At 39.7% G+C, this 288,358-nt stretch overlaps 4 protein-coding genes across 19 annotated transcripts; 3 read left to right on the top strand and 1 right to left on the bottom strand.

The window, feature by feature from the left end:
- Window positions 1-38,567: 38,567 nt before the first annotated feature.
- On the bottom strand, window positions 38,568-97,176 carry VEZT (vezatin, adherens junctions transmembrane protein). 3 transcript variants are annotated; one of them, XM_062015392.1, is made up of 12 exons: window positions 97,049-97,176; window positions 78,057-78,191; window positions 71,137-71,226; window positions 68,632-68,807; window positions 65,371-65,646; window positions 60,269-60,406; window positions 54,429-54,576; window positions 50,949-51,280; window positions 50,121-50,314; window positions 44,868-44,968; window positions 43,574-43,781; window positions 38,568-39,746 (listed from the first exon to the last, which is right to left on the bottom strand). In XM_062015392.1, exons 1-12 carry the CDS (start codon window positions 97,082-97,084, stop codon window positions 39,169-39,171), a joined length of 2,412 nt encoding a protein of 803 aa, XP_061871376.1. In that variant the 5' UTR covers window positions 97,085-97,176; the 3' UTR covers window positions 38,568-39,168. The 3 variants fall into 3 exon arrangements, with proteins under 3 accessions (XP_061871376.1, XP_061871367.1, XP_061871385.1); XM_062015383.1 differs by having other exon boundaries at window positions 60,269-60,418; XM_062015401.1 differs by lacking the exon at window positions 97,049-97,176 and adding an exon at window positions 77,063-77,183 and having other exon boundaries at window positions 60,269-60,418; window positions 78,057-78,155.
- A 261-nt stretch (window positions 97,177-97,437) lies between these two features.
- On the top strand, window positions 97,438-169,395 carry FGD6 (FYVE, RhoGEF and PH domain containing 6). The gene is made up of 21 exons (XM_062015413.1): window positions 97,438-97,531; window positions 107,776-110,212; window positions 126,480-126,627; window positions 130,084-130,151; window positions 130,244-130,274; window positions 138,458-138,609; window positions 139,456-139,612; window positions 140,837-140,924; window positions 146,242-146,292; window positions 148,613-148,671; window positions 148,776-148,847; window positions 149,087-149,155; window positions 150,793-150,876; window positions 152,035-152,114; window positions 157,333-157,435; window positions 157,955-158,101; window positions 158,979-159,081; window positions 161,003-161,130; window positions 161,843-161,971; window positions 164,545-164,693; window positions 166,233-169,395. Exons 1-21 carry the CDS (start codon window positions 97,519-97,521, stop codon window positions 166,267-166,269), a joined length of 4,305 nt encoding a protein of 1,434 aa, XP_061871397.1. The 5' UTR covers window positions 97,438-97,518; the 3' UTR covers window positions 166,270-169,395.
- A 3,416-nt stretch (window positions 169,396-172,811) lies between these two features.
- On the top strand, window positions 172,812-225,675 carry NR2C1 (nuclear receptor subfamily 2 group C member 1). Of its 14 annotated transcripts, XM_062015454.1 has the most exons (17): window positions 172,826-172,973; window positions 185,893-186,076; window positions 188,702-188,800; window positions 189,772-189,847; window positions 194,387-194,494; window positions 197,843-198,073; window positions 201,394-201,475; window positions 204,635-204,814; window positions 208,695-208,842; window positions 208,945-209,035; window positions 211,662-211,846; window positions 215,158-215,320; window positions 217,358-217,479; window positions 218,797-218,936; window positions 221,179-221,316; window positions 224,481-224,586; window positions 225,116-225,675. In XM_062015454.1, the coding sequence occupies exons 4-17, from the start codon at window positions 189,794-189,796 to the stop codon at window positions 225,288-225,290; spliced, it is 1,923 nt and encodes a 640-aa protein (XP_061871438.1). In that variant the 5' UTR covers window positions 172,826-172,973; window positions 185,893-186,076; window positions 188,702-188,800; window positions 189,772-189,793; the 3' UTR covers window positions 225,291-225,675. The 14 variants fall into 14 exon arrangements, with proteins under 14 accessions (XP_061871484.1, XP_061871438.1, XP_061871409.1 ...); XM_062015425.1 differs by lacking the exon at window positions 188,702-188,800; XM_062015435.1 differs by lacking the exons at window positions 172,826-172,973; window positions 188,702-188,800 and adding an exon at window positions 173,206-173,693.
- An 8,357-nt stretch (window positions 225,676-234,032) lies between these two features.
- On the top strand, window positions 234,033-249,714 carry NDUFA12 (NADH:ubiquinone oxidoreductase subunit A12). The gene is made up of 4 exons (XM_061990946.1): window positions 234,033-234,163; window positions 238,125-238,207; window positions 239,158-239,245; window positions 249,445-249,714. Exons 1-4 carry the CDS (start codon window positions 234,075-234,077, stop codon window positions 249,623-249,625), a joined length of 441 nt encoding a protein of 146 aa, XP_061846930.1. The 5' UTR covers window positions 234,033-234,074; the 3' UTR covers window positions 249,626-249,714.
- Window positions 249,715-288,358: the final 38,644 nt, after the last annotated feature.

The following is a 288,358-nucleotide window of genomic DNA, read 5'->3' on the forward strand; positions in this document are numbered from 1 at the left end:
ATCAGATCCCAGTGGTCAAGAAAGCAAGCACAGCACAGAGAAAACTGCACTACAGGCTCAACGATGGCTCATCTTTCATTTAATATCTTTTCTGTTTACACAGCATATGGGAATCCTAGAACAAGTCTGAGGGATAGCCTGAGAACTTCTACAGGGGGAAGATAGACTTCATGCATAGCTGAATAGCTTCCAAGACTCAGCTACATGAAAAAGCGCAAGACATCATTCTTTTGTTTGTTTCTTATCAGATCATATTTATGTGGTACCAGAGCTATAGCAAGGTAGTCAGATTGTAACAACAAAGCCCAGTATGTGTCAGATGGGTGGACAAGCCTCAGAAAGAAGTGTTCCAGGATGAAAAATGCAGTTACAAGTTAATACCATTAACTTGCAATCCATTTAGAGTATAACCTTGTCTTGGACAAAGATTGCTTTGTCAGCTAAAGTCATCAAACTGGATTAGGAACAGTCTGCTCTGACATAAGGAAAATTACCAAAGATACTGTGGTTCATCAACATATTTTTGATTCACATTGCTCCCATGAAGGTCACTTTTGGCCTGTACCAGCCATGTCAGCTTAGTCAAGAGGGTGGATTTTGTACTGAGAGCTCTGCCTATCCTCCATCCCTCTTAGCCCTCTTGCTCAAGTAAGGATATGGCTGGGTTAGTAGCTTCACTTACCAAATGCAGCTGGAACCAACATGTAAGATATGGAGCTGATAGGCGGTGTTGGTCCCTGTGTTCTCTGCAGGGCATGTAACAGACACCATAAAACTGGAGAATGCTAATGAATTAACTCCTTGACTCTCAGTTTAACTATCCTTCTGTTTGCCAAAGTTGCTGCAGTCTCCTATGTGGGGATTGCTAGACAAACATATTCAGCCCTTCTCCCAATGACTCTATAGTTGGAATTTTCACCCCTTTTGGATATGGCAGCATCTGGCTTCCTAGCAGGTAGGTAGATGTCCTATGAGCACTTGCTTGGTGCTGCAAATTAGAGCAGAGAGCATGAAGCTATCCAAGGATACGAACAGTGTTCAAAACCATAATCAATATGAAAAGGGTGGTATGTTGTGCAATACAATTTTTTCTCTGTAACTTAGAGTCATACCTTAGTTGGGTGTCTAACAATGGGTTGGGTTTGTTTTGGTTCGCTCAAAAAAATAAAGCCAGGCACAGCCTTTGAAGACCACACTTTTGTTCAGACAGAAGAGATTGACATCTACATGTGTGTGAAGGTGAGAAACACCACTTTCATCTCGTTTGCACGTCACCTGGAGGTGAAGGAACCTGGATTTTCCTTCTAGTCCCCTCTAGATGTCAAATGCCACCATTTTTTTCAAGCAGACCAAAAGCACTATATCATCTACATTGCTAAGCTAGACAGAAATCACTTTGAAAATTGAGTTTCCCTTTTGTGACACCGATGCCGTGAGGACAGAGTGCTCTTTGGTTTACCAGATAATTTACACATATAAAGGAGAGAGCAGTGAACTGGGAGCCAGCCTTCTGGCTACTCTGAGTGCATGACACGAGCTGCAGATGGATGTTCCACACAGATAAAATGCAGACAGCCTCTTTCCCCCCTCCACCCCTGCCAGTTCTTAGTCCCTCAGAATGCAGTGCATTATACAGGTTGTAAAAAGAGCTGATCAAGTGCTATTTGTTCTATGTATTGTTCAATCATCATTATGATTTTCTGTATTAAAAATAATTGGCATACCTTTATGGAGAAATTAGAGCTACTGACCAAATCTGGAATAATTTACATACAACAAAGGATTTTCTTCCTAAAGAATCTTTGTGGCTGGCAACCACCAAACACTGGCAAAATTGTTTCGCCTCTTCCTCTATTTAAATGTGTCTGACTGATTCTCTAAGTCTCTTCCAGCTCCTTTCTCTATGGTCTGTTTTTAATAAGGATGGAAATTAAGACTAATAATTGTCTGCACTAGATCTTAGTCAGATGCACGTTCTAAGGAAAGTCCTTTAAAAAGTATTGCTCATAGGTTTACATTTTCTTTTGCTGTGTTTCATTTATTCTCCCAGCTTAGTGTTACAGCATCTTGTTAAAAGAGTTGCAAGGATTTTTTCTGGTACTTACCCTTCTGTACAGTTTGCTTCCTTTCATGGTTGGGTCCAGTATCTAAAGGGGCATAGATTGTTCTGCTGTTAAAAACCTATCTGAAAAAACATGGAGGATGAAGGGAAAGCTGAGGATATTATCATCATCCTCTGTGTCGATTTCAAATGCAGTTTTAAAGAGCAGATCCCCACTTAGAGAAAGCATATACACAGGTGATTTCCTCAAGAAGTTTCAGGTCCAGCAGAGCGTGTAAACTGAACAACAGCAGTTCTCTTCTGGATAATGTTATTATCTATTTATATCTGTCTGTGTAGTTCTGCACACCTTTACATGATACGAACGAAGATTATCATTGATTCCTACTTACAGGAGGGTCTTTTCCTCAGTTTCCCTCTTTTATGCTCCTTTAGTGACTTTCAAGTGCTCAAGACATCTGGGATCACAATTTCATGCTCTGCAGACAGGAGCAGTGGATAAAAATGAGAGACACATAAACTTGTAGTTGCCTTCATTTTTAGAGAAATCAGGTTAATTGGCTTACCATCCTGAATCAGCTCCTGTGATTGGAGGAACATGTTTTATTGGAGCTGTGCAGGGAAGGATTGTTCAGCTCCTGTTTAAAAGGACTTTAAAATAATTTCAGTGCCCTTATAGCTAGTGGAAGGAGTTGGCCCTTGTTTGTTTGTTTGTTTAAAAAAAAAAAAAAAGACCTCTAGGAGTCCAAAGTGTTAAAAAACTCCTTTTTAAACATTTCTCAGTTAAGAAATAAAATCAAAACAAGCAAATTTATCTACACTCACCAATCCTACATTATGGAAAAGCTAGCAAAAATACATAGAAAATATAAAGTGCAAGCATTAAATCTCAGGATCTCTAGTGCTTCTTCTTTTGTCCTTGTTAATATGAATTTACTCATTTTTCAAAACCCAGTGGAAACTCTAGAAAAACATGTATTTTCTTACACAGAGTGGGTTAAAGATTCAGTTGCTGTATTCAGTTAAGTTGTGAGAAAAAATTGCAAATCCAGCACTATCCCTGGTACTTTAAACAGAAACCCCCAAATTCTCCAATCCCCTGTGTCCAGGGAAGACCATCAACACACAGAAACCTCTGATGACCTGAGGACCTTTTTTTATGTGTTTCAAAATTGATGTCCTCCTGCAGGTCACCAAGTGTTATTTGCTTGTGGATAGATAAAAGAAGCATCAGAATACGTATTAGTCTTAATAAATATTAAGGATAGAGACATAAAAAGGTTCCTGAAACTGTCAGATGAAGGCATGAATGGCATCTACATGCTGTTTTGCCTTCTTTGTTTCTTCCTTTAAATTTACAGTAGAATTTTAGGAATGTATTAGTAAGTGGAAATGAGATTAAAATCACACCATTTCACACCAGTTTCTTTTTAATTTGAATCATTGAAACAAGAATTTAACCCAACTCTTTTGTCTGTATCACAGGGATAACAATTTACACCTGCCTTACAGGCCTGTAGCATGAGAAAAGCTTGATCAAGGAGCAGATATGCAAAATAGCTTTTTAATTAAAGACTCACAGATCAAAGAGAGCTTCTTGGAATGGTTTTACTGAGTGCATCAGGAAAATCAGGTTTCATATTTCTGCTTGTTTACAGCAACACAGTCTGGTGACTAATAAAGATGAAGAAATGGTCAGAGAATGGAAATGGCCTTGGGATGGCAAGCTTGCCCAGCCAGTTATAGCACAGGTAACATTTATTTCTTTACTTTTCTTATAGTTGTTCTTACCTATTTTTTTTTTCATTTCACATCTTCTGGTCTCTCTGAGGTGTCTCAATTGCAAGGAACATGATGCTTAGATTTCTTCTTCTTTAACATATTGTTCTGGTTTAGACTGAGATAGAGTTAATTTCCCATTTCCATAATTTTCTCCCATTCCAGTTTCCCATGCTCTGCCAGTGAGGTGCCCAAGAATCTGGGAGGGAGCATGGCCAGGACAGCTCACCTAAGTCAGCCAGTGGGCTATTCCATACCATGGGACATCATGCCCAGTATAGAAACAGGAGGGAACTGGCAAGGAGGGGCAAATCACTGCTTGGGCATTGGTCAGTGGGTTGTGAGCAATTGTACTGGGCACCACTTCTCTTTGGTCTTATCTTGATATATTTTTGTTATATTCCTTTTCATTATTATAGTAATCATTATTAATCTCATTAAATTATTATTATATCTTAATTTAGTTTTTAAACTGTTTTTATCTTTTACTTTTTGCCAATTCTTCTCCCCATCCCATTGGGAGAAAGGAGGAATGAGTGAGCAGCTGCCTGGTGCTTAGCTGCTGGCTGGGGTTAAACCATGACACACATTCTTTACAAAGAATGTATCTCCCAACAGCCTCTATATGAGTGGGCATTGTTATGTGTCTTACTCATATGGCACGTTCTCAAGGAAAAGGAAAAGCAAATTGCCTAGAACTGTTGTAACTCAAGACTTCAATAAAACAGAGACATATCCTTCCTGCTGGAATTATCTTGAAAGAGTCTTTTCTGAGCTTGGGAATATGAGCAAGCCATTGCTCATTTTACTTTCGGGTATGTTCAGTAGCAGGGTTGCTTGCCATACTTCAAGTCTGATCCAATTTCCACTGAAGTCCACCAAAAGTCTCCCATTGCTTTGAAGTTACCAGAGCTGGGCCTAGTATGCTGCAAAAATTACAGAAACAAGGGTAAAACTTTTGCAACCCAAGTCAGCAAGTGTGCCTTCAGGCATTTGTAAACATCCATTATTTCCAAGGGTTGGATCAGGTGATTTTTTTTTTTTTTTCTTTATTATCTGGAATCCTGTGTCCAGTTCTGGGCTCCTCAGCTCAAGAGGGACAGGGAACTGCTGGAGAGAGTCCAGCACAGGGCCACCAAGATGATCAGGGGAATGGAACATCTTTCATATGAGGAAAGGCTGTGGGAACTGGGGCTGTTTAGTCTGGAGGAGACTGAGGGGAGATCTTATTAACATTTATAAATATCTAAAGGGTGGATGTCAGGAGGTTGGGACATCCTTCTTTTCTATAATAGCTAGTAACAGGACAAGGGATAATGGGATGAAGCTGGAACACAAAAAGTTCCACTTAAATATAAGAAAAACCTATTTCACTGTTCAGGTGAGGGAGCCCTGGCACAGGCTGCCCAGAGGGGTTGTGGAGTCTCCTTCCTTGGAGGTCTTCAAGACCCACCTGGACATGTTCCTATGCAACCTGATCTAGGTGACCCTGCTTCTACAGGGGGGTTGGACTAGATGATCTCTAAAGGTCCCTTCCAACCCCTACCATTCTATGATTCTAATATATAGAGGCATACAGAGCATACATAAGGCCCTGACAGAATGACAGGCAGCCAAAGACATACCACGTTTCCTTTCCTTGGCTCATACCACCAGGCTGGCAGCAGACATGAAGGAATAGCTTCAAACAAATAGCAATAAAATTCTTACAGCTGCTGTGACTATTTCATATAGGCAGATATTCTCATTTGAGGTTAGACTTCTGTTTATTCTGTAAAGTCTGCAAGAGTTTGAGACTTCCAAAATATCATGTGCTATCTGCAGTTTCGCTGTTTCACAAAGTCTGTAAAAATTAAAGCAGATGATTATTGAAAGGATTTGGGTTATCAAGTACAGATTATAGAATGAGAGTTATGTATCAATTTGATGTTTTTCAGGAGCCACAAGAAAATGGAAATGAGTTTAGTGCAGCCATTTGTTAGTTTTTGCAGCATAATATTTACCTTGTTTGGATGGGTAGGAGTGTCAGAGGCTGGAAAAGGCTGGTGCAAACTGGCCTTTAGATTAAATGGAAGTGGTTCCAAGCTGTCTGATTGGTGCCACCAGGGCATTCTTCGTGGTCTGTGTACACAGATAGTGCTAAAGGCTCCAGGAACCATGATTTTGAGAAAGTGCTTTGAATATGTCATAATGCTAATTCTTTACTGGGGACTAAATATTGTCTGAATCCTTCCCACTTTCACCAACAGCTCTAGTTAAAAGCAAACAAGCATGGGACTTGCCCCAGTCGGTCCATGTCTGACTTTATGGCCTCTGCCTCAGAGGCATACATGCTTTCATGAGCAGTTTGAGAGGTAAGAGAGTTTCTCAGGTCTTCCTGCTATGCAGCATCACCTTCTAAAAAATGCTTAGTCACAGTACGTTTCCTTTGGTCATGAATTATCCAGACAATGGGCTGGGAGCTGTCTCTGTCCACAGTTCTTATGCTATGAGCTAGTTTTGATACAAAAGTGCTAGCACTAAAACTCGTTTGTGGACTTAAGCTGAGAGTAACTGATCATCCCCTCACCTATGACCAACTGTCTTGGATAACCCTTTGAGACTTCAGTCTGTCTCTTTCACCCAAACATAAACATAAAGACTTGGAGTTAGTAAGTCTCCTTTTTTGCTCTTTCAGGTTAATGAATACAGCACAGTGAGGACTGCAGGGCACTTTGCAATTAGCTTGGTCTACAAGTGGCAACATGAAAGTGTATGCTTGTCTTTGTCACAACCACAGGGTGTGGCTCTGCCACAGTTAGAAGAATTGGTATGTGGTAACTGCTACAGTGCTGCATTTTATGAAGGCTCTTTAAAAATATTATTTGCTCTGCAAACTCTGCAATTGATGAGCTTTCCCACTAAATACACTTCCCACGTCTATTTACTTTTAGGTGTGCTAAGTGCAATGCCACAGAGTGATCAAATAAGAGCTTCTAGAGATTAGAAACTCCATTGGATTTCTGCCAATGTTCACCTACTGTAGGTCTGGTCCAAAAAAACACAATTCTTGCTGTGTACTTAGATTCCTTTTTCTGCCTTTTTTAAAATTCCTGGCTGATTTCCTTAATTATTTAATATATTACCCATTCACTACTTCTGGTGATTAAACCCCTGTTCAGTGCTTTATAGATGCAACTAGAACAAAGGTGAATCTTCATTTTCCCTCGAAAACAATGGTTAAATATAACCTATAATTTATCTAGAATTCTCTAGTCTGTCAGAGGATTCTGTCTTAGTATTAGAACACTAAGTGCATTGACTTTTCTATTCTGAGGTAGGTATGCTTTACTGTGCTGTAGATGGGAGGTTCTGAATGAAACCCTAAGAAATCCTGATCCAAATCTCTGTGATCACTACTTCCATTCAGTGAGGTGACTGTCCAGCTATGTTAATCATCCAGGCAAAACTGTGCATCTTCATGGCAAATGCTATCTTATAGTTGAGCTCAAATATCCTGTTAGTAAACCAGATTTTTTTTATGCGATTTGGGAGTCAGAAAAAATAAAAAGGATAGTAACAAAGCAGTTTTTGAAAAAGGAGAAGAAATCTGTGATCCAAGTAAAACAAAACCAGAATTTTGTTTGTTTGGAGTTTCTTTCCTGCTTTGTGTTATATATGAGAGCATTTAGCCTAGGAAATGTATAAGCACACATTGCAGGTCTATCAGAGGCACGTATACACGTCTCATTGATTTTAAAAGAAATTTAGATTAAGTCCTGAACTTCTGAGAAATAAATTTGTTGAGTTCTTAAATGCCATTTTGTAAGAGAGTTTCACAATGTGTAGCTCATAAGCTTAGATGTTAGAACGTGATCTGTGAAACTACTACAGCTAGCATCACCATCATTAGCAAAGAACCCCAAAACTTCTCACTCACAAGTATTTCTGCATATGTGGTTAAGGAAATATTCTAAATTAGAGAAGATAAAAGTAGTGAATTAACATATTCAAAATCTAACCTATTTTTTATTGGTTTTGAATTTTTATTAAAATTCAATCTGTGTTTCATAAATAGACCTTATTTTTTAAATACAGTTTGTCAATTCTTTGATTAAAGAAGACTGAGAAACTCTTAATACCTTTCTAATAAGATGTAGACCCTCTGTAAAACTGGAATGAGCAACAATGCCTTTTTCCTTCTCATTTGTGTCCAGTTCTGGGCTCCTCAGCTCAAGAGGGACAGGGAAATGCTGGAGAGAGTCCAGCGCAGGGCCACCAAGATGATCAGGGGAATGGAACATCTTTCATATGAGGAAAGGCTGCAGGAACTGGGGCCGTTTAGCAACCGTTTTAACTGTTGTATCTAGCAACAGGACAAGGGGTAATGGGATGAAGCTAGAACACAGAAAGTTCCACTTAAATATAAGAAAAAGCTATTTCACTGTGAGGGTGACGGAGCAGTGGCACAGGCTGCCCAGGGAGGGTGTGGAGTCTCCTTCCTTGGAGGTCTTCAAGACCCACCTGGACATGTTCCTATGTGACCTGATCTAGGTGACCCTGCTTCTGCAGGGGGGTTGGACTAGATGATCTCTAAAGGTCCCTTCCAACCCTACCATTCTATTATTCTATGATTCTGTATATGGCTGAGCCATGACAATAATAGTCTCTGAGTGCCTGTAAGATTGCCATCTGCAATGCCACCAGAACAAATCTTCCTGTATGGAAGAATAGAGAAGTTGAGCCTCTCTCAAAGTAGGACCAGGGAAAATTAAGCAACATGAGGAGTTCATGATATCTTTTCCTGGTAGAATCTGAAGGATCACTGCTCTGAGGGACTACAAGGAAATGGGGAGAATCGGTATGGCAGGAACGATTCTTTGGGCTCATTCATGTCCTTGAGTAGGTGTTTAGAATTTATACAGTTCTCAGTTCACACTTCTTTACATATAAAGGTTTCCTTGACAGAGCACTGAGGTGGAGAATTTGACTTTAAGAGGATTTGACTTGAAAGAGCTGACATATCAAATTCCACCTGGGAAAAATTATAGCAATTATATGGCAGACAGCTAAGGTCTGAGTCAGAGAGAAGCTGTGTCTTCACTTACTCTGCTGGCATGAGGGGATGTCAGTAAAAACCTATGAAGGAGGTATGACCAGAAGCTTTTATTGAGACATTTCAGTTTGATTATGGGTCTTTGCTCTCTAACACTCCACATTGACTCGTTAAGAGATACCCCAGCAACACACACTAGATGTATATGGTACTTTGCAACCTTATTGTCCTCCCTCCTCCAAACAGATTGATGTAATTTCAAATACTACTGGTCCAAAAGAACTAGTAGTTTTGAAAGGTCTATGAGAAGGTGGCATTTGCTTATGTCAGAATATCAGCTGTAGTTAGTGACATTTTAAATACTTGTACCTCTTATTTCATTATAGATTAACTGACAACACTAAAAATGGTCTAAACTTTGAGATAAATCAGCATTTGTCTTTCTACTTTGCCCTTTGTCTCTTATTAACAAAAATAATCTTTCCTCTGAATTTTATACAGTACTTCTTAGCAAGAATCTCTCTCAATGAATCTTTTTTTTCTTCAAAAAAATCAAATAATGTCCTTTTATAGCAATTAAAAGACATCTAATTATTTTTTCCAGTTGTCAGCAATCCAAATAAGTAAAGGCAATGCACAGTAAAATCTCATAAACCAACAAATATTTAAATGCCACACAATGAAAACCATGAAGCATCATTGCAGAAGGGGTGAATACTCTCTTCAAAGGCAGTTAAATACACTGAGTATTTGTCTGTCTTCAAGTGGAAGATTCTAAGACTGATATAACTTTGTTTTGCAGTCCTGTTAATGTCCACTTTCATGCTCTCTATGAACATTCTTCACCTCAAGAACTCTCCTGCACTAGGCATGGTCATAATTACAAGGAATTGGACAGTAGACAACATAATCCATATTCTGCTGCTGGCTACAACTTTAGAAACCAGTTAGACCTTTCAAGTTTTTCTGCCCTGAGTAAGTATAGCATGGTCAGGGAACATTAAACCCAGATATATTGCCTCTTTCTTCAAAGCTGAGATTATTTGGACAAACCATTGGAAATATAGAGGAGGTTAGAGTTCATTCTGTGGAAATTCTTGTCTCTCTAGCCCTCAAATATGTTTAGGCACAGACACTTTGTATTCAATGAAAGGGCTACGTAAGTTGTAATTTGCAGAAGCAAATCATAGAATAGTAGGGGTTGAAAGTGATCTTTAGAGATCATATAGTCCAACCCTCCTGCAAAAGCAGGTTCACCTAGATTAGATCACACAGGAACATGTCCAGATGGGTCTGGACATGGGTGGGATTGTAATATAGCCACCAGAAAAATTTGCCAACCTGCCAATTAATTCTACTTAATCCAACAGTATATAACTGTTTCTGAGAGGGAAAAGGGAGGTATAAAAGGCTGAGGATCAGATTTAAGATTTGCCACCTGAGTTAAGACTTTCATCTTAGCAGGTTGAGAGAGGTGATCCTTCCCCTTTACTTGGCACTTAGTGAGGCCAAAGATGGAGTACTGTGTATAGTTCTGGCTTCCTCAGTACAAGAGAGACAGATATACTGGAAACAGTCCAGTGAAGGGCCATGAAGGTGATCAAGGGACTGGAACATCTCTCCTATAAGGAAAGTCTGAGAGAGATGGGACTGTTCAACCTGGAGAAGAGAAGGCTCGGGGGATCTCTTCAATGTACATAGGTACCTCCCCAAGGGAGAGTACATAGAGGATGGAACCAGGCTCTTTAGTGGTTCCCAGTGACAGGATCTGCAGCAATGGGCACAAACTGAAATACAGGTGGTTCCCTCTGAAGATCAGGAAACACTTCTTTACTGTGAGGGTAACCGATCACTAGCACAGGTTACCCAGGGAGGCTGTAGAGTCTCCCACCTGGGAGATATTAAAAAGCCATCTAGACAAACCACCCCCCTGACTTGGAGCAGATGGCCTCCAGAGGACTATTCCAACTTCAGCCATTCTGTGATTCTGCAATTCCATTATTAACTTTCACTAATGCTTTTCCCGTTTGGATCACACGGGAAATTAGCTACATTTATATGCACATAAACACTCTCAGTTACCAAATCAGGACCTACTTTGTCACTGACTTCAGCAGTAGTGATGTTTTTCAGGAATTGACTGCACAGGCCTTCAGAGAATGTCTGATCTTCCCCTGCGACCCATAAGGAAGGGCATAATTCAGTCTGCAGATGCTCTTACAACTGCCTTGGGCTTGCAGAGATCACAAGGGAAGTGGAGAGAGAACAGCCAAGCTCCAAAGTTAGAAACTTCTTTCCTAGATCAAATGCAGTCAGCTCCTCCTTACAGCATGCAGCAGGAGCCATACTCTTATCTGCTCAGGTAAATGAAAGGGTCAAGGGGAGAGGATGAAAGAACTACTTTTCCCCCAAGTCACAAATTGCTAAATGGTTCTTTTATGATCACTTATTTATGCCACACAGTAAGAATTTACATCTTTTTCTGTGAGATATTATTATCAGTACTTGAGAGCCTTCATGTATCTCTGTATGATACTGTAAAAGCAGCTATAACAATCAAGCAGTAGTTGAGAAGGCTTGGAAAAATGCTATTTCAGCAAATAAGATTAACCCTTCTTCTTCTTCTTATTATTATTATTATCAGTCACATTTGTGATAGCAGCATCCGAAAACTTCTGGGAGCAATGCCTTGTGAAGATACAACCTCCATGTGTCATGCACTTGAGTGATGCTCTGCTCTTCCAAGTGACACCATCTGCCAGTTAAAACATATAGAAAATCTGAGCTTCAGGCTCACTTTCTAAGGGTTTGTTTAAAGTCTTAGTCATGCTAATTTGCTTCAGTTCTTAAAAATATCTAGTGAAGTCAGAGAAATGGAATGGGAACATTGTTTTCAGCATCTTTCCCAAGTCCTTGCTTTTTCAAGTAGAAGAGAGTGCACATTTTATTTATCTGCTATTCTCAGACAACTGTCTTTTTATTCAATCCATTAAAGCAAAGAGGTTCACAATATCCTTAGCAATTACCTGAAATCTGACTTAACCCATCCATGGCATGCTTTTCTAATGCAAGATGCTTGTCTGTTTTGTTTGGTCATTAAACTTTCACTTACTTAGTCCTGTTTTCTCACACCGGCCTTCTGTTTCACTAAATAGCAACGCCAAATCAGGGGAGCTGCAAACTGCTCAGTTCAGTTTAAGAAGGAACAGACTGAATGTCATTACTTCTTCGGAAGGAAATCCGAATTAGGCAACAGTGGTACCAGTGCAAAGGGTGATGTTTGCTAGCAGTTCCTTTCTGGCTATGGTTAAGTAGTTAACCAATGCCTCCAAGTCATTACTTCGTTGCATAGGATGCATTGCATGTGGATCAAAAGCAGTATTTAGCTTTTCAAACTTAAGACAACAAGATAATAGGATTTCTCACTGTAGTTTTGGTGGCTCAAGGTCCCCTTGTGTCTTTGAGATGCTTTTATTGATGCCTTTCTTATGGGCAAATAGTAACAAGTGGTTTTTCACAATAACACGTAAAAAATGTGGTAAAATAATGGAACAAAAGACTTTTCATATAACTAGTCTGTAGCTCAACTAAGAAAGCAAAAATACCATATATCTGAAATATTTTATTATTGCTCACAGTATGCTAAAATTGTAACCTTGCATGTGTCAGATCACTGATGGTCTTTGTTCCCTGATCCTTTTATTTCAGACTTGTTTCCTTTTTTCCTGCTGCTCCCTCCCTCCAACACAATCTACCTGTAGCAAACATCTAATTTAGGCTAGTGTTCCTTGTAGCTCTCTGTGTTTTAAGCTTTTCTCTTGGCACAGCCATTCAGGCATTGATCCAACATCCCCACATATAACAACAATCCTTCCCTTAGCTTTAGAAGGCCACAGGGGAGGCCTGTGAGCTTTAGAGTCTCTTTTTCCTCTTCCTTTTCATTTTCCTCTTTTTCTTTTTCTTTTGCTCTTGTTATTTTCCTTTTCCTCTTTTTCTTATTTTTGTTCCTTTCCTTGTTTTTTTCCTTTTTTCTTTTCTGGTCCAAACCTTTCACAGGATTTAGTCTCACTGTGAGGAAGTCCTGTTCAAAAGATACCATCACCCAGAGCTGTCAACATGATGTCTTCACTGGAGACGTGAAGATAAAGATCTGGAAGTTGGCACTCCTGCTGCCTGCTTTACAGGACAAAACAAGGTACAGATTCCCTCCCCAACCTGCTGCCAAGCTTCTCAAACAAATTAGTCTTCACCACACTTGTGAAAGACAAATCATAGCAACACACATAGCACATATAGATGTATACAAAATGAGTATACTACAATCAGCTGTCAGAGATAAGAGGTACCTATGAGACCTTCAAATAATTAGGGAACAGCCTTTGAAGTCTACTCTTGGCTGCTACCAAAGCCTGCCTGGCTAGCTCATCTGGTTAAAGCACATCCCTCCCCTTGCTCTCAGCCTGATTTCAGAGGCTGCGTTTTGGCAGAAGCCAAGAGCTCCACAGCGCTCATGGTTTCATCAGACCTTAAGAAATACTTGAAGCACTGAAATGACTGCACGCCTCATGTAACAGAGGATGACTGGGCCCAGGCCTTCCATTTGTAGAGATGATTTTAAATGATTCTCCAATCCGTATTTGATTTGACAATCAAACTTGCTAACAATTTCCCCTAGATTTTCTCTTCCTCACGACAGGGACAAGCTGTCACATCCCAGGCTGCTTGTCCTGCTGTGCTTCAGAGACTTATGATGGAGAAGGAAGGGAAGACACGTAGGTGTAGTAGTCATCAGGTTCCCTATGTGTAAGACCTGGAGTATGATCACCTCTTAGCAATCAGAGGTCCTTTAAGGAGCAGATTATAGTAGTCTGTGTCTCATCATCTTCACAAAGTAACAACTATCCTAGTGAAGACAAGATAGAGCAGTTGTATTAAAGAAAGAACAAGAACAGAAGTATGCCTTGTGTTCAGGTGGGTTTTGTAAGACAATAGATAGTTTTTTTAAGGCATGGTTGAAACCTTTAAAGAGAACTTTGGAATTATGTTCTGTTTATCTGATTGCTAAAATATCTCAAAAGTTGTGTCACCAGCAATGCCTAACTGCCACCGACTCCCAATATATGTTCTATGGGATATATAATATTAAAAATACTTCCAAAGTAGAAAAAAAAAAGTCTATAAATGCTACTTTGCTCAAAAAAAAAAAAAAACCCAAACCCATGCATTTCCAAACAAATTGTTTCTGAGAACAATATTACTTGAATCCATAAGATGGAGTAAATTGCTACTCTCAACTTGGAGGAATTCCTCACATCATTCTTTTTTTCTGGAACAGCTGAGGGAGTAACCCTGACTAACCTCTTGATGTACAGCAGTGACCTAACCTATGAAGACCAAAGAAAGAAATCATATTCCTATGTGACCTGATCTAGGTGAACCTGCTTCTGAAGGGGGGTTGGACTAGATGATCTCTAAAGGTCCCTTCCAACCCCTACCATTCTATGATTCTATGTTCCTTTTCTAATGCTGTAACAAGTAGCAGGTACTTCTTGCCCTTTGCAGGTGGCATGAGAATGGCCAGATGCACTGTAAATCTTGAACTGCTAATATATAAAGGAGAGTTGGGGCTGCTGACAGGTCAGGTACTACTGAATTAAAAAGGCTGGCATTCCCCTCTCCTGCATTAAAGCAGAGGAACTCTCAAATATCATCTCAACTATCATAAAATTAAGGCCACTTCTGTCAGTTAGGAATGAGCTCTTCCTGAAGAAAGAAAAATTGTTCTACATGACACATGTGTGATCATCTCTTCTGTCCACTGGGTGACACCAGCAGCCTATCTCACATTGCTCAGCTGTGTATAGAGACACAGAGCAAGTGTCTGAAGAACATTAAATTCTTAACCACGTAGCTTCTTTATTTTTCTTGGCAATATTAATAACATCTTCTTTCTTCTCTCGTGGCAAAGTGATATAAATAAATAGGAGAAACAAAACACGGAAGACCCAAAACTTCTTCCAAACCTACAACATGTTGTTTACAAAGCTGAAGGAGACAAAATGGATAAATTCTCTGTAAAATACCCGAAGAACTGAGGGCCTGTTGTAGAAAAAGAGGATGGCATGCTTTAGTATGAATAACTTACAGATGATGAAAATGGTTGTTAACAGCTCTGAGGAACTCAGGTCACCATTTACAGAGGTGCAGTTTGATTCTTTTCCATGTTTCTTTTTTCCATTTCCATATGAAATTTGCTTTTTGTTAAAGAAAGATCAGGATAACAACCAAATTTTTGTGGCTGATGAACTTATTAATCCTTAGAACAGCTCATAAACTACTTTTGTTTTAAAAACCATTTAAAGGCATTCTATGGTATATATGCTGCATTTTTGTTTGCTTCATTTTACTTTACCTGTACCTCATTGCTACAAAGATTAGCCAGTGCTCAGTGCCACTCAGTACCCAGATACAGATGCAAAAGATGCATGAGTAGCAAAACTTGAAACCTAATTAGTCTGTAAACATAGTCTTAATGACTGTTTTTAAAACTGAATGGTAAAGGCAAGGAGAATAGTTCTTTTGCTTGAACAAGAAACTAACCATTGTTTAAGGAAGAATGGAGTTTAGAAGGAATACATTACTAGGCTTTCTATCAATACTCCTAATGCCTCTCAGCTGACAATCAGTCCAAGCAAACAAAAATTCCTGAAGGTATGAGCCTATTTCACTTGGTTACAACTCCTGTGACTTTACAAATGATTCAGTGAACATCCTGTACAAATGGAGTCTGCTGTTTCCAAGGAGGTATTCAACCCATCCTCAAGCAGTTCCCAGTCAGACTCACCCAGCTGTTACCATGCTCAGCCAGAGCAATTTAATCTGACAACAGGAGCGGTAGCCATTCAGAACAGTTTCATGGGTCTGGCTTTGAAGGGCAAGCCATGACCAAAGCTGGAGTGCAGAACACAAGCTTTCTCTATGGACCAGGTGCCACCAAGGAAATGTGCCTCAGGTTATCTGGGTGCAGTGGTGACTTGTAAAGACCAAGATGCAGATAAGCTGTCAAATGCAACTCTACTCAAAATCACAAATTGGAAAGGGTCACAGCATTTTACATAGTCACTTCCAGAGCAGCTCAAAAGCAAAATAATATACAATATTAAAAAAATCTGGAATCCAGAATTTCTATTGGATGACAGCATGAACTCTGAGCTGAGACTGGCCTGATGATGTTTAGAAGCAATAATAATTTAGAACGAAGTCACTACATTTACAGTAGAATATAACTCTCTTTTTTTTTTTTTCAGATCTGAAAAACTGGTCATATGTCAGAGATCAAAAAGTTTCAGGTCACACTTGACTGTCTGGAATGTTCAAAACTGATCAAAGAGAGACCCAGAAGAGTCGTGCAAATCTCAGCAATTGGCAATCTGTTGGTGTATGAAATTCACTGTTAATAAACACAGACTAATTTACACGGGAGAAAAGAATCATCATTTATACACATGCAGACAGACAGAGTAGCTCAGCACTGAAGTAAGAGATCTAAGCCTCCTTCATTGAGATATCTCTGAAAACTTCTGATCAGTGCCCTGCAATGGTGATAATACAAGCAGAATGTTAGCTAGAGGGCAAATAAAACATTCTTGAGATTCTGGTACACAGCACGTGACTGTCTTCCCCACATCTCAAAAAAAAGGGTATAATATGGAATGGCTGTTTCTATAAGGAAGGACTAAATAGGGTAACTTACAAAAGAGACTGAGATATGAGAAAGCTTTATAAAGCAAAAATGGTATGTCAACAGAATAATAAATAAATATTGTTTCTTAAAACATAGGAGTGATTGGGCACCAAGAGATCAACTGCAGATTTAAGACAAAAGGAAGTTCTTCTCACAGCACATCATTAAATTGTGGAACTCTTTGCCACAGGATGCTGTGCAGGCCAAAATCTTAAGTGTATGCAGAATGGAATTAGATACATTCCTGAAGGGTGGCAGCTATCAAACTGATGGCCCAGACACAACTTTTAGTTGAGGAAATCCCTGAATCGTTAAATGCTTGTGGCTGCTACAGGTCACAAAGAAGACGAGTTTCTTATTAACTACCTGATCTAGGTGAACTTGCTTGAGCAGAGGGGTTGGTCTATAGAGCTCCTTTACAACCCCTACCTTCTATGATTCTGTGACAGGGTGTACCCTCAGCAAGTTCGCTGATGACACCAAACTGGGAGGACTGACTGATTCCCCAGAAGGCTGTGCTGCCATTCAGCGGGATCTCGACTGGCTTGAGAGTTGGACTAGATGATCTCTAAAGGTCCTTTCCAACCCCTACCATTCTATGATTCTATGATAAATGCTCTTCCACTCCTCACCCAGCTCCCAGCCACTCATAGGGACAGGATACCAGACAGGTTAAAGGGGCCTTCAGTATAATCCTGCACAGCTGCTTCTACACCAGTATGTGCAAGGTTGTTGTTTTAATTAGGATAAAACTTTAATGAAAGGATTGGGTCGGAAGATGCCCAGAATTCCATAAGAAAAATGTTCTTTGCCTCTGAAATCATCCTCAGCTACATCTATCAAATAATTTTGTACATATATTTTAAAGCTTCAATACAGCAAAATTAATGTTCTAGGGTAGGGAAGGTCTTTTCCAAACTGTGTAAAAGTAGGATGAAAAATTTTCCTGATTTTACACACTTTCATCTTGAGCAAGACACCTCTGGTCCTTGGCTATTTCCTTGGGTGATCAGGAAAAAAAACTTCTAAATGAAACACAATTGTCCTCTGTGTCTAATGAATCAAAAGCCTATCTGCAGTACACTCAGGAGAGAGTGCACCTTAATCTCCTACCAAAATAACTATTGCTCAGCTAAATAAATACAAGTGAATTTAAGAGAAGGCATTCATCGCTTCGAAGAAAATGAATTAAGATCAAGTTTTAATGAACATATTAGGCAAGAAGGAAATGTTGTATGCCACTAAACATTTGCTCTTAGACAGCTTTCCATATAGTCTTTTAGATGCCTCACAGAAATCTTTGGACAGAAACATTACAGTAACACAGTTGCTCCCAGGGGCAGTCGCTTCTCTCTGATCGTGACATGTACTTCCTGCCATATGGACAATCCTTCTCTCTCCCCCTGCCCCCCATCTAAAAATCTTCAGCCAGGATTTAATTCCTGTGCCTTCAAAACGTTAGTGTTGCATGTTTGAGGGGCGGGAGGCAGAAGAGAACCAAAGTTTGGGGTATTTTTTTTGCTAGAAGTGGCTTTTCAAAAGCATTGTTTGTGCTGAGTTAAAAAAACAACCACTAAACACCAAACATTCCTGCTGTTTTCTTTCCCATAGGATTTTTTCATTCCTCTTTTTTTTCCCAAAGTAGTTGCCTTTTTGTGTGTGTAGTTTACAAATTTATAATCATATATTATTTGTGAAGAAAGTGCTAGGACAACAAACATATGAACCTAACAACAACAAAGCCTGGTGTGCTTATATACATACACACAGGCAAACACACACTGCTGTTCCAGTTTAAGAATGAATTTAAGCAATATACTTGCATTCATCCATTAATGCTGTAGTGCATGGAGTGATGGTTAAATATCATGAGATGTAGCTGAGGGGAACTGGCATTGAATGATTACATTTCCAGACTTAGAATTATCTCTGGATGTGACTACCTGAGCTCTGCAAGAACAGGTCTGTTAAAAGGCTGTATATTCCAATTCTGGAGCATGCTGGGCTGACACTGTGATGCAATGGAGAGGAGAAGGCAACTTGAGGTCAAAAACGGATCTATGGGTCTGGGAACATGTTCCTGCAACGTGGGGCGTGACAGGGACTTAGGATCACTTTGCTTTCCCTTGCAGCATGGCCCTGCAGTCACAGATGGAAGGCAGCAGCTTTAGATTTCAATCCATTAGTCCTGATTCTCTGTTTACCCCAAACAACAAAGGAAATTGGCCTCTTCAGAAAACAGCGGGGGTACCGATTGTGGCACTGGTAACTTTCTGCTGAGTGTGAGACACACAAGGCCCCCAAACATGCAAAGAAGATGGAAGGGGAAACATGAAAAGGAAACAAAGCAGGAAGGGGACAAAGCTTGCCCTTAGTAGCACCTGCTGCGTTTGCATTTAGCGGTGAAATTCATATGCACCTATAAACAGAGGTCCCTGGAGAAATGGGCCATCCAAGCATAGATACAAGGCCTAGGATGAAGAGCAGGAGAATTCATTTTTTTCTTCCCCCCTCTCAGGATGCAAATATGCACAAAACTTCCAGAAAGACTCTGTGATTCTGCAATTCTGTGAAAAGATCAGGTGAAACCACAGTCTGACCCTAACCTACCCCAAATTTCCCCAACCCCAGCCAGTGTTCTAGCAGGTAGGTTTGAGATGGGAAATGTAACAAAGATTTCATGAAATATCATAGTGATTATTTTTATTGGTGTTTTCAGGCTACTATAGGTTGAAAATGTTGAGTGAGAGCATAGTGATAAGGAGCAGCAGACATTTATAGCTAGTTGTACAAGTTAAGGTAACCTGTCAGTATAAGAAACTTCACAGATTAGATTTTCATTATTTTTCTCCCATGAAAAATAGGGTACTGCCCTGAAAAAGGTGAGGGAAAGAAAAATCACACTAATCTGTTTCACTCCAGGTGATCTTAAGATCCAAAACTTTTTAAAGGAAGGTTGGGTTCTATAATTCCATTTGCCTCGCAGCAAGACTAAAGCCTTGCCAGCTTCTCAACTGCACTCATTATGATACAAGCTGAACACCTTGAGCTGATTCTGCAGCTTACCAACAGCATGAAAAGAATTTGTGCTATATCAGACCAGTCAGTGAGTTCAGATTTCTCTGGATTCAAAAGTTGAATGAGAAACTTCTGGGAATATACTACAAAATGATTTCTGCTGTTTTCTGCTGCAGGTAATCAAGACAAATTTTTTTTAGTCATTTTTGTCCAGAAAAATAACACCTCTGAAACAATCCCAGGATGCAGAATCCTCTATTTATACATCAAACCTGACGATACACAGAGCAACTGTTTATACAGTTTTCTGTTTCCCAAAAGCTGTTCTGGAAAGGCCATAGTGAGCAGTTTACAGAATAATCAGTCTCTGTATTTCTTCTAGTCTTGACTTCTTTCAGAGTACTTGTTTGCTTATTAACAATTAAATTATTCATCATTTCATTCAAAATTGTCAGCCAAGCAGCCATCAAACAGTAATAAATTTCTGTTACTGCTATCCTACTGACCAGGTAACTTTGGTTTAGTTAGGCATTCTGCCACAACACTTCCTCATAGTCTAGCAACAACCTCAAGCAGTCACCTAGCCCCACCATTTTCACCAGTACAAAATCAACTATCTCAGCCCTATGACCGACACAAGAGGTGGTACAGTCCTTTACAGAGCTTTAGACACTTAGGAAACAGACCTTTAGACCTGAAGGGGTTTTCTAGAACCTTTCACAGTTTGTGAAGAAAAACAGGCACTTCCATAGTGTAATTAATCTCCTTCCAACATATAATGGAAGTGGGTCAAATGAATGACATGCTGGAAATGCCTGTTTGTCTCCCATGTCAGTTTGTAGGTGAGGTGAACTCCACTCTTGCTGCTTACCCTGTTCATAAAGGCTCAATGACTGAGAAGCCATCACATCCACACAAAAGTGTATCTGAATGCTTTATACTCCTACTGCTTGACATTTTTTTCCTATTTAATTTTTCTTCCTGCAATTAGTCCATTATTTCTTACTCTATTTATCATAGACATGGCAAAACAGACTGTTCTCTTTCTTTCAGCAGGTCATGTCTTTTATTTCTCTTCTGTCTCTGATAACTATACTCCCACAGTCAGTCTTTGTGTCTGTATACCAAACAAGCACAGGTTATGCAGCCTTTCTTTATGGGTCATATTTTCTGGAGGTCTGGCAATTTCCCTTGCTTTCCTGCAGATTCTGGCTGGTTGATACATGTTTGGGCACTTCACTGCTAAGCTTACTAGTTATACTTTGTATTTCTCAGGTTAGATTCCTGTTATCATACCTCACAATGATTAAGAGTCATATGTCATCATCACCACAGAGAAACAATAACATGAAAAGGACAGCTCAGCCATATTGTTTGTATATTACCAGCCCTGGAAGTGCAGAGAAGAAAGATTTCATTAAATGTATTTGAGATCTGGTAATTAAATTCAAATAAACTTTAGTGTAATCTTTTTTACTTGAACACAAGCACATATATACACATGAATTTGTCAAGTTCCTTCTCTACGGGGCAGTTTGAATCAACAGAATGATTTCTATAATAAGAACATTGCTAATCTGCCTGAAATGTTCCTAGAGAGAAGGAAGAAATTAACCTTGAGAATGACCGACTCGGTCAAAAAAGCCAGGCAAAGAGAACTTGTGGGAACTTGAAGACAGCCCTATTTTACTCGTGCAGTCAGCAGGAAAGAGCAGAAGGGTACATAAGGGGAAAAGTATGGGCTGAACTCCCAAAACCCTTACTGTAGATTGCTTAATGTCTGTGTTTAATATCTGAAAGTTCCCCTTCTCCCAAAGGTTAAAAGGAATGAGGACAGAGATATATATGCTTATAAAACCAACCTACTGTTGCCAATAATAAAACACTTTTTATTTTGACTTTAAAAATGACATCCTGACATATTGCTGCTCTGAAGTCCAGAATTTCTTTAGTATTAAACTTCATCTTTGACCTTTCACCTTTTTATGTGGAAGAATTAGTCAGGGAGAAAAAAACCCATTCCTCTTTGCCCTGGCTTGCTTATTATGACTCCTTCAAGAATGTCAGTCAGAGGCTATTTGCCAGAACTAAGTTTAGCTCTGAGGAGAGAAAGAATCTCCCCCCACTCCAAAATGCTGCCATCCAAATTTATCTCTTGGCTTTCACTAGAAACTTGTGTTTTAAACCATTCTGGATTAAATTTACCCCAGCAGAGGTAAAAGAGCTCTGCTATCCCGGTTTATACCTACTGAGAAAAGCTGAGCTGCTTGCCATGAACCTTCCTATTCTATAAACTCCAGGTGTTTTAGGAGGGAACCAAGCCAGAAAGATACTCTGTAAAAGATAAAATTCTTACTCATGCCATAAAATGGCAGCCTGTGAAAGTCACATGCTACAGAAGGTCATAATGAGAATGACAGAAATTTGAAGAACACTGAAAAACATTGGCTGGTAACATTTTGTATTATGCAAGCCAAGCAAAGCTTCAAGCATACTTGAATTTTTATGCTTGAAGGCACAAATTGATTGCTTGTGGTGGAAGGAATAAGGAAATTCCTCCATGTCATAAGATCACAGCATCAACCAGGTGAGTTGTAATGGAAAGAGCTACATTTCTCTGACAGCAATGGTGATTGCCAAAGGCAGCCTTCTCGTTTATATTCACTTAGAAAAGTTTCAATTCATTGTATATTCATGCATCAGATCATCTCTGGAATAGATTTATCTACCCCTTCTACCAGCATCTTCATTTTGTACAACTACAGAACATGTATGTATGGGAGAACAGCCTTGTTCTTTTCAAAGCATCCCATAGGCAGTCCTACAGCAGCAAAAGGTTACTTCCCTATCTGCTCTTTACAGTTTTCATTAGCCACAGGAAACACAATCAGGGCTGTAGCCCAAGCAGCAAAACAGTCCACCACAGCTGGGCAGTCGGACAATGCCAGTGGTTAAACAAGGCCAACATGGGAGGAGTGTCGTGTGTTGCTTCCTCATCCCCGTGGGAACGAAAGGCACTTAAATTGGACATTGCAACATGTGAAGGCTTGCTGCAGCAAGAGGAAGCTCATTCAGATTATCTGTGCAGGGAACACAGAGGCAAGAACAACGCAGGGAGTGGTGACCAAACCAGAGGACAAATCCCTGACATATGAGAGCTGAAGCAGTAAGCTGGGCTAGATGTGGCTGGAGGTTTCTTTCCTTGTTCTTTGTGCTCCCACCATAGGCAAGGAAATAACATGCAGAGTTGAGGGTGAACGATAACACAGACATGAAGGAGAGGTATGAGAGACTGGATGTCAGATCAGAAGGATCTGTGTGACGAGAAATATAACAAGGAAGAGGAGGTAAGACCAGTTACGAGACGCAAGATGAAGCATTGATTAGGAAAGAAAAGTAGGAAGCAGAGAAAGAAATGTCTTTGCAAGTAAAGTGTGAGGATAAAAATGAAAAGAGAATAGGAAAATCAAGAGAGAATCAGGAAAGTCAGAACAAACAAGAGCAAAGAGTTTGCCTCAACGGGAAAATAGAAAAAGGGGTAGATATTGCCAGAGAATCAGTAGCTGAGGCCAAATGTTACTGTCATTTCCACCTGCTGACACACACTCAAAACTGTACCCCAAGGAGAGCTTACAGAGTTGCCTTTGTTATGATGCTGACACTGCTCACAACGTTGGATTTAAGCCAGGGAGTAGAGAAAGGAGTGCCCGTGTCAAAGTGTAACATGTATTAAACTGTCCATCACATCCAATTCTGCACTGCTCTGAGTGCTTCTCTCACACTAAGGTAAACAGAGCTCTTCACAGTAATGAGACAAGCATTTTACTGAAAGAAAAACGTTTCAGGGTTGAGTAAAACAATGTTATCATAACAACTTTTGACTATAAAACTGGAAAATGAACGATATTAAATATTTTTTTCTCCACAAGTAAAAGCAGTCTTCTATGTCACGTTCATTACTGGTTATATTACAGATGAACACACATTGGGGTGAGCATAAGACAAAGGCAATTCAGTGGTCCTCTGGATTTCCTTCTAGTGAATACATTCATTGTTACTTCAAGATGCAATACCTTGAAGTATTCAAAGAGTCTTGACTTGGAGTTCTGCGTGCTGAGAGCTTCCATGAAATAAGCCAGATGTTTCCAATCATGTAACAGTGAGAACATCCCACAACACAAGCAGCTTTGGGTAGTACATGAGCTTAAATGATTCTTAAGTTTTAAATTCAATGAAGCCAATTTTTACTTAAACAAAGGCTTCTTTATACTGCCAGAACAATGACACAGGCCTTTACGTCAGTGTGAATCTGGCCCAACTATGTCACCGCTTCTTCACAGGCCAAGAAAAGCCTGATGCTCTCACCTTTGTTCTTTTTGTATCTAATATTTCAACAGGTTTCTCTTCAGGTCCTAATTCTTAGATCATCCACATGTTATACCTGTGTGAAACAGAATTTGCAACATGTTGAAAAAATATTTGTCTTTTCTTGAAGTTGCTCTGGTAATTTTGTGTCTGAGACCTCAAAACCAAAAAGCTCAACCCAATAAACTGATCCAAATCCAATAAAAATAAAAAAATCCAGAAGATTGTTCAGTTGTTCAGTTGTTCAGATCTTACTAAAAATAGCATCATCAATCTGACTTGTTTAAGAATTCGAAGTTCAAGCTCAAAAGAGGACTTGCCTTTTAACTCATCAGCTTTGTTGGAAATGTCATGGTAAGATGGTAATTTACAAATGCCAGCTCCAGGAAATGTGAAAATCACTGAGACATCATGAAATACAAAAGCAAATTTGAAACTGTGGAAACAGAATTGAAAAATATTTCTAGATCTTTCAGAACAGCTCTGAATTAGCTTTTGGCTCCTGGTTTACTTCTCCAGGGAGGCATAATTACTTAAGTTTCAGATTTTGCCCACACTTCGAATTCTTATGGCTTTGAACATCGGGCCTAGTTAAATCCTGCAGGTTTACAATCACTTGCCAAATGCCCTTGGTCACTCTTCTTCCCTAGCAAACTGCTTCCAGTGAGACACTGTATTTAAACAGGAAAGTTCACTGCTACCTCTAAAAGTTTAGAAACAGCATACTCCTTCTCCTTGGTAAAAAAACAAACCAAAACAATCAAAGAAAAACATTTAGTCAACATATTCAAAAGAAAAAAACCCGATTAAACAACTGACTTTTTTTCCTATGCTGAAGCTGTTTGTCTGTGCTCATCTTCAAACACGTCACGTTAGCATCATATCTAAACTGAAATGTAACCAGCATGGACAGTGGTGGGTTCTGGTAGCCCATGAAGCAGCATCCAAAATGTTGTTTTATACACTCCAGTATGCTGTGTCTTGAAATTTTGGGTTGCCTAGAAAAATATGAGTTTAATTTTTTAATTTCTTCAATGAAATAAAATATTTAATATAACAAAGTCAAGAAAGGTGAAAGCTGTAGGCCACCATAAAGTTGCAAGGCTACCTAACAACCTTCTTTCTTTGTTTCTCAGCCTATTATCTTGACTTAGAATAACAGTTTGCTCTTGCCAATTCTGCATATAATTTTTTTGTTGTCTGGCAGAGGTACATTCACAGAAAGCTACTCTTTGCCAACTGTATTTTCAATGGGTACAGCAAGTCAACTAAGGACCTTCAAAAACAAATAGCTGAGACAAGGAGAGATTATCACGTGGGTTACCTTCTTCCAAGTGGTTTCCAGTTCAGGTATTTTCCTTTCCATCATCATGTTTTTTAAATCACTTCATTGTGAGACCTTTGGCTTCTTTGTCCAGTTTTGAAAGTATAAAGCACAGTGACTCAGAGCAGCAAGTACAGTAGGCTCAATGTCAAAGCATTTTGCACCTTGGTGCGTTCACAAGTTCTCCACTTTGTATATTCTTTCCTGTCCCATTCAGTAGCTAGGACTGTCTAACCCTCACTGCTGAGATACAGAATCTTTACTGGAAGTTACTGGCAAGTAGGAAATAAGAAAACAGAGGTGAAGGTGCTGGGCACATCACCCATTTCTTTTGTACATGTCTGACTAAGCCTTACTTGGTTTACAGGGTGTTATATTTACATTTTGGCTCTATCTATAAATCTTTAATTGCAATTAAAGGACCAATTACTTTAGTCAGGTGTCTTCTGGCAACTAGCTTCTCCATTTCATTAACAGTTGCAGGGATGATTTAAAAGTCTCACCTGGAGAAACAGCAGCAGATGGTCAAATACTTCCCAGCTGCATCCTGAGCTCACCGAGGAGGTGTTGCTGGCAGCTAAGGCTTATGCTACAACAGTTAGCTCTTTTGTGAGAGTTTCCAAAGCAAAACAAAGGCAGGAAAGGGACATAATTGCAACTTTTGTAATGCACTTATAGGAACCATGTCATTATTTTTAATGTGGTAGTGCTGCAAACCAGTAATCAAACCGCAACTTCAGAGTGCCTGGTACAATGCAAAGGCCACTGCTCTGCACTACTGATTTAACCAATACATCTTGCAGGGTGTGATGGTGATGATGATGATCCACTGTTAATAGCTGAGAAGCAGTTGACAGCAAAAAACACAGGATATAGCCCCAAATGAAGTGTGCAGTCTCTTGCTGAGCTGCTCTTGGATGTTTTTTACAGGTCACAGAAAATCTGTCTGTTACTTGTACTTCTTCTTAGATTAACAAAACAATGTATTTCATTTATATTGAACAACACTGTACCTGGTCTAGTGGTTGATGGGGCTGGGACAAAGGCTGGACTTGATCTTAAAGGTCTCTTGTAGCTGAAATGATTCTATGATTCTACAAACAGCAGAAACCAGCACATACTATAGCTGTAGTCCATTCTTCTCTGAAGGAAGCTTGTCCCTTCAGATGTGTACACAAACCAATTACTGGGGTAGTAGAGAAGTCAGGCATGAAATAGGATGGATAATTAACAGTAGCATTTCAAACGTGTTAACTACTGGCTTACCACACTTCCCCTCCAAGTCTGCAGCAAGCTTCCTTGATTGCAGTAAGGACAGATTAGCTTTAGGTTGGGTGGTTTTGAAATTTGTCTCTGAATGACTGGAAAGGCTGCAATGGCCTGTGGAATTCCCTGTGCTGGTTCTACTCTACACTAGAATTTTCCTAAATATTTCCCACCGTGGCATCATACCTAAAGGCAACTTTAGAAGCAAACGCACTCACATAGACAGGCATCCCCTGGACCTAAATCTAACTATAACCAATGTCACGTGTGGTCAGAGCCAGCATGGGTATTGGACCTGTGTGTTTCTGCTCCTTGCTACCACAGCACTATGACAAGAAATCCTTAAATGCTGCTGCTGCTGGGATGCTCCATGTGCTGGCTGGGAGCACACAAGTGGGTGTAACCAGGGACCCAAAACCAGTCTTAATGAAGGAGAGGGGGATGAAGAGTCTGTACAAAATCAAGACCAGGTGACAAGAGCTATTTCCATACACAGTACTATAATTATATAGGTGGTGCTAAAGATGTGATTAAGCCTAAAGTTGGTGTCTAATTACAGATAGAACAGCAGGTTCACCAAGGGCAGATGCTTCTGGTATTTTCCCTCTCGCCAGCTGATCTCTCAACTTCAAAAGCTGTGAAGTACTAAACACACAGGTGCACGTTCTGTTTGTTTTCTTTATTTCTGTGCCCTGGCTCCACTATAACAGACCTTTGATCTCTTTCCTCCTGCATAACATGCTGTGGAACAGATACTATTGATGGTATAGCTGTAGGTCAAGGAAGATCTTGCACTGCTAAAAAGGGATTGGCATCAGTGAAACACTGAAAACTTGCTTTTCACTGGGAGCATAAAAGAAGCACTATCATTTCTCTATCTGTTCAGGGAGTAATGTCTTGGGAGACAGTATGTTCTTGTTTGTTTGTATATCAGTTGTTTCTCTAATGGAAGTAAGCAAGCACATCCTACCCTGCACTCATTTTTTTCCTCTTCATCTACCTGGAAGATGAGTTAAGCATAGAGACAACACAGAAAACTGACTCAAGTTGAAGGCCACATTTATAGGAAAAAAGTGCTCTCAGATCTCTCTTCCAAATCTCTCCTCAGAACTTGCTTTTGCCATAGGTTTCTTAACATGTGTCAGCAGAAACAACCATTCATGAGACTTAAAGGCTTCATCTCTTTTCAGTACATTTTTTTGGGGTGTCTTGTCCATTTGTTTATACCATGGGTACCTCATTCCAGGTTTCTTCTTCACCATCTTATAAAAGTATGGACTATGCTGCAAAATAACCCTTATGAAGCTTAATACAGTAAAACTGATTACATGTTGGGATCAGTGGAACAATATAACAGACACGTGAATGACTGCCTTTTTAAGACTGGTCGGGCTTCATCTCAGCCAGACCCATGGCATCAGATCAGGTAACCCGATATGGTGCGAGTGTTTCCAATATGAAGCAGCACAGTAGAAAGCTGAGAAGAATAGGTTTTAATGAGAGAAAGGAGAAATACAGCAATACAGCTGATACAAAAAAGTACACAATAAAACACAAGTGTCTAACAAATTAGCAGAGAACTCGAGAAACAGGAAGAAAGTTTTAGATGGTTGAAGAAAGAGGCTTGCTCAAAAAGATACAATCTTAAGTCTTCATAGATATATATACATTCTTGGCAGTATAGGAAACGCACAGTTCTTACATAGAAAATATTGACTGTCTGAAGTGGTAGTATCAATTCCTGAAGAATATTTGCATATGGTACATTATGAAGAATACACACAGGCAATGTAGTGTTCAAAAAATCTCCAAGTAAAGGAAAACATTACCAATCCCTCTTGGTAGACGGGCTTCTCCCTCTAACAGCAGCAATTGGATCTGTTTAGTACTCCTTATGAAAACAAACAAACAAACAAACCCTGGAAACAGCAAAGAATAAGCAAGACCTTTTTTACTGCAAAACAAATTATGCACAGATTAGGCAGTAAGATTTAACACCTAAGAATAAATACTCCTGCCTCACCAAGCTTCTCCCTGCCTTTCAGGATCAAATGATTTCCCTTCTTCCCCAGCCATCTCTCAGCTTTCCTTCCTGGGGATATTAATTAGGTGAGAGTGAGTCATATCTAAGTGAGAAGAGTGGTCAACAGCTGTTAACCTCAAAACCAATCCAGGGAAAGTTGACAGGAAGAGGTGTGCATCAGCCACCGCTCCTATCACCAGCAGAACACAGCCTTTGTTTCGATCATAAAGTCGACGCATTATGAGGGAGCCACAAAGCTTCAGGTAACAGGAGCCAGTCTGCACTGCTGCCACTATTTTGGCACTTTCAAAGAGTACAGAGCACATCTGTTTCTCAGGAGTCATACAGGTAAACAAGTAGAAGACACCTCCTGCAGAGCACGTAAGCCTAGCTCCTAGGTTAAAGATCTACCTGCTACCAGTCTCCTGAACAGACACATTATTCTCTTCCTAAAGCTTTACCTACCTGTCATTGATGCAATGCTAAAAGGGATTTTGCTAATAGTTGCCACATGGTTGCACAGCATAAGGGTCTCTGAAAGGCGATGGGAAGGTGCAATTTGAAGCATATAAAGCAAAAAACCATTCTTTCTTCAGTCATCACATATTTAGACGAGAGTAACTAGTGTTCATTACTAAAGTGCTTGTACTAAGGAGCCAGAAAAATATACTGCAGAAACTATTGCCAGGGTTGCTTAAAATTAATTCCACCTTCAGGATGAAAGAGGAATTATAAATAAACTTCCATATAAAAGATGAAACAAAGTGCTGATATAGCATTCATGCATCCCTATAAAAGCAGTTCCTGTTCCACTCAATCATTACTGACTGAGGGATGGATAAGCCACATCCACACCACCTAGGCAGCTGTCAGGGGCACAGGAGAAGGACAAAACGTGATACATGCAGTAGTGAGGCAGAATTTTACTACAGATGCCAAAGAAGTAATAGCAACCATAAGACTTTGAAAGCGATAAGCATTAGAATTGAAAAAATTACTTCTGAAAGTGGGGAAACCCAGCCAAAAATTGTTTAAAATGGCTTAAAAATAATCCTGGTGATGCACATGATCAAACACGCAAAGAAAAGACTTTGGGTCCTCATTCATTTTTTTGGGGAAAAAAAAGAGGTAAAGTGGTAAAGTAAGAAAAAGAGAAGCAAAAGGGTTTAGGGAAACTATCACAGGCAAAAAACCCTATCACAAAGAAATGCCAGAACCCAGGAACGTCTTACTGCTCCTGCCTACATCTGACCCAGAACTTTAGCTCCTGGAGCCTTAAGGCAGCCAGCCACCAGGCTCCACACCTGCTCTACAGGCCCGCTGATCCAAACCTGCTGGGGCCCAGCTCACCGGCACCTCTGACCCAGCAGCAGCAGCAGCTGAGTGCAAGGGGGCTCCCCGTGGAGTCAAACCACATGGGGCTGCAGCACAGCTGGAGGAACCAGGCTGATGACATCCAGAGCTTGAAGGGAGAGGCAACTGGGAGACTGATTTACATACAGCTCGATACACCAGCACAGTGGGACTGAGTCTTTCTGTGGAAACAAAATGCAGGTAAAACAGGGAGAGTTTTTAAGAGCTGCTGAAGACTACCAGTCTGGTGAACGTTTCCTGTCTCCACAATGAAGAGAAATTGTGGATCCTTCCCCGTGTCTGCAGACTTTCAGGGCGTATCACATGTGATTTCCCTCTGTAGCCCTGCCAGAAGTCTCTTGCTGCAGTTTTGTTCTTTTAAACATTTCCTCTTGTAATTTATCTCTCATTTATTAACCAATTAAACAGCAGCTTATCAAGATTCTTTTCTTTCCCTTCCCCGTGGTTTCCTTGGCAATCTATGCTGCCCTTAGGCCCTGTTTTGGGAAACGCTTTAAGGCTTAGCAGGGAGGAAACATTGAGGAACGTGCATTTGCTAATGTGTTTAAGACAGGACAGATGGGCATGCAGGCACTCACAGCAGCTCAGGTGCAAAGCCTTGGTAAAAGAAAACAAAGTTAAATAGCTTTTCTAATTAAGGGTGTAAGATCAGCATGCATTTTAAAACCCTCCATACAGCCTGCTCAGTAGAATAGAACTCAGGGGTCTTTTTTTCCCATTATATAGCAAGAATTAAGGTTTTGTTTATGTTCCCAGTAAGTAACTGGAAAGGTTGTTGTAAGAAAAATCCAACCTCTCTGCTAGACAAGCCTTTCAGTGTGACACCTGGCAATACACATATACAATATTGTATGTGTATGTATGTATTTATTTACAAAATTCACATAAATCCCTCAAATTAAGAAACAACCCATTGATGATGCTCAATAAAAACTAAAAACTGTTCAATTTAGGGGAGATTTAGTAGGAACTGTGTTCTGAAAACACATGCTCTTTTGACAGGGAGAAAGGTTTAAGCACAATTGCTAGATCCCAGAGCTTCCAGAGCTCAAGACTAGGCACCTGTGGAGCTAAAGCACAGCAGCTGGAGAGCACGTTTTCATCCCCTACTGCAGGAAGAAGCAAGCTTCTTTAGGAGAATGCCGACTCAGCTATGACTGTGCCACTCTCCTGTTGGAAAGAACAAGTAAAGCTCATGTGATGAGGAACATATGTTCAAGGATGAGTCTTGCTGGGGAGCCATTACCATCTTACAATCATTAAGGAGGGACATTCTAGAAGTGAATGTTTTGAAGTCCAGGAAGGAATAAGAGGGCCAGGTTGAAATGTAGGTCAAAGCTCCCTGGAAGGAAAGTCAGGACAGATACATTACCAGCCCTGAGAATCCTTAAGTTTAGGAATCTATGACTGAGAATGCACAGCAGCACTTTTAAACAACAGGTCCAGAAATTAAGGGAAAAAGTGGCCAGGTTCCTAAAGAGCTGGCAGCAGAAAAGCTGGAGGTGAGCTAAGAGGGAAGAGAGGGACAAATGGAATAAAGAATGACCTAGGAAAAAACAGATCTTTGAAAGATGCCTCAAGAAAGATGGAGCTCAACACCCTCCTAGCCAACCACCTCAGGACAACCCTTCCCAGAAGTGGTCAAACCAGAAGAGCTTCTCCAGCCCCTACGTGCCCAGCCCCATGTCTTTTGCAGTGTTTAAGCTTCCATTGGAGAAGCTCAGCCTGGTGCATTACAGGCTGGTAACCTGGGTGAGAAACAAACAAAAATCCCCATCACAATTGGTTTGTGTGACCTACGAAGAAGAAAGCTGAGAAGGAAAAAGTTTCGGGGTGGGACTGCGTATGGCATGGATGCTGCAACACAGGAAGACAAAGACAATAAACTCACAATGCTTGTGAGGCATCCTGCTCCTGGGTAGATTTCGCTCAGCACTTTTCTACAATCTCTGTGAATGTTGCAGACGGCAAGCACAGAGGGGCAATGCAGCCTGTCTGTGAACACTCACGTCTGCTAGGACATGAAAAAAAACTCTGAGTACAATGTCACACTGAGCAGTGCAGGAACAGACAGCACAACTTTGTTTAAATTTGACCAGCCGTGGCTTTGGATGAGAGATCTGAAGGACAATTAATAGATTTCTCATTTTTATCCCATAATAGATTTAAAGTCTATTATTGTTAGTGTTGTTATTTTAGAAACACAGATATCAAACGTTATAAACAGCCCTCATTTATGGTGCTTCCATGAGATCAAATGCATGGTTCTCTGTTAGTAACCACTACTGAAGGCACTAAGAACTGACTTTTCTCTTTTTGTTTATTTAGGAATGGACCTCTTTTTAATAGCACAAAGTAACGGAAAGCACTGCTCACTCTCTATTTAGAAATTTGAGACTATTTTCAGTTCTTATCCATGCAGCTACAGAAGGTCAGGAAGCAGTCTTAAAATGTTAAGATCTGAGCACCAATCAAGTGAACCAATGACGCTTATTTTGAGACCTTGTCCAAGAATTGCAGTTATTTCTAAAACACAACTGGTATTTTTCAGTAAACCAGAATGACTCATAAAAGCCAAGAGACACCAAAGGACGGTATAAATTTGAGCTGCCACACATTATTACTTCTTCAAATCAACTGGGCAGTCAGTATACCTTTCTAGTCATTCAGATGCTGAGGATACAGAAGAATTAAGCTGTGTTACAACCACACACACAAAAATCTCTCTATTAGTTTCAAAACCAAACCTTTTAAGAGTGGTGGTAAAGGGATAAGATCACAGGTGTCAGAGGGACCAGAAGGGTGAAAGCAATAAGGAGAAAAAACCACACATAATAATTTCAGTTTTACTGGAAGCATAATAAACAGTTCTTGAGAGATGCTGTGGAATAAGACACAACAGGTCTTGGGCAGCCTAGGCCTGAAGAACAAAATAAAAATGGTAGGAGTCAAAATGAATAAGGAAAATAATGAGTGGCATCATCCTTATCATCAACAGAAAATATGGAGAGATTAAACATATGGAGTTGAGTTTAACCCACTTTAGCACAGACACTAATGATGTAACTCACAGAACATAAACGTTCATTCAAACATTTAAATTTCAGCTATGGCATTCCTTCCTTATCAGCCAGGCATGTATGCCCTCCTGCTCCCCTGAGATGCTACTGGTGCTCTTTCAACCACATAATGGAAGCCAGCTGAGGAAGCCAGGTGAAAGTTAAAGCAGTGGTGCATCAGGGTGAGGGAGCCCTGGCACAGGCTGCCCAGGGAGGGTGTGGAGTCTCCTTCCTTGGAGGTCTTCAAGACCCACCTGGACATGTTCCTATGTGACCTGATCTAGGTGACCCTGCTTCTGCAGGGGGGTTGGACTAGATGATCTCTAAAGGTCCCTTCCAACCCTACCACTCTATGATTCTATGATCTTCAGCCAGATCCATGTCCTAAATCACTTAGGGGTGACAAAAGTCAGCCTAAAGGAGGGACTGAGACTGCAGGGCCATGGCAGCCTGGACCTGCATTGGTTTAAGCTGCTCTAGAACTGCATCCCCTAAAGCAGACTGTCCATAAGGCCTTTTAAAATTTAAAGCTGAGAAGGTGTAAAGGTCAAAATATGCAGATCACATGAAAACATTCAAGCTTCAGTCCTATTCAACCCTTTTAAAAAAGCCACTTTGTAACAGAGAAACAAACTCTTTCTCCTTGTCTACTAAATTATAGTCAGTTCTTCAGAATCCTACATTCAATTCAGAAAGGGTAACGTGCAGTAACAGCATTCAAGCTGTTGAGTCAAGTTTTACTCTGACAAACCTGCTTGTAGCTTCAGAGATAGCAGTGTGAAAGGTGAGGCAGAATATTGAGAACAGTTACATCCTGATCTGTAGCTCAAACTGCATCCAATAAAGCTCGTGGTAGGTAGATTTCACCTCTACCTATGACCATGTCTTATTATCATGGTTACAGTACCAATACCACTAATCTGATGACTGCACAAATTTCTAAGTCAAATTAATCAAACTGTGCCCTTTGGCATTTAAAATTCTGGGTGGTAAAATAAAACCTGACACATGAGGGAACTAAATATCATAAAGGTACAAATAAAACACACCACCAAGCATATGAAAAATTAGCCACAGAAGCCTTCAGTTTAATCTCTGATACCCATATATCCATGGCCATATTTCTTGTGCAGTACTACACTCTGAGATACATGCTTATTCATCAGAGATCAGAATAGCTTTGAAAAGCCAAGCTGAAATTTAAACAAGTGTTGTTTGGCATCTTTAGTTTGTCTTAGGACCAGGTGACAGCTGTTGTTTTGATTTAACAACTTTTTTGTTTTGTTAGCAAAGAAAAATATTGTCCAGCCAAATCCTGCTGACAGTGAATAAATATTTCTCCTCTGTTAGACCAAATATTTTCATTTGTCATCCTAATAGCTACAGGCATAATATTTGAAAGGATTTTTTTTCTATATGGACTCAAATATATTTGAATGGTTTAGTGTTTTACAGGAGGTAACTATTACTCCATATTCAGCACTGCTGAGGTTACATCTGGAGTACTGCACTACACTTTGGACATTATACTTCAAAAATTGGATAGATTTCTAAGGAAAGCAACCAAAAAGTGGAAAACATGAGACCTGTGGAAGGACAGAGAGAAGCAGGCTTGCTCAGTTTAAAAAAGAAAATTAAAAAACACTATTCACAAATCTTCTCTTTTTTAAAAGACTGGAACAAAGATGAGTGCACACTAGCACTGGGACTAGTAATAATGGACCAAACATGAGGCTGAACACATTTATAGAAGAGAATTCCACTAGGACCTGTCAGGCTGACAGCTGCCACCACTGGCTCAGGAAGCCCCTGAGCCACAAATTGTTGGGGAGTAGCCTGGGGAAACATCACTGCATGATCTCCTTTTTCATACTCTTCCCTCAGCATCTGCTAGTTGTTCCCATCACAGACAAGATCCTGGAGTAGCCTGAGCCTTTGCACTGACTGTCTTCCTCATGCTCTGCCCATGTTTTCAGATGAGACAGTAGGGAAATCTGTTAATTGTGACTGCAAGATCACAAAGGTCAGTGTGAGACAGCTACTCTACACAGCCCACCATTTAGATGGGCTTTTTTACTACCAAAGACATTAATAAGACAATTGCAATTTCTGCACTTCAGATACATGTAACATTTCCAATACTGCAAACCACCAGCTGGGTCACACACAGACAGGTGTGCTCGGGACAAAGTCTGAAACCTCAGTAAAACTGCCTACTCTACCGGATTCTATCTTGTATTTAGAAAACTAAGCGCAAGACTCGGTAGTGCCTAGTAATCCTCTGTCAGGAGTAAAACTGGCTCATTACTGCAACCAATAGCAGAAGCCTTCACATTTGCAAATCTTGCTTACAGCTGACACAGGCATGTTTGAGTCCATTTAAAAGATGCTCGATTATCTGTAATTCCCATCATTTGCCTCTGTTACACCACTGCTTCAATTCTGTCATGAAGACATATGCTCAAAAAAGGGACAAGTAATCTTATCACATACCTTAGCCCCCATTTAAGCCCTTACCTACATCTTTAGTTGTAAAGTTAGGTGACATAACAGATGTCGGGCTAGACTGCAATCCAACCTAAGAAGCAAATACTGTCTTTGGAATGCCTTCCAGGTAGGACAAGAGGAGAGGAAATTATTAAATTCTATATAATTATTTGCTTCTTTACAACTTCACAGAGCTGCTAATTGGAAATGGAATAGGGAAAATGCATTTATTGTTAGCTCTGCTCTTCACACAGAATTCTGGCTGCTGCTGTCTTTTGGCATAATCCATTCTTCAGTATGAATTTCCTGATTAACATGTTTCAAAAAGGTACAAAGCTCTAAGAAGTAAATGTTCTGTTTTCACAAAACTCCCTATTGAGAGTAATGAGCCAAGGAACACAGGACAGCACTTGGACCTCAACATGCTCAATATATTCACACAACTCCTTAGTGTTAATGTACACTTCAGCATGTTCATGTACGTTATTTTCAATGCAACAAGGAATTATGACTGCCAAGAAATCTGTTGGGTTCTCGAAGGAATCTACAGCATGTACACATGGTCCTTTCAAATGACACAATTATGAGCAAATCTGGATGACAATACATTATTTATATGTAGATGGAACCTGGTTATCAAATCAAGAGAAGTTATGCCTTGTGTGCTGTACAGTGTTAGTCATATTTTTCTGCAAGGAGGATATTAAATAAATCAAAATAAATGACCTGATGGCTGCTATACATAAATGTGATGAGAGGTTGAGAAAGTGAGCCCAGGTGTTCATATGTGCAGCTTCTAAGACAGCATGAAGACAGACCATGGTAATCAGTTAAATTGCTTGTAGAAAATCTGTTTGTTCAATGTAGGATCAGAACTTGCTCCAAAAAATCATCCTTTGTTTATACCCATGTCTAATATGTCAGGGCTGTAATTTCACACTACACTGTCTTTGCCAATAACGTAAATGGTGAGCAATCCTGGTGCCAGCAACTCAGTGTGTGCTGATACAGCTGTTTGGAGAGAAATGCTGTAAAATACATCACAGCAAAAAGAGTGGGATAAAGTAATCCTTTAAAAGGATGGTTTTTAAACCCAAAACTCTGTGTTGACCCAGATGATGGGTGAAAACAACTAATGATGGATGGGGTTTCTTAGGGAAGCTTCATCACCTACACCAGCGTACTATAAAACTAGGTCCCAACTGAGCCACCAAAGTAGATTCTCCAGGTCTTTAGCGAAAGACTGCAGCAAAGGAATATAGAGCTAGCAACTTTTAGAAATGTGAGATCTGCTATTTCAGTAGTAATGCAAAGAACTCAGGAGGCTACAACTGATTTCATCCAAAACCATGAGGACAGGGATAATCGTATCCTAAATCTGATCACACACTTTAGAAACTAAGATTTGGATCTCATGAGAAAAGATCATGAGTGTTATTTCTGGGATATGCAACATCAGATCATAAGATGCTGGTGGATGAGGTCACGGAAAATTATTAATGAAACATACATTTAGGCAGTCAGAACAATTAGCTAAGAACAAAAAATATCTGGGCACTTTGTGAACTCAAGGATCTCAAGTCAAGGATGAGGAAGACTTCTTTTCTCAGAGGCATGAAGAATGCTTCAAACACAATTTATCCAAAACAGTTGTTCTAGGCTTGATAAAAATAAAAAATTGCTCATGTAAAGAAAATAAAACATTGTTTCATCATCTTATCCTAACCTTTGCAGGTTATGGAAGAACACACTCTACCACTAAGAGGAGGCTTAGCTTCCGCAGACACGATAAGAAGTATCTCTTTTTTCTTTTACAAGTTCCCCAAGACATCATCTATTTGGCTTCCAGTCACACAAAAATAAGGGTACAGAACACAGTATTAGTGGTTAATGAAGAATGGAAAAACATTCTTTTCTCCAAATCTCTGTGTGAGGGAGAAGACAGGCATCATATTGTGAAAAAGTAGTCTAAGTCACACACTCTCTTCTCTATCAATGGACATTTACCTCTTTATGGACTGAAAAAACCCACATATTCACAGTGCTCATCCAAAATCATTAACAGAAGAGAGGGAGGCTGAAAGAAAGCACTTGTTTCCTGACTGATGGTCAAGAGATTCACCCTAAACTGCTGGTCTCCATTAATTTCCCCACTTCCCATGACAGTATCCTTGGAAAGACATCTCTCTGAGCCAAGTGCATCAAAAATCAGAACAATGTCTTGCATCAAAAATCAGATTGATGTCTTACATCTAGAATTGGGAAGAGACAATAAATAACTGATGAGGTTTTCTATCCAAGTCCAAGTAGAGTATTCCATACAAAGAGGCTGATTAGAGACATGAGACCTTTGCTTCAGTTTGTGTCAGAGAGCAAAAGGAAGAGAAGGCAGTAAAACCATTAACCAGCGTCTCTGTGAGTCAAGCAACCGTTTGCTGCTGCTCATAATGCCACCACAGAGAAAAAAACCCCATGTAACATCACACCAAACATCCAGACTTCAGTGTGAACCATGTTACAAGATACACCTCAGAAAGTACACAATTTTCATTCTCTCATGGATTCTTAATCACACAAGTTATAGTTGTGATCTAAGGAAAAATGGAAGAACATTAAGGAAAAGCAAGAATGCTCTTTAAACAAAATACTCTATGTTAAGCACTCAGATAACTTTGATTTAAGAAAATTACTTCAGGACATAAACAAAAATGTACAAGCAATCATTATATCAAATCAAACAATTATATTAAGGTTCCATTTACAAAAGGTTAACAAATAATTAATAGCTGTTTTAATAAATAGGTATTTACTTCTCATCTATTATCAAGTCCAACAGCTAGCTTCTAGCTCTCTATAGCACTTTCTAATGATGTGCTTATAACTCTTCCTAACACATGCTACACGATTCTCTAACATGTATTGCAACATCTAGAAATCATTTATTAACCCTTCATAAAATTCTAAATAAACCTTAACATGAAGCATGACTAATTTCATACTATTTCAGCCCCATACCCCAGGACACATCAAATACTAGCTCTTTCAAGTTTTTATTTAAAATTCTACACTTTAGTTGGGAGCCACATCACTAGCCACAGAATCACAAATGCCTACGGTGGCTTAGCCAACACACTGCAGACACAAGAAGTGAAACAAAAGTGGTGGGGGAAGATCACAGGGAACAGTTCAGGTTCATCCAAAGGAAATGTCCTGGCTTTTTTGTTGGAACAAGCATTGATACCGTGACAACAGAATTAAAGAGCAAAAAAAACCCACAAGAGTCTGTTATAATTCAAGATGTTGGTTTTCCTTATTTTTAGAAACAAAAACCCCACAACACAGTAAAACATAAATAAATAAAGCAGAAAACACAAAAGTAAATTCCAAACCCCACCATTAGGATCTTTTAAAGAGAACAGTCAACTATTTCTTGGATGCAGCCTAAACTTCTCTTACCTGCAAATTTTCAATATACTTAGAAGTCCCATTTTACTGTATCAGGCTTAGGGAACAAGATGGATAATATTTAGGTCTACTTTTTTTTTCATCTTCAAACCCTCACCTTAGTTTTTTTTCCATGAAATTGCCTGCTGCTGGTTTAACAAAGTTCAGCTCAGACTCATACTTTTTCTTCACTCGCCTCTAACTTCATTCTCACAGTCTTCCACAAGGTCTTCAGGCTCCTGTGTCTTCTCTTCCTCCTCCTCCCCATCCTCCCCCTCCTCCTCCTCCTCCTCATCTCCAAAAGTCTCTTCTTGCATTGTAGTAAAAGTGAAAGACCTGGCAGCAACTTGCGCAGCCAGACCAGATGTGAAGTTTAAATCTGTAGATATGTGGAGCTGGGCCAGTCTATGCTTGATTTTTGAATGTAATGCATCCTTAGAGGGAGACTGTGAAACCTCTACTCCATCAATATTGCTTGGTTTGAGTTCTTCAACTTCACCTTCATGCTGATAACACATTTTTTCTTCACCTCCTGTAGAAATACCTTCGTCAGTAGTACTGTCTTTGTTTTTCTCCACCGCAGGTTCTTCATGCAAGTATTCTGTCCTGCTTTTATCAGCAGCGTTCACTTTTGGGTTAGAATCTTTTTCTTCAGATTTATCACAGCTTTGGCTGCAGTCCTGCTTTTCTGTATTTGAATTCATATGTGATTCCAAATTATTTAGTAGCTTCAGTGGTTCTACAGGAGACAAGGGTTTCACTGCAGCTTAAAAAGGGGGAAAAAAATTAAATGATAACTAAAAGCAAGCTGCTATATATAAATAATTTATTTGTGTCTGAAAAGATGCGAGATTCTAAGGGTCAAAATGGCTTAAAAACACCCCAAAATAACAGAAACAAACCCCACAAGCTAACAAAACTTAAAATAGAAGTGTTTTCTGATCACAAAGCTGAAGTGAAATGTGATAGCTAATAGCTGTAACTAGTCCTTAAAATCTGTGACGTAAAGAGACAGCACAAAATTGTTTAAGTGTTTAAAACTGGCATCAAACACAGATGATGCATTCAACGTTAAAGTAAAAAACAAGTAAAACTACTGCACTGTATACAGATTTGAACTGTCTTTGTTTTAAACAGCAGTTTACCTTATCCAATAAAGACAGCTGGTACAGAAAAAACCCTTATAAGCAATATCTGATCTCATACACCACAACATACAAATACAACACTTATTCATACAGTCAGGCAAGGTGTCCTCACAAAAAAACTGTGGTTTAATTTAGCCTCTCTTGAAGTTAGTAGCAGCAGCCAGTCCCATTGCCAGCAACGGGATGCTTGCCAGGAAGTCTCTCCTCCCAGTGTTAAGGGTTAGTATAACTCGGCACAATCACTTCTTGAAGAACAGACGTCTTTCTTTTTAAGAAAACGATATAATGTCCATTTCCAAGTTACAGATTCCCTAAACTGCAGCAGCTCCATTAGAGTAGCAGCACGAACATAAATGAGAGCGGCAACAGCAGATTCCCAAGTAGCATTTCCCTTTCTAATTCCATTCTGACTTTACCCCTGTAAGCAGAGATGAAAATAACTCTGGGAAATACATAAACTTTTCACGGGAAACAAAAATTTATGGCATTAGGATTTTTCCATCACATCCCATTTCAGTAATATTTACTTTAGCTCGCTGAAGGCAAGCACATCATTGTGGTTGCCATATTTATAATTACTGTCATTTGCACACTCAGAGACTGTGGCTTTTACTTTGTACTGTATTGCTTGTTTTAAAACCTTATATATCTAAAGAGCATTGCACCAGACTCAATTATTAATGGGGTAGCTCTTTTCCCATCCTGTAAAAAACATGCTGCTGCTTATTTCTGCCCATTTGCTTGAAGAGGCAGGAATATGCACAGTAATCTTATCATTTGGGAGCAGACATGTTGCCTACTTCCTCTAAAGAATACTTCAATGCCAACATTTCTCAGAAAATGGATACTTCAGATTGGTAGGTGGCCAGTTTGCTGAGTTGACTGAATTAATAAACAAGGTGAGATTAATCAGTTTCAGAGTGTAGCTTTTCAAATCTGAGAAACAGCTGTATACAAACTGTTTATGGACAAGGTGGGAGAAGGGGAAACAGCTGGGTACAATGCAACCACTGACAGAATGAACTTTTTTGGGAAGGAGAGGTTAGGGGAAAGGCTAGAACTGGTTTTGCACCTAAAGAAAGTTGGTTTACAATGTTTGACAAATGAAAATAAAGCCACTAACAACTTTACAAAACTCTTCAGAAGCACTTACATTTTACTGGCACTACAGAATGCCAAAGGACCAAAAAGATAATCTCATCTACACTCCCATGAATCACCTACTGCTCAGACTGTCAGCAGTATTACCTGGGCAAATGTGCTTTCGTCTGGTGCACTGCAAAGATGATGTTTTTCTTCTGGAAGCCAGCCTATCATCTCCAGTTGACTTCAAGCTGTGTTCTTTAGACATACCAACTTGTTTGGAGCCCATCTCTTTGATGTGGAAACCCTCATCAACCTCTCACCTCTCCTTCAATGAACTAAAAACCCTAACAATCAGAATGGCTTGCTAGATGCCTTGACTGACAGATTAAAGCCTCTGAATATTTCAGGATCTTTTTACACAATATCACAAGTTAGTAAAACATCAGACTTCTGGACTATGATTGTCCTGTAAAAGCAAGACTTAAGAGGGCTGTGGAAAAATGTGGTGTAAGAGCAATCCATTGGCTTGAGCCAACAGAGACAAGAATATGAACCTTTCTGGGTTTAAATCTTCAAGATAAAGTTAGCCACAATTGTGGAAAGCACATCTCACAAAAAATGTTTAAGGAATGACTCATGCATATGGATAATTTAAGCCTGCAGTGGTAATATGCCAGGGTCCACTGTGTCATACTTAACTGACTTGTGTTTCCTTTGAAGTAATAATGAAGAAATTCCTTAAAAACCAGTAGAAGATGTTGTATCTGTTATCCATATCAGTTTTTCAGATTAGACATGCAGAGTCTCTGAGACAAAATGAGACAATTTTACTTACTTTAATGAACCATCCTTAAGTTTTCCAGTGTTGTACAGGATGGAAGTAATCAATTAGTCCTACGCATCTGGAGGAAATCACACTTTCCCCCCTCCTCACCCCTGAATCTCTAATCCTAAAGCAATGCAACATCTATACATGGAAAGGAACCAACACGAGCCACAAAAGCTTTCAGGTGAACAGTTATTAAAGACTACAGGAATCATCCAACTCTTTATAGCTGTGGCCACAAATAGCTTGAGGATATACTGATGTTGAGAGGTATCAGCTGCTAACCTAGGGATGGACATATCTATGCAAGCTCTCCTGACAAAAGCTCTTTCTTCAGAAGTTGCTAGATGTACCAAGACTTGAGCCAGAAGGGTAGGATTCCTTTCTTTTCCCTTTGACAGGAAGGGATGGAAGACTTAAAGAGATTTATGTGAAGAGTTGTGTGGTGTCACATCTAACACCAGAAGGATAGTACAGCAATCCTACTTTTGAGCAGATTCTGATGCAATCTGATGGCTTGGGTTTTTTTAAGCTCAACTAAAAGAAAAGTCAATACCAATGGCTAAGTGATTTCTTTTAACATAGTTGTAGCTAAATGGACACAAAGAAGGAAGTTGAGAAGAACAGATATTCTTGTGGGTTTGATGTCAAAAGAATCAGTTTCATGAATAGGTATGGGCTGTTACTGTGTGTTCCCACTAAATTATTGAAAGACACAATCCATGGTCTTTTTTTTTTCTGTAGACACTAGCAGAGGCAGAATCTTTTCCTAACCTATCTTAAGGAAGGGATGAAAACAGGAAAAAGAGGGAAAAAAGGAAAAAAAATACTGCCAATTTTAAAGATAATAAACCAAACAGATAAAGCAGTGAAAGGAATCAAGTTGTATCCAGTCTTATTGCTGGAACAGACTGTCTTGTTAAGACAAGATAAATTTTCATATTCCTGCCTTCAAGTGCAAGTGGATGGAGCTACCCAGAAGCCTTCAGAGTTAGTAAAGAACTCTTTTTAGTTTTGGCTGGCTTGTTTTTGAAAACATATTCCTTACAGTCACTCTCTTGTGGAAACAAAAGGCAGTCTTACACTTTTGGGAGCCTTTAACATTTCAAAGTCTACCTCTTCACTTTATCTATGCATTTTTGAAAGTTTGCGATAATTTCTGATGGCTTCTTTAAATACTGAAAAGTAATTTATGCACCTTGATTAGAATTCATGTTTACTGGAAAGCCATGAAAGAAAGCCAGTTCAGTTTGTGCGGTTTATAGCCTGACAGTTCTCCTTACGCTGTCTTAATATTGTCAGCTCAATATTTTGTTTAGAGCCAAATCCCCATTTCTCCAAGTTCTTTTCAATATCTAGGAGAATGATTGCTACAAGTAACACAGAGATGCAATTGAAAACCAAGGCCACACAGTTCTTTCAAATCCACTACTACAGCTAAGCACTGTCTGAACTCTAACATAGTCAGAAGTTGATGGCAAACAGACACCTACCCTTTCTTAGAAAGGAATAATTTTCAAAAGCAATGCTTACCATGGTCACTGAATAGCAGCTGTTTCCACTTCTGTCTTTCTATTTCTGAGGCTTTAAATCCGAGCACAGATTTCAACTCTTGTAACACCCTCTTAGATTCCTGTCTCTCTCGTTCTTGTCTCTCTCTTTCTTCCTGGGAAAGGCAGTAAAAATCTTCTCTTTTGTATTCATTCTCTGTATCTGAATAATCAACATATGCTTCCAATTCCTACAGAAAGAAAGAAAACCAAATTTTTTATCTTCTCTGTCCTACAGTCTGATGCATGATCCAGTGATCTCAACACAAGTCAACCATAGTAACAGGATGGAGCCCTTTTTGAGCAGAGCCAGTGGATCTGACACTGCTCTCAGCTGTATTTGTATAATTTTGAAGCAAGACCAGTCATTGAAAGTCAACATTACTGCAGTCACCTAAGATTTACTTTCATTCATGAGCATGATCACGTGATACACCTTGAAAATGGGAGTCTATTGGCAATCTCAGTGCAGGTTTCTTTTGTTTTAAATTTACAGCAAAAGCAATTCTTTCTCAGTCAGGCATCTTGCTAATTTAACGTATAAATACTTACTAAGAGGATACTGAGAATAGTGAACTTCCCCTCCAATTTTAACTATATGGGCTTAGAAGCATAAAAAAACAGAGCTCTGTTTATGGTACAACAGGGAGCCAGTACAGTTATTAGCCCTAGCTCTTTGATATGGAAAAAAAACTAGTGAGAATACATGTGGGCTAGGCTTGGGAAAAGGGACAGAGCAAAGCATGGCTGTTCAGTGCTTTCAGAATGCATTTGCCACTCGGTTCTGGGATGGAAGAGGCCAGCCTCTCCCCAAGACAGCTCACCTACCACACACAGTTCCCAAAAAACACAAAAGTGTTCAGTGTCACAGTCTGGTTGAGGTATTCAACAAGGCAGAGATTACCCAAACCAAATACAGGTTAGTTTGTTCAGGAACTTGTCACTTCTGCAGCTGTATCCGTTCATCTAACAATATGGAAGTAGGACTCTATTTCACATACCGCCTTTCAGCGATTCACATTTTTCTACATTACTCTGACTTGTGCTGCTGCTCTCCTTTTGCCACTTATTTCTAATAATAAGGATGGGAAGAAGTGAATGCTAGTGCTCTTTTTTCCAGGATGGGGAATACCTTCCCATGGAACAGCAAAAGGAATACATGGTGGGTTTTTTTCTGTAAGTCTAATTATGAAATGATACAAGCAACTGAAAAAGGAATGGATACAGTAAACAAGCCTCAGTTAATATTTTTAATGGACCTATTTTATTTTCTTTACCTGCTCTTCAGGGATTGGATCTTTGTTTTCTATGTATATGGCAGGTTGTGTTAAAGGTACTGTAGTACGCTGTAGGTTGTCACTGGAAACTTCAAGTTTGCCTTTAGGGGGAAAGAAGAAAAGGGATTAAAAAAAAAAAAAAGACAAAGAGTGAGTGTTGAATGATGTTTTTGACTCAGGCAGGGTCCAGGCATTTTCATTAGGTAGGACTGGCACACATAGGAAAAAAATGGTGCGAAGTCTAGTTAGAATACTTTGAAACACTGGGTTGGCATTTAAATAACTTAGCTATTTTTATATAAACAGAGCCTGATGAAACTCACAGACTTTGAAAACCTGCAGATTGCAAGAAAAACTGGTAAAATTAGAAAAGAGATTTGGTGTCCACGTCTAAAAGAAGCAGTAAGATAGTAAAATTATAGGTAAATCAGTTTCAAAACACCTGAAAATACTGGAAGAAATAATCAAGCAAAATTTACAGGAAATTATTTGGAAGGTAGCAAGGGGGTAAGTGACAGTCAGTGTTGGTTTGTTGAGAATAGAAGATGTCAATTCACCCCAATTTAATTTTCCAGTGCAATAAGGGTCTTATGAATGGAATGAAGCCAAAAATGTTCTGCTTTTTGTTTTCGGTATGGCTTTTGACACAGTGCCATGACAAACTCATAAACAAAATGCACAGGCCAGGAGAAATTGTTATTAGGTGCACAGAACAATCTCTTGGATAATCGGAGTGTAGTTACCATTTTCACATGGGAACAACATATTGAATGAGGATTTGTCTCAGGTCCAATACTCTTTAACATTTGAAATAGGTGGAAGAAAAGTATTTCAGCATATTACATCTGCTGATGCTGGGATAATCTGCAAAGATACTGAAGGGCACAATTAGAATAAAAAATAATAGTGGAAAATCAGAGATATGGCCTAGAAAGTATTAGACTTCTGATAAAGCAGTTTGGTGATGGTAGCTGTAAATTTTTGTGCCGTGGAACAGTCAAATGCACAAGTATATGACAACCGACTGGGCAGCACCATCAAGAAAAAGATATGAGGAGCCTAGTAATCAACTACACCCTGCTGCAAACAAAAAGACAAACTACATACTAGTACATATGAACAACAGCACTGTTAGACACATGAAATACATTTCTACTCTGTCACTGAGCAAGCTGTGAATGGCACATAGTGCCCAGTCTGGGTCTCCTTCAGTCAATAATATTGTGGACCAACTAGAGGGAATCTGGAGGAAAACAGTGGAAATGATCAGACCACTGAATAAATATAGATGTCAAGGAAGAGTTGAAGGACACTGTATCATGTAGAAATGGTAAAAGAAACATATTAACTATATTAAAAAATGTAAGGGCTATAAAGAAGGAATGGATTTCCATGATGGATGGATCAAAAGTATTGCTTTAAATTGAACCAAGAGATATTTATTTTCAGTAATAACTTTCTACTGGTAATGAAATTAAGTGCTGGAATAGATGCCTGGAAATACTGTAAAATGTCTCTAAAGAGAGGTTTCTAGGAACTGGCAAACAGTATTTATTCATCCTCACTAATTTAGCCTTGAGAAAGGAAATGGGCTAGATGACCTCACCAAGCTCCATCTATCCTTATTTTCAGTTTCTGATCAACACACTGAATACTTAGGGATGGTACTGTGAAAGTAGGCAGTTCCCATTGATGATAATTTTAGTGGTACTCAGTTACCTGCTTTTGCAGGAAAGTATGTAATTCCCTAGCTGCCTGGGCTGACCTAAAGATCTGATATTCCAGAAGTATCTAAATGCAAAGTTTAAAAGAAAAGTGAAGCATGTAATGAAATTCCAAGTAAGTTGACATGAGAGATTTATTTTATAAATATCAGGCTCCCTTGTCCATTGCCTAACTCCATCTTGTAATAAAAATATTTTAATAATGACAGCAACAATAGAAATATGCTCCTGACAAATTTGGAAAAGTGTATGGAAGTTACCAACCAAAAGCTTGCCCAAATCAGAGGAGTAAACCAGCTGCTCTAGTATGCACAGGCTCCTCTGTTTGCTACCTATAAGGAATAATGCTTCGAGATCATAAATTGACAGTGTTTAACTAAAACTGCTGTTGCTTTAGTTGCTCTCCAGTGCCAGATCCATGAGCTTGAGCAGAGTACTATGGCCTTGGCTTAGAAATATCTGAAAAAGCTGTATACATTTGCAAAGATAGAAACAGTTTAAAAGAAAAAGGATAGAATTTAAACAGGTTGAGGAATGTTATTGTGAAGATCGTTGAAACAACACTGTAACTAGCCATAAAAAGTGCTCCACTCTGCAGGTTTCTACATGCTTAAATTGTGGAGGCCTTAAGCGGTAAATCAGTTTTATCAATGACAAAAAAAGGCAAAAGAATAAAGAACAGATGGTTGAAAAACTAGAATCAATTTTTGTTGGAAATGAGATCTATATGTAGATCTGTGATAGATAAGTCTATCATTCTCTGTAAATTTAAGCAGGGGTGAATCCCCCTTAAGGTGCTAAAGCCCTACTTGCTTTGAGGCTCTGTCTGTATCAGACAGGATCAGTGATTAAGGGCTCTGGTTCTAGAAACACACCAAGTCCTGCAAACAGAGAAGCCAAAGGGTATTCACTAAAGTAATCATTTATTGTAATACATGCTAGTATCACCACCCATGAAAGGCTGATGGGAGTGTATGAACATTCAATCAGTTAGACTTAAAGGCTTTGCTTTGACAGAGATTGACACAGTGAACTATTTAACGTAGCTGTAAGAAACCTGTTTTGACAAAGAATGATTTAGGTCAAGAAGCAGGTAGCGCTTGCTGAAGGAGACTTGTTTGTTTATATAGAAAACAAGTAAAGATATACAAAACTGCTCTGAAAATAAGTGACAGGCTGCTCTGTAGGATGCCACAAGGAGGATACCCCACAGTTCAAAACAGCTCCTTAGTAGTTGGCAACTTTCAACTACTGGTTCAACAAAAGCACTTTGATGCTGGGATATGTTCCCAGTTTCTTCCTCTCTGCAGAGCAACATGGGCCCTTTGCTTTTGCAAATGCTGAGCTGTCCTCTGCTTCTCATGGAAGGAAACTTTCCTGTGCTCAGTGCAGTAGGAATCAAGAAGGACAAGCAAAGACACATTTTTGCTCTGCATATAAACATGGTAAGAACAAAACTGAAGTAAACAGTAAATTTCAATACTGGATACATTTTGTATTTACAGATGAAGCAGCAAAACCCCCTTATTTTGTTTATATACTAATTATGAGATACCATTAAAAATATTTCACAAATATATGCAGCTTTTATATAATGAAATATTTCCTCTCAAAACTAGGTCTAAGGCACCAGAAACAGCTCCATCCTCAACAGTGTTCATAATTGACAATGAAAATGGTATTCCCTCTGCTCTACTGGTTGAACTAGTTAGTTAAAACTAAACATCTATTGCAGCAAAAGGGCTAGGCATCCCTTAGACACAATGTTCTACTACCATGGGGTTCTCACTACAGCTCTAGTCAAAAGATTCAGTTTTGGAAAGTAATGCATAAGGATGAAGGAAGATGCACTTAGCTGCTGTATTATTTCAGCAGGAAGGTGTCTTCTTCTGAAGAGCTTTAATGAAGCATTGAAAAAAAAGATGAGGTAATTTAATGAAGTAATTCACATAACCATGACTGACAGACCAGCTGTTAAGATTTGTAGAAAGGCAGCAGAAGAATTAGACTTGATTTCATGCACAGCTTGAAAACGTGAACTCACAGAAACTGGGCTGCTTTAGAAATGTATCAGGAAAGTCAAATGTAGTCAGATAAAAACAGTTTTCAATGACCAACATAATTTAAAAATAGCTCCTATGGAGTAATTCAGTAAATTTGTTGCAAAACAGAGATTCAACCCCAGCATAGCTCCAGGAAAGTCACAAGGCAAAAGTGAAAGTGATGGACTTTTTAATCTTTCATTTCCCATGCAATCCCTCCCTTTAAAAGGAAGCAACTTAAAATAAAAGTGCCTGCAGTGAAATTTATACACAAAGTAAAAATAAAACTAAACAACTAAAAATACCGTGGCATGCAGTCTGGAAAGAACATTGAAGGAAAGGGGGAAAAAACATCAGTGGAACTGCTGGTTGTGCAGAGCATCAGCAAAACACAAGTTAGCACATGCATAGGTATCAGACTTCATCTAATACCTTCACAGATTGCTTTATACTGTACTGAGAGGGAAGTTGTAAGACTACACTCAGGCAATGTACACACAAATTTGGTTATACCATGTCTGGACCTGCACAGAGCCCACATTAGGCCTCTAAGTGCTCCCAGTTCTGATGTAAGCATGAACAAGGTCAGCTTGCACGCCTCTAGGCCCATAGCAATATTCACTCAACTGCTGGATATCCCACCCACCCATATATCACTAACAGTTTAGCTCACTGCAAATTTGGATTTCTATAGGTAACTTGCTGATGCTCCAAGTCATAATTTTCCTAATGCAGTCTCCATTACCAGCATTTTTAAGATGCTTGGCTATGTCTTCCTAGAACAGTAAAAAAGCTCCTGGAAAAAAGAAATATTAGAAATGATAGGTTCAACTCCATGTCAGGAGAGCCAAAGTTCACTTCATTATTTAATCTAGTGATTCACAAGGAGAATAGCATGGACAGTAGAGGTCCTTAAGGAGAGGGACATAAGGCAAAACATTAGGATATGTTGTTCAGTATGACTTTTAAGCACACAGAAGATTAGTTCTCTGTCTCTGAGAGGGCAGGTAAATGGGTACTACAAGCTCCACAGATCCTCTACCATTTAAAATATTTCAGAAAATGTCACAGTCAAGAAAGTTTCATGAAAATGCCATTGTCATTTCAATTAACTACGTCATTTTTATGCAGTAAATAAATGAAAACGACATGGTCAATTCATCAAAAGCCTACCCCTTCTCATATGATTTACCAATCAAAGGCCAAAAGCCACTATTGGCTAACACCCAGAAATGTAACAACCTGAATCTGTAGGCCTAACTCACTGAGTTAACATGTTTACATTTCTTTTGATGAAACAAAAGCTTCTAGGTCCATCACAACAGAAAAGCTTGACATAAGTATATAGTGTTTCAAAACATATGGTTATAAGATCTTCTTCAGCTAAAATTCTGATATGTGGGCTGAAGGGGCTGCCTTTGATCCATTTGAACATTCCATCTCTAAAGTGTATCGCATTAGTTGCTACATTAATCTCTCATATTTACCTTTCTTATTTGGGTTTTTTCCACTCATTTTTTCCACCTGAGAAATAGCTTCTTCCCAGCAACTGTTGCTCGCCTGGATGTGAGGCTGAATAAATTTTAGTTTTTGTTCCAGAACCTGATGCGCTTCTGTTGTCAACTCAGGTGTCTCCTTAGTGCTAACGAGTTTCTCAAGTTCATCCTCAAGAATTATTACCCTAAGTGATGAGGAGATGAACAGAAGTAATAATAAACATTTGACTTCACCATTCCTTCAAGTATTTCATTTAATATCCTGTTATTTTTTTCATGTCCTAAGGATCTAATTCAGCCAACTCCTCAAAGATGCCTCAGAATTTTAAAAATAATATCCTTTTCTACACATCAAGATGTATTGCTCACCTGCATTCATTATAGTAACTCATATGCAAGATTAAATGAGTAGGACAGTTTCAACTATTTCACCAAGGCAGTGACAAATCTTTTCAAAATATTTGCTAGGTAGTTAGTATGAGCTGAACTTTCTTATAAAGCATTTGGCATGTTGCAAAATCAACTAAAGATACTTATGTTTGCAGATTTTTTCAAGGGAGCGTCAAAAGCGAGGCAAAGTCTTAATGCACTGTATAGCTTTGAATTTTCACCAGAAACTCAAGAGAATAACCAGGAAACTATCAGATTCCATAGTAAACCAAGGATCTTTACCCTATACTATGTGAAGGTATGATTATGGTTGCAATGACTATACATATCTGCCTTGTTTAATCTGGGATAGTAGCTGACAACCAAAGAACTCTAGTTTAAAGCCTTCATTCTATCAGGCATATTCTCTTAATTCATCTGTACACTTACTCATTGAGCAATGCCTTGAGATGAAGCTGCAAGCTGCGCACTGCTGTCTGAAGACTGTTCAACTCCCTTGACTTCTGCTTTGCTCTGGTTGGCCGTTCAAAACCCGACTGGTGCTGAGTCTCAAAGTACCGATAAAACTCGTAGCTTCGCTTAAGCTCCTCTAAGCAGGCAGCGTGTGTTTGAGGTAGGCCTTGAGTCACATCAGACAGGATGTGATGAGGCAGCCGTTCAGGAGAGACCAAAGGCTTGGGGGACGCATTGGCTGGGGAGAGCAGCAGCACCAACCTCCTGAAGAATTCTGAGCTCTGCCCTACCCAGAGTTGAAAGAGGACCTGCAAAACAGGGTAGGGTTAGCTCTGTGCACCTGGGAAGGGAGCCAGCCTCCAAAGTAAATATACAGATACACCACAGGAAAACATTCCTTGGCCAGCAATAGGAATTTTCAAAAACTGCACAAATCCACTGAATGTCTTTGAAGGGTATCCCAGACCATGAAAGCTTCATGTCTTGTGAACTGTAGAGATGACTGTTAATTCCTTGATGAAGGACATTACATGTAATTATACTCAGAAGGTTGTCAGAGGCCTAAAAACGCACATTCTAATCAGGCAGTTTCATTATTTGCTATAATCTCTGTATACCCTACAGCTCATAAAGAGCTGCCAAAATTCCAGTGGCAACAAAGACATTTTTCCATCATAATGCCAAACTATCACTTCCACAATCTACTAACTACTACACTGCCCCACACTCAACCTTGAAACATGAGTCTAATTGCCCTGTATTTCAACAAAAAAGCATTCTACATCTGAAAAAAGCTGAGCTGCTCACTAAATTGTTTTTTTCAGCCCAAATGAGAAATTTCACCAACACCACTAAGGAGGTAAAGACTCCTTAGAAGAAATGAATCAATTCACAGTGTTATATATGGTACAAAATAAGTCAGTCCATCTGGGAGCATGGAAACCCAAAGTTTTAATTTCTTGAGGACTTCAATGAAACGAATAGAACTGTTTCAGTTTAGAGAAGGCTGATAGCCTTCAGTAGACCATGACAGAACATTAGCATCTTGTATCTCTACAATGCAAAGAAAAGGTTATGACACTTTTCTCTGCAATACTCACCCTCATTCAAAGGGACCAACTGTAGGTGACTATGTGGTATAATCTGACATTTGTTCTCAAGCATTCCAGATGGAGGAAGACAAAGTAATTACTCATCATGCCTTTTCCCACACCCCCCAGTTACAGAATAGGACTAACAATTATTCTGAGATTTTGCATCTACAGTATTTGAATCATGTATTTACATGTTTGCACTCATACTACTATGGACATGTAGCAGGTTTTTTTCCAGTGAGCAAACAATCAAGAGCAGAACATTCAGAAGAGTAACACAGAAAATTAAATGCTTTCACACAGATGTGGTCTGATACATCCCAAGGGTATATAAAAATACTTGGATGCAAACTGATAAAATACAAAGTACTCCAAAAGAAAAAAAAAATCTCAATTTACAAAAGATGGTTATGAGAAGAAAGAATACAGAACGATATGAAATTAATTTGCAGCTCACATGCAAGACTGTAATTTGTCTGGGTGCTAAAATAAGCAGCACACTAATGGGCAACAATCACCCAAGTGTCCCTGAAAGTGCGGTGCCCTGAATGGCAAATCAAGAGCTCATGCTATAACAAGCACAAAAGACTAATCCCTTCCACCAGACATAAAGCGAAAGCAGTGAAATAATAGCACACAAAAGCAGTGGGCTTAATGAATTGTTCATAATAAAAATAATACAAAACCTACCGAAAAAAAAGCACAATGACATAAGAAAGGAAATGCCAGATGTATTTAGGGTTGCAAATAGCTTGCTCTGCCAATGGCTTCTGATGATTTTTACTGACACTTAAAACTCCACCCAAAACTTCCAACTGGCTCTCCTCAGCTTAAATCAGTATTTTTTCTCAAGATAAAATTTTTCACTTTTTAAATTGGTTTAGTTCAAGGACAAGGTAGCCAAAAGACACAGGCTACATATGTCACAAGGCCTAAACATGGGCTTGAATGAAAATTAAAATATTAACCAAATCTGGATCCATATCTGTATTCTACCTGCATTTTAATATAAAGAAAAGTTGTTTCAAATTAAAAAACCAAATAAACACACAAACCCAAACTGAAGAGGACTACACATAAATCCAGGGCCTGCAACACAAATATGTCCCAAGTTTATCATAGTGTATCTATTTTATTATTTACACAGGAATCTCCTTAGGACTGATTTATGTTAATTTAGCTTGGTTTAACTACATCCCACTCAACCTACATCACTGTCAAAAGTTAAAATAAACTGAGATTTAGTAGTAGTAAGCTCTTAACTGTACTCAGAAAGCACCCCAACCAGTTTAACGAAAACAGATTTCAGTTTAATTACTGCAAATCGCAGGTAAACAAAGACTTATCTTACAAGCTTGGACAACTCTGACTGGGTTCTTGTGTTTAAAAAGAAGTGGGTAAATAAGTGGGCTTGCATGGTTGCAATTAGAACTTCAGCTAATGAAAAGGCAAGAAAATAAACCTCAAAAGCTTACATCTGACTTAGCTCTTGGTTTACAAGTAATTAGACAAAGTCTCAAAGCTTAGCAATCACTATTACCAGTGACATTCACTGTCAGAACAAAAGAAGTCAAGGTCTAGAAATTGACTAAAATGCAACAAAAGCCAACCCCACAGAAACAGAGAAGTCACATAATAATGGAATTTTCCATTTAAAAAAAATGTTAAAAGGGAACTGCCTCGGCAGAGAACCACTAGTTTGTGGAAAGCTTGCATTCAAATTAGATCTTCTTTCCAATTGCAAACATTGACTCATGCAAATTAGAATACCTAACATCTCAAAACAAAATAGATAAAAAGGCTGTTATATGGCTGTCATTCTGTTCAGTTAAATGTTTTCCAAAGATCAAAGAACCACAGTGGCTCATGACAGCAGGAGTCCAAGTTTATGATTTCTATTCCTCAGTCTAACTAAATGCAGCTATTCCCTTTGGCAATTACAACTAATTTATATCTTCTGAAGTCTCTCTTTTTATTCAAGTCAAGAGAGATTAGCTAAAGAAGACGTAAGTATAAATCTGGAAATTATTTTATTCAGCTGGGATCAAGTGAAATCGGGGAGCAAAAATTCACGTTTAAGGAGACTAATGAAGATGATCATAAAACACTGTCTTGAACTGACACGATTTGCAGGGAAAAAAACCCATAACAGTTGTATTGTGCAACTTCTCTTTAACTAGATGCAAAAAGAAATCACCTAATTGCAAAAAAATGTGGAAACACATGACATAAGACCGAGTATACCTCCCCTTCAGTTAGCTGTACCTACAAGCTAACAGGTACAAGACCCAAGGCCTTGTGACAACAGAAAGAGGCTTTCACCAGGAGCCTGTGTGGATGTAGATGTCCTAGGAGAGGTTACCTTGAGTGCAGGCAAGCTGAAGCCATCAGTTAGATTGTGTGCCTCCTCTTCAGAGACCTGCTCTTCGCTCAGTCCCAGACCCAGCTCCTTAAAGGGGACTACACAGATGTAGCTGGTTACATTGTCACTCTCCGAGTTCAGAGGGTAGGTTTAGCTGGAGTTAAGGTGGTTAACAAATCTACTTTTGCATTAAACACAGATTAGGAAAAAATCTAGTAAGGTTTCTTATTTCTGGCAAATTGTATGAAAGCAAATACATTCCACCCTTAAAACCACCTGATTTCTGTTTAATTGAATATTTTACAACCCTTATTCAGAGCACAAGTTTTAAAGGCTCTTAGAAGGACAAGAGATAATACATGGACAAAACACCTTTGTCTAAATACAAACACATAAAAAGAAACAAACTTGACAGATGAAAATTCCATGAATGTCTTTCAAGTGAGGAAAATATCTTTAAATATTGAGTTTCCAAGAAGTAGCTCATGTCAATCCTAAACCAGAAATCACGTATTTAACAGAAGAAAGAGCAGAACAATTGCGCAGGTTCAAGTTTCAACAGTAGCCTATGTTAAAGACCAAACTCAGGATGATGGGAACTCCCCGTGAGTTTCACCTATGGAAGGGCTGCTCAGAGACGTAACTGCTCTTTGACATTTCGTATAATACCGTGAAAAACAGGAGCTCCCAAGCTTGTCATACCATTAATTTTATTGATGGTATCACTCTAAAGCCACCATGATCTCAGCAGGAACAGTGGCAAACTGTTATCTACCAACATTATGCAGCATATTTAAATTCTGACAATGAAAATGTGTATTTCCAGTCCTCAGAATCCTTAACAGGTAGGAAGCAAGCACAATATAACTGATACCAGAAGACAGATAAAAATAATTCTCAGAGTATGCAGCTTTTATTTTAAAATAGCACTAATTTTAGTCTAACCTCATGCTGGGGAAGGGAGAGGAGGAACAGTTCAAGATTTCTAAGCATTTTCGGTAGCTACTCAGTCACAAAAACAGTAAAATATGCTTTAAAACAAAAACTTACAACTTATGGCCATTAAACACATTTGTTCCACAGAAATACATTAAAAAATTATTTTCAAAGCATTCATGAACATAAGGCCTTAATTTAATTGTTTTTAATTTATATTATTATTTACAAACTGAGCACTCTCATCTCTTGGGGCATAAAAAGCCAATTACAAGCACCTGTCTCCTGTCCAAACTAAAGTGGTCTCTGGGGCTTTCACTTGCTTTCATTCACAAATTTTCCACCTGCTAAATCCTCCTAGGATTAAAATTGTTATAATGGTTTGCTCAAGAAAATTTTTACACCTAGAATAGAAGATCATTGCAAGTTATTGTGGCCCAGGAAACAGCAATGCTAAGTGTCCAGGCTCTAACCAACTACATTTCTCCCCTAAGTCCAGGAAGAAAGATGCCTACTAAATGTTCTCCAGAAGCATGAATGCAGATAAAAATCCATAATGCAAATCACTCAGAAACACAATCTATTCTTGCCACCAGCTGCTGCCTTACATAAACAGCGTTTATTCCAAGTTAACCTGGCAGCATGTCCAGCAGATGGAGCACATAGGATGAGGATGCTAACTCCATCAGAGATTGAAAAACCAGGTCGAAATCCTTCAGGACCAGTTATCTCAGAGAATAACTATTTTCCTTGTTCATATTTTTCTGCAGCAAGAAATTTTGAACAGAAGGAATATCATAAAACCCAGTTTGGACACATATAAATTTCTAAGTTACATTTCTAAGCTAAAAAAACTCCAAACCAATTTCTAGGGAACATCTCAAATGTGTGGTTTGTCCAAAAGAGAGATATTATGGCTCAGCTAGGGATTCCCAGTGGACTCCCACACCTCCTGCCCTGCCTTCCTCTATTGCATCCCTCCCTCTTCCATTTCTATGGGATAGATAAAAACAGAGAAGTGATCTCAAGCCCCGTTAGTTTCCTAAGGACTAAACCTTTACAACTTTTAAACATGTACACACAAACATACACATACACAGATACCCTCCATGTGCTTTGCTCTAAAATGTAAGTATTTTTAGTGCTAATGTTTTCTCTGCAAATATTTCATTCATCTGTTTAACTTACACTTCTTATTAGCTTGGAAGAAGAGAAGGCAAAACCACATAAAAAAACCCCTGTCAAATCCAGAATAAAACATCTGTACAGTGAATGTCTAATCTCTATCAAGAGGCCAATTGTACTTATCTACAGAAAAGCAAGAACACTAATGTACCTCTGTATGTAACAATTCAATATATATACTTCACCCTTCAAAATTCCCATTTAAAAGGAGGGCCTCAAAATATCCCTGAGCAATCCAAACTGCTCTTCCAGAAAATTCTCACCATCTCACCAGGAGGGAGGGGATAAGCTAAGAATGTGATGAATTGGCTTTGGATTTTTGATTTAGGCTTTTATGACCCAAAGAGGGCACAATTCTTTATTTAGCTTATTGTTTTCTTGTGTGAAATTTCTCTTTTGCAAAGTAAAAGATGTGTGTTTTTCTACCATTTAATGATGTAATAACTAAATGTATACAGAGAAGAAGAAATAATTTTTTACTAGATTTAGTAGAGGAATTTGTAAGTTTCCCTGTGCTCAATGCTTCTCAAGGAGACAGAATGCATTTTATATTCACTGCACCTTAACGGGGTAAGACATCATTCAGTTTAAAATACTGCCAGCCAATGTCTCATTTTATATCAGTATGTATGCCTTGCCACCTGTCACATACAATCAAAGTAAGTTGTTTCAGTTTCTATATAGGTTTATTCAGTTTATATGACCCAATGCCCGGGTCCTACCTATCAATATAGTTCAATGGAAATGGAGCATCTAATTATCTTCCAATAGCTGAGAATGAGACTATTAAAATCATCCAGAAACATAAGCTACATTTCCTCCATCCAGCTTGCATATAATTAAATCTGTGAATAAACCATAGACTCCCATACTGCAGAGTCATACGGCTCGTAAGTATAAAAACATTAAGCAACCAACATGCCAACTGAGTATTGCCTGAGTTATTGCACAATGCAGTGGAGTAGAGTGCTCAGATTTGTTAACTAGCAGTGACTGGTCTGCACAACATCCTGCAAATACCTATCCCCAAATGCCAAATTTCTAGCTTAATCCTGCTATATTCTTATCTTCCAATTTAAAACAAAATACTCTTCTCCCCTCTTTTTTGTCTACTATTTTGAGCAATTTACCCTTGCTGATTTGCACAAATCAATAAGGATGGCATGAGAAAATGCTAAATTGTTTCTGCAAGTACTTAACTGTCGCCTCACATAAAATGTAAGGAATATGACTTTCCATCTCATTAAATTACTGGTCCACCAAGTTTAAAACAAGCGCCTGGTATAAGGCTGAAGTATAATTATATCGTTTTTCCATTTTTCAGGGAAACATTTTAATTAGGATAGTATTAATGTATTCTACTCACTGAAAGCAGTTGTCTAGCTAAACGGGGGCACACTAGCCACAAGCCAATACTGCTAAACTAGTTTTATTGGCATGAATAATGGTAACATATCACATTTATGCAATTCATGCTGCCATGAATAAAACTGTTAATTAAGATTTTTAATTCTCTGTACCAGGTTCGTCAGACAGATCTCCCTTTAACACATTTACTAAATCACTAATAGTGCTACTGGATTTATGTCTCTTGCAATGCTCAGAAAAAGTAAATTTCAAACAGTAATTCAGTAATTTACACTCAAATAACATAGAAGAGTTAAAGTCAAGAATATCTTCTGATTTTGCACAAACGAGGACTTATTAAAAGAACTGTAAAAGTCAGAACTAGGATCTCATTTCCAGACTTTGGATGGAAGTCCCCTTCCTTTATTAACACTCCCTTCCTTCAAGTTATCACTTCAGTCCTATATTTAATCTCTCAAGTTCCTCTTTCTCCTTACTCTAGGCCAGACTTGTGCTAACAATCTGATGATGAACAAGGGCATTAAAGTTGTCACAAGTGACAGCTGTGAATGCTTTTAACATGAAGGAATCTTTGGCCCCTCCAGCAGAAGAGTGCTATTTAACTTCATAATCTATTTGAAAGATGCTCTTTGCCATCAATACCCATGTAATATGCGTAACATTTTGAGGCATTCATGATATGCAGGGGAAAATTCAAACTAAGGCAACATGGAACTACCTTAAAGCTGTTCTTAGTTACCCTGGAGGGGTGGAGGAATCCTTTACTCACCTTCCTTACATTTTAATTCCTTACTTTCAGTTTTCAAGCACTGCAGATGTGGCTGTGCCTGCATCTTGGCTCACAGGCTACCACTGTTTTTGCCACTGTGTTCTGCATAAATATAATGCTTCTCTTTCAATTTGTCAAGACCCCATCTATATACATGCAACTTCAGCAAATTTTTGGCCATTTATTTCTGCTGGCTCTTACTATTCTGATATCTGCATAGCAATTTGGTATAATGGAACTTCTATTTTAAAACATTTTCAAAGACAGATATAAATGTCAACTTACCCAAAGTAAACAAAACTTTCTTCTCTCCCATTTGTTAATTTAAAAGCTATTCCTAAAACTAGCGGACTGTCTGACACACATCAATATTCTTTGAACCTGTAACTCCCCAACCACACCAACAATCTACACACCTTCCATAACCACTGCTGGACTGACTCTTTTCATGGTGGAGGATATTTGGGAAGGCCATGTTAGCTGATCCTACTTTCAAATCTCTCTTCCCATGTTCTTGGAAGTGATTCTTGATTCTATTACTAAGCTAAGTGTCAGTTGCTCTTATCAATGTATCTGAAACAGAGTATTTTTTTTTCTTTGTATAACAAATGCACCTTATTCCTCGAAGCCAAGAGAAGTGTTGACCCCAGAATGAGGATGCCTATCCCTGCACAAGTTATTATTTTGCAAAGAAAACCTCATTTTCTTCAAAGCAAATGCACACACTTGTCACTTTGTGTGTGTCTGTCTGAGTGTGTGTCTCTGTATGTGTGTATACATCAAGCCATTTGCCAGGCAAAATATGTTAGTAAAATATTATGTTCCAGGAAGACAGAACATGTAATTTGTCATGTTAGATTTTCAACACTCACCTTAGCATCAGCTTTGTTTCCCTGCACGTGTTTTTTCAGATCAGGAACATATATGTTTTATTTTCTGCTATAATACAGAGTTAACACATTTTTATTTCCTATGTAGTACAATAAACATCAACAAAACCCCTTGAAATGCTAATGCCATTAAAGAAAGTATATAATTCACAGAGAAATATGGATGACACTTGAGAAAATGCAATCTGAACAAAGTGTTCTGCTTTGATTCAGAGCAGTAACTCCTCACTCTTAAATGTGCCTTTTGGCTAGTTAATGTAATCAGAGTTTCACCCAAACTGTCTGAAACAGGAAATCAACTTACCTTTGAACAAAGGGATGTCAAGTGAAAGGCCATATTGTTCAGAGAAGATGGTATTTTAGTGCAAGGGAAGAGACAGTTATGAGAAATCATAAAACAGAACCCTGAAGGACTCTGAAACACATTTTAAGTACTCAGACCAAAGGCATGGGTGTCAGTAGCTGGAACAATGTTTTCAGTGCACAGAGTATTATACTGCACAGTACACAAAAAGACAAACATTTTAAGAAGGTTCCAACCAAGCAAAAGCCTAGATTTACTCTGCTATATTTTCCTTATCTTGTTTAGATACACAATTAGATACTGTACATTTCTAGACATTAAACATTGGCACAACTACAAGTAGGTAACACAGACTATCTGAATTCATGAGTTTGTACGAAAAGGATATTTTTTCAGCATGTATAGAGTAGCCAGTCTTGAAGCTCGAAAGTTGGCTCTGACAGATCGATAAACGGCTTTCCGGAGACCAATGAGATGCTGACTAGGATGCTGTCCAGTTTTATTAAATGGGCAAGCGGCACTGACCCTGTCAAGCAAACTTGAAAAGTAAAATGTGATACAACTGTACAGATGTCCTAAAGTATTTTTAAAAGATAGTACATCAGTTTTCTCATTCCATTACTTAGAAAACTTTTTCAAACTATTCAGTAACTATAAGAACAACGACAAAAGAATCGTATCAATGACACATTTAATCAAAATTTCAGATGAGCAGCCAGTATTCCTCAGTAGACAGCCTGACTCTATTCTCATCTGAGCCATGGCAAAACCCCTGAGGACATTTTTGCTCTCCAAAGTTTTAGAAAACGATATGCTAAGAGGAGATAGACCATAACATTGTCTGATGCAAAACTATCACAAGCTTTTTGTAAGCTTTTAACACACACATATTTAACATATACCTCTATATATGCAAATTTGTTATTTTAACAATTATTGTAGAAAAAAATGTGCTGCTACATACTGTTTCTCATGCAAAATACTATATTCTTTCAACTTTTTCCATGCAGAATCTTCTCTAGTGAGTGGTGACATAGATTTTGTCGTCATGCAATGAATCACAGCTGTGTTTGTGCAAGTCTGACCAGTAAATACATTAAGTGTATGCAACTCTACAGGCATATTTGAAAACATGTATTGGTTTCCACATATTCAGGTGAATATACCATTTAAAAGAAACTGTTCCATTTGCCTATTAGAATGTACTGCAGAATGACTTCAGAACTGTAAGAAATTGCCTCAACTGGAAATAAATTGAATTGTGAATTGTGTGAATGCTAAAAATGTCTCTAAGATTGAGCTGTAGAAAAGGAAAAAAAGATCAATAACTAGTTACATCTATTCATATACAGCCTGATGCCAAATCTATGACTGAGGCACTGAAAATAGTTTAGGTGAACTCTACTTGTTGAGACTGTTTTAACTAGAAGCAATTTAGGAAAGGATGTAGTGATAACAACAGGATGATGAATTGTGATGAACTGTTTGGAGACTGAAAGACTGCTTCTGCTCTCACCTTTCCCAGGGCATGGGGAGGAAATGATTTCATGTTCATAGTCACTTAAAAGGGAAAAGCATGGAGGATACCTGGCAAAAATGAGTTGGGTTGATGCATTGGTAACTATTTCTGTAGCCTATTTGACTTAAGAGCTGACTAAGCCAGCAGAGCTGACCCTGCTGTAAAAGATGTCAGTTCTACTGTATGTCCTTAGCTGGACCATGCACATTGACCGAGAAGGGAAATGGCTCATTGCCTTCCCTGTCAAATATGAAAAGCCCACCCAGTGAGCGTGGCTGGACCTGTATCAGTGTGTTAAACACGATTAACAAGGATATTCATGCCAAATACTGCAGTACATTGAATACGCTAGCTGAAGTACTATATTAAATGATGTGAGTGATATTATAGTGGTCTATATAACAGCTCATAAAATACTTTAAAATCTGAATGAAATACAAAGATATTGTGTTAATTTCAATTTATAAATGTAAATTTCAAATGCTAGTCTTGCCACATGTTTCGCTATGGAACACAGCATGCCATGTAGTACATGCCAATCTTTAACATCTCCCTAGCTTTTGAAGGTAACAACCAGAAAGGCTTATGGATAAACTCTCACATCAGTTTGCAGACTGAAGCCCTGGGTGAATTGTCAGAAGCAAGCTCAAAGGAAAGAAGCAAAGTTCTTCTATCATAAAAAAGAAAAGGAGATACACCTTCTGTTATAGTGACATTCGCATTTCTAGCTCCTATACAGAACAGACAGCACAACTCATGCACAGCATGTACTGCCAGTATTCAGCAAAACAATTTACTTCCCTTCTCAAAAGGCTTGTTTCAGACTTTTTTTATAAAATAATTGTTCCTTATTCCAGTAATCTTAAATTAGCATAATTTGCTATAAATGTCTATGTGCCAGACTAAATGTCTAACCTAATGTTCCATTTATCTTCTATATATTTTATCGGACTTAAAAAATGTTATCAGCTTTGGGTATCATCCACAAATAGCAAGGAGAAAAAAAGGTTAAGAGTGAATTTCCTCATTCCTAGCACTCCAAACTCATTTTAATTGTAAATAACAGTGACTTATTTCTCCATTTATCTAACAAGCCAAATTTTAAATAGGCTCTCAACTTTTAACAAAGTTATATAGATATATTAAAAAAACTATTACTGCGCTCCAACATGAAGACGGTACTGTAAAGACATTATATACACCATTATGTGCTCATAGAGTTTGACTGTAGTTTAAAATATAGTCAAAAGGGAGCATTCTGGAGAAAAATTCATTATTTCAGCGACAGACAAAGAAATAGCTACTTGCTACTTATTGCTGCAGCCTTTCATTATTTCTATAATTTTCATTTTATAATGTGCAAGACAATGGACAAACTTTCATTACTCAAAAGAAATGTGAGGCTGTAATTGGTGATTAGGCTTCATTTGTCTAATTTGAACATGAAGCAATAAGACAGAAATACTGCCATTCTGCCCGAGCAGAGCACTGCACTACCTTGGCTCCACAATTTCTGTAATCCAGACTATCTTGCTGTGAGGTCTCAGCCATCTCTGCATCGCAGAGCTTGTACCACACAGCCATACCTGAAATGCCAACAGCAGCATTAAACACTTCTGAAGGCTATTCTGAAATGAGAATATCCAGTTGACATTGAGAGCAGCTAATGTAAGAGAGTCCTTACAGGGTTCTTAGTTCCTTTTGTAAATGGCTGCTCTGGATTTTTTTGAGTGAGAGGAGAATGAAGGCAAAATAATGTTTGAATTAGTTAAGCATACAGCAGTCACTATCACACAGTAGTATACCAGTGGAAAGTTGACCAAAAGCTCATTAAGAGTAATTGAACATTTACAGAGACAGTCAAATATCAATTAACAAGGGGCAAATAGGGTAGAATAATGCAAAGCCACAGATATTTCAAAGCATATGCAAATTAGCCTACAAGAACATCACAATGGATGGTGCAATGGGGAGAAAAAACAGCGGTGGAAAGCAAGGCTCAAGCTGCAGATCTGCGCTTGCCATATCAGAGTTTAGCCAAGTACAGCTAGGCAAAACCTCAACTCAGTACTATTAAAATGTCAGCTTCAGTATCTTTACATTCACAATACGGTTAATGCAGTCCAAACTATGCCGAGCTAGCAGTATATTATATCAGCAGCATACAAATCATCAAGCTGAGTGCTGTGCTACCGGGTTGAAATCTCATTTCTTCAAGAGTGCCAAGTGGCTAACTTTTCAGATGCAACCTTTTCTATTGCTATATGACTCTTTCTGAACAAGCATTAAGACTATGACAAGGTTACTACAAGAGAACTTTCTTCTGCTAAGGTTTATTTTAGCAAAATTCTGTCAGGGTTAGCTCATTTTTTTGGATCATACATGAAGCACTGTCTCAAGAAAAGAATTTCACGGTGCCCTGTTCAGTAGCATCTCTTGGATATGTGTATGCTGGAAAGGACACTCAGGAGTTACAACTTCCCGCAGGCTGACCAAATCAAAACCTGTACAGCATTGACTTTTTCATACTGGACAACTGTTCCAGTGAGGATGCTGGCACAGTCAGACTTCTCCCACTCCATCTATACTCTAAAGTCTTTTGAAGAGCTTGCCAAAGTTTTAAGTAAAGAGGCTATTTGATCAAGCATCAGCTTAAAGATCAGTCTGTTTTTTGTTAATCTGTTATCTAAGATATGTAGCAAAAGAACAAGGCACCAGCAGTTTAGACATTGACCACAAGTTCATTTGCTTAAACTTAGGCAAAAATCCAAATGTTTTTCTCATCTGTAATTTGGACAAGCCCTAACAATAATTTCTTTTAAGAATCCATTTGCAAAGATAAGACTGCTTATTGCTCAACTATATGCTTCTTCAGCAAAAAACAAACCAAAACAAAACACATGGCTAGGCAGACTGAAGACATGCTTATGCATTCCAAGGGGAGAATGAAACATTTCTTCAATAAAGCATAGTGAAGGTATCTCAAGCAAGAAAATGAATTCAAAATGTTAAGTCTACAGTTTTAAACTTGCATGTAAAAACATGTGCCTGAGCACAGTATAGATAGGCTGGCAAGAACAAACGATTTCTTGCTGTACCCAAGCAAATCTTTTACTGTTTTTTAGAAACAAGTCAACTGGATTTCAGGCATTTCCCAACTCCTTTAACCTTAAGCCTAACTGGCACAGGTAAGTATCTAACCACAGTTTGTTACAAAGCAAAAGCATAGATGACAATAAGTGTGCATAGAAGCAGGCCTGTTGGCTTTAGGATCATTGCATACACAGAACATGTTCTTATGTCCTTTCACAAGGCAAACAGCAAAAATTACCAAATAGCTACAAGAACTAAATAACCAGGAACATTTTCACACTCCTTAAGTGCATGAGAGACAAATTCAACAGTAAACAATTCAAGAATCTCAACTTCTCAATAATTGTGTATAATTAAAAAAAGGGTAATGTAAACTTTATTTGAAGTGGGAGGTAACCTTTGATGGTATTTGCTGATTGCTGTGTTATTATTTCTGGCTATTATTTGTTAAATAAAAATACAATGGTTTTCTATCATTTTGGTTTTTAAAACACAATTTATTACCTGCAAGTCAGTTTATTTTATAGATTTTGTAATATAAAACATAAAAAAATCCTCAAACAACCAACTCTCTAAATGACTCCTGGTTCAAAATCCATTTCTTCATGTATTTCATTGCCAGCAGAGTAGAGATTTCAAAGACATACAAGTTTTGTGAGACTTAACTCTCCTTTAGGATGCAGTGCTTCAACACTGAGTTGTTAGAATTCATACTTTTAGAATGAATGGCAATTATACTATTTTATGAAAATGAAAAGCTTTAAGTACTATGTTTTCAATAATTCTACTTGCTATGGGAGACAGTGTAACAAGACAATTTTAGAAGACATTTGGCTTAAATGGAACTGCATATTAAATAAAGTGAAATATAGACTCACAGGGTAAATCCTCTGGAAATTACTTCGGTCTCTTGAATGAGTCGTAGAGCTTTCCTCACGAGATTAGTAAAAGCTCGGCTATTTGCCACCGTTTCTTCCAGCTGGATACAGTATTTTCGCAGGGACATTTGCAGCTTGGCTGTCCTCCATGTGCCCCACACTCGAAAGACTGCATAGACAAGCAGAACTAGTCCCCACAGCAGCCACGAGGATTCCTTCCACCACGAAGGAAACATAAGCAGTGCACTTACAAAGGCAAGAAACAGCGAGACATCCCTGTAAACAGAGAAAGTACCATCAACCACAGATTCCTGAGGTCAAACAAGTGGGAAAATCATAAAGCTTTTGGTTACATTAGAGATTATGACATCTTACTATGAGGCTTTTATGTAGGCCCTGATGGGAGCTGTAAACACTGAAAACTGCTCCTAGTGGCAGATTTAGACCCATACATATGTGATACTACTTGGTCAGTATACTCCAAGGAAATATTTCTCTGTCTTTTTTTATGGCACAAGTAGAAGAATAACATACCACTTTGAAAGGTCAGTTTCTCTTACACATATGACTTAAAAAAAAAAACCAACAAACCAATCCTGACTACTCAGCATTATAAGCCAGGGTGGGTAGGAACTGGAATATCTGTACTTCCAGGTTCAAGAGTACAGTAGGGAAGAGAATGTTTCTTTTGGTAACAAAATGCTCAAGCAATGCCAGCTTTATTTTTTCCAGATTCTGACTCATTTAACTTGGACACCAAAACATCACTAGTTTTTACATGTTTTTACAATGATGGCTTGAATAATCATTTCAATAATTTGGCAGCTTTTGAATATCCTTGAAGAACAGTGTTACCAGTATCTCAGTTCAGTTATTTCTCAAGAACACTGAAAAAAAACTTCATAAAGCTGTTACTTTCATCTAGAAAAACTCAATAAACTTTCTTCACCCCTTAAAGCTGCATATCCTGTATTTAGGTTTGGAATTATTCACAGGAATATTTTCCCATTTCTAAAATCAAACATGATCTCTGGGTTTGTATTTTCTGGACAGTTCAGTAGCTTTACAAGTGTTAACTCCTCAGGGCTACTGATAGGTTTCAGTTAAGGTCCAGGGCTAAAATATTTCAGATATATAATTAACTTTTAAAAGGACAGATACACAGTCTGTAACTTCCTTGGCACATTAAAAAAAGAGAAAAAAATCACACACACAAAAATGAATCACAGAAATGAAATACTGGAAGAGATTTAAGAGTTCACTGTCCATTTTCAGTTTCCGGTTAATCCAGATCATCACAGACAAATTGAAGAAGAAAATGGAGACTCCAATACTCAGCCAGATATTCTGTATCATTAGAATTTAAAAGATTTCCCCAAGTCCAGTCTGAATAATTGGAAAATTAATCACATTATTTTTCCTCATATCCTTCCCTTTTCTGAACAGAATACTGACCATCACCTTCTAACTAACTACACATTGTAACACTGTTCCATCCCGCCTAAACTATCTCCACTTTTGCCAAACGACCCCAATACAACCTAATGATTCCAAAAGATGACATTTTCTAATCTTATTATATTTCTGATATTGCTCTGGACTGTCTCGAAATTACCTGCGTCTCTCCAAGTGTGGCATCCAAAACCAGATGTGCTAACATGAGGTTTAGGGAAACTGGCCAAAAAGTAAATCTCTGTGTCTTCTATATAGCAAGGGTACCAGGATGAGATTTGCCTTTAAAAAAATAATTTGCTGACACATTTAATTTATGCTCTGCAACAATGTGCAAATTCTTCTCTGAAGCATTACTGTCTACCCAATTATTCACCACTTTATGTTTGTTAGTTTGATTTGTCTTTCCCAAGTGTAGAATCAGATTTTTGTCTTTATTAACTTTTCTATTCATTTCAAGATATTTTGCCAAGTTACTTTCAAACTCTATTCTGCCAAAACACTTACAAACTTGGTGTCATCCATAAGCTGAGCAATATTCACAAATTTTTTATGTTCTGAAATAAACAACAAATAGTGCTAGGACCAGGATAAAACACTGGGAATATCTGATTCAAAAGTTCTCGTTTGACAGAGAGTATCAGTAATGGCATATTACAGCTTAAACAACTGGGATTTTTAACCTGTTGTGGCTTTATAAGAATTTTATCTATTTTCTTAACATATGTATGATAACAAAGCACTGGGTTATGTTATGAGATATTTTTATCTACTGATTCCTGTTCATTTCTGAGTAAGTTACTGTCAGAACAACCACAGTTCTTGTTCTTTTCCAAATACAGGTGATAGCCAGACATTGATGGAACTACCTCCTTCAGCAGTACTCTAGGGTGAATTTCACCTGCCTCTGCTGACTTGAATGTATTTTATTTAAGTATTATTTAATTTGCTCTTCTGATATTCTACATGTAAAAATTAACTGTATGAACACCTCCTGCCCAACATATTTTATGAGGATCACAGCAAAATACTGTTCAATTCAGTTTTCACAATCAGGACTCATTTATCAAAATCACCAGTACATAGATTTGGAAATTCCTGAATTAATCAACAGTGTTAGTTCTTCCATATCGCACATATTAGGCTTTCAAAGCATCCATTCATGTTCATGTAGCTATCTCAGATTGAAACTCATTCTTTAAAATAAAATACCTGAGGTAAAAAATATGCTTATACAAAAATTTTAGCACTAATCACAGAATGGTAGGGTTGGAAGGGACCTTTAGAGATGATCTAGTCCAACCCCCCTGCAGAAGCAGGTCCACCTAGATCAAGTCGCATAGGAACATGCCCAGGCGGGTCTTGAAGACCTCCAAGGAAGGAGACTCCACAACCTCTCTGGGCAGCCTGTGCCAGGGCTCCCTCATCTGAACAGTGAAATAGTTTTTTCTTATATTTAAATGGAACTTTTGTGTTTTGGTTTCATCCCATTACCCCTTGTCCTGTTGCTAGCTACCATAGAAAAAAGGAATGTCCCAACCTCCTGACACCCACCCTTTAGATATTTGTAAGTATTAATGAGATTCCCTCCCAATCTTCTCTTCTCCAGACTAAACAGCCCCAGTTCCCGCAGCCTTTCCTTGTATGAAAGATGTTCCATTCCCCTGATCATCTTGGTGGCCCTGCACTGGAGTCTCTCCAGAAGTTCTGGATCAAAGATTTAAGGACTGCATTTTATATAAATAACACACAATATATTTTTTTCTTGTTTCTCAGTGAATAGAGTGGTAGAAATTCTCTATACAATACCAAATATTAGGAGTTGCTAGGGAGCGTAGCGTTGGAAGCTGTCTGTTTTCCTGTTGCTTACACTGCCCTGCAGACAGGATACTGGGGTCAAGGAACTCAATCAGTTCCACATCCTCCTGCAGCAGAACTTCCTGTTGCAGGATGGTACGGAGCGTGTCAAACCGAAATCCAACATCCTTACCACAAACGAGCAGGAGAAAAAACAGGCATTAGTAAAGAATATGCAAATTCTTACAGTTACCAGAAAAAGGAAAACACCCAAACACTCTACTGACAACAATCTCTGCCCAAAGAATACAGGAACATTTCATATACATCATAAGTAACTACTTCATTTTTATTAGAGTTGCTTATCTTTAAAAACTCACACACTGCCTAACAGTTCAGACTTGCAGGATGCATTGCACTGACTTTGTGATCTGACATAGACGGTAACAATACCTGGAAACATGCCACAGATGATGCCAATGTATTTGCGTAAGAATCAGAGAGGTACAGTGTCTATTAAAAGATTATTAATAAACAGCAAACACTATATTTTTTAATGTAATAACATAATTTACATCCTTAAAACCCAAAAATTTGGAAGAGAGCTATCACAAATGAGTCAACAAAAAGTGACTTGTGGACACTTAGTGTCAGTTAGTAACAGCCTCAATGCACTGGACACAAGCCTCAAGTCAAGGCAGGGAAGTATTCTCCTGCGGAACTCTGTACCTTTCCAAAGGAACTTGATCCAAACGTGAACCAATATGGCACTCTGAAGACCTCACACATTGCTAAAGTCCATGCAAACTTCAGGGAATTACTTACTTGTGGATTTGTTTCCATGATAAGCATTTGCTAATTTTTCCCTACAACTATATCTCTTCAAGACAAATATACAGTTCTTGAAGACAAACACATCCATCAGAGCAGCATCGTGAAATTTCAATTTGTGTAGTGCACCAAACATGGTAAGAATATCACAACAAAACCCAACAAACACTGAACACATGCATCTACATAACAGGAGGGAAAAGAAAATATTTCTGAAAACCTTCTAACAGAAGCTGTTAACAGAAGTATGACATTTTACAGTATAAATTCTGTTTAGTTTTGTTATTGACAGAATGAGAGTCTTTATGAAACCATAAGACAGATACTTAAAAATTTAATTTCATACATCAATGTCACTTGATATAACTATATAACTTGCATTCTACTTTTAATGGAAAACATTTATTTCAGGACCGTGTGCAAGAGGAAATTGCCCTCCTTTGACGCATCCTGTGTGATTTCAGTACCCTACTGTAGCATGAGGCAAAAGAAAGGTGTTTTCCATATTCTTTGGTTGTCTCTATCTCAAGAAAATAAGGCTAAAAAAAGCTGTTAGATTCACAGGGGAAGAGGGAGGAAGAAAAAAGACAACCAAAAATCACTAGTGAGAGGTTTCAGAGGAAATTTTGTCCTCTTGAGATAAGGGAAAAAAGATAGCAATTGGACTCAGCTGAATGCTCTGAGAAATAGAACCCCCTAACTTCTCATACTGCTCAACATCTTTTTTGTTTTTTTTAAGCTACATCCCTACGTCATAGCAGAAAAAAGGAAATAAAAATTCTAACTTTTAGATTCTAGAACAGTCTGACTAAAGTGCCATTTGCAAGCCAGATTGGGAACTTGAAGCAGCTGGGTGCAAGTTAAAGCAGATATCAGACAAGCCCAAGCTAGAGACTGAACTGGTAGCAGGTGGCACTGCAAAGAATAAGTATAAAGGCAGAATAAAACTGGTTTTAACTGTTCCTGCAGGCTCCACAGTAGGAGAATACAAATTCTGGTGAGGCAGATAGACACCTAACCTGCTTCTGAATTGCTGAGATGAGAGTATTTAGGCAGTACCAAGAACTGTTTTTGCTTCTCCCTATGCTAAGGTTCTGTGAAACAGCCAGACTGCTACACAGGTGTCATTGTAACAGAAGTGCCTTAGTACTGTGGACAACAGTGCAGAAAAAAAAATAGGCCAGAATGGGTCCAGGAGTTGTACAGCTGCACCGCAGTGGTGCTATGCCTGAGCTAACAAGCTTAAACAGAGGGTGAAGCAATATGCAGATGAAGCTCTAGAGCCTTCTGTCTTCAGGTGTCTCTGCAAGGCACCAGGCTGCAACATATGGACTTTCTCAGCCAGTGTCTCCACACTGCCTACCATCAAAGCGGGTAGACACACTGTAGGTTAACTCCTTTCAGCTTCCAAGAATTTCTTAAATTCTTCACACATTTTATTTTAATTTCTCTTCCACATTTTTAACATCTTCAATCTGGGTACTGACACTGCTGCTGTTCTTGTGTGCTCCGTTTGCTTGGCACAGTAACTCTGAAAGCCAGTAACAATATTAGCTGAAGAATCAGGAAAATTCTTAGAGCCAAAACCAACAATACAGACCAAAGATGGTGCTGAGAGGATGAGGTACCAAGGAGTGGAAGACTTGTGGATTAGGAAAGGAAATGGAAAAAAAAGTGGTCACTTACCAGTCGGTGAAGTATGTCATCATTTTTCTTATGTTGTGGAAAAGGAAACCAACTTCTAAAGAACTCAACTAGTTTTGACAGGATACCTTGCTGAAGGGAACAGAAATTACTCCAATTAAAAAAAAAGCCAAAGCAAAAAAAAAAAAAAAAACCCCAAAAATAACAATTCATTTATTGCTGCATTTGCTTTCCTTGTTAACTCAGACCCAAGCAACTTGTAAGGAAGTTTTGCTTACTGTGTCTGGCCTAACTTCAGAGTACACTAAGGCAACATCTGCTTCCCGTCAATTTGCCTGTACACAAGAGTATTAAAATAAAGCCTTTAGTAACTCCACCTATTCACAGAGCCTAACGGATTGTTATGTTATACTATTAAAAATAACTACATCAATGCAGCTATTGCATTGATATGAAAGACTTTCTCTCTCCTTGAAGATACTAAAAGCAGTGAAGTTAAATGGCTGACAGGGACTGAAGTAAAAGACCAAGAGAGGAACACCTTCTACTTGGCAGACCACTGCACCTTGAGGGAAGCTCAAGCAGAGAAGAGTAACTGTAAGAAGAGGAACTGTCCCAGAAACTCTCTGTCCCAATCGATGCATGATGTCAAGTACTTTGTTGTCCCATGCAACCCAAATACACACTTTCATCCGAGCTGTAAACAGAACTTTGAAAGCCACTAAGTAGAGCGACTTCCTCTACATTTTACTCCCTATCTTCCTCAAATACGATGCATAAAAGCTTTTAATTAAATAGATGCATTATTTTGCTTCACTCTGCAGCCATTCAAGGAAAAGGGAAAAAAAAGGATTTTTTGATACATGTTGCATATCTCCTTTCCTCAGCCTGGGCTGACAGGAAGTATTTTTCAAAATATTTACTTACATATATTTCATGAATTCCGAGGCCGTACCTCTTAATCTTCAGAATGCTGACATGTAATACAATCAAATGAAGTGTATGCCAAAAAATTAACTGTGGAGCACTTACAATCTGTGGCATACTGTTTCAAATTTTAAAAAATAATCAGATTATAAGAGCTTAATGTACAAAGACTGTCTCCATTAAAACAGCTTCTTCCATTTAACCTTCTTGTTTTGGGTTGGTTTTTTTCCTGTTTTTTCCCTGCCTCTTGATTGTTTGTTTGTTTGTTTTTCCCCCCAGCTATAAGGTGTGAAATGGAAGAGTAAAACCAAGCAAGAGGAACTTGGTGCTTTATGGTTAGGCCTGTCATCAGCCTGACAGCCCTCTGAAAGGCAGTGATACAAATTTATTGCAGCAAGCCAGGGCACAGTGGCTTTGAGTAAAATCAGAAATTGTCACCCTAAAGCCCTTGTGCCTCAACAGTTTTTGAAAAAGACTACTCTGGCATCCATTTAGGTAACCTAACTGAAGTTATTCTTTACATATGTCTCATCTTTCTGTGTACGGTTAGAAATGCAGACTCATGCCAAAAGAAAGTGTTTTTAGGTCAGTGGAGAGACAAACCAATAACAGAGGTTTTGTAATGTTAGCTTTTCCTGATACACAGACATCGTGGCTTATTAGGAGGAGCTATCCCAGTAATCCACACTTCTTAATACTATGGAGCAAATCCAAGTGATTGTATTTTGGTGTTGCTCAAGGGCACTGACGTAAATTGGAAGAAGGGTGTCACAAACTGAAGCACTAGATTATCCTCCAGATTTCTTGTAAAATGGTGCAAAATAAAACAAAATTTCTGATTATTATTTGTAGAAAACTGAGACTAAATAAAGGTCTTTGCTCTGTATTTGAGTTGCAGATATATTTTATTCAGAAGCACTTTTCCTTCTGCTTTGAAAGAAGAGTATGGAAAGAGTTGTCCATTTACTATTTATGTCTCTTGGACCCTACCATTTTCAACCGCTTAGCCTTCATAAGTCTTTGGGCTTTTATCACGGACTCTTAAACCCACACCAAGGATAATTTTAAACTGCTACCAGCTGACTAAGCTAGACTGTGGAATTACTGAAAGAAAAAAACAATACTAGTGTGGTACGTAAGCAATCTTTTGGTTTATTTTCTGTGCTTTAGTTGAAAAATAAAAATCTGAGCTTACATAAACATTCAACAGGCATGTCAGTGCTTGAAAACATAAAACAAGACAACCCACTGTCTTGGGCTGTGACCAAGTACAGTACAGTAACATATTAAATTATTGAGATCCTTGGAACAGGATCTCACAGTTTGCATTCCCATTGGGAGTGTTACTGACAAGTAAAACAACTTTCATCAACACACAAGTCAGGTCATGTCACCAATGCTTCTGGAGTATTCTTACAACTTCAGAACACCACGCAGTCAAACTCTCTGTAAATTGTGTAACAAAGATGTATAACTCCTAACATTAAAAAAAAAAGCAGCATAGAACATGCACATTTTAGATACATTTGCATCTAACACAAAATTCTAAGGAATATTTCTGTTTTGTACAGGATGAACCTGAGACGGCAAACTAGCACATATCTAAAATACATTCACATTGGCATCTTTCAATTCTGTGCACTTGAAAGGGTACATACTAAATACCTTCCAGCTGCCCAAAGCTAGCATTAAGTGGGTAGGAACCCTAGACAGAGGCAAAGGACTGGTCCCTCTGTCTTTCCACATCAGGTCACCTGCACAGCTACTGAGGGCTAGCCCCAACATAGTCCTCAGTAGCTGCCTCCAGCATCACCCCTGTTATAGTGGTGAAATATTATCACATCTAAGATGGGATAAGGTGTAACAGTATAATCAATTTAGGCATTCAGGTGTGTAAAGCAGTCTAGGAAAATCACTGAGAAAGGAAAAATGTAAACAGGAACAAAGTTCCTTAAAGATCAAGCAGAATTACCCAAATAGGATTTAATTCCGGAAAACAGGTCTAGGAGCTCTTGCAAACAGTGCTTTTGACTATTAAGTAACCACGGCACCAGAAATTTAGCTGTAACTTTCTCCAGAGATTGGTACAGGCAGGAATGCTGTACTTATAATTGCTTTGCTAAATCACACCTCTATACTCCCTCAGTTGGGAGTTTGGCATTTCATCAGCCTCTCAGAACACAACACTGAAGCACCTTTACAGCTTTTCAGCTCAATGTTCATAAAGACCATGTTCCAATTAAAAAAAAACTACTGAAACCACACACAGAGAGAACTATTTAATATGTGCTTCAAATTCAACTGATGCCTCTTCCTGTCATTAAGTATGAACTTTTTTTTCCAGATTTGTTTTTTCAGTCCCTGAAGATTCCAAACTAGATCTTTGCTGTGTCAAAAATCTTGCTACATGTCACAGTTTTATCTGCATGGGGTTTGTACTTGACTGAATACAAGAGCAGTAAACAAACACAACCCAAAAATAAAGCAGTACTGTGGGTTTTCTGTTTTAAGTCAGTGTTTAAGACTTTTGTAAACTTGCTTTTCTGAACTGAAAGGAAATGATACACACATACTAGGTATCCCATCATCTGTTCCCTGTGATTATATTTTGCATTACACTAAGTCTCAACTAAGATATTTTTATATTAGGACTGTGGGTAGGTACCTATTCAGAACTCAGAAATCACGTTTCCCACATATTTTATTATTTCAGTAGACTAGGTCAGCAAAGGCTGAGAGAAGTGATAACAGTCTCATGTAAAAATGAGGAAATGATTGGATAGGAGTGTAATGACTTGCTTGTATGTCATACAAAAGTTGCAACAAAGCCTCAGATCCTCCTCAATCTAGGCTACTTCTTCAAATGTGTGGCCAGCTACCTCTCTCTCATTCTTTCCTTTTGAGACACCCTACCAAACTGTGACACAGAAGTTGAACAGCAAAACAGACCTTCTGATATCAGATTGTAAATCAAAATTTTTAACATTCCCAAACTGGTACTGGAGCAGCAGCAGGAAGAAACTATGACATTTTATCACTAGAAATTGCACACAGGTTTCTTCCTTATTTTAAGTACATATCCTTGTCTAGACAGAGATGACACAATGCGAATGTCATCCTAGTACTTGCAAGAGATGGACAGCCCATTTTCACACACCCACTCCCTTCAAGTTGTAAGGCAAACTATGACAAATTACTTCTACGTTTAACACAATACTGGAAGATTTGCTCCCAGTACAACAAAAGTAATGGTAAAATGCTTGAGGGGAAGGGAGGGGAAAAAACAGAATACTTGAGGCCTTTAAAACCAAGTTTATGTTAATACTTTTGAGGTTCTTAACCCCAAAGCACTTTTGTATGTGGAAATGATATACATGAACACAGCATCATACTGTTTTACTCACTTCCACAAAAGTAATTATGCAAAATAAAGTCATACAGTTAACAAGGGATAGTCTATGCATTACTTCATAGCAATGAGCACATAGTCAGCCAATGAAACAATGTCATTTTAATTTCCAATTAACATTAGTTTAATTAAAGTCTTTTTGCACCAAACCAGAAAAGGTAACTTTAATATAAACAATCTTACATTAGAGAAACCAGCCAAGGAAGCACAGTGGCACTACAAGAACCACTTCTCCCCTCAGTTAATCTGTTTCATGGGCTCACAAGTCCTCAGCACATGAGACTAGAGTTCTGTTTGAAGCCTCTTCATCATTTTTTTTCTATAATTGTTGAAGTCTTTGAAAAGCTGTAAACTCTACAAGGCCAAACAGTACTAAATTTGGGATTCTCATTATAGTATGGTTATTTTTTACAGGCTCTGTCTAATTCATGTGCTGGGCACACAGTGGTACTTACTGGTCCACTCAATGGATATACACTCTGCTTCTTATATGCATGGTCATCTTTGATCAGAAAGTGGGGCATGAGAGAAGGGAAACACTTTCATAGGACTATACATCTGAGAAACTGGGCATTGAGGCTGTGCACCTGCCCAACAGGAAAGCACAAACTCTGACCAAGCTATTCGTGAAGATAGACTCCAACAGGATTGAAGACCAAAGCAAAATGTTTCATGTTTCATTATCCTGTTGCCTTTGCAAATGGACTAATGAGTGTGAGGAAGCTTATATATATTCTATCGAGAGAGTATCTGAAATGAATATCACTATATGAAAATATGACACATCAACACTTCTCTGATTACTGCTAGATGAATAAACTTCAAACTGCAACTGCTAAATTTCCACTTCAAAGACTAGGCATTTCATTCCTTGCAAGTTCACCATACTATTGCAAACATTTCAAAAACCACACATTCTTCCCCTAGATCAGAAAAAAATGACACACATTATCCACACCAATTCATACACTTCTGAATCCTACCCCACCTAAGAGAGAAAGATTAAAGATATCACAAAAAATAAACCACTTCTGACCTAAAACAAAGAAGGAAAAAATGTACATGTACAAAATTGAAAAAAGATAACATTGAAATAAAACCTAACTGTGACTATTACTTGGCTAATTCCTTGGGGCATTTAAGAACTGAGCAACAGATACACATCAAGATGGCATTTTTTGATAAAAGATCCTACAAAAAGCATCAGCACTTCTCATTTGCCCTATGATCCCCCCATCCACTAACACATATAGGCTGACCTTCTTGAGATCTCCGGCCACTAATATCATACCACCTGTGTTTCAGAAAAATAAGATATTCCCCTTGGTTCATTGCCAGTTGATTAGGAGGGTTGAACACCACGTGCAGGGAAGCAGCAGAGGTCCCAAACAAGAGGAAAGGAGATTGTGAAACCCTCATTTGAAGATGGCTGAAGAGTTATAAAGCAAGAATGAACAACAGGAAATCTGAGCTCCAAGTGGAAGGTTAAAAGCCATGTCAGGCAAGAATCAGATGACTTAAGGTGCACAAAGATGAAAGCTACCTTAGAAGGTGAGGACAAAGAGAAAGAAATGATAATTCTTCAGAGGTAACACATCAACCCATGAATGCTTGGTTTGGATCCTTCCTTACCTGTGAGGCATTGCCCACCTCAGCCTGCAGTGGCCAGGACACAGAAGTCTGCGTGGAGGCCTCTTTTTCCTTCTGGCTTTGCACATAGTTGGAGCATGTCCACTGAAAATGGAACTCTCCACTGTGGAGGTGAAAGAGGTAGGCAGAAAATAACTATTCTTTGCATGCTCCATCTAAGTGCTAAGGAGAAGACTGACCAGTTACTGAATTTTCAATATACTTGTTGCAAAGAGGTTCCTACATTAGCTGCCTAAAAAGAGGAATCTCTTTACCCATGCTACAGCTCCTCATCTGAGTCACACTTCCTGTATTCTGTCAATAACAGTAAAATTTATTAAAAATAAGGAAAACAAAAAAATGTGTAGGTCATAGTAGGTGTTAAATGGCTTTTAAAAAAAAAATCGACAAGCCTTTAGTTAAAATGCCAGAGACATTAAAAAGTCTGAGATAATCAGCTGATGATCCCTGTCAGCTGTTAGTTAGAAAATTGCCATAAACTAAGCAGAGTTTTACTATCTCATTGAGATTGGTTATTGTATTTATACTTCCCACAAATCCTCTTTCTTAGTATGTTTTGTCACAGAGTAAGTGATATTTAGCAACTGAATGCCTGAGAAGGGCTGGGAATTATAAATATTCTGTTCCAGAAAATTACAAGTTTTATTCCCAGAATGTAATGCTAAGCTAATGTAACCATATCCAGTAAATAAGATAATTTACAACACTCAAAAGATTCATTATTGAAGTCTCTTGCTTCCCTAACTTACATAAATGCAAAGAAACACTCAAAACTATACTGGCAACCTATGCATTTCCAAACACATTTGCAGACAACTAGTCTTTTTTTTATTGTTTGAGGGTTTTACTTGATGTTTGGTTTTGGACTTTTTTTTAATGCAGTAAGAGATTTATCTTTATCTGCTTTGATTTTGCGTATTTGTGAAGTAATGTGGTTTTCTTTTTAGAAGATAAACAGGAACAGGAGAGCACTCACCTTCTGGGCAGCATGCACAGTCCGCTCTTTCAGGCTTTCCGCTGCTGCACATTGCTCTGCCTTCTGTGACACAGATGAACATACCTCAAAATCTGTGTGTCCCAAATCCTGCAGATACTGGTAGAGTGGGGAGTTCTGAAAGGTTAAAAAAGAAAAATTATTAAAACCTCACAATGTTAAAAAGGATTTCCTGTTTCCTGCAAAACACAGCTGTAAATACAGCAACCACATACCAGCAACAAATGGACTGAGAGTAGACCAGAAGAGAAGGACTTCAGGATAGCAGTGGATGAAAAATGGACTTAGTCCAGCAATGTGTGCCTGCAGCCCAAAAAGCCAGTCATACCCTGGGCTGCATTGAAATGAGCGTGACCAGTAGGTGGAGGGAGGTGATTCTTCCCCTTTGCTCTCCTGAGACCCCGCCTGCAATATTGCATCCAGCTCTGGGGTCCCTAGCACAAGAAAGACATGGACCTGTTCGGAGTGGGTCCAGAGAAGGGCCATGAAAATGATCAGAGGGGCTGAAACACTTCTTCTGTGAGGAAAGGCTATGAGTGTTTGGGGTTGTTCAGCCCAGAGAAAATAAGGCTCCAGGAAGAATTTCAATAATTAAAGAGGGCTTATAAGAAAGATGGAGAGAGACTATTTACCAAGACCTGTAGTGACAGGACAAGGGGTAGCAGCTTTAAACTAAAAGAGGGTAGATTTAAATTAGATAGAAGGAAGAAATTTTTTTACAGTGAGGGTGATCAAGCATTGGAACAGGTTGCCCAAAGAAGCTGTGGATGTCTCATCCTAGAGTGTTCAAGGCCATGTTGGATGGGACTTTGAGCAACCTGGTCTAGTGGAAGATGTCCTGCCCATGGCAGTGGGGTTGGAACCAGTTCATCTTTAAAGGTCCCTTCCAGCTCAAACCATACTGCCATTCTAAACAACAGGAAAAAAAACCCCAACACAGTTAATTGCATGGAAGCCAAAATTTTGCTTTAAATATTTCCCCTAAGTTTTATCCTGACCATGTTTAAAGAGGCCGCAAGACAGTCAACATACAAAACAATGTGATGAGAAATAAGCATGCAATCAACCACCTTTTCCCACAGCACTGTTTTTCCTAGGTTATCTGATAGAGTTCTTTAGGTTATATATTTTAAAGAAATAAATTGTGTACCTGGTAATGTATTTTAAAATATTATTGTGTGATTCTGGAACACTTACTGACATTTTTGCTAAAGTTTAGAAAAATTTAACAGATTATCCTTTGAATCCCTTCTGCTGAAAAAAAGAAATCCCAAAATCTAGAGCAATTCTCAAACTCCAATTAATTATGTCTCAGTGTAACCTGATTAGGTATCTACATGGGTTTTACAGAAATGGAAAAGCAAATTAGAAAAAAGCTTCTGCTCTCTCCAAGGATAGTACTAGCACTTCTGGCAAAGGAGAATCACATTTATTTTAAAATACCCTACAAAACCACAAAAAAATTCCAAACCCAAACCTGACTTTTTTAAGCTGCTGGCAAAACTACTAATTTACAAGAAGTCCTTAATAAAACTTCTTGGAGAAAGTAGGGAATTCTGATAATCAGTGTTTTTTTACATGCTTAGATACTTATCTATACAGATTTCTGACATTTCTTGCTGTTATCTGCATCAGATATCTAGATTTACCTGACTCTTATTTTTCTGCTCACAACCCCATACACAGCAATATCTAGGATAGATTTAATAGAAAGGATATTTAGGTTAACTCCAGTTCTACTCAGGACATATAGGATAGGTAGCTGCTGGAGAGAGTTCAGTGCAGCGTCACAAAGATGATGGAGTGGAGCATCTCCCTTATAATGAAAAGCTGAGGGAGCTGGGGCCCTTTAGCTTGGAGGAGACTGAGCAGTGACTTCATTAATGTTTACAGATATGTAAAGTGTGAGTGTCAGGAGGATGAAGCCAGGCTGTTCTCAGTGATGTACAATGTTAAGACAAGGGGCAACAGGTACAAGCTGGAAAATAAGAGGTTCCAAAGAAATACAAGGAAGAACTTCCTCATTGTGAGGGTGACAGAGCGCTGGAATAGGCTGCCCAGATGGGTTGTGGAGTCTCCTTCTCTGGAGACATTCAAAACCCACCTGGTTGAGTTCCTGTGTGACATTACCTAGGAGGTCCTGCTCTGGCAGTGGGGTTGGACTAGATGATCTTTCAAGGTCCCTTCCAGCCCTTGAGATTCTGTGATTCTGTGATATTAAGAGACTCCATCTTTAAGAAAACCTCTCATCAATCGGTCTTAAATAGCCTAGTTAGGGATTCATTTTGACCTCTGAAAAAATTTATTAACATCCCACACCAGTGTGTGAACACTAACAAACTGCACAGGAAGAAGATAAACCACTCAAAGAACTGTAACATGCTATCAAAAAGATAATAAAGATATTGTAAATAGAAAGGAAAAACTTTACAGTAAATAATGTCCAGTTGTGAAAGTCTGCAAAAACAACCACCAATGGAACATTTACTTCAAATTGTGACATTAACTTGCTAGTGCAAGTTGCAAAAGTGGCCCATCTTCTATGGTCACCTACCAACATGGACAAATTTCAAAGGACTGCTTTCCATACAATAAAACTTGGGAGTAATAATTCATACTAGCTAAACAAGTTAACTTGCTACCTCTAGGGAATTTTTTAACCCCAGCACCAAAGTGCTATTTTGATCACTCTTACCTATTTAAAGCGTGCAAATTCATACTTTTGCATGTTTTATGTGAGCTACAAGAGATTCAGTGTCCAGTCATTACCTGAAACTCAAACATTCATACCAACTTGCAGGTACAGACCATCCTCTTCGCTCACAATCACAATGACTGTGCAAAATACTACGATAGGTTAATGACTCATTTCCTTGTGGGAATTTTTCTGGTGTGACAACCCAATCCTACTTTTCCAAGTACTCTTCCTGCATGGTTGAGTACTTTTTCAAATGCATCTAACTCTAATTAAACAATGTACTGTTGTGGACTGGTAGGAAAGAAAATATGTTTCTAAGTGGACCACTTTATCAGAATTAATTAAAATGGAAAAGCAAACATAATAGATCAGGATACTTCTCTTGTTTAAGAGAATGTTAAATTCGCTTAATACTTTCAGGACAAAACTCAGAATAGGAATAGTTAACATCTTTTTAACATGATTAACATCTTTTTAACACAGTTTTCGTGCAGAGCCAGGCTGCACAGTGCCAGCACATCTGGGCTACACGAGAGGCTTTAGGGCAGCCTGGAGGTTTCAGTCAGAACTAGACAGAAGTTTCCCTGTTGAGATGTAGAAACATGACAAAACAGTGAGTGAACAGATAATATTTTATTAAAAATCATAGGTTTTGATGTTGTTTTGATGTTTGCTCCAGGTAGGACTCCAAAAGAATCACATCTAGGATCTTTAGCAGACCTGTCCATCGTCTTGACCATACTTGCCAAAAGCAGGGCTAGATATGGTTTGACACGTGACTGTTCTTGTAATTCATTGGTACTCACCTATATACAGACAGTTGGCAAAATAACCCAAATATACCAAGGAGTTTTTCCACTAGTATCTCAGGGTGCACCTTGCACTGGGGTCCATGATGAGAGAATTTTCTAAAAGTTGATCAAGGAAACTGGTTTAATGCTGTTTAGAGTGGCTCCAGTTCCTCACAAAAATGGATAGAGGAATCCAGAGAGCAAGAGACAGATACACAGAGACTCCATCCACTGAGTCAGAGAGAATTAGCTAATTTCCTGAATACTACACATTTAGTAAGGGAAATATTGCACAAATGTAAGAATGTTTAATTCTCCCCTCTTACTGGGTACTTGACAACATCAAAATCTTCCATGTAACTGCAATTCATATACTTTCTACTCTACAGAAATAGTAAAAAAGCCACCATCTCTCCAAAATGTTAATAAAACTTTAGTCTCCTAACTAGAGTGAATAATTTTATTTGTTTCTATAATCCAAGGGGGAATACAGGCACCTTATTAGGTTTTACACAAATTTCTTCTGATTAAATTTTTGAAGGCTCTTACACCATCTCATTATGGGTAAATTTGCAATTTTTATCACTGCTTGGAACTAGAAATCAGTTTTCTGCTTCTTGAGTTAGCAAATTATAATTGATTAAAATTTAACTTGAATGTTTATTACATATTCCTTCAAGTAGATAAAGAGTTTTCTCTTTCAGTTTCTCAGAAAGGATGTGGAATACAACAATCCTCTAACACATTTCATAGAATCACAGAATGGTAGGGGTTGGAAGCTACCTCTTGAGAGCATCCAGTCCAAAGCCCTGCTAAATTAGGTTCCCCTTGATCAAGTTGCCTAGGAACATGCCCAGGCAGGTTTGAAAATCTCCAGAGAAGGAGACTTCACAACCTCCTCGGGCAGCCTGTGCCAGGGCTCTCCCACCCTCACAGGAAAGAAGTTTCTCCTCATACTCAAGTGGAACTTCCTGTGTTGCAGCTTGTGCGTGTCACTGAGCGCTACACAAAAAAAGACTCACCCCATCCTCTTGACACCTGCTCTTCAGATCCACTGTGTCTTCTCTTCCCCAGGCTAAACAGCCCCAGGTCTCACAGCCTTTCCTCATCAGAGAGATGTTCCAGTCTCCTGATCATCTTTGTAGCCCTAATTTCTCTCACTCCCCACACTTCTCATATGTGCTCCTCAGTTTTATCTCACCATACATTCTCTCTCTTCCACATTCTCTTCTAAATGTTTATTAGTTGAATTTAATTGCACGTTGGAAAACCTCATTTTTTATTAAGTTAAATGACCAATAACTCTGTCATGACTAAAATCCCTTATACTATAAGTAAAATCACCATAATTTCCCATTCTGAACCCATTAACAGCATGTAAGATGTGGGTAAAGAAAGCACTGAACAAGAAGTAGGTAAAGAAGTGGTAAAAATTGGTATAAAATTAAGATAGAGGTCTCTCACGTAGCACAAGCAGCTTTACATTTTGCTCAGAAAATTTGAAGATTACACTTCTATTGCAATACCACTGATGACATGAATACACTAGCCTATGCTAACAGAAAACCACACCACATTCCCTGTCCTAGATACTGCCCAACTTTAAATGACACTGAGAAGCTTGTCACTTGTAAAGCTGTGTGGTCTGTGTAACTCACTGAGGATGCCTCCACCTCCTGCAAATTTCTCCCATTACATATGTCAGTATCATCTAGAAAATCCAGTAAAGGCATCTTCAGACATTGGATTTTATGCATGTGAACATTCATCCAGAAGTTCAAATATTACCAAAGAACCAGAATATTAGGAATTCTGCAACTACAGAATTGCAATATGATACCATTAAAATATACTGTTCTAGCTGTTGCTTACTTCATTACAAGAGACAGAAGTATTATACTTAATGCATTCAAAAATTTTTTCATCTTCATGAAGCTTTGAAAACAATAATTAAATCTCATAATGTGTTTGATGTCCCACAAATTATAGCTCTGAATTTCTGGCTTACATCCTTACCCAAACATCTCACTCCTAAATGCCTTCTTTCCCATAAAAAACATCGCAGACAAGCACATATTCCTGAACATGCACTTCTAAGTGTGAGAAAAGTTCCTTGGTTTCAATCCATCCTGTCGTTCATTAGCATTGCCAGCTCAGCTCTTTTCACCTGCAAATGTCATGATAATATTTTTAAAAATCTGCCTCTTGGTTGGGATTAATAGGAATTATCTGCCTTTTTTCATTTTAATTTTCTTTGCTCAAAATATACACAGTACTTTCTTTCAACGGCCTGACATTAAAAAAAGAGAAAAAAAAAAAAGGAGCAACTGTCTTTACATTTCTGCATCTATTATAGATACTACACTTCTAGCTTGACAAATTCAGGACATATCAGAAAGTCTTTCCTTTCAAGTAGTAACAGGTTATAATGAAAAAAAAAAGTTAAGACTTGAGAGAAAATTTTTCTTAGAATGTGAGGTAAAGGACCAGCAAAGTTGTTTCTGTGGACAGCATGGAAAGGAAATTTAAAATCTAACATGGCATTTTCCTATTAACACCACACCGTATTATTCTAGAAGAATCTATTTCCATGTGTTATTTAATCTTTACTTTCCACCACTCTCAACTTAGATAATAACTAGAATAATCTGTATTACTCATGTTTGATAGTCAGATTTGTTTATTTATTTCTAGCTGTCTCTGGTAGAATGACATGGTAATGAATAATGTACAAGGTAGAGAAGCAAAAAATATTAATAATTCATCTTATTGTTATGTTACCATCATATGACCAGGTACTGATGGGAAACATTATCTAAAGTAAGTGAGGATAAGACAGGATTTTTCAGCAATATGCTGTATTTATTTCTGAAGTTTCTTTTAAGCTGCTGCTTTTTCTTCTAAGTCACTTACTGAAACTACCTAGATACAAGAGACAGGCATTACATTTACAGCCAGAGCATTTTTTAATTGTGCTGCTGGTCCAGAATGTGTGCTGGAAATGGAAAATAGTTCCATAACATACAGAAGACAAAATACCATTACTCTTTGGTGTACTTTATAGATTATACATGGAAAAACTTATTAACAAGTAAAGCAAGGTAGTAGGAAATACGTACTGAGCAGGAATATAATTTTTGAAAATTCTAAAAATTAGGGTTTTCTGGGGACTCAGCAGAGATTGACAATAAAAATCCACTTATCTTTCTATGACTTCGAATTCACTAGTCAGTCATATTGCAAAGCCATTCAATTTTAACTAGACATTTATAGTATAGCATAGAGTTATATAAACTCCCATTTCCAGAATCAAGAAAGAAAATCCTTTCCTCTTCATTCATAGTTCTCTGACGATATTTTTAGATCCATGTTGCTAAAAATTATTTCACTCATATATTTATGTTTAATAATCACCCTCCTTTTTTAACGTTGAAAGGAGTTGAGTCTCATTCAAAACCCAGAATATATTATGCAGGATAAAGGAATAGTCCACTAAATTAGGTTTGTCCTTTAACCTGTTCCCAGTGCTTATTTTAATGCCATTTGCCATATAGCCCTGAATTGGTTGGAAAAAAAATATCTCCTAAACTGAAGACTAAATATCATTTTTGTAACTCTAAGCCTACAGTAAAAATAAAGAAATAAATAGGAAAAAAAAAATCAACATTGAGCCAAACTTTAAAAGATAATCAAATATATACAACATCACCTACTGCAATGTGGTGGAAAGGCTGTTATAAACAGAGAATTCCCTAGCTTTGGAAAAAAGCTTACTTTTGGTAGCTATCTACTCAAATTCTTACATCTAGTGCAGCCTGCAAGCACAGATATTCCACTTTAATAAGTGAAGCATTTTGTGCATATTCTGAGAAAAACCTTTGCAATCACAAATCAGGTTAAGACACTGTTAGCTTTCATACCCTTGTTACAATAGCAGCTGAAAATCCAAGCCACACCCAAATTATTTTTGCTGATGCATCATGAAGTAAATGACTCAGGGTTTCTCCATTAGAGATGGGCTTCCCACACCCAATGTTCTCTGCAATAATATGATTTACTACCTAGTAAATCTCTGCTCCTCTAGTTTCCAACTGTAACTGATGGAGCAGATTAACCTTAAAAGTAGTGTTTAATGCCATTGCACATAGTAAGAGGTTTAAAGATCTCTTCTTAAAATATGGACACATTTTTACAAAGCTGAGTTTTCCAATATGCCAAAACCACTGTGGGAGGTTAAACCACTTCCAAAGTAACTAAAAGTAATGAATTATCAGTTAAGACAGGAAAAGAAAAGAAAAGAAAGATTAAACATTTCTACCACAGTGACAGCAAAGGCTAAATTTGCTGAACAGGTGATGAAACTCAGAACAATAAAAACAGTATTGAAATCTACCCCCCTCTCTCAAAACACAGATTTGAAGAAGTTGGGCTAACACTCACAGACAGCGCAATCTTTGTCTCCTGGAAGAGGGTATTCCATTTTTCTCTTTGGTACTGCTCCCATGCACCTGACAGAATGTCGCCCACCTCCCCGTTTCTTTCTGCTTGTCCCTCCAGGATGACCCGAGCCGAGGATGAGAAGCAGCTGTCAGTGTAATTGCACCTGTGCCCCCGCACAGTAGCATTTTCCTGACAGCATCAGTGGATGCAGTTTGAAACTTCCCAGGACTGTGCGATTTCTCCTGACTAATGTGGCTTTCTAACTGGGGGGAGGGAAATCAGGATGACAGATTGCTAAAGGCTTTTAAAAAGATACTGCTTGAAAGAATTATTGCACATCGATCTTATATGCAGCCATTAATAAGACTTTCCAAGCAACAGTATTTAAAAGCCTTGGTCCTATTCTCCTGGCTGGTAGCCACCTCCTCCTGTGCTGCGACTGACAAAGAGCCAGGCACTGACAGGGCTAATATTAGACAATGACTTCAAGGCAGTGAAAGAGTCATTTAAATTTCCTACTCTACTTGCACCGCCACAGGAGCCTAGACCTTGGTTTCTCCAGCACTACGGTGTCACCTGATTTAGAAGCAGGCTCCAAGAACTACTTTGAAGTCATTAATCTATTACTATCCCTGAATATTTTCTAATGCACAATATATATATAATTCTGCAGGCACCCACATGTCCTGAAGAGCTAGGAAAGTTTTATAGCCAGTGTATAGTTCTGTATCACTGGATCTGTGACACAGGAGAGCTCTTCCCTTTGCATTTTCAGCATATGGTTGCACATTATTGCCATCCTGGAAAAGCCTTACAAAGAAACATTATGTACTAGACAAAGTCCTGAAACTCACTGAGAGCTCTGGATTGTTTTTACCTGTACAAAAGGGGCTGAGTGAATACAGATGAAAAGCCAAGCAGGACCTTTCTGACAGGGGCAGATATGAAAAATACCTGAAAAACTGTGAGTGGTAACTGTTACTTTCCCTGGAGGACAAGGTAACAGGTCAGGCAGACTCTGTACCTGGAGCTTTGGGTGTGAAGTCAACTGATCATACAGGTCATCAAACTAGGTTGGTACAGGAAAATTGGTTTGGTTTATACCAGTTATTAACAACTCCATGATTTTATCCTTCACTTACACTCAAAACTAAATTCATGAAATTAATGCATCTGACTGGTAAACTAATGGCTTATTTCTGAAATGGCTTGGAAACCACTTTAAAATATGAGCTCCAAAGAAGTAACTTGTTTACCCATTATAAATCACATTTATTCCAACTCTTAATGACAAAACACAGTAAGCAAACATCTTTACTGAAGTAAAAAGTATCCAAGAAACAAAAGAGACAGTCCCATCACAAAGGTTAAATGTACAGTGATTTTTTTTTATTCAAGTGTCTCAAGGAAGGTGATTAATGACTTGAAGTTGTGAGAGCAGCACCACAGTGTTAACCCTCCGGTAAACATGACCCCAGAATAATTAATACAGAGGAGTATTTTAAAAAATGTGGATAAACAGACCTAAAAATTCATTACAGATCATCGTGTACTTTCATCTTCAAATATTCTACTAAAATTTATAAAGACAACACGAGTTTACACACCATACAGACAATATCTCTAGCTGCTGAGATACCACATTACTGTTATCTAAAAAGGTCTGATGAGTTTATTTGGCCTTCACAACTGCCTAACTGTTCTTTATACAGTTTGAAGCTTGCAGTTTCTTTCAATTTCTCATTGGTATCACCTGCCACCCAGTAACGTGACAAAAAGGACAACAGCCTGTGCTCTCCTTCCTCTTAGCACACTGCTGAGAAGCTAGATATCCAAAATAGTCCATTCGTCACTACTCCAGGTGCCTCTACACAGCAATTTGCAGCAGAGATCTTACCCCAGGCTGAACTTACATGGTCAATTTAATCTGCTATTGCCAGCAGGTGCAGATGAAAGCTGCAGTACCATTTTATAACACTAATGATAATATTTAGACGAAGAAATGGTGAGATGGAACAAGAAACTGATCTGATTGTAAAAAAAAAATAAAATCCAGGGTGTTTTTTTGCTTTCTTTGTCAGGTTACCTTATAGTCTAATTAGTCTCTTGAGTCAGCTCACGGAGTCACCCACAAATCCAGGTGGCAATGTAAGGAAGAGGGTGGGAATAAGATGGAAAAGAGGAGTGATGCCTGAACATGTCTCTGACAACAGCCCATACTTCAGGCAGACACAACACAGCTTCACAGCAAGCTCATCAGAATGGCAAGTCAACTGTGGTTTTGACACATCTGTGGATTTAAAACTGACTTTATTTCATGCATATGTATAAAATGAGAGTAGTATATCTTTAGTCCACACAATATTTGGTGAGAAAAATCCCGTTGAGAGACCATTAACTGACACTACCACCGACAGTACCACATACTACTGACACTAGTTGTACGAATGTCCTTTTTAGCTTCCTCTTTGTCATAATTTATAACATTGGAGATATTTTTAAAAATACAATATTTATAAGCCTGATGCTTGAGAAAAATCACATTGCAAGCCCTAAAGTCTTCAAGTTTTTGGAGTAACATGATTTTAAATTTGAGCACAACAAAAAGTTTCTGAGGTTATGCTTCCTGGAGCTTTATTCTGTTTTTGTTTCAATTTTTTAAACAAAAAAAAAATTAAAACAGCTCAATTTAGGTACAGAAAGCTTTTGTGAAAACAAACATCACAGTGTTATGACAAGAGCTCCATTTGGTTTAGAAGAGTTCAGATGAGGATTTGAACATCTCCCTTTACTGATGAACCAGTATTCTAAGAAAAAAATAGCATATTTTGGACATATTTTGCTATTGTGGGCAAGCACAGAAGACATCAGCTAAAAGCTGTTCTGAATGTATTTGTATTATTCTGGGAAATGGTGGTGCCTCTTGTTGGAACCTCTCAAGTTAAAGAAATCTGTATCAGAACAGTACATTGAGACCTCTCTGTGCCCCTCAGCACCAAGCAGCATCTTGGCTTGTGTGGTTTAGGCCCATCAGGGAACAAAAGACCACGATTAGCCTCAAGTACCAAAGACCTGAGGATTGCCAAAGGGCAGGTAGAGCTTTATTGCTGCTTAAGGTCCAGGACAAAACAGAGCAGGGTACTTGGCTTGGGGAAGAAAACAGAGAATAATTTAATACACCACCAACTAAAGCAAAACCATAAAACCCCAAAACATAACTGAAATAAAACAGTGGTACAACCATGAAGAGTTCGACCAGCCCTTTAAGACCACCTTCTCCCCACCCCTCCTCTCTTCCAGGGCTCAGAGTCCTGATCCTGGTATTTTTACCTCCTTCCCCTCTGAACGGCCCAAGGGAGCAGGGAATGGGAGTTTCAGTCAGTCTTTTCCTGATAGCTTCTACTGTTTGTTTCTCCTCAGGGCAGGTGGGCTCTGCACTAGTCCTCCCTGCAAGTCTGTGGGGTACCTCACACACATGGCAGACCTGCACGGGCTGCTCCAATGCACATTTATCCCAAAGGCTGCAGCTCCTCTTTGCCTCTTGTGTGGGGCTGCTCTGCAGTGTGCAGGCTCTCCAGCATGGCCTGTGCCTTGGCTGCCTCCTCACACAGTTTCTCACCAGTCTGGGCGCACTCACACGGAGCTGCTGGTGGCTCTCAGTCCTGCCATGGCCTTGCATGGGTTGCAGGGGTACAGCCCGTGTTCTCACCATGGCTTGCAGAGGGGTCTCTGGTCTGGTGCTCTTCCTTCCTTCCTCCTTCTCTGACTGTGGGGTCTGTGTGGTCGCCTCCATCTTGTATCACTCTTACACCTCCCGCAAGCACTTCAAATTCCCATCCCCAAATCGTGATCGCAGAGGCACCAGATTGGCCCAGCCAGGCCGGAGGTGGGTCTGAACCCAGGAGCCGGGGCAGAATCCAAAAACTCTTTACCGGGTCTCCACTGCAATCCCCTCTCACTGTTACCAAGCAAAAGCTGCTCCTTGCTAAACCATGACAGCTTGTTGCCTAAATAAGCAGTAAGAGTTGTCTTTCCAAACCTGGCATTTGAACGCATTATGATGTTGTGCAATATTTCCCAAGCACTTTTGTCTCATTTCCCTCCTAAACGTACTCCACCATTCCCACCTCCTCCCCATATAGGCCAGACCCAGTGCCAAGCAGTTGCCAACTCTGATGAGCTCTGGTGCTTCCTTTCTCTCTTAAGATGGCATGCTCCTTGTAAAGCACTTCTCTACCGTTTTCAGGACTTATGTTTCACATCAGGTTCTTCCACTACAGCAAGAAGACAAGCATGGTGCTGCTCTGGCACAGGGGTTGGACTAGATGATCTTGTAAGGTCCCTTCCAACCCTTAAGATTCTGTGATTCTGTGATGCAGACCATGTGTCTCCAGCCTCTGGAAAGTGTAATTCCATTTCTGTGCATATTTCCCCGCAATGACAGGAAGATGACTGCTTGAGCAAGAGCTGTCTGGGAAATGACAGCACCTGCTAACACATTCCAAGTATCTGTTCTGAGTTCGTGTGTATCAATTCTAAGTTCAGTAGAGCTATGTTGAATATTTTACACAGACATAAACTTTTGAGTTTGGACATGAGATTTTGGACTCTCTTTGCATTCATCCCCAGCTTGTTTTCTTTTTAAGAACAAACTAGTATGGATTCTGAGATTTGATGCAGAGTTGTTTTGTTAATTTCTCCCATTTGCACAAAATAAAATTTGAAGTTGAGAAAGATCACATACACAATTTATATCATAGTTTGCAATCTCGGATTTCTAACAGGACAAACAATGAATCCCAGACTTAAAAGTCTGGAGTCATACTAATGATCAGATCCTCTAGATCCAAACTAAAAGGTTAGACTGAACTGTGACACTACCATCATGATACTGAGGCAGCCTTTAGTAGGGCTATTCTTTAAAATTTCTTTCAATTAGTAGTGAAATAGCTAGTGAATAGCAACATTAAATAAATATCATGGACAGAACTGGTTGTAGGAATGGCACAAGACTCATCAGTTAATTAAAACAATGTCTCAAGTGAGGAAAGCTTTTTTTAATAATAATTTTTAAAAAAGTAAATGGAGAGGGAAGTTTAAGGCAGTGAAATTAATTCACTACTATATTTCACACAATTCTACATGCAAAGCTTTATATTTCAAACACTGTGTATGATAAAGCCCTTAAAATGTAAGGTAGTGGCAGTTTGACATTGTGGGTGTTGAAATCACTTTTCTATTGGGCAATCTGGTGAAAAGTCTTGCATGGATTAACTTCTGCAAACACAGCATTGAAATCAAAACCAACAAAAGTCAGCTCCAATTCTTCCACCAGAACCACAGAGTCAGGAAGACTTTCTGGAAGTTGGTTCGAACAATAGGTGAACCTGAAGGAAGGAGCATCTCACCTGTGAGGAAAGGCAGAGAGAGCTGGGATGGTTCAGACTGGAGAAGAGAAGGCTCAGGGGAATCCCATCAATGTATGTAAGTATCCAAAGGGAGCATACATAGAGGATGGAGCCAGGCTCTTCTCAGCAGTGCCCAGACACAGAACTAGTAGCAATGGGCACAAACTGAAATACAGGAGGTTCCCTCTGACCATCAGGAAAGAGAGTGACCAAGCACTGGCACAGGTTACCCAGAGAGGCTTTAGAGTCTCCCACCTTGGAAATACTCAAAAGCCATCTAGGCATGGTCCTGAGCAACTAGCTCTAATTGTCCCTGTTTGAGCATGAAGCTTGGACCATATGTTCTCAACCATTCTGTAATCCTGTGAGTATAGCTTTGCTACTTATCCAAAAGTAAAAAATAACCTTGCACTAGCTCACTAAAATACAGGACAAATGACTTAGCTAGAAGCAGGTATCAGGAGCTGAAAATATACTAAGAGAGCAGTGTCTGGATCACCTTAATCCAGTGTTCTGAAAGAATGGGCACAGGAGATCAAAGATTCATCAGAAAGGATTTTTAATAAATCTATGAACTCAAAAGTGGAAAAAAAGCCAACACAGTGCCTCTATTTACAAGGAGAAAAAAGCAAGTGGGAATATGTCAGGCCTATGAATCTGATCAAAAGCCAGCATGTCAGAGAGAATAATTATTCTTTCTTGCAAAATTCAAAGACAGATAAGCAAACAGATGGTCAACAAAGAAGATATCACATGGGTTCAGCAGAGTTAGACTGTGCCACACTCACTAGACACCTTCCTTTGACGAGACAGATATTTTTTCTAAATAAAGGAAATACAGGGAGTTTATATGGACTTTTTACACTGTGCCATATGGAGTATGGACTTTTGATACTGTGCCATATCAGTTAAGATAATAGAATGGTTCGAGCTGGAAAATACTTTAAACATTACATAGTTCCAACCCCACTGCCATGGGCAGGGACAGCTTCTACTGGATTAGGTTGCAAGAAGCCCCATCCAACCTGGCCCTGAACACCTCCAGGGATGAGGCATCTACAACTTCTCTGGGCAACCTGTTCCAGTGTTTCATCACCCTCACAGTGAAGAACAACTTCTCTATATCTCATCTACTCTTTCAGTTTGGAGCCATTGCCCTTTGTCCTATTACTATGTGCCTTTTTACAAAGTTCTCTCTGGCTTTCTTGTTGGCCTCCTCTTATGTAATGGAAGGCTGTAGTAAAGTCTTCCTGAAGCCTTCCCTTCTCCAGGCTGAACAATCCCAACTCTCTCAGCTTGTCTTCATGGCAGAGGTGCTCCAGCCTTCTGATCACTTTCACAATCCTCCTCTGGACTTGCTCCAACAAGTCTATGTCCTTCTTATGTTGGGGCCCCAGAGCTGCACACAGTACTGCAGGATGGGTCTCATGAAAGCAGAGTCTTATTAATAGTCAGATTTTCATCCACCAAGACTCCCATAGTCCTTCTCCACAGGGCTGGCCTCAATCCACTCATTGCCCAGCCCAGATTTGTGCTTGGGAAAGGAAACAAGTAATGTAGATGGCAGAGGTCACTGTGGGTTATGCTGAATGTAAAGCTATCACATCAGAAGAAAGGTACTAACGGAGTTGCTAAAGAATGAGTCTTTGATCAAAGCTTTCAAACTTTCCTTCATTAACCTTAAAGCATAAACCCATGCTAATGGAATTTCCCGTATTACTAAGCAATATCATATATGCAGAAAAGCATTGAAACATCACACAGTGAGAACTGGATGACCTTGGGTAGGTACATGCGATCTAACACTAGACAACAGCAAAACCCTACACAAGGAGACTAAAAACTACAAGCTCTCCAATAACATGGAAGCCTTTGACACAAATAAGGACAGACATGAAAAGTTACCTTATTACATTACAACCAAGTCAAACAGTATGAAGACTTGTGAATGTTGTTTGTAGTTCTAGGATGCAAGAAACAAAGTATTCCTAGCAGAAGCTAGGAAAATAGTTGTAAAAGGCACCGGCAAGAAGGCCAAGTACCATGCTGAAAGCTCAGGTAAAGAAAGATTAATGTAAACTTTCCACTTTTATGTGGAAAAAAACCCAATCAAACAAAAAACTAACTAACCAAAAATGAACAGAAAAAAGTGTTTTGTGAAAGGAAGCTACAATATATTGGATTATTCAGCTTAGCAAAATACTTAGCCAGGATAAGACTGCTTTCTAGGAGTCCTTTTAGGAGCTTTTTAGGAGTTCTAAATACTAGAGAAATAAAAACTATATATACTATGGATAATAGTAGCAGAAGTGCAAGTAGATACGAAGTGGCCATGAATAAATTTCAAATCAGAAATTAGATGGCAGCTACTATCAAGGCAATGAAATTCTAACACAGTCATCCCACTGGGATGATGGAGAAATTTAGCCAGTTTGAACAAGGATCTTCTTTACTTAAAAAGAAAACAAGAGGCAATGTCATTGTCCAAACAACAAAATATAACACGATTCCAGTCTCATACCACAATATTCAAAACACTGAATTTTCCAGAGGACTCTGGGGTAAGGTGTAACTGCAGTGCCCATAACATTCTAACTGTAGCATTCTGTCTTCTAGCTCATTTTGTAAAAAACTCATCCACATAACTTATCAAATTTCCTATCACATGATCACCTTCAATAAATTAAGGCAGATGTTGATAATTTAATTCATTGCTCCTCCACTTTTTAGTACAATCTGCTCTACACTGTAAAAATTTTTGATACGCTGCTGGCAGACTAGCCCAGGCCATGCGTATCAGGGGCATCTCTGTATTTCTTGGGTGCCGTCCCTCCCCTCCTCCCAGTATTTGTAGTATTTTAACTACCAAAAGCAACTGGTGGTAAAAATGCAAGAACTGAAGTGCTGAGGACTATGCAGTAGGTGAACAAAAACCACTATTCGCTGTAGGAATTCATTTATAAACTGGATGGTGTATGGCAGCACTTACTGGATAGAGTGAATGCCTGTCATTCATTATCGTTCAATCACAATGATCTGCAATGGTTCTTGAACTGCACGAAAAACATTGCTTTCCCAGGGCAGTGATGCCATGTTTGTGCTTCCTTTCCTTCAGAGATACATTAATAGAAAAGATACTTTGACAGTAAGAAAAATGACCAGTCCTTGGAAGCTCACAAATATCTACTAGTGGGCCATCATTTGTTTGATGCTGCAAAATCTGTAACTCAGACAGCTGTCATTGATGTATTCAGGGCCCGTTGCACAGAGCTGTGACCTGAAAAACGTGCAGAAGACAACACTGGGCATAACTGTGACACGTAATAGGTGAAGCATACCTCTCCTATCAATTCTGATGGGTATTAATAACATGAAGGAACACTTCTTTCCTGACTATGCTTTCATTACCACACTACTCCGCTTATGGTTTTGACTGCTAACTTGTTCACAAAAGCTCCAGAAGCACAGAGAAAGCAGCTGTTGACAGTAATCTAGGTCTAAATGCTGAAAGTCTCTTGCAATGGTGAACTGTGAAGAGCAACATGCAAAGTGACCTACTAAAGGTGCAGGAAAAAAATCTAGTTGCATACTAGAAATGACAAATAATTAGGGGGAGAGTTTGGCACCTAAGAAATAAAAAAATTTTGAAAAAAAAAAAGTTGTAACATTAACTACCCAAAGACTTTTTGGATCTTTGTTAACTCCCATCTCCAGCTTATCTGTGTGGTGCCTTCATTTTACAACAGCACAAACCCTACTGAGTACTTATTCAGATAATTTTTGTAGATATTTCAAGATGCGTATTATTGTCAGCAAATATCTCACTGAGCTCTACACCTCAACCAATCAACCAATGAAAATAATCTGTATTTTCCTCACTGTTTCTTGCATGATAGTATAGTTGTACCCTATTATATGAAAGATACATTACTACACCTACATCACTCAGCATATGTAGACATGTGTCTGTATACACACACTTCATACAGCAAGGTATCAAAGAGCCTTTACTAGTGACAGAAATCCATTCCCAAAACGCAAAGAAAATAGTGAGATGCATTGGTGTCTAATGACAGGACTAGAGGAACATAAGCTGTAACATAAAAACTTCCACTTAATAATAAGGAAAAACTTTTTTCCTGTGAGGGGGACATAGCCCTGGCACAGGCTGTCCAGGGAGGATATGGAGTCTCCTTCTCTGGAGGATTTGAAAACCTGCCTGGACTTGTTTCTGTGTGACCAGATTGAGGTGAGCCTGCTTTAGCAGGGAGTTGGGACCATTCCCAACTCCCAGACATTCCACGATTCTATGATCTTGCAGAGAATGATACAGAGAAATCTTTTACTCCCTATGCAGTAAAACTTTCTCGATCCATTGCGTGGCCTCAAGAATTGTGGAGCTGTAAAATGACTATAACTTTTACTCAAGAAGGGAAACGAGTAAGGCAGGCATTATCCCCATGAAAGAAATTCTCACCATGGATTTATCCCATTAAATGATGTGATTTAACATAGAAGCAATATAAATAACAGATTTTATCGCTACGATTCAAGGTTGGTTGTGGACAAACACAAAACTCTGTGGTACAGACCAAAGCCATTTACAGGCAATACTAACACTGATGAGGAAAAAAATAATAACTGTTTATTTAAAGAGCTTTTTGCATCTTGGTAAAATCAGGAGAATTATTATTATTATTAGAATAATTAGCAATTTTAAAGACAGTATTTCTCTGTAACCATTTTCTCTGTGGTACCTGCAAAAACAAGTGTTCTCTCCATGAAGATGCAACTACATTTACCTGCTGTAAACTGATCCAATTTTGTTACTGAACTGTAACAGCAGATACACACAGATGCTGTTTTAAATAAGGCCAAGATGATGTTGTGGCCCCATTATCTGATGAAAGTTTTATGCAAACCCTATAAATAATAAAAATACTAGAAAGGTAGTTTCAGTACTTACTACTCAAATGAGCACATGCTGAAATATACTTTTTAAGTGTATTGCACTGATTGAGAAGCGGGATCTATTTGCTACACAGGGGATTTACTACCTTTGCCCCCAACTCGTGTTCAGAGCTCAGGGCGGTGCGGTGCCTGACACGCACCGCGCCGACACCCCGCCGGCTGTTACCCCTCCTCAGCCCCTCACAGCTCTCGAAGGCGGCTCTGAGGGAACACCTGCCGACACCGACCTCCCGAGTCCTCTCACCGGGACCGAAACGTGGGGCCAGCCGCCGACCCGCCGCACAAAGGATGGCCCCTTCGCCGACTGAGCCCTCCCCAGCCCGGCTCTCTCTCCCGCTCGCAGTCCCGCCCTCGGCCTGCACGGAGGGGCGCGGCGCGACGCCAGTGCCCAGACTGCTCGGGGCCGCGAGACACTGCACGCCGTCCCGCCGAGCACCACCCCGACCTGCCGGTCCCGCCGCTGCCATTGCCGTTGCCGCCCTCCCCCGCCCGCCGCCGACTGCCCGCGGCAAAGAGCTGCCCACGGCCGGGCCCCACGCCCGCCTCACGCTCAACGGTCACCGCGGGCCGCCCGGCACACGCCGCCCCCGGGGACTGCGGCGCAACGCCCCAGCGAGGGGCGGAGAGACACGGGCCCAACCCGCCCCGGGTCGCCCCCGCGCCCACCTCAAACACCACTTCTTCGTCAAACTCCGGTGTCATCCTTCTCCGCCATGCCACCCCCTGTGGGCACTCTGGGAAACGGAGTCCGCCGCGCCGCCGGCAGCCCCTCCCCTCCTTCGCCCGACCCGGCCCTGCCTCGCGCCAGGGCGAACTACAACCCCCAAGACTCACTGCGAGCGCCGGTTTCCGGGGGCCCTGAGGGCGGGGCTGGCTGGTGGGCGGGGAGGGGGGGGAGCAAGGGGGGCGGGGGCGGGGCCAGGCGTGGGCCGGCAGGGGGCGCCGCGGGACGGCGGCGGGCGCTGGTGGCGGTCAGTCCGCCGCCGGCCGCGGGGCGTTATGCGGCGCTGGGGGGGGGCTGCTGCTGTCGCTGCTGGGTGGCGGCGCGGGGGAACAATGGGCTCCTTCTCCTCGGCCCTCAGAGGGGCCGTGGTGTAAGGGACAAGGGGGAGACGGCGCGGCGCGTGGGGAGCACCATGAGCTCCGCCGGTGAGTGCCCAGGGAAACTTTAGAGGGCGGCGGTTCCTTACCGCCCGGCGGCAGGTGGGGAGCCCGCATGCCCCCGCGGCCAGGGAGCCTCGCCTGAGTCCGTGGCGGAGCTGGGCGCCGCGGGGGCGACGACGAGGGAGGGGCGCCGCGGCCGCCCCGCGGTGCCGGCGCGGGACGGGAGCTGGAGCCGGCGCCGTGCGCCTCGTCCCGCCGGCGCCGGGCCGTTGCGCCCAGCTCTGCCCCACCGCCACGACCAGGAGTGAGGGGACGCAGCCGGGCACCCCGCTCCCACTCTGCGGACAGCCCTTCCCCAGGGTCCGCTACGAGCGTCCCGCTCCCTTCCTTTCCCCTCCGCGTGTCTGGCCTCGGGGCTGCCTCATGTCCTGTCCCGGTGCCTCGCGGGGCCCTCCCGGCTACCGGGTCTGGCAGTGGAGCGGCTTCATGCCCGGCTTCGTGCCAGGATGGGTTTTCTTGCCAACATTGCCTGACTTCGCGGAGCTGCGAAAAGTTTGTCAGTGGCAAAGCGCTGGCTTTGCTTCGGGGATATACCTGTCTTGCTCGAGTTCGTACAAGCCGGAGCCCTCCCGCAGAGGCAGGGATGATGGAAAGCGTTCACTTCTGGCCTTTCCAGCTGCTGGCTTGAACTGACCTACTTCAGTGCTTTCCTTACCTTTCCTCTCCCTTTTCTTGACCGCTGCCAATTTTATGGTTAAAAGAGCTGCAAGGCAAATTCTTGGCTTAAAAAGGATGTTTAAGGGAGTTGCTCATATTTTTTGTTTATTTGTCTTCACGGTGGTGTGCTGTTAGTACTTTTGTTCAGCCAGCTGTTATATCAGTAGATTCCTTTCTTAGCCTGCCCTAAAACGAGGAGTCTTTTCTGTCCTGAAAAGCCTTCATGTGTAATTTATGATGTATTGGGTGGAAACACAACTAATTACAGTGTAAACTTGAAGTAGCAAAGTGATTCCTGTAAAGACTGGGGTGGGAGGTGAAAAAGCAATACACAGACATCAAGCAAAACCATCAACGTATTCTTCTCAAATGTGTCAAATTATTACCGATCCGCGTTAATTGCGTTATCTGGACTCTCTGAGTTAATCAGAATTTACTGGAAAATAAAAAGCTGTTTCACACATCTTTCTGCTTCATTTAGTATATTCCCATTTTTCATAAATATAACAGAACTCATTCTGTTTAGATCTCGAAAAACATTTAATAAAGTGGGATGTCATCTCTACTTAACAGCTGCACTGTACGTTCACACTGTTCAGTAGCGCTGCTGGTAGTGCAATTCACTGTTCTTTTGAGAGTTAACCAGCTGTGCAAATAAAAGATATGTGTTAGGGGGTGCTCAAGAGCTTAGAGCTGGGCTGTTTAAATTTGCTATGGTACTTAAGTTTCACAAAGTTGTGTAGATTTTCAGCACTAAACAGTGGTTTCAGGACTTCCAGAGCTGAGGTTGTGCGACTTGAATCTGTTTTAGTTTACGTTGTGATGGTGTTTGTGGCGAAGATGAAGAGAAAGGAGTTCTAGTGAACAAAGTCACTTGGAATATAAAAGTGAAAGGGATGCTTAGGAATATTAGTAAGAAGAAAGTGGGACAGTTTAATGGAAAATGTGAATTTTGGCGAAGGATTTGAAGGGTAATGAGAGTCCTGGTGGGTAGGAAGAAGGGAGCTGTGGGTTTTGTGAAAGCTGTTGAAGAGGAGGCAAAGATTATTTTGTGTGTGATGGATTATGTGAGGATAAAAAAAATACATGGGGAACAGGTAAAACAAGATCAGAGATTCATGGTCCTGTTGACTGATAGCATCATGACAGCTTTTGACATTTCTGTTAAGGAGTTCATAGGCAGAGTATGAAAAGAGTGAGGGCTGCCAGAAGACAGTCCTGAGGGTTAATATCTCTCTGTGTTACTGCAGAATTTAGCTCCCAAAATATATAGATGTGCTTTATAAATCTATTACATAAAAACTTAGCAACTCCAATATATTAATTTCAGTCCTGCAATCTATAGGATTTGTTTCCTATGTTGAAATTAATTAAAATGTGATTTCAATAATTACTCTGATTTGTGCTAGCTTTCTGACAACTGATGATTATACAGCATTTCAGTTAAAATATTATCATCATGTGTGAAGGCTTCAGGTGGAACTTGAAATGCCTAGAAATCCCATTCTTTCTTCAGGTTATCTTGAAGCGTTTGAGTGTCTTCATCTTGTATGTCTTCTTTTAATGTACCTTTAGAACACAGCAACCTAGTACAGCATCATCAGAATGGATTTAACATTTTTAAGTAGCATTTGCAGCTCTGGGCAACCTCAGCTCATTATGCAGGACTCTTACAGGGGTACTAGGCTACTTGAAGGGACTATGGTGCAGAGAGAAATACCAAACAACTTCTGACCATGGACAGGAGTTGCAAAAGATCCAACATTGATAACCCAGTGTTAACTCCATTACAACTTGCCTTCTACCTTTCTAAATAATGCAGTGCATATTCAGTTTCTTGCTGTATATCTTTTCTAGTTCCTCTGAAAAATGGTTTCAGTTACATCTGAGTCCAGAGCTGTATGTATTTCGGTGAGAGGTGAAGGATTTATTCCATAGCTGTTGCTTAAGTATTTGAAAATGTATATGTAAATCGAGACTTTTTAGAACTAAGGAACTACAGCACTTTTAAAAAATACTTCTAGATGATTTAAAAATTACCTTACTGTAGTGATCAGCTACAGTATGTTGGTATGGTGACTTCTTATTGTATGTTGGTTCAACCTCCATTTTTTAGGTTGATATGTTGTTTTATGTTGGTTTCAACCTTCGTTTTTAGCTCTTCTCCTCTCATTGCTTTCTCATATACCACATATTTGTGTGCGATGCTGATGAATGCGCATTTACTCATTTTCTGCTTGGAACTATTGTGCTGTCTTCAAGTATGCACTGTGCCTTTAAAAGGGAAAAAAAAAGCACAGCTATTGACAATTATTATTTCTGGCTTGAGGAAACAGTCCTTATATGTGACTCTATACAGCTTATTTAATGTGGGCAGAATATATAGCTTAGACTTGAAATCTGATTTGACAACAATGAAAAACATGTAGTGTATTTTAATGTCAAAAATGTAATACAAAGAGGAAAAAAAAACATAGCAGGAGCAGAATAAACAAAATCAACATGACTTTTTCAATCAGACTTCATTGCTTTGAAAGATTTAAAAAATGAGGCCTACAGGGTTTAATGTCCCTTTAACCCTCTAACATGTCAAGTCTCATTAGAGTTACTCAGCTATATCTCTGCATGTGATCTTAAAAGGTTGTTTATTCATTTCTTGTCCTTACTGTACAGTTATCCCCAACTTTCCTGTTTTATTTCAACAAGTCATGGAACAACCTGAGGTCTTGAAATTAATTGTTTTCCTTTTGCAGTTTGTTTAGGATGTTTTCAAAAACTGTAGTGGCTTGGAAATCATCCTTTTCCCTTGTCTTTTAAAAGCTACATGTATTATCTCCTGGGATTTTATAGCTCATTCCTTTTTGTTTTGTTTTCTTTTGAGCATTGTGACACCTGAGCAAATCAGAGCCTCTGCATAATGAGAAAATAAATACACGTTTGCTGAACAGAAATTAATGATCTCAGAGTACTTTTTTGAGGTGCTTACCTGATGAAACTTTCTTTCTGAAACTGAAAGCAAAGCAATGGAACTGAAAAGTCAAGTGAGTGATTAAAACTTAAGTTGCTGGAGAATGGAAGCAGCTCTGCAAATTTCTCTGTGCAGTGTACTAACTGCTGTTGTAATAGTCTTTGAGTGTATCTAAAACATATAGTAATAATTATATCTCTCTCCCTACATGCTCTTTAAAAGATGGGTTGGCTTACTTGTTTTGTATCTGTTAGTTCTGGTGTTTTATGCTAAAAGTAGTCCTGGGAACAGTAAATTGGTTGTTGGAGTGACCTCTTCCTTCATGTACAAAAGAACAGCAGCACACTGATCCTTGGTAGATACCTTCTGGGCATCATATTATATCAATATATAGCCTACAGATGGGATTTCTTAATTCTGAGAATACAGTACGTGTAAACACAGTGCCATGAGAGAGGCGATATCTACATTTGCAGTTGGCCAGCTGCTAAGTTGTACCAGTTTCAAGCTCTTTCCTTTTCTCTTCCTAGTACATGTGAAATAGATATGTGAAGTAGTATGTGAAATAGATTTCACCCTGTAGGTGAAAAGCGATAAACTACCCTGTATACAGTGTGGTAAGAGTATATCTATGGCCAGTTTCTATAAAGTAGCTGACTTAGTAAACTCACACCTCAGCTTACACCGTAGTAACTTGATGATGCACCCATGCCTTAAGTATAGGTCTAGCAGCTCTCAAAATATTATGTCATGCTAATTAATTGTTTTACTCTTTTGTGGTTGAAAAAAGAATATTGCTTTAGGGTGAGTTGCAGCATCCTGCCATGGAGATACCTTTTGGGTGGCTACAGACACAGGAAACACTGAATGTGGGAAAACAGGCCTCTATTCATGTGGAGCATTGCAAGGAGAGGAATATAAAGTTGTGTTAGCACAACAGTATCCAGAGCCATTAATCCAGAACCATTTTTCCCTGTTTCTTGGACAGATTCAAAGGAACATAACTTGTTCTTTTTTTCTTCCCAAATGTATAAGCTGTTAATGTAGTCTCAAAAGTATGGCTGTAAAGAAAATCTAGAAACATGTTTCTTTAGTAACAGTAGGCTTTCTTACAGAGTAGGTAGTGCCATTAATTTTTTTTTTTTTGCCTCAATTCAACTTCATATCTGTTCTTTTGTCTCTATACCTATTTCAAGATAACAAGAGATAGACATTTGAGGAGAAGATTTAAAGCTGTGTAGCAGTAGTGCTTAAGACCATTCTGTCTTACTGTCTTTCCCGTTTGTTCATGATACTGCATATGCACGTGAGTATTTTAAAGTGAGATCCTTCTCAATTTCCAAATCCTGACATCTGAAGAATAGGAATGGACACTTTTAAGTCAAAACATTCAGAGCGGAAGTTACTTCAGGGTGTTCTCATTGTCCTATAGAAAAAACTTGCATGCGTTCCTGTCCAGTCTTCTAGTCAAGCAGAAATGAGTGTTGCTCACAGAGGATCTTAACGAGATGAGAATGGGTGTTGCTTTTTCCTCAGCACATTGGAGGAGCTAATTCACCAGAGGGATGAAAGTCAGTTCTCTGTGCTGTGACTTAAAGTCAGAGATATGCATTGACCTGCATAGGTGGTGCTAATGGCTATGGCTTTTTAGAAAAATTATGCCTTTTTAAAGTTATTGGGTATGTTGGTATTTTTAAGCATCTAGTTTTGTTTTGGTTTGGTTTTTGGTTTGGTTTTTTTTTCCTCAGCATTGAATACAGTGTTGACTGTTCCTAGATGTGCAGTAGATTTCCTGTTGGTGATGGCAGCTTTGTTAGTCACTTTATTTCTGCATTTTTTCTTTGCCTAGTCAAGCAGGTCAGAGGATGTCTCTGACTGTTTCTCTGGCTCCTAATCATTTAATCTGTTTATGCAAATAAAACTTTATTTCTGCTCTCACATTTGTGATTTTTTTACTGCTAGTAAATACTAGTCTGGGTACAGGGATCCTCTTGAGAGATGGAGTAAGATTGGAGAAGCAACAGGAGAAATCAGTGGTTCTAATCTCTTGAGTAAGACGAGACAGAGTCATAAAATTGTTCAGTTTGGAGAAGACTTTTAAGATCATCAAGTCCAATTGTTAACCTAGCACTGCCATGTCCACCACTAAACCGTGTCACTCAGCGCCACATCTACCCGCCCTTTCAGTACCTTCAGGGATGATGACTCAACTGCTCCCCTGGGCAGCCTGTGCTAGTGCTCAACAATCCTGTTGGTGAAGAATTTTTTCCTGATACCCAATCTAAACCTCCCCTGGCACAACTTGAGGCCATTTCCTCTAGTCTTATCACGTTACTTGGGAAAAGAGACTGAACTTCACTTTGCTACGACCTCCTTTCAAGTACTTGTAGAGATGGATAAAAGTTTCCCCTCAGCCTTGTTTTCTCCAGACTAAAAATCCCAGCTCCCTCAGCTGCTTCTTAGAAGAGTTGTTCTTCAGATCCTTCACAAGCTTTGTTGCCTGTCTCTGGTCACACTCCAGGACCTCATTGTCCTTCTTGTAGTTAGGGGCCTAAAACTGAACACATTACCAATGCCAAGTGCAGGAGGGCAATCGCTTTCCTGGTCCTGCGGGACACCTTGTTTCTGATACACACTCAGATGCTGTTGGCCACCTTGGCACATTGATGACTCGTATTCATCTGCCTGGCAACCAACACCTCCAGGTCCTTTTTTTCCAGGCAGCTTTCCAGCCATTCATCCCCAAGCCTGTAGCGTTGCATGGGGATTGTTGTGACCCAAGTGGAGGACCTGGAACTTGGCCTTGTTGAACCTCATACAATTGGCCTCAGCCCATTGATCCCACCTGTCCAGATCCCCTTGCATTCAACGTCCCATCCAAAATTTCCGCTGAAACTTCTGCACGTCTTGTGGCTCCACCACAACCCTAGGTGAGATAATTCTGTAGTTAATTATCCTTTGGGTTGAATATTAATGTAAAATATTTGTTTCCAGTTTCAACTTGTCAGACTTCAGTGGTCAGCTACAGGATCTCATCATGTGTGGGTTTTCTTTTTTTTTCTCCCCTGGTTAGAGAGCCATCTGTTATCAAAAGTCTTTCATATGTGGATAAGTATATATACTGTTGCCATCTCAGTTCTTAAATCCATGGTTAAATTAAGCAGGATGAGCTTTCTTGGGATTTGAGGCATGATTTTTAGACCTTGGATATTTCTGTAGTTATTACTTGCATTCATTCCAAGTTTTCATCTGAGAATGCCAGAAGGTGACATAGCATGTCACTAACAGTCTGGCAGGTGCTGTGAACAGAAATATTTTCAGCTTCCTTCCTCTTTTTATATTTACCTCACTGTAATCTGGAGGATTATTTACTGCTTAGCTGCAGACCTGCATGGAGCTCTTAGAAAATATCTAGCTACAATGATTTCCAAGTTCTCTTCAGTTTTTATTCTCCTAAGCATACCTAAGCATCTCTATTCTTAGGTGAACAGTTCTGTGTGGCACCAGGAAGAAGCCCATTGTCCAAAGAACTCACCACCTCATGCATTTGTTATGTAATGTTTCCTTGATTATATTTATTTTTTTTTGCTAGAGAGGCTTGCTTATGCTTGTTGTTTAACAAAAAGTCATTCTCATATGACTTCCAGTCATTGCTTTCACCTTTATATATAACACTTGCCTCCTACTTAGTTTTCATTCTGTTGAGGATGGGAATTTATCTCTTTTAAAGCACTGTGTTATGTAGAACTGGTTTTTATCCACACACAATGAATTAAATTAGTTTATAGTCAACTGAACTTCGATTCTTGATTTCTAGTCAGTATCTAATATACTTTTACCCTTGACTGACTTCTGTGATTTTTAATTTTTTTTTTTTCCCTAAGAAGTTCATCACTTGTATTTTTCAGAAACATCAGGATATTTTGTTGAGAAAAACTCCTGGTATGCATTCCCTTCCTGGAGTCTTTCCTCTCGCGTCATATTTCTGTTTGAAAGAGCTCTTCATCACATTCCTTTCTAATTGAGCAGTTGACTGCAGATCTTTATTGATATCGAGACTGTAATGTGTCTGTTAATACATTGACCCGTATCCACTCTAGATGAAGTGAGCAATCACTTTAAAGCAGATAGTGGTGTCTTTATTATACCATGCTACTTGCTGTCTGTCCCAGTGTTTTTTAACGTTGAAGTAATTTGAAAAATTCTGATAGGGTTCAGAAATAGCATTGAATTGCATTTCTTATCAGAAGTGAATTTTTCTCGCTTTCTTTGTTATCAAGGGTTCTGCTGTTGGCATATGAACAACTGGTTTGTTTTCTTTGCATCCCTTTACTTTTTCATGTTCTAGTTTTGATTCTTATATTCAGGTAATGGTATAATATCATAACTTCTGAGTGTCCTCCCTAATAAATACTAGTTGAAACTCCTATAGAGTAATCTAGTTTGATTGCTATCCAAAATGTTAGGCAGTCTTACTATACAGACGGAGAATCTTCTAGGGTTTATGGACTTCAATTTGTGGAGTGGGACAAGTAATCCACAGGAAATCACTTACCTTGCCAGTATTTAATGTCTTGTATCTTTTGCAGTCTGTCTGTCTCATTTGGGCATCGAGAATGATTCCCAAACAGTTTCTCCTCCTGTTTTCAGGGAGTGTTAATAACTTAATAAGTATTATTGAACATGGCCCAGGTCTACTACTGTGTTGTGTTCTGGTTTCTGCAGTCGTAAACAGGCTCCTTTATTGCCATCGCTTCGTTCTCCAGCTAAATAGGCAGTTGCCTTGTCTGAAAGTGAGTTACAACTCTCTTCTGCTCTTCAGGATCAATAGTTGACCATCCAAAGGATTATTTTTTTTTTCCTAGCAAACTATTGACTCTTCATTCTGTGGGAAACCTGTCTTTGGACAGGAAGCAGAAGGTGCTATGACCTTTTCAGTAGCTGGTTGTTGGGTCACTGTTGGCTGTCATCAGTGGCTGTAGGGAGATGTACCTCTTTAAAGAAATTCTGCCTTCCCTCTTGCAACATGTCTCAAAAATTGTCTCTGCCATTGAGTTTACCTATTTCCTAATATAATTGCAGAAGGGACAGCTATCCTAAGTGTAAGTGGAATCAGTCTGAATGCCATTTAATGATTCATGTCCTATAAAAACATGGTTTTCCTCTTTCTATAGTAGAGATATTGTTTCTGGCTGGCTGCTTAGAGCAATGGCTTAGTGTTTGGGAAATGCTTTCAACTGAGGGCATCTGCTTTCGGGTTCCTTGTTTTGTTCTTTTTTAACCATCTAGGTTTGTTTCAAACAAACAAAACCCAAATTGGAAACAGAAGAAAACCCAAGCTTGAAACTTTATTATTTATTTATCAGCTAGAGATTAAGATAGGGTTGCACATCAATAACAACGGTGAAAAAAAACAACCCACAGTTCAGAGTATAACAAATTGCTGGCTTACCACATCTCTTTGCATGTGAAACACAAATTAACGTGTTTTCTTGAGAGTTTTACTGAACATGTATATGACTTCCTGAAGGTATACCAAAGTAGTATTCAAAACAAAGGTAATAAATTCAGAGATAATATGTTAAACAACAGAATGAGAACCTTGTTTACTTTATAAATGCGTTGCGTATGTCAAAAATCACTCAAAACACTTAAAAATCTAAAATTACTGCAGCATATGGAAACAAATTGGGCATAAATGATCTCCTACAATGTTAAAATGTTTTGGGCATACCTTAAAAAAAACCAACCATAAAAAACCAAACCCCAAACCACCCAAAAACAACAACATGATCAACACTTCATAATCTCTAAATTCCTCATGTGCTCCCTTTCCTGTTGATCACTCTCCCCAGGGTTTGTCATCTTGTGCTGTCAAGTAGGTCATAAGTCATGACTGTTTCTAGGTCAGACAGTGACATGTTAGGAAGAGTAATTTTATAAGATGCATGGAAATAGTATTTTTACAGTAGGAAAGTACTGATTTGCTACAAATTACTGCATTAACTTCATGGATTAATTTCACTGGACTGATGGTAGTGACATTCCAGTTCTGCAGACGGTATGGTAGTCCATCTCAATATTCTCTCAATAAAAGAGGAAGTGAAATGGGAACTTTAGGTTACATGTACCCAAAGGTGATAAGGAATGGGATTAAACTGTCCTGGTAGTTACCCTAGCTGTTCTGTCATCTTCATGGCTTATTATACTTGAGGCACTTAACATATATGCACCATTTTAAACAGTATTGTAATAAATCAGACTGCAAAACCAGGCTAATCCACTCTGTTTTCATTAGCAACATACTTGAGTATCTGAGCAAGGACATACACTTTCATAAAGTTAAAACAGTTTTTTAAAAATCAAGTTATCCTTGAAGACTTTTTGTACCATTTCTTCATTGTGTCAGTTACAGCAGAGAAAGGCAACTAGTGAAAAAAAAGATGGTAGGGAAGGGAGGCATGCTTTTAAGAGAAAAATGTGCACATACACACATTGAGATCTTGTAGATTGTATCATTTCAATGTTATAAATCTTCTAACAATACTGTAGTGCAGGCTATGGGCAGATGGTAACTAATGTCTTTGTTTTCCATCCTTCCTAGAAATTAAGAAGCCACCAGTGGCCCCCAAACCAAAATTTGTGGTAGGACACAAGGCAGCACCTCCGCCGGTTGCACCAAAGCCTGATGTCGTACTTTCTGGTGTTATACAAGCAGCAAGGAAAACCAAGCCGGCAATTGCACCGAAACCAAAGGTTCTCAAGAGCTCATCCATTCCTGAAGTTAAACCTCCGTCATCTACACGAAAAAGCACAAAAAGTTTTGAGGAGCACAGGGGAGATTCTTCTCAAACACTAGACCACTTGAACTATAAAAATGAAGCCTCGGAAGGGAGTATGGGTAACACAGCATATATTCTACCAATATCATCTTGCAAATTTGAATGCCTTCATAAACTTGGAAATGGGGAGAGCACCTGTAAAACTCAGATCATTTTTGGGCACTTTGAAAACTTGGAGAACATCAAACTTGGTGAAAAAAACACACTAGCTCTGGGGAATAGTCACAATGAAAAACTGCCAAATAGAAATCAGGTCATTTTGAAAGCCAGCATTTTGGAAGAGAAACTTAAGGATGTTCTAACTCACAGTGCATTGCCTAACAGCAGTCCTGTGAGGCGCAGGTGTGCAGACAAAATTGACAAAGGGAATGGCAGCAGTTCCAAGAATGACGTTAACATAGAGTTTATGGAACTTGTACAGTCTTCATCATCTTCCAAGGTGGCTAAAGGAAAGCGACAAAATAATGGTAAGCTCACTGCTGATGAGTTTAAGGTGTCTGAAATTTGTCCTGGTTTGACTGAAAATAACCACGGTTGCTCTTGCTCATTAGACCAGGAAGTCCTGGAAAATGAAAATTTCAGTAGCAGTAGTACATTATCAAGTGAAACAAATATGAAAGCAGATGCTGATAAAACTTGCTCAAAAACATCTTCAGTCCTGAGCTCAAAAGTGCTTCCTGTCCCTAAGCCAAGAAAACCACGTGCTGCATGTCTAGTCCGTCAGGATGGCATAGACACCACAGGAGAAGGAACAAAAGAACCATCTAATTCAGAGAAAGATTCATGTGGGCTTGTGGACCAAAGCTTTAAAAAGCCAGCAAAGATTAATATCCTTGGTCAAAGTGTTTGTTATAACAATAATACGGAAGTGCTTTGTCCTGAAAAATATGAAGTCACTGAAAACAATGCAGACATAATGCATCAAGTGAAAAACCCTGAAGTTGAAGAATCAACTTCACTAAATATTTTGCCTCAGTTGCCACACAAAACTTCTGATTTAGTGGAAAGTGTTGAATGTTCCTTAGATGCAGACCGTAACTTAGTCAACTCCATGGATGAGATATCAAATGATACCAGTATGCTTGATGCTGTGGACAAAAGGACTAACTTTGTCAGATGTGATGCTTTGTCCATGAGTTTGCCAAAGCAACTCAAATTAACTAGCAGTCAACACTCATCTGTGTCCAGTAACCTCCATGTTTCCCCGCAAAAATTGGAAGATAAAGACATTAAAATAAAGGATGAAAGTTCTCCGAAAATCGTTCCTAAGAAACCACAGAGGCACAGCCTTCCAGCTGCTGGCCTGCTGAAAAAAGCGGCATCAGCAGAGCTTGTGGAGAAAAGTTCTTACACCTCCAGTGAGAACAAACCAAACAGCGTTCTGGAAGGGTCTCACTTTACGCATCCACCAGCCAAGGAACAAGGTGCGCTGTCATCCTGTGACATACCCAAACGTTCCTCAGAGAAACCAGTCTGGAAGTTACCTCATCCTATTCTTCCATTTTCAGGAAATTCTGAATCATTAAAAACTGCTAACATTAGTGCCAGCTTCAACCACTTGACTGTTGTGACAAAGCCTAGGGCTAAATCTCTCTCTTCTGTGGAATTGGAAAGGACAGACAAGCCTTGCAAAGACCATCAGAAGAAAAATACCTTGAAAAAGTTTCTCAACATGAAACTGTCTGTTTGCTTAATGAAAAGTGACTTCCAAAAATTTCTGTCTAAAGGCAGCCAGTCAATGGACAGTGCTATTGCCAACGTTTCTACGGGGAATGGGTATGGAAGTGGTAACAATCGGAATATAGCATCTGTAGGCAACGAAAGGAAAGCCAAATCTGCCAAGGCACATTCCATAGAAACAGGTAGTTCGATGTTACAGAAAAAGAGGCAGAGAAACAGAAGTCAATCTGAGATGCAAACTAACCAAAGGCTGGAGTCTTTAGATGGGCATGTCTTTTCAGGAGAGAATTTGTCACAAACACATTTGAATTCTATAACCAGCACTTATGCTCCAGAGTATGAGAACGTGCGTCACTATGAGGAAATACCCGAGTATGAGAATTTGCCTTTTGCTATGGGTGCTAGGAGAAATCTCTGTTTTGAATGGCAGAACTCCAGCAGCGTGGAAGACCAGAGTCCTGGTTTCTATGAGGTTGATGAGCCTTGTGAAGCTACAAGCAGGCCCTTGAGACTTGGCAGGTAAAATAAAGAGAAAATGGAAGTTAAACAGCTCCATTGTAACTTTGTTGTAAACATGTTTATATGATAACTAGAGAGGCTGTACTCCTGTTAAATGTCAGCAAGACAGTCGGTGTATATCTTTTTATGTGCTTTTGCTGTTTTGAAAACTGTTTGTACTTGGTGAAGAATCAAGAGGAAAAGTAAGCTGGGTATTCCTCATACATGATCAAAATCTGGGAAACTAGTGTATGTTAAATCACATCAGATACAGTCATATGTTTGTATGTAAGAATACTTAGATGGGGAGTAATGACCTTTACCGCAGTCTCATAATGAACTTGAATAAGCAAGGTTTGTAAGGGGATGAATATATTTTTAGATCAGCTGATAAAGCTGGGAAAAGCAGACAAGCTTTTGGATATGCAAATTCTTCATCAGATCTTGAAAGATTTTCAGGAGTAACAAATGATATTGCCTCTCTCTAAAGGTGATGAGTCTTCTGCATCTCCCAGCAAAGGTAGTAGTGGTACGTGAGTTCTGTGTGACTCAAATGGAGTATTACTGAAAGATGGGGTTTGATGACTTTGCTGGTTGGTGCAGTGTTTTATTGTCTCAGGAGGTGGTGTACACAGTTAATATCAACAGATTCCAAAAGGGATTAAACTGATAGATATGTCCAAAAAAGATGATAACTGGAATAGGCAGGACTGGATTTTTTAATATCTGTAACATTGGGACTATGGGTGCTAGGAAGAGGAGTGGGCCACAGATAGTGGCCAGGCTTGTATGTTCTTCCTGAATAGCATTGCTTACTGTGTCTATCAGAGTGTGGCAATAGAGGAAGCATTGTTTTGACGCAATACAGTATCATTTAACTTCTTAACTGAAAGCTTATCAGTTGGTCTAATGAGCAAGAAGGATTGTAATGAAATATGCAGCCTGTATGTTTCATAGTCCCCAGCAAACTTCTGTACACTGAGAATATATGCATAGTGACATGGATAAATGAGCTAGCTAACAGTCAAATTTAATTTCATTTTTCATTAAGCTTCCTTTAGTTTTGGATGTGTGTGTAGCAAACAATCTAATGAATCTGAGAGATGGCCATTCTTTAGGGATGTGGGCCTTCATATAGAAGGAGACAGATCTTTGAAGTGGCATCCTTTGTTAGTAATTATTTACAGACTTGATGTTCTTGACATTGGACTGTTTGATGGAAAGCATGAACCTTTATCACGGAAAGCAGGATTTCTGGTTATAGGCTTAGTATTGGTGTATTAATTCATGTTGTTGTTGAAGATGTTTCTTGTTTACAGTAGGGTATTACTTGGTTTTGTCTTTGGTATATTTTAAGTTCCTGACTGTGCTTTTAAAAAAAATCTAATCTTTGGGTACCTTTCAGGGATTTCAACATGCTCTCTTGGTATTCCCTTGATTTGGTTTGCCCAAGAAGAGTCGGAGAAAAATAAGGATATCTTAAATGTGTTTATGTGATCTATTTTGATTTGTGTTGCAGTTCCGGATCCAGATGAATGTTTGTCTTTGCTTTAGAAAAAGACAGTTTTGCTGTCTGAAGCATGGTAGACATGAGACCGCAGTTGCTCCTTGAGTGAAATTCTGTAGTTTTCTTACCTGGCTGACTGTATGACATTTATGGTTATCTCCTTTCCATACAAACCTTCCCCAGTACCCTTGGCAGCTTAGGGGTTGAAGCAATTTCTTGCACCTTGGCACATCTGCACCTGTACCTGCTCCCTAATCTGGGTGTTCTTGGTATAACTGGGCTTGTGTTGTGTTTTTCTTTAAAAAGTACACATAGAAAACCATAACCAAAGCCCTTTTATATAGTGTTTATTTTAAACTAAATTCCATAGTTAAAGACTACTTAGGGAACAATTAATGCATGCAGTTATTTCAGTAGATCTCAGGGAACAAAAAAGTCCCTAGGAGAAAAAAGGGGACACAATGGGGCAGTGTTCACCTGACCTGGATCAGCTGCTGCTGGCAGTGCCAGGTACAGATGTTCATTTTGGCTCTGGCTTGCAAGAGCGTGGAGCCAGGTAGGCAGCTTCTGCAGTTTTTCCATCCATTGTTATCTCAAATCCTTTGAAGCTCTTTTATCAATGTCATCTTACCTTTTCTACATAGTTCTTTAAGAGCCTTTTATCAGTTTCCTGGGCTGGATGGTATTATAAAACCAATTAGAGAAACAACGCTGATGGTACTGAAATAATTACCACTCACATTTTCCCCAGCCTGTCAGAACATGCACTTAGCTCTTTTTCATAGATCATGGCACATAAAACTCCTGTAATGCACTGCTAATGGGGATTTCTAAGCAAATTGGTTTACGATTAAAGCCAACATACAAATGAGATTGTTCTTCTGAGAAAGATTGCCTATGCTTCTAGCGGTAGTAGCACATATGCAGTATATTAGGTCTGAAGGCCAGGTTTGCCATTACCAGAAGAGTTTGGTGGCGTCTTTACCCCATGTTCCATTCCTTTCTGGAGGAAGAAATATCATTTTTGTAATGTACCCAGCATTTGGTGATTACTCAGAAATTTCCTTCTTGTCCCATCTAGTGAAACCAGTATGCTTTAGCGGAGAGTGGTACTAGCTTCTGACACTGTTGTCCTGACTTCAAATGTCTTACTGAATTCAGATACATTTTGTTTGGTTGCGCCTTCCCACAGTATTTAAATGCAAATGGCTGGCCCGGGTAATCAATGATGGGTATCAGCTGTCTCTTACCACTTGATTTCTGAGTTAGTTGATCTCAGCCTCCCTTCTGCTGAAGATGGGGCTGGCTTTGAAGAGAAAAGAACCAGGGTTTTCATATGGTGTGTGAACCACTGAGGTGGGACAGATTTTCCTGGTAGGAGGCTGATGGGGTTTGCCTGTCCTTAGTTCAGGGGAATATTTTCAGTAAAGGGTAGTGACAGTACTTTGAGAGCAGATAATCCGTGGTTTGTTTCCACTATAGAAAAAAAGAAGTATCTTGAAACATTTTTTTAAGGATTGCTTATTTTATCCTAGTCTACCCATCTGACACCATTTTAAGATGTATCATTAAGATGAACATGTTGTTATGAGGACTCTGTAAATAAAGCCAGTGGAAAATAAATGTTGTGGGATAGAAAACAAAGTGTTAAATGTAAGAAGTCTTAAATATTATTATGTAGTTGTAGATAACAAAAGGGAAAGCAGCTCTTTGAGTTTTACCTCACTAAAGTGAGGTAAAAACTCGGTGCTGCTGGTCCCACCACAATTCATTTAAATGTTGTCAGAGACTAGTTACTCTAATGGTTTGGTTTCAAGGAAACACCGTTAAAAAAACAAACAAACAAAAAGCCTCCTAAGGAAAGAGAGATATTTCTGCAGTGGTTATTCTCTTTTTAGTGACAAACCTTTGTTCTGAGGACAGCCAAATCCTCCTTAAAATTAAAAGTAAAATTGAGCGTACATTTGTCCAGTAATCTAAAGATGCAAAAGGACAATGAACATCCCTTGAAACAGCTGTCATGCTGTTGAAAACAGAAACTTAAACTTTTCTGGATCTTGTGGACTTTCTTTTGGTTGATTTTATGTTGTTCTAGGCAAGAGAATTATACTTTGAATTGAGTGAGTCTGCTTCACACTTCAGGGACTAGCATACTGTGTTTACTGGCTACTTTTGACAACATTCTTTCAAGATGTTGCAAATGTACATGACCACTAATTGATTTTGACAAAATTTGTAGCTGTGTTATTGTGTTTCCAGCTAGGATTTTTCCTTTGGAAAGGGCTGGAGGAGTGGGAGGGTGGTACTGTGTGACAACAGTCCTTTGAGCTCTTAATATTGGTTTAATTAAATACTGCTTCTTATTTTCCCCACTCCTGCTGATTTAGAATAACCTATTGGTTTTCCAGAAATGAGCATCTCAATGCAAAATCTAAGTTTTGTTTTCCGGACTAAATTCTGCTTTGGTGACTGAGTCCCCAGAGGTTAAGTGTCCATGAAAGCCTTCCTGAAATACTGAATTTAGTATTGAAATCTGTGTGGTTAAGCAATTTGCTTTGAAATGTATTATTCTTTGATGTACTGAACTTTGTTAGGGTTGAGACATGCTTCTGATGAGAAATATTGCACTAGATAAATGTGGTGTTGTTTAGGGATCAGCTGTGTTAGGGCAGGGTTTGTTTTGCAATTGGAGAACTACTATACAAAAACATTTCATGAGAAAGATTACATTAATAAAATACTGCAGGGTCTAAAAAGTATTTAAAAACATTTTTCAAGCACTTAAAATGAGACTTGAAATCACAAAATACATTTTAGGTATCAAAGGTATTACATTAAACCCCACATTTTTTGTCCTGAATTTTATTGAAGGGTACAATTCCATGATAAGGAGAGGCCATACGTGTAGATCTTTTTGGGATTTCAGCTGCTTCTTAAAGATGATAATGGATGAAGAAGGCAGGTTCCTTTTCCTCCGTCAACTCTGCAGTCTTCTCCAGTGCTTCCATCTGGCTTTTGCCACCCTTAGATGTATGTTAAGTTCTTTCTCTGCAATTGTGCTTCAGGTTTTAATGAAATGGCTTTGAAAATATGCCATTCAAGTTTCCTATCAGGCTTTGTTATCTTCGGTCATGACTTTCTTTTTGTATTCTGCTTCCTTGAGCCTGCTTTTTTCTGTTCCCCTCCCTACCTTGCTTTCTCACGTACATGTAATGCAGCTGGTAGGCTTCTGCCAACTCCAAGGGCTTGTCAGTAAAGAGTGAGTCAGATTACTCGGATCTCCACTTCCCATTCCCCATGAGGCTGAATGCAAAGCCTCTCTGGCAGTCCCAACTCTGGTGCTCAGGAACAGGGAATGCACAAAGCAATTCTTGGCTACCAGACATGAGGAATACACTGTCTTGCTGACTTCATACATTTTGCTTTTATGGATAAGCATATGGAGTGTTTTGATTATCTTTTCTTTCCTTGCAAGAATCTTGATGCAAGTCAGTGTCTCCATGGTTTACTTTTCCAGTAAAAGGAGAATTTTTTCTTAGTGTTGGTGAGGCTTTCTGTCATACAGCTTTATATTAAGTCTGCTCTACAGCCTGAAATGGACTAAGATATGGACTCTGGGAAAATATTCTAAAGCAATCTGCGAGAAGTACACCAATCATTCTCTGGCACCTCCTTCTTTAAAAAAAAAAAAAATATGAACTTTTTTGCTTTAAAAGAATCTTTACATATTCTCACCCAAATGTGTTTGAGATTTGTTCATTTCATCTGTTTTGATGTTGGGAAAAATTCTGAAATCTGATGCTTTTGCTCTCCAATGAAGGAGAGAAAGGAGTTGGCTCCTAATACTGAGTTCATTATTCTAGTATACAATCCAGTCAAAAGAATTGAAAGGTCTTATGAAATGAAAACAGTTGTGAAGATCTCAGAGACTGTAATGAAAGAAAAGTTTTGTCTTTGGTATTTCTTCTGGTAAAGAAGAAGAAAAGAAGAGATGAGTGAAGTGGGTTGACATAGACACAGCACATAGATAAACCTTGAGTAGAGTTGGAGGTGCAATACTGAGAGACAGTTTATCGGATGGTATTACAAGTGCTACATAAAAATAAACGTGGTTCAAGTTCTTGGCATTATTTTTCTACCAAGTGTAGTTGAGGCAGGATGTGCTTGTGATTATGAGCAGGAACAAGCTGACAGTGGCAACAAGACCAGTGCTGCTGTGGTGCGCTGCCTGGCTGCTCAGTGCGTTGCTCAGCTGCTCTCTCAAAGAGAGCAGTCTTGGACAATCTAGAAAGTTACATCACAGTACCTTTGGAGTACATGCAGTCCATACATGTTAAAAGTGTTTACCCCATTTTGAGGGTAAATAGCGCTATCCTTTGTTTCTTACTGAAGAAGTGCTCACCACAGATGGCAAAAGTGTCCTAACTGTGCTCTTCCCATTGATCCCACTGGTACAATACAAGGATGTCCTCGTCCTTCCTCCCAGTGACGTTGCTTCAGCTCAGCATGTCAGCTCTTGCCTTCAGCAAAAGACATAAGTGTGATGTGGGGGAGTCTGAATTAAGCAGAGCAGCACACAAAAATCCTGAGTCCTTTATGCTGCTTCCTAACCTCCCCATTTGTGGATAACAGGAACTTGGGTGTCATGACTTTCATAAATTAACCTCTAGTGCTTAATCTTTTTCTTTCCTCTTTTGTTCCATGTTTGCTTTTTTCCTTATTTTGGCATTCTTTGTATGTATTTCCTTTTCCTTAAGATGGGGGAGGCTAAGTGAACGTTGCATATGTGTCACTGTTGGCCTTTCTCCCCCGCCTCCAACAGTTCTCTCTATCTCTTCTTGCCAACAGTGGTCTAAATTGCAGGTTAACAAAATGTAGCTCCAGAGAGTATCTCAGATGTAGAATGCAGAGTCAAATGTGACATGAGAATTGATGAAAGACCTATTTATATGCTCAACAACAGCCTTTTCCTGTGAGTTATTTTCAGCATTGGCTCAGGAAATGTGCTTGTGAAGCTCCTTGGTACTCCAGTTTGTGTGGTGATATTTTAACCGCAGCAAGGTCTAATGTAATTGTGTATATAAAACAGTAAGATTTTTGGGGCTATAAAATAAATGTTGTGAAAGAAAGCAATCAAAATATTAACTTCAGTTTTTATTTAAATGCCAACAATGATGATAATACACATCATTTACCTAACACTTATATTTGATCCCGTTAAAGATGTTTTACTGGACAGACTTACAAAACCATGTGACCATGTTATTTCAATGCACTAGACAAAATTTAGGTTAAGGAATGCAGGTTTTATTTTTAGATGCTAGAATCCAAGAAGTTAAAAGTATTAAATTTATACAAGTTTTAATTTTTCCTTAAAATATCTTTGTGCTAATGAAAAACTGTGCCACTTAAGCAGAAGACTAAAAAATCTCCAAGATGTATGTAAATACATAAAAGGAGCTTTTATCAAAACTACTGTCTTGGTAGCTGCTACCTGAGCCTTAGAATTGTAGGGGTTGGCTCAGTAATTTCAACTGTGCAGAATTCAGTTGTTTTTTCTGTTTTTTTGTGGGTTTTTTTCCTGGTGGTGTGCTCCTGAGGGGTTAAATGCTCTGTATTGATTTTGAGATGAGCCAAAAAGTTTAGAAAAAGTGTCTGAATCCCATTCATCTAATCTGTGCACAAGATTAGAGGAAGAGAGAGCACAAATCCAGTCTTGCAAGCAGCTCAGTTACTCTTTACAGCTAGTCTGTGTTGGTCTCAAGCAAACTATTTTATCCTCTGTTTTCCAGCAGACTACCCAGGAAACTGCGTCAGCTCCCATGCATTCAAACAGTTGTGTATTTAAGAGTTAAGTCACTCTATGTCTTATTTTAGATCTAAGTCACCACCTTTTGAGTACTCTGCTACTTAGCTGTCTTTTGTTATTTTCTAGGGATCAAGTATATGCAAAACGAAGTGCAATAGGTTGTATGTTATTTCTGAATTGACGGAGTGACTTCTTGAAGAGAGATATTGCAGTCCTGATTTTAGGTATAAAGTCACTTAGAACTCATAAAAGTAACAATAAGTCCAATACAGAAGATGTTTAGAGCCTTGTATTTACTCTGATTTTAGTGGAGTAGAGGCTAGAATGTTATGATAGCTCTGGCAAGGTAAAATAAATTTTCTTTTAAGTGGGTATTGAGGTTTAGTTCTCACTTGATCTAAGTTTTCCTTTTGCTATTTGATGTGTTTGGTTTGATATTTTGTCACATTTTTATTACGGTTTTCCAGAAGTTATTCAGTGTGTGCTGGATTGGTCTTGTGGATTTTCTTTTTTTTTATTTGTGTATGTGTAACTGCAAAGTAAACTTATTTTTCTTCTGATCCTGCTGTCCTTTCCCAATTAATGTTTTCCCATTAGGGTCTGTTTTGTTAATTGAGATAAGTTAGAGTATCAGGTCCTGATTGTAAATGTGTTCTGTATTTTGGTGGTCCTGTTTTATATTGTTTATCACATCTAATGCCAGGAGTTTTTTCCAAAAGCCTTGTCCATGAGCATTGCAGCTCTCCCTGTGAGACATGAATTAATGACAAGGCAAGGCAAAAAGCTGTGAATTCTGCAGAGTTCCATCTTTACTTATCCTGGGAGGCAGTAATCCCTCACAGCTTTGGGTGGTGACGGGAAGAACTGATGGCAGTGACTCCTTCCCCTGTACAAGTTTCCAGGCAAGGGTTTAATTCCCTGCTGCAGTGTTTCACTTCCCTGCGCCAATGCTTGAGACCATCTGCTGTATCCTCTTTGATTATACTCTGCTACATAGGCATAACCACCTTTGGGCACTTTTGCTGGGGCCACCCCTCAGAGGCAGGGCAACATAACAGTCTTTCCTGTTTGCCACGATGGCAGCTGTGCCACACTGCTTAGGAGCTGAACTGGCCCACACTGGGCACCCACTTTCTTGAAGGCTTTTAAAACTGAGACCCCCTTTTTTTGTTTAAAGAAAAAAAAATATGGCTTTTCTATGGTGAGTATGGAAACATCTGAAGCATGTGTGTGTGTTTATGTTAAACTTTGCAAGGGACTGAGGAATTGTCAACAAATGGTCTCCCTGAACATTGCTCATGTGAGCATGGAGAGCGGTCCTTGGCGGGAGCTCCTGCTTTCAAACTGAAGCTAAATATGGACATAATCTGAAAGCTGTTTGCACCTCTTTTAGGCAATGCTTTTTCAAGTGTTTGCACGACTATATTGATCATAGGGTGCCTGAAGTAGGGTAACTGACAGAATGGATTGCTTTAAAAAGGTACAGAATTTATTAAGTGTGAAACATATGACAAATGCCTTGCTTATTTTTTGCTTGGAATGTGAGCCAGATATATTTTTCTCCTCTTGTTGAGGAAAGAAATAAGTACTGTCTTGGCTTGAGGATAACAAATGCTAAACTCTGTGCTGCTGGCTGCAAATACTAGGATAATGTGGATCCAGCAAGTCAGGTGTTGCATGCAGTAAGCAACATGCTCAGCCAAGTATAGAAGGAGTTACCAGTGGCATGATCTAACAGGCTAAATGCAGTGGCAACTCTGCATTATTTGTGATATTCTCCCTGCCCAGAAAACCCAGGTGCAGCAAAGGTAAAGACCAGGACAAAAGAAGGTTCTTGGCATTTCTCTTGGCAGCAGCAAACTCCCAGCATTCCCACCTGGCCTGTCTCTGCAGCCAGCCGTTTGCCTCAGAGGCAGCAGATAGCTTTCGAAGTACAAGCAGCTCAGAATCAAAAGCCGTTTCAAACAGGTTGTTTTGAGCTGCTCTTTTGACAAAGTATCATTATGGTCAAGGGTCCTGACTTCCTGTTAAAAATGTAGACATTTAAACGTGCTTATAATACATATTGTTTAAAATAATGCTGTTTCAATTCTTGAAATCTTTAAATTGCAATTTGAAAAAGTAACCTGCACAAAATATTTTCAATTTCACTTACTCAGCTGGATGGAGGTTGTTTCTGTTTTCTAGCTGGGCAGTGTTTCTTGGGGAGTGTTTCTGATTGTAACAGTGTCCTTAAAGTTCTGTAACCAGCCCAATCTCTGTGTAACACAACAGTTGTGGTACAAGTAATCATGGATTCATTGATCTAGTTTGTTTGCCTCTTGTTTTGTGATACTTTTGTTTTTTAAAGACTGTTGTAGAGGTCTATTTCGTTTGTTGGCCATGTCACCTATGAAAGATAGCTCACAAGAAAATCTAATGAATCTCACAGGCACATTCTGTTCAGGTAGTCTTAAGAATGTAAATAAAACAGAGATCAAGATTAACTGCCTGTCATGTTCCTCAGTATCAGACCAAGAAAAAACCTTAGTCCGTTGCCCTTTCTTTTTGTTATTAGTCCTAATAATACAAAGAACTTACTAAAATAATCATAGAATCATAGAATGGTAGGAGTTGGAAGGGACCTTTAGAGATCATCTAGTCCAACACCCCTGCAGAAAAATGAATGGCATAACTTTAATGTTGTCATGTAAAATCTTATTTGAGAGGACATGTTGCTATCTCGCTCTTGCTGTGCAAAAGAACCATTTTTGGCATGGTAGTTGAAGCCCAAGCAGCTTGGCTGCAACAGGGCAACCAATCCCCAGTGCTGGCAGCCAAGTCAGCACTGCAAAAACCACAGCAGTATCCATCAGCCTTTCTCACACTTTGCACTACACCTAGAGAGGAGAGACATGAACACAGCTTCAGCTCTTTCCATCTGTGCGTCTGTCATTAAACAAGGGGTGACTGGTGCTGTAGAGATACTCAGATAAGTAAACCACAGGGTTCAGGCTGCATTTCATCTTGATTTGCTGCTTAATGGTCTGATATGCCTGAAGGAAATGAAAAACAAAGGGATACAAAGAGGACAATGAAGGGGGATTTTTTTAGCTATAATGGTGGACAGTCAATCATTGTTCAGAGACTCTGAATTTTAAATGATGAGGTGAATATGATGAGTTAGGGTTCAGGTGCATCTGGAATGATATGGAGTTCAGCTTTCTGGTTTCCACTCTAGTTTGCAAAAGACAATGTATGCTCATGTTGGCTTCTTTGGGATGGTCGCAGAGCAGAGGTATTGCAGCAAAATGTAACTCATCCTAGAAGTGCATTAATTGATGCCTTAATTAATCTTGCTGGTCACAAATGCCATCATATATTTTCTTAAAGCTTCCATAGGAGCTCACTGGTGATATTGATGAGTACTCTTTATTATCTTTGTCCTTTGCCAAGAATGCTTTATTTCTTGAACTGATTTCCTCTTTTTCAAAAGGCAGTAAATAAATATTAAAGACATTGATCTGTCTTAAAAAAAACATCAAAAGGAAGTTCACAAAACAAAATCAAGGAATTATTAACCAAGCAATAATTTCCCTTTTGCTTTTGCTTTCCAAGAGCGTCTGCGGTTGTTTTGAGCACTCAAATCAGATAATTGCTTCCTAAAGTGTTTTGGGATCCTAACTTGATTTCTACATTTACAGCCCTTCTTTCTACTTCAAAAGAGAAATTCTGAATTTAGATAAGACCTAACAGAAAAGATGCCCTAAGACTTTTCCTCCCCTTTTTTTCGTTCTTCTTTTAAGTCTTTTATCTTTGGGGTTTCCCAGAAAAGTACAACTAAAATCCATTGAGGGAAGTGGTCGGTGAGACACACTGCCTTATTACAATTTTTGCAAGTATGAAGCACTACGAAAAAAATATAACAGTCATCAATTATTGCCTCCACAGAGAGCCAATGTACTCTTAGGTCTTTAAAAAAAAAGCATCTATACATGCCTTAAGTATTGAAATTGATAGCAGCAACTTTTCATATTAAAAGATGAAAATGGATGAACACCAATAGTAATTGTTGCCTCTCTGGAGGAAAGAGAGATGCAAGCAGCTGTAAAAGGATGTGAAATGCTGTAACAGTACAAAAAGAAATTAAGATGAAATATTGTAGTGGGGTATGCTTATTGGTGCTCTGATATTTTGGTGTCTCTTTTTTAGTTGAGGAGGAACTTCAGTTTCTGTAGTTTTGCATGTTGAAGACCTCCTTTTAAAATAAACAAACGCTGCACCCACAAAAATATGCAATGAAATACTGGAGGAAGAAACAGAAGGATAAAGATGATGGAACACTTCTACAAAAAGCAAAGTAGAATGGATGCTCCTTTTAAAATAACAGAAGGATGATCAGAGAAGAATTTTGCAAAGTGTTGTGTGAAGGTTCTGTTCATTCAGCATTCCTACATATTTTTGATTATTTACTGGAAGTAGGAAAAAAACCATATAAAAATAATGAAGATCACAAGGAGGTGTGTATAAAGCAGCAGTATGGATTAATCTATTTTAATAAATACTTTGGAGCTGTGGAGACTTGCTTGTTAGTAGTTATGGTGATGCTGACACTTGAAGTAATTCCAGTATACTGTAAAATACATAAAGTTTGGGCATTCCATGGCAAAGAATCTCTGAGTCATCTCAGTCAAGCTTAAAATACTATTCATCTTCTAAATGAATTGGGAACTGAGACTGAAATGTTAATTATGACTTCAGCCTATGGTGTCTTATACAGTGTCTAAATCGACAGTGAATCCTCAGGTGTTTTTGAAGCTTCTCTAATAATATAAGCTAGTCTGAACTAGTTTTGGTCTTCTTTTGAAGACAATAAGAGATTTTTATACTGATTAGGATTTCTTTTTCTGACTGTAATAGCTTGATGTCAGTTCTTAGGTTTTGACAGTTTATCTTGGTGTATAGGACTGTCTCTTTGTTTCATTTTACTATCACATTAGTAAAGTACAGCACCGTGTATATGCTTCATCCCATAAACTGCTTATTCTGAAGCAAACTAATGATCCGTTCATTTTATGTGTCAAATAAGAAAGCCCCACATCTATATTTAGATAACTTATTCACAAGATACAGCAACATATTCTTACTCAGTGGGCAGCACAGTGAGTTGGCAGTGACGGTGTTTCACATGACTGATAATGCAGAAGTTTCTCTTCATAGTGTTGGGGGTAGGACAAAGAATCGTGATGAAGAGGGAGCAAGGGAACAAGATAGAGATAGTTCACAGTATCCCCAAAATATCTACCAGAAGAGCTACTTAGAAATAACCATTACTGCATGCTTGTGGTATTTTGGAAAAGAGGAACTGATACGTGGTAGAAAATATTCAGTTTATTTAAAGGTTTATTGCTATTTCCAAACTCATTTAAAGGCTACATGGGATTTCACTTTGTCCAGAGATAACTTTAAGAGAACTATATATACAGTTACTTTACAGATGACTTCAGAGGTAAAAGTACAGAAAGAGTAATTAGTAAATACAAAACTGCTTTCTGTTTTGACAGAGAAGATATAGTTTTAATGATGGAAAGTTAAGGCATAAGGTACAAGGAGGGTCACAAGTTCTCCAGCACAAGGCTGATACAGTGACTTGGCCACCATTTTCTCTGAAGATGCTACAACCACAGATACCACCAGGAGTGTATCTACCTATGGCTACAGTATTGCATCCTATCCCTGATCTGGTAGCTTGTTTGATTCTGGAAAATGGTTGGATGTGGACTGACTTTTTTAATCATTAATCATCTGATTCTTTAAAAGAAAAAAATACACAAAGAAGAAAAGACAAAAAAAGAACCTCAAGAAAATGCTTCAGGTGGAAGAATCTGAGGGCTATGTTAGTATGTGAGCTGAGTAAATACAGGATGAAGACATATAGGGATTACTGTGAGGTGCTTTGACTAGTGGGACAGATATTGTAGGCAAAAATTAGTAGGTGCATGCACACCACAAAGTGGTTTGCATGCATGAAAGGCATGAGAAGGAACTTGCTGCTTAAACATTGATGATTCATGGCAGGGGGAAAAAAAAGGCACCTGATGAGTGGCTCTCATTTGTGGACACTTACTAAACATCCTAAACCATTGGTAGTTAATTATGAAAAAAAATGGTAGGTCTTTTTTTTACACTGAAACTTTCTCTTAGATAAGCCAATTACTCTTTCATCTAGAAAACTCTTCATCCAACACAGACCAACTAGTTTGATCTTCCTCCTTCAGTGGTGACAGGATTATGTTTTCATTAACAGAATACAGCCTTGCCTAGAAATACGCTTGCCTCACTTCTGAAAGGGTAGATTTTCTAAAAACCTTTGAGTGTTGGCACAGTTGCTTTGAAAAGTTTAAATAACAAATTATAGCAAAATTTAGGAGCGGGCAAAATCTGTAGAATATGCGTTGGCAAAAGAACTGCAATTTCAGAGGTGTGAAAATTATTTTCTCCTGATGAGAAGGAATCTTAGTTAAAGAAATATTAGGAATAGGGGGAAAGGCAATAAAATATCCATTAACGAAAGTAAAAATTAATGATAAGGGACTAAAAAGTGAATTCTAGTGTGGTTAAAAAAAAGTACTTAATATATTTTGCAATGGGAGGAAAATATCCCAGATCAGAAGATATAGATGCAGTGACAGATGTGGATGGTCAAACAGTGAGTAACATAGTAAAGGAAGGAATAGCAGTAGTTATTTCTGTTGCAGGTTTTGACTAAAGCAGGGGGATATATCTGCCTCAAGTAATGCTACAGATATAATAAAAATCCTTGTCAACTACAAAATAAAAGGATATGTGATGGCATCTTCTAAAATAAACATTTGCAGGCCATCAGGTTGTTTCACCATGAATTAGATAGACTAGATAGGCTAGATAAAGAGGCTTCTAAATTGCTGAAGTTAACAAGTAACTGCAGAAGTCTTAGTATGTAGCTAGCACGGCTCCTGTGAAAAGCTGCTTTTGTGCCTTCCTGAAGCTTGTGGCAGCTTTGTGGGAACCATCCCTGGCATACTCCACATGCTGTGATCATCAGTGCTCATCTCTCTGGTGGCTGCTCTCTTCCTGTGTGAAGCTGATAATTTCCAAACTGAAATAAATGAGTGTCTCTCTGTACCCTGGGTGCTGCAGTCTTGGCTCAGGATTGTGTTTGAACTTGATGAGTTTGCAGCCTCCTTCCTTCCCCCACCCTATTCAGTTCTGGGAGACAATAACTGCTTGGGTGTTTATTGAATCCTTCCTGTGTTGTCTTAATAGAACCAAGGTATTTTAATCTTTTCTACATCTTCATAGCTGACCAAGGTCTGTCTGTATGCCAACTTGTCTTGTCTTCATCTCTACATGTATTTCTATTTGTGATCAATATTTGTGTGTTTTCAAAAACCACCTGGACGTGTTCCTGTGTGACCTGATCAAGGTGGATCTGCTTTAGCAGGGGGATTGGACTAGATGATCCCTTCCAACTCCTACCATTCTGTGATTCTGTTTTGTTTGGTTTTTTGGGGGTTTCTTTAACTCTACCTTGAGCATTAAATAATCTACACCTTGCTGTGGCTGCCAGAACATCCTCACATAGCTGAGGATCTTCTGCTATTCAGGTTACTGGCAGCATCCTCCCATGGGATCTACACTGACAGGTTTCTTTCTAGCAGCTGTTACAGTTGGAGATTGTGAGTCTAAAGAGTTGCACTTCATCTCTGTTTTCTTATGATTCAAAATTAGGAAAATAAAAGATTGGTTGTAACCATCCTTTGTGTAGGGAGGCAGAGGGCAGCTATCTGGAGAGGTACGTAGCCCCAACAGATGTTGGCTTTGCAAAATTAGAGGTCTCTGCTGGCTATGATGGCTCAGGGACAGGGTTTCTGGATTGGCTTTTTGTTTTGTAGGGTAGCTGGTAACCTACAGCTTGCATACAATAAGCCTGTAGCATCTCAACGTGTTTTTGCAGGTCTTGAACACAGTTTATGTGAATTTAGACAGGGCTTTATTGTAATTAGCAATTAGCAGATATTTTTTAGGATTAAATTAGGAGCTGGGGGGGCTTGATGTGTTGCTATTTTAACTTTGCCAAAACTTTAGGCTCTATTTCCTTTAGTCTCTATTTTCTTTTTTCTCTTTCCCTACCCTCTTTTATTTTCTTACATAACTGCATTTCTGAAGTCTCTGCTTAAGTTGTCAAGGCTAGTTAGGGGAAAAAGATTATGTGCTTGTCTCATGCAATTTCTATATTGCAAATATGGCTGAGACTAATGAAAACAGGCGCTTATAATCATTGTACAGCAGCAGAACAGGGTTATATTTTATAGCTTTGACAGCTACCTGGAAGCTATCTATCTGAGGAATGAGAGATTTTAGTCACAAAAGATTCCACTTCATAGTTTTTAAGAAGCATAGTTGGACAGAATGTTTATAGTATTTCCATTCCTGATGCAGTTGTTTAGTGTATGTGTTGAGAAACAACCACGTATATATTCATGCATCTAAAATTTCAGACAGAGCTCCAGTCTGAGTACCATATCTGGAACAAGTCCTGATGCTATGAGATAGAAGAGAGCAAAACAGCTGTGATCTTTCTTTATCCTTCTGGCACACAGTCAAAATGTCGCACATAGTACAACATTTACATATGCATGCACATGGTAATAAGGGAATAGATTTATCAAACTTTGCTGTGAGGCAAACTGATGCCCAAGAGTAACATAAATACTCCCAAGGTACCATGCCTTTTACTTACTGTCAGTGAGCACTGGATCAATACCAGCATAGATAAAACGTTGTAGGTTTATGAGTCCACCATGGAAAAGCCTACTGTTGTCATTGTCAGACTACTCCCTACTCTTTTTAATGTTTCTAATACCAGTAGACCATTTATTGTGGGGAAAACCAGGAAACTCTTTAAATAAATAAAGTATGATATGTTTATCAACTATACGTATTAATTTTAGGTCCTTAGAAGATCACCATGATCATCCTCATGTGGTAATGGGAGATCTTCAGTCAGATGAAGAAGATATCATGAACAGTTCTGATGAAGATGATGACACAAATTCTGATTCCAGCAAAGGGGAGCCTGATCCTCAAGAAGATAAACAGGTATCTTTTTATTTTTAGCTTCTGAAGCTATTCCTTACTCTTGCACTGTTCTTTAAATTGTAACCTGTTGGGATATTTTCAAATAAAAGACGAAGTCAAAATAACTTTGTGTATTTCTTTTCATCATTCTTGTTGTTTAGTGGGGCTTTTTTTCCCTAAAATGTTGATTTGTGTATTTTAGCCTGATATTAAGAGGTAAACTTGAGAAATACCCTGCTACAAGTGTTTGTTGCCTGGCATATTTCTTCTTAATCTTTCACTGAATCTCTTTCACTGAGCTACAGACCTGCCTACCACCCCCTTCTAACAGAGCTACACGCACAGATGTATGTTTAGAGATCCTCAGTTTTGAGACTTGTAAATGAGGCTGTCTGTGGCTTAGAGATCCTAGAGTGCACAGTATCTCCTGTGCATTGAATGCTTAAAATCACCCTTTGATCTCTCAGCCTTGGTGAAGCCCAAGCGAAGGCATCAGGTGAAGGTTGCAAGGTCTGGGAAGCTCTTTCTGAAAAATTTCTCAGAACCTGTAGTTTTGCCTGGATGGTTCTATTCCAAGGGTTGTGGCCATGCAGGAAAGGCTGTGTCCCAGTAACCATTTCTGTGCAGATAACTTTCTTGCACTTGCATGTCTTGCATGGCAACGTGCCAAATCAGTGCTTGGTGCATAGGGAGCAGATAGCTGGTTTTTAATTCTTCCATTTCAATTGCACGATTTTGGCATTTGAGTTCCTTAATTCATGCCTTTGGAGCTGAGGAGAGATCCTCAGTGTGCGTGCAAGAGGGTTGCAGAGCCACCTCTTCGGGCCTTAGAGGAGTGTAAGCCATGCTTGACTGTTGGGATTGATGTCTGACTTTCTGATAGCTCTGAGAGTGCCAGCTTGGAATGATTTCCTCTGCTTCAATCTTATTTCTTCTTCAATGAGGAGCAGGAAGACAGCACTCACTACTCAGAAAGAAATGAAGTTCTGGGAGTCCTATTCCTCTTCTTGGGGATACTCACTTTCTTTCTTCTCAGTACTGGATGCCCTGCCTGTAGACCAGTGCCACTCCTCAGCATCAGCCCTGGCAGCTGTTTCCTTTGACAGTAGTTATATTTCCTTCCTTTCCTTAAAAATGGATAATAATTACACACACACGCACACACAAAAAGGCCAAAGATAATTTTTATTGCTGAAAGAGAAGACTTGATGATTATGTCAGAACTGAACATCCTTTAAACAAATCTTCTGAGAGGAATAAATTGGAGGAGGGAAGGAAAGTCAAGGGAAAAAGCTTGTTCCTGTGAAGCTAAGCAGGACTGTACCTGTTTAGAAGCTAACTTACCTTGCATTCCTCTAGAAATGCCCTCAACCTGTCATGACAGAGTTTTACAGGAAAGTGTCCCCATTATGAGGCTTCTTGGGCAGGTTTCACACAGTAATTCAGTGCTTACTGTGAAGCATCTGCTCGTGATCTTGCACGTGTGGCCAGCAGCTGGGGATTAACAACCAGCTTCCTAACAGGGAGAGCAGCTGCAGAGGAGAATGAAGCAGTCTGCATTGGTCATCAGCTGGGCTTGTTTTTATTTTTCCTTACCACAAGCATGTGGTTGTTTTGATGCTTTTTATCTGCTGGAGGAGTTACAAGGTTCCTTCCCAATGCCATGAATGAGACCCCAATTTGTATCCCTTCAGTTCTCCCATCAGAAACTGAGGCCCAGGATGTCTTTGACTGAGCAAATGCAAAGTGGCCTTTTCAGTGCCAGCTGGTATGTGAAAAGTCTTTCAACAGGGGTTGAAAACAGACTGTGATATTTCGTTTTGTGATTGTTTGGCGGTAGCATCTTGTTCTCAAAATACTAATTTTCATCTCATTTGCAACTGTCACATCTACAGTGATGGCAGATACCTTGCTCTGCATAATTGACTTGTTTGTGAATTCAGCCTAGTAGGGAGCCTGTCAGCTGTGCTTTCTAAGGCAGCATGGAGGCCTGAGGATGGGTGTTAAAATCTTGCATGAATCTAATTGACCCTCACTGGGTAGATCTAAGCATTTTTTTTGGAAATAAGTTTAATTTGAAAAGTAAAATCCCAGTTCTGTCTGAAATAAATTATATATTTTGCATATTTGTGATGCAACACCAATTGTGGAATTTACAAATAAATTTTAATTTAGTAATTTGTCACCATGACAATTACATTAATATTAAAAAGTAATTGTTTTTTAGTTTTAATATAACACTGGCATGAGAACTAACCTATGGATATCATTGTCTCTGTAGTTTGACATCTAGCACTTGAAACTTGTTTATAGTTTCAGAGAAGAACTAAAACTCCAGTTTACTCTTGCTTATGAAGCAAAGGTTCCTATATGCCACCAATATCTGCTTTTCTAGATGACCCGTTGTATGCCTGTGTTATACTACAATGCTTAATGCAGCTTCCCCAGGACCTGCATCATGCTCTCATTGTATATCCTGTGATGTTTTAGTGCACCTCATCCATGCTTGCTCTTTGCAGCTCATTGAAATGAAAGTCTGAATATCTAATAGATGTGGTGACAGCTGGCAGTGGAGAAGCATATGGCAAACCATGAGAGCTGTTGTGGGGAAAGGTATTTTATCTGAAGGAAATTGTACATAGGAGTTATACTGTGAAAAGAACACATTTGCATCCTGACACCTTCCCACTTTTGCTTTGTCATACCTGTTCCTTCTATCTGATGTTGGATGGTAGCATTAATTTTGTTGGAAGCCAAATGTGTGTGCATAGAAGCCAACATCATCTCCACAGTATTTCAGGTAGATGACAACACTCGCAATTCTATGTTCTTGCAGTACAGTTGCTCTGTATTTCAGCAGCTCAGAAGCTCATCTATCTTCCTTTCTCTCCTTTCTCTCCTTTCTCTCCTTTCTCTCCTTTCTCTCCTTTCTCTCCTTTCTCTCCTTTCTCTCCTTTCTCTCCTTTCTCTCCTTTCTCTCCTTTCTCTCCTTTCAACATCCTTTTCAGAAAAGAAAATGTATATTTCTTTGAAGATATTTCTGAAAGCCATTTTAGTTTACTGCAAATATTATTGTTACTGCGTTATCAGAAAAAAAAAAACCCCAAACCTCAAAAAATACAGGAATATTATCTGTGCTTTACTACTTTTGCTAAACAGTAACTGTTACTTGCTGGGGCTTCATTTATTATATTATTATAGGCTTCAGTGCTTCCTAGAATAATTAAAATACAAAGGATGATGGTGGTAGAAAAACTAAGCTAATATCATTGTTTCCACCTGCAAGCTAAATTGTCTTTCTCACAGATCTTGAAAAGCCAGAAGATTTCAAAACCAAGAGTTATCAAACCAGTATAAAATATTTTCATCAGAAATAACTATTGAATAGTTACATTGCATGTGAGGACCTACTAGCTGGAAATGATCTTTCCACCTACTAAAACTGCTGTATAGTAAAATGTAGAATTTTATTTGCAGAGTAAAGCAGCTGGAAAGAAAACAAAGGTTTACCATATTGCCAAGGAGATCATGAGCTCAGAGAAAGTGTAAGTGTCAATGCTAAATTTAACAGCTACTTAGTGGATTTTAATTGGGGAATTCAAATGTAATTATTTGCTTTTTCTTGCTTTTCTTTTAGATTTGTGGATGTGCTAAAGCTCTTACACATTGTAAGTACCTCAAAAAAAAAAAACACAGGAAGTTTCCTGTTCTGTTTGTTTAATCTGTTAAAATTCTATGTTTAGGCTTTATTGCGATGAATGTGACTTTTCTGCTGTGTCTACATATTCAAAATATAAAAATTAATCTAATTAAGCACAACTTCAAAGCTTCAGATCTTATATAACAGATAAATACTTTAATGGTTCCTCCTGCATCTCCTTAATTGATGTATGCAGTCATCCAGCTGAGTGGGGGTATTGCTTGAATATTGAAAATGGAATTTATGTCCATTTATGTTAATCAGCATCACATTTATAAGCCAGGTTGTACCGTAGCAACTAAAATAAAATCTTTGGTTAGAATAATTTTTAAAGCAGAGGGGGAGGCAGGAGCAATTTACCTTTGGAAATTGTATATAAAATTACACATTCTTTAGATAATCTAATTAGCTCTAATGGTGCATCCATCACCATGGCAGCGTATCTTTTTGGGTTGCAATTCTTTGGCAGATGCTTGCTTTCCAATAACAGCTGTGATTGTGGTGCACCCAACGTGTTGTCCACAGCAAGGGTTAAGTATTTAATCCATGCTTATGCAGACCAGTCATCTATTAAACATGCTTCATTGAAGGTGACAACAGTAAATTAATGAAGATTTTGGCTTTCTCTAGCTACACTTTATGTGTTTTGTGTTGACTTCTAAGTGGTATGTTTATACCATTTTGTTGCTCTATTAAGTGCAAGCATAGTGACTTTTTTCCTTGGGCAGTGAAGTGGTTATATTGCAAACAGATGCATTGGTCTATCTTGGTCTCTTGAGAAGCATGTTCTGAGAAACTGGAAACAAAGGCTCTTATAGATGGACATATACAGTCCTGTAATACAAAGACCTTTCAGGAAGCAAAAAGCCTCCCACACCACTTGCTGATTCTTCTTTTGCCTTCCACTTTAGTAATGGATTTTCTTCTTTTCAAGCTTGGTTTTTAAAAGCTGTGTCAGGCAGTTGCAGCCAATATATAATTTATACACAACGTCATTTCTAGTACAGAACTTGAGCTTAAATACTGATTAAAGGAAGAGAGCATATACAAGTTTAAGCTACATGTTAGTTAATGAACATATTTTTCAGGCATGTAACGTATCTTTAAGATGTATTTGCTTTTCAGTGTACTAGTTCTTCAGGTAACATGCACAGCACTGGTTATTGGTGAGGAAGATACAGGAAAGCAGAGAAACAATGTGGGAGAGGGGAAAATAGTAGGCAGTTTAGGAAGTTTCTAGGATAAATTTAAGGTTGTCCACACAATGTAAATATCCAATGCTTGTAGGATGCAGTTTGCTGTGTTTTAATGGATAGCTTACAACTCCATTCCTGACAATACGTTAGTCTCTAGCTGACAAACAAAAACCATCAGAAATGTTTTTCTTGGCTGGCCATATCAGTCAACGTGTATTCAGCCTGGTCTGACAGAATGGATGCTAGGCTAGGAGTCAAGGAAATACTTGTCCTCAATTTGTCCATTGGCCTGCAGTGGGAACCTTGTTGAGTGTCCTTTTTCAGAGTAGGCACCACTTGCAGCTTTGTTTATTCTGAGTACATTTCTTAATGAAATAAAAATCACCATACCTGAGAGAGGTTGCAGAAACACTCTTTTGTTTTGTTGGGTTTATTTTTCTTTCCACAGAGTGATATGCCTGAGAGTTTGTGTATGTTCATCACAGACATTATTAAATCTGTTTATTTAATAATGTATTTCTTATGGATAATATTTAAATCTTGGTAAAAACATCCTTTTTTTTTCACCTGCGCTGAACCACTGCAGCTTCAGTATCAGGATTTTACTAACTATCAGTCAATCAAGCTCTGCCATATTTCTGGAACTAAAACTTGGGTTCTCCCTACTCTGGACTGTTTTACCTGTAGTAAAGATTTGGCCGTTACACCTTCTGAACCATCTATTAGTGGTTTTACAAAGAGTAAATACTCCAAATTTTTTGCTTAATTCCATTGTTATCATCTGGAATTAACAGTATTCTTCTCAGTTATATGAAGCAACTCTTCCAAGATACCAGGGTATGGGCCTATTTGGACACTGTTACTAAGTATACCTGTCTGCTTCTGTTGAAGACAGACTGCATCAGTTCTCTAGAAAATTATAAACACCTGAAGACATTTCTATGATACAAAAAAAGTTGGTCATAACAGCAACAAGGGATTTAACTGGCTTTTCACACCAATAGACTCTCAAACATAGCCTGTGAATGGATTTGCTTGAAGGAGTAATCAATCCTTAGATGTAATCTCAAACTCTCTGTATTTCTGTAATAATGTTCTTTTAGAGAACAAGATTCCAGTAAAATGCTGTTACAAACTCCTGAAAACAAAGGAGCTCAAACCATCTCATCTATACGCATCTTTGTGAGATGGTTCATGTATGGCCTTCAGAGGGTAAAGAAGATGTGAGAAGTGCTGTTTCTTACCTAAGGGCACTTGTAGGAAAAAAATACTGACAAATAATCAACTGGACAGAAAACATTTAAGTGATGAAAGGGAAACAAGCTGGTTACTGCTATGTTGCTCTGTGGCCCCAAAACACCTGGTGTGCCCTGAAAAGGGGAAAGGCAGGACTGGAGCTATATTTAATTCTTTGTTGTCGGATTCCTTGGAAATGGAGGACCTCCTCAGCAGCACCCTGCTGCTCTATGAGTAAGCTGCCTGGCTTAGTTGCCACTGTTTCTTTTGTCCATTTTTGTTCCAAATGTTGTTGTTTTGCCAAAACTCACCACTCTTTTTATTCTCCCATTCTTTTTTATTTTGTTTGCCCCTTTCTGTTAATGTGTGGGCAGCGAGGCTCTGGTCCAACAGAGGAACATGGTTGTTGGAACGGCTTCCCCTGCAAGTCTTAATGTATAACTTTGTGCTATGTGAGCAAAGAAAACTTTAGGCTTTTGCCTAAGTCTTTAGATCTGTGTTTCTGACTTACACTCATGATCTGTCCTTATTAGGACTCTGAGAGCAAGGAGGACTTTGTCAGGAGGCACCTCAAACATTTCTGCAGCCACAAGATCAGACTCTTTTTGGAGAAGGCAGATAAGGAGTCAGACATCTTTCTTTTCTGTGTTGTATGTCCTTCCAGAGACACTTAGAGGAATGAGAAATTTGGATTTAGTATGTTTCCATTTTCAGAAGACAATTGCAGAACATTACTTATACACATATATATTTCTAGAGCTATAAAAACTTAGGGATTTTTTATATTGTAGCCAAATATTATGAAAAATAATTCATAGTAGATTTGGGAAAAGAATATTATATGCCTATTAAGAAATAAAATAGTGATGGGTTTTGGAGTAAAGGAAGTCTTGTCCTTGGGTCCTGGCTTACAACTGACCTACTGTTTGGCTGTGAAATTACTTCAACCTCCAACTCCTTTTGCTCCAACTGTAAAACTTCTGTATTTGACCAGTCTGAGGTGAATATGTTGATATATTTTTAGTCTATGAAGTGCTTTAGAATTGCTGATTGAGACATTTGACAATGAATTGCAGCTGCAGTAATCTTATTAAGAAAGCTAATGAAATAGTTTTGGTTTGGAAGGAAATGTTCTACTACCCAGTCTGTTCATCGAAATAACATTCTGGGAATATGCCACTCTAAACCCATTGATTATTGTAGTAAAATAACTATCTTATACTGTCAGAGGCTTATAAATTATTTTACTACCTGAGAAAAAAGGTGTGGAACCACTTGGCAGCTTTCCAGAAGCAATCTCATATGTTTGAAAAATGTCGCAATCCACGCTTACTTAGTCTTCATTAACTATCCTCGCTATAGTTTAACTAAACAGTTTATGGCTAAGAGTCTAACTCTAGTTAGGATTACCTGTTTATAATTTGAATAATATATTTATGAAATCTTCTGTGGCTGTATTCCTAGCAGTCATGTTTACAGTTTGTCACATGTTTCCCCAGAGCGTGAAACTTCCTCCCCTTCCCCCCTCCTCTCACCCTGTAGGATGTGTGTGTTCCTTGAAAAGTCCCCAAGCTGATATTTGAGCTATCTGCAGGTGTATTTAGCTGGGAGCTGTACCTCAGCAGAAGGTATTATGGCATATTTTTGCTTTGCCTGATAGTATGTTCTAGGAGAACAGATCCAAGATTAATATTGATTGAAGCCTTAGCAGTAGAATACTGCTAATGTTTAGATTATATCGTTCTTTCTCTTCTAGTTAATTTTACAAGTTTTAATTTCACCCATTTGAAATTGTCTTTGTTCAGCTGTTAGGATACCTGAAGGGGCACTTTACCCAGTCAGCAGCCGAACAAGGGTTTAGTCTGGTCAGTAACTCTTTTGGTTTACAGTTAAACTTGTTCCTTTACGCCTTAGACTGGTGCAGGCAGGTCACTTCATTGTGCACTGGGAATCCTCTGGTGGAAAGAACTGAGAGGGATTGTGAGTCAGGGCCTTTGCAGAGGGGAAGTACATGGGCTGGTCGCAGATGATTCACAACAGGGTCAGAATTCTTTCATATATCACAGCCCTTTGCTTATTTAGGAAACTGCATTGAAGGAGAGGTGGGAGGAAACAAAAGCAGCAATGGTGGTATTCTCCTCAAATATTGTTTAAAAACTGCACAGCTCTAGAGGGAGTCTATAGTAATAAGATAAATAAAATCCCCTATACAAGTTGGGAATGTTTTTATCAGACAGTAATTCAGCAACAATATGTACTCAGAGTCCTTTAAAATTACCTAAACCAGATTTTCATATATAAGTACCCAGTAGGATGCTGTCTCAGTCTAGAATAAACTTGGACTGTTTCTGGTTTGGAAAGAATGTGCTCTTCAGGAACAGTGATGAGTGCTGTCCTCTGAAAGTAGCTGTGTGAAGACAATTGCCATTGCTGAAGCAATGGAAAGCGGTATCAGAAGGTTATTATTGGACCAGAATATAATGTAGAACTAGCAACTCTAAATCAGCATTTCAGAAAGTGTACAAAGCCTCCTCCACTTTTGAAAGGAAAAAATATCCTGGTAAGAAACTGTGATGACTCACTATATAACTAACATAATATTTTGTTTTCTCTGGTAAAGCATATGAAACTTTTGTCCAGAGTTGCAAATGATGTTTCTCAGTGAAATAAGCACATTCATTCCAAAGCATGGCAAGTGTGGTTTTTTTTAATAAGTAGGATTATAATGTTTGGAAGGCTCATCTTTAATTAGAAAATATCTCTCTCTTTAAAATTCACTGGTATGGACTGCTGCATTGCTTCAAATAGAATAATTTCTAAAACAAGTTGGGTAACAGTATTTGAGCAGACTGATGAAAGCAGTGCTAATCAGCAGTGTTATACAGTACTCTGTGCTAAATATGTTTGAAATATGAATCACTTCTTGCAGGTACATATCTATATACCAGAGCAATGTAGATAGTATTTGCAGTAGGCATTCTGTTTTTATTTAACGGTAAACAGATTTAGTTTTAGAAGGAATTAGGTTCTGGTGCATTAAATGACTATTACTGTAGTTTATGGTTTCTAAGTCATTCACCTACTTGTTTAAAAACTTAGTCTTTCCTGAATACTTTTCACTCTTTGGAGTGAAATGTCAGGGTTTACTTCTTAAGTTAACAGATTTTACGTTTGGTAATGGAAATAGACCTTATATTTTACCCTTTTGGGTTTGAAATTACTTTCTCAGAAGGCCACTACCTTCAAGTGTAAACACTGTTAACTCCAGCCTTGTGAAGTTTGTTTGACTTTTCCTACCCCCACTCCTCAGGCATGTGCTCTCTGCCTTCAACTCTCAGCCTTTGAGATAAACTTATCTCAAGATGAACTTGGCATGACAGTTACTTCACACCCACTGCCAGGTTAAAAATAAATCTTAATATGATTACAGTGACAAATGCATTGTACTGCTTCTGTAGTGAAGACTTGATAATTAAAAAAAAAAAAGGAAAAAAGCATTGAAGTCTCACTTTTTTGTTGTTTGGCAGGCTGGTTTGCATCATTTGAAAGCTTTGGTTATCTTTCTTCCCTGCTTTTCCTCTCTGCAGGGCTTCCTCCTTTTACTCTCTTCTGGAGGGGGATAGAGAGGGTGATGAAACAAAGTTTTGGTTGGCTGTTTTAGTGATATAGCGTTATCCAAAGCCTGATGAAGCAGATGGACTTTGGATAAAGCTAGTTGAAAAACCAAATCTGTATTTGGAAAACATGCTGCAGACTCTTTGAATGCTATATCTAGAAGTTAAATAAATGCTCTTAACTGCAAATGACATTCCCATCTTATCTCCTGGTGCTGAAACCTGGCTCCCTGCTCTCCTTTTATTGTTTGGTCAGGGAAAAACCTGGCTTGTTGATTACGCTACAGACAAAACTGCTTTTCTTTGTGCAAACAGCCTTATAACATTCAGACAAAATTCTTGTTTCACTCCATGTCAAAGTGCATACAGTATATTATGTGTGCATGTGATTGGGGAAGGGAAGAATATTATCGTAATATGATGATGCATTTTGCATGAAGCTCTACAGAATGCCTCATTTGAGCTTTTGCCATTGTAATTCCATGTATCATTTCAGTGTTAAGCAATGCCCTAGGGTCAGAAAACCCCATAAGATGCAGCTGGTAGTTAACCTATGTGTCACTAGTCTGCACAGAGGATGTAAAACAGAACATTTCCATATGAATAATGCCATCTGTTTTTTAACTCCCTTGCATTTAGTTCTCAGCCTTTCCCTATCACAGCCATCTCTCTGTATCTCCTTTCAATTTCTTGTCATAACTGCCCAGTCACAGTTTTCGTGACCCAGAAGGTCACAAAGTGAGAAAGTGTGTCTGGAGCTCACACTGCCTAGAGCTGATGTAATGAGGAGAGAGGGCAGGGCAAAGTTGAGGCTTAAGTTTGGGAGACCCTAAATAATGCCAGATGCTGGACTGATGAGATAACTAGTAAGACTTGTGGTAGTAGACGTAGGGAAGGGGGAAAAAGGGAGACTAAATTTTTTCTTTTCATTTTTCTTTTTGCCCCAACCTGAGGACTTTGCACGTTTTCAAAAGTGGCTGTGGACCCCACACGCTTTTAAAATACAACTCATTGTTGTACTTTGGAACATGGTGTTGGTCATCTTTTAGAGGACACCTATACATTGTACATGCCTTATCAGATTTCAGCAGACCACAAACTCAGAAAGAGCTGTTATGGATTGTCATATTTCCACTGTTATCCAAACTTAAGTGAGGCACCTGATTTGGATCTTCTTTTTTGTCAGTTTAGACAGTGTTGTTTTTCAAGTGAAATGCTAAATTGCTAAACTTTTTTGAAAATTTTGTTTGCATGTGATCAGGGAAAATATCTCATGCAGTGGATACTGAGTTTCAATATGGATACAATTCTGGCCATAATGTGTAAGGCTGCGATTTTAATTGTAAATAGCTTAGAGAAGAGCAAGAAGCCTCAACTCTGTCCTATTTGGAACTGTTATAGTATAAAAATATCTATATATCTTCTGCTGTAAGAAGATCCTTCAAGTGTAAGTGGGGTTTTCCTGCTCCCCGTAATGTTTTGAAGGTCCCAATGTTGGCTTTGGTCATTATTAACTTTGAAATCTCATGGTTTATAGATGTTGTTACTTTTTTTAGATGTTAATTTTCCTGTATATAGAAGAGCTGCTACATATACTAATTTTTTGTGATGCTATATTTTTGTCCAAAAGACATATCTTCCAAAAGGGCATTTGTAGATGAGTTATGCAAACTAGTATGATTATAAAATAAGATACTGTGATTTATTAGCTGACAATGTTTTTGCTTTTTAATCCAAATCATAGTGATACTCAAGGCTGCCAACACCATTGCAGATACAAGCTTTCCCCCCGCCCCCCTTAGTTTCCTCATATGTAGTAGAAGCACATTTCCTAGGGGCATGTCATAAAAATAATGAACAACTTCTATATTATGCATACAGGAGCAAGAAAGTAAAGCTCCACCATCAAACCAAAGGGATTAAGGCAGTCCCAGGAGAGTAAGTTGAAGCTGCAGAGAAACATAACCCAGATGGTGCCCGCCTTGCCTTTGGTAATAGGGAGCAGCGTCTGGAATGTCTGCAGAGAATGCTGTTGTCTGTGTTGGTGCTTTGAAGGCTGTTCACTCATGGGAAGGGGGGTTTCTGTCCTCTTTGTACTCTGGCAGGATTTCCGGGATGCTGTGGCACATGCCTCTAGGCAGCTTGGAAAGCCAGTGATTGAGGACAGAATCCTGAATCAGATCCTCTACTACCTACCTCAGCTGTACGAACTCAATCGAGACCTCCTGAGGGAACTGGAAGAGCGATTATCTCACTGGTGACTATCAGCAGAGGGTTTACCACTCCTTTGATGGTGTTGAAATGTATCTGTGGGGCTTATGTGACTACCAAGTGACCACAGTTTGACTCTTGTTTGTGTTTCACGTGACTTCTTAAATTACAGAAATAACTTTAAAAGTACAGGGAATCATTTTCCATTTAGATGCGCTTTTTGCCTTTTAGATACATCCAGAAAGGTCCAGAAGGCATCTCAATGCTTGTTTATAGGAACCTGGATTTTTTTAAACTTAAAATTTCATTTTTAATTGGAAATTTTTATCCTTTCATGGGCATGATAAGTGGATTGATTTCATTAGAGGAAAAGGTGGCTGTCCTGAAGACTGGTTTGCATGTTAAAGGTAGTTGAGATCTAGGGATCTCTAGTTGAGATCAGTGCTGATTGACAGCCACAATCCTGTTGAAGTCCATTGTCAGTTACACTGGTGGGTGGATCTATACAAAGCCAACCGACAAAGGCACTGAAATGCATGATGGCTGTAACCCCTTGTTTGCTATTAGAGGATGGAGACTACGTCTTGAAGTTTGAAGATCTCAAAAATGCTCAGAAATCCACCTTGTACTAAAAGTGTTCAAATGGTTCAGGACCATTTTAAACAGGCTGTGTCTGTGTATTAAGTGGTTGCCATCTAAATAGTTTGTTGAGGTATGCCTAGTAAGGATTTTCAGAGTAGCTACTGAGATGATGCCTGTCTGCTGAACTGTAAGCTTTTTGTTCAGATCATCAACTAGTGCATCTTACTGGGAAAAGGACAGGTGTTTTCCTGCACAGTTAAGATGTACACTCTTCTTAGCTCTTTCTAACTGTTCTAATTTTTGTTTCTAGGCTCGAACATCAAAGGATTGCTGATATATTTGTTAAAAAGGGTCCCTACTTAAAGATGTATTCAACTTACATCAAGGAATTTGATAAAAATGTTGCACTTTTAGATGAACAGTGTAAGAAGAATGCAGGTTTTGCTTCAGTAGTCAGAGACTTTGAGGTACTGTAGTCTTTTATAAGATTTTATGATTCTATAATATATCCTATTTTGTGGCTTTTCAGCAGTTGTGATCCTCCAGAAGGCTTCAGAGACTATCCTCCAATTTGGTTTGGGTTGTTGGGTTTTTTTTCTGCAGTCCGCTTGAGACTGCAGTAAGGTGGAAGTGCAAAGAAATAAATTCAGATATTGTGAAGTAACTGATTTTGGCTATCACCGTGTGATATGATAAAGGACCTTGATTTTCAGAAAATGCAGCACTTGCTACAGATTATATCAAAGACACATTATCAAAATCTCTAGCTCCCTTTTTTATCTGCTGATTGTACTATGTGCTGATTAACTGTCCTATTTTAACTAAGTTGATTTCTCTACCACAACATAGAAGAGCAGCTTAGTCATGGGAATGGTGTTTCACTTCAGTTGGAAAAATAAAATCTGAATTTTCTCATCTGTGTTTTTCTAGAAATTTCAAACCCAGCACATGCAGCAATCAGATAAAAGCTGATTCATATCCTTAAGAACATTGCCAAAATTTTACATGATTCCCTTAAACCAGAGAAGAGGAACAGCTCCCTAAGTACATGATCCACACAAACTGTGACTTTACCTCCTATTATGTTGGCTTCCCCTATTGTTTGCCTACTTGTGGTTCAAAAGGCTGTGGGCAAAGGAGGAGCTTGAGATAAAGTCAGAAAAGAGAGGAAGATAAGAGGGCTTGTTAAAGGACCCTTAGGGTTTTTCAGTGTGTTTCAGATGCACACTAATTAGAATGCAAACTCAAGATAGTTAACATGCTTGAAGCATGGATCTTTTAATTCTCTATTGCCTTCAGAGGTGTGGATTAATTAAAACTCCTGCAGTGACCAATGCTGTCTCGCCTAATAGACACTGACAGCGATTGCAAAGGAGCGTGTTGCCCTTGCTACTGGTGTTATCTTTCTTTTCTGGAAAGCTTCACTTCTTCACAAGCAAAAGTATCTGTTTTGAATCCATAGAGTACAAGTGCTTTCCAACGTCTTTTAATGCATGATTAATTTTGCATGCAGTCTTCCACACAAAGTAGAATTTGTTGCTCTGTAGAGTGGTGTTTAAGGCTGTGGTAGTTACACCTTTTTAGGACAAATCTTTATCCAGTGTAATTGGTAGTGTTTTGTAGGTATGTTTTCTTTTGTTGGAACCCATGGCTACCACAGAATCATTACTTGTTTTGGGTGTTTTTTTCAGATGAGCCCCCGCTGTGCTAGTCTGGCCCTCAAGCACTATCTACTCAAGCCAGTTCAGAGGATTCCCCAATACAGGCTCCTGTTGACAGGTACAGTCAAGCTCTTTTGCAGGCTTAAGAAGCCAGTCTTCACGTATCCCAGGAAACTTTACTTCAGGTGGTCATATCCATCTGTAAAGCATGTTTATCTGATTTCAGATATGTGAAACTCTTAAAAACATGACATGGGTTTAGAGGCTTTCTTTGTTCATATTGATTGCAATAAGATACATGAGTGAGATGCTCGTGTTCCCAATGCTGTGGGGCGTTCTCTGATAATACATTCAGCAGTACTTGGGAAACGTGAAACCTGTGCTGGTTTTTTGTTTGTTTCTGTGGTAACAGAAGCCCATAATTTCTTTATAGGTTTGGAATGCACTTGTTTTGCTTTGGGTTTTGATTTTGTTTGGTTTGTTGTTGTTGGGGTTTTTTGTGAGGGGAAAAAGGTAGTATGGAAAATTGGAACTAAGAAAAAGAAATGAAAGATGGCTATGCAACTGTGAACTTCTGCAAGTAACTTCTCTGTTTCTCCCCTACCCAGGTGTTTTGTCTGTAAAATCCATTCTCTTTTAAAGTCAAAACACATGTTTTTAGTACACTTTTATCAGTAAGTGCTTAAACCTTGTTCCAGGGCCGTTGTAGGTTGAATAGCTGGCTTGGGACTAGGAAATGTAGGCTCTATACCCTGCTCTGGCACTGGCCCGTTTGAGTGACCTTGAGCAAGTCATCTCCATGATGCAGTGTTTTCTTTTCTGTAAAAAGAGGGCAATGATAGAAGCCTCTTTTTGTGGAGTGTTTTGGAATGTGTTGGTTGTAAGAGAGGGATGGCTCCTGTAAGGATTTGGAAATACTTAAGGCATTGTTTTTGAAAGCTGTTGTTTCTTGATGAGCAATTTAAAAATAGCCTCTGTTTATGGAGTAACTGCAAAATAAAATGCTCTGTGACCTTTTTTTTTGGCTCTGTAGCAGCTTGTTGGCATTTCACCAGCAAGTACTTAGACTAGTGATGCTGTGGGAGATTCAGACTTGTCACACAGCAGTTACTAAGTTATTAATGTTGACTGTTTTCATTTTAATCGTCTCATTAAAGTCACAGCTGTTGAAAAAAGGGTGAGAACCCCATTGTAAATGGACTGCTTTGTAGGGGAAAATCTTAGTGACTCTTAATTGATGAAATGAAACCATAAAATGACATTTGGGGAGTTGCTTTATTTTAAAAGGATACTGTCATAGGACATGGTATAGGCTTGTTAAACACTCCATGGTTTGGATAAGTTCAAAGATTTTAATGAAGAAGTTGAACAGAGGATCAAGATAGAGTAAAAGCCATTGTCAATATCCATAGCAAAGTGAGAGATGTCAGGGGTGAATGACACTGAAACAAAATTCAGATGTTGAAGGGGAATCCTCGTCATCATTAACTGTCATTGTGGCAGGGACAGGCTGGCTTAGATCTGAAAAAAAAAAAACACTCACCTTACCATGTCTGCCCAGCTTTAAACACCTGCAAATGTGAATGCTGTTGACAAGAATGGGATTGCAATGCTGGCTGATGATGTAGAAAAGCAATTTTCTCTTATTTTATGGGAATTTAATTATATTGAAGCTGGAATCTGTTTCATTTTCAGTCTGTTTAATCTATCTTGCATTTTAGTTGTCCTTGAGATTTGCACTCTTCCATGTCTTGGTGCATGACCCACCTGCTCTGTTAACCTCCAGCAGCTCTGTATAATATACTTAGCCCTCTTTATATGAAACTTCTGCTGCAAAAACTTCAGAGGATGTGCAAAATTTTTAGATCCATTGTTGCAGTGTGTGAGATGCAGTGAAGGCACAGCTGACCAGGCTGAAGACAGGGAGGAGAGTCTGTGGGCGAGGGAGGAAGGGGCAGCAGGCAGGAGCAGAGAAGCGAAAATAATCCAGGAAATTAAGCTGTTAGGCCTGAGTCAGCAGGGATTTCTTCCTATTTAGATGTTCTGTGTCAGTGGGACAACTTTGTACTGGTAACCTGCTGCTACATGGTCACATCACAGGATTGTTGCTGTGCTTTGAAGTGGAGTTTCTTTTGTGCTAACAAAAGCAGGAGCAGGTGGATTTGTAAATCAGCCAAGAAGACGTGCAGGTCAGCTGTGTTTCTGTTTAATTATACGGCTTCCCCAGTCCAGCAAGTGAACTTCCACTTCTCCACACACACACTCCTCAAGCTCTATACAGCAAATATTAGATGAGATTTTGAGGACGTTATATAGAGGCCTCTGATTTCTAATAGAAATGAAGGAGAAGTGATTCTATTCTCCCAAAAACCTCTGATTTGGGTAGATGACTTGAGACTGCGATATGAACAGACACTTTGTTCATAGGATAAGCCTTTCTTTTTTTTCTCAACATAAGGTTTGCAGAGAGACAGTCCTTAATTATCCTTAACTCAGATACAGTGAGAGGAAGCTCAGAGGGATGAAGAAAAAGTCTTTGAGCAAGCTGCTGCTTTGCAGGTCAGAAACAGAGTTGTCAGACTTTAGCCAAATTATGTATGGAGGCATGATTGCTTTAAATTTAATTTAAGTCAGAGGACTCTAGACAAAAAGTGCTTAATGAAGCAGAACAGAATCTTTAGCAAGAGAAGAAGTGATAGGTGCTGCCCCTCAGCAAGAAGGAAGAGAGAATTGCTGGATGCTGTCAAGTAGAAGGGCATAAGGAAATTTTGTTAATCAAATAAACTATTTCAGTACTTTTCTGTTGATTTTTGTTGTGTCATGCGGTATCAAGCAGCATGACAAACTCAAATTTCGATGTCTGCCGTTCTGCTTGTGGTTGTCCTAGTCTGAACAACTAAAGCACATGTCAGAGGGGAGAATTTTTTTGGCAAAGAGTGTAAGTACCATTCCACTTTAATAGTTGAACTTCTGTGTTTATTTTACCTAGGAATATTCTTGCTAAATTTTTACTGTGGCATTATTCATGTCTGTGAAATCGACTTGTCGGTATAGTTTAAGCCTATACCTCTGGGAAGTTGTCGCAAGCACAGAATTTCCAGTGTGTATTCATAGGAGAGACTAAAAATATCTCTTCTAATGCTTCTCTGAAGATGAATTTTAGGTATGAACTGAGGTCCACTCTACCAGATATACATGGAGAGTATTAAGATGAAAATTACGTATTTACCAGTTTCAGGATTTTACAGTTGCAAGTTTTATTGGCTGCTTCAGTGTTATAATCTGAAAGCTGCCTTCCTTTTTAAGTACAGAATTATAAATAAATACAGTTATGTTAAAATGTGTGTTTTTCCCTCTTCTGTTCACTGATGATATGATTTAAAATTCTAGAACATACCCGTGCAAAACATGTTTTTGAGTGATATAAAGTGTTGTTTTGGGTAACATGTCACAAAGCGTGAATATGCGTGGTTGGCAGCTTTAAGAAACTGGTATTTCTGTATAAGCTGTAGGGGACTCATTCTTTATTCTGGGAAGTTCCCAGCAGAGTCCCTTGTACTGGCCCTGGTGAAGATCAAGTTGCAATTGTCAAGCTTTAGCTTGGTGTTTTGGGTTTTTTTTTGGTGGAGTCCCAAGAGTGCTCTGCCTGGGCAGTATGGCAAAGCTCCAACTTGAGAGAGCACCCATTGGCAGAGCTGGTGTCCTATGTGTGATAGGGTCCTCCAGGTTAAACCAAGGTAAAACCTATGTGAACTCTTCTCAGTTCCTTTCAAAAATCAAAATGTTGATTTTGTTTTTCTCACATTATCTTCTTACCAGCGTAACTTGAGGTGAAGCACAGTGAACTTTATTTGTAATGAGGAATATGTGTCCACCTAAATATTGCTCTGGAATATGTTAGCTACTATGGCACAACATCTTGAGGGATGTGAAGGATGCAACATTAATGGAGCATAACTGGTGAGGTTTTGCTGCCATGTCAGACTTGTCTCTAAAGATCACAGGTTGAGCAGCACCTGATAACAAATAAGACAAAACTTTCAGGAGAGCAGAAAGCTGTGGATGTTCCTGTGGCCCAGCCAGCCAGACCTCCCAGCACTCCCTTTCCACTTCTTAGCAGGAGATTCCAGATGGTTCCTCTTCCTTCACCTCAACCAGCTCTTCATGCTTCTCTCTTGGATCCTCCCTTTGGTCTTTGCCAAATAAAAAAAATTAAGTGCCAGATGAACTCTTCCTGTAATTCTGTGTTTCTCAAAGCTTTAATTAACTGTGACAAGATTTCTCACTCATCATACCATTTCTACTACAGAAACATGTTTCATAATTCCTTTTCTCTTTTTTTTTGTGGCATAAGGAAAAGATTACAATACACTGAGCAGTCTCTGAGGGGCATGCATGAAGCAAGACATCTTATGAAGTCAGGAACAATTGGCTCCTGATCTTTCTTGAGTAAAAGGATGAATTTGGGTAGGGCAGACATTTGGGAGTTGAATTATTTCACTCCTACGTGAAACTTGTACAACTACGAAGTTAAATTGAACACTTGCTACATCACATATGTTTTCAGTAGGTGTGCCAGAGTCTTGATACCTCACTTGAAAGGTAATTATAAATCAGTAATTATAAATCTTCACATGTGGATTTCTTCAAAAGTTTCTCACTTGTTTTCTTACAATTTTTAAGCATTTCAATGTAGCTGGCAGAGAATAAGTACTTGGCATTTTATTGAGTATATATATAAATCTTTGACAGGATATTGTGCTTTTTGGTGAATTAGATGCTCAACTAGGGAATGGAAACTCAAGGGGAATGTTTTCTTGTATAGTCATACATTTGGAGTTAATTTTAGCCAAGTAAAATAGATTTTAAAATTATCAAGATTTTAATGGGTTGAGGGTGCCATCTCGTGGTGAAGGAACTATATCTAGAATTGAAAAAAAAAATGCTTATTTGAACATTGAGACGATGGGGTATAATTGTTTTGTTATTGAAAACTATAAATCAATATACGATCCTTTGTAACAGACTACTTTTTTCCTCAGCTCCTATAGACAAGTTAGGTGCTCAGGCAAATAAGTATAATCTTCAAGGTTTTTTTGCATCAGCTTAAATGTAAATGATTGCAAGTAGTTATTTTTCACTTGCTTGTATTGTTCTGTGATAGTATATACAAGATATCATTTGTCCTTGGAGAAGGCCACTACTTCAAAAACCTTCTCTTCCCTGAGCAAGATATCCTGTTATACTTTCATTACTGAAATGTTCGTTTTCCTTTTGTTGTTACTTTAACGGATTTAAAAGGATAAGTAGTTGACCTTTGTGGCATAGATATGCCTGAAAAGCAGATTTCCAGGAAAAAGATGTTTTTACTACTTTTTGATGCTGTTTATTTATTTAACAAAACTATCTCTTTTTTTGTTTGTTTGTTTATACAGATTATTTAAAGAATCTCTTAGAAGAATCTGCAGACTATAGGGATACTCAAGGTAAACATTTCTTTAGATTAAAGAAATAAGACCTTATGTACATATGATCATGTTTCTAAATTTGAAATACATGCAAAATGCTAAGCCAATCATAGAAACATAGTCTTTTAGTTGTAAGTTTCTCAGCAGAGATACTGGCAGATTGCAAAGTTGCGTTTTAGAAATTTTTGCAGCTGACAGTGGTATCAGCTCACCCTTGGACTGAAACCAAGAGATAAGGGTGAAGTTCCACAGGCAACTTAAGCAGATATTTTGGGCACTGCTATTGAAAGACAGTCCCTGCATCTGTAGACCTTCCATGATAGGCAGTCTGGTTTACCAGCTGCTCCCTCCCAGCTATGTTTCTTTCTGACCTACTCCTCTTTGTGCCAGGGCAAGTGTTCATGTGGCAGAAATGGGCAAGATCAAGGAGCTGCTCTGGGTTATCTTTAACCCGAGTTGTTCTCCAGTTTGACTTGTCACAAATCAAAGATAAACTAAGCTTAGTTGTAACAATAACAGTGTTAATTTTATGCAGTCTATCTTTGAAAGAGAATAAAATTTAATCTTTACTCACCAAGATCTTTCTTGTGATAATTAAGATAACTTAGTTTTGTCTTTCCTTAGTAGTTAAATTCCTTTGGGAGGGAAAGACTTAAGTTAGCTTGGGTTTTCTTGGCTGTTACGATTACTAACACCACAGTTCATCCTGATGGCCTCCATTTGACCACGCTATTCCAGCTAAGTGGTATAAGAATTGGAATTCTCTTCCCTCCCAACACCCACTTTGTTTATGGACCTCATATATTATTATTTGTTGTTGTTTAGATTTGTTCAGTCTTGACTCTATAAGCAGCCCTGAGATCCTGTAACTTTTCCTTCAATCGCTAGCAAGTTTTTTTATAACATTCTTCCATCTTTCTTGAAGTCAGTGAGTAAAATTTTAGGTTTTTAACAGATATAATAGCTGACAGATGAAGGAAAGTATAACAAAAAATTTAGGTACTCGTTCATGTCTTCATGAATTTAGCTAAATTTTCCTTCATTTTCTTTCAAGTGAATGGGAGCTGAGGAATGTTTTGCCTGGAACAGCTCCAACATTTCCTAATAGGAGACCATCAGTTATTTGTCAGCAGACTCAGTTGACATCATGACATCTGCATCTAAACCTAAGTTTTGATCAAGTGCTTGATAGATGCTGTAGCTTTTAACTGTTTGACTCTTGTGCTTGCGTTGCCTTGCTTCATAAAAACAGTGAACAAAAATTCTGCTTAGATTGACTTAGGAGGAGCTTTTTATTCACTCATCAATTTAGTTTCTTTTATGGTTTGTAACCTTCTGAACCTTCCGGTTCAGAACACTCTATCTTTTACCATGCCTTCCTTCCGAATATGAACTCAACAATAAGAGAAGTATATACATTCTGCAGTACTAATGGTCTACTTACTCTACTGATTATTTGCAAAAAGATCCCAAGGCTTTGTTTTTACCTGGTTTGGTAGGCTTCTCTCTGAACTTTTAAGCAAATGTAGTTCCTTTATTTGAAGTGTCTGACTGCACTTCAGCTACTCAGAAGGTGCTAAATGCTTTAGAGACTGGATTTTATCAGAGCAGTTGTTCTAGCTTTCAATTAAGTTAGTCTTTTTTTTTTTTTTTACCTTAAGTAAATTACAGGTTTTGAGATAAGATTCTTGGGTGGGTTCTGTTTTATGCACTCACTGTTCAGTAATTTATATAATCATTTCACTTAACCCCTTTTTGTGGTTAGACCTTAACATGTATTACAGTCAAGAGTTATTAAATATCAGTACCTAATAAAATCCCTCATCTTTGGTAGCTCTTCTGTTTCAGAGAATTATTTTTTCCTTCTGTTATTAGAAGTCTGACATTTAGAAAGTTGAACTTTATACTGGTATCTTGAGGTGCAGCAAAACTAGGCAAAGGAAAGAAATCACCAAGATTTGGATAATTTTTCTAGGTGGTCTTCCGTGGTCTGGAGGCAGTTATGTAAAATAAGAAGAACTTAATCTCTTGCTAGTCTCAATTAAAATGTCATTAACTTTTTTGCTGTAGGTAGAGACATGGAAATTAAAATAATCTGTTGTGTGATAAACTAGAATTTCTTTTTTCTCATGGACTGGTTTGATTAGCTAGGGCACATTTATTAAACCACGATCCAAAGACTCTGTAATCAATGGGAAGTACACATGAATGCGGAGACTGTACTACAATCAGGTCCTGAATCTTGGCATGATGCAGAAGGGCAGTGTTGTACCCGTGCTTTAAGAATACCAATGCTAACTACTCTGTATAACCAAGGCATCTTTTCTTTGTCCTCCAGATGCGCTAGCTGTTGTCATAGAAGTTGCAAACCATGCCAATGACATCATGAAGCAGGGAGTATGTATTTTGACTTATGAAGCTGGTTGAGTACAGTTTTTTGTCTTTGTTTTTTTAATGTAATGGATTCTAGGGCAATTACCTTTTGCTTTTTCTCCCCATAGGATAACTTTCAGAAACTCATGCAGATTCAGTACAGTTTAAATGGACACCATGAGATTGTACAGCCGGGAAGGGTAGGTTTTCCAGACAGCATTCAGCAGATTGCAGTAAAAGTACTGCACAGATGATAGCAAGCAAAGCACTGAAGCTGCGTTTACCAAGAAGAAAAATGGTCCATCATTAAGTTCTGCAGCACTTCAGGCATAGTAGTAGTAATAATAATAATGATGATGATGCTGAAAAAGTCATCTCATTTGTATGGCTTGTGCACTGAAAAGCTATAGGTTTTGAATTGCTTGTTTTAATTTGTTAGGTCTTTCTGAAAGAGGGAACACTGATGAAGCTGTCCCGGAAGGTCATGCAGCCACGAATGTTTTTCCTGGTAAGATGCTGTGTGTGTTGCTGTGTGTTATTTTAGGTGACTGAAACATTACACCACAAACAGAAGTAACTAATAACTTCAGGTAGTGGAAAAAATGAGCAATTGTTGCTGTTCTACTTGCTCGGTTCTAACTTGAGAGAATCTTGTGTTGCACGTACGCTAATTTTAATAGGAAACTGTTTCTCACTAAAATGTACTGTTTTAAACAATGCTCATTCAAAATCTGAGCATTTTATGAGAAGACATCTGTGGTTCAAAAACTGAAATGTTTATTCCATCCCACTTGACCATATCAGACCTTAAAACCTACAATTCTGCTGCTGCTATTGCACACTTCCCTCCTCGTCTCCTTCCCCTGCATGACCCTCTTGCATCCTGACCTGAGCACTAGGCTAGAAGTTAAGTGTTGCCTTCTCTTCCTGTCTCTGCTACTGTTTTGTTTTGTTTGGAAACTTCTGTTCATCTCAGAAGTTTCTGTTTCCACTTAAACCTTTTGTTTATCTCGTCTATTTCGTAAAGCAACTATAGCAGTCTGCAATTTGCAGCATTACTGGTCCATAGTCCTGGCTGAAATCTGTCTTATAGTTACTGTAGTACAAGTAAAGATTTCCCTAGGCACTAAAGGAGTGTGTATTCTAAGTTTGCAAGTGCCTGCCTTATGTTATGGAGTTGACTTTGTAGCATATAAAGCACTCAGATAACTGCAAATGATATCAATTAAATTAATTCTCTCAAAAATCTGATGCTATTGCAGGCTGGACTTCACAAATCATATGTTGCTTAACTGAGTGGCTCTAGCTCAGATTTTATTTGTCTGAGTTTTTTGGGAGTTTGTGGGTTTTGCTTTGAGGGTTTTTTTAGGTAAAAAAGGTGCAGACTACTATGCTTATACCTTTAAACACTTAAGCAGTGATTTTTCCATTGATCATATTGTGAAGTTTTAATAAGGGTCATGAAATATTTGGTTATTTTGGAAAGAAGCCCATAACAAAAATTTAAGAGACAGTTTATTTTTCTGGTCTGTGTTTATGTACAGTAAATGAAGTTTGGATCCAGGTGTGGAACAACACAGGCAATTAAAAAAAAAAAATCAATTGCAGTTAAGTAAAGTGCGCTGAGTGAAGCCAAGTCTGGTAGAACAGGAAGTAAACAGTAGATGCACATTTAAACTAGCAAAATTCACATGGTACGTGTTTGTCCACATGGTACATAAGTTTGTCCTTATAATAATAAATTGCAAATATTAATTCTACTATCTCTGAGTTTCTGGAATGTTTTGCTTTGTTTAAATGGTTAATTCTGATAGCCTTTTAAAGTAGTTTGTTATACGATATAGCTATGTGCACCAGAAACATTTTTGTCCTTTTTAACAGCCTATTGTTTGACATTCGTGCAGTTTACTCAAATGTCAAATGTATATTTACACAAGAAGGCTATAAATAGACACGTATTGTTATCTAAATTCATATGTGAAAAAGTTTCTTGGGTTCTAAGTGGAATAATAGGAAGTGGAAGATGCTGTTCTGGACAGTTGATCTCAGTGCTATTTGAATTCGGTACTTCTAGTAAAATCCATCTGACATTATCTGTCTCTAAATAGTCTTTAGTCATTAAAAAGCATTGCTTCTGTATTACAGTTCAATGATGCCCTGTTGTATACTACTCCAGTTCAGTCAGGGATGTATAAACTCAACAACATGCTGTCGTTGGCTGGAATGAAGGTGAGCCACTCTTTAAAATCAGTCTTTCTCCAAATCTGTTTGAACTCAGACCTTCAAATTTTCAATCTGGAACTGTTTATTATTGGAAAGATACATTAAAGATGCTGATGTTCCTCAGCAGTCCTACAGGCTTTATATTTCCTGCATAATACAGCCTGTGAGACTACTCTCTAGGTTTCCCTGAATACTCCACTGCCACAGGATCATCTCTCCTGCATTTCATCCAGTATTGTCCTTCTCTGAAATATTCTACCTACTTTTGTACTTCATTTTGTTTAGACTGCCTCACTTTTACCTTGTAACTGCTCTTTATTGTCCACAACCAGAGACTGGGCATATCTGCCTGATAAGCTTCTAATGGATCAAGTCTCCATGGTTTATAGAGATCTCCAAGGGAAGATAATGGCTTTTGTTTCTGAGCTGAGCCTTTGTGAAAAGTATCAAAGTTAAGCCCTGAGCCCCTCTGGGTAGGAATAAAGGACATGCATGCAATATATTGACATGTCCCTGACATGACAGTTAGTGGGAAGAACAAACCATTGCCTCGGGTATCAAGTAATTTGTCTCCGGTCCTGTCAGAGAGAAGCACCAAGTCCAGCTGCAGTGCAGATCTCATACCCAGGTCCAAGCTTTTGCAGGCAGAGCTGCTAGATCTCTTCTGCCAGGAAATGTCTAGTGGAGCTCAAAATAATCACTCCTAACTTTTAAACTTTCTTATGTTTGAAACTTTGTAGCTCAGAAGGATTGGCAGGGTGGTCCTGCGCTTGGCGGCATGGGGGGATGCCCACTTTGGTCTACACTAGTGGGCTACATCTTGACCTTCAACAGCAGTAGTGGCTTTTTATGCTAAGTTGCAGGAGGTGCATAGAGGACAACAGGTCTGGGCACGCAGTGGGAGGTGTCTGACAGCTCTTGAGCTTCATTTACCTGTATATCTCCAGTTTTTGTATGGGGCCACAGTGGAATAAAATGATATGTTGTATGCAATCTTAGTAGCTGGGTCCTCTGGACTGGTGCATGATCTCCCACTTGAGATTTTTCTCTCCAATGTACCCTTTCTGCAAAAAAAAATGTAAGAGATTTTACAGTAGGTAAAACTAAAGCAACTGTAACAGTACCATTTCAGTTTCAATGTCACATATTCTTTCTTGACTGAAGGTTAAAAAGCCAACTCAAGAAGCATATCAAAATGAACTGAACATTGAAAGTGTAGAGAGATCCTTCATTCTTTCAGCAAGGTAAGTCTTACAAATTAATGATAATATAAAAACCATGTGATTTAAAACAGGCCACATCAGTTTTTATAGCTTATTTTGCACTTATGTAAAGAAAAGTTACCCTTGGCTAGTGTAAGTACAGTACAGAGGGAATTACAGATGGGTTTCAGGAAATAAGGTAGGTTTCGTTCTAATTTACTTTTGTTCATGTTCAAAATCTGATTTGGAAAATTTAAATCTATTTTTAAATGGGCCAGCAGAAAGGAAGCCTGGTCACATGTAGTAAGCTTCACAGATACCTTGTGAGTTTGTAGTCTCTAATATAGTTCACGTTGACTTGTAAGGAAGACTGCCTGTTGTGAAGTGATGGCTAGAAGCACAAAAGCTATAGTAAATATTGCTGGTGTTTGCAGCTTGTAGGGATTCTGCTGTCCTTCGGGCAGTTAACTGTTAATCAGAGTGACTAAAAGTCTCTCCTGGTTCCTCCTTCTCAGCTTAGCTACACCTTCAGAAACTTTAAGTAAATTGAAATATCCTCTCACTACCTTTCCTTGAGAACAACAAGAATTAAAAATGTTTCACTTCAATTAATTTTAGGCTTTGCTTTTCAGTACTTTTTTGTTCTTCCAAAGTTACAGATAGTCTCTGTTCATGCATCATCAGGACAGGACATGAAACAATTTTGATAATTTTTTACAGGCTTAGTATTACTAGTTTTATATTGATTTTGATACATTCTGATATTATTATTGGCAAATGATAAGTTGGAAGAAGTCATCCTGGTCTTCTAGCTCAAGAACGGAAACAAGAAATGGATCTCAGTGCATGTGGTGTTATGGAAATGGCAGTGATTACTGGAAAGGTGCTTATCTTTATCAGAAAGCCAAATTCTCCATGTAGCAACAAAAGGATCCGTGGCCAGTAAACTAGAGCAGCTCTGGTCTGCCTTCACCGAGACGCATTCAGCAAAGACTTGGTTCTGTGGATTGTTTTTTTTACTGTGTTTGAGTTGGGAGCTTTATACGTTCTGACATTTGTGACACTGCTGATACCAATGGAGACAGACATGTTTTCTCTTTTGTTTAGCAAAGCTGAGAAAGGGTAGGCTCCTTCTTTTTGTGTGACCTTTTAAATACCAACTCGAGGATGTCTGCACAAAGACAGCAGTATCTCTAGCTGACGGATAGACCAAGGTTAACCTCATCAAAATAGCCAAAGGAAGTAGCTCAATTGTCTGAGCTGTAGTTATTTATAACAGACTTGAAAGGAGTATTTTTTTCTGGTTTTCAACAAAATCAAATGTTTCTTATGATTCTTTTTGCACATTGGGGAAACAAAAATTACACATCTCATAATTTAGGGTACGATTCTGCTTTGGTATGATATGTGCAGGTCCTTGCTGCTGTGGTGTCGTGGTGATTGGGTGCCACACAGGTAGATACATGAAGACATTTAAGGGATTGCACTGGGCAATGTGGATTATGCTTGACTTGAAGCAGCATTTTACTGTTAATTCAGTCATTTTCAAAAATTGGCAAAAAAGTCATTACAACTTGTGAAAAAATTATCATCTTGAAATATAACCTACCAATCTTCTACAAAACAGGATGGACTTCTGTTTTTGAGGAACTGATTAAGTGTTAGATAAAAAGTAGCTTCTGTGAAATAATGTTTGCTGGTCCAGAGAGAAAAACTCTTACATATAGCATTCTCATTAAATTGGATGGGGTTTGTGACACACGGGAATTTACTTCACATTACCAACTAAAGCTGCTCTGATTTGCTTTTTCTTTTTTACTGTTGTTGATCTTACATCCTTGGAGAGCATTCAGCTCTGTTATTTCTATACTTGATGCAATGTATGCTGCACACACATGTGTGTGCAGGAGCCCTAAGTTACACAACAGTGACAGAAGTTGCATTTGCTTGGGGCATGAAGGAGTTGTTGGAGGCCTCAGTCGTAAATGATGAGTTTTAGACTGTTATCTGTCTGTAAGACAGACCGGGGTCTGTTGTGGTATAGGAGGAAAACAAGTGTAAAAACACTAGCAATAGGTTTTTGCAGGTGTTTTCCCATTTAATTATAACGATATAATGATATTATTTATAAATATATAGATATATTATATATGAATATATAATATATAAATATATAATATTATATTGTTAATTATATTATATATCCTGGATGTGAAGAGAATCAGTATCTCTTCAATAAGACTGCATTTTCCTTTCAATGTTACCTCATTCTAACAGATTCTTGGCTCCTATGTATTAAAAAACTCAATTGCAGAGCTGTTCAAATTAATCTGACAGACATCGGAGACAAATTTAGCTTCTCTGTTTTTTCACATAATAAGCATTAAGTAGAGTGCACACCAAAGAAGAGATTCTGAAATTATCCTGGGGAGAGAGATGGGGAGAGAAGCAGTTGAGATGGTGAGAAATTGCTAGTAATAAAAAGCCAGTTAATAAAAGAAGTATAGATTAGTGCGTAGACAAGAGTCTTTGTCACTTCAGGTTTCATTTTACTGACTGCATTGGTATTCTGCATTATCTAGTCTGGGTTGGGGTTTCAGTTTTCCTGGAGTATCTGTAGGAAGGCGTGTTGTTGTACAATGCAGTATTGTACTAGAAATCTCTTGATCAGAGAAACAAGTTAGCACATCTGCATGATACAGCACTGTACAAAAGTAAAGCTTTGGTCCTGTAAACAATAGTCAAGGCAGCCTTACATGGTCTGAGGCCAGCTGGCCCTGTCTCTCTCAACAAGGCTAGTGAAGAGCTACCCTATAGCTGCATCGCCTTCCCTACCACACAGATAGCTCATGCAAGACCAGCTCAGCTGAGAGAGGTGCTCTAAGGCTCTGATCCTGGAAACAACAGGGATATACTTCTGAGAGCCCTCCTTGGATCACCCAGCTGCTTAGATCCATTGGATATCTGTGATGTACGCCCCTAGCACACATTTGCCAGCAATAACAATTGCTGGGGCTCTCTGCAGTCAGTTTAAATTTTCAACTGGTTTTATAACGTTAAATACATTTAAAAACAGTAATTAAAAAACAAAACAAAACAAAAACAACCCCTAAGAATATCCTGATGTTTTAGTAAACACAATTAGTTTTGGAAGGATGCAACAAATCTTGGACCTGCAGGGAGGGAAGTGGCAGGGCTGTGCAGCTGTGGGGGAAGCCTGGGAGTGACCGCAGAAGAAACACTGCTTGTTTTGCTGCAGCAAACCATTACATTAATTCTGTTGCCAATGGCACTGTCTTTACTCTTAAGGTCTGATGGAATGTAAACAATCCTAAAGGCTAGCACTAGAAAACCCTAAGTGCAAGCTCTCCAGTGAAATATTAAGGCATAAGCCACATAGCTCATTCTGCAAGCAGCCCCATATGTAGCAATCCCCACATGGTCAGGTGATGCTTAATCTCAAAAAGTGGCCTTTCAATTTAATTATTTAATATAATTATAGGAACCTAATTAAATGTAACCAGGTTTTGAAAAAGCCGGAGGAGTTGATTAGAGCTATGAATATTCTGTAGATATTACAGACCAGTTGTTATTTCCAAATGAGGAAGCAAATGTAAACAAACTGAACAAAACGTTCCACTCAGTGTGAGATATTGGGACAGACAGCAATATATTGTTTTGCCCTTGGTTATATCTTATTTCCTCTCCTTTTGTTCTGCTTTTGTTGCTGTGTGCACTAGATCTTTTTTTTTTTCCTTGTGCCTCAAAGCTTCTCCCATATTTACCTAACCAGACTTGTCCTCTCTGATTCTATATAGTACTCCATTTCATCTAGTTCAAAACTCCTGCTCAAAGTATTTTCCTTAAAGGTTCAAAGGTGATCAAAGCTTTCAAATTCACATACAAAAGCCATTAAACAATAATTGGTGTTGCCCACCTAATTTGTATAATCATTACTTTCCTCTTCCCTATATTTTTATCTATTAATCGTGTTTAATTCAATGGTTTAAACAGTTTAATTTATTTTATGCTATTTAAGAAGGAGAGTATAAAAAATTGTTGATAATAGATACTAGTTTAAATTTCAGGAGTCCTTTTTAAAATGTCATGGCATCTTAAACAGATGGCCTAAGGTGGCATGGCACCTTAACAATTGATCTAGCTGCTCCTCTGCCACAAAACTGCGTCTTCCTTCCTCAGGGCACCCTCCCTGGTGCTGGCACAAGTAGTTCTTCATCTGCATAATGATCTGAATCAGTAAATTGGTCTAGAGAAAGGGCAGATTGATGGCTTGATTTAATATGGATTTGTTTCCCAGTCTAGCCCACTGCACTTGAGCCAATGCAGTGTCCTGGCACAAAGGAGAAAATAAGGCCTGGTGTCTGAGAGGGAGTGTAGCAGGCTGCCCTTTGCAGCAGCAGCATGGCTTTATATTATATGAAAGTGATCGTGTGCCCACAGCCTGACAAGGTGCTTTGGCACGGCACATAATCCAGCATAGCTGCAGGCTCCCACTGTGCCAGGCACTCCTTGTTGTGCCCACTCCCCATGCCATGCCACATCAGCCCGATGCTTTCCTTGTACTTGATTAGTCATGCACCAACTGTGGGATAAAGAGGGTACAGTAAGCTCATCTGTTTATGTCTTTGGGTTAGCTAGTCCAAACGAAAAAATTGGAATTGAAAGATTTAAAAGTAATGTGACCTGGTAGGAGCAAACATTCAGGAGCACAAGGTAAGGGAGGAGACAGCATGTTTTTTTTCTGACAGAAGCTCAGGGTTTCACAAGGTTGGGTATAACAAACTGCACCCTGAGATGGAAGGAAAGGGGGAAAAAGGGCTTGTTGAAATTTCAGAGTCTCTCTCAAGAGGGAGGGAGAGCCTGTGCTTTTGTTCTAGGAGAACCATTTACACCAGTGTTACTCGAGCTGTTCAAGGATCCAGGGAGAAGGGGGAAGCATTGACATACAAGCTTTGAAAGAGTCACAAGGTATTTTGGAAGTAGGACAGGAAGGAAGAGAATACACATTATAACAATAGACAGAGAAGTCTTTTTTAGCATCAATCAACACAAATAAATGACACTATGCAGACAGCTGAATCAATAATGCCAGTTTCATTGAGAACTGGAGACAGTCTGTAAAACTGAAATTACAAGAGAGTTAAGTCAGTGTATAATAAGGCTAATGGATTTCTAATCAACACTTGCTTCTTAGTTTTAAATGGTAATAATAATTTATTTGGTTTTGTACTCCCAACAGTTCTGCTACGGAAAGAGATGAATGGTTGGAAGCTATCTCCAAGTCAATTGAAGAATATACAAAAAAGAAAATCACATTTAATCCTAGCAAAAGTCTTGAAGAGGTATATCAAACTATTACTGTTGATTTATTCCCTTTTTGAATATAAAGCTTCTTTGCAGGTGTTCAGAGAACCAAGAGGCACACTGTGGTGAATAATAAAATGGGATGGTAAATGATAAGTGAACAGATGATAGAACAGAATGCTATTTAATAATGTTATCTGCTTCATACATTTTTAAACTATTTTCTTCCAAAAAACCCAAACCAGCTTTCTCAGTTCTCTGGGTAATCTTGCTAACAGAAAGATGAAATGAAAAGGTTTTCAAATATAGCAGCTGTTCATGTAAATAGGCTGGTAAAGCTTGAAAGTCATACAGCCTTTTTCAACTAATTAAATGCATCTCTGTCTTCAGGCTTGCATTATAATGGTCACTGATGAAATAGTAGATAACATTTAAGACCATGATAATTTATCTGCGAAGGCTTTCCAGCATAATTAGACTTAACCTATAATCACTGATGAATATTAATCTTATTTCTCATCATTGAGTGTAATGGTATTCTCCCCATGTTCTTTCAGGCAGATGCAGAGAAGCAGGAAGAAGATAGTCCGCTGGGATCAAAGGCTCCAATCTGGATCCCTGATACTAGAGCCACTATGTGTATGATCTGTACAAGTGAATTCACCTTGACATGGAGAAGACACCACTGCAGGGCTTGCGGAAAGGTACAGCAACTTTGTGGCTACTTTTTCCGTTAGTCATTCAGGTTCCTGGTGTGGCAAGTACAGATGGAGCCTGATTGCACCACAGCAATTATTTTAAGGGAACAGTGTACTATGACACGGTTCTATGGATTTAAACCAACTTGTTGAGGTTGATTTTTGTTCAGTTTCATTTGTTTGGGTGTTTGTTTGTTGGGGTTTTTTTAGAGTGAAGTGTTATGGCAGACATGTTCAACCTTTAAACTTGTTATGCATTTCTTATTTTGCATTTTGGAGTACTGTTTATGGTTGTCTTCTGCAATTACTCAGTACAAACCAAAAATGTTTTCTGAAATGAGAAAAATACCCAATCTAGGTGAACCTGCTTCTGCAGGGGGGTTGGACTAGATGATCTGTAAAGGTCCCTTCCAACCCCTACCATTCTATGATTCTATGATTCCTCGCTTATTTAATGTTTAACGTTTATGAAAGGTATATGTTATAAACCTTCGTTTTTCTTGTATTTGATGCAATTGAGGCATCTATATTGTGGAGAAATTGTCCAGAGCACAATGACCTTTTTTAGTTATTTCTTTAAAAGCTTATATTTGCAAAAGCTCAGGAACAAAGTGGGCTTATTCTGATTTTTGTGGATTGTTAACATTGGCTTATTGACTTGTGTTATTCAGTGTTTTTTTAATGCTTAAATTTTTATCATTTAAAGGAGGAAAGCTCAGAATGTTGAACAGCGAAAAGACAAGATCTTAAACCATTTTCAGTATAAAATAGCACCTATTTCAGGTTCTGTGACAGACTTAACGGTGCTGACGTGAACGTCTTTGAGCGCTTGGTGATTTACAGGATGCACATCATGTACAATAGTGGTTTTATCTGTTTCCAGATTGTTTGTCAGGCTTGTTCATCAAACAAACATGGTTTAGACTACATGAAAAACCAGCCAGCAAGAGTATGTGATCATTGCTTCAGGGAGCTGCAGAAACAAGGTAAAGGAAATCTTCACAAACCATCCGTGTTACTTTTGTAGCCTTTATTTACATGGTATATCTGTGCCTCATCTTTGCTTCTGGGTTCAAGTGCCTAATTCTGCCAGTGGCTGAAAAGTGATAGGCATCAGCGGTTATATGAGCCCAAACAAGTTTTTGTGAAGTAAGCTAGAAAGTGAATTTGCAGTACATTGACTCTTCCTTCCAGAAACACGCATGTATTTGCCCTGCAGTAATGACATGTAGCTTATGCTGCTTTGTTTTTGAGATAACTAGTCATTACATTGTTTTTCATTAATCACAGAGTAGAAACATACCTTAAAATCCTTGAAACTTATTGTGACATCCCAGTGAGTTCATGTGTACTTCTACTCTGTAACTTGTATGCCTGTGAACTTCATTTTTGCCACCTAAAGCTGCTGAGATAGATGAAGTTCTGATGCTCTGTAAAAACATAGGCCTTCATCTTACTGAAGCTGAGTCTTTTCAGCCTCAACCATCATCTCATCTGGAACTTGAGAAGCTGGCATGGCAGCACCTCAGTTCTGAAGGCAAAATCCTATCTGTTGTCTACTCCACGCTGGCAACACAAAACACTGCAGCTAGAGCTATTTTCATTGAAACACTTTCAGGGAATGTGTTACTACTAATGCCTTCTGGAAAACAAGTCCAGGCTGGTGGGCAGCATAGTTTGCTTAGAGAGGACATCAAGGGTTAGTTTCCTTCTCGAGAGAACTTGAATCCATCTGTTTGAAGGAGCTTCATATCACTATGCAGAAACAAATGTAAAATTAATGGTGGAACCTCCAAGTGAGGTGGAAATCCAGTCCCATCTCATGAGACTTGCTCTGAATTCTGTCTAAAGACTGATAAAAAATGCAAATGAGCCATAAGCAGGGACTGAAAGAGTTTGCTGCTTTTCCTTCTGACAGAAGCTGCAGTTTGATAGTTTTGCAGCTCTATAGAGTATCAGGAAATCTTTGATGCCCCAATAATATAATCAGGCTATGACTTCCAGCATGCTGGGAGTGACATTTCTCGTGTGGATATGGAAAGCAGCATCGATAGCCTTTGAAGTGGTGGTGGGAACCTGTGATGATGAGGAAAGCAGATTGCCTGGACCACTTGCAGGTCTCCGCTATGGGCACTAGAGGCTGCTGTGCTACAGGCAATTTCAGGTGTTGAGGAAAGCGCTGCAGAGCAGGTGTAGTGCAGCTGGCAATCCAATTAGCCTCCTTCCTGCTCATTGTTTGAGAGCCTCACTGTTCAGGGACAACTCTAGAAATAGTCTTATGAAGCTACCCGTTCCAGGATGGGCTGTAAAATAGTAATGTGTGTTGCTAGAAAAGATGGTTTTAAAGAAGTGTTGCAGAAGTCTTTCAAGAGAGATGAAAGAATTGCTTGCAGCAGTAGAGAAAGCTTATACTCTGGATGGGAATCTCCAGAAGTATGTATGGGATGGTATGATGTTGGAAGTGCAGACTATTAGTATCCATCCTGGAAAAAGCTGAGAAGATAACAGATGCAGAGAGCTGAAGGAACGTGCTGGGGAACAGAGGTAAAGCATAGACTGAAGTGCAGAGGACAGTTCTGAAAGCTTGGTGGCGCTTGTAAGACTTCGTTTTCATACAGCTTATGGGCAAAGGTAGTTCAATGTCAAGACTTTGAAAACAAACAAGACCAATTAATTTAGTTTTAAATTAATCATAGTCTGTGATTTAGATTTTAATTGACAGTGTTGATGATAATACTAAAAAGTTAATTCAGCACTGAATTTAATGTGATTAGGTGTTACTATTGAAACATTGGAATCAGAATGAAAAATGTCATCTGTTGTTGAGGAAAAAAAAAGTCCAAGAACTGTCACCCATGTTTAGTCGTATGTGACATAAAAGCAATACATTTATCCTATGCATTTTAGATAACCAGTGCACTCCTAAGAGTGGATCCCCAGTCAACCATAAATCTCCATCAAGTGCCTTGTCTACAGTATTACATAGTATTCCCTCTGGAAGAAAGCAGAAAAAAATTCCTGCAGCCCTCAAAGAAGTAAGTGTTTTATTGGTCAAACGTAATGCCTTGTTGGTAGTGTAACATTAACAGAATATAACATTTTGATTTTCTAGAATCAAAAGTTGAAATTTGATGTAACAGTGGCTTGAGCCTTAGTTCTACATAGGCAAGAATCTGAACTGTGAAGCATTTTATAAACTGAACAAACACCTGTGAGACTGTGATTCAGAGACACAGTCAGAATTGTCATTTCTTTCTTGCTTCCTTGTGTTTCAAGGAATTGTGATTTACCTCTGCACCAACAGTCAATGAGAAGACTCCTACACCAACTCAGCTCTTAGCTTATGATTAAGAAAGGTACAGCTAAACTCTGCCTACCTGCAATGGAGGTCTTGGGAACTGGAGGAAGTAATTTTTCTTATGTAGGAGTGTGTGTTCTGAAGATGTGAATGATCCATAGTGCACATGGTCCATGGTCAGCTCTCTCATGTCGTACTGAATACAATTTAAAGTTCCAGCCCTTAGCGACTGCAGAAACTTCTCTTCTAGGCTAGATAGAGAGTGGCAGACAGAATCATTTTTCTTTCAGCCATCTCAGATAATTAGCAACAGTAGCTTGAGATAGATAAAAATTTGAGTCTTTGAGAGCACATAGCTCTGGAGATCTTTCAAAAAAAAAAAGATGTACTGCAAAAATCTGGACAGATGCACACATAATCTTGGGGTTTGTTTGTTTGATTGTTTACAGGTTTCAGCAAATACAGAAGACTCTACAATGAGTGGCTACCTACACAGGTCTAAGGGCAGTAAGAAACCATGGAAACATCTATGGTTTGTTATAAAAAATAAGGTGCTATACACATATGCTGCTAGTGAGGTAAGAGACTACATATTAGAAATTAAATATCCAACAATAATACTGTCTTTGTAACAAAGTTGTTTATTTTTATGATCCAGAAACAAGCTATCAAATTAGATGACCTTACAGTAATTGATCTGATTGTGATGTAGTGTTTCGAAAAGGCCCAGTGAGCTTGGTACTATAATATGCTGATAAAGCTACGCTGTTTCTGATTCCACACCTAGCTTGAGTACCTCTGCACTGCACACCTTTGCACACTTGTAGGTATGTTCTGAGCGAGTTGAATACATGGGAGGGTCTGTTTGGATGCATCACACTGGACTAGTAGCAAAGGCAAGATTACAAAAGCATCTTGAACTGTCTTGTTCTGCAGTTCCATAAGGTATTTTGAATACTTGGAAAATAAGCAAACTAAACGTCTTTACTACTCCTGAAACTGTCATCTTCAGCCTGGAGTTATTATTTAATATAGATAAAGTGCTGCAGTACAAAAAAAAAAAAGAAGTGCATCTTATCTAATGGTGTTTGCTTCTTTGTTTAGAATGTGTAGTCCTATTGCAGTGTGGAATAATATCTAATCAATATATATCTATAAGCTCCGCACATTCCAGCATGTGCTGCGAATGTAGTTTTATTGCATCTTACCACGTGTTGCAACATACACAGACATATTGTAGCATTGGAAGATCTTGTTTTTTGCTTTTTTTGTTCAATTATGTCATAGTTTTCTAATAGTTTTCAAAAGCAAGATATACAAAGCATTTGTTTAAAGGTATTGCTATCACTGTCTTTCAAAACATAATGCCCAGCCTATCCTGACCACTGTGTAAAGAATCACCCTTTGCCATCTTTAGTTACTTCCTTGTTTGTACTCAGATTTGTTCCTGGCTTGTTTCTGCTGAAGTGTCAACTTTTATTTTACAACTTCTGAATTATGTCCAGAACCTGTGATATTATTTCCACCAGAGCACTGGAAATAGTAAAAATACCAAGCAGTTCTAGAAATAGCTTAAATAGTTATGTACAAACCAAATAATTTTGCAAATATTTGAAAAATATTTTAGAGCATTGTGTTGTTTCAGAGGAGACTTTGACAAATGGAAAGGAAGGCATATTAGTCTGTGACAGTCACCTTAAATTTTCTCTTTCTTGGCTTCCTCCAAGATATTGGTCTTCCAGGGTAGCTTTGGTTTGCAGCTCATAATCACAAATTTTTTATTTTCTTTAAACTAAGGACTACCTCGTTCATCTTGATAGGCTATTGCAGGAGACATTTTCTAGAGAGTGTCCAGGGAAAGTCCAGTGTGGTTTTAGCCAAGAAAGCTTACTTAAGCTACTTCATCTTAGTTCCAAGTGATAAAAAGATTAGTAGTAAAAAAGACCACTTAGTGATATATAGACCTAAAATAGTAAAACAAGTTGCTCAGCCTTACTTGACTGTTTTCTAATATCAAGAAATGCTGCCTTCATTGGGTACTTTTGTCTCAATGTAGAGGCAATTATCAAAGTCTTCATCTGATGTGTTGGAGTTTATGTACATTCTTTGATTATTTTTTCTATTCAGAAGCTTTACAGGACCAAAAACGTTTTGGAACTTGCACAGAAAACTTTTTTTTTCCCTTCCAAAAATGCTGTGCGTTGTATTTGTTAATTAAAAGACAAGAGTATATTAAAAAAAGATATGTAATTGAGATTAATGAGGAAGGGAAAAAGTTGCTTTTTTAGCCAGGTTTTGAAATTAAATGAAGAGAGGATAAAAAGGTAGAGCTTCTCTTACTACTCTTTCCTGGCCAAACACTTCATAGAATCATAGAATAGTAGGCTGGGAAGGGACCTTTAAAGATCAGTCTAGTCCAACCCCCCTGCAGAAGCAGGTCCACCTAGATCAGGTCACACAAGAACGTGTCCAGGTGGGTTTTGAAGACCTCCAAGGAAGGAGACTCCACACCCTCCCTGGGCAGCCTGTGCCACGGCTCCCTCACCTCAACAGTGAAATAGTTTTTTTCTTATATTTAAATGGAACTTTTTGTGTTCCAGCTTCATCACTTCTGAATATTCAGCAACTTTTTTCCCCTATCCTGTTAATTTCCAGCAGCAGAAAGCAAAACAAGTTTAGCTGTCAAAAGTATTTGGAGTGTGATATAGAGTACATCCAGAACTCTTCCTTTTAACATACTCAGTGCAGCTAGTAGCATCCCATATCGCTTTTAAGACATAAAAACTCACTACTAAGGGCACTGGAGAGAGCACTGGGTGAGATGAACCTTTGGTCTGCTGCCATGTGGTAGTCAATGTTTTGGTATAAGAAGTCCTTACCAAGCAGAAGGATGAGACTATACAGTGGAGCACAAGGTAGATGTTAAAATGAAAAGAGGAACAGCAATGTTGATGCCTATGACATTTTTTTATTTCCTGTCCCCTGATTCATGCATGGAGACTATAAAAAGCAGCATTTTGTGCATGACTATTTGTAACTTATTTCTTGTATAATCTGTTGCAATGGTATGGTGCATGAGTACTATATGCGTTCCTTAGTATGTCTTATAAGCTCTAATTTTGTCTTGTTTCCTCTTTTCCCCATAAAATAGGATGTGGCAGCATTAGAGAGCCAGCCTTTACTTGGATTCACAGTCAGTGAAGTAAAAGATGAAAACTCTGAGTCTAGAGTGTTCCATCTACTGCACAAAAACACTTTATTTTACATATTCAAAGCAGATGATCCTCATTCAGCTCAGAAGTAAGAAACCATTTGAATTAATTTCTGTTACTTTTTTCTACAAAATGTTTCAGAAGTCATGGGTGTTAATATTCACAGATATGTACAAAAGATGCATGTTATCTAATATGTAAATAAAACTTTTACATTACTTAAACGTAAGGTCCTGGTTTCATTAGGATTTCTGAAATGCTTTAAATGAAGAAGCAGAAGGCTGTCCCCTGCAAAAGAATGTATATAGGAGAATGGAAATGTCGAAGAAGAAATAAGAAATCTTTCTTCTTCCTAGCCTGTTCCTCTGTCCCTGGTCTGCTCAAGTGAAAATTGAATGTTGCTTTTGAAGAAATCCAGATAATGTGTTTTAAAAATTAATTGATATGTCTCTTTTTATAACTGTAAATATTAGTTATTTTAGTGAATAATAAAGCAAACCCTAAAAATTAAGGGTCAGACGTTTCAAGTGTGTGTGCGGAGGCATATGAGCACCTAGGGCAGGCTTAGTATGTTCAGACCAAAAGCCTAAATTCAAAGAACACTCAAACAAGCTGTTTCATTTCAAGTCCTGCTGATGTGTATGAATTTGGAGTAATATTTATGAATTAATATATATTGTGTATGTTTTACATAGAAGTCACCTAGAAGCTTGGTCATTAACCAGTAGAAAACATTTGCTGTATGAATCATGGAGTGAACTAGAAATGAGCATGGAAACAATACATTTTAAGTTATCTTGCCTAGTTTATCTGACTACTTTCACTGCAGTTTTTCCAAATGAATTTTACATTAATAAAATAGATTTCATGTGCTAAGTAGTCCAGTATTAATCCTTCAGCATGCAGGTGGCTGCAGGTATAGTTTTATGCAAATAGGGATATTCTAAAAAACAAAGCCCACAGGACGACTGAGGACGTGTTTATTGACACTTTTGTATACACAAAATATGGAAGTCTTTATTCTGTTTGAGTGTTGTTTTTCTTACAGATGCACACAAATGTTTGCTTGTTAATTAAGATACTATTGTTTTGTTTCTACTGTGCTCTTATTTGTACTATATAAAACAAAACTAACAAAATCCAAGGCGTTTAACAGTTTTGTTTTTCTATTCAGACAATGACTGTTTTCATCAGTAGGTAAACTTGAAATTAGATATACTCTACTGAGGCTAGGAATAACATTAAGTACCTTAAATTGCAAGTTTTCTCCAAGTATTTGAGATCCTTAGGAGATTTATGCTGAACCTCTGGAATAAATGCTGCTTCAATAGCATTAAAAGAAAAAGCAAAGAACAAGCTATTCGCTTGTTCACAACAGTGGACATTATCTTCCCCTGCGTGGGCCATAGAAATATCTGATGTGTTTGTGGAAGTGCAGTAATAAATTTTAATAGATGTGTAGCTTTTGATGAGCTTTTACATTTCTGAATCCAGTCCTGATCAGTGCTTAAGCTGTTAACAGACCAAATGGTAATGGAAACACGATGTTATTTCTTATGTGAATTTACAGCAGTACGACTTATACTTTCACCAGCAACTTCCTAATAGTGTTTCATTTTTCTAACAGGTGGATAGAAGCTTTTCAAGAAGGCACCATATTATAGCAGCGTCCACATTGTGTCTGCAAGTTATAAAACAAAATGTCTAAGGATGGTGGTAAAACAGAGCACAGCAGCTCTTCAAGGAAAAGAAAACCTGCCGTCTCAACCTATACAAAACTGTATATTTTTCAGGTTTAGGAGTTGTTGGATTTTTAGTGTAAGGTAATATTTTTTTAAAAAGAATTGTGTGTATTTCTGTGTTGATGCAAAATGTGTTATTTATTAAATTCCAGTGTTTACTTCAATGGTCAGAATTATCTGTGAGGTCAGCAATGAGGTCCAAAGTGTCCATGTCTTCAGAATAACAACGAGTGGTTGGTCAACATATTCCTGAAGTTTGTGGTTTGGTTTTTTTTTAAAAAAAAAAAAACCACAAATCTGTTGCAACTGTACAGTTCCTCAAGATTTTTTTTATAGATCTTGAGTTCTTGATGCTCACTTTGCAATTCAGCAAGACAGATCAGTATAGGAATTTCAAAGGGTTTGGTTCATTGTTGGCTATATAAACTCCTTTATAAGAAGTTGTATAATGTTGTTGCTCCTTTCCTTGAATGGCAGTTAAAATCTTGCACACCAGTACATTAAAACAGTACAACAAAATCTGTATACAGAAGCAATTGCAAAGTACAGTTCAATTACTTAAAAAGGTAAAAGGAAAAAATATTTTAAAACGGACTTTGCGATGACAGAGATAAGAGACTAGAACTTTTACAGTACTACAGCTGCCAAAGAGACTAAATGAGTTATCTTCAAACATTTGCAGGATATATTTCCATCTATGCTTCCAGTAGTAATTTAAAGCAGAGCAAAATATGCATTTTTTTATATACAGGGATAAAACAAAATATCTTATTTGTTTGAAAATTTAGTGTCAATTGCATTCTGTGTGCATTATGAAACACTGTATAAACTATTGTTCAAAGAACACGAAACAAATAAATGCACACTCCCTCCCAAAATTTGAAACTATTGTATATTTAAGTATTATGCTAAAACTGGAATTGCCATACCAGGAAAACCCAGCTTTTTTAGTGCACGTGGCATTGAAACATATACCGTTCTTTGAAATGCCTTTTGTTTACACTATGATTTGTCCTGTTTGACACTTTAAAACACAATACAGCTTTAGGCGTTTGGGTTTTGGGGGTTTTTTTCTTTAAGAAAATTGTCAGTATACCTCATTAGGAAATACTTACTGATGTTTCTGGTGCATTTATTCTGTGTAACTGTGGAAAAATTTTAACACTGTAATAGCATAAATGGAACTAAAACTATGAGAAACATGTGAAAGGAAGCCATTTTAATGTCAAATGTGATACATTTGTAACCAGTTCATTTTACTGTATTAAAAGACTTCTCCGTAGTCCTCTCAATCAAGCTAGTTGTGGTAACAGAACTAAGAGCAATTCACTTTTAACTAATAGTTTGAATCCATATTAATAGCTATCCAATGGCCTTATAAAGGAAAGAGAATAGATGGTAGAATAGTTAAAAGTGATCAGAGAAAGGCCAAGAATAAAAATGCAAACAAAAATTCTGCTATTCCCTCAAATACCTCAAGATCAGGTCTAAGATACTAACATAGATCAGAAGCAGCTTAATCTTTCAGAGCTTCTCTAAGTTAGTAGTGAGTTTGGAAGCCCGATGCTTAATATTATGTATACAAGTAATTTCACTGACTTCAAGCATTTCAGTAGAGTACCTTTCTGTAGCAGGGACTTAAGGCTATAGGTCTGGCTTCTCCCATGAATGCTAGAGATTTGACCAGACAGTATTTGAAATTCAGTGGGAGTCTGATCAAATACTTTATTCTTTTTCATTTTAATACAGACATGATAAATTAATATTTTTCTCTTGTTACGTATAAAAGACTTAATTTTCAGAACCAGCTGCTGACTGAAGCCATGTAAGCTATTAGCATGTCTCCTCAGGGTGATTTCTGACATGTTTTTTACTGTATCCAAAACAAACCTGATACCAATAAAACATAGATGTGTTGTGGCCCTTCCAGTTGATATTATCAAAGGGGAGGGCTTCTTAATATTTCTATAGGGACTGCACATCAACTAAGACAGAAAGCCATGAACCAGCAAAAGAATCAGAATTTTTTCTAAGAGCAAGGCAACTTAATTTCATTTTATGGCTTGGTATTTATCTCCCTGCTGCAAAACAAAGCAATAAAAGTCAAAACACATGCTGTGTAAGGTGCCCAAGTTCTGCCTTCTGTGGCGTCAAACTACCTCTCAAGGATTTGGTGCAGAGTGAGAAAATAGTTTAAAGCGTACTCTAAAATTCAGAGGACTTCTTCCAGAAGCAGTTAATCAATCAAAAAAAATCTTTCAGTGACAGAAATAGATTGGAACAGAGCCTTAAAAACAACACTTACACCTATTGCAGTCTAATTCTGTGTGAAATTGTCTTTGTAATCATGTTTGAATATTTATTTTCCCTTTTCTCAAGCACTAGTGCTTTGTGTCAAAGAACCCACAACACAGGCATTTTCATAACATTTTCAGATAGTTGCTTTTCATGCTTACCCTATTTCTGCAGCTTCCATTTTTATTCATTACCATCAAAAGTATTCACTTCTTGATTTGACAAAATGCTAAAACAGGACCAGAAGTTTTTTAAACACCTGGCTACCTCTTCTTCTAAGATTCTATGCTTAATAATTAATTTAAGATTGGTTAGTAGAGTATGAGAAAAACACTAGCATTGAATATTAGTTCTAGCATCTTTATTCTTGGATAAATGGAATGTTCTAGGATCTTGAATTCTCTTTAACTTAAAACAATTTTTTTGTGTGTGCCCAGAGGACTTTAAATAAATGGATAGCTGAGCAGCTATGGAACACATTTTACTACATATTTGTTGATTGATACTCAATTATGTATATTATTGCATCATAATGTAGAGAGATGTTTGGAAAGACACATTCAATGCATTTGTTTGCTGTAACTGCTGTCCCCTGTATTTACCATCCAAAAAGGCTTTTATTTGGAGCAGTCCTAAATTGTACTGTCTAAATGAAAGAACAGAATCTTTATTTTGTAAATGAAAATGGTTGTAAATATTCCTGTGGATATGTATCATTTTGTATAAAATAAATTCCCATTAGTTGAGCCTGCATCTTTGAAAATATTTTCAGGTTTTATGTAAAATGCATTCTTGCAAGTGCAGAGTCCTGCATCTTGGGAGGAAAAACCCCATGCACTAGTACAGGCTGGGAGCTGACCTGCTGGAGAGCAGCTCTGCAGAGAGTGACCTGGGAGTTGTGGTTGATAGTAAACTAACCAGAAGCCAGCGATGTGCCCTCGTGGCCAAGAAGGCCAATGGCATCCTGAGATGCATCAAGAGTGCAGCCAGTCCTGATGAGGCCTCATCTGGAGTCCTGTGTTCCCTTCTGGGCTCCCAGCTCAAGCATGATAAGAACAGCCGAAAGACTAAAGCAGAGGGCTACAAAGATGATTAGGGGACTGGAACGTCTCCCATATGAGGAAAGGAGATCTGGGGCTGTTTAAGACTGAGGAGAGTCCTTATCAATGCTTATAAATACCTGAAGGGCAGGTGTAGAGGGGATGAGGTGAGTCTTTTCTCAGCAGTGCCCAGTGCCAGGACACAGGATAATAAGTGCAAGCCCAAACACATAAAGTTTCTCTTGAACACAAGGAGAAACTTCTTTCCTGTGAGGGAGCCCTGGCACAGGCTGCCCAGGGAAGTTGTGGAATCTCCTTCTCTGGAGGTTTTCAAAACCCACCTGGACGGGTTCCTGTGCAGCCTGATCTAGGCAGACCTGCTTTGGCAGAGGGGTTGGACTAGATGATCTCTAGAGGTCCCTTCCAACCTTACTATTCTGTGATTCTATAGTTCATGTATTCATTGACTTTCATATGGCAGAATTTGCTGTCATTATACTGCATATGTTTTAACATTCCTCCTGTGTTTTGTCCTTACAAACTGAATACAGCCTGAGAGTCTTTGTGCAGTTTGACACTCCTGCTGCATCTGACCACCTGAAACATGAAGTTTACCCGAATTATCTTGCTTATGTCAGCCAAGAGAGTACACACTCTCACTACCAAAAAATGGTGTCTTGCTATGAGAACTATTCCATCTTCCCGCCCTCCTGTCTTTCCTTAGCTTGCCTCATGCTGTCTAGATCCACACTTTCTGCTCCTTCTTCCCCAGCCCCCCAAACTAAAAGCCCATGCCCTCATGAGTTGATGATGTTTGTTTTCTATAGTCTTCCCACAACTGGGTGCAGAGCCTGTGCTGCAGGCCTAATGTGACAAAAACATTGCTCCTGAACACATTCCACCCGAGGGACACTGAGCAGTGGGGTTTTATCTCCTGAAGCCACCTCCCAGCCTTGGGGAATGACAGCCCTTCTGAGCCCAGGAATGAATTAGGCTCCCCACACCGATGTACACAGTGTGATTTACAGGTCTATGAGCAGGAACTGTACCTAAAGCAACAGCTGACTAGGATAGGTTAACCCAAAGAGTAATCAGTTCCCTCAGGTACTATTCTTGAATATTTAACAGTGGAACTAAGACAGCTCTGGAACACAGGATGCAGCATGAGGCTGCTATTTTCTGTCTCCTGGTAAACAGAACATACCCATGGCAAAGCAAACATCCTGAGAAACCATTGTTCTAAAGCATTAAGGGAGTTATGTCTATGTGATGGTCAAATGAAGGGTGTTACATTAATAAATCCTTTTGCAAGATCCAGTTCAAGTGTGTCTATTAAAGTACCTCTGAATCACAGAGTTTCTCTTGGCATTTTAGCAGAGCCTGTAAGGGGGAGATGTTTCTGTCAGGTTAGTTATGCTGCCTCTTGTGCTTCTCTGACAGATGTTAGAAAGCAGTTTTTTGATAACTTGCAGTGACAGCATAAAGGGTTTTGCTTCTCTGCACATTTTTGATAGAGATGCATCTCTTGTAATCCTGGCTGACACAGCTACATGGACATGCCCTTGTAATATAGATCAAGTATGAATTGGGTCACTTGCTAAGAAAAAATAACCCAAAACATGTTTTACTGGTTACAGTGACATTTCTTCTGTATTGAGGACATGGGGATACTTGTCTGAAAGCAGTTTTGGTCCATATTCCTTGGTATTTGTTAAACTGCAATAAGCTCCTTCATTTAGAAAACGAGTATGCAGCTCAGGCTAGTTTGGGAAGTGCTGAGTACCGTAAATTGAGAGTGCTGCAACACTGAACACTTTTAAGAAATGCTTAGGAAGTGCTCCAATTCATCATAAGGTTCATTTGTATTTGCCTTTGGGAATGTGATCAAAAAGGAAAATATGATGCTTGCAAGGACTGACTGAACTATTGATCTTGAGCTAGGGTAGCTAAATGTGAGTGTAGCTGTGGGAATGGAGTGGGAAGACAATCAGTAAAACAATTGGCATGATAAGAGCATAAATGATTTTATTAAAGAGATAAATAGCTTGGATTCTTTGGGTTGTTTCTTCCATATCTCTCCTTCTCAGAAGTTCGCAGAATCATAGAATGGTAGGGATTGGAACGTAACTTTAGAGATCATCTAGTCCAACCCCCCTGCTGAAGCAGGTCCACCTAGATCAGGTCACATAGGAACATGTCCAGGCGGGCCTTGAAGACCTCCAAGGAAGGAGACTCCACAACCCCTCTGGGCAGCCTGTGCCACGGCTCCCTCACCTGAACAGTGAAATAGTTTTTTCTTAAATAGAACTTTTTGTGTTCCAGCTTCATCTCATTACCCCTTGTCCTGTTACTAGCTACATTAGAAAAAAAGGATGTCCCAACCTCCTGACATCCACCTTACGTTGATGCTTATGCCATCTGATTCAGTAGGAATTGCATTAAATGGTCTAAACGGATTTCAGATAATAAAATTGTGCATACAGCCCCAGTGGTCTAAATTATCTTGGTCTCTAACCACAGGTATACAAGCTCCATTGAACAGATGGAAAGGAGGGGAGTGGGGAAAGGGACATATTTAGATATAAAACTCTTACTTAAAATCAGGATCAATAAAATAATTAGCGTAAACTAAGCAACTAGCTAACACAACTTTGGCCCAAATGAATGCCGAGGCTGAGCCACAGCCAGCCAGCACAGCACTAAGTTGTTCCTTTAGCACTTTTTGAAAGTCCTACTCGGACAGGGCATATCCTGGTTAGCAGCCAGGCTCCCCATTGCCTTTCCAAGCCCTGCTGAGAGCGGTGCTGACATGTAATGAAGTAGTTTGCCGCTGCCATGCTGGCGGAGGTACGCAGACAGCTCTGCAAGCACCGCTGACTCCCCGTCCTCTCGCTGGGCACGGTAACGGCCGCACGGCTACTGGAACGACACGGGTCACGGCCATGCTACCCCATCTGGAAGGTAGCTTCGCCTCAGAGCCGCGCCCCGCCTATGGCCTATGCCCCGGCAGCGTGGACAAAGAGCCAGCCGCGGACCCCGGCGACAGGCGCCCGTGACTGGACGGGGCCGCGCGGCGGGAGCGCCCCGAGCCCCGCCTCGGCGAGACCCCCGCCCTCCCCACGCGGCGGCCGGGCGCAGGCGCAGCCGCCGCGCAGGGGAGGGGCGGCACCGAGCCGAGCGGAGCCGAGCCGAGCCGAGGGGGCGGGGTCGCGAACTCTGACCTCCGGGAACCGGAGCCGCCGCCGCTTAAATAAACCTGCCGAAGAGGCCGCCGGGCGCCGAGCCCGCCAGGTGAGCGATTTCCCCGACGGCGGCGCCGGGCCGGCGGCAGCGCCCGCGGTGCTAACGGTGCGGGCCCGCGCGGCTGCCGGCTCGCCCCCGCGGAGCGCGGCGTGGAGCGGAGAAGGGCAGGGCGCCGCCCGGCGCGGCCCGGCCCGCCTCAGGCCTCCGCGCGTCCTGCGGGCGGCCCCGCGCCCCCCGACCTTTCACCTACAGGAACCGCTTTCCCCTCCCGCGCCCCGCATCCGGGCGGCGCCGGCGGCCGCTTCCCGGCGGCGCGGCGGGTCCCGGCCGCCGCTGCCGCCGAGAAGAACCCGCGGAGGTGGCGGCGGGCGATGCCACCCTCGTGCTGGGCGCCGGCCCTCCCCGTCCCGGCCCCGCGCAGCCATCTTGTGCGGGGCACTGATCCGCGGCCCCGCAGGCCGCGGCGGAGGGCGAGCACGGACACTGCCCTGTCCCCCTCCCCGCGCCGTCTCTCCGCAGCAACACGAAGGCCCTCGGGAAGGGGAGAAGCGAGGGCAGCCTGCCCAGGGTGTGGGCTCCGGGGAAAAGGGCCCGGGCCCTGCTACGAAGCCTGGTCCCCACGCCTCCTCCGCTCCACGTCTGCGGTGCGTGGCCTCAGCCCTTCTGGGGGTGACCGTGCTTCCCCTTCGGTGCCTGCCGACTCCATCTCCCCGGCGGTTCAGTCTTTCCAGATATCTCTGGCGGCTGCCTGGGTTTATTTGAGTTAAGGTAGTATCTCCTGCGTTGCACTCGGTATTATTTTTGTTGAGGCAGATGACCCTGTCGCTGTTCCTTAGTTTGTCTCGTTGGGTGGGGTTTTCCCTCTAAGCTGCGGCGACTGCAGCTTCTTCCTTTTCTCGGTGCTGCAACATGGTTTGTTATAAGTGTATAAGACACAGCCCTGTAGTACAGCATAAACTTACATGTGCACCTTGTGAGGGAAGTAGAGGCGATGCGTGTGTTGTGCAAATAAAGTTACGCAACAGGAAAAAAGAAAGTCTTTTAATACTAGTTTTATTGCAAGATGAGTGCGTGAACATGATTCTTGGAAAAACTGAGCTAGGCGTTCTTAGTATGTGAAATATCTGATCTGAAGCTTGGGGAAGTGGTGTCATAGGAAGAGCTGCATTCACACCTCTCATGGAAAAATGATGTGGAAAAGAAACACCTCAAATAGTTTTCTGTAGAACAGCTTTCTGATTTTGGAATTGGCATCCTGTTAGGAGGGGAAGGCGCTTTGCTGGATGAGGCAGTGTTCATCTTGTAACTCTTTTAAACACTGGATGGCATTTTCTTCTACAGTGTTTCTACCTGAAAATAATTCCATAAATAATTCTTTCTCCCCCATTAGTCCATGGTGGCCAATTGTGACATGAGATGTCCAGCAGAACATTTAGGCCATTGCTTACTCCTCAATGTACAGCTTTACGTGGCGGCACTTGCTTGAGGGAAGTCTTAAGGTCAGTGAAATGTTTGACTGCTCTTGTCTGTAGCTTTTTTCTTTCCAGGGACCCTACAGACTCTTTCTTATCCCAGGACGAGGTATTTTCATGTGGTCAGCTGTATGTGTGCACATGCATGGTAATGTGAGGAACACAACTGACATAGCCTAACATGGGTGTACAGGTACACCCTGACCTGTGGTGTACAGCCCTCAACTGCTTCTGCAGTTCATGCAGACTGCCCTAGCTGGATTATTGGACACTACTTGCTAACATCTGCTGCATTCTGCAACCACAGACCAAGATACTCATTACAGAAAAGAGCTCACTGTAGATAAATTAACTAGCTTTAACTTTTCTCCCAAGTTCTCATTAATATTTTTGCTTGTGAAATGATGTGAGATAACGTATGGTGTGAGTTCTGGGCTGCTCTTACAGGTATCAGGGCAGATTGTGTGATAGGAAGGGAGATTGTGGGGGGGGGGTTTATTTAGTTGTTAGGGTTTTTTGAAGCTTATCTTGATTTTTTTTTTTTTCTAGTCAAGTTTTTTAGTCTTTGAAGACAAAGCCCTAAGCAAAATGTGTAAGTCTGAGGCTGACTTTGCTTTGAGGGGGAAAAGGGCTTGGATCAGATGACCTCCAGAAATGCTTTTCAGCATGAATTACTTCATAAGTGTATTCTGTTATTAAAGTGGGAGGGGAATGGGGACTGGGAACCAAAACCAAACAGAAACTCTCTGGTACTGTAGCAAGCAGTTAAATAGTTAACATGAACTACATCATTATAAAATGCTTAAAGCTAATATGCTAGTCCAGTGAAAACTGGCTTTCATCTAAATATTTACACTGGTAAGATTAGTTTGCTTGTTCTCTGTGCTGATACCCTGCTTTTCATTTTGATTTATGCAATTAAAGTTTGTGCAGGCAGTGAAATTACTGGAATTCCATTACAGTTTGTGAAGGAAAGCAGTCACCCTAAAGAAGCCTGCACCTAACATCTGGATCAAAGCAGAAAAAACCCAGCACCCCTTGTTTAAAGTAGGGAGATTAACTGTGTATAAGGAACAAAGGGTTGTCAAGTCTTGTACTTGTGTGTTGTGTTCTACTGGCGGATGTAGTGTGGATCTCAACTGGCAGAGGGTGTTTGTGGCTGTCCTGCTTCAGCAGCCCTCCTGGCTTAAGCAGTTGTAATAAATAGTAAGCTTTGCTACCCTGAGTTGTTTTGGTTGGTACAGGTGAGGCAGCTCCCATGTGAGTACCTGCTTTCCCAGAGCTCACATTCCTTGTGAGGAAGCAGTAAGCAGCTGGAGTGAGTGCAGAGCTCCAGGCTCTGGCTGTCACAGCTGTCTGTGTGTGCTGTCACAGCTGCAGCCTGCAACCCAACAATGACCATGAGAGAAAACTAAACAGTACCTAAGTTACTTTCTGGTAAACTTGTTAGATTTTTTCCTCAGTGCTCTTTCAAGCTGCTTTTGGTGCTTGAAACATGTGGCTGTACATTATTGGCATAAGGAAAGTTACTGCTAAACAGAATTCCATCACTATGAGAACAACTATACCTTTGCAGTTTAATCCATCAATCAAATTCTTACTTCTGTGTATGTAGACCTGTATTCTTACCCTTCAGTCAGCAGCTTTTGATTCCACAGATTACTGTGTTAGATAGTACTCACCAAACTCTTGAAGCAATAAAGGATTTATCTTCTGAGGAATCAAACTTAATTTCCAGTTCTCTGAGACTGGAACGTTATTTGTGCTTTCTGAGCAAGTCCTATGTATCTTAAGATGCAGTGCTGCAGATTTTATAAGGAAGAATATTCCTTCATGGAAATTGTGATCTCAGAACTGCCTTCCTATATCAATATTTAGACTAATTTTGATGGTTTATCTAGTCTATCTTTATAAAGGCTGTTCAAATTTATTTAACTTAAGTGACTTTTGTTAACTTGATAGTAAGACAGGCTGGGCTGAGTATTTTTTGGACTGCTTTTGTAGGAAGCTAACCCAGGAACTTGAAAAAGAAACTGGGGAGAAAACTACAGTAGCAGAGGATTTGGATTTATTATCTAGAATTAATGGTTATTTCATTCCAGATAAATTGAGGATGCTGTTTATAGCTTAGCAATTACTTTGTGGTGTGAAAACTGACTGCCCCACATGTTTTAGTAATGTGTTTCATTTGAAGTATTAGTGGGACAATGTAAATGTCTAATGCTGTCTCTCTTGACTGACCTGAAGCACTCTGGAACAAATATTCAGATTAAATATACATTTGTAGGAATTGGAAAAAACTCAAACCTCTGAAAAATTTTAATCCTGTTGAGTTGATAAAGCAAAAAGAAAAAATAGGCAGGTGATGTCAACACTGATTTACTGGAAGGAGGTGTGTGAAACTTTTTCTGAAGGAAGTTTCTATGGAGATGAACACTTGCAAATTTTAAGAGGAGAGTTGTTAGTACTGTTGAATAGGCTTGCAAGTCCTTTCTGTAATGTACTTTCATGTATCAGCTGTCTTGTGTGTGGCTGTAATTCAGTGAATATTCCAAGCAGTCATCTCTCACCACATCTATGTGGGCAATTTGTTGTTACACATAAACTGGTGTAGCAATATAGGCATCTTCCAAAAGAAATGGCGTTATTTCTGCTTCTACCTGCTTTTGTTGTGTTACATAGCAATTGTTATCTGCAGGGTGAGTACATTCAGAAGATGAGCTTTCCTGGTATACAGCCATGCAACCATGGGGTTAAAAGCAGAGTGGGGACAAAGCTGTCAGCCAGGAGTGGGTCTACCTCTTGGTGAAATGTGGTACTTACATAGCGGATGTACTGCCTCAGTGTGTCCAGAAGGAAGGGTTTGTACTGCCTGTGCTGTGTTACTGTAGTCTTTGTGTGCAAGGTAGGAGAACAGACTTGACTGAGCCTAATACAGTGAAGGAATAAGTCTTCAGTGAGGTAAACTTCCTGGTCTGATGTATTGTGCAGCTTCAGCTCTAGTACAAGGAAGCAGTTTTGGGTTTTTTCTTCCTGTACCAATGCAGGATTTTATAAGCTTCAGGTGGAGATGCAAGCTATGCCTGACACTACACGGGACAGCCTGACCTGGTTAAGCAACTGTCTCCTTACCTAGCTCTGGTGTGTAGCCAGTGTTCATGTGAGCAGACTCAGCTTTCAAGACAACCCCTTTGCCTTTCCTCTTCTTTCCTGTCTCACATTATTTGTGGGGCTGGTGAGCTGAGGGAGCTCTTCAGGGAGGTTCCAGAAATGGCATGACAAAAGCAATGAAAGTCCAGGGCTGAATGTGAGACTGTCCCTTTGGTGGCCTAAACTGTAAGAATCACTTGTTAAGTCTCCTGAAAAATTATCTTACCAATGCTGTTCTCACCTGTCCTCCCACTGTAGCACTTGCATACGTGAAAAAGCAGTGAGAGCAATGATTCTAAATTAATTTTACAGGAATGCTTGTGTATGCATCTCTTTATTGCTGTGAGCCTCTTAATTATTGCCATATGTTTTTATAAGCATCTCATCTTCTCTTGCTTGCAGGTTTAACTGTTTCCTGTTATCTGTTTCTTACATGTGTGTTCTCTAAGTCTTGATGTCATACAAATTTAATAAACAATACCTAACTGCATGTCAAGAGCCACACAAATATTCTGTAGCTCATTGATAGAGATTGTTACTGCTTGAAGTCTGCCAACTGTTCTTGAGCATCTTGAGCAATATGGTTTAGAATGATAATCCAAGAATAGCTCATTGAGCTTGCCATGTTCATTGAGTTTTTCATGTACGAAGCATTGAACAAAGTAGCATCATTTGTTTCACAAATGTGTTTGGACTCCTTGTCTTAATTTATTCTCTATAAGGCATTGCAGAATACTTCTGAAATAGAAATTTTAGTGCTTAGAACAAGTAACAGAACCCCCTGGCTGGCAGTTTTTGATCAGAGGGATTGTAAAGTGCTTTATATTTTGCATGTAGATATTTATTAAATGAGATTGGCACAGGTTATGCTGAATTCTTAATTAGTACTTGATGAGTTTGCAAATGGAAATTGGGACTAGTTTCCATTTTAAGATGCAGAGCAGCTGTAAGCCCGGTGTGATGACCTGAACTAAAATAGTGTATCACAGAATCTGAAGGGTTGGAAGAGACCTCAAAAGATCACCTAGTCCAACCCCCTTGCCAGAGCAGGACCTCCTAGAGTAGGTCAGATCTGCTGAAATCATTTACTACTGAAGCAGTTTGACTAGAGAGAGAGATTAAAGCGGTCTCTTACATACTTTTCCAGTTAGCTTTGCATTATATTAACCTTTTGAGCTTTCCTAAAAAGTCATGGTTGGTCTTGCTGTATTTGTCCTCACTGTAATAAAAGAACAGAAACTAAAGTTCACAGTAACTTCTGCAGTCATAACTAGTTAATGTGTCTGTACTGCGAAAGTATCCAGAAAGTTCTTATGCAAATCTAGTAGTTTAAACGTGCATCTGACCTTCTACACGTGGATCTAATGTAGGAAAGACCCTTGTGCTAACACACATTCTGTACCTGTACATAGCCATTTCCAGAATCAATATGCATTCCATACATACATGGAGTTAAACTGGTTTGACAGTCCCAGCAGGGTAAGCTAAACTGATCAACTTTTACAAGCATTGTTTTTGCACCAGTAAAACTACACTGGGCAGAGTTATTAAATTCGTTTGAAAGTAAACTGAAGATCTCTAGGGTGGACAGAATTTTCTTGCATTTGTCTTCATAGTGATACAGTTTATTCTTGCTCATTTAAAGGATATTAAGTTAGAACCAAGGTCCAGGGAGCATGTATACCAACAGTGCAGTAGAACAGACAAGAGAACAATTATATTGGACAGAGTCCAAACATAAAGAAAAGTTCATCCCACTATGTTTAAAGTCCTTAGTCACACTGACAAAATATTTCTAAATGCTATTAGTAAGAACTTCCTACTAGGACAATCAAAATAGTATAATTTTTTGTCCCTGGTGAAGGATGCAGGTTAAACGTTGTCTTCTGGGTATAACTGTACTAGTGGAGAGGTTATTGCTTCTGATTACCAGCCCTCCAGTCTGCTGCGTGTTCTCATGGGAAGGTTTCGTAGCCCATTTCAGTTGACTAAGCCAGAAACAATTTGAGAAGTCTTTCTGAAGTTACTTTGACTAAAACATTGGGAAAACTCTGGCATATAAAAACTGAGGAAGAAGTAAAGGGGAGTGGTTGAATTAGTGCCAGATAATGAAAGTTCTCCACCGACACTGTGGCTTGCGCAATAGCAGTGGAAAGCCATTGGCAATGATAATTGTTTCAACACTAACAAGTTTGGGCTCATGCTGATGATAGTGATGTGTTTAAAAATCTGACTCCTGCCAAGAAGGCTCACCAATTGATTTACTAGGGACATAAAATAACATTATTTGCATAGGGTTTACACATACAGAAATAGATTGTAGTTGCATTTCATTTGAATCCGAAGATCAAAGGGAGGTGCAATAAATGTAAGTAATACAGAAGTCTAATGCTTGTCTTGTCAAAATGCCTGCTTTTAGATGCTGCCTCTAATAAATTGGGTGGAGGGATTGAGGTTTTGAAAACAAAAGCGATGGATGTATAATTCTGTTGCTCTGAATGGGTTTCTTTTTCAAAGGTTTTTTGAATGAGATGAGTTTTTAAGATGTAATTAGTGTGTGAAGTAATCTTGTTAAGCACTCAAGAAGTAACTTTGAAAACAAATGCAGTGATGCTGCTTGTAAAACAAGTCTCATCAGTATAAATAGAGATGCTAACATTTGTGTTACTCTGTATCTAGAGCAACAGGAAAGGAGCCTTACTGTGTTGTCTTTAATGAAAGTGATTATTTTTTTTCCCTGGCCTGAGAATTTTGCTACCAATGAGAATTATCGTGAACAAATCATCAGAGGCTGAGGGATTACAAGGGCGCAAAAGTAGAATATATGGGACCATTAGAGAGACAGTGATCTAATCATGTTGACAGCCTACATATTGTCAGTTCTGACATTGTCACCAACTTGTCTCCTTTAAGACAAATTGAAGGAAGTTTGTGATTTTGTTTTGTAGAGTTTTAGAAAGTGTTTACAGTCTTAATGACAGATCTGCAGGAAGACGTAAAAGCTTAAGCAGTGGAGAGTATCATTACTTAAATGGTCATGGGACAAAGCATTTCTTAATCACTCCCTTTTTTCATAACCTTCAAGGTAAAAGGAAAGTCAAGGATCTTAAGTCTGATGTGATAAAGGGAAAAGGGTAGAACAAATAAGCAGTAATTGCTATAAGCAACTATAGACTCACTAGTTGAAACAGTAATTGAAGAAGATTTTGTAAGAGATACAAATGAGATAAAACTTAATTGAGCAATATTTGCAAATGACTTAGTGCTTGATGTATTTGCAGGGCACTGGCTCCCCTTCCTACTCTTGGAGTAATAATATAAGTTATATTACAGTTATCTTAGTTGTGGGACATCATCAAGAAGATCAAAAAATATGTGCAGTTTTTTCATGGTGTATTTTTACCTGTTTAGAATTCCAGCTCTTATCTTTTCATTGTTTTAGGTAATTTTAGAATGAAGACATAAATGTGATTAGCAGTCTTTATCTAGCATTTGGATGAAGCTTGAGTTATCTTGATTTTTCTCATTCCCTTTGAAAGGAGAACAAAGCATTCTCAAGCAAGAAGTCATCAGTTCATTCAGTCTACTTCTTTCCTATACTGGCAATAAAAAAACATTTCTCATATATTGCTTGATGTGTGCTTTGGAGATGTGTGACACAGTTTGGACAAGTGTGGAAGGAAGAAGCATTTCTGAAATCAGGAAGATGATTACCATTAGATGAGAGCACCTTGAAGATTATTTCCCGTTACTGAAGATCAAAACTCAAATTGTGGCAATAATTAACTTAGTTGTTTTGGGTTTTTTTTAATGGGAAATTGAGGTTTATTCTGAAGTGTTTATGGAGTATTTCCCAATTTCAGACAACTCCCAAGTTTAGAATATATTGAGCCTTTCACATAAAACAGACATTTGGGAATATTGGCTGAAGTAGTTCAGGAAAGGAAGCTTTTCAAAACAAGAAAAATGTGCTGAATTTTGAAGTCTACATAATAAAAGAAAAATAAAGAGTTAAAGCATTTTTTCCACTTAATTCTTTGCAAGGGTCTCTAAAAAGTGATTAAGCATACCTGAGGGCAAGTCTAACATAGATGCCTTAGGTAAAAGCAAAAGGTGAACCATACACCCTTTTACACCTGTCGCAAAGTCAGCTTGGATTTTTTTGATAGCTGTTTCTCTGTTATCTATCCTGGCCTCCTACCTCGCCTCCAGTGTTGTGATTCACAGCCAAACAGGTAGCTACTGCTCAGCTGGAAGGGGAGCTTGTCTGACTCCACAGTAAGCTTCATCTGGCAGCTGGACAGCTGAAAACAAAGGGTACAGTTTCACTGTGCAGTTGAACTGAATTACTTTCCCTACCTTATAGTAATATGTTCTCCTTTCTGTTGGTGCCATCACTGACAGCAAAGAAAATTAGGTCAGCATACCTACATTGCAGATGTTTGGTGCATTTTTGCTAGGTTAGTTTGCTGTCTTCAAAGTGAATTGAATTGCCCTAGTGTGTCACCACCACCACGCCTTAGAGTGAGCAGGACTTTCTACCCAGGATTGAGCTGTAATTCTGTTCAAACTGCCTTTGAAACTGTGCCTTGACACTACAAATAAGAAAGAGGCTTCTGCCAGTTCAGTTCCTTGAACTGACTCCTTGTGACACTGTACATATACCAATGCCAGCACAAAAAGAGGTGAAATAACCCAGCAAAAAATGGGGAATGGGATGGAAATGCCCGATTCAGCTAGCCGTTTTGGCAGTTGAGCTGAGTGGTTTGAAACGCTGCCTGAAAGTTTATCATTTAAACATTGAAGTTTGCGAGTTTTTTCACCACTATACATACTCTTCAAGAGCAAAGTTGCATGGTTTATTGGAAGTGATTGAAGTTAAGGCATTGCAGCACAGAGTACCATTGTCACAAACACCAGATTTGTCAATTAGTGCTCTGGTGTTTGGGGATCACGAAGTTAAATAAAGCAACAACACAGAAGAGAACTTACTACCGAAGAATGTTTATGCAGCTTGAAATTGTGAATGTGAATATCTGTAACATTGTGTAACTAATATGTAATTTTTTATCAGCTCTTTAATTTCTTATTATTAAAAGAAGAAAATGTAAGGTGTAAAATCCTATAAAATGTATCACTTTTTTGCTGTATGTAATTACAAGTCACACTGCTTATGAAGGATGTATTTGCAGTACATGAAGTTGTGCAGCAGTGTGAGCCATAGCCTCACTTAATGCTGTGGCAGGCAAATGAGGGGGAACTTGATTTTCATTAACCTTTATTTTAGGGTGTAGTTGAGTGTGACATTTGCAAACGTCAGAGACTATTCATTTTTTTCCTTAAACTCTCGTGGAAGTTCCAGCCCCTCAGGACAAAATTAAGATTGCGGTCTTTAAGAGCTCTGATAGTTGAAGATCACAGGCAACTCTTGACAGCACACAGAATCTTAAGGGTTGGAAGGGGCCTTGAAAGATCATCTAGTCCACCGCCAGAGCAGGATCACCTAGAGTAGGTCACACAGGAACTTGTCCAGGTGGGTTTTGAATGTATCCAGAGAAGACTCCTCCTAGCTCTCCTCTCACCTCTAATACACAGGAGCAAGGTGCTGTTGAGCCAGTTGCTGAGCAGTATTCTTTACTGCACGGCACTTTAACACCAACGGCAAAGACAAACTTAGGAATAATGCACTATTCTGTTGATTCAGCAACCAGTTGAGAAGTAGCTCATCTACATCTAACCTTCAAGGGAGACAATGAGATGGAACGCCCTACTGAATTAATCCTCCAAGCTACTCTGCCTCTGCTTGTAAGCACTGTTAAAGTCTGACCAGTGTTTCAGAGTAGTTGCCACCTTCTGAGAATTTGAATCAGTGCTGTACTCATGAGGAAGGGGCAGAGTGAGACTGACTGCTAAGGAGCATTAATTTGACAGTTCTTTTGTATACAGAGGTATCTCACCTCCTGAAGTAAAGTTGTCATATCTTTCTAATCAATATAACTTCATAGATCAGGCCTGATGTAAGTTGATCTGAAGAAGTCACTGTTTAAAAAAATAAATAAATTACCAGTGAAGTATATTGGCATTTATCTATTTTAGTTTATCTTAGTTTAGTTTTGTTCAGAGGCTTGTTTCACTACATAAGTTTAGTAGTAAATGCACCAGTACCTTTTATGCCTGTAATACAACTGTTTCTAATGTAACTCTGAGCTTTTAAACTTAACAATTTGTGAGTCAAAAAGTTTATAGCTTTTCAGACTCTTCTAGACTAAACAGTCCCAGTTCCAGCAGCCTTTGCTCATAAGGAAGATGCTCCAGTTCCCAGGAAGTATATACCCCAGGGAGTATATTCCTTTTCACTTGTATGCATGTGCCATGCGCTCATGTTCAGGTGATTTGTCAGGCTTTAGCAGCTGGTTTGCATCCCTAAAGATAAAGCTTAAAAAAGCCGCTGATAATTGTTTTTACCTCTCTGAGAGTTAATTTCCACTATGTCTGGAGCATCATAGTTGAATACATGTGTATTCTGTCACTGCTTTAACAGCAAAGCAAAATGTGTTACCTTGAATCACTTTCAGTTTTCAAGGTAACCTGCTTTACTTAAACAACACTCACATCTAGTTCAAGAAAACTAGCTAGGAGGTGCAGAGTAATTCCTTAAAGCACCCACTTCTTGATACTTACGGTTGATCTTTCTCTGTCCTACTGAGAGAGTGCTGCAGAAAGTGCCTCTGAGCTGCTGTACGATCTCACTAGCAGCACAGAATGACTGGATGAGCAACTGAAAAGCTTTTGGTTTGAAGTTTCTGAGTGTCAACAGGTTTGGGATGTATGGGTTTCATACTTTAAACTCTTAACCGATGAATTCATAACTATTATCAAGAAATAACAGTTTCAAGATGAACTTCCTTGTTATTTGTTCAGTTTTTATTGTTAAATATTTGTAGATAAAAGAGAATAATTGATTTTTTTCTAAGATGCACTGTCAGGTGTACAGTGAAATGTTCTTCAAAAGCCTTCCTTACATGGTGGTTCAAACATGTTTGTTAGGCTTTTTTGAGTTGTTTGGGGTTTTTTTTTCTTTTTTTTTTTTTTCCCTGAAAGCTGTGCCATTTACAAGTCATTCTCTAAAGATTGTAGTTGTTGAAAAAAACCTCCCCGAATGTGTTTTGAAGGGAGAGGTGACATTCTTCAAGTCCAAAAATAGCTGCATTTGAAAGCTCTTGTGAAGGCAATGCCCTTCAAAGAAGACTTTTTCTGACTAGTGGAATTCTTCTAATTGAGGAAGGGTTAGGAGCAACACTTGTTTAGGGAATATTAATCTAGTCAAGCTTCCACAGGCCATTGTAACTTAATTAGGTTTTTATTTAATAGTCATCAGCTTTAAAGCAGTTTGATTCTGAACAGTTTGTCAAAGGATTCAGTTACTACTGTGCTTTGGATTTTTTCTAATAATGCTTATTTTGGGTGCATTTAGACTGTACTGCCACAGCTAAGTACATCTTGGAGGTTATGACTGAGTAACACTCTATTCTGTTCCAGATTTCTTCCTGCTGTTTTTTCATCTCTAATTCAAGTTTCCTGCAAAAAATAATACATCAGACAGGGAATGTCTTTTAGAAAACCTCTTCCACTGCTCTGAAGAGTAAAACAGAGTATACTTATGTTGCTCCTAACAGCAAAAATAAAGGATGTCTATGGCTGATTCTGGACTTGGGGAGACAGCTGTTTTCAATTTTTTATTATCTCTGTTTGATAACAATTAAAAATCATATTAATAATGAAAAATACCTGCTGCTCTCTCTCATAGCCATTCGTTGTGCTCACAAGAGAGAGATTTTGTTACAGACAGGTGTTAGCAACAGTACAGAATTCTGCCATAACCAGTAAAAACTTTGCATTTGGCAGTATGGTGAAGAACACAAAGTCAAATATCTCAAAGATCAGACATGATGTAGTTTTGGGATGAGACTTGAAAACATTGATATCTGTTAAATCTAGATCTACCAAGAAGTTGAAATGTCTGTGCTGAAGAGTATTTCTACTAGAGAATACAAAGGTTAACTATAAATAAGCATATACTTGTGAAAATTTTATAACCGCACTGCTTTCTTTCCATTGTATTTAAAAGTAGTTCTGATTATTAAGGTTCTCATAATTAGAAAATAACACCCTTCCTAGAAATAGGAGGGGAGTCAAGAAGATAGAACCCTGTCAGTCTCCTAATTGTACAGAACTTATGGACCAGAAGTCTTTGCTAGGCCATTTCACCATTGTTAAGTGTTATCTGTTTTGTCCTGTAGCAGTATGATGCCTCTTTCATCCTCTGCTTCTTGTTTCTTCACCAGATTCATCTGTAAGATCCGAAAATAAGTGTGTCTCATCTCCAAAACTCATCTCACAACAATTTATAGAGCTTTGAGAAAGTATGAGAGACTTCAGATGGCTCACAATGATGTAAATTTCTGCCGCTGTGAAAACCTGTGATCTGCGCTTCCCCTCCACCACTGGTACAGCAGTAACATTTGCATGGTAATGTCACAAGTGCACATCATTCCTTGGGCTAAGAACTAACACAAACAAAAATGAAACTTTTCTGCTGGCTGTGAAGTCACAGATGTACCAATGCTGGCAGCAGAGATTGAGGCTGGAACTCAGGCCAAGAGATAGATTAGGGCTAACCTTTTTGATAACGGAATTGTTTTGAGTAAGGTAGTAATGAGCCTCCAACATAAAAAAGACTTCAATATTAAGACTGTGGACAAAATACTTGTGGAGGCTTAGAGAAATCAGATCTCTCCACCCCACAGCATCCTTGTGGCAAAACTGAGAAAGGGTGGACTGGATGATCAGGTAATGACGTGGATTGTTAACTTGTTGAAGGGAAGAAGGCAAAGTTGTGATCAATGGGGCAGGGTTTAATTGGAGGCCTGTATCTAGTGGAGTCCCTCAGGGCTTGGTGCTGGGACTACTACTGTACAGTATACTGATTAATGACCTTGATGAGGGAACAGAGGGCACTTGTCAGCAAGTTTGCTGATGATACTAAACTGGGGGGAGTGGCTGAAAGCAGAAGGCTGTGCTGCCATTTAATGAGACCTGGACAGGCTGCAGCATTGGGCAGGGAGAAATCTAATGAAATTCGACAAGGGCAAGTGTAGAGTCTTGCATCTGGGAAAGAATAATCCCATGTACCAGTACAGACTGGGCAATCAACTGTTAGAGAGTAGTGTAGAGGAAAGGGACCTGAGGGTCCTGGTGGGCAGCAGGATGAGCATGAGCCAGCAATGTGCCGTCGTGGCCAAGAAGGCCAGTGGCATCCTGGGGTGTATTAGAAGGGCTGTGGGCAGTAGATGGAGAGAGGTTCTCCTCCCCCTTTACTCTGCCTTCGTGAGACCACACCTGGAGTATTGTTTCCAGTTCTGGGCCCCTCAGTTCAAGAAGGACAGGGAGCTGCTGGAGAGAGTTTAGTGCAGGGCCACCAAGATAATGGGGTGAAACATCTCCCTTATGATGAAAGGCTGAGGCAGCTAGGGCTCTTTAGCTTGGAGGAGACTGAGGGGTGACCTCATTAATGTTTACAAATATGTAAAGGGTGGGTGTAAGGAGGATGGAGCCAGACTGTTCTCAGTGATGTCCAATGATAAAAGGCAATGGGTGCAAGCTGGAACACAAGAGGTTCCAAAGAAACACAAAGAAAAACTTCTTCACTGTGAGGGTGAGAGAACATTGGAACAGGCTGCCCAGATGGATTGTGGAGTCTCCTCTGGAGACATTCAAGACCCATCTGGATGAGTTCCTTTATGACCTGCTCTAGGTGGCCCTGCTCTGGCAGGGGGGTTGAACTAGATGGTCTTTCAAGGTCTATTCCATCCCTTAAGATTCTGTGGTCTTTCATTTACTGAGTTTGTCACAAAAATATTAAGTGTTGATATGTTAATTTAAAGTAACTGTATGACAGAGAACATTAAAGAGACTAATTATAATTTTGCAATGCCATAGTTATAATAGGTAAGATTTAAAATAAATTCTTAATATCTGAGTCAATTTCTGTAAAAATTATTTTTGAGATTTTTCCCCCTGTGCAGGTTCAGTATTGGACTGCAAGTTTTTACTAGATGAACAATAAATTAAGCTTTTCTTTTCACTATATTGTACTGTTCATTTCCATATGCTGCTGAGTTGGTGCAACATAGCTATAGCAGTAATAATTAGCATTCAGTATTCTTGTTGGAATGTGCTAATTCTGTGGGCTGAAACACTAAGTGTTTCAGAAAAGCATAAAATAAAGCAATCATAGGCTCTTTGGTAAATATGACAGTCATAATAATCATACTTTGTTATAGAAAGGATTATAGACCTGGCTTTTCTGATGGGAAAATTATATTGATATAGACTAGTTTCTTTCAGGAAAATAATATAGAAAATCCTAGAGGCAGTGATTGCAGAATGGAAGATGTTATTGCTATCTCGAAAGACTGACATAGGGAAATATGTATTCTCCATAAAATCAGTTTAACTTCTCAAGATAGGCTTTTTTTTTTTTTTGTGCATAGCTCTTTAAACTAGACACTCAGTGAAGTAAAACTTTAAAACTTTGTGTCTTTGAAAATATTTGTATAGTAGACCTGCGAGGAGACAGTCAAAAGATTTTGTAAATCATGATGTTTTCAAACTATTGGGTCTTCTAGGGAGTTAGCACTTTTCCATATAAGCTTCAGTCTTGTATATGTTTTATGTGCATCAGTCTTGTATGTTTTATGTGTGTGCCTGTCATTTTTTGGTCTTAATTGAAGTAACAATGCAGCACACTACTGGATGATTAAGGATGGTCTGCAGTGCCCAAATATCTCTATAGTCTTCCATTCCACACAGGGTTTGGTATCCTGCTATGATCAGGGTTTGGTATACCATTATGGACACTTCCAAGGCCTGCAGTTCCTGCTTCTAAGCAAAAGAGATCTCACTTTTCACCAGAGTGAGCTTCAAAATGAATTAATGTTTTTATTTGCATAGTTGATTGGGAAAATTAGAGATCATTCTAACTTTTTATATACTTACACAGCACCATCCCTGCTTATTGAATAAATAAATCTTTTATACTGTGTAAAAAATCCTTTATACTGACACCATTTATTCATTCATATGTTAATACAGGAATATGTGTGTTGGTATTAAAAATCTTGATAACTTTGCAAGAGGAGCCTGTATAACCTGAAAACATTGTATATTTAAAACAGCAAATTTAGTACACAGGTAAATCTTTTTGTGTAAGAATACCATCTTTGTTCATATAAAAAGTAGTTATTGCAGTGTTTGTAATACAGCTTTTGTCAGGAAAAGTGTTTATGGTTCTTCATAATTTGTATGTGTTCCTTTTAAGTACTGCTAATGAATATTTGTAAGTTGATACCCAAACAAGCAAAACATATGTCTTAAATATTTTATATTGCATTATTGTAGCAGTGTCTGTTCAATCCTACAGAATTCTTCTTATGAAGATTTGGACTTTTCACACTGTAACTACAGTATTGATAAAAAACCAGCATATTTGTTTAAAAATGTCTATTTTCTGTCTCCCAAGTAGTGCCTCCTATTAATTACAAAATTGGCCTTGAAGCACTCCCGTTAATATTAAAAAAATCAATGTGAGTTCAGAATAAGTTAGATTCCTACCCTCTTTCCTTGATAGGCTTCTTCACAAAGAAACAGGCTACCCAGATGGGCTGTGGAGTCTCCTTGTCTGGGGACATTCAAAACCCACATGGACGAGTTCCTGTGTGACCTGCTCTAGGTGGCCCTGCTCTGGCAGGAGACTTGGACTAGATAATTTTTTGAGGTCCCTTCCAACCCTTGAAATTCTGTGATTCTGTGATTTATGTTAACAAAACAGGCTCTGTTCCAGTTTTTAAGATGTCCCTGTTGATGTCAGTAATACATTTATGTTCTCCCATGGAATTCAGTATATTCAGAGTTGTTGCTCTTTGGGAAAGCAGAATAGGAAAAATAGGAAGTCTCTATGTGAATTTTCGGAGTAAAAAGATACAGAAGTTTACAAACAGGAAACAAATTATTACATTTATAGAATAATCAAAATTTAAATTGTGCAAAGATATCACCTTGAAACAACAATGAATACACTTTACTTATGTGAACTATATTTTCCCCAAGATATTTTTACTTTTGAGGCTATAGATGTTAAGCATCTTCTTTCCTTTCTTTGACAGGAAATTCTGGTGATTAAAGATCATGGCAACCATAGAGGAACTGGCCCATCAAATTATTGAACAGCAAATGGGAGAGGTACACAAATTTTGAGTCCTATGTAAGAGACATTAGGTGATAAATGTACAGACTGTTATGTAAAAAACAAAATCACAAGCTAAAATTAAAAAGCTTCTGGACACTCTCCCATGGATGACTAGAAGAACTTTTTATGTATGTTTTAAAGTTACTCTGCAAAAGTTTTTTTCTGTCAAAGTTTGCCCCACAGAAATGAACCTGAGGAAAATCTAACAGTGTTTGCAGTAGGTGACTGGATGATCAGATCTGCTTTTTAGGCCTGTAGTGGTCTTCAGAGAGCCATCTGTTTGTGTAATTACTTTGCTCACTTTCAGTTACAAAATTTACAATGAGGAGAGTTGTCTGTTACTTTCCAGTTAAGCAGTTGCTTCAGTTGTCATTTTTTGTTTTGCTAGTAAATGTTTCCCATGCTCTTCACTGTAAAATATTTGTTGGTGTTTGGTATAGGTCAAAAGAAAGATTTAACTTAGCTCTGCCAACTGCTGGCTTTTGTTTTCAGTACCGTTGTGCAGAATCAATGTGCTGCAGCCAGAGAAATTCCAGAGATGCACACATAGGTAGGGAGCGTGGATAACAGAATATGTACTTATCTAGAAGATGGTGAACCTGCTTCTGCAGGGGGGTTGGACTAGATGATATTTAAAGGTCCCTTCCAACCCTACCACTCTATGATTCTATTATTTCATTATAGCATAGTCTATTTAAAATTAGCACTCTTTAAATTAGATAGAAGCAGTAACTTTTTTATCTTACTTAAACAGTATCTTTTAGTTTGAAAGGAGGAACCATTTTTTCTATTGTATCTAGCAACAGGACAAGGGGTAATGGGATGAAGCTAGAACACAAAAAAGTTCCATTTAAACATAAGAAAAACCTATTTCACTGTTCCAGTGAGGGAGCCCTGGCACAGACCAGGGAGGGTGTGGAGTCTCCTTCCTTAGAGGTCTTCAAGACCCGCCTGGACATGTTCCTATGCGACCTGATGTAGGTGAACCTGCTTCTGCAGGGGGATTGGACTAGATGATCTTTAGAGGTTCCTTCCAACCCCTACCATTCTATGATGCATTCTGAGATTCTATATCTACTCTTGGTTTCTTGTCTACACATTTAGTTTTCAAGTGGTGTTAGTTCCTCTCAGTCTTCATTTCAAATAGAAAGTTAGGGTGGGGTGGATGAGATGGTTAATTCTATTCTATATAAATTCTTACAGCTTTTGTTGTTGTAGTAGCTGAGTATTGCTAAGGCTATCTCAAAGACATAGTGATTTATGTGATTTATGTGTTTTCTTTTTCTCACTTGTCTTCCTTGTAGCTGAGGCTGGTATGTCTAGTGTAGTTTTGTTTTGGTAATAGTATTCCTTGTGGATGTCTAAATAGGGGTGTTTTTCTGTTTTTTTGTTTTATTTGATTTTGAAAGTACAGACCAGTCAAAGCTAACTGAAGTGTACATTCCACTCAGACAAGTGTGATGATAGTGTTCAGCCTCTGTGAGGGTTGTTTCTCAGTTTCATAACGTGATTCCATGAGATACTGAGCTAACTTAAGATTTTCTGCTAAGGTAGCCAGAGTAGGATTTGAGAAGGCTTTAATGAATCCCTGCACCAGTGTAAATGAAATGTCTGATAGCTAAAGGAAGGGAGTGGAGAAGATGGAGGGAGTGGGGGTACGACACTGCAGAGAGCTGTTGGCTGTTTCTCTTCTCAGTGATCAGTTTTCATGGTTCTCATTCTGTCAGCAGTGTAGATTAGGATTTGTCCTTTAGCAAGGATTTACTGACCCAGAGACCATGACATCTTATTTGGCAACAGGACGGCTTAAGCGTTCCCTGGTTCTCATTTAGCAGTTTATTCTCATGCTATGCTAGTCTTGCTCATGTAAGCCCAACACGTCTTTGTGTGGTGGACAAAAGTAACAAAAAACCCCAGAATTACAGGGCAGTGGAGGAAGGTCTTCTCCCTCCCAGTTGGGGTTGGTTTCCTTATCTGGTACGAGATACAGCTCAACCTGGCACACAGAAGGACTGAAAAGCATCACCCAAGGCTTTGCAAGGTGGTGGGACTCTGAAGGCAGAATTACTGTCAAAGGTGCATACCATGCAGGAGTGCAATATCTTATATTACTACTTAGCTGTGACCTACCAGCTGTAGTTGCTTGGTGGTATAGTTCTATTTGATGTAAGCAGTGAAAAATGTTGTTTAAGTTGTATGGAACTTCAGCAGTATTTTTGCTAGCATTTGTAATTCTCTTGAATGTTGAAACAACCTTAACTGAATTTACAAGAAAAATTTGTATCAGTAGAATATGACACGAAAAAGAGATAGATGTTTCCATTCAGAGGAGCAAGGAAAGCGCTCCAGTGTCTCATTAAATTAATGGCCAGAACTGTCTGTCAGATAGGTCTTAGTTTCTTTATAATATAAATTCTTGTCCATGAAGCATTTTAAACCAAAAAATTATCACAGTTTTGTGATCATGTTCACAAACGTGATTTTGTTAATTTAGGTCTTTTTAGCATAAAAGGAAAACATTTTAAACCCCCCAATTTATAGCCTTGCCTATATAGAGCATTGCACAATGTTTATCTTTTCTCAGATTCTACCAACCGCTAATTATCTTTTGCTGAGTGTGAGATAATTGATATTTCTACATCAAAATCACATTGCTTGATTTGCATAGGAAAGTTGTCAAGAGCCCGCAGCAATCTTCCTTCTTTATTTTGTGGTTGGGTACACTAAGTGTATGGAGGTTTCTTTCCACAGTCCTGCCAGGTAACAGTAACAGAAGAAAGGTGCATATTTGTTGAAACAGAGTCTGTCATATGTAATTGTTAACAAATATTGCAGTTACTGCTTTTTTAACTGCAATAAAAAAAACCCATAGTCTGTATAGAAGTAAAACTATCAAGCTGGCATTTTGTGTGACTGAAGAGCAGTTTTACCTTACATGACATGTAGATCATGACGTTTTAAGGAAACAAATGCAAAACAGTCCTGGAATATGTAGCTTACTTTGTAAAGCAAAGATAAATTCACATAAAACTCTGATTGCCTGTAGATCACTACATACATATGTCATTTGAAAGGCTGATGCAGAATATTAGTGCTTGAAATGATCTCTTTCAAACTGTTAAATGTTTCTGTATGATAAATATTTCTTTATCCTTTACTTAAACAAAGAAGCAGATGAATTGTTCAAATATGGAAAGTATTCATACTTGTAAAAAATTGGGTATTTTTACAACAGCGTTCAGAAATGGTTTGGACAGTAGTTTGACAAGCATTTCCTTTGATGTTGCTGACAGCTTGAGCAATCCCCCCCAGCAGCTTAATCTCACTCTCATTTGCTGTCATGAAGCTGCATCTGGATTGAAGGTTTGATCTATGCTAAGAATAGCCTGTGTCTGTCTATCTCTTTGGTGGACTGCTTTTTAACCTGCATCAGTGTCTTATTCCAGAACAGTGAATGACTAACCAAACAATTTTACCTACCAAGCTGGAGGGATGGGAACAACTAGGTTATAAGAGCTGAGACTGGTACCAAAAATAATGCCTGATTGGATAACATTTCAAAATTGGCTTAGACTGATGGGAGCTTGTGTTTCTGCTGTTTTACCCACTGCTTCTTCCCCTTCTCGTCTCCAGCTACCTGGTCTTGCCTTATTTGTTCTGCTGGTACACATGGTGGTGTGGTTGTAAAATCAAGAAGCTGATCCAGGAGCTCTCAACCATCAGTGAAACAGTTCCTTTACTGCAACATAGATACATATGTTCTCCATGTTAATTCTTAGATGTGGGGACACTTGAAGAGAAGCATTTTTATAATGGTGTAAATACTAGGAATTATTATTAATACAGGATTGCAGGATGTTCCAGACCTCTTGAAATGCAAAAAAAAAGAAATCCTGGAGTTACTTGGAAATGTAAGACAAAATTTTCAGTTTGAAGGTATCTGTAAACTCAGTAAAAACAAGCTTCCTTTGTACTGTTTTTGTGATCAAGCCTCTGCAAATGGAAGCTGTACTTTTTCATTTTTTATTGGCAGATAATGTAATGAATAATATCTTCCCTTATAGACCTTTGGATATAGCATATGAAGAATTTTTGAAATACTGATAATCATTAAAGCACTTCTACCAATTGTCTCTGAGAGCATTCCCACAGATCGAAATGGATTTTTAATTTAATTTGCCATTGAGGTGAAAATACTGTAGTGTTAGTGTAGCATAGCTATGATGAAAGATGTCTCACAAACATCAGCTATAATAAATGTTCTGTCTGACTTACACAGACTTGTCAATAATGAATTGCTTTACTTAATCTGTTTCTACATTTCACATTGGAAGGTGTTTCAAACAGTGAAACAGAATTTTCTAAGTAGCAAAATTAAGCGATTAAATTAGATTACAAACATTTGGATTCCTTAGACAGTAAGAGTGTCAGACTTTCCCTTGCCTTGTGCAGAGAAATGAGAAGTTGGTAAAACCTTAAGATTTCATCCATTAAGGCAGCACATCCATACACTGTTTGTTTCTTCTGCCTAGGCTACCCCTTCCCAGGGAGCTGTTACACAAACACTAATGGATGGGACACCACAACGAATACAGATTGTCCCTGCAGATTCAGGCCTCTCTTTACCACAGCGTATACAGGTATGTTTCAGCTGATTATATTTTAAAAGCAGAGACTAACTGTTTATTTCTGCCAGTTTTGGCATGTGGTTCTTTTTGATTTGTGCCATATTATTTGCTTGAATGTAAATATTCAGCCCTGGGTGGCAGAGACCATTTCTATCTAAACAGGAATAAAACATCATTCCAATGCTTCTCTTTTTTTTTTTTTTTTTCCTCCTAAAAATGTTAAGATTTACACAAAACTAGTACTGCTGACTGGAAAAAGATTTTTCCCTGTGCTTTAACGGTATTGCCTTTAAAAGCTCAATAATTTTTAGATTGGCAAATTCAACTGAGTTATTGGAACATTTCTACGTTTTGAAGCAGGAAAGCAGGGAAATGACTGTGTTGTATCATTGATACAAGTCATGAAAAAGTGCAAGACAACCTAATGTTCGAGAAGGATACTGGTTTTTGGTTGTCCCAAACAATGTCGTATGTCGTGATATGCTAATACATAGCACGGCCAGGTAATAACCTCCAGTTCAAGTTAGGATAGGAAGTTCCTGGTAACATGGGTAGCTAAATCAACATAGATGTGTGTAGGTGGAGATGAGGAAGATTTGGGGATAGAATTATGTATTTTATGCCTTAACATGTGCAAGGACTTGCACTGACATTTGAATTCATCCCAGATAAAAATATCAACTGCAGAATACATTTTTAAAATATTGTGAGATATACCTTGTTGCACACAAAACCACCTATTTAAGCGAGCCAGCTGCTAGTATAATCTTGTCTGCTTTTTCTTTCGCTGGCTTCAATTTTCAATATTTCCCACTGTTTTTTTCCTGTTTTGGTGCATTACATTCAAGCTTTGTCTCCAAGACTACTCACAACCGCCCCCCCCATACATGATCTTTTGTTTTATCACCCCCTACCTGTGCTCCAATGATGGTACCAGTCTTACCAATCCAATAGATCTTTATAATTTCAGCTCCATTTTTTTTTCAAAGGTTTGTGTACAACTGTACCTTTTATTATTTATGTTCAATCAGTTAACCACCATCCTCTGTTTACACCTGTCACCAGTATTCTATAATGTCCCTGTAGTGTGAAGCCATTTAGTGTAATTTTAACATCACGGTCTGAGACAGCAACATATAAACCCATGAGCCTTTATTGTTGAACAAGACAGTTCTGTTGGTTAAAAGTCAGTAGCAGACTTCTAACTTCTGTGTCAGTTTTTACGTGGAGGAGAACTACTTTTGTTTAGGCCCTGTAATTAATGCAAATATGGTGAACACAGAAGAATCCTATATCTAGGGACAAGGTCCTTTGTGTAGTTTATCATTGTCTCGTGTACCTGCAAGATCATTTGTTTCTAACCCAGCTATTTTATCCCCTGTTTTTTTTCACCCCACTCATTGATTCTTGCCTCAAAATGGATGGCAAACGCTTTGGGGCCTGCAGTGGTTGCCTCTTGATATGTGTGGAGCAATGCTCAGTCAAATGCCATCCTTCCTGCAACAAGCATCTACAAGCATGGCACCAATATAATAATAATAAATTGGATATGAGATAGTGATAAAAACTTCCTGAAAGGCAAATTTATGTGAAGAGTAGTTTGTAGGAACAAATATATCTCAGTGCAATGTTCAAAATAAATGTTTTGAGTGTATATTTTCAAACGATTTTTTTTCCTTTATTATTGTTAAATGCACATTAAAAATTATCTGAAATTTTGGAATTCAAAATCCTTGGTAAACTGTTCTTTAAAATTTGTTTCATTAGTTACCCTTTTTAGAAAATGCAAACATTTCCTTAGGATAAAAGTTGAGTTTCATATTTGTTATAGAGACATTTCTGTTTTCAAAACCATCTCTGTCACAAACAGGTGGATTAGTCCTCTGTCTTTAGACACTTTCCCCGTCCCCCCTCCCCCAAATAGGAACACAGAATTATTGAAGTATTTAACACAAAACAGCTAAGGCGTAAAAGCAATAAAAGACAAAGCAATAAACGACAATCCTGTCCTGTATTATCATCACAGCACTTGAATGAAATACACGGGGACAGTGTATTTTTTAAGCAGACAATCCTGAATTAATATATTCCTGTTTTATGACATGATCCCTTTAGTGATAGTGAGTTTCAGATTATTGAGAAACATAGTGTATTGTCACTGAGCCCTGACCACATGTTATATTTTGGTAAACTGCTTCACTCTCCAGATTCCCATTGCAATTCAGCTGGAGTTTTTTACAGGTATATAGCCATAAGAGGTCACCTGCAGACAAATTGTGCTTAATTGTTTAAACTGCTTTCTCTTATGCCTCTGTCCATTGTCAAATGCATGACAGCTGTAGAAACCGTTTGTGCAGATTGAATAGCTTTGTATGGATAGTAACATAACACTATACCTACTGTATAGGCATAGTACAATGTATAGGGAAAATTACGTGGGCATTCTCCTAGAATTGCAGGAAAGAGTGTAGGATGATTCTCCTTACTCTGCAGAACAAACCAGACAGTTCTCCCTATTTTAATGGAGAAAGGCAGGAAGTGACTAAAAGTGAGATTTATAATGGAAGATATATAGAATCTTGATTATTTTCTCTGAGGATTATAATTTTCTGACAAAGCTGGCAAAAAATGAGTTTATTAGAGGATTATTTAATCAAGTTATGCTGCATTTATGCTTGAAGATAGGCATAAAATGGAAACAGCAGTCTATAGGTCTGTTCTTGTTTATGAGAAATGAAAATAAGTTTTACTTCTTAGAAAAAAAAAGGCACAGAAAGAGATTCTGTTTTACTTATTTAGGAATATGTGTGTAACCACTTACCCCACCCTAGCCCTCCAATAAAGCCTAAAATGTATATACAGGTACAAGATTATTGCTTCCCTTGCTGTTTGATGCCTTTTTTTTTTTTTCACTTGGAAATCTACATTTGTATTTTTAAGAAATTTTTTGTTAAGCAGCCAAACCTGAGAGGTGCTAAGCACTTTACATGGCATGCAGTGAATTCAAGAGTTCAAATTTCTCATAACTTGATGAGTCCCAGGGCTTAGCCACAGACATACTCGAATTCTGGACGTTAGAATTGTCAAGGGCTTCAGTAGTGTTGTGAAAGCACAGGCCCACTGTAACACTTGAGTATGAACTCAGGTTTTTACTTCAGACATCCTTGATTGAAATGTGTTTCAAATACAGTGGAAATCCAAAGTTTTGCCTGAGTTTACTTCACTGTTGTGTAACAGAGGGGAAGATTATTCTGCTTCACAAATGTCAAAGGCAAAATTCCCATTTTCTTCCATTGCCCAGATTGGGCCCCAAAGGTGAACTTAAATTACCGTAACAACTTGAGATAAATGTATTATTAGATTGTCACAGATCAGCAGACGGGCCAGAAGATTCAGATTGTTACAGCACTTGATCAGAGCTCAGCAGGCAAGCAGTTCATCTTAACAAATCATGATGGCTCTACCCCAAGCAAGGTGATCCTTGCCAGACAAGATTCCACTCCAGGAAAAGTTATCCTAGCAACTCCAGATGCTGCAGGTGTCAACCAACTGTTTTTTGCATCCCCTGATATATCTGCACAACACATCCAGGTAGATAATCCACTTTATTTTATATTTTTGGTTCAAATGGGATAAGAAGAGATGTTTTATTTCCGAATATGTCTGTCTGGGTTCTCCTTTTTTGATTTTTTTTTTCAATTGTATACTTTTCCTTGCACTAGGACTCAGCATGAATGCTTAGAGATTATGAAGAAAACTCTTTTTTTGTTATACTTATTGCTTTTCAAATTTATACCCCGGCTCATGACGTTAGAAGGAATACTGTTACTTTTATTGTCATTTTCAGCTCCTACCATACAAACAACAGCCCCTCTTTAATTCTACTTCATTGACTTTCCATCTGTTTTCACATATTGTTAAAAAACATATTCTTTTCTCCATTGTCTTTGTCCCTTAACATTTCCTTCTACTTATTTTCCTTTTCATACACTGTTGTAACTACTGTTCAGCTGCGTGAATTGTACTGCAAGATCATTTCTCAGAGAGATTGCTTAGTAGGGAAGTACATTACTCAGTGGAGGTGGAAAAATAAAGATTTTTGGTTTACTAATGTGAGATTGTGACTAGTCAAGGTTGCGATTCCCCAGTGCACCTTGCTTCCACACAGCTGGTGTGTGGCACTTCGTTAGTCCTCATCCTCCACTTCAAGTTTTCTGCCTCATATCCTGACCTGAAAAGGATGGAATGGAACTGATTTGAAGAACATGCACAGAAGACTTGGAAGATGTGAAGCACAAAGTAGATTAGTACTAAAGTGTAATTATTCCATATTGTTTACCTATGTACGTTTATGCCGCTGTTAAAATATGTCAGGCAATGTTAGAATAGCTATAGTCCATTTAGTCCAGTATCTTATGTTTAAACCATGGCCAGAAATAGTTGCTTTAGGAAACATTAAAAACTGGACAAGTAAATAATGATCCTTCTGAGTGTCTACTTTGACTTGCATTAGCTGATGACTTAGAGCAACCTCCTGATTTGGAGACTGCAGTGACAGCATCACATTTGACAGCTGCCACTAAGGTTTAACAACCTTTTTTGTTAGTTAAATGCTTTGATCTGCACAATACCCTATAATGTGATTGTATGTTGTGCAAAGAATACTTTAGCTGATTTGTTCTTCTGAGAGAAGTATTTAATTCGAAGTCTTTTGAACTATAAGTAACAACTATAAAGGATCCTATTGTTTTTATAAATCACTGCTATGTCTGCTTTCAAATAATCTCCTTTCAACTGAACACTCCTGGTCTGTGCTCTTCTGGGAGCCAATCCACTGCTCTGAATCACGACCCACATGTTGTGTAAGCTTGAAACATATTTCTGTATTACATACTACTTGTTTGGTGTTGCAAAACTCACAAATCTTTGCAAATGGACATCCAAGGTACTTGCTCCAAATAAACTGATTGCTTTGAATCAGGGAGCAGTAGCAAAAGCGAACCTATAGAGATGCATTTAAGCATATTTAATGGTATTATACATTTTGTATTTTAGGTAAACCTCAACAAAAGTCTAAATCAATGAGACATGATTTTAAGTATTCCATATAAAAAAATATTTTCAAAGGCAACTTAAGTGCTGAGAAGAGTGCCACACTGGTTTAAAAGGCAAAATTCAGGAACAGAGGAAATCTGGACAAAAAATTTAAACCTCTAGTTCTGATTGTACAGTTTGGGCAAAATAAGTTCGTTTGAGAGGCAATAGTATTCTGTCACTTTAGTTAGCTTGTTCTACTGTCAGTTCATATGTATGGTAAGACTTGAAGTATATGAAATACAGAGTACCATTCATTTGTTGTTCATCTGCATCCTATTTGGTATCTTTCATGTTTTCTCCCCTAAATAATCTTTTCAGCTGCACGTTTCACTTTTTTTGTTGCTGTTCTGTAGCCTTCACTAGAAATGCACATTCATTTGCTCTGCAAGAAAACTGTCTTTTATTGCATCTTATCTTTACTTGGATTCATTTGGCAAGGCCCTTTCTTCCATCATCTATTTTACCTTCAGTGACTCTTCTTTATCTTAATAATCAGCTTTTATTCTTCATGATCAAGGTCAGTTGTGAGTGTTCTGAGTCTGGAATTTTTATCTTCTCATGTGCCCAATTCTGTAGCCCTTCCTTATGTGGAACTTAACATTTCAGTGAGGTTTCATGTATGGAAGGACTGAGAATTTGTTTATGTATCTTCTATGTAATGTCATGCAAATACCTAATATTAATAATGGCAATTAGGAAGGAATGAAAGGTTAATATTCTTTTAACTCATCAATATTATTTTTCTTAAAAAGATGTTATATTTAATGAAAACTTAATAGATGAATCTCTGAGACAGTATTGTTAATATAGGCTGACTAGAAAGAAGTATCCTTTTTAAACATTCCCATATATATTCCAAACTTTCTAAAAAAAGAAGATGGGGTACCTTCTCTTTTAGTAAGTTCTCTTTCTTTTTAGCGGAGGTCCTGTTTAGAACACGCAAAGCAAGAGTGAGACAGTCTGACTTCCCATTAAGATACAGTAGAAGTTAGAAACTCTTAAAACTTTTAAACTATAATATCTTTTTAATGGGAATAGTATTTTTCCTTTTCTGCTTTACATAACTGTCAAGGTCGTGTTTGTGGTTACTGGTGACAGATGTTCTTTTTAAATGTAACTTTTGCTGTGTTTTATTATTATTTTATGGGACAGAGCTCATAAAGATCACACAAAAAGCTACAGCACTTTCTCTGTGGTGCTGGGGTTCTATTATTTGCTTAATGGAGATTTACAGGTGCCAGAGATAAATGAATGAGACGAAACTGCTGCAGTAATGGCAAACAGTTCCTGAAAGCCAAACTATACACCACTTGCTAGTTAATGGTAGTGTCCAGAGTTCATTTTATATTGGTCTGCTATTTATGGGTATTACAAAAAAAGGAGTTAGTGAACCTGAATGTAGACATAGTAGCCTTTACAAGGGATTTTTGAAATTCAATCTATTTAATACTTCGGTCTCTTTTCTACTATGAACAAGTCATTAGGATATAAATACAAAAGGTAAAAGTAAGCAGATATCTGCTAAATGTTTTTCCAAAATGTCAGTCCCTTTTGCAGAAGCAGTATTTAGATCAACAAAAACTTGAGTTCTTTTCAGAAGTATTACAAGCAAAACTTTTGTTTCATCCTGAAAAGTAGTACAGTGACATGGCAGATAACTCCTTTGTGTCTATAAAGGCTGTAAAATGTAGTCAAGAAAACCTTACACTTTGCACATTTCGTCCCCTATGTTAAAGTCACAAGCGTGGGATATATTGTAAACTTTCTTGATGGTAAGAAAAAGAAAAATTAAATTATTTCACACTTTTTTCCAGATTTTAACAGACAACTCTGCCAATGAACAGGGCCTAAATAAAGTGTTTGATCTGTGTGTTGTATGTGGAGACAAGGCATCAGGTATTTACTTTTATCTTTTTTTTTTAAAGGCAGTGCAATTTTATTAAAGTAGTTTAAATTCTTCTGAAGCTGTTCAGCAGTTTGCATGCATATACATATATATCTCTCTATACATGAACAAACAGAAAGGATACACTACTCTTTCAGTGGATTATTATACTAAATGGTACTCTGGTGTCCATGGTGGGATTTAATGTCATTTTACATCATAAATTTGATATTCTTTACCAGATAATTTTTGCCTTTTTTTTTTTTTTTCCTTAGGCTGATGAATTTTCTGTTATAAAATCATGGCTGCTAAAATTATTTAAGCAACAATGTTGAGAGGGGTTTTTTCCTTATAAAATAATGTGAACTGTTATTGTTGACAGGTTGTCTTAAAATATATGAGACATGTTCATCATTTTATGTAGGAAACCAGTAGTCAAGGAAGACTTTGCAAGTATATGAAAAAAATGCTAACATGAGACGTATGCAGGACAGTTGATTATTTGAAGAACAATTACTAAAATTGTAAAAATGCATTATAATTCCAGTAAAAAAATAAGGTTAAGAATGATACATTCATATATTACCAAAGTAGAGTGTTAAGGTAAGAAAAGAAATATGTTTCATGCACTAAATTGTGTGTAAGATATTAAGGGACTGAAAAGAAATATACTGGGAGCTGTGCACTGAGAACTGTCTCCCTTTGCATGTGTGCCTGCCATGGAGTGTTCCAGATCTGTCAGAGTTGGAATTACTGAGAGGATGTCTTTTCTTTTTTATTTCAAAAAATAAAGAGGGAGAGAAACAGAGAACTACAAGGACCACTCCTCGGCATGTTTGACTTGCAAGTTTCTTTTTCTTTGCACTTTCTTACATTGAGAGAGATATTTAACTTAGCTCTTTACTTAGAAAAAAATAGTCTAAGTTGGGAAGTGGTTGAAGATTCTCATGATTTCTCAGTGAAGTCCATCTGATGGACCTCTAGTAATATCAGAACATGGCAGCTGCAGTTAAAGGCTCGTTTTGGGAAGTGATGAGAGTAAGATGTACAAAAATGAGGGGCAGGGGAAGAAGCAGTTAATGTTAGGATCTCGTCATGTGTAGTAATAGGATGAGGAACAGATTTCCTAGAAAATAAAACCAATTAAAGTTTTTCTAATGCAGCAAAGTTTAGCGTTAAAAATACACATCAGACTTCACCCATATCAAAGGAAATTTCTGCCAAACACAAAGCAAAGATCTAGCTGGTCTTCTCCAATTGGCAAGATTTCTCTGGCTTCCCAGTGGAGGTCTAGAGTATTCTGTGAGAGGCTGGAGATCCCAGGAGTTATTCCTCCTGTCTTGGCCCAGGGATATTGAGCAGTGCTAGTGGATTTGGGGAAAGTGCCATGTTTGATTGAGCATGTTCTGAGGAGCCTCTCATGACAAAGCAGCATCGTGCAAACTGCTTTGCAGACACCTTCAAGTTTCAGAGTCCAAGAAGGTCCACCATCAAAGAATAAGTGAAAAAGTACCCCGAGTCCTTTGCAGTATGGGTATTAAGTATACACAATCCAGCTACTGTTGAAATGTTTCACCTAGTAATATTCTTTTAATATGTATGATGCTTTATAAATGTCACATTTTAGTAGCATGATAATGTAATCATAGAATCATAGAAATGGTAGGGGTTGGAAGGGACCTTTAGAGGTCATCTAGTCCAACCCCCCTGCAGAAGCAGGTTCACCTACATCAGGTCACATAGGAACATGTCCAGGCTCCACAACCCTTCTGGGCAGCCTGTTCCACTGCTCCGTCACCCTCACAGTGAAATAGTTTTTTCTTATGTTTATTTATTTGAATAATGCAATTGTAGTAAAGGAATCTGGAAAACCTATCGGAACTTCACAGAATCATAGAATGGTCGGAGTTGAAAGGGACTTCTAGAGATCATCCAGTCCAACCCATTGCTAAGGCAGATCTACTTCAGTCAGGTCACACAGGAACACATCCAGGAGGGTTTGGAAACCTCTAGAGGAGACTCCACACCCTCCCTGAGCAGCCTGTGCCAGGGCTCTCCCACCCTCACAGGAAAGAAGTTTTTGCTCATGTTCAAGTGGAACTTCCTGTGTTCCAGCTTGTACCCATTGCCTCTCATCCTGTCACTGGGCGCTGCAGAAAATTTCTAGAAACCTCAGGCAGAGGAGAGTGATGTATCTAAAAAAAATTACGATGAGCAAGGAAAGAGTCTAAAAATATTTTTTCCCTTAAATTGGTTCTTATTTGACATTTATTGCTGTAATGTGCCCTACTTAGCTCAAAGAGCAACCTTAGCGCCTCTGTAGTAAATGTTTTTAAGTGTTTGTTCTTTGGGTTTAGATTTTTTTTCTCCAGGATCATAGAATTAAAATTGTTGGAATTGCCAAATGTACTTTAATCAACACCAGTATGTTTTAGTAATGTTTATATTTTGTGCTATAGCAGAATCACACCAATTCTCTTCTGAAAGATAATTTTTGAAGTTGACTGTTTTCTATAATATATCCTAGATATTTTTATATGTTAGTATTATATATTAGAAAATTCACAGAGGAACTGATTTTTAAGAAGTATTTAGCTACTTTATATTATTATTTCATTTAAGTTTTACTGAAACAGCTAAAGTTGTACCATTACTCCGTTAGAGAATGAAAGGTGAAAATAAAGCTTTGAGTGATTACCTCCTGCTGTCAAATGCCATGTCTACACCTTCCATGGTTGCATTAGATTTAATGCATACAATTGTAGACAGCTGTATTTGTAATGAGCAATACCAGGGCTTGACTGTAGGGACATTTAAAAAAAAAAAGTTGCTAAAGAATGTATAAATTAAAAGAGTTTCTTCTAGATTCTTGCTAATCCATTTTCTGATCTTTTTTTAACACTGCTGTTGACAGGTTCAGCAAGAATTCAATAAGCAACTTACCTGTTAGTAAAATCTGTCCTGTTTAAGTGCTTTGAATTAGAAAAATGTTTCACTTGGGTTTTTTATGTTCTTTTATAGCCACAATGTATTTTAAGATCTGTAAGCTACAGGGAAAAGCAGTGTTCTTTTTCTGGGTAAAACAGCAAACATTTCTTTTTAATAAACTCTAAAAATAATAATATTAGAGTGTAAAATTAATTCCATGATTTACATTGTTACGTAACCAGGGCGTCATTATGGAGCAGTAACTTGTGAGGGATGCAAAGGATTCTTTAAAAGGAGCATACGGAAGAATTTAGTTTATTCGTGCCGGGGAACAAAAGACTGTGTCATTAACAAACACCACCGCAATCGATGTCAGTACTGTCGGCTGCAGAGATGCATCGCCTTTGGGATGAAACAAGATTGTAAGTCTGAATAAGTGTCAATTATTTCAGCTGGTAGCTATGTTAAAGTTTGTACTGCAAAAGGTATGCTTTGTATTAATACAAATTGTCATCTTGATTTTATCTTTTAAATCGTTGCATCTTTTCCTTTAAGAAATTGTACATGTTCAGTGTATCTGAAATGTTTTCAAGCATACATATTGTTAAAATCAATTAATAAGCACATTGTATGTGGTAAAAGTGAATGAATACTTATTCCTAGGTGGCAAATGTCAAGCATGTCTATAACTTCGGGGTTTATATATGCAGTTAAATTTTTCTTTGCATAAATTAAGACATCGAACGCTCAGAATGCTTCTGCCTTCTTGTCACTTTTGTCACAACTGAGATAACTGGCAATTGCTGTTCATTTTTGGCAAAGCTTTGCAGAGACAGTTATTCACAAGGCAAATCCATAGTGATCTACAGTTTGGTTCTTACAGATTCCTGCAAATTTGGAGTTCCTTTTTAGGTTGCTGTACATTGGATGTGGTGACATTGCAATACAGCAGCAGTATCAGAATACTAAAAATGCAGAAAATTAAGCAATACACAGACTCTTCAGTTCCAGTACTGCCATGCTGCTGCTATACACACACTGTTAGTCTTGTGCTCTGCTCTCTGCCCTTCATCTCTATTTTGCTTACCCTCTTGAACTTCTGTGGACATTCCCCTCCTTATAGCCCTGCTTCTGTTGGCAGAAACCAGGAACAGTTTTCCAACACATAGGAAATTTATTCAGAAAGGGAGGAAAAGATGAGGCAGGGAAAGTGGATCTTTACCCTCTAGTTCAGCTGGCAGAACTTTACCCCTCCACAGAAGTCTTTTCAAGCAGGACAGAGTCGCTGGGGTTGGGGGTCAGAAGGAAGGAATAGGGTCACGGGGAAATCTTGAGCAGAAGAGAGGAATGGTTTTGGATAATAAGTCTCATTCCACAGTGGAGTGGAGAGAGGAAAGAAAACTCTATACCATCTTGTGCTGTAGCTCCCTTGGTGGGGTTATTTGTCCCTTGAAGACATTTTGTCTCTTTCTCAGCAAACTCAGATCTAACTAGTGAGCACAGAATTAGCAAAGGAAGAGAAAGACATTTGCCTCCATCTCCTGCTCTTCCAATGCAGCATTTGTGGGTTACAGGCCAGCTGTAATGGCATTGTCAGTACTTGATGATATTATGACATTTGATTTTACGATACTTAGTGTAAAAATTCAAATAGCATCACAGCCTACTACTAATTTGAAAGCTTTTTCATTTTTTTCTTTAGTTACATACTTTCCAAAACTGCATTATTGAGAAGAGAAGTGTTTCTTTTTTTCTATTTGACTTTGTGTTTTAAAATAATGAACATTTAGGATTCTCTTTACAGGCCTAAAGAATTTCTGTGTGCAGTGCAATATTAAAGAGACTCTGCTAGGCAGCAGACAGCACTTATCAGACCGGTGAACTGATGCATATTTGAAATTGCATATACGCCTGGCTTATGACTAAAGCTGGCTAAAGCCCAGACTGATTTCACAGAATCATAGAGAATGGCAGGGGTTGGAAGGGACCTATAAAGATCATCTAATCCAACCCCCTCTGCTCAAGTAGGTCCACCTAGACCAAGTCACACAGGAACACGTCCAGGCGGGCTTTGGAAAACTCCAGAGAAGAAAATTCTACATCCTCCCTGGGCAGCCTGTGCCAGGGCTTCCTCACCTGAACAGTAAAATTTTTCCTTGTGTTTACGTGGAACTTCTTGTGTTCCAGCTTTTGTCCATTACCCCTAGCCCTGTCACTGGACACTACAGAATAAAAGTGTTGCCCCATCTTCCTGGTATACACCTTTTAAATATCTGTAAGTATTAATGAGGTCCCCCTCGGTCTCCTCCAGGATGAACTGTCCCAGATCCCACAGCCTTTCCTCATAAGGAAGATACTCCAGTCCCCTGATTATCTTGATGGCCCTGTACTGGACTCTCTGCAGAAGTTCTCTGTCATTCTTGAGCTTGGGGAGCTCAGAACTGGACACAGGACTCCCGATGAGGCCTCACTAGGGCAGAGTAGAGGGGGAGCAGAACCTCCTTTGACCTGCTGGCCACACTCTTCTTGATGCATCCCAGGATACCATTGGCCTTCCTGCCCATGAGGGCACATTGCTGACTCATGTTCATTTTATTATCAACCAGGACTCCCAGGTCTCTCTCTGCAGAGCTGCTCTCCAGAAGGTCAGCCCCCAGCCTGTACTGGTGCATGGAGTTTTTCTTCCCAAGGTGCAGGACTCTGCACTTGCCCTTGTTGAACCTCAAGAGGTTCCTCTCTGCCCAACTCTCAAGCCAGTCGAGATCCCACTGAATGGCAGCACAGCCTTCTGGGGAATCAGCCAGTCCTCCCTGTTTGGTGTCATCAGCAACTTGCTGCGGGTACACTGTCCCCTCATCCAGGTTGTTGATGAAGATGTGGAACAAGACTGGCCGCAGAACCAATCGTGGTGGAACCTCACTCGACACAGACCTCTAACTTGACTCAACTCTGTTGATCACCGCTCTCTGGGCTCTGTCATTCAGCCAGTTCTCAATCCACCTCATCAGCCACTCATCCAACCCACAGTGCCTGAGCTTTTCGATGAGGATATTATGGTAGACAGCATCAAAGTCAAGGCAGATGACATCCACTACTCTCCCCTCATCTAGCCAGCCAGTTACACTCTCCCAGAAGGCTATCGGATTGGTCAGACAGGGTTTCCCCTTGGTGAATCCATGTTGAGTCCCCTTGATAACTGTCTTTTCCTTCATGTGTTTAGTGACAACATTCAAGTTGAATTGTTCCATCACCTTTCCAGAGATGGAGGTGAGGCTGACCAGCCTGTAGCATCCCAGGTCCTCCTCCTTGCTTTTTTTGGAGACTAGAATGACATTGGCCTTTCTCCAGTCCTCAGGCACCTCACCTGTCCTCCACGGTTGCTCAAAAATGATAGAGAGTGGCTTAGCAATAACATCAGCCAGCTCCCTCAGCACTCTTGGATGCATCCCATCAGGTCCCATAGATTTATGTGTGTCCACCTTGCCCAACAAGTCTCTAACCTCATCCTCATCCACCAAGGGAAGGTCTTACATTCTCCAGACTATTCTGCTGTCCTCCAGGGACAGGACTTCCTGAGGGCTGGCCTTGACAGTGAGGAAGACAAGGCATTCAGTAGCTCTGCCTTCTCTGAATCCCCTGTCATCAGGACACCCTCCTAGTTCATCAGCAGGTTCACAATCTCTGTAATCTTCCTTTTGCTGTTAATGTATTTGAAAAGCCCTGTTTGTTTTCCTTTACTTCCTTTGCCAGATCTTTCCTTTGCCTAACCGTCCTTGTCAGTATGTCACCCAGATCTTAAATGATCTGAATTTTGTGAATATCCTTTTCTGTCTGTATTGTCTGAGATGCTAATTTGAGAAGCTTTTTCAAGTGCATAAAGTTATATGGGTTCAACCCAGACCCACAATCTGTGCAAAAGGGTACCATGGGTGCTTTATGAATTAACTGAAGAGTGGGGATAGTGAAATTGAGTGAAAGAGAAGCCGTTAGTCTCCACTTAAGGATCCAAGTAAAAAATAAGGTATAAGGGGATTTCTTTCTTAATTGTAACTTGAAAAATTTAGTGTCTGTATGGTTGGGCCTCAGACTTTGACTGCTGCGTCATTTCAGTAAGAACAAATCAAGTCTATGTGTTGGTTTTTTTACCCAAGTTGTTCACTTACTGGGCGTGGAATTTGGGGTGCTTTTTTTAGTTATTTTCAGAATCATTCTTAAAATTTGCAAATTAGAGAGGGGGAAACATGATTATTTCTTAGCTTGTAATTTGAGATGTGACTTAATAGTTGCACATTGTGGTCTTAGCTGTGCAGTGTGAGAGGAAACCTATTGAAGTGTCAAGAGAAAAATCTTCAAACTGTGCAGCTTCTACAGAAAAGATCTACATTCGGAAGGATCTTCGTAGTCCATTAGCTGCAACTCCAACTTTTGTAACAGACAATGAAACAGCAAGGTACGTAAATGCTGCTCAGAAGCAGCTATCTCTGTTTCCTAGACCAGAAAAAGTATGATTTTAAAGTTAACCAAAATTAAAACGTGTACTGTTTTGTGTCAGGTCAACAGGTTTGCTGGAATCAGGAATGTTTGTTAACATTCATCAGTCTGCAATAAAAAGTGAGCCTACTGTGCTGATGACTCCAGATAAGGTATGTGATGATATGACTGATACATTAGAGTTGATAACTGTATGTGTAGGGAGGGAAGGGTTCTGTTTTGTTGTACTTCTGTTTTGTTAGAATCATTTTTAGAACATTCCTTTACAATATTCGCCAGTGTTGCAGATTTGTTGCAGCATTTATACTAATGCTAACAACTCTACAAAATAAATGCCTCCCTTCATGTTTTTAGAGAGCTTTAAGGAAGGCAATTCTTTGTACTGAGCAATCCTGACACTTAGATATTTCTTTTGTACTGATTAACTGAGGTGTTTGGAAAACCTCACATAGCATTATCATGGTGCATTTCATAAATACTGTTAGATTTGTTTCCCCTGAATTGCTGATATTTTTTGTAAAGCTAGTAAGAGCTATCTGAGCAACAATCACATTTCTGAGGTGATTTTCCTTTGTTTCCACTTTGTTACACTTACTGATCCGCTAAAGTCATGTGCTCACTTCCCTATACATGCACAGTAGGAAGCTTTTGTATTTTTCTAGCTGATATTAAATTACCTCACACAGCCTTGCTTGCTCTGTCTGGGCCCCATCAAAAGTTGTTTATTGTTGTTGTGGTTTGGCCCAGCTAGCACAGCAGCACCATGACAGTCTGTCACTTGGTGCCCCCATTCACCCCCACGCTCATTAGGATGGCGCAGACCCCAGCAAAATGGGAGTAAAAAGATAAGCAAGGTTGTTGTGGATTGAGACAAGGGCAGGGAGGGCTCGCTGCCAATTATGGTTCCGGGCAAAACAGACTCTAGTACTCGACTTAGAGAGGAAAGTAGGAAAGTTTATTCTACAAGAAACAGAACAGAATAAAAGCAAAAAGGGAGCAGGATTATGAGAAAATTACAACCAGCACTTTAAGATCTCCCTCCTCCATCCCTCCTTTCTTCCCGGGCCCAGCTCACTGCTCCCGATATCTCTACCTCCTCCCCTCTCAATAGCTCAGGGGGGCAGGGAGTGGGGGATGTGGTCAGTCTCTCACAGATGGGCTCTGCTGCTTCTCACTGCTCAGATGAGGACAACTCCTGTCATTCTTCCCCTGCTCCAACATGGGGTCTCTCCCCCGGAACACAGTCCTTAACGAACTTCTCTGGTGTGGGTTGCTCCCAGCAGCTGCGGCTTCTGCCGATACAGGATCCCTCACACGGGATGCAGTCCGTGGTGAATATCTCTGACGTGGATTCTTTGCCACGGTTGCAGTTTCTGCAGTTACAGGGTCCCTCTCTCAGGAAAAACTCTTCTGGGCATAAGTTTAATGACTTGCTCTGTGGTGGGTTCCTTCCCACAGTTAAAGCTGTGGATATTGGGTCCCTCCTTCACAACACGGCCTGCTCCAGCTATAGTTTTAATGAAGAGAATCACTGCCCCTGGCTCGAGGTCTGTGATGAAGTAATTGGGTCCCTCCCACGGGACATGGCCTCTTCCGGCCATAGTCACTGGCCCTCTGGCTCGGGGCCTTTAATGAAGTGAATCGCTGCCCCTGGTCTGGGGCCAGCTTTAGCAACATGAGTCTCTGCCCCTGATACAGGCTCATTATCAAAATGAGTCTCTACCACTGATGTGGGGTCTTTAAAGAAATGAAAATAAATCTCAGCTTCACCGGTTCTATCCATAGAATGCAGGGGAGTCTCTGCTCCAGCACACCTCCTCCTCTCTTTCATCACTGACCTTGGAGTCCACACGGTTGTTTCTCTCACTGTTCCTGCTCCTTGCACCACCACCAGTCAAAAGAAGGGGCAGAAGAAAAAAGAAACAGGAAGAAGAAGGAAGAAGCCTCTTCTTCTGACTTCTTCTTATAAAGTGATCGTGGAGGCGTCTAATTGGCTCAGCCCCAGAAGTGGGTCTGACTCAGAGCTGGGGAGAGTTGTGAACAACTACTTACAGGAGACATCTTTACAGCCTCTTCCCCCTTACCAGAAAAGGCTGTCATGTCAAACCGTGACAGTTGTGTTTCACTTTTCTGTCTCTATCTGTAGAGTGAGACAATGTAAGCTAAATGACACATTAGTGTTAGCTGCAGCATACGTGTCTGTACTTTCCTTAGTAGTTTCATTTTTGTGGAGCAAGGTGGGAAACATATCTTAATGCCTGAGGTCAGTACTGAATCACCTTATTCCGTTGCAGTAAATAAAGACATAAAAATCAAAAAGACTTTAGCAAAATTCTGTTTCTGCTTGCTTTTAAAGGTGACTTTTTATCCATTCCTTCTTTCCAAATGTTCTCCTACTCCATTACCACTGACTCATTTACACAAGGAAGGAAGGAAGGAAGAAGCTAAAATATTATATAGTGTGATCTTAAAAGTCCTGAGGACTGACTAGTGAGTGGAGATGCGAAGTTCTCTTTCTGCATTTTCTTAGCATCTGTAGCATTCTTTCTGAAAGAAACAGATAGCTGTTACTCATAAGAGTAAATGTCTAAATATTTCCTATTCTAGAAGCAGTGCAGTGTCTACTTGCTGCATTATGATTATCCATTTACTGAAAACAATCATTTTCTTACAGGTCTACTCACTGCTAGATCCTTAATTTATGTGCAAGCTAGATTCTTCTATTGCAAGCTAACTGCTGCCAATATGAGAGAATTAAGAGCTATGCTTTTCCCTTAGGTTGAAGCATGTCAGGGAGATTTAAGTACGCTGGCAAACGTGGTGACTTCATTAGCAAACCTCAGTAAATGCAAAGATGTGTCACAAAGCAGTACAGAGCTATCGATGATTGAGAGTTTAAGTAATGGAGATGCATCATTATCTGAATTCAAGCAAGAAGAACAAGCTAGTAGTGATGTTACAAGGTAAGGCATATCACACTTGAAAATGTTCTTATTTTTGATAAAGTCTCTGTCAATTCACATCATTAGTTAAATCATCACGGCGTAGGAAATTTACTTGCATTAAAGATAATAGACTAAGATCGTGTGGAACATAAATCTTGTAAGATACTTTCAAGTGAAGTTATGAGGAAGTTCTACTTGAGAAAGAAGTACTTCTAGTTGTTTGTACTGTAATTTCAATGTACATGTTATGGTTGATGTTCTTACTTTTTGGTTGTCCTTAGTAATGTGTATTAGATTTTGTACCATAGTCTTGGTACTTTGTATCATCCTGGAAAACCATTTCTTAGAGATCTCATCTGTTTAAGTAGTTTTAATACCTGTACCTATTAATGGCCTTAAAAGCTTGGAAAAGCATTTTCTTTCTGCTCAGAAGTCACAGAATTCTAACTGTCAATGCAAATATATTCATTGAATATCGTACAAGCTTGTGTCTTGCGCTGGTTTTAACTGAGCCGTTTTGGTGAGCATATGTGTAAGATATTCCGTATAGTACATACTCAGTTATTCTGTCAATCACAATCATGTTTTTCCTTGGCTGTCATCTCATTCAGGCTTCCGACAGCAGTCCCAGCAATGCTCCTTTACACACCATCTACATTGTGCATGCTGTTTTGAAAATGTGTATGTGGAGTAAATCCATCAAGGAAAAAAGGACTGGTATATCACGAAGTAGTTTGTACTGACTGAAATGCAGGATTTCCCCTATAGTCTCCAGCACTTTGTATAATTGCAAGCAGAATGTGTTTGTTCTGCTCCTTTTTTATATGCTGCTTAGAAAGTCAATGTGACTTTTTATATGTGCTGATTTAGACTTTTGCTGTGTCCTTCTAGGTAAAGAATATAAGAATATAATAAACTTCATTCAATACTATGGCTATTCAAGAAGATGTAGTAATCTTTCATTTCTTTATTTCATGGCACTTTCAGATGCTTGCTTTTGCCAACTTGAGTGTTTCTGTTCAGTTTTTTAAATCTATGGAAAGACATCAAGTTCTCTCAGCCAGAGAGCTTGAAAGAGCCCTGACTCAGCTTAATGTGTACTCCTGCCCTGTAGGTTACCTGATGGATTCCCAGTGGGGGAGGTTCAGGAAACTCACATTTTTTTAATCTAAATCTTTAATTTCCTTGCCAGGCCCTATGCCAGCTTCCTGTAACAGACACAGGTGTTTACTGAAGAAAAGGAGTTTAAAGGATTTCAGGAAGCCAGTTTTACCCATCCGTGTTTTTCATGTATTTTAATTATATTCTATTGCTTGCAGCTACAGTAGTTGAGCTTTCACTTTTGCTGACACAAATTTAGCGCATAACTTTGCTGCTAGCATTCCCTTGCTCTTATATTGTAATGTTACATACTTAGTCCTCTAATGGCTTCATTATCTATGTTCATTTTTTACAGTTTTTCCTATATCTATTAGTGGCTGAGCCTGACAAAAAGAGAACAAAATTTGTTTCTAGAAAAGTATATCAATACCATGTATTTTAATGTTTATTACACCTTCCTTTCTCACTTTACCTGTAAGACAGGAAAAGCTACCCCCCAAGCTTTGTTCTAGATTCTCTTTGCCTTGTGTATTACCTTGCAATCATTGCTTCTGTTGTGGCTTCATAAGTGAAAAGCACCCACTGTGCTGAGCCCTGAGGAAGCAAAGTTTCTGCTGACTTCTGGCTTACTACTGCCAGTTCAAGAATAAGTTGGAAACAAAGTATGGTGGGCAATCAAACATGTTCAACCAGTGTTCCTATCCGTGCTATTAAAAAGGACTCTTGAGCTTATGCTGGAATAAATTCAGGATTGTGACAGATGCATATGACATTTGGGAAAAGGAGACGTTTTGTTCCTCTCTTACGTTTCTGTCCCTGCTGCAGGAAGAGCCCAGCAGAGATCTTGTTTTCCTGAGAAGCAGGTGCCACTGAGCTGCTGGGTTTGCCTGTTTTACCTAAGGCTGCCAAGAGTAAGCCACACTGGACCTGAAACTCAGATTTCATAGCAGGAGTCCAGTAGTATCGCTTCTAGAGGTTGCCCATGAATGCATTCCCTTTATGCCTACTTTCCTTATACCAGGGTCAGAAAGGTGTAATCTGTGTAGTCCATTTGTGCATGCCACAGTCATCCCTTCATGTACACATCAAGGTAGATGGGCTAGTGTAGGACCAAAACCAGGTTCATTTACCATCTGAAGCCTAAGGCAGTGTCAGCAGCTCTTCCGTTGTGGTGTTTCATTTGGTTGTAAATTATTATATCAAACATAGTAAAAAGTTAGATTTTTTTTATCATGAGTTTAGGTAGCATAAGAGTGGGGAGGAAGAGAAGGTGGCAACATTCTAGTACAGACTTTGGCATTAAGTCAGTGATTTTAAGTTCTATGGTAATAAACATGTCTGCATATTTTTGGGCATATTTTTTAATTGCACAAGTTGTGGTTCTCAGGTGTATTAGTGAACAGAAAAATTACAGATCTGTTATCAGGCAGCAAAATAATACATCTCTGCTTGTCCTCTCATCTCCTCCAAAACATTTGTGCGTGTGACAGGAGACACTGCCCCTTATCAAAGGGCGCTAAGGATGGTATTGGAAGCATGTAGTACCTTCTCTTACATATTTCAAAACAAACTTCATAGAATCATTGAATGGTAGGGGTTGGAAGGGACCTTTAGAGATCACCTAGTCCAACTCCCCTGCAGAAGCAGGTTCACCTAGATCAGGTCACATAGGAACATGTCCAGGCGGGTCTTGAAGACCTCCCAGGAGGAGACTCTACAACCCCTCTGGGCAGCCTGTGCCACTGCTCCAAATTAATAACCTAACTACAAATCATTCATTTAAAAAAAAAAGCTTATTCTGTTTGTGTTTCAGAGCCACAGAAACCTGTGAAATTTGTATTGAGTTGCTTTAAGAGTAGTCTGATGATCATGTCCTCAAAACGCTCATGCCAGCACTGTCAGTAAACATCACTAAAGAGATCTTGAAAGGCAAACTGTGATTCAGCAGTACAATCAATATGTCAAAACTGTGAATTTGTTGGCAACTAGTGTGAACAGGATCTGCTGCTAATTTTTCTTTCAGAGCCACTGTAACTTGGAGATTTCAGGGATTTTGTTCGATGGAGTGTCAGGAAAAGCACACTACTGACTTTTATTTTCCAAATTTCATGCTTTGAAACACATCTAAAGCAGATTTGCACCATGTGCAGGTTCCTCCTAAATTGAAACAGCCTCTAAAATTAAAATGTCTTCTTTTCTGTTTTGTTTTGTTTGTTGTGATCTTACAGGGCGTTTGATACTCTTGCAAAAGCATTAAATCCAGGAGAGAGTGCAGCATGCCAGAACTCTGAAAACATTGAAGCCGGCGTACAGTTGATGGGTGGAGAAACGAGCATGAATATTGTTGAAATAGAGGGGCCCCTACTCAGCGATGCACATGTAGCATTCAGGGTACTGAATACTTTTTAACTGTTGACTATTTATCACCATTTTAACATCCTAATATAAAATAATGATCTGATTAAATCCTACTTTGAATTTCATTGTAGAGTAACTGTTCAGGTATCGGCATTGATTTCTGATTAATATATCTCTTGTTCACTGGTTAACTATTTCTTTGGGAAGATGTAGTGATCTCTGCAGTGGTTTAGCTCCACTGTTTTATTTTATAGCTTCTTACCTAAGAAACACTAGGGTAATCCGTGTGAAAGGATTTACATAGACAAGTGTGGCATCAAGCACAGGGTCAGCATCCACATTCTCACTTGTTAGCAGGTGGATCTGATGCAATCTGCAGATAGTTTTTGAGGCTCTTAAGTGTATTTGTCAGTTTCTTCATTGTGTATGTACTCTATTTTGGTAGGGTATTAATTTGCTTTAATCATTAAAGCGAATACAGTTTCTTTGTTAGTGAGCCACTTATTTTCTGGCCTTATTTCTCATTTTATGAGCCTGCAGAAATTCTCCAAGAAGTTTGCTCATCTGAAAACTTCTTCAGTACCAGGAATTTTATTAACTTTGTCTCTCTGCTGGTTCTGACAGGGATAACAGTTCATTTTCTTCCCAGTAGCTGGTAGGGGACTATGTTTTAAACTTGTGCTGAAAACATTGTTGATAATTCAGGGATGTTTTAGTTTTAGCATTGCCCAGCAAGTGCTCACACAGAGTCAAGGTCTTTTCCACTCCTCACCCAACCACTCCAGCGAGTGGGCTGGGGGTGCACAGAGAGTTGGGAGGGGACACAGCTGAGACAGCTGAGCCCAACTGACCAAAGGGATATCTCACACCATATGGCATCATGCTCAGCTATAAAACTACAGGTGAAGTTGGCAGGGGACAGGCCGCTGATCAGGTACTGGCTGGGCTTCAGATGATTGGCAGGGGACAGCAATTGCTTTCATTTGCATCACTTGTCTTCTTGGGGTTTACTTCTCTTTCTTTGTTACTTTTTTTTTTTAATTGCTTTTTATTTTTATTATAATCTTTTAGATCAATTATTAAACTGTTTTTGTCTCAACCCATGAGTTTTCTCGCTTTTACCCTTCTCTTTTCCCCATCCCACAGGGGGAGAGTGAGCAGGCAGCTCTGTGGGGCTTAGTTGCTGTGTGGGGTTAAACCATGACTGCTTTATTTTTTCAGTCAAACAAACATCTCTCTAATGCAAATGTCAGAGGTTTAATTAAAATGTATTAGACAAACCATTATATTAAGAAAATCTTAGTTTCTGAAGGCAAAATAACAATGCAATATGTAGCAGTTTGGGCTCAAGTCCCACTTTCTTACATACACAGAAAACACCACTGATTTTACTCATGTAAATTGAGAAAGATAGAGCTGGTCCTCTCTCGTGTATGTTGTTTATATTTTTAGGACATGGGAGTTAATGTATATTAAGTATTTTACACATCAAAGGATTTTTGATGTATTTATTAATTAAAAACACAAAAAAGGGGATTTTTTTTGTGAAAGAGAATTCACACACACACCCCCTGCCCCCAGGAATTGTGGTAATTTTTCAGGCCACTTATTCTACTTGTCTGGGAGAAGCTTTATGTTTATATTTTTAATAATTTATCTATATGTAAATGTAAGTAACTTCATTCTAATTACAACGATAACAGTGAATAACGTTTATTCTGTGAGAGTGTCTCCAAGTTCAGTTTCATCTGGGATTTTCCATCTGCAGGTGTCCCAGACATAAGCATTTATCTGAGATAAAGATTCAAAATTTTTGCCTCTTTTTGGTGCTTTGTAGTTATTACAGTGTGTAACAGTGTGACTAATAATGAAAGTTATTCAGTTTTTCAGGATTTCATTCCACTTTACCTCAAGATTCCCTTATGTTTAGTTAAAAAACAATTTTACTTTTTCACTTAAAAGAAACTCCAAGACTGTGGGGGTTTTTTTCTTACCAAGTGTTTATGAAGACAGTGAAATAACTGACTTGCACCTTTCTTTTTTTTTCTGTTGTTTCTTTTTGGCTGTCAGCTCACCATGCCATCTCCTATGCCTGAATATCTTAATGTTCACTATATCTGCGAGTCTGCCTCCAGGTTGCTTTTCTTGTCCATGCACTGGGCACGTTCCATTCCATCTTTCCAAGCATTAGGGTAAGTGTTCAGTTACTCCATTCATGTTGTGAATATGCACTTTTTAATTCCTTATTTCCGGTGTCTTCTTCAGGGCCACTAAAAAATGTAAATCTCCTTATTAAAACTGTTTCATAGCTCTTCATCATGAAGGTAAATTTTGATTCAGAAACTACTCCCAACTTCGGTTCAATTCAGGTACTTTGACTGGGTTTTGAAGGAAAAAGAAGTAGATTAATAGTAACCAATTGCCTTCACACTGCTACTTCCATAACAAGAACTTGATTGTAGTACAAAATTTTGCCCTAGATAATCCAGTACTGAACAAGTCTGCATTAATCCATCAGTTGATATATTAGTATTGTGGTAAAAGATCAGAAATGTTCTTGAAGATCATGTCAACCGTCTTGCAAAATTCCACTCCGTTGCATTTTTGTAGTTGAAGTCCTAGCTTTAATATACTTTTCTTCTTTGATAGGCCTTGTGCTTCTTTTAAATTTACATTATTTGTATTTACTGGCTAAAACTCTGAAATGTGATACCTGAATTTGACTCCTCACTGATAGGATTTCCTTTTTAAGGTACTGAGCTCTTGTTAAACTCAAAAAGTTAGAGATGTTTGACAGTACTGTAAGGTAGGTCACTAATAATGGATTGATGTACCTAATTCTAAGCTTCAGTGTTTGGAAAAAAACCTCAAATATTGACTATATCTGAAACTTAATTTAAGGATAAATTCATAGAGCAAAGAAATCCTTATGACTTCTGTTTATACTTTGAAGTCTGTATTTCAAACCTTACTCCAAACATGAAGGGGGTACAGAAAATAGTAATCAAGAAGCTTGGGAACTTGATCTCACATGTTCCATTTCACATGTATTTTCATTAAAAAATTATACCAACTTTCAGGATTTTGACAAAAAAACCCCTTTGAGTTTGTTCTACTTCCATAATACAGGAATGATGCAACTTTTTTTATCCATGCATGTAAATATTATTCAAAAGTGAGTGCAAATCCTAAGAAAACTAGCATGATGGAATATGCCTAGACAGTTGTCATGTACTGTAACTTCAGCTCGCTTTTGTGATAGAAATCCCATCTCCTTTTAGATCATTAAAATAAGAATGACTTTCTTTACAAAAGTTACTCTAAACCAGGTATTTTAATCCTAGCGTGCAAATAAAAGTATTTTTGATGCAGGACTTTATTTTGGTACTGGTTGCAATGGTCAAATTAGATGAATGTTTTCTGAGGTATTTTTCGAATTAAAAAAACCAAAACCTATGTGAATGGAAATGGCTGATTTCATTAAGTTAAATTATTGTATTTTTTAATAGACAGGATAACAGCATATCATTAGTAAAAGCCTGCTGGAACGAGCTTTTTACCCTTGGTCTTGCACAGTGTTCACAAGTTATGAATGTGGCAACTATATTAACTGCGTTTGTTAATCACCTTCATGGCAGTTTACAGCAAGGTAAGGTGTCTACTGCACACATTGATAAGACTGGGGCATTACTTCATGGGTTTTAAGCTTTGAACTGCACAGATTTTTACTTATTCAGTTGTTAATGAAAATTTACTGTTTATAGAGTATTGAAATAAAATGATACTAGAAAATAGTTCATAGAATCATAGAATGGTAGGGGTTGGAAGGGACCTTTAGAGATCATCTAGTCCAACCCTCCTGCAGAAGCAGGTCCACCTAGATCAGGTCACACAGGAATGTGTCCAGACAGGCCTTGAAGACCTCCAAGGAAGGAGACTCCACACTCCCCCTGGGCAGTCTGTGCCAGGGCTCCCTCACCCTCACAGTAAAATAGTCTTTTCTTATGTTTAAATGGAACTTTTTGTGTTCCAGCTTCATCCCATTACCCCTTGTCCTGTTGCTAGCTACAATAGAAAAAGGAGCTGCCCCAACCTCCTGACATCCACCCTTTAGATAATTGTAAATATTAATAAGATCCCCCCTCAGTCTCCTCTAGACTAAAGTTCTAGACTAGTTCACAAGATGGATTTTTTTTAGCAAATCTGCAATAGTCAGCTATGCTAATACTTACCTCCAAATTAACAAAACAAAAAGAAGGAAATTACCCATCTATATTATACAAGTTAGCATTGTATTGGGATTGGTTTTATTGTGTGTCTATGTAATGTATCATAATATTCCATTCTGTTAATGTCATCAGCTCAAATTAGGAATATTTCAGGCAGCATCAATCTTAACACGAGTATACTGCAAATATGATTCCTCTGTATCAAAGGTATAAACTAGAGAATGACCCAGCAGTCCTTGCTGTTCATTTATCTGTGAAACAAAGCAGCTAAATGCCAACTTGATGATATACTTCCTTTACATAAGTTGGCTTATCGACTTATGTATTCCTGTTTTAGACTACATGCAAGTCTTCAACAGATCTTCACTAAGTATACATCATTCCTTGTTAATCCTACATCCTGCATCTTTTGCATATTTTCTATTCAAATGAAAGAGATGGCAGGTGGCCTCCTCCTCTTTTAATTTACTTTACAGTGAAGGAAATGTTCTTCTGAGTGGCAGGAGACTCTTAGCTAATACTCTTTGTGTGCCTGTGAAAGCTCACAAGGTTGTCGGCACTAAAAGCTAACCAATCAAAAGTAGTATAACCTTCATCTATTTGTAGTCTTAACACATTTTTAATAAGGGAGAGGCACATACAAAAAATCTTGGCTTTCTCAGGTTTAATGAGATTTTTGGATTATTTGCTGTTACGTGTATTAAAATCCACTGTTGTTAATAATCTGCAAAAGCACACCACACTATAGATTTTTTTCCTCTCCTTTTATGATGAAGGCATTAAAGGATTATTTCTAAGGGCTTTTCATGCTTTAAAAATATCCACAAGCTCCTACTATAAAGAACAACAGTTTAAGTTAAATGTACTGCATCAGGTAAAGATACTGACAAACCTGTGAATTTCTTTAGGAGGGATACAAATGGAATTTGAGAACTTAATTTGATCTATATGATTTTTAAGTATGCTCATCACAAAGGGTATTGTAGTAATTAATGATGGTTTTATCATTACCACAGATACATTTTTTGCTGTTTGATTTGGGAGTTCATTTTGAAAGCAAAAAGCAGAAGTTTATAACCAGTGCCTTTCAGTCACGCAGGATGCCAGCTGCAGCATCTCCAAGTTTGTGGGGCCCAGGGACGCTAGTTTGATGGATTGTGGAGGGAATGTGATTCTCGGGCTGCTTAGCTACTGCTGACCCAAGGGGAACAGCTCAGCACCAACCACATGACCCTAGATGTAAACCAGAAAGAGTGTGTAGTGTGCCTTCTTTTTCAGCAGGAGCATGGTCTTTGACTAAAATAACCCATTAAACTACACTAACCTACCTTGTGGTACCTGACCCATAGCTATAGAGCACGAATCTGCAGTAGGAGTGTATTCTTTAGTTATAAGTAGTCTTTCCCTTCCTTTATCATTTCAAGCTCTAGTCCACATCTGATTACTTGAAGCTTTAGTGGTAGAAAGAGATCTAATTGTACAAGGGGAGAGAGGCCAATGTGATTGTCACAGTCCATAATTGTTGATGTCAACATTATTCAGCCCTAGTGTGTGAATTTATATACAGTGTAGATTTCCCACTGTTTGAATGTAGTGAAATCAGTTTGACCACATGTATGCTGACTTTTGAGGGTTTTCTCTTTCATGTGTGTATTCACTTAGATAAGCTGCCAACAGACAGAGGAAAACTAGTAATGGAGCATATCTTCAAATTGCAAGAGTTCTGTAACAGCATGGTTAAGCTTTGCCTAGATGGATATGAATATGCATATTTGAAAGCAATCGTCCTCTTCAGTCCTGGTATGTAATTTTTACAAATGTAAAACTTTATGCTCATTTTTGCCATATAACTTCTGCCTGTTTCATTATGTGCAGTTAGTATCACCTGTAGAATTATTGCATCACTTGTTGAGGAATCTTGGAAGGTGTATATTGAAGACTGTAGGAAGGGAAGGGTTAATCTTTGGTTGAATACTGCTTTGGGGACTTCAGTTTTACTCTTGCCTCTGCCACTGATGTGGTAGTTTTTAATACTTATTTATTGCTTTTAATTCTATACCTCCTTTTTGGGATACTTCTTCTGAGGACCTTTAGTTTACTTTTCAGAAGTGTTGCTTTTGCACATCCAAGTTTGAAGTTGGGTGTTTAGCATGTGAAAGACAATCTCTCTGGGCATTGATTCACATATGCAAAATTGCGGAAACATACCACTTGACAGAAGTATTTTGAAAAGAAACATTACATCTGGCATATCTGGTAAATGAATACCATAAGCATGCTCTTATATTACTATTTCTGTCTTCTGAGCAGTATTTGCCTAATGTACTCCAAGTAATGTTAATAGTCATACATTAGGCAATGAATGTAAAATAAAGTAATGATTAGTTTTTCCTTCAGGGAGATTAGTCTACAGTAAGGAGGAAGAAGAGTCTTCTGGTTATGATAGATAGTGACTGAGATGATGTAACACATGTGCCTGGATTATAGAAAATTACAAAATTGATTTTATTAGAGAATTGTAGAATTAACTTTTCACTGAAGGCTTTTAGATATTGTATCAATATAGTGCAGGTCTTTGATTCATCATTTAGAACTTACAGAGACTTAGTATAAAACCAAAACCAAGTCTTTTGATAGGACAAAAAGGTATAAACCTCAAGTCCTTTCTGTATCTCCAGGAATTTTTCACTGTCACGTTTATAAAGGAAATCTTTAGTTACTCCATTTTGCATTAGAAAGTTTTAAAAGCATCAACAGCTTCCCTAATCCTCATTGCTCTCCTTTTTAATATGCTGATGGCCCATGAAAAAAATCAGAGCAAATTTTAAAAAGCTGTCTCAATCTTAGTGACCTGTCCCCAGTGAGTAGTGTAGAATACAGAGGAGAACTGGGAATTTGGTTCTTGTCAGTTCTGTAGATTTATTAGATCTGAGAAGAACTTTCTTTTTCCATTTAGTTGCAGTTCACCCTTTCACAGAAAAAGTAGTTGAGATGAGAAAATATTTTGGAATGTGGACATTTCCAAAATGTAACTTTTAAGCAGGTTTTCTTAACTATACATACATGAATAGAAAAGAATCATAGAATCATAGAATGGTATGGGTTGTAAGGGACCTTTAGAGATCATCTAGATCAACCCCGCTGCAGAAGCAGGGTCACCTAGATCAAGTCGCATAGGAACATGTCCAGGCGAGTCCTGAAGACCTCCAAGGAAGGAGACTCCACAACCCCTCTGGGCAGCCTGTGCCACTGCTGTGTTACCCTCACAGTGAAATAGTTTTTTCTTATGTTTAAGTGGAACTTTTTGTGTTCCAGCTTCATCCCATTACCTCTTGTCCTGTTGCTAGCTACTATAGAAAAAAGGGATGTCCCAACCTCCTGACACCCACCCTTTAGATATGTATAAATGTTAATAAGATCACCCCTCAATCTCCTCTTCTCCAGACTAAACAGTCCCAGTTCCCGCAGCCTTTCCTTGTATGAAAGATGTTCCAGTCCCCTGATCATCTTGGTGGCCCTGCACTGGACTCTCTCCAGCACTTCCCTGTCCCTCTTGAGCTGAGGAGTCCAGAACTGGCCACCGGACTCCAGATGAGGCCTCACCAGGGCAGAATAGAGGGGGAGAAGAACCTCCCTTGACCTGCTTGCCACACTCTTCTTGATGCATCCCAGGATGCCATTGGCCTTCTTGCCCACAAGGGCACATTCCTAGCTTATTTATCAACCAGGACTCCCAGGTCTCTCTCTGCAGAGCTACTCTTCAGCAGTTCAACTCCCAGCCTGTACTGGTGCATGGGGTTGTTCCTTCCCAGATGCAGGACTCTGCACTTGTCCTTGTTTAACCTTATGAGGTTCCCCTCTACCCAAGAATTGTGAGGTTCTTGCATTGCATTTTCCCTCATATTTGCATGATCTTTTCTCTATGTAATATCTGCAAGGAATGTTGTCCTGGTTTAGGCCCATTCTAGGAACAAAGGACCACCATCAGCCATAAGTGTCCAAGGCCTTTGGAACCTAAGGACAGGGAGGGCTCTTGCTACTTGCATGTCAACAACAACTTGTCAAAATATGTTGCTTCTTTATGATCTTGTTAACCTTCTGTCCTCTGCAAAGATCTGAAATTGTGCTTTCAGAATGATCTCATTACCATATAGGACAAAATATTCCTCTGTGAAATGACATGTTTAAGAGAGTCCAGAATATCCCATAACCACTAAATTGCTCTGAAAGTTTCTATAGCTGCAGAGCTAAAATAAAAACTCGTTTCATTGACAGAAGGCCATATATTTGGAGAGGAGGAGGGACTGTTAGAGATAATCTTTTATCTGAGATAATCTGGCAGCTCACAATCATATTTCTGAAAGATAAAATCTATATCTTTTGTCACAGTACTATGACAGTAAATTACAGACCATGTAAAGCATTCAGAATTACTGGATAATAACTTCCAAATGGGACTTGGCAGTTAGGTTAAAATCCTTTCACTGTAACGAGATTTAGTTTTGAAGTGTTTATAAGTGACTAAAAATTACATTTAGCACGTTTGAAAATTTTGCACCAAACAGTTGGAATATTATCTGCTATAGATCTTCAGCAATTTTCAGTAAACAAATGGTAAATTGCCTTTTAGTCTGTTTTTTTCCACTGATGTTACTGTTATCCTTCACTTCCCACCCAAATGCTATTTGTTCTTCAAATATTCCAATAAATGTCAGTGTATTGAAACGATGCTGTCCCTCTGCTACACAGAGAACAGAGCTGCAGCAAGATTGATGTAAGCATTGCAAGTAAAACATTTATTTGAACTCTTCAAAATGTCTGGTATTTATAAAAAGCTAAGTAAAACATAAATGTAGGCTGGGACAAAGTAGGTAAGGCAGCGTCCTCCACTAAAACTGTGCAGTTGCTACAGCTACTAAATAATGATTTGGTATAACAATGTAGAGTCATTTTTTTTTTTACAGATCACCCAGGTCTAGAAAATGTGGTACAGATTGAGAAATTTCAAGAAAAGGCTTACATGGAGTTCCAAGACTATGTAACAAAAGCATATCCAGATGATACTTACAGGTCTGTAAACTCACAGGCTTACTTGATTGATTTTTTTTTTTCAGAGCATCAGTGGTACTGATTTGTACAGTATTTCGTACAAAAAATATGTGCATTTTCTTCTTATTTCTTTAAAAGTACAAAATTACCTTTAGAGCACTTAATTATTATGCCTGTACTCATGCATAATGTGAGTATTTCTGTCAACTCATTTGTTATTTTCCAAGATGAAATAGTGGAATTCGAATGTTTTCATTTCAATTCACACCTACTTTGAATATTTCCTCATTGAAGCTAAGTCCAAACATGATATAGTCTGTGTAATTGGCAGGTATGTTCATGGTTTTTGTACTGTTGAAGACATGACTGAACATAAATGTAATACTCTACAGATTTAAATGTCTAAGCCTTTCATAATCTAGATACAGCAAATTATTACCAGTGTTGTCCCTTGTTAATTTTTTTCTCCTCTCTTACTGGTAAACATGATGATGAATAAGACCAAAATCTGTCACCACAAGTAATACTTCTTACCAAACTTATTTTCCAGGCTGTCTAGACTTCTTCTCCGATTGCCTGCTCTTAGGCTGATGAGTGCTGCCATCACTGAGGAGCTATTCTTTGCAGGACTGATTGGAAATGTTCAGATTGATAGCATCATCCCGTATATCCTGCGAATGGAGACGGCGGACTACAACTCTCAGATAATTGGTCATGCTGTATAAAAGCAGCAGTCAAGGATTCTGTACCATGGCAGTCATGGTGATGTAAATGCATACCCTGTCTCCAAGAGATGGCAATAAGCCTTTCCACGAACCTTTCCGAAGAAGGCTGATATTCCTCCTTTCCAGTGCACTTGCGAAACGTGGTGGAGTGTATTAAGGAATATAAGGTCACTTCCTATTTTTCATCTGATCTTCAAGGACTTGTAAATTAACTTGGTATCTGAAGAAAGTCAAGAGTTGTCCATCCTATTTTTGTAGATAGATGAACTTGGAATATTTGTTTATGAAGTTCAGGCTTGTGAAGAAACCGAAGAAGCTTTGACTGAACTAAGGTATCTCAACTTAGTTTGATGTTTTAGAAAAATAAATTAACTTTCCTCTCTGAGTTGTGTTTTCAGTGTTTTGCTACTAGTTCATTCTCACTGATCAAATGGAAAATACATGATCAGACATCCTGATAATTAGAGTGTTTCCATAGGAACAAGACCGTTACAACTAAATTTAGTTTTTCCTTTTATTTTGAAGAGAGATCTGTGTCTTGTTAAATGAAACACTGAGCACCATTACCAGTGCAGGGAAGGTACAGGGAGTTCACATATTTCTGATATGTTGATGCAGAATGTGATCAAAAGCGAAGCAGCAGAGGGTCTATACTGACTTTTGTGTCTGCAGAAGAATACTGTGTTGTAGTACGACGTCTTGTTAGAGGTCAGCTGGTTTATACTAAGAAAGACCAACGGAGCAGAGTATATTGCAGGTATTCAAAACCAGCATCCTCCCATTTCTTCTGGTCTAGAAGTTAAAGATTTTTCCCACTACTCCTCCCTCTTTCATACTTGGTGAACAACAGTGGAGTCATTCTAGATGCCTCTTAACTTGTGTGCATGTCATTCTTTTAATTTTTAGCCATTGACTATAGAGTTCTCTTTTCCAGACAGTCTCATATGATTATTTGAGTTGATCAAATCCACTGCCCCTCCCTATGGGAGCATGATCTCTGCTGCTTTTCCTTTCCTTGTTAGTATGGGTCTAGATACTTCATGTATGTTGCCTGAATCATTTTCCGTAGCTCCATCTAAGGATGGGTTTAAATGTTTCTCTATCTTGAGGCATGTGCCTCACTGACAAGCAACACTGACATGTGGTTACTTCTTGATTCCTTTTGCAACAGGAAGTTAAACAGTCCCAACACATTTAATACCTGTTGCTTAAAATGAGAGAAGTATCCTAGTAAAATAGGCGGTTTACCTCTGACACCTTAAACCATAGATCAAGGCCAAGTATATTTAGCATGAACCTTCTCTTTCTCTGGCAACACTGGGTGAGGAAAAGCTTCACCCAATCAAGAAACACGTGGTTGCATCAGAAATTGCTTAGCCTAGCTTAGGCTAGCTTAAATGAGGGCTTTTGCCCACTCTGCACTGGCCATTCCAAGGCCACTCTAACACCAAGAGACTACAATATAAGCTTTGGTTGAGGTATGTATTTTTCTCAGGACCTGAGGATCTCAACAAGCCAAAAAGAATCAGGAGAACTGCCTCTGACACTGAATTTCTGTGTTCTTTTCAATTCCACAAACTGAGCTGCTTGGATCTGCCTCCACCCGACCTCTGTAATTTGAGGCTGGATCGGTCATATCCAGCACCGCAGACCAAAGCACTCGGTGCTGAGGATCCCTGATGGGATGGAGCCACCCTCCTGCTCTGCCTTGGCAGTTGCTGGAGGATAGCCTTCAGCATGAGAGCTGACTGTGGCAGCTGAGATCTTCCCACATTCCATGTTTCGAAGGGTGCAGGATTCAAGCTCTTCATCCGTGTCCCCTGTAGAGCAGCATGAGGACTGCTTCTCTGCATCTCATGGGCAGGGTTTGTGGAAAGATGAAAGCAGTTGCTGCCAAGATGCTGTGATTGTTCTCTCCCCAGGGAGAGTCAGTGAGACCCATCTCACTATCTGTAGGACCAAATTGCAGGTGGGAGGTAGTAGTACCATTCTTTGTTCATCTCTCCTTACAAATTCTGACCCTGCTTTCTAGCCCTGTGCTATTCCTAACCCACTTCCAGCACTAACAGACATGGGAGATTTACAGTTCTCTGTGACAAGCTTTTTAAGAAAGCTGACAGCATGTTACTCCTGAATATTTTGGAGGTGGTTTCCAATAAATTGTGAAAGTTTTACTCCAATATTCTCCAGACACTTGCAACCCCAGATAAAAGAAGGTGGAACTAAAAGCTTGTTTTCTATCTAAATGCAGTACCTTGTGCAAATCTGTCTCACATCCTTGCAGAAATAGCTTGAGCCTCTGGTGTGATGTGCAGTTCTTTGTTTACAACTGGCTAAAGGATTCAGCAGATGGAGCCTCTCGCATGCTACTGTCCAGCTTCAGAAACAGCTCAGAAAATACCACTGTTTCTACAGCCATAAATCTTTAGCAGTTGGAATCCTTCAGCTCATCCGTCTTTACCATAGAACAGCTTAGGTTTGGAGTGGCCTTGAAAGACCATCTAGTTTAACCTTTCATGGGAAAGGGGACCTATATGAGATTATCTAGCACCCTGTCTAATTGCATCTTTAAAACCTAAAAGTAAAGGAGACTCCACCACATCCTTGGGGAGGTTGTCATAGTGATTGATTGTTCTCAGTGTAAAAAGCTCTTACATCAAAATCTCCAATCTAAACAGTGGTCTTGCACCAATGTCAACCACTTCTCTTAATACCCTGAGGTGGATTTCTTCTGTGCTCATGGATTTATGATGTTTGAGTCCTTGCAAGAGGATGCAGACCAGCCCTTCCTCCACTGCTGGTGGGTTGATACATGCATTGTCATAGCTACTTGATCCTGTGTTGTGTGGTCCAGCTGTGCTGGTGAAGACAGGCAAAATTGATACTGAGAACCTCTGCCTCACCAGCACTGTTAGTGAGTAGTTTCCCTTCCTTGGTAGGCAGTGGCTCTGTGTCTTCCCTGTGCTTCTGCTTGCTGGTCATACATCTGAAGAACCCTTTCTTCTTGTTCTTGACATCTTTGGCCAATTTTAGTTCTAGCTGAGCCTTAGCCTTCCTGGCTGCATCTCAGCATGTCCTAACAAGGTTCTTGTAGTCCTTGATTAGTATTTAGCCACCTTTCCATAGCTAGTGTGCTGCTTTTCTGCCTTTTGGTTTTGGTTTGAGTTTTTTTGTCAGAGCACTATTTTGGAGGACGTGGCCTCAGAACCTTACTGTCTCTAGATTTCTGTTCTTGCTTCCTCTTTCTGCCTGTCTGTTAGCCTACCTCATTAACACGTGGACTGCCATTACACTGAGTTCTGGGCCAAGACTACTTTCTTAGGATGTGTTAACTCAAAGAACCTTGGTCATGTTTCAGATCATATTCTTTGAATTCCAGTGTTTGCCACATGTCCTGCTGGTTTGTTAAGCCCATCATCTCTGCTGGGCACCAGAAGATCCAAATCCCCGTGGCTGACTTTTTCCCCTCCCCACCTTTCACTGTTCTTTTCCTGGCAAATCCCTTAGACTTAAGGGATTTCTGCCAGATCACCAAATCAGGAAATTCACCCATCCATGTTTTTCTCTTTGAATCCTATACTTTCAGGCCTGATATTTCCCTTCAGATGTTGGGTAACAATCAAACAGGATAACTGTCTCCAAAGTAGGTAATGGACTTCATTCCCTCAAACAGTATAGCCGAGTCACCATCAGTGAGCAGGATGTACTCTCATAGTCCTCAGACTCCATTTGAGGCTTTGCTCAATAAAATACCCAGTTTATGTCTTCACAAATTGGACAAATAGTTCAAGAAATCTTCAACCAAAGAACCAAGAAGTCTCTGCCAACTACCTTTTCCTGATAATACTGGGACACTTAGTTTGTGCTGTGGCCATCATTATGGTATGCATGTAAAGAAAAGTTACTTACTTCTCTCAAAGAGATTCTAGCTACTTGTGTGCTGTCCATACATGAGATAACCCTATACCCTCCTCCCTTGCTATGTGTGGCTCACAGAATAACTCAGTGCTTGCTGTCAGGTCAAGGAAAAGGGAGAGGGAAGGGTACACATACACAGTATTGAGAGACACAACAAAAACTCATTTTGTGATCATGGATACCTCTGATGTTTGGACCTCTGTAGAGCAAATGTGTATACATAATGCACTGCAAAAAGCTCTGGCTACTGGTAAGTAACCTTTTTCCCCCCAGAGTTCTCTTACATCTTTTCATAAGAACAAATTTTCATTTTAAGTTCAGTATTGATTTAAAGGTAGGGTGCGGGTAGTCTGTGCTGCCTGGCAAGTAATCTCTTTTGTCTTCGTGGTGATCTAGAAGCTGGATCCCCCACTGCAGGTTGTGTCCTCACTGTACTAACTTTACTTATCAGGATTTTTCATTAATTGCTTAAAAAACATTCATTTCATTAATCATTCTTGAACAAAATCCACTCATTTGCTAGGGAATGAAGCATAACTTGGTTTTCTCAGGAATAGGAGCTTTAAAACAGGTAATTTAATACAGGGATGAACATGTTTTTTCCTTATTTCTGGCTGTTAACCATTGCAGTCATCTAAAAATAATGCAACAGCTCACAGAAAGGCTGAACAGTGAAGTTCTAGTTTTGTAGTTTTGGTTTTTCAACAGAACTGCTGCTCAGTTAAATGGAGCAACTCAGGCCCTTAGTGTTTCTAACAGCTATTTTTTTATGATGATACGATTTCACATTACCACTTGTGTGATTTATTGTCATTTATAGCCTTGTGAATAAATGTTCTTTGCTACTGAATGAAAGGCTGGCTAATATTAATGGTTTCATTCACGCTGTTCAGTAACGTGAATCAGCCAAGAAAAATGTGACTATTGAAGCTTGCTCCACCATGGTTGTTAAAATATCTCATTATTTTTGTGACCTCTTACTTTATTTTTCAACTTTGAGAACTTCAGCAGTCTGACAGTTTTCTTCCCAAACTGTCATTTAACCAAATGGTGGCATTTACTAGCCAAAAAAAGAGAAATCTCTGCCAGTGAAAAGACAAGTTTCAACAGCTTTAAAATTGTCAATGTTAAGAGCAAGAAAAGTCATTTTAATATAAATCACATGAAAGGAAAAACAATTTCATACATTTTAGATTCCTGTCATTCCAAGACAGGAGCAACATTATGCATAGTGAGCTTACTTGTTCCAACATTTCTCCCACAAGTGAATGTCGTACATACACACGTGGGTTTAGGTTGCTTGTTTCATACTGGCAAAGTTCTGGGTGAAAATAATTGTTATATTTTAAACTTTTTTTCAAAAGTACATTCATTACAATACCTCCTACAGTTAAGAACATACTTGTCCATATGTTTATTCTCTTTATGTGATCTTCAGAGTCAGTGAAAGTCTGCTCATTTTGAAGCTGGTCTGTTCATTTAGTTGAGCCTTTGCAGTTTACGAGTACATCGGTTTCAGTGTGAGCATTCAAACGTCACCGTAGTTGTCTTGCTGTTGTATTAAAAAAACCCCACTGTAAATGTCTTTAAACCTGACTAAGCTGGTAAATTCTATTTTGGCTGTATTTTTTAAAATAAATTGTAATGTTCTATTATAGAAAATGATTGCAATAACCTATTACTTAGTGTTTTATAAGGATTAACTTACCAGACCTAAACCGGTGTCTGTGATAACAAAGAGTTGTGGATCTTTCACACTTTTGTTACATAATGTAGTATTGTCAATTATATTCAGTCTCTGGGATTTGTGATAGCTGCAGTATCTTGCCATTTGCTAATCTTTGTTGTTATTGGCCCTTTGTTTCCATGCTTACTACTTTCTGACTTATGAGTTTGAAAATGTAATAATTTATTGTTGAGTTTAATTTGCCATCTTTTAAAAATGCTACGTAGAAATATGTATTGTAATGAAGCCTGAGCACAGATCTTCATGTCATATAATGCAATAATGTATATTTGGAAATGATTATTTGATTCATTATGGATCAGTTTTAGGTTGGAAGTTAAAAGTATGGTTGAACACAGTTGATTTCTTATTTTTTCTTTTGAAAGAAATACAGATCTTCAGGTTGAATTATTTCTGGTTTAAATCTTACTGCATAAATAATTAATGATTAAGACTGTAAAATTATCACAAGCTTCGGTGTGTTCTGGAATTGATTTCTCAATGATAACTGAAGAAGTGTAGGGTTACTTTTAGTCTTTGTTTTCTATTATAAATGAACGTTGCATTTGCATGAGTGTGCAGGTACCTCAGAACAGCATCCCAAATGAGCTACCATTCTTTCCACGTTGAAATTCTCAAATGTTTTTATCATGAAGTAAATTAATTACCCACTGACACACTACAGAGAAAATGTTTGTAAGGTGCACTGGTAAAAGATAAAGTTTGGATGGTGCAATAATGAGTTTACTAATTCTGAAAGATGGAAATAGGCATTTATTCCCCATCAAAAGTTAACTCCTGTGTACTGTGGTACACAGCCGCTAACAGTGAATAAGTTAACTATGCTTGGATTAGGGGAAGGTGAGTGGGATGCTAATAAAGAGAGAAGAGTGTGGCTTGTGTGGAGTGGTAGGGGGAAAGAAGAATAGCACAGAAATGATGTTCTGGGGATGCTTTTAACTAAACTGCTGTGGTGGAGTTGCCTGTGAGAGCAGAGAAACTAGGTGGAGCTGCTCCACCACGGGTTCTGAATTAATACAGCACGTTTCTTCACTGTGAGGGTGACGGAGCACTGCAACAGGCTGCCTACATAGCTTGTGGAGTCTCCTTCTCCAGAAGCATGCAAAACCCACCTGGATGAGTTCCTGTGTGACCTAGTCTACGAGGTCCTGCTCTGGCAGGGTTAGACTAGATGATCTAGACTAGACTAGATGATCTTTCAAGATGCCTTCCAACCCTTAAGATTCTGTGATTCTGTATGATTCTGTGATTTCACTCAGTAGAACTGGATGTCCACTGGATGACACTGTGACTGTGACACTGGATGTCCAGAGGACCAAACTGCCAGGCTCTGAACCTCCTGGTAGTGGCAGCTTCCTTGACAAGAAAGTTGGGTTGGCAAGAGACAGGAGCAGCCAACTGACCCAATGGCTTAGTTCCTGCAGATTTCTGGAGCTCTTTAGACCTGCAGCCTAATCCCTTCCAAGCAGTTGTTCATAAAGTATCTAAGCTCCTTTACAGCAATGTCAATTCTGGTTCATCTTAGAGTTCTACTGGGCAGCAAACTGAACAGCCACATGCTTTGGCTTAATGAAGGCCAGCTGAGGAACAACCATAAAATAAGGGGTTTTTTCACCGTATAATCAGTAGAGTTTTGCCATTTGGAAATGGAAAATGGAAGATAAGAGTTACTGCTGAAGATATAACCCAAAGAGCTCCCACAAAGTGGCAGGTGTTTTCTGAAAGTGCCAGTACATTTATTATTATGTGGAGTTTGAATGTTGGCACAGAGGTATATACAGATTTAAATGGTTTTTGGAAGTTATATTTATGATTTTCAGGAACATTACACTTCAGTTCCAGGCTATGGCTTTATGCTTTAACTCTTTAAAGCAACTGATCTCAAGTAGCAAAAACTTTTTCATTGTGCTTTAGGGAAACAATATGAACTATAGGACTGGCTAAAGCATCCATGAGTGAAAGCATTAGAGATTGCATCATTTAGACTGGAGGGAGAGAAACTATGGTTAGAGACTGGACTGGAGTGTTACGGAACACTGAATTGTGGAGAGTTGTGTTGTGGATTGGACTTTGCTTCTGGAACTTTGCAATTTTAGAAGGATGGGACAGGAAGTGATAACATTTTCAAAATCTACAGTTTGGTCATACTTGTTAGTCTCCTGTTAGTCTCCTGGAGTTGCTTTAAGTAGAACTGATGGGACTTGAGCGGTCATGAGCTAATGAAATTCTCAGTGGAGATCTCACTTGACCTAATTAATGGAGAAAAATAGTACAAAGAAAAAGTCAAAATCGATTTCTAAGATCCTGTATAATGTTCCTGATGCTAAGAAAGTATTTCCACAAAGTCTTCTGTAGGATCAAAGTCACATGAAGAAGTTGATCCCTTCTTGCAGCTTGGTGTCACAATGCCACATCTTGAGAGTTGGGCAGAGAACCTCATGAGGTTAAACAAGGACAAGTGCAGAGTCCTACACCTTGGGAAGAACAACCCCATGCACCAGTACAGGTGCACCAGACAGGGTTTGGGGTTTTTTTTCCCCCCTATCCTAAAGTTCTTTGTCTCTTGCTTATCTTCACATGTGAGCAGCAGGCAAATGCTCTTTTTATGAATTTAGACAATGCAAATCAGAAGCCTAAATAGCAATGTCTTTAAATACCCTTCAATAACGTTAACAAAGGCCAGATGAAGGGCTGGGTATGTTTCTGGATAGTTTCTCTGTTACCATAATGCAAGCCACATGCTAGCTGCAGCGGGAGGAGCATGGTTTGCCAGGCCTTTGAAATTCTCATCCCCCTGGCTGGTGAGGCAGAACCTGGACTACCAGGGTCCTGCTCAAGCAGGATGTTGAGATCTTCCTCCAGCAGATTATTGCAAGAGCCAGGGAGGTGTGAAGGAGTTCTGCACCTACAGCCTGGTGAAGAGCTGGTATGAGTCATCTAATGCAGGAGAGTTAACAAGGACGAAGGAGTCATGTTCCTCACGGGACTGCATCACGGAGCGAGGCGGCCGGGGCGGTGCTGCCCCGGCGAGGGGCCGGGCCGCGGCGGGCCGGGGCGGGGAGAGGGGCGTGCGGCAGGCGGGGCGGCGCAGGGCCGGCGCCGGGCGGCACCGCCCCAACATGGCGGAGTACGTGCAGGTGTTGCGGCGGGCGCTGAAGCACCTCGGCGGCCACGGCGGCGTTCGCGGCGCCCTGTGGCAGCTGCTGAGGTAACGACGTGCCCGGGGCAGGCGGCGGAGGGGGCTCCTCGCTCCCGGCCTGCCGCCTCGCCTCGCCCCGCCCCGCGGGGTCACCTTGGCGGGTCGCGGGCGCCCTGCCCCGCACGAGGCGGCGTTGGCGGGGGCAGGACACAGGGCAGCCGCAGCTGCTCACGGCAGCGCGGGGTGGTCGGCGTGCGGGTGCCTCAGGTCGGGCGGTGTGTGGTGCTGGGCCAGGCCGCAGGCGAAGGCCGCGCCGTGCAGCCCCGGGGGGTCATGTGCCGGTCTGGAGCGGGTGCAGCGGTCACAGCGTTCCCCAGGCAGGCTCCGGCAACTGTTTTCTCTCCTTGAGGCATCTTAGTGAGTTCCTTGGTGCGGAGCCGTCAGTAATGCCCAGGCAGGTTTCCCGGCCTCTGGCTTCAGCCCCGTTGCCACAGTCGCGTCTGCCGTGGTGACGCTGCCTGTGCCTCCCGGGCCGCGGCTCGGTGCTCTGGGCCTTGGGGCACCTCGGGCGGGCCGTGGCTCTGTGGCACCGCGCCAGTCTGACAGCAGTGCCTCTGCCGAAAGCCGGCACCGTAAAACACAGAGTTAATTCGCCTGCCTTAGCGGCTGTACCGGTAAGACCTTACAGCTTCAATCTATATGTCTGCCTCTTCGGTAGCGGGTTGTTGCCTTTGACCTGTGCTCCGTTTTGGATGCCCATCAGCCTCACGGGCATGTTCTGCAGAATTAGTTGCAGCCCTTGTTTCCAGTCCATGTAGTTCCCCAAACACAGAACCTTGCGCTAGTCCACGTTGAACTTTGACCTGTTTGGGTTGTTTAGCCGCTCACACCTCATCTCTGTGCTATGAAGAGTATTCGAGGTTCCAGAGTTGCTTGGGGTTTATCAATGTACTCTTTTTTTTTCATTCAGATCCTTGACAAAATGTAGGGTAGAAGTCGGGATGGTATGTGATCCAAATTCGGCAGTGGCAGTAACCTGTGTTACCTTTTTAGCTCTCTTTGAGAAAGTAATAGAACATTTCTTCAGGGTACAGTGAGTGTTTTAGGCCAGACTACATAGCCAAAAAGTCTGGTTTTATTAATGAGTAGTAGGAAGTCGGGCATGTGGGATAGGAAGGATTTGCAAAGGTAGTTCTGTTTAGTAGGGCTCTCATGCTAGAATAAATTGGCCAAGCTTCCCGAGCCTTCTTGAAGACTTCTTTTTCCAATCATCATAATAGCCCTTTTCTGTTATTTCATGTAGTTTAAATGGATCTGTTCAGTGAAGACAGCTCAACTTACCTGGTACCTAGTAGAATCAGTTTGTCTTCCCTACCACCCCTCTGCCCACACATGACTTCAATTGGCAGCTCATTATTGCCATATGTTTGCCTTGTGATTACACCTACAGTGCTTCAGGTCTTGTCAGTCTCCAGGTGCATCAGCTTATGCTGTGACCTTCGTACCGTTGAGTTTAAATCTGGTGGTATTGCTCCAGCCCTGAAAACAGTACAGAACTTCCTGTACAATAATGGGACCACCTTCTGTGGGATAATACCATTATCTGTCAGTTCTGGGTGCTTTCTGGAGGTGAGGTTTCTGTTTTGGTCAGGAACCTTGTAAAGTTTTAAATAAGGCTATTAACATCATTATTCTTTGGAAAACTTCATTAGTAACCTTCAGGCAGCTATGCATTTCTTCTTTCAGCTGAGCATCCTGTCTTCTTCTGTCAGTCAATGTATTGCTCCCTTTACAACTACTGTACATTTTTAATTATTTGCTCATTTGTTTTGTGACACAATATTATCTGAAGTCAACATGACTTTTGGGGAGGTCTCAACTTCTAATTCCTGGTAGCTGTGGTGGCAAGTAGCTTCTGGCTTTTCTGTCTTCACTGTAGAAAACAGCTCAGACCTTCCTCTTGCACAGGTTTTTAGAGGGAAATTTAAGCTATTAAGCAGTAGAAGTTATATATAGTGTATAGTGTATATATATATATATAGTATTTTACTGTTATTTTATTCTGTCATTCTCTCCAGGATGTTTTTTTTCCAGTTTATTTCCATTAGGCTGTAGCTATTACACTGACAGTTCTCAAGAAGAAAAGGAGCTAGGGAAGGAAGTATAGAAGAGTGAGTATTAGGTTTCACCAGAATGCCTCTTCCTAAACACATCTTAATGATGGTCTTGTCAGGGAGCTTTCATGAGTAAAAGTTTGCAGGGTGTGTTGACACCTTTCTACCATGCTGAAAAAAGGGAGCAGGCAAGACTACAGGCAGCACCCTTTTATTTTTTCTTTCAGAAGACTGAAGTTTGAGAGGTGTGTTAGGTAGAGAGTCATACCTCATCCTCGTAACTGCACAGCCGCAAATGTAACTGCTGCCTCCCCTTCACCTTGCAAGTCATTGAGTCTCCCATCTAAGCTCAAGGAACAGACTTGGCACTTGCAGGAGGAGTAATCAAGGTGTATGTTTCTTGCACCAACTGATGAGTTTAAGAAGTAATTCGTGGTAACTTGGAAAAATTATTTACCCCGATTAGGAGACACTTTCTCTGCAAGGGGTTTTACTCTGAATTTCCCTTCTTTTCTCTCTGTTTCCCACTAAGGTGACTGGAACAGGTTTTATGCAGTAGAAGTCAAATTATTGAAGAGCCTATGTTCCTGGAAACATTCTCCTTACTCAAGGCTCAATGAAATTGTCTGGAAAATGTCATCTGGAAGCCATAAGTACCTCTTAGTGTTTGATATCAATATTCAAGACATGAAGTCAGGACACGGGCATAAGAACCCTTACAAGAAAGGGAGGGGAAGAAAGAAGGGAGGGCAGCAGTGTTGGGAGCTGGGGCCTGGATAGCTGAGCCAGACATCTTTGAGGGTTTCTTTGATAGAGGAGATCTACGTCAGACTCTTTCTGCCACAGAGATTTAAAATGAGTCTTTGTGGACTGATATCTCTCATGCATCTTGGGAGAAAAGACAACAGAACTTTATCTGTGGGTTATATACTCCAAACCAATGAAGCACACATGCACATCCCTTTTGTCACTTGGGACTGAGTTGAGAGTACATATAATACTACAGGTAACTAAAACCTTTTGAGAAGTAAATTTTTCCTTATGTAATTCTGTCTGGGAGAAGTGCCAGTAAAAAGGAAAACAAAGATGCAGATCTAGGGGGAAATGAGCACTTAGTAACATGAAGGTTTTATCAAGAAAATGTAAATCCTAGGTTCATTTTAATTATTGATATTTACAGAAGGGTTGAAAATATGCCCTGTATAAAGAGTTGAAACTGGAATATAACTTATCTGGGTCAGTGTAAGTCTCCTGGAGCAGCAGGGTAAATGCTTGCATCTGTCACAGTTACACAAAAGCTAGAAAGCAACAGATATAATTCAGGGTTTAGCATGCATTTCCTTGGCAAGCAGCTACAGTGGCTCGAAACATTACTGTTCCTCTCCTGGAGGTTAGTGCCCACGCAGATGTGTGAGATTTCTTACGGTGCTTCAGTGCTGACTGCTTTCCACAGGGATTCAAGCTGAAGTGGTAGGAACAAACAGTTGAGAAGGATGGTAACGTCCTCAACTAAGTGGCTTGACTTGTGTCTCTGGGATTCTCTTCCACAGTATGTAAGGTTTTGTGGGTGTTAAATTGCACTGTATTGCAGAGTTGCTTTGTCTTCCAGTAGAAAGACCTTTTAAATGAATAATAGCCCCAAGAAGGCCCTTTTGTATGACTTCTGTTTTTCTGTCAGTGCAGTGTAGAGTAAAGGCACGCTGATGTTAGTTGCAGGAAGGTCCCTTCCAACCCTACCATTCTATGAATTGGTGATTGTGTTTTGCAATTCATAAGCTGAAACAGTTTTTTTAATAGCTTTACATACATGTTTTTAAGAGTTTTCATTTCAGACCTTTAGCAGCCCCTAAGAAACCTCTACCACAACTTCATTCCAAGATGATGTCAATTGAAACTGTTGTTTTGGGAATTCACAGGGTCAACGATTTGAAGACTGGTACACTGATAGGAATCGACAAATATGGAAACAAATACTATGAAGACAAAAGAAACTTCTTTGGTATGTGTGTTAATGTGAAAACCTCCTAACAGAATGTACAACTTTCAATAGCTTGTGTGGTTTCTGCTAGTGAAATAGAACTTGTTGCCTTCCTGAGTTCTTCACTCTTGACTTGTGTGAGTCTTAGAGAGGGGCTTCATAGAAATGCTTTGACATATGTCTCTCTGCTGCTTCTCCCAATTCATTTGCAAACATAGTCAATCTTAAATAATAAATATGGGATAAATACTGGCCAGTTAGATGCTCTCTGTGTAGGTATGCCAATATGATAACGTGATTGAAAGCTGAATTTCTGTTACACAGTAGCCAATACTTTCTTCCTGATGAGACCATTAAATTCAGCCATATAAAAATGGATTAACTGAGGAAATCCCACAGAATCTCAAGGGCTGGAAGGGATCTTGAAAGATCTAGTCCAACCCCCCTGCCAGAGAAGAACCACCTAGAGTAGGTCACACGGGGACTTGTCCAGGTGAATTTTGAACATCTCCAGAGAAGCAGACTCCACAACCCATCTGGGCAGCCTGTGCCAGTGTCCACTCACCCTCACAGTGAATGTTTTTTTCTTTCTGTTCATTTGGAACATCTTATGTTCCAGCTTGTACCCATTGCCCCTTGTGCTATCATTGGCTGTCATTGAGAACAGCCTGGCTCCATCCTCCTGACACCCACCCTTTACATAGTTGTAAACATTAATGAGGTCACACCTCAGTCTTTTCTCCAAGCTAAAGAGCCCCAGCTCCCTCAGCCTTTCATCATAAGGGAGATGCTCCACTCCATCATCTTGGTAAATCCAGAAGACTTAGAAAACTGTACAGACTTTGAAATAAGTGCCTATAGTGGTAGATACTTTTAATAAAAACGTTTTTCCTTGTGTTTTCATGAATTCTTTCCTTTATATGAAAATTGAGAGGATTTTTTGAGCTAATAAAATATTTTATCTATTTAAGGTCGACACAGATGGGTCATCTATACTGATGAAATGAATGGCAAAAATACATTTTGGGAAGTTGATGGAAGTATGGTGCCCCCAGAATGGTGAGCCATTAACTTAATGATATGAACAGATGCCAATTGTGTGATTACCTGAATATTTTCTTGTATGACAAGGCAGAAGAATTTAAACAAAACAATGTTATGGTTATAAAGTTTTCTTTGATGCAGCTATCTTATATATGACTAGGAAGTTTCAGAGTGGTTATTTTTAGGTTTGAACTGTATTCACAATGTTAGATTGCTCACTGTCCTGACAGTCACACTTGCTAGTTCTTGGAACAAGAAAAGCATTTTGCCAGCCAGATTGAGCAGGTCAAGCCAGTCTCCCAACTTTCCTTAGTTGTTGTGATTCCATCTTATGGTTTGGCAAAGCCTACAATAGCACTGAGCAACCAGGGGAAAAAATATTCTTCTTAGCCATTCTAGACAAGCTGAGGGCAATGATGAGCAACATTCCTTAATCCACAGTCATTAACAGCATAATTGTTCTAACTGGTGTTCATGGATACTCTACAATTTCATGAGCAGCAAAGGGCCACAGTGCTCTGGATGTTGACTGCTCCTTGACTACATTTCTTCTGAAGGTTTTATTTTCTATTCATGCATTTCAGTAATAATTCTGTACAGCTTTGAGTTCCAGAAGGTCTCTGGCCACACAGCTGTTAATACTTATCTTCCTAAACAATTTGGGCAAAATACACACCAAATAAAGTAACAGTGGATGCTAGCACAGACTCTGCCCAACTCTTGAGGAATATGAAAGGCACTACAGTGACCAAGCAGTGAGAAGTGCCATATGAAGCAAGAGCTGCATGAGTAGACTGAGCATTGGTGAACAGTGGGTTTTATTATTCCTGTGATAGATATTCTGTGCCAAAGCTGAGGTTGATTATCTAAACTCCTAAATTGTGGCTCTCAGAACATTTGAGAAATGCATGGGTAGACTGTCTAGGGAGTCAATTTGGTTTCCAATTTTCCCAGCCTTAAAAGTCTGTTTAATGCAGTTAATGCTTTAGGGTTTTTTTTCTGGCTTCTCCAATAAGAGCTTAATGCTTTGTTTTTCAGATATGCCATTAGAATCTCCAAAACTAGCACGTTGATTGGTTCCAGGTTTTTATAACTGTTGTTTGATTCCAGTTTCTGTGCAATATTCAAAGATTTTCCTTATTTTGAGGCATGGTTTTTTGCTATTTGTTGGGTTTTTTTTTTTCTTTGCTCACACTTACGTGTTGCTTATTGTGTTTTGTATCCTTACAAACCTCAATAAAGGGTTCCTTGATATTTGTAGCATTAAATAGCTTGTTTACATCAGATGAATTAGTGAGCTGGAAAAACTTGTTTTCCTATCAATGTAGAAAAAATTGCCCTAGAAGAAGCAGAAAAAGTTTCATTATTTTCAAGACTGGCCAGTGCAATGGAGTGTGAAAGGATAAACAGCCCCATGTTCTAAGATATTCTTGCCAGCAATCTTAGCTGTGCAGTACTGTTGAGGTTTTTTGTTCTGGTTTTTTTTTTGTGTTTTGGATTTTTTTTATTGCTGATAAATTTCTACATCCCATGACAACCTTAGAAGTTTATTCTTACGTAGGAGTCCTGGCTTTGTGACACATCTAAATCAATGACCTATCATTCTACACTGTTTAGATACATCGTAAAAACCAGAAGTATTTTGACTGGGAATAAATGCTGTCTTTTTAAGACTCTTGTTTTTTCATCTCATGTTACACTGTGTTAAATTTTTAACATGACACAGTCTGAATAGAGACTATTGACATGTTGTACAAGATGCTGTCCCTTAGCACTGGGGTTGTGCATGTACTCAGGAAACGAGTGGGTTTTTTGAACCCAGAAATTTGTTGAAAATAGAAGTAATTTTACACAACAAAGAAATTAATTTGGTCTGTGATATAATAGTACCTGTCCTGTCAGTTGTAAAAAAAATGTTTATTTCTTAAAGTTTTAGTCCTCCCTTCAACAGATGGAAACATGAGACAAGTTTGTCATCCTTGGGTTAACAGGAGAGTATATAAAGTACGGTTGAAGCAGCTGGGTTGTGAACTGAGTGCTGCTTCTAAACACTGCTTTTTGACTCTGATTTTTAGGTAGTTCAGCCCAGCAGAACATTTTTTCTGGGTGTGTTGTTGTACCCTCTGCAGGTAGAAGCAGGTTTTACTGCATTGTTTATGCTGGTGCTACTTCCAGAAAATGCTTTGCATCTGTCATGCCTAAAGTCTGCCTAAAGTCATGCCCATGACACTTTTAGCAAAATCAAGGTTTGAGATGAGGGCTAACCTAGAGATTTCAGATTTTCACAGAATCTTAAGGTTTGGAAGGGACCTTGAAAGATCAGCTAGTCTAACCCCCTTGCCAGAGCAGGACTACCTAGAGTAGGTCACACAGAGTCTTGTCCAGATGGGTTTTGAATGTCTCCAGAGACTTCTCTTTTAAATGGTAATTCTAACGAGTTTGTAGTGATTTTTGTAGTAGTCTTATAAAAATCCTACTGTATGTAGGATGACACTATTGATTATCCTACTAGTGACACTGTTTTCATGGGAAGTATATAGAACACCAGTAGATGAGCAGGGAAAACACTTTCTTCCTTTTTTTTTTTTTTCCCAGTGAAAGTCATAGTACAGGTTATTTCTCTCCATATGCCTGGTTGTGGAATATTTTAAGATGCCGTGTATAATTTTGTGGTCAGTCGTGTGCCTTCAGGGTTATGAAATGTGATTGTTGAGATACACTCAGGTGGACCTCATCACAAGAATAAAATGGCATTTTGATGTACTGAAAAGTTCTGAGAACAGCTGTCTAGAAAAAATAAAATGAAAAGTCATTTAACTACCCTTTGCCTTCTGTCAGATACTGGAGAAAAGGAAGCAGCATCAAGAAAAAACATCCCATATGTAATAACATATTGTAGTACCATTTTTAGGAACTACTGAATATTTTGAGTATTCTGAAATAATTGATGTTATGTCTTTTGCCAACGGATGTGCTGAAATCGCAGTCTGAAGGAGATCAAGAGAGTTGTTTTGACACATGTCTACTGTACAGGGAACTGAAACTGTTGCTTTTCAAATATGTTTCCATACCAGAATATGTAGGCTCCTGGTTTATTCTGATTTAGTTGTGTCATTTAACCTCTTGGTTACTACAGGCTTTCTTTTCAAGTCTTTGAAATCAAGATGCTGGTGTCTATGTTGTTGGAGACAAGTTAATTGGATTATTTCTTTTTAATTCCCTCAATACCTGCGTTGGGAAGGATTAGTATTAATCTACTTATAATGCTATACAAGATACTGGGCACTTTTTTGCCTACATGAAGATGTCTTTTACACTTAGACATTTAGAAAAGCCAAAATACTTGTTTCATCTCCTGCTGTTCAGAGCATGTTGTTAACAGGAACTTAGAACTTCATTTTTTGAACACACTGATCTGTGACCATATAAAGAGTAAAAGTTAAATGTGTTTATACTGATGCCTGTGTGCATTCTGTTTAGGGCTTTCATACATGTCTCTGTTTCAGAATTGCTCTAATAATTGGGCTATGCCATGAGCTCATTCCCATTTTACTGTTAGATTAGAAGACCCAATATCCTCTTTTGTTTCTCATTCATTTATCTCCCAGCATTAAACACACAACAGTTAGCAAATCTCCCCCAGGAGCCCCAGGTGATACTATTTTATACAATCACATGGATAAATGACTTTCAGGTTTAATGTTGTGTGCTTTTGACTCTGTAGGAAAGTGGGGTTTTTTGGAAGATTTCAGGGAAGAAAATGTTAGCATTAAGGTTAAGAGGAACATGTGACTCCTTGGGAATCCTTGAGCAGCTCATAAGTACTAGCTAAGGTACCAAAGTATTTTCACAGGCAGAGTTTTCATACTAAAAACTGGCTATTGTGAACATGTACTTCTTGATAGTAGGGTGGTTTTCTCTCTTTGTAGGGCAAGGGCTCATAGTGGTTATAGTTCTCTCTATCCACCCTCCCACTTGTCCTGGGAGAAGCAGGTTTGGGTCATAGTCAAGCCTGAAGCCCAGGTGAAAAGTTCTGGGTGGGTTTGTTAGTAAGAAATTGTGCTTAAAGCAGTGATAGCTCGCCCCCTCCCTGCCCCCAGTCAAAGGCTGCCCAGAGAAGTGAAGTATTAAGGGTGTAAAATATAGATACCTGAATCAAAGAGCTCAGTGCTGCTGTTTTTTATGAATGTTCTCACCAACTGCAAGTTACCAGCACTCATAAGTTAGGCAACATAGCAACTTGCCTTGTTTCATGATCACAAGAGGAAGAGCAGTGAAATTGTATGGCTGAGTGCACAGAAGGCAGCACCCTGCTCTTCTGGCACCTTCAGTCTCTTATGGTGCACAGGAGGAGAGCAACAGGCAGTGCTCTCCTGTGAAACAGGATGATGTGGGTGCTGTGGGGATGGTGGGCTGAGTAAGTCCACATTATAACAGCGCTGAGAAAGAAGTGTACCTACTGCCTGCACTCTTCCTTTCTGCTTATTACCAGGAAGACTTAAAGAGGATATAGTGTTTGACTCTGAGTACCATGTTCTTAAAAAATACATAGACTGGTGTAAGAAGCTTAAGGAAGAGCAGCAAAAAATGATAAGACCTCTGAAGACAGTTGGAAAGAATTAGGATTGCTTAAAAGGGAGAGGAAATGACCATGGATATAACCTTGAAGCATTTTAATTTCTTGCTGAAGGGAAAAACATAGCCTGTCTTCCCCAGATAGATGGGTAGAACAATAAATAAATTCAAATTACAGAAGGAATGATACAGATTGGACATTACTATCCTTACCACTAAAAAATTCTCCTCATCTTTACTGGCGTAACTTGGTTTGGGAAGATGAGCAAGCCAGTGATACAGCAACTCCATAACAACTTAAGCAGATGTCTGCTGGGAATGATGTGGATGTCTGCTGGTGCTTGCTTGGACCTAAATCATACACAGAGCATCTAAATCCCTTCCAGACTCATATTTCTCGGTTCTTTGATCGTCACCTCAAAGATTTTATTGGTTATTTCCACTGAAAGAAGGTGAAAGGGAGAGGACGGTGTATCTCGATGTCCTTAAGCTGTGTGAGATCAGGGAAGACAATCGCATTTTTTTACCCCAAATATTCCTATATCAGTCTTGATTTTCTGCTTATTCCTCCCATGGGCTCCTATTTGCTGTTCAGTGATCAGAGTACTCCTGTAGCTGAAAGAAGAGCATGAGTTTGCACTTGAAAGATGCTGGAAGGTTCAACTTGAGCCCACTGAAGGGAGGAACCCAATTTTTCACTTTCAACAGGGTTATGCTGTGGAGTAAGGCTTCTTTTGGAGAGTATCTTATGTCTGTGCAAGTCAAGGCCTGATATCCGGACTGCTAGGTGTTCTTCTCTGACATCACATTCAGAGCCTTTTGTGGCTGTCTGCATACTGCTCATTTAGCATTTATCTGGTTTAAATGAGTTGGTTTGTGTTTTGGCCAAATACTTTGCAAAAACAAATCGACAACTGGTTTATGTATACAAACTAGTTAAAAATAATCTGCTCTTTCAATATGTCACATCCTTTGGGGAAAAAGAACTGTAAATTGAGGGTAGTTTTATCCTTTTGCAGGGACACTTCATTCTGCCAGCACTATCCTATGTGTGTGTAATGTCTGTCCTGTACTTGGGTGTTTATCTCCATATGGTACAAATCTGATGTATTTAGTAGGAGCTTCAGGAGTGCTGACTTCACACAATGAAGTAGTTCCAATTTAACTTCAGTTTAATAATCTACATCCTCTTTTGTTAGCTCATCTGACAGCTGAAGGAGGGAGGAATCTCAGACTTCAAGTGCCAACATACTAAGAAATGTAAAGAAATATGCTATTCTCCTGTAAAGCTGCTGTTTTTCAAGTGCCTCCAAGGAAAACAAAACAAAAAGATTTAACAGAAAGACAAGATGTAAAATTTCAGTCCTTTTAGTAGCTTCATGATACGTTTGTGGGGTTTATAACTATATTAAATGCTGGTGTGGTGTTTTCAGGTAAATGGGATGCTGTTTCATGACCGTGCAATGGTATCTTATAGTAGCCTGCATGAGAAATCAAAGTCATCTCCCATGTATAAGCAAATAAAAATACGCTTCTTATCCCTTTTCTGTTGCTTTTCTTCTCTGCCAATTGACCATAACACACACTGTCACTTTTTGTCTTAACTGTAACTAGATAATCTCTAGAGGTCCCTTCCAACCCCTACCATTCTATGGTTAACTTGTGGAAAAAGGGGATGCTCACAAGTTGGCAACCATCCTGAACTTACGTAGATGGTGCCTGAACCTTGCAGATGCACATATGGTAGTAGCTGTGGAGTTTGTGTAGCATTGGTTCTTGTTTGGCAGCTTGTACATCATGTAATTGGCTCCCGTCCCTTGTAGCTTCAGTTAGAGATCTCCTTGCTTTTAAATATTTGTCGTATTACTTGGGAGAAAAATTCTACATGTTCTTGAGAGCATTTCCAGATACTTTGAGGTGTCGTGCATCTGTTTACCCAAGGAAAAGTCCAGAGGCTTTGCTAGCCTCAGTCTGCTTGGTGGTGACTGCTCTGTGATTCAGGAAGCTGCTTCAGCCTCTTCAGAGCTTCTGCTGTCCTCCTGATTTTCTTTGCTCTGTTTAAGTTGTCTGCATCTTTGTAGGGTTTAAGTCATTAATTGCTTTTGAATCTTGTTTTTCCATGCATGGATTTATAGCCAGAGTTTGTATAGAAATCTGGCCATCTGTGAAACGTCAAATCCCTTATTCATGCTGTTCAATTGAGTGCTTGAAAAGCTTTTTTTCAGCATCTGGGAGTAGAGTCTATGAGACATCAGGGCTTCAAAAGACTCTTTGAGGGAGGTTGTCAAGGGAAAAGTCTTCCCAAAATAAAGTTTTCAAGTTTTACATATTTTTGCTTAAGTGGGGAGTGGGAGCTTTTGTTTGAGGGAGTAGATTCTCTGCAAACTAAAATACTTTTGTTCATCACGTGTTGGGTTTCTGAGGGGAGTCTGTTGTGACCAGGCTTAAGCCCTGAAAGTGGATTTGTAAACAAACTTGAAGTTGCTTTAGGTATTTCAGTAGGTGAGCTGTCTTATTTCTACTTTCCATCGAGAAAATGGGATTTAAGGATTAGTTTTGCTGTTCTGTTTAAATTTTGAGACTGATTTCATACTGATGTTATAGAACTGCAGAAAATCCTGAAAGCAGATATGTTAATTACTCTGAAACACTGTATTTTAAAAGGCTTCATGGACTTAATCTTAGAAAAGCTGCAAAGCAGTAGTTTAAATGGCAGAATAAAACTGTAAAATGAGTAAATAAGCCAATATTGTGAAACTTTTTCTGGCATTTCAAGGAGCGAGTGTTTGACACAAGTACAGCTGTAATGAGTGACAGAGGTGCCAGACATCATTTTAACTGAGCTTTAATACGGTTCTTGTGCTCCACTTACCCCAGCCTGTCTCTCAGGGCCTTTGTAACTGTGTTTCTGTCCAAGAATACAGGTTTTTTTGTTTGTCCTGTCGGTGTGCACAACTCTTAGGGGAGCGTGAGAACGATGAGGCATAGTGACAGGGCTGTAAATAGGGTTTTGTTTGCAGGATCCCTATCCTCTATGTCAAAAAGCATCACTAGCATGGTCTGTGAGGTTTTTGCCTCTCTGTGTTACAGTAAGCCATTTTGAAAAGCTGGGGCTCCTCTGGCTTGATACTGCAAAGCATTTTGAAATGCTGTACTTCAGTCAGTATTGACAAAATGTATATGATACATGGACTGTTCTTTTCCTCCTGTGCCACAAACTGTGTGTTTCTTTCTGTTAACAATGGAGAGCTGGCTTGTCAGATCTGAACATATGATCCCACCTCCATCAAGTTCACAGAATCGTAGAATGGTAGGGGTTGGAAGGGACTTCTAGAGATCATCTAGTCCAGTCCTCTGCGAAAGCAGATTCACTTAGATCAGGTCACACAAGAATGTGTTCGTGCACATTTTGCAAACCTTCAGAGAAGGAGACTCCACAACTTCCCTGGGCAGCCTGTGCCAGGGCTCTCTCACCTGAGCAGTAAAGAAGTTTTTGCTCACATTCAAGTGGAGCTTCCTGTATTCCAGCTGGTGCTCACTACCCCTTGTCCTGTCATTGGGCACTACAGAAAAAAGCCTCATCCTTTTGACACCTGTCTTTTAGGTATTTATAAGCATTGATAAGGACCTCAGTCTTCTCCAGGCTGAGCAGCCTCTGGTCCCTCAGTCCTCTGATCATTTTGGTAGCCATCTGCTGGACTCTCTCCAGAAGTTCTCTATCACTCTGGAGCTAGGGAGCCCAGAACTGGACACCATTCTCTAGATGTGGCCTCACCAAGGCAAAGTAGAGGGCGATGAAAACCTCCCTCGACCTGCTGCCCACGCTCTTCTTGTTGCATCCCAGGATGCCATTGGCCTCTTTGGCCATAAGGTCACATTGCTCTTTTACAGTGGTAAGACACAGGATGTTTCAAGTGGTGTGAAGCCCCATAGTAAACAGAATTCTTCTAATGGTTGTGAACTGGGAGAGAGAGTTCTCATAAGGTCTGAGCTTTGTGTAATGTGGCCAGGACATATTGGAGGCTGGTAATATGAGGTTTGATATCAAGCAAGGCCTCATTCTGTATCCTCAGACAGCATTATGATTAGTAGTGCTAAAGAACAGCCTTCTTCCAGACAGAAATCATTACCCAAAATCTTTCTTCTGATTAGAAGTAGTGGGAAATCTGTGCTTCAAGTGATACCAGATTTACAAAGAGGGGGGAACGGTATGGAGAGAGGGATCCCCATCATGTTGCATAGGGTCACTGGATGTGACTTTTTCTAACTTTCAAACTCTTTAAGTGGATTATTTTTTTCCAACAGGAGGCTATTCTTTACCTCTAAACAAGGTTTTTCTTCTTACTTTTAAAGGATCTTGTTGGTCCATCTGGTTTTGTATTCAAGCCAGTATTCCTGATGGTCCTCTGTAGTCCCGTAACATGTGGTTTTAAGTTGAGGGGTCTGTTATTTTTTACTTACAGAAAATAAACATATGTCTGACTGTTTGGGTTTTTTTTAAGTAAGATTTTGTACTCAAGTTACATCCAAAGTTGTGAGGTTTTTACTTTTCCAAAATAAATGTCTAGGAGCTCTTTGACAGAGAAGATAATCAGCCTTCTGTAGAACTCTTCAGATGTAGGATATACTTGTCAGTCTATTTCTCACTACTTTCGTTGTGGGTTTACTTTGCTGTATCAATGAAGTGTGCTGGATTTGTTGCTAAAGGCTGCAGATGCAATTTCCAGGCTTTCTAATAAAAACTGTAATAGAAGACTCCTAGATTTTAGGTAAAGTCTTTGGAAAAAGCTGAATAGCAGAAGCCTTTTTAATTCTAGCTTAGTAAAAAAATACATAAGCTCGCATCATCACTTCTGTCACAACTGTGCATACAATATGAATTACATATAAACTGACATAAATGTTATTCAGGTCTGGAAGTTGCTTTGGGCGCTGAGATAGAAATTGGATGAAATCAATTCAGTTATCTCTGCTGTAGTGCTTCAGTAAATTGTTATGGAAGATACTTTGCTCAGTCATTACAGTTGTTTGCACAAGGGGAGGACTGACATTTAGTTCATAGGTAAAGGATAATCACTATAATCACTTGGTAATTACCCCATTACTGAGTGGTATTAATCATTTTTACTGTGCAGTCAATAAACATTTACGTGATTGTTTTAGGTGTACCAGCACCATTAATCCACATCCCAAGTGGTAGCCTCATGAATGCTTTGGAGGTGGTATTGAGAAGGTTATGCAGTGTAGTCCTCTGGTAATTAAAACCAAAACAAAACCCTGTGGTTTTGTCATTTATTGTGCCTGCCTTGACCTGGCTGACAGGTTAAGGCTGTACAAACATATAACAATTAAATACTCTCTTCCCAAATGCTAAATGTACAAAGGAAATCCAGTCTCAAGTGTGCTTTCAGTTGCTCAGAAGCAGCCCTGTTATTTATCGGTTACATTTTGTGCCATTACATTAAATCAGTGTCCAGTACTCTTATACAGGATTAAAATCCTTGCCCCAGATAGATATGTCTCTCCCTCCAAATGAATACTCCGTGTCTCTTTGGTGGAGAACCCTTGGGAGTGAGTAGGAAGGCTTGTTACAGGTCATGTGATGTTCCTTAATAACAATGTGTCCTTTTCCTCTTAAGGCATCGCTGGCTTCACTCAATGACGGATGACCCTCCAACTACTCACCCACCAGTTGCTCGCAAATTTATCTGGGAGAACCATAAGTTCAATCTGAGTGGCACTCCCGGACAGTACGTACCTTACTCTACTACTCGCAAGAAGATCCAGGAGTGGGTCCCACCGACAACAGCTGGCAAATGACAACAGGAAACCTGACTCGCCTCAGCTTTGGCTTTCAGTGGCAATGGTATTTTCACTGGATTTGTTCCAAATAAAAGCCTCCTGTAACAGCTGTAGTTGAGTTTATTGAATCACTGGGTGGGGAACAAGTGCGAAAACATTGGGGAGAGATAGAGGACAGAAAACATGACAAGTCTGAATCTTGTTGAGATGTTGGGCTCTCTATCATATTGTCAGTGGCTCTTGTCTTTGCAGAAGCAGCTCTCAGACTCTTTTTAGTATGATAACCATTCCTGTGACAGTCACTTCTCACATTTGTGCTGTTCAGCAGAATACAGATTTGAAGTACAGTATCCTCATCTTTGGCATTACCTTATTGGAGCCTGTGCTTGGCCACCACCTCGGCTGGGGCTCACCCATGCCCTGCAGTAGGCCGGTGGCTGAGTGGGGCACGGGGCAGCCCCTGCCTCTCCTGGCAGAGGCCACCCCTGCAGCCCTTGCTGCCAGCACCTCAGCAGTTACACCCCATACACCCACTTAGAAAAATCATGTTAAAGATTACTAAGAAGGGTTTTGAATATATTTGATGCTTTCGATTGCCTGTCAAGAAGAAAAAACCCACACTGCTGCCTAACAGCCCCCACCCCAGTGGCTGCACTGCTGGCTCTGTGCTGGTTGCTTCTCCTTCTCATTTCCATCTCTTTGGGTCATTTAACCCTCACTTGTTTCTCTGTTAGATTACATTCCATATGAATTCATTGTTCAAAGGTGAGGGGTTTTTTTAGCTTTAATTGCTTTAAAGCAGTTCCAGTTAAATTAGTAGGAAGTAGCACTTATTGAGCTCTCTTAACACATCTAATTTTAAAAGGATAATGTTTAATTTACTTTGTCAGTGAAAGCACTGGGCACAGCTGAAAAGCAATTTGAGCCACACTGGGAGCAGTGTACCTAGAAAAGACTTTTTCAACATTTTCATCTTGGCAGGTTATTTGACCTTTTGAACCAAGTTTGCCCCAATGCTGCTGAAGAGCTTCACTAATATTCATCTATATGTGCCCTATGGGCACAAACCTGGGTAGAGCAATTAACTCCACGAGTTTTAGCCTCTCCTTTTTAATGTGTTTTCCTACCTAGTTTATTCCTCTTCCTTCTTTGTCCTGTGGATATTTTGGAATGCAGCCTAAACACATCGGGAGAGTACAGCTGGGAATGAGCCTCTGTCTTAAAGGGACAGGCAGGGATGCATCGACTCTTCCTACACTTGTGCTGCAGAAAGACGCCTCAGAGCTGGTTTGTCCTTTTGTTGTCAGCTGGAACTGCTATTGAGTGAAGAAAGTTTTGAACAGCTTTGAGTGGTCTGATACTCCATAGAAAGGCAGGAAAATGGGCCTGTGCTCCTGCCCCACTGGGCTGAAGCAAGCCTAGGGCTCAGTAGCTTGGTTTGGAAAATATCATCAGTCCTTCTGGAGAGGACAGAAACCTGCTTACCCTGCTTTGATCAGCAGGAACCTGGTTTAGCCCATCAGGGGACAAAAGACCACGATTAGGTCAAGTACCAAAGACCTGACAATTGCCAAAGGTCAGGGAGAGCTTAATTGCTGCTTAAGGTCCAGGACAAAACAGAGCAGGCTACTTGGCTTGGGGAAGAAAACAGAAAATTACTCAATACAACACCAACTAATGCAAAACCATAAAACCCCAAAACATAACCGAAATAAAACAGCACAGAGTGGTACAACCATGAAGAGCACAACCAGCCCTTTAAGGCCAGCTTCTCCCCACCCCTCCTCTCTTCCCAGGCTCAGAGCCCTGATCCCAGTGTCTTTACCTCCTCCCCCACTGAACCACTCAGGGGGCAGGGAGGCTCGGTTTCAGTCAGTCTATTCTCAATGGTTTCTGCCTTTTGTCTCTCCTCAGGGCAGGTGGGCTCCACACCAGTCCTCCCTGCACCTTCACGGGGTACCTCACACAGGCTGCTCTGACATACATTCATCCCAAGGGCTGCAGCTCCTCTCTGCCTCTTGTGTGGGTCTGCTCTGCAGTGTGCAGGCTCTCCAGCACGGCCTGTGCCATGGCCGCCTCCTCACACCGTCTCTCACCCGTGTGGGTGCACTCACACGGAGCTGCTGGTGGCTCTCAGTCCTGCCATTGCCCTGCACGGGTTGCACAGGCACAGCTGCGTTTTTACCATGGCTTGCAGAGGGGTCTCTGGTCTGGCGCTCCTCCTTCTCTGACTGGGTGCTGGCAGAGGCACCAGATTGGCCCAGCCGGGCCAGAGGTGGGTCTGAACCCAGGAGCTGGGGGAGAGTCTGAGAACTCTTTACCAGGTCTGCACTGCAACCCCTTTCCCCTATTACCAAGCAAAAGTGGCTCGTCGCTAAACCATGACAGAACCACAAATGCTGGATCTTAAATGCAGAATTTCACCGACACCTGTAATGCTGCTTCTCCAAGGGAGGTTGTGTAAGGCATGTACGGGAAATGAAGCATATGCAGAAAAATCAGAGGCTTTCCAGAGGGCTCTCTGTAAACGTCTCTGCAATTCAGTCTTTTTATCAGCAACCTCATTCAATTGTGGAAGTTTACCTTCGCTGATGACATCTGCCTTCCTATCCAGGCTCTGTTGCTTTCTGATCTAAATGGCATTTTAAATGCCAAGCTGGCCGAGAGTCGCGGCAGATGGTGCCCAACCAAGTGCAGCTGCAGCACTGACAGGAATGCTCCCCTTGCATTAAATGTCACTTTTAGAAAGAGGCAACTCTCTGACAGGGGAACTGTCTGGTTAGGAAGTAACTCTTTTAGGAGAAGAAGAGTCCTAAAACTCACTTTGATTTTAAAATGTGTTTTTATCAGTAGCTTTCCACAACCCCATGGTCTAGGGCGGCCCTTTGCTGAAGCTGCTTCCAGGGTATCACCGTGCTGACAGCACGTTCAGCCCAGCCCTCTGCCTTGGCCTGGAGCCTTCCCTCAGCGGGGCACCACATCCTCTCTCACTGCTGCTGCTGGGGCTCCAGACAGACAAAACTGGCTGTGAGACATTAGGGTGGAGAACAATGGAGAAAGGAGCTTCAGGAGAGCGTCTCTGGAGGTGCACAACAGGACACACCACCTAGTCCCTGTCTCCAAGGCTGGCTCTTTGCCAGCAGAGAGTTTATTAAGATCCTGGTAGTCCAGTAGCTCAGGTCAGCACAACATGGCATTAACAAGAGTGGACTCCATGAACAGGATCTGTTGGCAGCACATCACTCACTAAGTTTCCAGATTTTGACCTTAAGACCCTCAAATTACCCTGGCTGCTCAGGTCTGGAGCACATGCAGGTTGCCTTGCAGACAGAAGACCTGTGCTATAGGTGAGTACAAACAACACTGTTCAGTGCTCTTGAGACTAGGTATTGGCTGTGATGTTGAAAGCAGCTAATGAATCCATTGTAGCTCCATTTAGCAAAGTGTTCCTTCCCCAGATGAGACAGATGGAGGGGAGAGGCAGCACCAGCATCACATTGGAGAGCCTGCAGCAAAAAGTTAACATTTTATAGCCATTTCTAGCTACAGCAAGAGGAGACATCTTGGACACTCAAGGACATCCTGGACTATTTAAGAAAGCTGAAAGGAGAGGGCAGGAGGCCTTGTCCTTTCCTGCCCAACCTATGCTCTACTGCTGACTCCTGCATGCTGTGCCCACCCAGCTCCTTGAGGGTGCACTGAGGACATTCAGATACTCACCACCTCGCATTTCTGTATCATATAAACTCAGGCTTCCATTTTTGGGATGTTTCCTGCTAATGTTGGTACTGGGAAGCAATCTTGTGTGGGAATTACAGGGATGATTGTTTTGGATACAGCTGGAAGTCATCAGCCAAGAAGACTGGAGTATATATTTTACACAGCTGTGATGTTTTCCAAGTGAAATCTTCGAGTTACTCCTTTTGTGAGGCTTATCATTCTGCTAGCAGCAGAGAGGGTGAGTGGGAACTGATTCTTGCTTTGCTAAGAGGTTAAAACAATTGCAAGTCTAAAGGCTCTCCCTTCATGTAGTGTTCACAAGGGGTATACAAAAAGCATATACTTCAAGGCAGGGAGGAAATCATCAGCCTTTAAATGGCACTTCAGGTTCCTCATGCAAATCCCACAGTCAATGCTGTGTTATGCCAGAGGGAAGCCTCTCTCAGTGGAAGAGATGAGAGCAATGTGTGTCAGCAGGGAAGTGCCCAGCAGGGATTTCCTCCTGGCGACCTGCCGAGCTTTGAACATCCTCCTCCGGTTCCTTGGCAGAGCAGAGACCATGCATTGGAGCTGGTGGAGCTCTTGCTTCCAGTTCCCTTTCAGCATGGAGCCTGGGAAGGGGAGTGCATTGCTGTGCATGCCCTTCCCAGCTGCCAGCAGGAGCACAGCCATGTTTAGCCTGCAGAGGATCTCAGCACCTCTGAGGACTTCATTTTGATGAATAGCCAAAACCAGGTCTGGCCATTTACTTACATTTCATAGTCCCTTAAACCCACATAATGTCATTTCCTAGACTGATGAATTTTGCTGGCTTGCTTAGCTTTGGTCACATGTGACAAACAGAAAGGGCAGAATTGAATCACAATTTTGAGAGGACAAGAACAAGTGTTTTCAAAATTTATATACATAATAGCCACTTATAAGATGGTTTGTTTTTTTGAAAAGGCACTTTAAGATTTCCATTTATCATTTCCTTTATGCATTTTACTTGGAGGGTTTAATTAATGATTTTTCTCCTATTAAATATCAACAGAGTAAACGAAAAATGTTAACATGAATACGTGTGCTAAGCAACACATACATACATAAATGTGCAGAGATACACTTTTAGCAGGAAAGACAAATACCAAATTTAGCATAAAGTTTATATTTAGTTGTAAATTCGCATTACAAAGCTTTCAACAAACAATTTTAAACTTTCTCCATCAAATTCTGAAGATATTTAACACAAGTTAAAAGCTGATGCTCAAATCAAAGTTTATTACTTGTTAATTAAAACAATCACTTAATTTACATCAGTTTGTCCTGCACTACAAACCTGATAAGGCAGAAGAGATTGATTTTGATGTTGTAACCAAAAATTTGTGTGCATATGAGCAAAAATAAGAGTTAGTGGCTAATTTTTAAGTGAGTGTTCAGAGCAGGAGCAATGACTACAGGCCAGCTTCTAAAATCAAAACTGTTTGGGAATTTGTTTCCATTAGGAAAGATATGCAGGAAACTAAAATTTTAGGACCTTTATTTTTCTTTATGTAAATGACCCACCAAAACTGCAGTATCATTTAATCTGTGTAACAACAGCAGCAATTACAAAACCTATTTAAATAATCTGTATTGCTGTTGGCGTCTCAAGCAAACTGCAGCTCAAGAGACTTCTGTTTTACATTGATTTATATTGCTACAGTATTGTATCTCTTTGTCTATGGTATAATTTCTTTCCCACTCCTCTAATGGACTAATTTTTTTCCCCTGTGATATATGTTCTAAGTATTTGTTTTAGGGCAAGTTATTTTAAATAAAGACTATTAATATTATTTATATCATTATTATTGATATTATTATTATTATAATTGTTATTAATACAAGGACTACTGTGTTGTTATAATGACTATTTTATATTCTTCATAGGCCAAATGATTTTTAGTTGTTGGAATAGTAATCCATCAGAACACAGCTTGAATGTAACAGACGAAGTCTCATGTGGCTGAGAATTCAGACAGAGGCCTATTAATAGTTTGTTTTTTGAGGGTAACCATCCATAAAAATTCAATGAGGCAGAACCAAATTCAGCAATATCTGTCTGTGTGGAGCTTCCCTCATGTCTTGCAGTGAAACAATGGCCAGAGGAGGCAAGAAAACTGTAGTATGTCTTAATTTGAGGCAGCTGTATTAAACAAGAAGAGGATTTGTCTACACCAACTGTTGGGGAGTTCATGGAGCTGCTCTACTTTCCAAAGGAAAGAGCTAATCTTATGTTGTGTGAAAGAGCTCAGTCTGAATATATTCATGCTTTTTTTCCCCTTCCCCAAAGTATTTTTTAGCTATCAAATTAAAGGCTACCTGGCTTTCCTTTAACTCAGGCTATTTAATTTGCATTCCCCTCCAGTGGGATCTGGTTTCATTTTTATAAATAAGCTTTTTCAGCTTGGGGCTCTCTGTCCTGCAGTGCTGTTGCTGTAAAAACTAACAGGAAATGTTAATTTGTGTTTTATCAGTTTCAAAAAATTTCTAATGAGCTTCAAATGATGGACTTCAAGGAATTTCTGATTCATTGTTTTCTTAAAAAACAAACCACAAACCCTTACACATCTGTTAGTCTTTGGGCTTTTAAAGGTTGATTTGGCCATTAAAGTTTAGATTTTGAAAAACAGCAACAGAAGCCAACGTGTCCTGTCAGAATTGCTTCAAACTGTGTGGTAAGATAGCAAAGGACATGCTTGAGAGTACAGAGCTTGAGAGGGCAAAGAGAAATGCAGCACCAAGCTATTACCTGCTGTAACCAATTATCAGAGCTGAATGAAGAATTAAACATTATTTGCACTGACAGGTAGGTGGGTAGGTACCTGGCAGTGCAGGGCTGGAGACCAGGCGCTGGCTCCAGGCAGCTGCGTGTGTGCACCAGGAAGGAGCTGCTCAGGACACACCGGCACTGGCCTTTGCTCAGCACCGCACGTGGGTGCTCCGCTGCCCCGTGGTCATCTGTCCTTACTTACATCTGTAATGAACAAAACTGAGGCACAGAGACTAATCCCAAATGGAACACCCAGCTTCGCCTGGTGACTGGGGAATTGTGTTGCCTGTTGGCCTTGGATCTGTGACATCTCTTCTATGCTCACACAGACCCACGGCAACAACTCCCCTGTGGCGCGCACATTGTTGGGAGGTGGCTACCTGGCTCAGCATGTTTACCCTTCACCATCCCCAAATCTGTCCTTTTGGCAAGGTGCCAGCTGCTCACTTGGATCCAAATAATTGTTAGAGCATCTACTGGCTCTGTGTTAATAACAGCCTCCATCCTCTGGGCTGGAAAATGACTCTGAAGCACAGTCTTGGCTGCTGCTTCTTCCTACTTACCACCAGAGCTTACAAAAGACAGGACAGGAAGTAATTTTGTGTAACACAGAACATAAGGACACCTTACAGCTGCAACTTCACCACAGCTACAGGGGACTGTTACCTCCCCATGCCGCAGCTTCTGAGAGCTGAAGAAAAGTACAATCTGATTTCCAAAAAGAAAACACTGGAAGGGTGAACACCTCTTTCAAGCCGAGCACAGACTGGATGCTCCAAAGCTGTGAGCCCAATTACATACCTGCAAAGGGACAGTGGTCAGCAGCAATTAATCTGTGCTTTAATACTCAACAAATTACTCTGAGTAAACTTCTGTTTCTTCTAAAGCCCAAGTGGGCTCTTATCTGTACTTGCAGCTCCTATTAGTCAGGATTGTAATTGCTGCTGTTACTCAGCAATAGGAAAACAAAAGGCATAACTGACTGTCCAGGCCTGATTATAGCAGCAAATCTTTTGCCCATTTGTCTAACATCACACTGGGCAAAAGGAGCGCCCTCATGACACAACACATAATTCTACAGTATAATCAAATTTGTGCTCTGCAATTAACAAAATAGCATCTTGATACAGAAAGATACCAAGGAAACAAACAACTTTTATCACTCACCATATGCTGCCTGGAGTCAAGCATTTAAAAGTTGCTGTAAACTAGCAGTTATGCTTTATAATTCATGCCAGCCTTTCTGAGAAGGCAACATTTCACAGGCATCTAAGCCAGTATCTTTCCTAAGTAGCTTGACAGTGTTAACAAGGAGCTGAGTGAATTTGTAGGACTGTCTTTTGGTTCCCTTTCTGTCCATCCTCTTTGCCTTGATTAAAATAACATTAAAATGAGAATTCTCAATAAAAATAACAAACTCTCTCAAGAGAGACACTAACCTCCTAAGGAGGCTTAATAAACACACGTACCATTGTATGTTATATGTGGAATATTTGTGCTTATCACTTGAGTTACTTGAGCCTTTAATTGCCTTTTGGTAGCTATTCAGCATTGGTATACATTTAGTCTATAGAGGACCTATCCTTACCTCCAGCATTGCCTGGAACTCTCACTTCATTTATTCCCCAAAAGCCATAGCACAGCAGGTCAAGAAGGCTCAAGCCTGTAGGGTGCATAAGTATTTTTTCTCTACACTTTACTGAAGCCTTTAAGAACACTGAAAAGCTTTTCACTCAGTGTGCTGGATTGTTCCATTTTGACTGGGAAGGCCCACGCTGCCAAGAGCATTGCAGCAGTAGCTGGTGAGATCCAGGAGCAGCCTCTTCCCTGCAGGACATGCTGCTTTTACAGTGAGGGCTGTAGCAGGCAGTGAGAGGCTGGCATCACAAACAGATATTCTAGTTGTTGTAATCACTTCCGAGAGGAAAGCAGGGGGAAACTCTCTGCAGGTAATAGTTTTGCTTGTCTTGAACCAGTCAATGGACTCATGTGTTATTGCTCTGAGGGACATCCAAGCATCTTTCCAGCTTCCCTGCAGTTTCCTGCATGCTATTGGCCACCTTCTCTCCTGTTCAAGGCAACTCCCCTCTTGTTCTGCCTCATTGCATGGGCTGGCACTGCAGGTCTGTGTCCTGCCTCCCATCCATCTCCCCTCATCCGCAGCCAAGGGCTTCTGTGCCACTTTGACTTCCCTCTTTAGACTCTACCCTCTTTTCTCATGCCAGGAGCTGCCTGCCTCTCCCCTTCCCTGTCTAATCTTGGTGTTGATACTGTGCTCATTACTGATGGAGCTGAGTGCTTCACACAGTTGCATCAATCCAATCTCCAAAGTAATTAAAGTTGGTGTCTCATTTTCTTCCCCCAGACATCCTAACAAACAGCAAAGTTGTATCATTACTTACCAGTATGAAGGAAGGGAGTAAAAGATGTGAGATTTTCATTTTATCCTGCTAGCACGTCATTCTTGGCCCTTCCAAGGGGACTGGAAAAATCTCCCCTTATTCTCCTAATCTGACAGATACCCATGAATTGCACAAAATAGACTAAAGATCTTTGTGGTTGGGGGTTTTTTTAGGTAGGTATTTGATCATTTGATCTCTCCTCTTAGAAATCACTAACTTGTATTTCTATTTTCCAGAGTTAAGTGAACCATCTCACATTTGGCTAAAGCCTATCTTCTGGTAAAGCTTCCTTTCTTGTTCTGTGGAACCATCTCTCTCTGGTCACGTGGAGTAATGAGCAGTTGCCTCCACTGTTATAAAGCTAGGCCTGGTTTCTAATTGAATTTGTCTGGCTCCAGCTTTCAGCCACTGGATCCTGTTGTTATCTTTCTCTGCAAGCTGAGAGAATTGATGACTACCCAGTATTTTCTGCCTGGGAAAGCAATTGTACACTCTAATCAAGTCACCTCTCACTTTTCTTGTTGACAAGCTAAACAGATGGAACTCTCCATGAAAAGTGCTTTTCCCTTGTACTTTTTATGATTCTCTACCCTCACTGATTTTTCGTCAGCTTTTTCAGAATGAGGATTACCTATCATATCAATCCCATATACAAAATGTAAGCATTGCCTTTCTTCTCCTGCTTACTTTATTTCCCTCACACTTGCAGCAGGGAGGCAAGAACACATTGAACTGCTTCAGGGTTGCAGAGGGAGCTCTCTTTAGGTTCCTCTGAAGGCAGTGGGTGAGCAGGTCCCATCTGAGATGCTTGGCTGTGGTTTGGCAGAAACCATGGACTCTTCCAACTCCAGTGCCAAGTACTGCTCACCCTGTCCTTCACCTGCCCTTTACCCTGCCTGTCTTTTACCCTGCCCTTCCCACCTCACCCATGTCCTGCTGGGTGCAGCTGTGTTCTCAGACACATCCCTCTAAGTCAGCTGCTGAATTCTGTGTTAGCAAACACTAAGAGGGAGGACAGGATGGGAATGTATGAATGTACTTGAGGTCAGGATGGGAATATAAGAGTATAGATATAGGGGAAGAGATAAATATATTCATGGGAACTGCTGAATTAGCCAGTTTTTAAACCGCTTAGCAAGTGCTTTTCTAACACGGTGTATTGGTAAGTTTTTGTCAGGTTTTGCACAGTATGCAATTAAACTGCTTGTAATCATCTAGGCATGTTACATCTCCACCTTTACCTGTACAAACCTGTAATTTGAAATGATACAATAAGATTTCTTTGGGAAGCCTCAGAAAAAATGACAATTGACAGTCCATGCCTACCATTAATTCTTAGAGTGCTGTCACCCCTCGTTGTCTCTACCAGTTTGTTTTTTCCACACTCCTGGGCACTGCTGGGGTATATTTACCTTAGTCAAGTCATTTTGGCATTTTTTACACCAGCACAGCATAAGTATTCTTCCAGTCTCTTGGAATGTCCCCAGTACCTTCAAAATCCAAGTCAATGAAAATGATCCTCAGTCAACTCTTCTACCACTCCTTGGGTTCACTGGCATTTAAACGTGCCAGGGTAGTAACGTTTGCCCTACACATGCTCAGTTCCTGATGATCAAAGAACAAATTCTCTTTAATTGCTGTGAATGCTATGAATCCTATTTTTTACCAGATGCAAAATAAAAATATTAAGCTGTTTTGTATTATTAGCACTTTCACCATCCAATTCTGAACCATCTGCTCTTCATGTACTTCTGTATTGACCTTAGTCCCACAGCTGGTATGCAAACCTGCTCAGTAGGAACTGCCTGACCTTTAGAGCCAATAGAGAGAAGTAAGTGTTTGCATACCCCTTTTTTTTCTGCTCAGGGGCGCTTGAGGACTGGGGAATCTGCTCTCTCAGAGGTGAAACAGGGCTGATGGCAGCTGTACGGAAGAACAGGCCACAAAGTAGTGTTTTTTCATCACCCTGCTCTGATGATTGTTAATGATTTCAGCTGATGATAACCTGCTTGCAAGCTCATACAGGTTTAAAGATAATCAATGACTCACACAGCTCTATCTGCTAAGGATAAGTGCTTTTTATTGGGGTAGGTATAGTCAGTGTTGGGGGCTGTTAAGGAAAGATGGAAACTCCTACTTTGCTTTTAGTCTTCTACTGTTCCCAGTTTTGTCCATTTCTACAGAAGAACTATACTGGGACTCTGTTACCTGATCATCAGGAATTACCTGCCATCACTGTGATCACCATCAGTTTAAAATCATACAGACAAATGGGAAATTGGAATCCAAATGAATCAAACAAATCAAAGCCAAGGATTTTTTTAGATTTTGCTTCGTGTGACTTTTCCTGTGATATTTTAAAAGAGGAGGATTTTCCTCTTGCATGTGTTTTTTTTGCAAATTCTTATTGTATTTATTTCAGGCTGGCATCAGAGAAACTTCAGGGGATTGCAGGTCTCTTTGTTCTGTGTTGTAAGGCTGTGGCAAAGCCAGAACGTAGGAAGCAGCTGATGCTAAAATTACACCATGTTTATATACTTAGTGAAAAACTACCCTGCAGAAGGCTCTGCTGACTGATACAGGAGTGTGTGCACTTATTTCACAGACTGGACAAGGACTGGAAGCCCAAGGAGGCTGCTCCAGGAAGCCACTATCAAGCTGTAACATGCTGCCATCATGAAACTGAGAGAGTGGCTTCACACCAGCTGTAGCTGCACTCCTAAATTAGAATTCGGTGTCTCTGAAAGCGTAATGCTTTATAATTGCTTGCCAAAATCCCCAGCTGCATTAAAATGTCATATCTATACATCTTAGGTGATGTGTTAGCCCTTACTTCTTTAGTGGCACAAGCTTAATTTTGATGCTGTTACTCTTGTTTCACCCTGTCACTCAACAGTTTCTAAAGGAGAGCGAGTTACACTGTCCCTATTTCTGACTGTGAGAGCTACTATACATTTTTATTGACAGTGCTGCTTCCTGAAGCATTGGCTTCCTAATGCGTGGGCCCCATAAAGAGTTTGGCAGCAGTGTCATGCAGTATTTTTGCTTTGGACACGTCTGGTGCTAACCATTTAACAGAGAACAAGGGTAGGGTGCCAAGCAGAAAGCATAGAGTTACAGGTACCAGGGATGTCAAGTTCCTACAAGCTTTGTAAATTCTGAGACCTGGATAAAGGAGAAAGATGAAGTAGTACCTCAGCAGGAGGTAGGCTACTTGGTGTGAGCTTCCCAGGCACTTGTGCTGCCCAGGCTGCCCCCACACAAGGCCCACGTGCCCCAGCGAGCCAGTACGTGCAGGGCAGGGGAGCACTGAAAAGGGGTCACCCGTGGGCAGGAGCACTGAAAGCAGAGGGGAAACCAGGGGGGGAAACGAGGTGTGTGATGTGGTGACACAGGGAGGAAAAAGAGCTGTTTTGCTGGGCCATGGGGCCTTCCCTAGTTCCAGAACTTGTGCAACAATGTTTGTATTTACCTACGTTTAACACCGGACCTATAGAAAATTTTAGCCTCAGTACCAGTTCTCCACACTGTCTGTCCATGATCCCACCTATTTTTTCTAATCAGAAAGAAAAGGCCTTCTGTGGCTTGACTGGATCCCACTATGGTAGGCACCTGGCCTTTCCCTTTCCTTCTCCTGACAGCCTACGAGAGATGAATCGGTTTAATACATGCTGCCGCAGATGATTTGTTTACATTTGTTCAAAACTAGAAGTCATAGTCTGTTGTGTAGAGTAATTGCTAAAAACAAACAAATAAAAAAATCCTATGACAAGACACATATATATAGAACTTATGGTTTTGGTGTTTGATTTACCATCCAACAGCCAAAATACATAACAACAGCCACTGTAATGGGAATTGATTTTCATATGAAGGGTTTTATGTAGTAGTAAACATTACAGTAGTTGGCTAAATCCATAGCTTTCTGTTTTGCTCTGCACAGCCCATGTACTACTCGCAGCATACTGTGTTGAGTTAAAAGATAGGAAAATGCCAACTAAATAAAAGTCATCTTTCCAGTGTTGCACTTTGGAGTGCGCTAATGCTTGCAGTCTTCGATCTGGTTACAGTTTACATTGCTGAGCTTTAAATGGAGATTATCTCGACGAAAGCCTTTTCCAGTCTGAGAGATTCCAATTTTATACTGAACTACTAAATGACATCCCAAGATTTAATATATTCTTTCATTCTAATCGACGGCAGACAAACTGTTTGATCTGACACTACATGCTGAAGTTATATTTTTTCCTTGCTGTGTGCTAAAGATGACTTAAAAAACCTGTCAGTAGATGCCTGACAGCTTTATCTGTACTTGGTAATTAAGGGGCCCAATTTGATGTCCAAATGGCTCTGGAAAATATTACATTTTCTTTGCCAAACTTTTGCTTTATACTCTTATTACATAGTCTTTGTTTTGTAGGAAAGGACCTGGCTCTAATTATTGACTTTGGGGAGGGGGGCAGGGGGGCATGGAGTGGAAAGGTTATTCACACTACCCATGTTAAGTAAATTTACCTCACTTGTCATATAAGGAACCTTCTTATAGGCAAGGCAGAGAAAAACAACTTACCAACAGGTGAGCTAGTCACTGAGCATCTCAGGTGTGAATATCCATCAAAAGGTACACAAACTGGTAAAAGCAGAGTGGTGCTTCTCCATTCATTTGGAATTGCCATGATCTCAAGTCCTTGATGTTATCAAAAGCAGGTGATTGTTATAATTTTGAAGCAGACTGTGATGCTTTTGATGCCCCAACTTGTGCCTTACTTATGGTTTTGGGTGGATGTACATGTCTGCTGGGACTGTTGGGAGCTCTGCTCTATATGGTCATTTGTAATGGGAGAGAATCTGCTCCTCAGAATACCCTTCGTGCGGAGAAGATGTTGGTAGTGGATTGGGAAGGAATACAGTGCAGGAACATTTCTAAACTGCATTTCTTCTACAGAGGCAATGGAAAGCCATGCTAAAGAAGACAGAAAGTCATTTCAGGACAGTCTAGCACTGTACGGTGTTAAACGCAAGAAATCATTTCAATGTGTAGTAAACTAAGCACTTCAAGCAAGTGCTTAAGGGACTCAAAGATATTATTAAATGCTTTCTTGAATCAGGACTAATATCTGATCATTTAAATAAAATTAAGAATTCTGTAAGCTTAGCCAGAATGCAAAACTGTAGTAAAACCCCAGTTTGATAAAAGACCTCCAGCCCAGGCAGCCATCCAGAGGGCAGGCACTCTCAAATGTCAATGCAAATTATTTCCTGGATGCACCAGCACCATTATCTATGTTAGCCAACTCTGGGAAAGGCTGGGCTTGTTTTTACAGCAGATGGGGGAAAAATTACTTTATCTATAGAGCAGGTAAAGACAAATGCAAATGTATTTTTGTGTCTTTTAGAAAATCTACAGGCTTGAACCAGAATGGCAGTTACTGAATTTGCTACAAACGCAGCTCAATGTGCTGAGCTCGGCAAAGTTACATTTAGATAATCTTGTAAGTAGCAAAGAAGCTACCTGCCATCATGCCATGAAAACGTTGGAAGAGAGTGTAAATTCTAGTTGAACTTGTTTCTTTAGCCACAAGATAATGTATTTCCATTAATTCTGGTCTTTTATACCTGATGGGAATATTTGGTTCCTTTTGATAGGTCTTTACTCCTTGAGCTTCAAAATACAGAATTAAATGGTTTGCTTGGTCCATATTTGCATTACTAATAACTTCTGGATACTGATACTAATGCCATCATTGTAATAATTTTGAGCTGACAACTAGATGAAGATGTTGAAATAGTGATACTGAATGAATGTATGTTTGCTGCTACTCCTTCGCGTTTTCTTTTCCAGGGAAAGTTATCTTTCTTATCACCAACTCTCTCATATTCAAGTTGAGTTCTTTTACTAAGACCCCTCTATCCAAATCTATCTGTTGTTCCAAATACATAAAAATCACACCACCATAGCCAGTTGTTAGCCAGTTGCATGCTTTTCATATTTGTTTCTCTGAACAGGCTTGAAGTACAAGTCCTATTTTAAATGTGATGCTTATTTAACAAAGCCAATCTCTTTCATCTTGCATTAGCTCAGATGAAAATATTCCCATGTAAAATTTTCATCTTCCCTGCAACAGCCTATGGAGGTAGTGTCAAAATCTTTGCTGGCCTGAAGCACTTGATTCCTGACTACTAGGCAGTTTGCTAACTCATCTAATTCAAATACACAAAAGGGTGAGCAAGCAAGAAACCATTTCAAATCAATCCATCTGGCGGTAGGTAAAATAGCTATAATGAATAGTATGTGTACAGAGCATATTTCCTGCTCAGTCTAGTCATTTGCAGGATTCAGGCCACAGATGTCACAGGTTGTCTGAGAAGCATTAGTTGGAAGGAGATGACTGCATGTCAAAGGGGAGTTTGAAGATAACTAATGATGATGGATGTTTGCTGTTTATGTTCACTTCATTAGCCAAGTCAGCCTGGCCAGCTCTCCCGGGGATTCTCTGCTTGCCCTACTGCTTGCTGATACCCATTTACTCCGAGTTCATAGGTGACTGAGCACAAACATATGTTTTTGGATATGTGGTTTGCTTTATGATGACTAAAGAAAGCAAGAAACATCTGTTATGGAGCTGTTAGAAGTTGCCATGTTCTTTGATACAGAAGCTGGGAAGAACATGTTACAGTATTTCTCTCTTCTATAGGCAAAGACAAAATCTATTAAGTTTCTGTTTAAAATGTGGCAATTTTAGGCTGATGTGAGATGCTCTGGGATCTAACAATATTCTAAATTCTCTCTTTTCTATCTGCCTCAACCAGTGCTGTCAGCATAATGTCTCGGTATTACGAATCTTTGGGTTGCCTTCAGTGGGAACGTGTGTACGTAAATAATAGCAGAATAAATAATAGCAGAATTTGGCTTTGTGTGTGTAAAATCATCAGGCAAATCAGTAAGAGCAGCAGAACCAACTGAGTAGCTGCCTGAAAAGCAAGAACATGCCATGCTCTTTGATGATCTTAAACACGACAGCTAAACTCGCTGTGACTTACAAGTTATTCTACGATTATGGTAGCATACTGTTTAGCAAGGACAAGCCAATTCTTTTGCTTTCTGAATGAGGAATAACTCATTTTTAACAGTTCTAATCAAATTCCTCATGTAAATACATACCGAAACATTCATACAGGCAGTAACAAGAACAGTTACAGAACGTCATGTACCTTCCTGAGTTCTAGGAACAAGGGCATTGTAAATAAATATGCATTTTGTAACTATATCTCTTTTCTTTTTTTCTGAATTATGGCTTCCAGGAAATAGTGACAAGGACAGTTATGGACAAAGGATGCACTCAGGTTGCTTAGTGCAACTTAAAAAATTGCAAGAGAGATTAACATATTAGAGTGAGATGCAATATTGCAAATGATAAAACAAACCCCCTTAATAAATTCAAATTACTGGTGCATCATTCACCATTGTCATCAAGGCCTCTCTGCAGGCGAGACCAGACGACCAATATGCATCAGCTGGCATTGAGGCCACGTGTCCACCACGTGAACATCTCCATAGTAAAACTGCTTTAAAGATGTGCTCCCACTTCCTTCCCAACTCTCCTGCACCCCACATGCTTTTTCCTTCAGTTTTGCCACTGTGATTACAGCAGTTGAACCAGTTCAGCAAAAGAGCTGAACTGACAAAATACTCCAAGGACAGTCACAATGGTAACAACATGTTATGCTGGTAATGGAAGTACTTAAATTGGAAATACTTCTCCCTGAAACCAATATTCATTACCCTAGTAAAACTAGGTTGCTAATATCCTAGTGTAGTCTTATACCAAATAGCTTCCCTATTGTACCTATATTTTTTAAATTAGGATAGCTGCAATAGCAAGTGCTCATCTTCTTAATTAAGTAACTGAGCTAATCAAACTGTGATGTCTAGAAAAGGGCTCAGGATCTTCTTCCATGCTTATTATGAAACATCTCCCTTTCCTTTATAAGGTGTCATGATTCTCACATGGCAGCACTGGGCACCTCCTCAGATTAATGTGGAATACAAGTGAGGCCATAGCCCTGTTTGATCCGTTGCATGCTGAGCACTCTGGTATTCAAAGCCCTCCTCAAATCAAGTATCTTAATAGCCACTGACTCAAACTTGGTGGTATCCCAATGTTTTGTGCTGAAGTCTGCTTGAGAAACTTGTCCACTCCTCTGGCTGTTTATGTAGTAGGTGTGAACAAAGCTGTGCGTCTCTCCTGTGGTGCCTGCCCTAGGACTTGCACTGCCCACAATGACAGGACATCTTTGTATCTCTGCAGAATGGACTGCCCTAGGACTTGCCATCTCATTCAGAGTTAGCACCACATCTGACAACACACTCTCTCACACGAGAAACACTGAAGTCTTACCATAACATCGACCATCACAATTTTCCTGCTTTAAATATTGCTATTGAATTAGGTTCAGCTGGTTCCAAAAAGTCTAGTTAAATAATGCTTTTATTAGACCTGAATGTAGGCTGGTCTGGAATTCACTAATTTATGTCACTATCATTTCCTTTATACCTGGAAGAACCACAAAGTGCAGATCATTATTCTGTGTTTGGTATGCAGAAAATAACTAGGATTTGGCTCACATTTTATTTTGTATTTGTGCATGAAGTATTATTTTACTCTTATTACAGGCCTTATGAGCAGACAGCTACTTCCTTTCTTCCATAGACTGTCTCATAGCTTTAAATTGCCAGCTCGCAGAGAAGAGAGACAGCATGACATGGGTATAGAACCCAAGATTGGTGAGGGTATGCTTTCATTCATTATCATGACTAAGAAGGAGGGAAGACTGACAGTTCAATCTCTCATTAATAAAGACTTGCTGTATTCCCATTCATGAAGTGTTAGTCAAATTCTAAAACATTTTTAAAGGATATTATTAAAGTTTGATTTAATACTTTCCCCTCATATGACAAGATGATAGAGGAATCTCTATCAATAAACAGAATTTTAATTAATCTGCAAATGACTCCAAAATTACTGATTTTTTTCCTTTCTTGTTTTTTGTTAAATTCTGAGAAATATCTTTTCTGCTTACAGACTGCCAAGAAGCAGAACTTAAATGTGTGCTCACTGCAGTTTAACAGGTTGACAAACCTCAGTGGAGCCTAAGGTCTAAAGCACTATTCCAGCCAAGAGAGGATACAAACTAGGTTATATTGCTTTTAATTTACTGTGGGCAGAGGTCTCTGACTCACATTGACCGAATTAAAACATTAATGACAGAGATTAATGACAGTTGACTGTGAAGGACTTGGCAGAGCAGCCAAGTCCCTCTGCTGTCACGGAGAAGCTCTGTCCACAGCTCCTTTTCCTGGAGAAGCCGGTTGTCAATGACAAGCTGCTCCACATCCCTGTGGAGCAGCAGGACACACTGGTTGCTGATGGAAGCCAGTTTTGCCCTTGGCTTCCACAGGCTACCAGGCTGCAGGTGGTGTGAGAGCAGCCTGGACACTCCTGTGGTGGGACGGGCGGCAGAGAGAGTTGTTGCCTTGGTACCGCCTCATGGAAAAGAAGGTCACCACACAAACCTGGTCTCAATGAGGATGTAGGGTAAAGGAGGCAATCACACAATCACATTAATTCCTGTCCTCTGTTACAGCTGTTCTTCTTCTAAATTCATTCATGAGGACCTCTTCAAGCTTTCTCTCTCAAAGCAAGATTTCATTAGATTTGAGCAGTTTCACACCATTTCTTTCCTCGATTCCCCTGCCAAAAGGGAATGATTTGACAGTTTGTCTTATTGTCTGTTCACGTTCTACAATAAGATGGCAATCTCTCAACCCTAAGAAGCTTACAGGGGTTTTTTTTTTGGCAGTGGAAGAATCGTATTTAGGCAGAGAAAAGGCAGTGAAAATGATTGTTCTCTCTCTCGTGCTGACTGATTAGGTGAAGTGCAGGTACAGACAACCTCGTTATTTTAAAAAAGCCCCACCTCTTGCTTCAGCAGATTGGGCGGAGAGAAGGTTTTGTTCCCATAGCAACGTTTTGCATTCGAGCCTGCAGAAAGGTGGCTGGCTAGATGCATTTCCAACACTTTGCATTTAAAGAGCAGGTTGTGCTCTGCAATATATTTTCATTTTTTGCATCTGACAGAATTATTTAGTAAACACCCGAGAAACAAAGTGAAAAATCTTTGCAACCCCATATGTGAAACCTGAGCCTGCTGAGAGTGGGTGTGCTACAGAGCGTCGCTCAAACTGCTCTTGTGAAACACACGCAGGGAAGCAACCTGGCCGTGTTACTGTCCGTTGCCTGAACAGACACCACAACTTTCAGCACAAATCGATCCAAAGCTCAGATGTCAGTGTTGTAGGGGTTCTTCTCCTACCTCCAGCAGAGAGACCAGCGGCAGTGTTTAGAGGGAACTGGCTGAGGAACAGTAAAACCAATGCACGAGGTTGTAACTCAGAGACATGGGACAGCAGGAGGGGAGGGGCTGTTGAATTATTGAAGTGGCAGATAGGATGAAGGAAAAAAGTTTCTCAATACAAGGAGCTGCTGAAGGAAGAAGACAAAGCAATTTAGGTTCTAGTTTTTGCACCTGACACTGTAAAGGTTGATTGTGCAGCAGCAAGGGTAATTTTTGTGGCTAAAGAAGAGGGAAATAGACTTCAACGACAGGAGGACAAGGCAAGGAACGTGTTTCACTTCAGGACTTTTGGTTTATTTGTGAAGTATTGGGAAAGAAGGACAGAGCAGAAGAAATTTGTAGTAGTCTTTAAGGGAGATAATACAAACTGGCCCTTCCTCTTTGGCTGCCATCCATCTGTGTTTCATCAGATATACCCTCTCACTCAGCACAAATCTCGTTCATGCATAACTGGAAGATTCCACATATTTACCCAGGATTTCACTTTGGGAGGTACACACCTCAGTGCCACACTACACACATGTGAGAAGCACAGTGGTTTGGTCCAAGAAAAAATGATGGCACGTCACTCAGGAAGACAGAACTGCAAATAAAATGCTCACAGAATCAATGTCAGAGTATTTTAGGAATTGAATTATATATTATATTGATATACAGTGATACTTAATGGGAAATTGAGTCCCCTTATCTCTGTGTTTGCTTTTGGGCACTGATAAGCAAAGTAATGACATTAAGAATGGCAAAAAACAGTGGTGTTATTGGCAAATACCTTAGTGGGAATAAGTTGAGAGAGCAGTGTTGTAGTGTAGTAGCATTCAGCTGGTAACACAAAACTCCAATTTGAGAAGGCAGTAAATTGTCACCTAAAGCTGTTTTGAGGGAAGGAAATACAGGCAGATCGATTTCAGAAGTTTTATGGAAGGAAGACACAGACACAGAGTGAAAATCAAAGGAAATATGAAGCAGGTATTGTCATGCTGAATGCTGGTGTCTCTCAAGTTATCCAAGCTTCATCTGAGCTGACCAGCATGGTCTGGAGTTCCCACCTTTCAGGTTCTGATTAAGTGGCATTATTGCCTGTGAGTAAAGCTCTTTGAAGACCAGCAAACTAGCATGGCTTTGTCAAAAACACTTCAAGCTAAAATAATTGCACCCTACTGTCAGTCATAAATTTTATTAAAGGGTTTTTGGAGGAGGAAGTAAGTTTGTGTACAGGGAAACTGGTCATGGGTCTGTTGCTGGAGGTTATGAATCAATCCTACCAAATCATGCATTGCTTCACCCCCATACTCCTTCTGAAGATACTTGGTATTGCACAAGCATGGTAAGTGGGCTAAAACTGTAGGAGAAAAAAGGGCACACAGAGTGATGTAAGAGTGAGCATGCTGAGGAGGAACATGGAGAGAGTTTATAGCACTGGAATGGCAAAATAGGCGAGTGCCAAGAGCCATGCAGAATCACAACAAGTGACAAAGATCACAAAAAAACCCCAAACAGATGGGACAAAAGAGGGGAAACACAAGCAAAACCGATGCCCTAAAATGATATTCTCTCAGACAAGACCAGACAAGTCAGCAATTTAATGATTTGCTGCTGGTTGGCCAGATGATGACTGAGTTGCACCAAAAATCCCTGCTCACCCCATTTCTCAACAGATCTGGAGTCCAAACTTTTCATCTACCTTAAAATGCTTACGTTTTCAAAAATAGAGGGACTCAAACTTTCATAGCTCCAGAAAAAAATGCAGAGGTCAACAGTGCAAGGAGGAGGCAGTGATCATCCTGCTGTTAGGAGAAAAAAACTAAACATATGTGCTGAGGTGAACTATCTAATTCAGCTTTTGAAAGATATGGACATCAGGATCTGTTTCCAGGACAAATGGCTCAGCTCTACATTCTGAGAAGAACAAAAGCTTTGGCCTTGATTTGGAGAGCCAGATTCCCAACAACCAATCATTAGAGATGCTGAAGAGGCTGCTCTATAAAGAAAACATGTTCAGTTGCTGACTTTAGATAGGTCCTGGCTCATCAGGAAGGGAAGACTGCTATGAAACTTGTTCCAAGGTCTTGAACTCTCCTAATGCAGAAAAAGCCAAGGTGCCATGCACTGAGATTGGCAGTACTTTAAGAACCCCATGCCTGTAATTTAAGCATTGCAACACCTGAATCTTAGTGTTTCAACTCTCTTTTAACCACACTCTGAGATCGTCAGAAAAAAAGCGATTCCATAGCACGTCTTTTCATGAGTGTAACTATGGAGAAAACAAACCAAATGCCCAGAGCAGATTCCCATGTGCCTATGGTCCAGGATTACTGCTGATGCTCTTATTACTCTTGATTATCCTGTTTCACTTCTAGCTAGACTAGTAATTGTATCAAGCTTACACAGTCAACCCTCACGCAATAAGGACATGTGCACTTCAGTAAGAAAAGTGTGGAAGAAAGGAAAGGTGTTTGAGAGCCTGTCACAACCAGGAGTGGCAGGAGATACATTAAGAAGGATGTGTCCTGTAACATTTTACACTTGTCAGAGGATAAGAAGAGTCAGTGACTGTAGCAGGCAGTATTCTCAAAAATGCCACTGATTTCTGTGAATAGTCATCTATGGTGACCATGAAAATATCATGTCACATCTGCAATACAGAAATTTAGTCACACAAGTTCTGCTCAGGTGACCCTATCCATTTTGGCACCTTAATGCAACATTGCACTGAGTAATACCTTACACCACAAGATCCAAGGCAGCAGTATCTGACTCAGATGGCTGGTATTTGGTGGCCTGGTACTGTGGAGTGGCTCCCTGCTCTCCATGACATAACGTTATGGACTCTGTATTAACCTGGCAGCTAATATTCAGTCACTTCAGCTAAACTGCTCCTGTCAAATTAATTCCAAATGTAACTGTGACAGCAGTTTGCTCTTTATCTGCCTTGCACTTACTAACTGGCTTGCTGGAAGCGAACTTACCACAGGTCGTAATGCACTCACAGGACTGAAATTTCATTAAGCTACTGATGAACATACCTGGACATAGGGAAACTTGAAACAATGGGTTACCCTGAGACAAGCCACATCCTTCACAATCTGAAACTTGTAGTCATTGCCTCCCAAGACATGGTACGAAGTGCTGGTCCATCATCTGTGTTGGGCTGCTGGGCACACAGGCTGACCTGGGGCTTTGTGTGTGGCTGTAGCATGCCCAGGAATGATTCGGCTCCGCAGCAGTGGAGGGGACAGCGGGAGTCCCGGGTTCATGCGTTAAATGTTAATACAGAAAGTACGTTATAATTAGCACTAAATACCTTTAGAGATTGGATTCTATTTTAACTCGAGAACAGCTTGTAGCTTTGACGGTGTACTACAGCTTGCAGGAAAAGTAAATTGCTCCTGGAATAGGTGTAATTTGCTTTGGGTGAGACTTGCTTCATTATGGGCAACTGCAGAACTGAGATCGCAGAGAGAGTTTGTGAGCACGGGACCAGCGCGGTCCCAGTGGTTTCCTATGGCCCGGATGGGACCGCGGTGACCAAGTCCCCCGGCCTGGCACCCCCTCCCGCCCAGAGACCCCGTGCTGCTCTCGTTGGGCGCTGCCGCGGCAACCCGTGGGCGCCCATGCAGCGTGACGGGGAACCGGCCAGCGCTAGGCGCCCGGCTCCAACCTTCCCGACACGGGGTCACCTCTTCAGCCGCGGCTGCCTCCGTCCCGGGCAGCGGCGCCCGCTGCGGCGGGGGCGGGTAGGGGGCTGCGGCCGCGGTCGGGAAGGGGCCGGGCGGCGGGGGCGGGTGGGCCCGGCCCCCCTCGCGGTCGTACTGCCTCGTGGCGGGCGGCAGCCGTCGCGCCGCCGCTCAGTGTGGGCAGGCGGGCGGCGTGCGCGGAAGGCCGCCGCGCCCGCGGGCTCTGGGCACTGCGCCGCCGTGCCGTGCCGTGCCGTGCCGAGCCGAGCCGTGCCGCGGTGTGCGCCCCGAGGCGGCCGCCGCAGCCGCGCTGCCCTTTGCATGGCCGCGCCGTGAGGGGCGGGAGAGAGCGGCGCCGTGGCGGGGAGTCCCCGGCACTGCTTGCCCAGCATGCTGCGGAAGGTAAGGACCCCGCCGTTGCCCCGCGGGGCGCGGGGCGCGCATACTGGCGCGGGAGCCGGGAGCGCCGGGGCTGCCGCCGAGTCCCGGGCACCGCAACCGGGAGTCGAGGCGAGGTGGGGTGGCGGGGCGGTTACAGCGCGGCCGCCGGGGCTCCGCCAGGGGGCGCCGCGGCGCCGGGAGCGGCCCCCGCGGGGGGCGGCCGCGCCGGTCAGGGCCGGGCGGGCGTGCGGGGGGCGGCGGCGGGAGCCCGCGGGCGCTGTCCATGGTGCGACGGTTGGCGGGGCACGGGCGGGCCGGGCCGGAGAACTTGGCGGCCGGTGGCAGCCCGCGCATCCTCGGCGGGATGGAGTTGCCATGGATGCCCGCGGCTGGCGGCACGCGCCTTCGGTGAGGGCGGCGCGGGGTGCGGCGGAGCCGGGGCGCGGGGTCTCCCCGCGGGCCGCCGCCGCTGGCTGCGAACCCCGGCTGCGGCGGGCGAGGCTCGGCCGGCCGGGGCGAGATGAGTCCCAAGCGCCCGAAGCTGCCCGGGGCCGCTTGTGGTGGCGAAACGCCGTTCTGCACCTCAGCCTCGCGGAGGGGCCGGTGCTCGTGGCTCCTGCCCGCCGCGCCGTTGTTCGCGGCACCGCGGCTGCCTGTCCCTTGGCTGTAAAACCTCGGGCGGGGAGAGACTCTGGCGAACGGAGCAGCTCTTCGCTTGTGCGCTGGGCAGCGGTGCGGCTTATTGTGTGTGAAGGCGAACGCAAGACTCTTACGACTGGCGAAAGCCCTGCTAAAAGCTTGAGGAAAATAACCTGAAGGTCTGAGCCAAGGGGAGGGCGGCTGCACGGCAGCACCAGACCCACTTTTAAGCCACAACCACAAGCTATTAGAGTCAGTAGGAATCCTTTCCCTCACATAAGAGGATGTGCACACAGACCTTCCATCTCCTATCGCAGTTTTCAGCACTCCTGGAAAGGCAACCTAGGCTGCTTCCCATTGTTGCTGGAAACTGGCTGTACCAGGAAAGTGTCCGTGTAGAAGGAGTGTTATCAAAAGAATGAATCACATAATTGCTTAGGCATCTTGTCCCACTGTTGTTCCTGTCTTGCTCTCATTTATGTTATCTTTCCAAATTTTGTTGTTACGCTAGCTTGAGTGGGAAGTAGCTCAGACAGCTGGAGTAGCAAGACATCCCTCAAAAATCTTGATAGAAGGCATGGGAAATCTCTAGTCTTGCTGCGTGGTGAGTGAATTGCTTGGAGCCTGGGGTTCTCTGGGGTCCTCTTCAGCTTCTCATCTCTGCTCTGACTGCTGCAACACAGAACAAACAGGATGATTTCAGATTTCCCTTTGTTCTGTAGAGGAATCTTCCACTTAGCCAGGCTCCTAAAGCCTGACATTGCTAATCTCTTTTTACAAATATTACCAGAGCAGTATTTTATACTGTGCTAATTATTATGTAGTTATTATACAGTTTGGATAGGCTGGGTAAGAGAAAGCTCATTAATCCAATCATAGAATCATAGTAATCCAATCATAGAATCATAGAATGGTAGGGTTGGAAGGGATCTTTAAAGATCATCTAGTCCAATATTGTGAATAAACTGGAACAAATGCCTCATTTGAATTTTACTTTCTTCTACTACCTGTCATACTCCTTTGCTTACAAAGAGAGAGAGTGCAGAGATAGTTAAGGTTTGAAATTAAGTCCTTATTGAGGTCAAAATGATCTTGGGAATTGTAGGTACAAGATATTCAAGCTTTGTTTCTGTTTCATACCAAACTCTGCAGCTGCCCAAGGGCTGTTGTTCTGCCTGTCATGTGATTTTATGGCCAAAAAGAGGAAGCCTAACATTCAGGACCTCTCTGACTTTGCTGTCCCCTAAATGCAGTTGATGTTTCATTGATTGCTTCAAAACTAAATAAAGCTGGAGAGGACTGGGCCACTGAGGTATAAAACCGAAATGCTTGCACAGGGTTTAGTATGGGTCGACAGCTCAGTGTTAAGTCCAGACTGTCCATTTGGATCAAGTTTTCCAGTGCCATCTGTGCACATAAAGGAGTAATAAGTACAAGAACTGTTTCAGATCTCTCAGAAGCATAGTAAAAACCTGAGTTTTGTTGCCAGAAGCAGGTGAAATAATGTCTTTGCCCTTTCTTCTGGGGGATGTACTCAACTTCAACTCTAACGTGGAGAAAAAGAACCCATGAGGATAGGTGGGATCAGTGAAATGTTAGTGTCTTGGTGAAGCTGCTGAGCTGTGTCTGTGAGGTGAGCTTTCCCTAAACTGAGCCTTGGCTCCTCTGGTGAGCTAATCTCTCTGAGGAGCCTGCCTAATCCCTGTGTTTCAGCCGCTGAAACGAGGTGAAGTCCTTCAGGCAGTGGGGACCTGAAGTCAGCAGTAATATGCAGTCCTGTGGCTTCTAGAGTGACACAGTGATGCTGTATGCAACTTCCTCTGCATATCTTAGGCAGACGACCCTCTGTGTGTCTCTCAGGTCCCTGCTGTAGTCAGTGCCTATCTCAGCAGCTCTTACTGAGTGCTCCTGTTAGGGAGCAGTTTCAACCTCCCTGCCTGCCTCCTTCCCAGCTCCAGTCTGTTCTTCATGAAGGAAATGCTTTCTAAAATCCTGTGAACACTAGTGAGGTCAAGGTTTCCTAAATATCTTAATGCCTTATTTGAGATGCTTTAAAGGAGTTTCACCCTTCCCGAGAATGTGTCTCCTTTTCTTGTCTCTACACACTTTCTCTTCTTGAGAAACAAGACAGCTGTATGTACAGAGTTTCCTAGCCACCACTGCTTTTCCTGCCTCTTCAAACTGTCCACAATGGTTAAAGATGACTTAGGCATTTCCAAGTACTTTGTTGCTTGTATGAATCCACATTTTTAAGAACACCATTGCGTAGTATCTAGGTGCTGCAACTGGATGTACAGCCAATGTCAGCTGAGGTTGGGCCACTTCATTTCGTTCCAGGTGAAAGATCTGATCATTTTTCTTCCATATGCCCCTCACTTTTCACTCTGTTTTCTGTTAGTAAGAAAACACTAATGCATACTTAGGCAGGAAGTGAATCCTCGAGCTTTTTCTTCCTATTTATACATACCTTCACCTTCCTGGTCATTCAAATAAAATAGATTGACATTCTAGTTAATAGAGACAAACTGTTTATTAGACATTAGGAAGGTAACTACAGAATTAAGAGAGAAGAGACTGCATTTCCAAGCAACAGATAGAAAGCCATTTCTCTAAACCTCAGCATTCTTATCTCTTTGGACTTGTTTCTCTCGGCTTCTGTTGCCAGATGACCTACGTATCTTAATTGACTGTATTGGGAGCTAATTTATTCAGCCTCAACAGGCTTTTGCTGGATCACTGAAGTGTGTATTAGGTATAAATTCTCATTTGTATCTGCGTCTATTATCTTTTTGAATACCTGCTCTGTGTATCTTGTTCATTGTCACTGGGGAGAACAAATTCACATGTCAAATATTGCCGGAGTTACTTCTTCAAACAAGATATACCCACACTTGGAAATTAATGCAATAAAACACATCAACAAGTAATTAGCATTTAGGGCAACAAAAAGAAGAATTTAGTGTGGGCAGAATACATTGAAAATCCAGGCTGGGCTAAATAAAGTGTGTAATAAAGATGAATTTGTGTGCCACTTCTGTTTTTATGATGCGTCATTTAACGTTCTTAGGTGTTTTTTGTCTCTGATATTTAGTAATCAGTAGCTACTCTTGTAGGTACAAATGAGGAGGGAAAGGGAATGGCCTTTCTTGGTAATGCTCTGTTTAATTCATAAGGTAGTTAGGACGAACATATATACCTTGACAGGTACAGAGCTGTGCTGCTTCTGGCTATAAATGTTATTCACCACATATTAAATCAGAATGAAAGCTTTGTTTTTAACCAAGTTGTCATTGCCTGGTCTTTATAACTCATTGGACAAAACTGCACTTACTGGGACAATTTAGGCCAATGGGAGTGGGTGGCACCATAGCTCTGCTGGGAAAAAAATAATTGCCCCTTTGGTATTTTTAGTTGCTCAGAGATTGTCTTCCAATAGTGTGTAGCACTGTCAGTCAAAAACTACATTTCAAGGTTGAGGTAATAATGAGATTTTCCTTATTCAGCTATTTTTGAGGCTCTACTATTTTGGCTACCCTCGAGGAATGTAAAATGTGTTAGCAGTTAAATCCATGACAACAGATGACTTACTTAAGTGTTTGATTTAGCTGAGCTAACGTGCAGGCAATTCAACTGGGTAAGACATAGGCCACCCTGCTATTAGGCAGCACTGAATTATTCCTTACACCAAGTGGAGGTTTGAATAGGGGTCTCTGGCCTTTGGGAGAAACAAGACAGACAGAGAGCAGGACATTTCTGCTACAGGCTGTGACTGGGGCAGGTTTAAGTGGATTTTAGTGGATTTTTAGTGAATTGAGGTGCCTGGAGGCATTTAAGTGCCTAAAAGATTACATGATGTGCAAGTGAGGATTTTGGTGGGACATCAGTGTTGGTTTTGAAAGACTAACGATAAGAGGATTTCCTGCCTTTACCTCAAGCACTCTGGTTCGCCAAAGAGTTCATCTTTCCCATTGCTGCTCCTGCTGTTTTTTCTTCTGACTCAGCTGATTAGTGGTAAGATCTGTCTCTGCCAACAGTGTCTATGAAGCAAATAGAGACCAAAACAAGCTCCAAATTTCCCAGTGCTTGAAAATAACTTGAAACATTAGCAAAGGAAAAAAGGAGACCTAAGATAACAAAGTTGAGGCTTTAGGCTTGGTGGTGGTGTGTGCTGTGGCAGGCAATAGATGATGGAAGGGCAATTCATTCTGCTTGGCAAGGCAAACTAGGATGCTTAAAAGGTAGACTGATATCTCTGCAGTTTTGGAGATATTGGAAGCGTCATTGTGGTATCAATAAATGTTGATGGTCTGTCTGAAATATATTTACCATCTATTTAAAATTTCTGTCCCAAGTTATTTTCATAAGATTCTACAGTAAAATTCTTTGAAGTTCGGAAATAAGGAGCCAAAATCTAATGGAAAGTCAGTGAGGCTTATTTATCATCATGCCTGGGTTTACTTTTGCAAATGGGATTTAAATAGCTGATGTGCTTTCAACTGTCTTTCTTACTGGTTGTATTTTTATCTGCCACTTCTGTTGGTAAGCAAAGAGGAGAGCAAGAAGTAAATGGCACAGGGAGAAACAATTAGAGTGTGAGCAATTGTTAACTGTCTCTGTCAACAGAAGAACTGGGGCCATCAAAACTGTCAGGCTCCAAGTTCAGAGCAGAAGGATGTGCTCCTCGATTAGCTGTGCAACTCCTTGCTATTGAGCATTGTGCAGGGCACCAGTTTCCATGCATTTGGAAAACAGACAAGCAGAATCAGAAAGAATATTTCAAAAGCCCCTGAGTACAACCTTAACACCACTGTCTCAGAAAGCCCTTGACATGCAGATCCCCAGCAGCTAGAAAGTATTATGTGGAGCTGCATTACACAATTACTGTGGTCATGAGAGTCTTCCTGAGGCATCCACTGTTGCCCACTGTTTCAGCCAAGATATAGACATGGATTTAATGTGAGCCAGTATGCTCCTTACAGTCCAGGCAGCACCATGTATCTGAGCTTTGTTTTCTCCTGAGGTTGTTTGTGATATATTGAACATATTAGAGTTGTACTGTTGATTAAGCAAATCATCTGAGAAATGTTTTATGACTCTACGTCATCTCAGATAATGAGTACATAACTTCAGATTGAAGCAGTGGGAAAATGAATGGAGAAAGGTTAAGATCTCTTAAGCATGTTGGTTTCATTGAACTAAAAACATCTTAAAGTGATTTCTGGTGTCTGAGGCTCTTGTTCAAGGCAATGGTAGATTAGAACATCTGGTTATTCTTTTCTCGACAGCTTGCCTGTGCTGGGACCAACATTTCCCTATCCTCATGTTCTGAGGTGGGGACAAAACAGATTCTAGCACAAAAAGAGAGTTTTCCATTGTTTGGGGTATGGCTTGCTGGACTGAGCAGCCAAATAAATGGAATTAATAGGTTCACCTTGGTAAGAATTCCTGGTGGGTAAGCCACTTGTGACTGCTTTTTCTGTCTGCCTTTCCTGCAGTAGATAGCAATTAGTACAAAACCAGATTTCTTCAGTCTGTTGCTTTACCAGGTAGCAGAGGTACATTTAGAAATTGGCAACAATTCTGTTTTGATCTCCACTGCCACCTTTTTCCTCTGAGAGAAGCAGCAAGCCCTGCTTGGGTGAGGATGTGACCAGCATGCCCACTCAGCTCACCAGACAATAACACCCCTCTTCCAAATGATTCAGCTGATCTTGAGCAAATCATGGACCGGGAAGATAGTTTGACATTAGATTCTGTGTTGTTTGATGATGGCTGAGGTAATCTTAAGTTGTAATGTCCTACTAACTGGTGTAACATCTTCGTAGCGGGACTTCTAGGCCAAATATCCCAAACGTGACCAGCAGATTATTGTGAACTGTTAACTTCTGTAAAACTGAATGGTTTGCAAACATCACAATTGCAAACCAACGTACCTCCTCCTTGCTGCCTGAGGAGTAATTTTCATCGTAAGTGCCACCAACCTGCAATCCTTGGCACAATAATGCCTTCCCTGAAACTTGTGTCTCAGTGGCTTGGGCTTTAGGCTTGATTAGATTGGTGCTCTGTTCTCACTACAATTGTTGATCTGGTGTGGGATTTTTTAGGCAACTTTGGCTGATTTTTTTCTGCTGTAGTCCATCTTGGGCATGTTATTGGCGAAGAAACCTTTACTCTCATTGAAGAGTAGATAAAATTTGCAAAAGTCTTTGATAGTCTTCAGTTGTAAGGGGGAAAAATTACTAGGACTCACTTTTTTTTTGCCCTGATACAACATCTGTGCATGCCCTAACAGATCTCATGTGGTTTCAGGACCTATAAAATGGGGACAGTGGCTCTTTGGTCACTGATCTTTTGTATTTAATGTATTGTATTTAATGTAGTGGAGACTGCCCTTGAATGCCAGAAGCCATTATAAAAGGAAGTGCTTGTGTGACTGGTCCATATTATTTTTGTCAAACAGAAGATAAAGTTTTGATTTAGAAATATAAACAAAAAAACACCCAAACACCAAAACCATATTTCTGCTGAAAAAACTGATTTTTCCCTGAAAAACTAACTTCCAGTTGAAAAAAAAAAGGCCCAAAGCTCTTTATTCTCAATGGCAAGAGAAAATCTTTTCCAGAAGGGGAAAAGATATCTTTTTTTTCCCAAGAGTAATGTAGTATTAATGCTTGCTAGTTTAATTCAGATATTCTGCTTGTTTTGAAAATGAGTATTTACATCTGTTTTTTTTTTTTAAATAGTCGTTCATCTTGGTCATTTGCTAGCATATAATTATTCATGCCAGTAACTGAATTTGCAAATCTCCCAGTAGTTCTCCATCCTTTTCAGATGCTCTAAAAACTGATGTTCTATTAAACTTTTTAGTTTGTTCAGCTTATTTCTGGGCAGATGAATAAACACTCTTTTCATGCATTTCAATTATCTCGCTTTTTGTCAAGATATGCTTTCAGGTAGCAGAATTAATTAAAACTCCATTAACTGTTTAAAAAGGACATTTCCCCTTGTGGCAAGCCTTTTGGTACTGGCCTACTTGAATTAATGAGTGCAAATGGATGTATGGTACATACTGACTTGCTCAGAAATAAAGGCACTAAGGCACTATTTTGGTCCTTTTTCTTGCTTTTCTATGTATGAAGGAAGCCTGAAGACATACTCTTTCCATTACTTTTTACCATTTTGATTCAGTCTGTTTGGGTCTTCCTGAGAGTTAGATTACAGGGTTATTTATTTTAATTTATTAAAAAAGTTCATGGATTCTATTATTTTAGTTGATGTTGAAAGCAGGGCTAGTTATACAGGCTTGGGATGCCATCTCAGCAAATGGATTCCCTCTGCCCTTTTAGTATTTAATTAGGAGAACTATTCTCAGCTTTTTGCTGTTTGCACCCTCTCTCAGCAAAGGTCTAACTGTGCCCAACTTTGCAGTCGAGAAGCTGCGGCCAGCTTCGGGGGCTTTTTTCCTTCTGCAGTCAGACTGCCTGTTCCCATCTCTGAGCATTCCCATCCCCAATTGAGGATGCTTGTTCTGGCTGAGGGAGAGCTCAGGTAGACAGAGTTGTTTTTTCTGAATTGCTTTACAACACAAAGAAAACTTTTCAGAGAGGACTGCTTCTACCACTGGCCAGCTGCTGGGTCAGCTACTGGTCTGGGCAAATTGGGCTTTTGTGGCTTGTAGAGCACCTGCATGGGAAGGCAGCTGAGCACAGAAACTACCTCGATGAGGGAAGGGAGCAGGAGAAAGGTTCTTTTGCAGAATGGTAAGTATTATATTACATGAATAAAATTTGACTTTTTTAATTACTAGAGAGCAGTGTAACCAGAGAACTTTCTAGGCTGTAACCTCAAGGGCTGTTGTTGCAGAAACTATGTAGAATGAGTTGAAAGCATGCAGAGTAAAATGTCTCTGGCTTTGGGTGATTATAGAAGCCACAGTCTTTGAACAGCCATTTATCATGATCCAAATGTTTTTTGCTTTTTTTTAACTCAAGAGAATTTGTTAACATAACATGTCCTGGTTTTGGCTGGGATAGAGTTAGTTTTCTTTTGATACAGGGCTGTATTTTTTATTTGTTCAGAAAACAGCACTGATAACACAGGAATGTTTTGATTACTGCTGAGCAGTGCTCACACAGTGTCAAGGCCTTTTCTGCTTCTTACCTTGCTGTGCCAGTAGGCTGAAGGTGCACAAGAAGCTGAGAGGGCCCATGGCCAGGACAGCTGAGTTGAGCGTGCCAAAGGGCTATTCCATACCATAGGAAATCATGCCCAGTGTAGAAACCAGGGGGATTTGGCAGTGAGGTGCAGATCACTGCTGGAGCATCAGTCAGCAGGTGATGAGCAATTGCATTTGGCATCACTTGTTAGAATGTTTCCCTTTTTAAAATAAACCCTCTCTTTTGGTTTTGCTATATACTTTTTCATTACTATAATAGTAATAATTATTATTATTACTATTTTATTGCACTTTAGTTAGTAAATGGTTCTTATCTCATCTCATGGGGTTTGCCTTTTTTTTTTCCCTGATCCTCCTTCTCATTCCACTTGGAGAGGGAAGGAGTGAGTGGCTGCACGGTCCTTAGTTGCTGGCTGGGGTTAAACCATGACAGCCCTGTAACACATGACTACTTCTAACTACAAATTTCAGAACCTAAAAAGTAGGAGGGCAGCTTTAGCAAGCAAAAATGTGTATCTACATATGTAATACTCTTGATAATTCACACATGGTGGGAGAAAAATAACAGATTTATATCCTAATAGCCTGGCGTACCAGTTCTAGAGGTAGGAGTAAGTAAAGACTTTTGTACTTGGCACTTCTGCTGCCAGACTGTACAGAAATTGGAATTATTCAAGAAGAAGATGAAGTTACTTTTATTCCTTGCACCTCTTACAGAAATATGGCAGTGGTAGATAATAAAGGAATTTAAAATCCCTGATGGTGGATAGTAATCTAACTAGGCAGGTTAAGTTAATGTATTCTCGGCATGCTGCCCGGAGTAGGATGGGGGGGAAGAAATGGGAAGTGATGAATCAGCTCTGATATTTTGCAAGATCCTGTCTTCTAGTTCAATATTGTCATGTTTCTTTTGCCTGAATTTATTCCTGACAGGTGGTGACGGAATGTTTTCATTAAAGAAAGGCAGATACCTTCCTAGAATCACAGAAATCATATAAAGTCTCCTGTGACAAACAGGTATGCAGACTTACCAGGGGCCAGATTCTCTTTGTGAGTTCTTTAAAGCTTTAAAATTTCTCATTCCTGCCTAAAATCCCTTTTTTTTCTGGGCCCCATTATCCAGTAGCACAAGGTCAGGAGGGCACAGGTGGTATCTCTTGCTGCTTGCCCCTGACTAGAGGGAGAACAGCTGCTTGGAGGAGCCCTGCTCTGCTACAGAGGGGTTGTGTTCAGTTTTGGGCCCCTTAAAACAAGAGGGACTTTCACATGCTGGAGTGTGTCCACAGAAGGTCAGTGAAGCTGGTGAAGGTCTAGGAAACAAATGCTAAGAGGAGCAGCTGAGGGAAATGGGGTTGTTCAGCCTGGAGAAGAAGAGGCTGAGGGAAGACCTTGTCACTCCCTACAACTACCTGAAAGGAGGTTGTAGCGAGGTAGGGGTTGGTCTCTTCTCCCAAGTTACAAGTCACTGGACAAGAGGAAACGGCCTCAAGTTGTGTGAGGGAAGGTTTAGATTGGAGATTAGGAAAATCATTTTCACTGAAGATCAAGCTCTGGAACAGGCTGCCCAGGGAAGTGGTGGAGTCACCATCCCTGGAGGTATTCAAAAGATGAGTAGATGGGACATTGGATGGCATGGATTACTGGTGGATGTGGCAGTGCTGGGTTAACAGTTGGATTTGATGGTCTTAAAGATCTTTTCCAACCAAAACAGTTCTGTGCTTCTATGAGCCTTTTCCCTAGCTCTGGCTGGGCTTGGGGAAGTACCGGTGCATCTCCTGACCTACTTTAGCACTACTTGATACTGAGTTACAGATCAGCCTCAGCATTCTTTTGCTAGAGTCTCTAAGGTTGGGGTATAATTTTAAAACTACTGTCAAGAGAGGGTAAGCTGGTGCTTTGACAAGTTGGGCATAGGAAGCACTCCCGTAACAACACTGCTATAAGAATAGCACGTTATTAGCACTTCCAAAGGGTGTTTGCATCTCCTGTGTTCATGGCTGGTAGAGTCATGATCCTGATACTCAGGGAACAAACACCTGAAGTTCAAATCTCAACACTCCCCCTAGGCTGAGGGTAGCTGTGCTTCACCTCATATGCCCTCAAGAGCTGGTCGCTTGAGTTTGTTGGAGCCTGTGCCACCTGCTCTGGTTTCCCAGTTGTGATTCTCCAGTGAATTTGAGTGAGAAAGTGGGTCTCTGTCAGACTGCAGCAGCTGCACTGTACGTGAGCAGGGTGAGCAGTCAACCAGATAGCTACTGTGTGCAGCTTCAGGGCCAGGGACTGCATGTGGACCCGATCTCCATGCATAGGGTGGGACAGGAGAGAGGAAGAGGAGCTGCCTGATGGATGAAGCACTGTCATCATGAGCAAAGCCAAACACACTGGAGGCAGTTTTTAATTGCCAGTTCTGATGTGCTGAACTGCCACTTCCAGAATAGCCTGCCCTCTAACAAGTGCCCAGGTGTTCGGGCTGGGTTTACTGTTCTCTGTGGTAACAAAATTTAGACAATTTAATTTTGAGATGAAAGACACAAATGACTAAATCAGAGGGATGCATGGCATTGAATCAAATGAGGAAAGACTAATGCTTTCCCCAAGCTAAATAACAATCAGTTCATTTGTTCCTTGCTTCTGGAGCCCATTTTGATTTCATAAGCACGTTTTCTTCCTTGACACTGCTGCTGTAGGGATTTTGAAAGTGTATGAGTGTTCTCAAAGGTTTTGCAGTACCTGAGGTCAGCATTGTTAAGTTTACTCATCTGGGTGTTTAGTTCAGTCCCCTGGGCCTATAGAGTGAGCAGCTTTGGCTGTCCCACAGAGCAGGTATTGGCAAAGAGCTTTAGAGATGATAACAGGGAGTGGTGGAAGGGGAGTGATACTACAGGGCTACATATGTATTAAAAACATATTGCCCTGGTCCACGTTAATGCTTGTAGGACTTACCTTCACAGCACTTACAAACATTAATGAATCCTTATGACACCACTATGAAGTGATGCAGGTATATATTACCACTATGGTACATGAGATGGCAAGAGATAAAATTTTCTTGTGCCAAGGCTTGCCAAAGAAGGCGAGAAGAGAACCACTAGAATTTACCTTTCTAAGACATTGCATTGTAAAAACATACACTTGTATGTAGACACATGTATCAGTGCTCTCCCGAATAAAGAAATGTTCCTAAACTAGCTCTTGGGAAACCAGTGCAGCTGAATGTTTCTGAAGGGAAGAGCTGTCAGTTTTGTATCTGTTTACTGAGCTCACTAAGGTTTTTCATCCTAATAGGGTTTAATATTAGAGCTTGTTTATCAGTTTCTGACTTTTGTTATGTGATTCCTTCTTCCCCTTACCTCAGTTTGATTAGGAGGATGGAAGAAAGAGAAAGAGATAGCGCCTCCAGAATGTGTGAGTGGTGCTTGGGTCCCTGGGTAGTGGATGAGAGGAGAACAAGCAAGCCAAAGGAGGTGTCTCGGGGATGAGGATGCCTGACAGGGCTGTGATAGTGGAACTCCAGCTAAGGGAGAAGTCATTGCTGGGACCTTCAGAGACTCTTCTGCTAGCTCTGCTGGAGCGTTCTTGGCTGAGCTCTGTATGTCCTGGGCTTTGTCTGCTCCTACTGCCTGTTATTCTTACCCTTTGTAGCCAAAGCCTTTTCAGCATAGTTCCACCCTTGCTACATCCACCTCCTCCCATCTGTATTTGTTCTCTGCTCCTGGCAGCTCTTTGGCAACCTGCCGCACAAGATACAATCTGCATTTTTTCTTAGAGAATTACTCTACTCTGTCTTCCTCAGTGTTGCAGACTACTTCTGCTTCATAAGGCTGTTGTGGTTTTGCCCAGCTAGTAATGAAGCAGCACAACAGTCTCTTGCTTGGTGCCCCCCATCCACCCCTACCCTCCTTAGGATGTTGGAGGCCTCAGTGAGATGGGAGGAAAAAAGATAACCGAGGATGTTGTGGATTGAAACAAGGGCAGGGAGGGCTCACTGCCAATTGTGGTTCTGGGCAAAACAGACTCCGGTACTCCACTTAGAGAGGAAAGTATGGAAAGTTTATTTCTACTACCTACAAGAAACAGAACAGAACAAAAAGCAAAAACAGGGTAGGATGATGAAAAAATTACAACCAGCACTTTAAGATCTCCCTCCCCCATCCCTCCTTTCTTCCTGAGCCCAGCTCACTGCTCCCCATATCTCTACCTCCTCCCCCCTCAATGGCTTGGAGCGGGGCAGGGAATGAGGGATGTGGTCAGTCTCTCACAGATGGCCTCTGCCGCTTCTTTTTTCCCAGAGGAGGATGACTCCTGGCATTGTTCCCCTGCTCCAGTACAGGGTCCCTCCTATGGGACACTGTCCTTAATGAACTTCTTTGGCATGGGTTCTTCCCAGCAGCTATGGCTTCTGCAAACACAGGATCCCTCACACGGGACACAGCCTCTTCTGGGCATAGTCACTGCCCCTGGCACGGGGTCTTTTATGAAGTGCAAACAGATCTCAGCTTCACCAGTCCTCTCCACAGGATGCAGGTGAGTCTCTGCTCCAGCACACCTCCTCTTCCCTCACTGACCTTGGGGTCTGCATGGTCACTTCTCTCCTCCAATTCCTTGCACCACCACCAGCCAGAAAAGAAAGGAAGAACAGAACAGACAAGAAGGAATAGGAAGAACCATTCTGTTTTGGCTTCTTAAAAAAATGATCGTGGAGGCATCTAATTGGCTCTGGGTCTGACTCAGAGCTGAGGAGAGTTTTGAGCAACTTCTTACAGAAGCCATCTTTACAGCCCCTTCCCCATCACCAGAAATGGCTCCACACAAAACCATGGCAGAGCTTAATCCTGCAAAGAGCTAAACTAAACTGAAACTAGTCACCTTTTGCTGAGAGTGCCTTCCCACTGGTGAATTTATGGTGAAGAGGAGCACACATGGAAGTACATTAACTACTGTAGGGTAGAAATCAATATGATGAATTAAATTTTTCAAGTGAAGTCTGTAAACTAATTATCTCTGTATAAAATCACTTTTTTTTGAGAGAGGGAGTATCTTCTTTCACAAATAAAAAGCCAAGGTAAAAATGAAAGCCTATTATTGATTTTTAAACATTGTGATGTATTTCTTTCACAGGTAGTGCTAATATTTTCTGGTCAAGTGGTCACTGAACATCATTCAAGATTTTTTTTTCATTTATATATATATATATAGCATAAATCTAAAGATGCATTGGGAATAATGTCTTGTAAGACAGATACTTAGGTATAGTGAAGAACTAGGACACAGATAATTATGGTTTTGATTAAATTAAGTTTTCTGCATAATGAAATATCCATGAAACAACCTTTCTGAGGCATTTTAAGTGGTGTAAAACTCACCAGCTGTATCCCTGCTGATTCTAACACCCATTGCAACCCATGTGCTCTGATCTCTAGAGCCTGATTCTGTACCTTGTTAACAGAGAGGCTGACTGGGTTAATTTGCTTGCAGTAACATCGCTTCAGAAGCTGTAAATGCCATTTTTTCTGTACCTTGGGTTGTTCCATGATAACCTCTCTATTTTCTGCAGGCACTTGCCTTCCTACTCTCCTTCCAAAGGAGTTGTTCCCACAAAGCCTACCTCCCACCTTTGATTGTGTGACTGTCCTTTTTGGGGTCCATCCACTAGTGCCTCATCCTTTCAGACTTCTCTGGCAGGCTACACAGCTCTGGCTTGCCTTAGCCCATGTTCCTATCTCTTGCTACGTGATGTTTGTATTGCTCTTCCCAACTCCCTGATGACTACTGTTGTCCTCTTCTCCAGCTCTTGGTGCTGCTCCATCTTTTCTGCAGTTAGTGATCTGAGGCAGGTACCAGACATTTTCCCCAAAGGCTCAACAGGGCCAGCACCTTTGCATGGCGTTGCCCTGTGACTATGACTTGGTGTACAGGTCTCTCTCAGCTATCTTGCACTGCCAGGAGGATTTTCAGATAATGAGGTATGAAAGAGAGACAAAGAGCTGAACTAGATTCATGTGTCACCTATAAACCCATCTTCCTGAAAACAGAGCAGAAGCTGATGTTGCAATTTTTGCTGATGCTGTATTTTGAGGATTTTTCTGTTAGCTGGTGAACATGCTGCTACCCAGGAACCAAGCCAAGCTCCTGTGACACTTTGGCAATTGTGAACCTCCCTTTGCTCTCCGTGGGCTCTTCCCAAGAACATGTGCTGATTGATTAATGAAGCTTTCAGTTTCCCCTTAGACTCTAATTGTGTGTCTTGTGGGATTTGTTTCCCCTTTTAAGAACACCAGGCAGATACTAGTAATGGTGATAAGTGAATCTAGTGCCTTGGTACTGTGGTGTACTTCTGCTTTTGAGGTAAACACGTGGGAACTAATTAATGCTGAGGAGTTCTACATAGTCCATCACCAGTATATGAAAAAGGAGGTATGAGAACTCATATGCTGAGCTCGCTCTATTTAAGTATCCTGCATTGCTTCAATGGACTAAGAATTAGTTTCTGCATGTCACATTTTTGTAGTACTAGCTTAAACTAATTGAGCTGTGTATGATTTGCCTTCTGGA

The sequence above is a fragment of the Colius striatus genome, chromosome 1, assembly GCF_028858725.1.
Source record: "Colius striatus isolate bColStr4 chromosome 1, bColStr4.1.hap1, whole genome shotgun sequence".
Lineage (NCBI taxonomy): Eukaryota > Metazoa > Chordata > Aves > Coliiformes > Coliidae > Colius > Colius striatus.

Excerpts from the sequence above, each read along its gene's own strand:
- NDUFA12 (XM_061990946.1), top strand. The coding sequence starts at position 234,075 with ATGGCGGAGTACGTGCAGGTGTTGCGGCGGGCGCTGAAGCACCTCGGC. Across the intron at positions 234,164-238,124 it reads GCCCTGTGGCAGCTGCTGAG|GGTCAACGATTTGAAGACTG; the intron begins GTAACGACGTGC and ends GGGAATTCACAG. Across the intron at positions 238,208-239,157 it reads AGACAAAAGAAACTTCTTTG|GTCGACACAGATGGGTCATC; the intron begins GTATGTGTGTTA and ends TATCTATTTAAG.
- VEZT (XM_062015383.1), bottom strand. The coding sequence starts at position 97,084 with ATGACACCGGAGTTTGACGAAGAAGTGGTGTTTGAG. Across the intron at positions 50,315-50,948 it reads CTCAAGGCATTGCTCAATGA|GGTAATAATTCTTGAGGATG; the intron begins GTAAGTGTACAG and ends CTCATCACTTAG. Across the intron at positions 44,969-50,120 it reads AAAAAACCCAAATAAGAAAG|GCAAACTTGAAGTTTCCAGT; the intron begins GTAAATATGAGA and ends TTCCCCCTAAAG.
- FGD6 (XM_062015413.1), top strand. Across the intron at positions 130,275-138,457 it reads TGCTAAAGCTCTTACACATT|GATTTCCGGGATGCTGTGGC; the intron begins GTAAGTACCTCA and ends GTACTCTGGCAG. Across the intron at positions 148,672-148,775 it reads ATGACATCATGAAGCAGGGA|GATAACTTTCAGAAACTCAT; the intron begins GTATGTATTTTG and ends TTCTCCCCATAG.
- NR2C1 (XM_062015454.1), top strand. The coding sequence starts at position 189,794 with ATGGCAACCATAGAGGAACTGGCCCATCAAATTATTGAACAGCAAATG. Across the intron at positions 204,815-208,694 it reads CTTTGGGATGAAACAAGATT|CTGTGCAGTGTGAGAGGAAA; the intron begins GTAAGTCTGAAT and ends TTGTGGTCTTAG. Across the intron at positions 218,937-221,178 it reads TCATGGCAGTTTACAGCAAG|ATAAGCTGCCAACAGACAGA; the intron begins GTAAGGTGTCTA and ends GTATTCACTTAG.